Consider the following 242,922-nt stretch of genomic DNA (forward strand, 5'->3'; position numbering starts at 1 on the left):
TTTTTTTTTTTTCTTTTTTTTTTTTATTTCTTTATAAAGAAAGGAAAGGATGGGCATGCCAAGCCAAAGTGGCAGAGCGCAGACAAAGGTGAGCACTGATGCTTCTCCTCAGGGGCCATCCGCAGGGAACTCCTACCCCGGCACGAGCGCGCTCCCCRTGCGTGCTCCTGGCGGGACCCCAGCACGCAGCCAGCCCGTCAGCACAACCACAGCTCTCTGAGGCGGCTTTGCACAGTTTCACAACACCGTCAGCCCACGTCACAGCGGGGCGGCAGCAGCAGCTGAGGCCAGCGACAGCAGCAGCAGCAACACTGGTTACAGTGCACAGAAAAAAGGGAGCAGACAGCTTATTTGCAAACAGTTGTATGTAACAATATAGAAAGTCCAAAGATCATCATTCTGCTATAAAAATATTACACTTCATAAAACCATGTACTATAAAAAAAACCTATTCAGAAACRCTGCTAAACATAATAAATATCTGTACACTGGCTGCCCATTTCATATAGGAAACATAAAAAGCATGAGCCTCAAAAATCATTGTTTGTAAACATGAGTATGGAGCCCATAAACAAAGTGCTAGATCATTTTGTCTAGTTCATTAAATACTACCCAAGTACATCTCTTGCACGTATCATCACCTAATGGCCAGACTCCACCACYGTATGTGAAAGAGGACCCTGCTCTGAGCTGTTCCCCTAATTTCTCTGGGGCTGCTTCCAGAATAAGGTACTAACACAACAAGAGTAAGGGAGGCAAGATTTGGCTCCGAATAAAAAGTCAGAAACAATCTTTTAGCAACTGCTTATCATTTTCTGCGCTTGAAAATGCTTATTACCACTCTCTCCTTTCAAATTTCTCTTTTATCAAAAAGAGCGTGTGTTTTCCTCATTTGCCTTTCAGGCTACAGCAAATTACGACCATCAAACCACCTAGGAAACATAATGGAGCATAAATTAAACTGTAACTACATATAACTAAGTAGGAATTATTGGTTGTACAGCTCAACATAGAACATCATGATTTATACAGGCCAAATTGTCAAATTTTAGTCTCTCAATTTCATCCTGCAAAACATTTATATGTGCAAGCCTGTATTTACATGCATGATCAGATGACTGGTTACCTAGCTGACTGGTATGTGCTGTCACTCACTTGCATGTGGAAATGCAAGGTCTGTACTCACAAAACTTGTGAACATAGTTTTCTAGTTGGCTAAAATTTGGCTTTAAGAACTAATATGACTTTATTTGCTCTATAACATTCTTGTTTAGTACAAGCTTCTACCTATCCTTCACCTAAATACTAGGAATTTTAGTTATGTACACAATGAGAACGTTAATTTTAAGTTCACTTTATTTTCTGAGTTTAAGCACTCAAATTACTTTTTTTTTCTAAATTGCAGAATATAAGAGGATGTGCAATGAGTACTCTTGCCTGCTGTAGGCAGCTGTGGAGCATGGGAGCCAAGCCAGGCACTGTGCATCTGGGCACCCACAGTGACTGGGGCACCAGAAGCAGGTGAGCTACAACGTCTCAGTTTTAGGACAGCAGTCAGCTAGGAGGAAGGAAGACACACTTCTAGCAGGATTTTGATGTATACTTCAAAAAGAGAAAAGAAAGTGGGCTTGCACATTTTTCTTTGTTATGATCTACATAAATGCACCGTATTAAAATATTCCAGGTTTTTTTCTTTTTTCTTTTCCTTTTCCTTTTTTCTTTTTTTCTTTCTTCTTCTTTTTTTTTTTTTTAATCTAAGGAGTATCTGAGCTGGCTTGCCCAGTTGTGTCGCTTATCCATCTTTTAGTATTCAGCTATGTGACCCTGGAGCTCACTTGGCTGTTATTTAAAGGAGCACTCTGCAGATGTTCAACAAGAGAACGTTGCTTCCAATTATTTGCTTTGGCATTTTCATTATACACCTTAAAAAATAGCTTCAAAAACCTGGATGAAAATCATTTTCCTGTGAACACTATCTGCTTTCCTGCTATGATAATTTGCTTTATCTTCTATAATTTGCCCATCTTAGTCCTACTGGGGCACTAGAAAGTTGTAGCACTCCACAAACACAGGAATTTTCTCTGTAAAACAAATCCAGGGTTTTTCCTATCTTCTTTATAAACTCAATGGTGGCAATAATATGCACAATCATTGTTATTTCTCTGTGGCATGTCATCTGTAACCCTACCCCTTCTGATTCCTGGAAGTTTACATGAGCTTGCAGCAAATTTTCAGAAACCTGGACTTGCCTTGCACCTCTGTGTGCAAAACCTAGTATTCTCAACCTGCTTCTGTACAAAAACAAAATCATGCATTGCCCTGTCTCCAAGCTACATCAGAAACACCAGAGGAAAACAGGTGATGACAAAATTGTAGCCACACTAATGTTTAATCCACTGCTGCTGAAAAAAAAGATGGTGCTGCCTTCTGCTGCCCCCAGCCGCTTGTGATGCACAAGCCTTTACGTTGCCTTAGGACRGACAAGGGAAGTTCAAAGGCACAAATGAGCAGCTACGGTCAAAAGAAAGTGACTGCCTTTTTCAGCATTAGGACTAGCATATACCATCCTGCACTGTCTGTGGATCAGAGGCATAAGAAACCTTTGTGGGATTTAGATTTGGGGGCGGGAGTGGTTTAGTTAGTGACCCAAGTCCTGACACACTTCATATCACAGATACACAGCAATGGCCACACTGGACTGAAGCCCATCTATCCAGAGGTACCAGAGCCTGGTACAAGCTGTTAGAGAGAGCACTGAACTAAGCAGGCAAAACCAAGATGGCCTGTCCCTAAAATATCCCCATGCTGATTTGTAGGAGTCTGATCCACCCTCTAAGTCAACAGATTTATTGTGCCTTCCAAACATAGTCTAGAAGCTGTTCAATCATAAGTCGGGCTGAGAAGAGTCCTAGTATTACACTAGCCAAGGTTAGGTGAAGCCCAGGGACACATGGTCCACACACTTGAGCCACTTCGGCTGGATCTCTGCACCTGGCTTGTTCCCAGGACCCTGGGGAATCCTCGGGGAGCTGCTCTAGCTAATTTCTGGAAAAGCAAATTAGGATTTATTTTTTTTTCTCCTAGATGTAGAGATTCCTTACAAAGTGCCTGTGAGGACCACTTGTGTTCTGATATAGAAGTCAGGCCTTATAACCGCTTGCTGCAGTTAAAACTTGCTTTTTTTTTAATTTTTTTTAAAAAGCAGATTTTAAACAGGCACAAAATTATGAGGGATTGGGGTGAGGGTCAGTCTCCCACTCCTTTGCCACACTCACAAGCTGTGGTGCTGTGCAGGAACGGGTGCACCTCTTCTCACTGCATCAGGGCTATTCTGCTTCTGCAAAGCCCTAGCCCCAGTTCTGCAAGGTGCTTGGCTGGCTCCGCTCTCCTGAGCTGAGTGACAGCTTTCGGAGCGGCTCTCCAGATGAGCTGACTACGTCTGTGACACACATGCTCTAGTATTCCTTGGACTGTCATTGCTTTGCACACTTTGACGCTTCAGAAATTTAACTATGTTATTTTTTAATAGCCTAAGGCACTAGGTCACTTTGTGGACTAATTGCCAGCAAGATGGTATTATCTAATTCAAAGTGATTTTCAGACTTACAGGAGTTAGAACATAACACTTTGTAAAAGTCCCTAAAGATTAAAAATATTCTTGTGTATATAGAGAGAGGCTAAGCCTTTTTCAGTTAAGTTTTCTCCCAGAATGAATAAATGCTGAGAATATTGTTGAGCTGTACTTTAGCAAGGAGTCTGGAAAGGAGCTGCTGGTACAAAAGCAGCTGTAGCAGTAATTAGGCCAGGCACATGCATCTTCTGGGTCCAGCTGTGCTGGGGGAAGTGGTGGTTGCTCTCAGTCTGGGATAGTGAGTGCAAAATGCTTATTCCTCCCCTGCTGCCAGGAGTGACTGTCCCTTGGATCTGCTGATGGCTCTTGGRTTTCAGTCCAAGGGAGCTGGATCAGCAAGACTGACTGTGGAAATGGTTGAACTAGGTTCACCTTGACCGAACTAGGTCAGGACGACCTCCCAGGAGCACATCCAGAGGCAAGGCTGCGGGGTGGGGGGATGCCTGCCGGGAGGACTGCAGGGATGTGCAGCGCGGTACGGACAAGGCTGGAAGGGATCACTTCCCCCCTGGTCACAGCTGCCTGCTGGGTGCAGGCCTACCCGCACCCCGCGTAACGAATGCTGTTTTCAGTGAGAGATTTCCAAGAATACCACAGACAAAACTTCCTTGAAGCATCACTTCAAGCACTCACCGCCCTTGTATTGTCATTTGGACAAGCTGGGATAGCACTTGTTTGCATATGTACTTACATATACACACATGTGCATAAATATTGATACATCAGCAAGAAAATCTTAATAAGCAAAAATCACTGTATCTCATTTATAAGTTTATAAAGTAAAATAACTAATGAGCATCAACATACAACATTCTGTAGTTGGCCCAATATTTGTATGGTTAATAGCTAGTGGGTTAGAAAGTGCGAATTCAGGAATAGACTCAAACCATTAAACTTCTGGAGGAGTAGCATCCTGTAAGCTTGGCCTATGACAATATTAAGATTAAAAAAAAGTTTTAAAAATTAAGACTGAGTGTATCAACAGGGAATCAAATGTTGATAAATTTGCTGTTGCCATTTGCTATGAAGAGAAAGCAAACTTAAGCAATGAAAGAGATAAAAACTGTACATACTATAAACAACACTCTTTCTGCCCATATACAATACAATTACATTGACCATTAAAAATAMATTTTTTTTTGAAATAGCACAAATCAGTTGGGACCTTAGAAAATCCAGCTCACCCTCCAGATACGCCTTAGCATCTTTGTGCCTAACTTGCCTTCCTCCAAGATAGAAATCCAGAGAGAAGAGACCTGGCCAGTGCATATCTGCATCACCCAGGATCTCATGCCTCTGGGTTAGCCTTTCAGTGCGAGCTGATAGCAGAAATATGTCTTCAATTAACTTCTAACAAGAGGAAAGGCATAAAGGCAGCAAAAAGCTGATACTGAGCCCAGCTTAGCCAGAGYAGAGAATAAGGGCTGCTGTGTATAGAAACATGGGCAAACATCTGTGCATGTTTGCACACACCAATTCAAGCCAATTTATTCATTGTGTGAATCTTCACAGCATTGACTATTCTAAAAAAAGAGAAAGGCTTTAAGGAGCTGCTTTGCAGCATTCCTGTGTGCACAGCACATAAACCTGAACATTAAATATTGGTTTAAATTATTAAGAATAAATTTAAATTTAAAAATAGACTAATGCAAAYAAGCATAAAGTCCAGATCAACATGAGAATATAGATAGTTTTAGGAAGCATATTGCTATAGCAAATGCCAACTCCTGTTCTCTTGGACTCTCTGAGGCAATGATCTGGTGAGTCCAGTTCAGCACCAACGTGCACAAACTGCCCAACAAGAAAAATCAAAATCTCCAAGTATACAAAATTCCATGTTCACATTTTTCTTCTTTCCCTTCACAATAGGAAAAAACAGCACATTAGCTGCTCCCACAAAGCATTTGAGGTGACAACATTCACTTGGAAAACAAAAATTAACAAAAGCACTAAAGAGAATCCCGATCAGCTTGTGACCAGTATAAGCCAAGATGGTTAAGAAAGAAAATAAAAAAAGATTTCACATTCAGCATCACAAACCTTGCTTACTTTCTTTGAAATAAGAGAATGAGAAAAGATCGATTTTGCTAAGATTTTTTTCCCTATACCTGAAAAACACAGATATTGGGGTACAGAACTTTTGTCACACACAAATACATACATACACACATATTTATGTATGTATATAAGCACGGTATTCTCCTTTTTCTTCTCCTAGTTTAGTAATATTAAAGCTTGTTACACAATTAGCTGGACTCTTCAGAAGTGGGTACTCTTTGCACACACATAACACAGGGCATTTAGCTCTATTAGAGCAGAAGAGCCAGGAAGCRATGCTGAGTGTTTTGTGACCGAGGAGGACTCAGGTGAGCAGCCAGGATAGGGCAGGTGGTGATGACCCACCATGGCCTTGGTTGCTTCAGCATAGCAGCTTTGGGCAGCCAGAGCAGATCTCAAGCGGACGCAGTGGGCGGTGTGGGAGGACAGCTGCGCTAATCCACTTGACCCTCTTCAGCCCATCAATCCACCTACACTCTACAGTAAAAACCACAAAAGAATGACTTTTTGGCACTTTTAAAAGGAATTCCAGTTTGGACCCTAAGCGTGTGCATGTTAGTTCCCTTCAGTGATGCTCCCTGCTACATTGCCATGGGTCTTTTTGCCTGCTGTCCTTTGACTCACCCAAGCCTCTCCTTGTCTGTTTAGCTTTCCAGCTCTCTCATCTAGCTTTCCTAGACCTCCTGTGTGCTGACAGGATGTAGTCAAGACCAGATACCTTTCCCCTCCTGATCCATAGGCTCCTACTCACACCATTTTGAGTGAATGCTTTTGCACAGTCTCATAAGTCCCAGTAACCTTCTCAGATGACCATGTTTCTCAGAGATATTTTGCTCTCAGAGGGCCCAACCTCTGTGTAAGTCAGGGCTCATGGCACATGCCCCTAGACTGACTCTGTTCCATAGAGGGCAGGTGCAAAGTGCAAAAGATTTCTTGAAAACACAAGGTATTTTCACCACTCACAACTCTCCATCCTTCATTATAGCAYTTGTTTCAAGTAAAGTATTATATATGCGTCTTCACAGCCTTCACTCTTTCGGGACATCTCCATTTGCGGCAGATCAGTAGATGTTTACTGGTGACTGGCACGAGCCACTTCTTCATACCGCCTGCTGCAGCAGTTGAACGTTCAAACCCAACTGCATTCTTCAGAGCAAAAGGTGCTTTTCTTGAGAAATAAAATGAAATCTATGTTCTCACAGAACATCCTAAGGACTCAAAAATAGTATTTTCTAGAGTGGGAAGGATGGAATGCACCTACTTTATTTGGCTTTCTCTCGGTAAGGAAATAGAGCTACTGGCAAAATTGGCACATCTTTGAGAAGCTGTTAAACTCAGGATCCTGTCTGGAATGTAAAAGAAATGATGGGGCAAAGGAGAACTTTGCCTTATGCTGGGCTTCTGCTTGCTCTGGTGATTTCATGTGCTAGTTGTCCAAAAAAGTTCTACTAACCGAGTGAAGATGAACCTCTCAAATAATAACTGTGAGTTTTCAAAGAGACATTTTGAGGGTACTGCTACAACCTGGTTGAAGTAAGTCTTTTCATGCCCCTCCGCTGAGCCAAATTGGAGGACAATACAGGCTCCAGCCTTGGTGCCTGAGGTGTTCGGTTTAAAGCAAAGTAAGTGGCTGCCATTGCACCCTGTAAAATAAAAAAGAGAAAATGCTGGGATGAAGTTTAATTCTTTAATGCTTTTCCCCTCCATTTTCCTATTCAATCCCCTGGGTGAATGGACAATTTTCATGAGATGATAACACTGTATAGGCTGGCAACAGCTGAGTGTCCGAATCAGATGGTAGTGCTGCACGCACAGAGTCCCACCAGCTTATGACAATGCAGCTGAAAGTTGAGCAAATGATGGGTCAAAAAGCTGGACTGCTAATACAGTGCTCTATTAAATTTGGCCTCTATGGCAAGCAGTCTTCCCGAGTCCTGTCTCTCTTTTCAYGATATTTACACAAATCACAGTTCTTTCTCCAAGAAAAGAAGATTCAAGAGTGTAGGACATACCTTCACCAGGTGAACATCCTGTCTGCTGAGTTGATTTTGAGACAGATACTCCCTGTTCACTATCCATGGATGCCTTAATACTTGGACTGCTGTGAGGCGCTGATGAGGGTCTACGTGAAGCATCTTAGACACAATATCCTGAGTTTGAAAGAAAGAAAACAGCAAAAGGGAAAAAGTAATTAATACCAGCCAAGGTTTTACTAAGATCTTCCCGGTGGCAGTGCCATCACCAGCATACCAATGGAAAGGGGGATGCTTTTAGATACCCTTTATACTTTTTAAGTGTAAAGTCCAATTTTCAAAATTTACAAGTGTAATGTTCAATTCTCAGCTGACTGTCTAGCTAAAAGATAATCTGGAATAGTATTCAGCCTACTGAGTGAGTGTTAACAATTACTGATGACTTTGTAGGGGTGAATAATTCTAGCTAGAGAGGATGCCAACCRGAGGCATCTCTCCACTGACTCCAAAGCATGCTTACAAGACAAGCCTAAAACAGGAATCTAACATGCAGGTGGCTAAAATTCAGTAAGATCAGTTCTACCACACCTGAACATCTTAAYTTCAAAACTGCAGAGTTGATAAAAATCTCACTGTGTGATAATGAGATTCATATGTGTTGGTAGCAAGATGAACAARTTACTGCACCTCCCTAAAGTTTTGTGATGAAATATGTCAGTATTGTTCCATCGGGAACTACCAGTTAAAACTGAAATGCTTGTGGGAATGTAAAAATCCTGTCAAAGTTTCTGTTTAATACCGGACAACTGGAAATTTGCCCATCATTGGAAGCTTCCTGCTCATCTACCTATCCCATAGGCTAGAGCACAGCCTGAAGCCTAAAAGTCTCAGTACCCACCCAGCTCCTGGGGTTTCCAGCCTTTCTGACAGACAGGCAGTCTGAACTGTGGGCAGCACAGGAATTAAAAGTGCTAGTTTATGAATTTCCTGCTTGTGATTAACCAACCTTTTCATCATGAGAAGGATGATTCAGAACAGATCATGTGTTTAAGGCATTGATTAACCCACAGTTATTTTAAAAGTTGAGTTGAATCAAAAAGTTCTGCACTATTTTAACAGGGTGCTGTATTATGCTTTAGTTTAATGAATAAACTACCAAAATTCCTAATATAATATTTCAAGCAGAGTAGTTTAAACATAAACAAGCATGTTCTTATTTCATAAGGCAYTGAGAAATAATGCTTCTGACTATCTCTTGAGTTTACCAGGCTGCCAGCTCATTTAAGAGAACAAGAAAAATATCTGAGAAGTGTCTGCTGACCTTTGCAGTATCAGATACTGAATCCCAGTTTCCCCCTGTAAGTGCATATTTGCCACTGCCAATCCTGGCCAGAATCTCTTCTGGGGTGTCATCTGGTCCATTTGCAAAAGGAGTAAATCTATTAAAAAAAAACAACAACAAGAAAAACCTGTAATTTGCAGGTGTATAATTTCTAGGATCTAATGCTAACTATCACTGATAACAACAGAAATTTGGTTCTAGAACAGACCACAGAAAAGGGCTGCTTAATCTTCACTCAAACTATAGAATGCAATGATTCCTCATATAAAATTATTCTGCATAGGAAAACAATGTTCTGTCCTTCTATTTTTCCCCCCYTTTTTCCCTCATTTTTAAGGAATGGCCTATTTTTGTTAAAAATAAGTTTCTACTTTTTCTTTAATCCTTTTGACTAGGTTTTATTGTCAGTGAAAAGAACCTTGATAATGGTAACAAAGAATAAAAATAATAAAGGAGAAAAACTCGGATCTGAGACAGTGAAAAGGAAAAAAAATTATACTCTATTTTGCCCTCCTTTATTAATCATAATGTGTGATTTTGTCAGGCTAAACAAACAATCTGTAAAATGATCTAACCACTCAGTAAGTACTAGTAACATGTACCCAGCTTTAAAAATTACAGTGGGCCATATGCACAGGGCACACAGTTTTCCTTCATCAAGTGACAAATGATGAGATTTTGCAATTGACTAAAATCTACCAGGCAAAATTTTACTCTGCATTCTTGAACAGTTGTGTAGGTTCAGGAGAACTGGGTATTCTAGATTTTAGACTTTTCCTTCCATCTGCCTTTTCTCTTCCGAAAACTTGCTAGTTTGGTTTTATATTGCTATACAGCCCTCTTGGCTGGGCCACAGCTTCTCACCCACCTGGTTTGTAATAATCTGCTAGATTCCTCACACTAATAATATTTTCTAWTTTTCAAAAACATTTTAGATTTCACAAAAGTTCAACCCAAAGGGAGAGAGAGAGAGAATATTATTCCAGTCCATAACTGTCCGAAAGGATGTGCAGAGAGTTAAGCACCGGCTAAAGCCCCGAGTCTGTCCACACTTGCATTAACAGGATCCCGGACTGCTGCTCTAGTCCCTGGCGTACCAGCACTCTCTGCTCACAGTGGTGATAGAAAGCGAATAAAGCACTGGATGCAGGTCATAGTCGGTTCCTATTGCTAGCACTGTCTTTTTGTGCCAAGAGATTATGTTAGTTTGGATTAGGTACCCRTCTATCTAAATAACTGCAGCATGTCCTCACTAAAGCAGCAGTACTCTTGAGACTATCATGAGACTTCGCTGCTCACCATGCCAACTGCCCTCCAGCTCTCAAAAGGAAGAACAAGGACGTCCCTAAACACAGTGATGGCAATTAAAAAGCAAGCAGCTATCACCTACTTGCATTATTCTAGTTTTCTCTCCTAAGTGCAGAAAAAAGTGAGYTACAAGTTAATAGCATCTGCTGGGGAAGTTAATATTCACTAAGTTGTACAATTTGTATTTCAAATTCAAATATATTTGGGTTTCCTTTTAGGATCACATTTTAAAACAAAAAAAAATTATTACAATCAGTCAGACAATCTGATGTTGGTATGTTGTTTTAATGTGTTGGTTTTATTTTACTGATTCTGATTGTATATCACCGCAAATCCATGGCATTAGCAAAGCAGAAAAAGTTTTTCAGAGATCATGACAGTCRGGGAGCCGGTTCCAGTGAGTCACACTGTATTTCAGCTAATGYTGGACACACTTGTACACAGGGATGGGATAGAAACTCCTGGCACYTTTTCTGTAATCCATGAGGCAAGAGACACAAGTAACAGGAAGACAAGATCTAACTGTTTTCTGTATAAATCTGGGAAAGAATCCAAGCTTCTTTCCATGGCTCATGGAGTGATCATGAAGTAGATTTAAAAGTCGTGAGAGATCAGTGGAAAGTTTCTAGCTGCACTTAGTTACAACAAATGTGCACGTACCATACCCTGCAGCCAGCAAGATAAGTGAAATTCAATGTTTTCAGGGACCTGATAACTCCAAATTGGGTTTGCACACTGAGTTTCCCATTCACTCCTGCATCTTATTCTTATCCTTCTCTGCTTATTTCAATCTCTCTTTCTTTGAGCCTTTTTTCTGCCAGTACTTAGTGTTAGCCAACACATTGGGAGTTTTTTTTTCTGGTATCCCCAGTAAAAAATTTCTGCTGTCTGTTGCTGTTCATGCTGGTCTATTTACTTTCTCCCCTCTCTGCAGTATATTTTCCAAATAGCATCTGAAAAMATTGTTTGGACCTTTTTTTTAAAAAAAAATATTTAAAGATGTTTAGGTACCTCAATAATAAGAACAGAAGAAGAATGAAGCTGAAGAGAATACATACATGTAGGAACAGAAATGAATACATCTTCTCTTATGGAGAAGATGAACATATTTGGGCTCTTAATATGTGGCTTCTAACATTACTCTTCTAGCATAAAACTTTCATACTGCTTAAGTGRCTGAGCCTTTTAGAAATCTCAGTGAAAACTTATAGGACAAAGGCTGTTAAGGACCGAAGCTACCTGTAAAGTGTCAAAGATACTTAAGTATTTTTGAAAAACTTACCCTAGCTCTAGATCTTGGCATCTATTTTCTTGCCTTATACAACTAAGCACATTTCTCAAAGGTGCTCAGACAATTCAGTGTCTGTATCTATGACTCCTTTCTGGCCTTACGCAGTGTTGAAGTATGCCCACTGGAGGCTGCTGCTCTAAGACAATCTCTTCACTTACCCTGCCAGCATCGTATATAATAGGATCCCCAGGCTCCAGATGTCACAAGCTGCATCGTAACCTTGGCGTTTAAGAACCTATGTCAAAGAAAGCAAGAGAAAAATAGGTTAACCCACATTCCTCAATTTTTAGCTTCTGGGCTTCCATGAGCACCGATTTGTGGTTGCGAACTGCTGACACTTTCAGAGCTTGCCCTTGTATCTGGATCGAGCAGATGGCTGTTCTGGGAGCCAGATGTTTGGTAGTGGAGTGCGAGTGAGRTCAGACCCAGGTGGGAGATAGCTAGTTAGTGTGCAAGCCCAGCGTAACTGTGACCTCTGCAGTGACAGATGAACGCAGTTTKTTGGAGGTGCCAGGAGTCTCTCTGACCACTCAAAGCAACAAAGCAAACTAAACTCCCCTGCTTGCTTCATTTTTTAAAATATGTTCCTTAAAGTAAGCTAATTAATAACTTCAAGCATAATCTCCTAAAGCAGAGCTTACTTAAAACACTAGGGATGCAACAAGTATAGGCCTGAGTGACAATGATAAACGTCTGGACCTTATTTGGATCTGATATAGTATATGGATGCTCACTAACTCTTACTTAATGTCAGACTAGTGAAGACGTATGACAACTGAAAAGATAACCTAAAGGCTTACTCTGTGTTTTACTTCTGTATGAAGAAAAGCAGTCACATTTAGATTAGGCTTAACAGATACCATCGAGAACATGATCACTTTTCCCTGTGGGGAAAACAAACTGTATGGTACTCAGCAGAGATCTGCCAGAAATCTGCTCAATATTGGTACAGGATAGAGAGTTGGAGCAGTAAGAGTATAATCTGGATTTCATTTATGCTAATGTGTACCAGAAGAAATGCCTGTTTGAGTCACTGCAGGTCCACGTGAAAGTGAAGTCCCCAAATGAGCCAGTATTGCTGAGATGGAGGAAAACTTCATTTCTATTTGGTTCAGAAAAGGTCATGGACCACCTCTATGGCTTCCATTTCCTTAAAAAGTTTATTTAACTTCAATCTTGACACATCAGAAGAGTTTTGTCCTCTTCTGATGGATCAGTAGATCTTTTGTGAAAGGTGCGCACACATTCAGTAAATCTTTTTCTGAACTGAAGCCTTGTTACTCAGTGGTGATTTCATCTGTTTTGAAGTTTACTGCAAAAAAATCAAGCACTGCTAGAGAGAGAGAGAGAGAGAGAAACAAAAACACAAGACCAGAAAACGTGTTGCCTCAACAGATTTTACAAATAATGAGTAGTAAAGCAACCATCTGCCAAGTATGCTGCTGAGTGAACATTTGTTACCTTGAAAAAAAATGGACAAAAAGCCATCATTTCTTCCTGTCAACAATTCTGGTAATCCTGCTCCTGCCTCTCTCTCCTGCACATCATATATACTCTCTATGGCTATTTTAACTGTGTCTGGTTCTTAAGTCCCTGCATTCACCCTCTCTCTATACACTGACTTTTATGAGAAAATTTGCTTTGCTATTTGTCAAATTCATTTGCTTCACCCGCAAGATTGAATGCCCAACATCTACTTGTGAGTGTGGGCATTCTTGCTGCCCCTTGACCAGTTAGATTTTCATCGTCATCACTTCCTTCCTCAAATAATCAAGGATAACTAAGTCAATCAAAGGCAAATGACAGAAAAATGAGGCAGCGATGATGGCAGTGGGACACGGTATTAAGGCAGGGRTTACACAAATCCAAAACAAGGGACAGGGGGGTGACAGACAGCAGGTTTCACTGTGTTCCACTATTACTCAGTACGCGGATGCAGGAACGCTGCTAGATAACAGGTACATTCGCTCTGTGGCAGTGTCTAGGGAAGGCCTTGGTGGCGATCACTTTCCATCAACAGCAACTTAAGCCCGTGAATGAAAGCAGTATCTAATGGGGGTTAATAGCTAGTGTCACTGCTATTTTAAAATGTGTCTAGCAGGTCTATGCAGCTCGGTGGTTAAATCAAGAACACTTGGCTGGCAGGAGCAAGCATTGGAAACTTTGGTCAAAAAGATTAGTATTTGGTTTAGTGGCTAGATACTATCAAACAACACAAGGCATTTGTCTTAAAAACAAATCAGCCAGTGAAAGAGCTTTGCAAAACATGCAGTGGTGTCCTGCTCTTAGGGGAGCTGAAAAATATACCATGTACGAAGGGTGTTAAGTCAGCTAGAGAACTCAGTGGGATTTGAAATAACATGTTTGAACTGGCTCTTTGCTCCACACACGACAGGGCATTTCATTGACAAGGATCAGTCTTCAGCCGGGTTCATTCAGTTCTGATAACAGCTCAGATATTTGTCCAAAACCCTCTTACCTCTGTGGGTTTTGCATTACTGGATTAACAGTGTTCTGAAAATAGGCTTTTCTCAGCTACATTCTGCTTGCAGTTGTGACACAAGCAGGGAAAGTATGAAAGATAGTAAAAAACCTTATACTTTCAGACGCCACTACAGTAGTTCTTCCTGGTATCTGGATTAAATCTGAACAAAGGCTTCTTACTTTATCCAGAAGGACCCTACTGCATTAGTAGGGAAACATGATGCTGTGTTTTTCCTCCGGACCGAACCTCGCTATTCACTCTTTGCAAACAACGTTATTCGCGCTAGGTGGCAGACTGCTTCTTTCCCTTAGACCGCTTCCATCGTTTCTGACGTTCTCCTCTAAATCCCAGATTAAATGTTTCCAAAATAAAGGCAGATTTAAGTACGTAAACATGTCATCATTCCTCTGCCACTGTCCTCCTGTGTCATCAGCTCAACTGACTTCCTACCTTCTTGTCTGGCTTCTGCGATAAGCATATTGCAGATACTGCAGCGGGGCCGAGACGGAGCACCTAAGCCAAGTCCAGGCTGGAGGGCAGCAGTGTATCACAGGCAAAATGTAAAAGCAGTTAAAGCTCTACGCAATCTCTCCATCAGTTCTGGTAAGGTTTCAATCGATCTCCAACGTTCCCTGCATTAGCAGGACCTCAGTTACTCAGTGCAAACGTCTGGGAGTGTGATTTTTGTTTTCGGTTCAAATCACTACAGTTTAACCTGGCAACATTTGTGATTACAGGATCTATACAAAATAGCCCATCATGAAAAATACCTACACCCRCCTTAGGGACGTTGTATCTTGGAGAAAATCTCAGTATTTTAATTCTTACAAGTATGATTAATTTTTGGGTTAGAAATTGAACTGCTATGGTGACACAAAACATTTTTTATTTATTTTGATAAATTTTAAACAGCTCATTCCAGTCTCTAGAATGAAAATTTAAATGAACAACAATTAAATAACAAATCAAACTGATTTGTCAGTGGTAGACTTCTACTGAGAAAAGATTTGTTTTGAATTTATACTGACCCCTGGCAATGGCCTAAATTTAATAAATTCTCTTTTTGATGCTGSAGGGCTATGATATCTATATCTTTTGGTATCACAAGGACCACATACAGAAAGTTCATTCCMTGTTTCGCTTTGCAGTTACATACTGCACAGCTGAACATTGGATGGAGGGGAGTGCTGGGTAGGAAAAAATTGTTGAACAGTAACAACTGAAAGAAARTGATATTTGATAGTAGAGGACGGGCAAAGTTTTAAACGGCAATAGCTTTGTATATTTTTTTTAAGAACCACGTATATTGCAAATACTAAAACTGCTGCTACATCACTACAACAAATGGACAATTAGCCAAGAAATTCACCCATTGGTACTTCATTGGAAGGAAGCAGACAGGAAGGGCTCAAGTGTAATATACAGTGAACAGAAAAAAACAYTCAAACAGCTGTGGGAAGCAAAGCCCAGTGCCGTGAGGAAAGGAACAGCGTGAGCCAGTGACACGGAGCCAGCTCTCCACTTGCTTGGGGCGAGCTGCTTAGTCTGTCTCATTTAATCACCTAGAAAAACAAGAAGTAGCACTTTCCTGTCTCACACAGGTGTTGTCAGGGCAACTGAGAGATATTTAGGCTTAGGAGGGATGGGAACCACAAAGTATTGCAGTTTAGCAGAGGAAGATAGGTCAGTTCTGATCCACTRTTTAAACAGTCTATTGCTCCACGAGCAGCTCCATAGAATAAACATGTAAGAAATCGGTATAGAAGAAAAAAAGTCCAGGGCTTTGACACCACAAACAAATTCAGCTACTATCTCCAAAACAAGAGTAAGGACAAACAGGTAGGCCTGGGAGAGAAGAATTTTAAGGCCCAAATARCTTTCTTATCTTTACTTTAATACCTCCATACTCCATAACAGGGAGTTATGGAGTATAACATACCAGGGGGAGGAGGACAGCGCTAGAAAAGCCTAGGAGGAGAAGCGCTTCTTTAGCTCAGCAAAGTCATCAGTAAAGCTCCCAACAACTTCAATGCAGTAAGGATTTCATCCATGGAGTTTTCTTTGGATTCTTACTCCTGATATTAAGATTTCCTTTATAAGCCTTATTCTGTTGTGACGGCGCACTGAAGAGGAAGCAGTCTTAGGAGAAGCAGCTAGATTAAAGATGGTATTTATCCTCCAGCAATATGTCAAAGTATTGTGTAAGTCAGTCCCAGACAGACACTGGCTTCTGTCAGGAGAAAAACTAGCGGYCTGAGAAGACTGACAGGAATAGGAAAGTGATGGTGGTAGAGGCTGTGAAAGCATTTGTAACCTGATTTCTGCTTGCTCCTCTTTTGAAGGCAGGGAGAAAAAGGGAGAGAGGGACAAAAGATTGCTTTCTCTGCCATACCCATTAGTCACAGCTTACGATCATACCTCAGGGGCGACAAAGTTGGCGGTGTAGCACGGAGTCATGAGCAGCCCATTCTCTGCTCTCAGTTGTTTGGCAAATCCAAAGTCACAGATCCTAATGGAATCGGGGTTTCCTGACTCATCCATGTAGAGGATATTACTTGGCTTCAAATCTCGATGCACCACCTTAACAAGAAAGCAGTCAGTAACAAGTGAAGACAGGAGGATACAGAGCATCCAGGGTTTGTTGCCATAGTTTTARATTTCTGGTTTGTTGTTTGAGGCAGGTCAAGAGCTGTTGCTTAAAATACTTATGGTTTGGAGACAGGTTGCTTAGGAAGGTCAGGTAAATGAAAAAAAAGAAAGTTAAAGTCTATTAAGATCAGAAAGAGCATGTTCTGCAACCTTTGCTGATATATTAAGACAGAGGCAGATGTTCTAATGGGCTTTTCTGAGGGTTGTTGCAGAGGACTGCTGTACAAATGCAACATATCCTCCTTGGATGCTCTGGAACCCCTTAAAATGGGGCAAGAACTGCACAGTCGCCTGTGACTGCAGCATGTTGTACTTACTGGCCAAACTGTGCCAGTTTGATTTAATGTTTGCATTCTTCTACGTTTTAAAACTATTGGTGTCACCTAGTGCTCACATCTGAAGGGAGGGATTATTTTTATTCAGTTCCCTTCACAAAATCCTTTGGGTAGCTATGCAGCTTCAAGTTGCTGTGTTTTACTAGAGGCACCGCATTTCTTTCACGGCCTTTATTGATTATATGAACACTGAAAAACTATCATAAAAATGTACAAGCCGAAGCACAACATGAACTTGTTTTAACTATGCAAGTGAAAAAGAAGCAGCTATTTCACTAGCTACCCAAACTGTTTGTCACCAAAAAGTAGAAAAAGAWTTTTTTTCAAATTGCTTTATGTAGAAAGCTCAAATGTTAAAAATCAGCTTTCTAACAGCTTGTAAGAAACCCTTCCAATCAGCTGCACAACTGACACTTAGTTTTGGAAACTGAACATTTGATTCACTATCTGCTTATTCGGATATCCTGTTTGAAATTTTGTTAAAAAATCAGATGTTTTAATAATGATTTTGAGAAAAAAGTAAACAAGTAATATCTCAACAAGGTACCTGGGCTTGAAAACCAGTGTAATTTGGAGAAGAAAATGTCATTTAAACACACTGCGAATCAGTTGGAAAATGGCTAAAAAGCTTATGACCCTATTTCACAAACTAAATGTAATTATATGAATGGAAAAGTATTAAACACGTATTTCTTTCAATACTTTTTGAGGAAAAAACATATTTATGCTTCAGAGAAGCAAAATCGCAGCTATTTGCTTTTCCTAGAAGCCAGATTTTGAGAAGACTGATCCAGAGAACCAAAAAAGCAATGCTTACGCCCTGTGAATGCAGGTAGTCCACAGTCCTAGTGATGGTACATAGCACAGCACTTGCTTCTCGCTCTGAGAAACATTTCTGCCGAAGAATGCGGTCCAGCAGCTCGCCCCCTCGCATCAGCTCCATCACCAGGTACACGTACTTCCCATCATCATAGACCTGGAAGAGTAACAGAATAAGTGTATGCTCTGGATTCATTAACTTGGTGAAGGTTGGTTCCTCAGTCACAGTATTGACTTGCTTGAGCAAAATMCGCAAGAAGAAAGCATGAGCTCATGTGGGGAATCTGCTTATTATACTTACCAACAGGAAAGGCAACTTTACGGTATGACTTAATCGTCACTGTTTTACCGTGTCTGTAGCAACTTGCTGATTTGTCTGCACAGAAATGTATTTTTCGTGTTCTACTATCATGTCAACAGAGTAGACCAAATTGCTAAAAGCAGCACCACTTCACACAGCTTGAAATGTCTGCTGGCTCTTACCCAAGCCTCCTTCTCAGTCATGTTCTCTCTTTCCAGTTCTACAGGGTAACATTTGCCATTTTAAATATCAATATTTCCCTCTGACTCATGATCAGCTAAATGAACTGCATTATACTCTTGGCCAAGACTTACTCCCAATGATATCACATAGTTTATGTTTGTAATTCTGGTGACATCAGCATTGTTGACATCAGCTGCAAAATGTATTTACCTTCTACATCAACAGCATGGGGTAAAAGACATTTTTGTCTAAACTGGAAGATGGCCATTTTCATGTCACAATCTTTTATTTGGACTGGAATAACAGATAGTATTACAGTCATCAGTGCTAAACGTTTTTGGAAGGAACATAAAAGCATTTTTATACAGACTTTAAGATACTCTCCAACACTAAGGAACTGGTGAGACTTTTCTGATGACATGTGATTAGAAGTTTTTTTTATACTTTTCTAAGATCTGAATGATAAAGTAATAGCCACTGGCACAAATAAGATTTTGGTCTTTAAACTATGAATCTGACACAAGGAAGACAATTCTTCATACAAAATACTAAAGAAACGCTCTTCTTGTCTTCTGAGGCTGATTGAGTCAAGTGTAAAGGCTCCTCGGCACTAAAACACCATCAAAGGAAGCTGSAGCGGCCTTGTTAGTTCTCTTCTCAATTAAACAGACCCCACAGGCTGTGTAGGAACTGCTGTTTCTGAAGAAACAGAACCTCCCCTGACCAGCAGCACCACTGTGTGTGTTGAACAATTTACTCTGAAATAGCAGACTGATGAGATCTCACTTCTAAAACTTATTGGCAAAACAAATACATTTTGTTGCTCTCCAGCACTGCGGCTTTTTGGTTTTATCTATAGCTGGTTAAACAGTATTTGGAGAATATACAGCCTGTCTCGTCTTTTCAAGTTTTATTCAGTAATTTGTTAAAGTCATGTTCTTTCTTTGTCAATGGGTCTAGTTTTAACTTTAACTGACAACTGGAACTGGAAATTCTTCCAGCTATGGAGTAGTAGGTGAGCTTGATATTAAAATAAGAACTGTTTAATGCTGAAGAACTCAAAGGCTACTCACATCCTTCAGAGTAATGATGTTTGGATGCTGCCCATATCGCAAGAGGATYTCAATTTCTTCAGAGGGGTCTCTCTTGCTCTTATCAATTATCTGGAATAAACAAAGCACAGTGTAGTAAGATACCGCCTGGCAACACTGAGCATAAAACAAGCAATTTCTACACTTTAAACAAATTAATATTTTAAATTCTTCTCTTAATCATCATTCTAGGCAAGGACAACTCAAACCCTGTGAAAATGAGAGTCATGCTGACTATCTGCCAAAACCAGATGGAGCAGTAATTAGTTTATATTCAGAAGGCGTGGGCCCTTTTTTTATGCCTATAGTTTTGTTTGCTCATAAATAACAGGAATTACAAGTGTCACTTAGAAATCAAAAAGCCTGAATAGTTTTTAWGTAATAATAGTTTTGAAATTACATCTTTGACACAAAAATGCATACATTCATAATAGCGTCATATGCTCGCATGTCTGCTGATAAATGAACAGGCATTATTTGTCAGGTGGGTTTGTCAGAAATGAAAATGTATAGGCTGATACTGTCAGGAAAGAACTGAGCTGAGCCTATTGGTAATCACTTGACTCTCTGGGCCATGGTATTGTGAAGTCCAAGAGAGTGGCTAAAGGTCACGTAGCCAGACTGCCCATTCCTATGCTAGAAAGAAATCCCATCCATACATCAGTTTTCTGTATTCAGCAGAGGCATATATTCTTTGCATTATCAGAGAATATAGCGAGGCATGAAAACATTTTGGTCTAAAAGCAGCAGGTCTCAGAAAAACATTGCACCTGCTGCTTAAATGACAACACTGCATGCTGTTAGCTTGGCATTGACTTCTCATCAACACTCTAACCACCTATATATATTTCACTCAAAGAGCCTCAGTCATTGGCCCAGTTGAGAGCACTGCTTAGTGACTCACATTTCGTAGACTTAAATGATAAATATGAAATAAAAAATAGCTACATAATAATACAAGAAAGGTCTCTGTATTTTGCAATCTCAAATCCAACTGCACAATAAATGCCAAAAGACTCATTCTATTAGCAACTTCATTAGGAGTAAAGGAAGTATTTTAGCATGAATTTCTCATTGCTAGAAAAACGCATTGGTGCTTTTGAGCTGGCATTTTCAGAAATTCACACTTCCGTTATTGGCTTTGAATTTGAAGACTTCCAACCTTAAATGTGATTAGTTCTATGTAATAACTAGGCACTGAACATAGATTTACAATAGTGCCATTAATAGGGAAACATCTTTTCAAAGAAGAAGAAAAGATTTTTTAATGGAAATAAATGCCTGGTTGCTTTTGCATTCATTTTCATGACTCAATTACAGTGACACGGTTTAAGCACATGTCTAGAATTTAATGTATCATCAGCTGTAAGGCATGTAGGGCATACTTGAATATACATCACAACTGACATGCATTTGCACTGATAATGATGGCCAGTGGTTGTCTATGATTGACATGTGCATTTGGAGCCATATCAGTGATTCAATTCCATACCAGCAGCAGTGTGACAAGTGAAATTAAAACTGGGAGCTGATGGAGGTATATGTCTGTTATTGGCATTTGAATAAACGAAGGGAAAAAAATAGGTAAGTGGAAAAAAAATCTAGCAATCTTTCCTTACAGTAATATTGTTCACCCAGTTTAGTAGAGATGGTCTCAAATCCAACAAAATCCAGGATGAATGACTCCTCATAAATAGAACCACAGCAACTAAATGTGGTATGTCCCAGTCAACCAACAACTCTAACATACAAGAAGATATTCAGGGCGATTTCCTTGGCTGGAGTAAGCTAATGTAGCTCTTGTGAAGTTAACATAGTTACATAAATGTGTGCCTCTCAGGATCTACCTGCCTGGTACAAATCAGAAAAATGTACTGCAGCAAGTATTTCTGTTACTAGATGAAGTATTATTATCACTGTGCTACTGTAGCAAGTGATATATTCTGGATTCTTTCTCCTGTTATATTTTCTTAGGAAAGGAAATATCTAGAGCTGTGGAAAATTTTAAGCAGCTGCTAATAATGCAGGAATATAAAAGTATATATAGTGCCTAAAAAAAAAACCAAACCAAAAATAGTCTCAGCTATTGACCTAAAACTCAAAATAACATAATCTGAAGCAGTCTGCTAGTAATTTAATAATAGCCGCAGTAGACGATACGCAATGCTTCTAGTTTACAACATGCTGTATAATTATAAATCTCAAAACAGTTCCGCTAAATAGGCATGCTTTTTATTTTAATGTGTGCACCAACTGCGATGCAGTGATTAAATGGACAAGTTGCTGCAAACCACACAACAAATCATTTTCAGAGCCGTGAACAGACTCCCAAATTCCCGTCACTTGGTCCCCTGGGCAGTCTAGTAGGACAGGCTAGAACAATTTTTTTCCTCCACCGTAATGGTCTGTCACCCTGATAGTCCCTCTCTCCAGTGCACTTGTGACCTAGCCTGACTCTTGACTGACAAAATAGCAAAGGAGGAGCTGCACTTGCAGCACCTGTAGTAGATATTTCTCTTCAATTCTGACTGACTGCAGTATACACAGTTTCTTTATTCCCATGCTACAGTGGCCGCAGGGGCAAAATTGTCATTCTGCCTCCTTGAATATCCCCTGTAGCTTCACTGTGATACCTGACACTTCTGGTTTTCCTCTTCAGAAAGCATTCTCACGTACTCTTAAACTCTAGCCTGATTTTCAAAAGAGGAAAGCTGCCTTTTCCAAACAGCGGATGCTACCTGCTTTTGAAAATGTAGACATCTGCATCACAAGAGGAGGTGCTGCATTCAGAGGACATTTGCAAATCATGCCCTAACTAAGTGCCAAAATGAGCTCCAGTAAACATCTGGCCCAGTATGCTTTATCTAAGACAAGCACAGAGGAAGATGCTTTGCAGGGTTCTGGTGACTTTCAAAATTAGCTTTGAGATTCTCAAAAAACATCAGATATGTAAGTGAAAAGGGAATGGTTTCACTAGACAGTTTTTAAATAAACACATTTTGTGCAACCTTACTTCCTGATCTGAAATATAGGCGCTACTATACATTTGCTCCCACCAGCCAGCTTCCAGGCTGCTGGAAGTCCTCTGAACGTAGCATTGCTTGTGCTGTACCATCACCACCCTTGATTGCCCTGGTGAAAGAACATGGCTTTCRCTATATTAATGCAGTAACCACTTTTTTTTTTTTCTTTTTCCACACAGCAGCACCACTGGGTATCTGGTGACACAGCTACCACAYTCATGCAGCTTGACAGCACACACTTCGCTCACCTGCCACCAGAGCTACGGGCACAACTGAGTAAGGGCGAAACGTCAGTGGCCTGTACCCTAGGGTGCTTGTGCTGTGTCGTGTGCACAGCGAGCCGCTCCTTGACTGCATTAGGGATCTCGGAGACCCCAGYTGACAAGATGACAGTTTCTACAGAAACTGGCCTGCCTTAGGGAAGATGCAAAGATTTCCAGGCAGTCAGATATCTCTTTGCAGCTCTGAAACACCAAGCAATTWTTTTTCTTCATGACTCTGTCATTTCAGGATTAGCTGAAAAGGGGAGGACTTTTGTGACCATGGAAAGATGTCTGGGCCTGAGTTTTTCCTCCAGTGACATAGCCTGAGACATTCATGTAAAACAGACCRTCTGTGTCACTGGCCAAGGAAGTGAGACACGTGACACTCCAACATTTACCAACTTACTTATTGCATTAAAAACTCTGTTATTAATGTTGATCCTGTCTTCTTATTAACTACGACTTTCATTTATCCAGACAGTTATTCAAAGGGGCTTCAATGTGAGTAGAAGCAAAATAGTATCTCCAAAACATAGCCAGAACTAGGCAGAAAACTGCATGAGAGTCTAAGATCAACATGAACGCCTCTTCCACAATCCTACAGGTTTATCTACACACACACTCCCAGTACAAACTCCTACCTGRACTAGATCGATGCCAAGATCTACAAGCAATCTTTACAATAATTTGAAAAGTGTTCACCAAGTCAGATCAATTGTCAGAAAAGGTGAAAGATGCATTAGAAAATACAACACTTGTACTTGGCTTCCAGAGATAAATCAAAACACTCTTCTTGCATAGCCTCCTCCAGCTGGGACCAGGCAAGCTTCTCCYAGTCCTCAGGGCCTTTGGTCTTACTGTCCTGAAGGTGCTCACACCTTCTGTCTTGTATTAAGACGGTCTGTCTCTTCTCTACTGCTCTCTACGAAGGCCCACAAACCTTTCTCAGCTCTTTATGTGCACAGAATTATGTCTTTTCTTTAGGCAACTCATCCTGATTTTAACTCAACTAAAATGTATACACAGAATTAAGAGAAGTTTTTTTTTCTGTTTTCTGTTTCCAGTTCTGAGGTTGCGAGTATTGTGAAATGATGCTGCATTTCTATTTCTCTCTGTAGATGTGTGGTGGAGAACAGCAACTTGAAAAGGCATCATAATGTATAAAAAGCTTAAACAACAACATAACAAAAGCTTGTTTGTTCTTTGTCAGAGGAAAGCTATGAAGCAAATGGGTTTTCTATTGTGCTTCAGAAAAATAAGAAACTGAGCCATAGAACAAATGGACTTCTTTCCATGTACTAGACACCCAGGGATTTCTTAGAAACTCATCTGTGTTACTGATGGATGAAACAATCCCAGAGTAAAGTGGACTCAACTCATACAATAGTGTCCTTTGTTTTAACAGAGTTTTTTTGTTCTTTGACTAACATATCCTTTGTGTATTTTACTGACTACCTGAAAGAAAGCCGAATATTTTCTCCTTGGAGAACTGAGGGCAAAAACCTCACGATATTTAAAACAAGTCAGGTTCCATCAAAGAATAATACTAAGATCTCTATCAAGGAAGGAAGGATCCAGAGAGAATAAATATTTTCTAAAACCCAGTCAGCAAGCCTGGACAGTTTTACAGGTCTTTTGCATGTAAAAATCCCCTGATTGGTCCTCTTTAATGGGTATTCAATGTCTTCAGCCTTGCCAGAGTGAACTGACGAGTACAAAAAAGAACACTGATACAGTTCTGTGTGGGTCAAACCTTGCCGAAATAAGTACAGCAGCTATATATACATATATGTGTGTGTGTGTGTGTGTGTGCGCGTGTATGTACATATTTATATTTATATAGAGAAATTATAAAGCCCTTTATATAACCAGGTAATGGAAACAGTCACCCAAAACAAGGGAACATATGGGTGAAAGGAATTTGTCGGTTATAATTTTTTAAAGGAATTAGTGTGTCTCCAACTGTGTAGATAAATTTCTCCTTCCAGTTCTAGCTATGCCATTAGCAGATGCTACATCCTCAGCTGTTTGATACCACCTACCAGCTGGGATTTATGGTCTTGTCCTGCCATAGAAATGGTATGTGAGAGCATGCCCAAGTCTTCTCTGGGCAGAATTAGCCCTTTTCTGAATTGCCTTTCTGAAATTAACCTGGGAGACTTTGTGTGAGGAGGACTACTATGCTTCTCACACGGCGTCCTTCATCACTGCTGTTGGGAAACTGGAAAAAGGCATGAGGTAGGAGGCCACAATTTAACTGCCTCTGCTGTCTGGAAAGTGAATATTTGTCTACAGCCTAAAAGAAAGAGAGAGAAAAGCAACAGAGTGAGAAAGAAGACAGAAAAGAAGCGTGAGAGGCACTGATGGCAACTGCAGTGAGATGGGCTGAGGAGAAGGGATGGGGCTCTGGCGAGCTGAAGCTGGAGCTGGGAGCAAGGAATCTGCCTTCTGCTCTTTGAGTCTTATGCTTCGGGGGAAAAATGGACTTTGCACAACTTTAATGAACAAACAAGACTGCATTAGAAAAATTGCTTGGCTCTGATTGATTTTTTCCTCTTAAGTGGAAAAAGACACAAAAGCTCTGTCTAATCATATCAGTCAAAATGGGCAACAGTAGCTACATCCCCCAGTTTCCTTTCCTGAGGAAAATCAAACAAGTTACACCCAATACTACCACTGTGGTTTAACCTTGTGTATGCCACGACCATGGACKGCAGCAAAACATTCTCCATTTTGTTTTAGTGGATTTATTCCACTGGAAACCTTCCACTTGCACAGGGATCAACCAGAAGCATTGGGAAGCATTAAAATTGCACTCCGCAGCACTGACATGGTTAAAAAGTAGGTTGGGAGGCTTTGACGGAGGAGCTTTGGTGGGTGCTGCAGRGGCCTGAAATACAGCTCTCCTTGGCTGCCTTCCTGGCCCCCAGTCCCAAATGGGACCGGTGTCTGTCCTTCAGCTGCCATAGGTAACAGTGTTAGCCCAAAATGACCTTTCCTGGCAGCTTAAACTAAGATACAAGAGTGTGAACTGAGGCACTGGCAGTCCTAGTCTGCTGCTCTGGTGACAGGAATAGAAGGTCCAGAAGAACGTCAGGGCAGACACCTGGGTGTTGTGACACTGTAGACAGCCGCAGCTGAGTTTGCCCGTGTCTTTAGAAAGCAGGACCTCCTAAAGCTCCTTTTAACTGGCACCAGTGAACATACGACAGCCATGTGGAAGAAGTATGGAGGAGGAAGAGAATTTTAAACACCATTGAGCTTTTTAAAGCTGCTTTAGCTTGTATTACATGCTTTCAAGTTTTCTTTAAAGTCTGTTTGGAGTGCAAGTATGAGTTAATCACATTTAGGAAGAGATCCATATAGCACAGTGTGATGCTATAGTTCCTGTATAATATCCGTTTTGGGAGGGAGGGGAAGGAAAGGGGGGCGGGGATGAGGAGAGGGAGAAGAATTAATTCTATGTCTTTTTGCACACTATTTCTACACTGTATCTACGATACATTCGAAACTCAGGCCACCGCTGATGATTACAGATGGGATCTACATCTCTTCTGAAGAAAAGAGGTGTTAACAATGCACGCAGAGATTTTAAACTGATAGTTTCATCTATAATGTTAATTCCAACAGAAGTGACACAGATAAAACTGCAGTTCTGTGCCTCTGGAAAATGTTTAGGTTTCCATTTCAGTAATATTTCCTTCTAAAAATAAGCTCTATTCATGCCAAACATCTGTTTTAATATGGTTCCTTTTTTTGATGTCAAATTACTCAAGCTGGATGAAAATCACTGCAGAAAGACTAACATTATTTAAAAGGACATGGTATACTTTTACATTTACAATGCTCCAAGGAGACCTATTGCAAGCCTAACAGTTTCCAAGGGACTATTTGCTGTGCTATTAATTTTGATTAGCTCCAGAGATTCATTTCCCCCACCCATGCTTAAATCATCCAGAAAATACTGAAATGAATATAAAAAAAAATAGCAATACTAATTAGCAATAACTTTCTGAAATAAATACTGGCCATCAAATGAAGCTGTGTGCATGAGGCATTAAGCGCATCGAGCGTGCCCACTCACTGCCAGTGTTTGCTGACCTAGCACTCCCAGATGAAGACTGCAACTGTACTACTTACTACTTAGCATTTATACACCAGAACACATTCTCTAAGTAACAYTAAGAAAGTTGTTCCAATAGCACCTGTGAAACAGAAAAATTCATTTTAGATTTAGACAGAAGAAAACTGCAGTTTTGGAGGCAGAATATTTTGATGGGAAAGGCTCTGCATTGATAATCTACAGACCTCGGTTTTAGTGTGCTTTGCACAGCTTCAGTGTATGTCCTTGGATCAGACTGATGAATTTTCAGTCCTTAAAATGGCTTCAGTGCTACTCCTACCTACTTTTACAAAAAGCTTTACAGATGAAAACTGGTGTAATGTGTTCATATATTACAAAATGGGAAAATTATTACATCAGTATGGAATACAAATACATGAAATAAAGTTTAAATGGCCTCAAATGAAAAACAGAGCCACATAGGACCAAATTCTATCCAAAATACTTAGGTATTTGGCAAGTGAGCTAGAGAAGAGAAATATGATCTCATTAAGCTGTAAGAAAGCTTAATAGAAGCCTGATCTTTGGTCTCAAGAAAGATCTAGTTAGCACTGAGAAACACCATCATCTCACATTCCTCAAAAGTGCAGCAGTGCCAAGGSGAGAAGCACTGTGAGCTTTCTGACCAAATGAGAAGGAGGCTATACAAATCCTTTAGCCATAAGAGATATACATCCCACATGTATCTAGGAGATGCTTTAAAGCAGAGCTTAAGAGGTGATCTGTACACATTTCTGTATTTTTATCGGCCTCCTCTGCTTATCTGTTAAACAACATCTTCATCCCATCCAGTCAAAAAATCACCAGTCAGCAATGGCTCTCACTGCTACATAAAAGCTTGCCGCTTGTAAAAGCACACAAGGGACTTCTGGCTCTCTACCCTGCCTTCTTCTGCGAAGCCCTCAAAGCAGAACCCAGCACTCTGTATTTCTCCATCCTTTCTGAGACAGCAGCTCCAGGGATCCTGCCTATTCAAGCTGTGTCTCCTTGGAGAACTGACTTATTTCTATGGTGAGATTATCTGACTGAAATCTGAACAGGTTCAAATGAAAACAGCAGAAAAATGAGACTAAGTGAAATTTTGTATGTATTTGACTAAACCCAAATCTTACAAAATGAGGACAGTGTGTAAATTATACCACACTGCCTCTTGCTGTGGTGCGTGCCATGGGAGTGTCCATGGGAGCCAAGGTCAGTGTGGAATTTAAGTGCTTTCACGAAGTTACTCAAAAGAGGAAAACCAGGAAAGCCTTAAAAAAAGTCTCACTGATCAGACATAAGATCATCCCAGAAAATTTTCTCCACTTCATTCCTTTGCTACTTCAGCCCTTTCAGCTCAATTACTGTTCCCTCTCCATCACATCTAGAGGACACTAGTCAATACTGGTCATAACCACTCTTACTGTAGCCTCCATAGATCCAAATTTTAGTCTAAGAATTTTTATGCCAGTCCTTTGGAGAGTGCCAGATAAGCAGCACTCTGGAAGACACGTGCAAATCTAAAGAAGCCTAAAGAGTTATGGCTAAATCTGCTCTGAAACCTGCATCTCCTACATGGCACCCTATGTTCTACTGATTCTGTTGTCACACTACCAACTTAAGCATCCTTTAGACAGTGACAGGTATGGTTGGGGACAAGGATGTCTTGGTCATCTCCTTGAAGTCTGTTTTACCCTATTGCTCTCACCATTAACCTTTTTGCTGAGACTCCCTTTTTTAGCTTCAAGACATTCTGTCTCGTATTGCTGTGTTCACTAACAAATGGTTGTCATTCATCTTTCATATCACTTTAGAGATATTTACAGATTTTGTTAGCATCCCACTGGTCTCTTGTCTGTCCTACATCATATATATTTGTAGCTCTCTTGATGGAGCTTGCCTAGCAATGTTTGCATATTTTCTGCTATTCRTTCTTCAGATTTTCTCTACTTTGTTAATATCCTATCTTAAATCATGGATATCAAAATAGCATACAGTCCCACAAGGTCAGACAGTCCTAACCAGGTACTATAGGCAAAATCACTTACAGATACATGCAAGCATGTTAGTAAGAGAGAAATCTATTAATTCGATTTTTGGTTTCATTAATAAAGCTATACAAGCAACCAATTCAAGCTACATTTTTCTGATAGAGGTTTAGATCTTTACATTTCCTTCTTAGTAATTAGCTGTGTATATTGAACAGCTTCATTACCTAGCATTCAGGGAATGAAAGCAAATAGGAATGGAGATTTTGAGGCAGATTTCAGAGATGTTTTCTCTCAGTTAAATATTAGACAGTATCTTTCAGAATCATCAGTATGATCTTGCAGAGGCAAGTGTTTTGCTCTTCATAAATAAGCCATCTCAGGAAGACCTGGGACAATAACAGTGCTTTGGAGATACGGATATCTCATTTCCCATCAGTTGGGTAGCAGTTTTAAAATGGGGTCTGAACTCTTTTAATCACATTATATTCTTCCTGACGTCATTTTCCTCCAGTGTGAGGTCTTACAGATCAGTACTCTCATTCATACAAGCCTTATGCATTAATCACTGAGTGTAGCTAAGGGGGGTTTGCATAACTAAGGATCAACTGAAAACTGAGACAAGACTTCACCAGATGCAGACACATTCAGTCCATCCTCCTCCTTCTTAGAGTCATGTTACTTCTCTGCTCCAGGAGCAGGTAACTGCTGCAGTTCTGCCCTAAACAATGTGAGACCAGGTCACTATGAAGCTTCTTTCATGGTTAAATTTGAAATGGATATATTTACTAGTGGCTCTAACCTTAAAATTTCTGCACATATGCTGSGTCCAGACATCTGCACCAGGTTCTTTTGAAGATGGAGGGAGGAAAGGTTGGAGGAACAGGGACTGTGTGASGGTACTGGCACCTACCAGTGCTGACAAGATGGCAGGCTCAGAGCCAAGAAATCTGTGGTTACCCAGCAAACTTTTATTGACCTGCGTACTGGATTTCTAATATATTTATCCATGACCCACAAGGGTACTAGGTACCCCCTAGATAGGCAAAAAAGGACACAAACTCTCCCTGGAAAACTTACAGGCTGTTTCATTCCAGAGGGATGACTTCCTGTGTTCAAGGAGAAATCAATCTAAGCAAAGCTGTCTAGCTTTACAGGTCCCTTGACTGTCAAGATTTAATGACTTCTAGATTGTTTTTCTTTTTTTTTTTTTTCCTTCTCCTGTTTTAGTAAATAAAGGCATATGTGTTTGGGATTCTTATTTTCTCTAAAAGAATCCCAGATGATGCACCACCCTGCAGTCAGTCTTGGAAGACTAGCKTTTTTTGTCATTCATGCTTTTTATATTCAGCACTAAACTCCTAATATAGTCATGGGTCATGAAGGAAATGCTGCAGAGCTTACTAAATACTACTGCATAGCCTCCTGCCTTCATCCTAGTATGTATTGTATCTACTTATGCCAACTGCCTGAAAATGAGCAATTAGGCCCATGAATATCAATGTAAGGGGAAATGGAGTTTAAAAAATTATGAAACAACTGGGATTCCTACAGCTTTCACTTTTCAGTCTATGTCACTTGCTCTCATTAGCAAGTAAATGGAGCTATATGGCAAGTCTGATTACACAGGCCTGCTAAAAACATCTCTCCAGAGTTACTGACTTCTGTCTGTTGATAGCATGTTGACATCATTTCTCTGATATTGTGCTTTTACAGCTAATAAATATGTACCTTCTCTGCAGTCTGTATCTATAAAACATGCCAAGATACATGGACTTTCAGTACTTACTTACAAATTACCATAATTACATACGAACTGTAGGATTTACTGGAACTCCAGCATAAACTAACTTGTATTCCAGAGGCAGACAGACTGCAAAATTTGGCTTTGCTCACAGCTGTGGAACATTTGCAGCCAAATAGTTTGTTAGTGTATTATGAAGACAGGAAAAAGTCATGAAATTCACATGCATTTTGAAATTCAAATTCCACTGTAATATTGCATCTGCAAAATTGGACTTACCATTCGCAACTATCTCTACTGTATGTTTTCTTTATTAGGGGAGGGAGAAATGTGTATGCCATTCTCCTTGGCTCTAATAGCACTGCAAGACTAAAAATCTGTAAGATTTAACCAGCTAGCTATTCTTTTTGAAATGGAGAAGAAAATACTTGGCATGGAGCTGTTGAAGCTGGCCCATATCACCCAGCCCTACAACATTTGTAGCAGAGAGCAAGTTGGGGGCAGAATGGGCCATAGCAGCACCAATTTAGGTTTCGCTATTATCTACCAGTAATCTGTCCTGGGGGAAAAATGATCTATATAAAGAAATCTTCAGGGAAAAGAAGATGCAATCAAGTCCTTTGCAAACTTACTTCATCTGGTATCAGTGAGAAGTACATCTGAGAATCCAGCTTGAAAGCTTCACTAGAAGCAGGGATCCAAGTTTGGATCCAGTACAATGGTTTGAAGGAAAGAAAATCTTTTAGAATGTGCTAATTGCATCAAATCTCTGACAGGCATGAAAAATACCAAAAAATCTGATTCACCACTAACTCTGAACTGTGGCATGTGGCCTTTCCTTTACTTTCCAAAAGAGAGCTTTTAATCTTTTTAGGCTTCCATCAAAGATCTTCTTCCACCTATAGAAATCCCTCCTCTCTGTTCTAGCATCATTCTTTTACTTCARTGACTTATTTTCTCTAGATACTGATCTAACTGAAATAGTTTGATCTTATTTTCCTCTGCTTCTGATCTCACAGTTATTACATTTATACCCACCATGCAATGCTTGTAACTGATTGACAATGCCAGTTCCCTTTGCTATTAAAACCCATTATGTCTGCTGTAGTCAGGATGATCAATATTTTAGCAGAAGACTCTGAAACACAGTAGAGATCTGTCAGATGAGAAATGCTTTTTCTCCCCAGATCTCTTCTTTGTACCAGAATCTTATACAACTTTCAGAAAAGAACAATCTATTTATTAATATTTAATAATTTTACACTATTGTCACTTGGAAATGAGATGAAAAAAAAGGAGTAATAATAAGATTTTAAAAGCACTTAAGAGTATGTACCTGCAGTGGAATGATATAAAGACTCACTAAACCAACATCTACCCACACTGACCCAAGAAGGTTGCTACCAGCTTCTGAGCAGACTCAGTTTGCAAGAAATCTGGCTGTTTACAAGGTTTTCTGTTGCATGGTATTTAAATGGTCTCACTAGTGGAAACATGTAGGTCTGAATTTTTAAATATTGTACTTGGGAGCTGGACACATGTCTAAAATTGATTTAGAGTTTGGTATTAGCATTCCATTTTTGAAGATGGTATGCAAGAGGGGGAAAGATGTTGCAGGTAAATTCTCTTCTGCTACTGCAATGACTGGATTTACAATGGTAGTTAGCTGTCTAAAGCTGCGGATAGGCATCTAGAGGGATTTCTTCAGTGAGTGACATGCCTGAGTCTCACTAAACATTGAAAGGAGTTAAATTACAGATCTGTTCCAGTGCTTTCATAGTGGCAGCAAAGCACTTACTTCCCCTGTTAGACATCTATCTGACTCCGTAAGATGGTTTGTTGCAGAAGGCCAGCAAAAGGAAAAGTGATGAAATATTTTGTATTTTAACAAATATGTTCTCCTCTGAGTTAGGGAAGGTTTTACTTTCTGAGCTGATTTTCGGTCTGTAGCTCTGACTCAGTTACTCTGGCTCAGTACTCTGCTGTCGCAATATGGCACTTTACAGCGTAGTAAATAAGGCCTGGTGAGTGGCATTCTCCGTAAACCCAGAGCGATTATTCACCCCGTAACATTATGTGCATCTTCCTCCGATGATGTATTTTCCGTAACTCTTTCACTGCTGGCAGGTCCTCTGGGGAGATGGGATGACGCCTGCGGATGTGTCAGCACTCCGTCCTAACGAGGGAGCTCTTAATGAGGCAGCACCAGGTAAACGGGGCAGCTGCCTGCCACACAAACTACCGCTGTACRCGTTTTTTCCTGTGAACGTCACATATTAGGGAACACAGAACAAATTATATTTACTGAAAGAAATCAAAAGAATCTAATTACATTGATTTTTATAGCGAGAGTTAAGGGATGCATGTCAAAAGGRCTGATATATAATTATGTTAATGTTGGCTGCAACTGCTACCTAAGCACCTGCAACGAGTGGCACTGTGCAATCTTTGTGGAAGTGAGCCACTTTGATAACAAAATGATATAGTCTTAGTATGAAATAAGGACAAAAATGAAAGGAAAATAAAATCAATCTATTTGTAGGAATAATAATCAAACAGGCAGCATGCAAGGTACTGAAATGACAGTATAAACAAAAACCCACCAACTTCTCCAACCCCAAATCTGTGCTGCACGTTTGACTCACATTATGTTAAAAACTGAGATGYGTGCTTGTTGCCTAAACTGGTAATCAAAATTAAAACATAGTAGCATGACAAGAAAAGAGTAGTAGGAAGTGTAGGAAGAAAGGAATAAAAAAACATTACTAATAACAGAAAAGAGCTTAAACCTAGCAATTGAAGTGTTAAACTCTTCCGAAGTTTTGAATTTCTACATGCGTTTGGTCGTGTGGACCGTTAGTTTGGTCCAGATTCTCCAAGCTACTCCAAACTGTAACTGCCAAGTAGGTGCTGGATCCTCTTGGATTCAGGCACTCAGACATCTTTAGGGACCTAGATCTTTGTATTTTGGTTTCATGCTTGTTGTATTACACTGATAAAACTGTCAGCAATAGATTGAAATAAAATCTTAAACATACGATTTTAATATGCACTTTGTTCATCACAGATGTCATTTAATTACACAAACCCCATATCTACTATAATATAATGCCATCTGTTGACAAATGAACTGGACATTGGAAAACTGTGATTTTTCCATTCATTAAATATGAAAATCCTAGACTGTTCATGTGCAAGCCCACGGACCTGCTGGTAGGTCTGTGTTTCTGTTCATGGTGTAGGTGTAGCCTAGAAAACTCAGCTGTTATTTGAACAATGACATCCACAAATTGCTAATTATTAGTGGTTTCCAGACTTCTAGGGCCATCACTGAGAGACCTCAAAACTTTTATGGACCAATATTTTATTTTATTACCAGTCTTGTAATGGAAAATAAGACTGAATAAAATGTTTATTAGTATTCTACTGACTATCACTTATCTCATGGACTGCAGAGTTTGTATCATTTCATTAAGCTGTCATCATTAGCTTTCATAACAAAAAACACAATTTCACTTATAAGCTAAGTTTATATTTCTTTTCTAAGTTTTTTAAAAAACTAGACAGACAGTAGTGAGGAGTCCTTCATTTCCTGAAGGTTCAACAAATATATTTCTCTAGGTACTGATTTCAAGAAATTTTCTGTCATACGCTAATTTAAGCAATCTGCTCCCATGAGACCATATAGACTAAAAGGATACGATTTTATTGTCTGTTAGTTTTCTCAAATTCATTATTCACTGATTTAATCAAATATTGTCTCATTTTTGATAAAAGAACAACGCCATTAAATACTTCTCTAATCTATGAGAGTTGTAATTACTACTCCTTTTTCCTAAAGAAACTTTAATGTTTTGGAAACATTAATGTTTGGGACTTTTCCTCTAAGATATATCTTCAGAATCACTTCCCACATACCTTGATCTCTTATGGTCTTTGTAATTGCTGGCTAGCATCTATTCCCTAATCTTAACAGGGATTGCAACGTAGTCCTCTGAGTGTGACCTTCCAAAGGAATCCTACTACAAAACYGTTCTTTCCTATCAGAAAAGATCTCTCATACGCATCCTAGCACCTGCCGACCCTCCTATTGCTGCTCGTCACCGTGACTCTGTTTACACAGTATTTCTTGACCAAGACTCAAGTTCACGGATTTSTCTTTAATATCCAACTAAATTCTCCTAAATTATTATTTTGATTCTCTATTGGATCTTGCCTTTTGCTCCCTTTTTATAGCATGTTGTTGCTGAATGTCAAGGAGACAAAAAGAAACCTCATTATTTGAAGGTGACCATGTTACTGTAGATTGCTATTTYGCTAACAAATTTCTCGAATTGTGATACAAAACATCGGAACTTAATAACTACAGAATGAATGAATGAAAAAAAAGCTATTTTGTAACCATAGAGATTCAAAATTGCTATCATTTTGTTTATTTAGGATGATTTAAATTTAGGTTCTGTTAAAAATGTCTTATCTAGATAGTAAGGAGCATGGCTGAAATGATTAATAGGATTTCCATGCGAGACTGTAAAGGTTTTTCCATTCTGGAATGTTACTTCATGAGATTATGATGTAAGAAATAACGCAAGGTTTATCGAAAATCTGTCATCTTATGAAGGAAGAAAAAGGGCCACCTGCACCAACAAGAAATGAGCCAAAAATAGATTAACTGGCCCCACGGCTGCCTAGAGTGATAGAGCAGTCTTAACCACATTTCTGGCATTTACCAGAATGATTTCTTACCTTCACTGCAAATTCTGTTTCTGTTGCTTTATGAACACATCTCTTGCACACGGAATAGGAGCCAATTCCTATGTCCTCCTTGATCTCATATCCATCTGTAAAGTGAATATTGTTCCCATGTAACTGCTATAGGAAACACAAAAGAAACAAGGTAATCAGGACCTGGGGAGATAAATGCAAGGACTAGCCTAGTGTTAGTAACAGAAGTGCTTGATCTCACTTTCTTCACAGAACTCTCTTGTCCTTAGGTATTTTCCAACTCCAGTTCAAAAAATCTGAAACTTCTACTTAAACAAATGTGTCTCTTCCTTTTTTAGCACTTTTCAGTCTGTAAGACGGAGCTGTCCATTGGCAAAAGCAGCTGGGATTTTCTAAACTATTTATGGAATGCAGACAGCCACTTCCCATCTGCAATTCAGTGGGAACTSTGTGCCCAAATCCCCTGATGAACACACATATTTTGACAAGATAAACTTGTTTCTAATTACTAAAGGACCACATAGCTTATAAATCAGTAACAGCTACACAGATTTCGAATGAGATATCTCCAATATGCAAACTGGAGGTTTTGTCCAGGGTACATTTCATTATGATTACAATGTGGAATAAAAGTTATTATTTTAGGTCAATCTCACTTAAGAAAATATATTGCTAGTGAAAATAATAGGAAAATATTTTAAAATTTCTGTTTTTATTTATTGAAAGGTATAAAGCAAACAATGGTGACACTAGCGGATACGATTTTTGGAAAATATTTGGGCAGCAGGATTGGTTAGGTGGTGATGGCTTCCCAAAGCYCAAATCTGAGGCCTTGCTGCAAATTCCATTTGAGGATTAAAAAGACCAGCAGCTCTAGAAAGCCTCCAAGATTCTCTGTCTAAAAATGCACCCTCACTAGCTAAACTCTAAACAAAACCTTCTAAATTATAAAACACACACTTGTTATATGCAGTAAACTTTTACAAACAAAACCAAGAAAAAAAATATAAATTTTCTGGAATGGAATTGCTTGGAAAACATTTCACTTTTGGTTCCATTAGAAGGTTTTTTAAGAATATAATATATTCCACCATAAAGTACAAATTTTTAAAATAGTGGTGAAAGCTGATACCTCAGGCAAGGCCTCTCCCCTTAAAGCATGTATACCTTTTGCCATGGGTAAAAGAGGAACTTCTTTGTGAGTACATCTTTGAGCAGCACAGTTCTCTCTCTTGATCCACAGCTCCTCTAATATATTGAGCAATTTRTAGCAATTACTTCTGGTCTACATTAGCAGCAAATTGCAATAACTGGAGAGCACATTGTAGGGAAAAGCAGCAAAGAATCAAGCATCTGGCAACTGTCCTTTCCCCATCAAGTTACTCTGGGCTATGCAAATACACACAGGCTCTTGTGCAATAGCAGGAGGAACATGGTACCCTCGTGCATCGGGGAGCTTGGGCTCCACGTCTGTGGGAGTCTACAGCAGTAGCTCGTTAGGCCCCTCTGCCAACACAGACTGCATCACATAATCCAAGACGAAGCTACTACGAATGACAAGCTTTCTCCGAAAAACACTTCGTTGTTTGCCTTACATGCACAGCTAGAATAATGTTTCAGGTATTCAGAAGAACTTTCCATCTGATCTGTGAAAAGGTATGGTTCCTCTTTCCTTTGTAAAGGCAGTGGAGATTGGGAGTATGAAGATAAAAGCCTTTCAGAAAAAATTTGCATTTTCTACCTCCTCCAAGCTATATATAAACAAATGAGGGTTGGATAGCTGTGAAGTACCAGTGAGAATTTAAACTGCCTCACAGTTTAAATGTAACATGCACATATGTCTCTGCCCATTAAACGTGAAGTGTAACATCAGCATCAGTACCTGCACAATCGGATGAACTGTGATTTTGTGTACATCTTGCTGTGCAGGCTCCTGCACCAAGTTAGAGGCAACAAAGCTGAACCCTCTGAAAAGATGATGAGCATTAGCACTTGGAGGAACGCCTGGGGAATCTGTAGGAGAAAGAAAATGACCTCATGAGCTGAACAAAAGACCAGAAAATAATAGCATAGCACCTGCAACAGAGAAAGTCAAATCTGCTAGTCAGCAACAGACCCTGCTAAACTGGTAGACACATGTGAATACAATCCACCTTCACATCAAGACTCTGATGTGCTTTCTCCCTTCCTCTCCTCTGGGGAATAGCAGCACAATATTGTTTGCAAGGATCTCCCCTCATGAGGGGAAAGGTTCTGTTCACATTGCATTTTCATTTTCATGCAAAGCGCTGCATGTGCCAGGAGCCTCTGTAGAGAGAGAAGGCACAGGCTGGCCAGGCTAGGAAAAAGAAGGGACACCTCAAGGCAGGGCCTCCCTGGCTCAGGAGAGATTTTCAAGGAGGTGGAAAAAAGCTGGAAGCTGCTCTCTTTCCCATGCAGCACACCTTGGCTACAGAAATTACAAAGACTGAACTGCTGTCTGGGTGATGTGGTGTGTGGTACGGCTCAGAAGAATGCAGAGGACAAAAAATCTAAAGAAAGAGTAAAAGTGTGATGGTCCTCTAGTGGTAGCTCCTGGCTTCATAAGGATCTTTTAAGAACAGCTTTAGGAGCTGTGACCTACTCCAGAGAAGAGACCAGTAGACATGTCCCCAGGGCAACAAAATGGCTGGAGATATCTTAAACAACCTTCATGGAGATTCTCTCCCTGTTCCTTCCCTGGACATGGAAAATGCAGGGCAAGGAGTGACTGAAGTTCAGAGAAGTCTGAATTATTCTACCATTAGAATCAAACAACTAAAAAGCAGTTCCTGGTACCTACGTCACCACTCAGAAACAAACAAACAAACAAACAAACAAACAAAAACTCACATCCTGCCAAAGCAGGAAGAACTGCGCTTTACTTAAAGTTGGAAAATCTTTGAAGAGACCACTTCCCCCCAATATATGTTTTATCTCAAGTATTTTCATAAGCAAGTAAGAGAAGAATTTGCAAACCATTTCTGCATAGCTGAATGGGTAATTATAAACCCTGTGCTACTCAAAATTTCTCACCTTTTATTTGTTCTTTTGATTTTTTTTCTTCATATTCTTCCAACGCAACACGTGATTTACCATGCCAAGGTTAAGTGCTAAACCTCCTGCAGAAAGCTGTCCCCTTGCAGGGAATGGGGTATAAATATCCAGTTTCAATAGATCAAAGAGAATACACCCGCTCTGAACCTTGCATCTGACTCAACTGCCTACACCATCAGCACTACCCATTAGTGTCAAGGGCAATGGCATGGAGGATTGAGGATTGCTTGTGCTCCTGAAAATATGTGAGAATGTAAGTATTTCCATGTATAGACATTTTACTTATAAATCTATTTGCCAGCTGAACAGAAGAAGGATACTCACAGCAGTCCTGAACCAGAACATGGTAAAGAGAAATGATCTATCCAGTAATAAGTGAAACACAGACTGCAGCTAATTCTGTATCTCATTACAAAGCAACGTCAGCTTTGGTGGAAGTCAGAAATAAGCAGAGCAAGTCAGATCTCCCTCCAGTGTTTGTGGAGAAATGTGTTTTTTGGTAAAATGACGTAGGCTACTTGTTTATCTCAATGTATTGACGGGCACCATCCTTACAAACACAGGGATGAATCACATCAGACCTCTCACATCCTGGGTGCTTCTCACAGTGGCATATACACTACAGTAATTTTCCAGGTTGGATTAATTAAGAAAAAGAATGCGTGTTTTGAAACAGGAATGAGACTAATTCACATCTGAACACTGCTGCACTTTAGAAAAGTTGTGATTCAGCTCCAAACTGTAAGTGCTAGGTCATTTCTATTTGAAAGTAACTGTTCCTTCATAATTCACTGCCAATGTCTTTATCAATCAGTGTAAAAGAACTACTGATTATTTGGTTTTCCATATTAAATACTGATCACCACTGACTTGACATGCCCAGTGTATGAATGTATCTTTAAAACATCCGTGTCAAGTGCAAAATCATGTTTAAATCATGTTAATTAAATGCAGTATCTATTAAGTTATGAAATCTAAATAATTTTTCTAGTTTTGACAAATCCAGCATCATCTGATATGTCTGAGTTAGACCCACAAGGAARCACTGATCTTGTAGGGTGGTTATGTTTCTAAATGTGGAAGTCATCATGTTTTGTCTGATTAAAGCAATTTACGTTAGAGGATTTCTAAAGGCCTCATAAATCTTAAATAATTTACTTCAGTATACTCCACTGGGGTTAGCAAGCATTATTATCTTATTCGTAGAAGAGGAAATATAGATACTTGAGGTGAAATTTTACATTCTTTTTCTCATCAGTAAAGCCAGACAAAGATGTGCCTGCCTGTTACTTAGCTTACCTACCTCTTACAGCACGCTGCACCCAATACTTGTGACAGTACAACCCTTTGTGGATTGCACTATAAGTTGGATCAGCACAACGATCTTGGTTTGATCCTTGTTCAAACAGTCTTTTTTAACGTGGATCGTTTCAGTCCCGTGTTCCTCGTGAGGCACCATAAACAGCTGATTCAGCACAAATGAATCCACAGCAGTGGACTCGGGAAACAAATGCCCAGAAAAAGTGACTCCTAAAGTCAGATGGATCCCTAAGAAAAAAGGTCTGAAATTGTACCTATAGAGGTACCTATGCAGAAAGTGCATCTTTGGCATGCTTAGAACAGAGCTTAGGAATACATGGAAAGCTGTTTTAATCTTTGGTTAAAGAAGGGTTTCAGTGATACAGCAAATTACTAGACTGGTATGTTACTGGAGCCAAAACTTTGATATAAAACTGCTTCCAGAAGTAGAACACATTCATAAAGACAGACTGCAAAGTGCCTGTATATATCTGTGCTTCTCTTTGTCAGTATCTTTCTGACAGCTTCATTAAAACTCAACAACTGCATTATCATCATGAAACCTATGCAATTATTAAAGTGCTTTTTGTCTAGGTATGTTCTCAGTGACAGAGTGAGTTTGCACGTGGCCTATGTTATAGAAAAAGCACAGAATAAAAAGAGTTCTTGTTTGATTCCATTGGATTGCTGATGTGCGCCAGCGTTACAACGCTCTGTTATGATACGCTCTCCTCCTGGTCAACCCAACCAGTCAACATCCACTAAGTCAGAAATTCATTGTCACTTGTGATCAGGGCAAGGTTTAAATCCAGATCTTTAGAGGTGAAATGCTACATTAAGTGTATTAAATCATTCTCTTTCAGATCTCCTACACCTTCCCTCACTGACCTTTTCAGGCAACTGTATGGCCCCAGACAACTCAGAACTTCACAAGGGGATTACTACTTGTTTTTCTCTCTCCCACCTGATGCAATTTTTCAGTGCAGCACTGGCATTAGCAAAGAGATGGCCCTGAGACAAAGACTGTTGCAGACGTGACTGGACTTCACTGAGGACTCACAGCAAGGCCCTGAGTGCAGGCAGGCAAAGCAAAACAGACCAGGGCTGCATGTGGGGAGTCCAAGGGATGCAGAACACATGCTGTCAATTTGCAAGGGTCTTTTACCACTCTGGAAGAGTAAATGAGTCCATGCTTACCATTATATCTATTTTGAAATTATAGGGTTAGATTCTCAGGCCACCTTCCACAGTAGCGTGAAGCAGTATCATAGTGGATCATCACCCCACCCTAATCCCCATGCCATGACAAATCTTCCAAGTCAGTATTTTGCATGAAATATCAGACTGAATCAGGCAATACTACTAACTGGTACAGCATAAAATATAATGCAGTATATCAACACATGCAAGAAGTATAAGGTTTTTCAGGACAGTAAAATGAATGTGACCTTCCAAAGCAATCCAAACACTCAATGCTTCTCTGAGATAGCACCTGCTTCCAGTTCTCACAAGAACAGACTGACTTGCAGTCTCCAATATTTTAGAGAAAAGGGCATATGGGTTCCTCTGAAATCTGAATTGAACCTAAAATCAGCTGTGAAATGTCTAGTATCCAAAAATCACTCTCTTCCATGCAATAGAGTAGGAATACCAGAGATAGATGGATGTTCCACCTGGGCCCAAATAAGCAGAACTGTAACTTTTCTTGTGGCTTGTGAAAGTCTGTGCACCCTCACCAAAAAACTAGGAACCAAGAGTGATAACATTTTTCACTAGGTACCACTACTTCCTACCCCATGAAAGGAGGTTTGAGCTAAGATTTGAATAGAGCTAGTTCTAAGGAGAAGGCTGAAGACAGATCATGAAAAGTCTGAATGAAAACTAAAGGAAATCACAGCTCTGATTTACATGCTGTAATACAGAGTTTACCTTAATAAAAACTCAGATCCTTTTATTTTTACTGGAATAATTCTGGGGGAGTTTGAAGGCTGAATCTTGATGCTTTGGTTAATATTACTTGGTTATAACAACTTAGTTATTATAATATTTACAGCATTTGCCATCTTCAAAGTGCTTTAACAAACAATGGCTAATGACATCTTTGTACTTTGGAGACTATAGTTATGCATTATTTTACAGGAACCTAACAAGGGTAGAACAGAAATGTAACTCATTAACGTGTAGAAAGAGGCAACATTATAACCGAGATTACTATTCTGATGTTACTGATATCCTTACTTTCCACAGAGACAGCTTTATACAGTAATTACCTTCATTTATATATATATATATATATGGAAATTATAAGAACTATTTTCACTATAAGAATATTTTCACTGAAAGCGTTTACAAAACATTGTGGGGCGAAGTACTTGTTGGCATAACTTCACTGATCAGAGAACTTGAACATTATCCATCACTGTTAACCATGTATCAACTCCCAATGGTCTGTAGTCTAAGCATTTTCATAATTAAAGAGAACAACTATGGAATATGTAATTACATAGTAACTTGCAAAGATGCAAAGTTACTTGAAGCTGACCTAATTAAAAACAGTTAAATTCAGCTAACATAAACAACAATAGCAATAAAACAACCAGTCAACAGTTATTTTTGCTTTAAAAATGTGAAACCTGTCCTTCCTGAGACATAATCAATGTGAAGTTGGTAAAACGTTTATGAGCTTCTTTCTTCAGAAACGTAGAATACTGTGCGTCCAGCTGGATATCGCAGAACCCGCTAATCTCGCAGGTGATTGGACTCTTTGATTCAGTTGGAATGAGGAGAAAAGGAAGAATGAATTTGCTCACTAAGAAGACCTATTCTCCACATGCCATCTTACTAACCTGTCGGGGTCCGAGATGTGAACTCTGGATCAAAATGGAAGGTGTCCTCTGGCCTCCCCACTGCTGGCTTGAAAGGTGGCTTGATTTCTTTCCTATATAGTTTCTACAAAAACAAGAACAGACCAAAGTTAACAAAATAACAACACTCTGTATGTGAAGATAGATTCCCATACTTTGTTTAGGGTGTCCTCTGTGAGCCACCTGCTACACTTGCAGGATTGAGGAAGATGATGTACCTATAGCTCTGGCTCCCACTAGGCAGTAGGATTAAAATCTGTGCCCTAGATGGTCTCTGAAGTTTATAGTTATGAGAACCCAGGATATAAACACAGATGTTTCAGGTACAAATTTAGTCTGGCACAATATTCCAGCTGGGGCATCTGGAAATTCACTGGTCTTGGAATGTAACACCAGGAAACCGTGCACGGGGGAGTTCAGTGATGCAGCAACAACGCAGCACACAAAACCACTGGGCAACAGTGACTGTTTTAGCATCTATTATTTGTCAAGAACTTGCAATATGCTTGACACTCTGCCAAACTGAACTGAACAGCAGACCTTGCCGCCTGGTGCTCACAACCTAAGCAAAAGACTTCTTCTTTAGACATAGCTGGAGAAATAGAAGAGGAGCTGAGAGGGGAGGCCATTAGATCAAATTCCCACCAAACAGAGGTAGGAAGAAAGCTCTGCAGATAGGTGGGGAGTCATGTTAAAGTCCTAAGCATTCCTTGAGCAGGGGAGCAAACTCAAGGAAAAAATTAAGGAACAGAGTGAGGTATGTAACAGATAAGAACTGCTATAGAAGTGAATTTGTGCTGTGGAGTGAGGGGGTACATTGGGAATGATGTAAATAATAGTCATGATAGATGTATGCCAATACACTAACTTCATCTTGTGGGCTCTTTACGAATGCTTGTGCTTACCAATGCTTTACAAATTGCTTCACCGTGCTCCTTTGCAAGCACTGACATACACACACACTCTGGGAGATGAATAAACTGAGGCACATTATGGCTGGATCTGACCCGAAGCCCATGGAGGTTAATGGAAAGACTGCTATTGATTTCTATGAGCTCGGCTTGAACTGGCCAAAACTGAACATCATGCTGATGGCAGCATGGGGAGCAGAACTCCAGTTTGACTCCCTGCCCCACATTTCAGTCCCTAGGCTGTGTTCCCTTTCTAGCAAGAGAACTTCTGTTCTCAGGTTTCAAAGGGCTGAATTAATTGCAACAGACAGCCCTCAATAATTAACATGCTTGAGCAAAAACACAATGTTTCTTTTGAACCTTCAAGCCACAATAAGAGCTTGAATGTTTGATTTTATGACTGACTATATGTGCATTTTCAGGTTAACTCTTAGAACAACTTCATAATGAGCTAATTTTTTTGAAATACTTAATGCAGATTAATATATGCTTGTCCAGCTCTTTGCATGCAGGAAGATTCTTTCTGCATGTGGAACTACTGTGGTTTTTGTGGCAAATTAACTTCTCTAATAGAAAGCATGTGGTCAACCTAAGATATATACCCATCAGCATAATTTAAAATTCATTTTGCATAGCTAAATAAAAGTTCTTGAGGCAGGACATTCTGCAGCACAGCATTAGCATTAGCGTAAAGCAGATGTTTGTGGCTGAATTATGATTCCTTGGAAAAATGGAATGGTGAAGCTGGAAATGACACTGCAATAATTAATGGCCATTTCACCATAAAAAGTTCCTGCTTGCGTAAAACTGCTCCATATCTTCTGAGAGAAAAAGAAACGAATAATTGCTGTGAGCCACAATGGAAAGCCAGTCTTCCAAATAATTAAAAGCCAATTGCAATCTTAAGCCGGAAGTGTCACTCACCAGCTGGAAAGTAGCAACCTATTAATTAGTGTATGCATTCTTCTGTCTACATAGAAATTTAAAAGAGAACTCAGTACCTTCTGAAGGTTTTTCTGTTGCTAGGCTTTTATCTTGAGAAATCTATTTACTTGTCTTGATACACAACTACACTCCTTTTACCGCACATAGCAGTACGGTTGCACACTCATGCGTCCTCTCTGAATTAAATGCATCCCTCATCCTGTGAGATCCAAAAACTGGCAAATGTTTTAGAACTGTACAGTGTTCAGGAACGTCACTCTCTTTTCATTATTGTAACCATACTCTCCTTGGCTTCTTATTTCCTCCCCCCTATCTGTAGTTTCTTAAATGTTGTTGGAGCTACATTTGTGTTTTGCATCCCTAGGCCACATCCTCCACTACTAAGGAGAGATTAAAGATTCATCATGAGTCACATGCCACATAAAGATGTGTAATCACAAATCTGCTTGTTGGGAGGGGATGGAAACAAAGAACTTTTTTGTATGAGGTAAAGGAACCTGCCCTGAATATAACTCAGATGACAGCCTGTTCTATTTCCTTTTCCATTAGTGATAAAAATTATTTCTGGGGTGTCTGACCAGATCATTAGGAACAGCAAAAAGTAAATTGTCTAAAACATTTTTTACCCAATGCTTTTGAATTGAGCAACTAAATGAAATCATTGAGGAACAAGAACAAGCAGAGCAGCGTCATCTGTGGGCCTTCCCATCCCACACTGGCTCCCCTTCTCTAGGTGAACCACTACAACCGAAGCCAATTCACTAAAGCAAGCTAAAGCATACAGCAGCCCAACACAATTAAATGTGAAAGGTTGCTGCAGGCAGAACACTTCTTCCTTTTAAACACTCTTATCCTGAAGATTGCAATATACAGACAATATTGCAGATAAAAGGATGAACYACCCTTTAAAATGTTTGTCCTCTCTTAGATTAATGGTACAGTGCTAGTGGCTGTAAATGATAGAAAAGCTAGCAGAATTCATACTTTGGGATCAATTTTTGCTGTTGGTAAAGTCTGCAATTAAATGATTCATATTCTTAGTTTAGTTTGATCTCTGATTAATATTGAAGGAAATAATAGAACTTGAGTCCACTTTTTTCCCACTCTTTCTCTCAGCTGTATTTGATGGAAGATAGTTCACTTTTCAGCATGTCATTTTCTTCAGTTCCAATTTAGTTTGGCACCTGGATTATCCTAAACAAAAACTACCATTAATGTCTCACTTCTCTCATCACAGCCTGCACCAAGGGATTTCACAAACTCAGTGAAAAGCCAGAAAAAACAGTAATAAAAAAATGAGGGACTGGACAGTGCTTTCTAAAATAACAGTGATTTAAATTTACCTGAAGTCAACTCCATTTGGGTCTGTTTGTCTTGAGGAGAAAAATGGGTGTATGGTAGTAACCGTGCAAAACATGTATGAAGGAGCTGGACATCTATTTCCTTCCTACGAATCCCAGCCTTCATCATGACAGATAGTGCATTCATTTAATAGAGAATCTACCTAATTTGTGCCACCATGGCCTACTAAATGCCTTAAAGCAGTAAGACTAGTATTTACAGAAACTATCATCTATTTTTCACCCTGCGAAATGARGCCCCAGGGCTGCATTACTTTGTGACAATAGCAGTAAAAAAGAGACTCTTTCAGAGATTAGCATCTGCCACAATTTAGTTGTGGCACAAATACTCTATATTCATAGAGTTTATTTAGCCCATAGTTTATTTACACAATAAAAGTTAAACCTAGACTGACTGGAGACTTGTCCTGAATAACTGCACCCTGGGACACAGCATAAAGCAGTGGTATCCACTAGGCGGAAAGTGATGGGAKCAGGACGAGAAGAGGACGATCATCCTCTGGCCACATTTGCGTCTTCCATGACTGCATCTATCGCCTTCACATGCAATGGTCATATGTTACCAGCACTGCTGTGCTTGCCACAAGCATCTGCAGCATCATAACAGGGCTCTGTTTTACGCTGTGTGTTGTTTCCACCGTGTGAGCTGCCTTCATCTGAACCAGCTACTGTGTCTGGTTGTGTCTGTTTTAAGACAGTGAAAGACGGGAAACAACTGGGAAATGAATGGCTCCAACAGGTGGACACTTGCTTCAGTGATAAAGGCAATGATCAATCCTTAATCCAGAACGCAGGAGAACAGCTTTGACAGTACTGTGATCTGATTTATACATTTCTGTGATTCAAATGAAAGCTGCTGTGATATTCAGACATCACACACAACTTGGAAAGAATCAGCTAAGTCTCATTTCTGTTTTGAACCTTTCTCTAAACTGAGAMAAACCCGTTGGTTTGTTCCCTGGTTATCATGCCATTCCTACAGTAGGAAAAAGTTGGCTTAACATATGACCTGCACTGGGTTTCTGGAAGACACTAACCTATTCTGATCCATGGCAATATGTGGGCTCTTGATGGAGGATGATTTTATAACAGTCCCTTAAAGTTTTTATGCTGTCAGTTGCAACAGTCCTGTCTATCATAGCTGCCAAGGTAGCTTAGAAGCTCTCCAAGAGCTTGCCTCTTGCCTACTGAGAGCTTTAGGTATTATGGCATATAATGTATCAACGTTCACATCCTGACTCATCGCTATTATCGTTTGCTGACTGCCTGCAAATTGATGCAAGACATACTTGGCGGAAGAACAAAATGTGAGGGCACACAGGACTCTTTCCCGGCAACAATATAAAGATCGGCACTAACCATCTGTGCCTGAGCCATTTCTGTTCTCTGACCCTGCTCTATTTCTGTTCATGGAGAACTTGTTAACAGTTGGCTGGATCATCATAGTAGGGCAAAGTCCTGGCTTCAACTCTGACTGAGGCTGGTTCACATCACCCTGAAATGCATGAAATACTGCTTCTGTAACTACACAGAGCTTCCCAAGATCTCCATGAGTGACAGTAAAACAAGGATTGAATGAACAAATACATTATAAAGATGATAATCAAAGGACTGAATGAATAAATATAATATAAAGATGATAATTGATGTGTGTAATAATGACATATTTGTCTCCAACAGAGTGCAATAAGCACTAATTACATTGGATTAAAATGGGTCTTTACTCTATTTGCTCTATTCTACAGCAAAGTTACAGGGCTACATGAGATATCAAAGGGCCATTAAATCYACCTCTCTCTCTCTGGCTCCAAGACGTGTTCAAATATACACAGCCCTTCTTGGTAGACATTTCTATAACCTAAGTAAAAACTTGTTTAAATGATGGGGGACTATACAGTCTTCCTAGGACAGGCATAAAGTTACTCCTTAAAGAAATAAGCTTGAGGCAACCACCAAGCATCCTGAGGCAAGGTAGTCACAAGGGGTATCATAAACCAGAATGGACCTTGCTGAACACTTTTCCAAGATGCAAAGCCTTATTTCTCTGTGATGAGTTACTGAGCTGCTCCACTAGCAAATGCAGAAGGAGAAACCCTGTCACTCTGTCAACATCCCCAATTATGTTTGGATATAGGCACCTAACCTGCATTTATTTTGATTGCAAAGCTGAGGACCACAGAGATGTCAGAGGGACACAACAATAAGAAAAGCACTCCTTCTTCTGGAGTCTCTACTTTTTTTCAAATGTCCATAGGGCTGATGCTACCTCTCACTTAATGTTTTCATAAATGGAAAATTCTTATACAGAATCTTACAATTAGTAAGAAGCAAATGWGGAAAGAGAATCTAGACTCCAGAAGGTCTGTAATGGTACTAGGAATCAGTTGGGCTGTAAAGGAAAATCTCAGACTCAACTTTTATTTATCATCCTGTAACACACTTATGAGTCATGGTGACTCTTCCAACATTAAATCCTAAGTAGATTCATGATTTTTTCCAAAATAAATGATTCTGTGGGCCTTTTAAAAGCCCCTTAATTGCCAAAAAACATGGTTTCACAGAGGAATTAGCTTAACTGCAAAGTCCTAGGCAACGGTTTGAGAATGGCCCTGTCGCAAATATTCATAATGTTTTACCAGAATCTGCATTTGTATATTAACATTCACCAGTGAATTCAGATCAAATATTAAAAAGACATAATACCATAACATAGGTCGTACAAAACTAGACCAGAAAATTCTAAAGGATCTGACAAACATAAGCTCTGATGTGCTGGCAGATGCCCAGATCAAGAACAAAAAGTATTTGCCTCCAGGTTTGTCTAAAAATATGTTGATTTGAACAAATCTGATACTGAAAATGTGAGGAGGTTTAACCTGTTGCAAGTCTGAATCAAACAGTTAGCTAATCTCTACAGCTAGCTTTATGAGCTGTAACTGATAGCAATTAAATAAATCCTTGTTTACCATTTTACAAATSATGTCAGATGTCTTATTTGAAGCATTTTACATTTGATGAAATGTTTGCTCTTCCAATTTTGAGTGCTGATGTTAAATTAATGAGTCACCACTCATAAGAGAAATTGCTATTTCCTATTCTATCTGTCTGGCTTGTGCACTCAGTGATACAAAATCACTGTTCTGAAAATTCATCTGTGTTATGCTTTTCCGTAATGGAAAGGCCAGATCTTGGCCTACGGTCACTTAGGGTCAAAAGTGATAAGAGACAGTCAATAAAGCTACCTTACTGGAGGATTTATGGTTCCTATGACATAAAGTAGCACAACTTGCCATACAGCCTGCTACATCAGTTCTGCAAATAGCCACCCAGGTCCAGGAGCACCACACTGTGCTTAGAAAAAGGGGGCACCTAGAGGTCTTGAAGCATCTTGGAGCTACTGCCAGCAGCTGTGTATAAGAGAGGACCTGGGACTACAGCAAAGGATTCCTGGAGGTCTCTGACATGAAAAGCACAGATCTAGCCTTTAGCTTAGCTTGCCAGACCTGCGAGAAAGGACGAAGTATTTCAATATGGAATATAAAGGAAGAAAGATGGAGGGACACAGAGTATCAGACTGCTTCCCTCCTGAGTATCTCTTTTAAGTCCAGTCCTTCAGCTTGGCTTTCCTCTGAAATTGAAATATTAAAGGARTTCTTTTGTTTAAAGCTATTAAAGCCTATTTTCACTCCAAACCAGCTCCCACAATCAATACATTACGTTTATTAGAGTTGAATGCAGAAATTATTTTATGAAACATTGCAAATAGCCTTAGATAGTACAGTGATAAACTAGACCATTAGACATAACAGAGTCAAGGAGTTGGAAAAAGCTGACAATGCTGAAAGAATTTTCTATTTCTTTCATTTACGGGTATGTGGATAAACACCTTTATGTATGCAAGAGACAGGCACCCATTAAAAGGCTCTAGCTCCCGAGTCCTCTCTATTAGAGTTCAYGTAATCTTTTTTTAAGCATGGTAGTTAGTCTTCAAAAATTTAGCAAAGATAATTTAAAATAAAAAATAATAATGCAGTTCCACTTACATTCCAGTCTATGGTAATAAAGAAAGGGTGACGCTTAATTTCCTCAACTCCATCAAATCCAGCACCTGACAAGAGAATGAAAGAACCCAAATAAAGGCATGCTTAGAAAACAGTGCTTCATGACATCCCTTCTCCAAACTTCTTCTCTCATCCCTTATTTTTTTCTGACAAAGCCAAAGTCACCATCTAAATATTTCTTCTAGTCAAAAAACCTTGAACAGTACAATTGCCATTACTGTACGTTATGAAATCCAGAAAATTGCACTTAATTAATGAAAATGTAATGACTGAGGGTTTTTCTTGTTTTGTTTTGTTTTGTTGGTTTTTTTAAACGAGGCTTGTGCCAAGTTTGACTAGCTGCTCTCTTCAGCTGGAGTCATAGGATCCAGCTGCGGCACAGCACATGTGCCAGYGAGGCTAGGAGCAACCAAAAGACTTCTTGATCCTCCAGCAGTTTACTACTGCTTCCTGCCACTAACCACTGATCTTCTATCTGTAGCTGAATTTGAAATCTTTCTAATCCCCTATTTTCCATGAGCAGGAAAAACTGCACTACAAATAAGTTTAGACTCAAAATATAAAAAAGCTCCAAATGATTTAAGGTAACTTGAGGTTTTGAGTTCCCTCTTTTCAAATRCTATCTTCAAATTTTTAGTAGTATCAAAACCATCACTGTCAGTGGTACCTTTCCTTCACTGATACTGTAACATAAATTTCTCTTACATTATTCTACAGGAGATTTAGTGAAACTCCTTTTAGATCTAGTAATGAATCTAATTCTTTCATTACTTTTACCTTATGTCTTCATTTAAGATTGCTTTTTTCTTCCTTTCAGCTAGTTGAATTTATTTGCTTCAGTGCTATCACAGAAATCAACAGGTGTTCAGTAATAATTAAACAACTGTCAGAGATGACTTAGTGTACCTTTTTTCTGGTTGAGTTGTGTTTATTAATAGCACCTTTCATTTTTCAGTAGGAGAAATAACACCTGGAGGCAAAGGATTCGCATTGCAATTTTGGCGCCAGTTCCTGACAGGTGCTCAGCACCTTCATTACAAGGATGCTGAGCGTCCTTGATTCCCAAAGGACTCAAGGTTAACAAGCACCTTGCAAAAGGCACTCAGCACCTCACAGGAYTTAACTTTTTATATGCAATATTTGTACTTCCTGAAGATCAACACGCAGGCAGTTTTTAAAATTGTCAAATCTGGCTTTTGTAAAAGGTGACATCTGCTTTCCCTGTGTGCAAGACATTACCGATGTTTGTCAAAATGCACTGACCAGGAACGGCTTCCTACACCCTGCTTAACATTTACTGATGAATGGATACGAAAAACAAACACTTTGTGAACATAACATGCAAGGTTGTCTATCAGGCCTACCAGATAATAACCGAGAAGGAATGGTCTTCTGATTACTTCCCTGTCCTGGTAATCTTCTAGTATATCCAAATGTAAGTGATGCACATGAGCATAAACACTCCTAGCCTGCCCTACCAAATTATGGGCTTTGAGCTGACCACCTTCCCTCAGGAGTGAGGTCTGTGGATTACGATAGACAGTTCTATGAAAACGTAACAGRAAATCAAATCTCAGGGTCGAGCAGACAAAATAGAGATCTTCACTATGTCACTTTAAAAGTCTATGGCACATATCCAGCTYGAGTAGTGAATGCAGTTGATTTCCTTACCTAGAAAAGGGTATATTAAAGTTGGAGAAATCACAAAAAGGCAACAAGGAATGGTATGGAATGACTTCCACATGAAGAATGATTGAGTAGGCTGGGACTTCTCAATCTGAAAATAGATGACTGATGGGGTATATGATTACAAAACTGTGATTGTTCAGAATGGGTGGATAGGGATTAACTGTTCCACATCTTCTCCTCTAGTAGAACATTGCTCCTTAAATGACTGTAGTAGGAATCAGCTTTAGCACCATCTAGAGATGTTTCTCCATGTAACAGATAGCTGTGTAACATGTAGAAYTCCTTGCAAAAAGATGACACGGATGCAAAACATTTACATGATTTCAGGGGGAAACTGGACAAGTATGTGGAAAAGAAATCTGTTGAAGATTACCTGAAAAACAAACCACAAAATGTTCAGGAAACCCCCTGAGAGCAAAGCAACTGCAGACTTGAAGAGAATTTGGTGAAGTATCATCACATATGCTTGCTMCCTTGGCAGCTGCTCATGGTCACAGGGTACTGAACTAGGTAGACCTGTGGCCTAAACTTGTACTTATGATCATGGAATTTGATGCCAGGGATGAAAAAAATACTAAGATTTGGATAGTAATAAGCCTTGTTCTGTCTTCTTTAGCATGACTTTTCCAAATGCAGTCTCAAATCCTTACTAACTGCTCATGGCAGGCTCATTCTGATTTTAGCAATGACAGTAGAGACATCAAGGAAAATTATATTAAATAACTCTTTAGAGAAGAAGTATCTGTGATGGATATGTCTTGTATTCATCAGTGACAACCAGAAACTGGTAGTAGTTGTTCTTTACTACATAAGGATGAAACTATACCACCAAACTGATTTCAAAAGGTCAGAGATAAAGGCTTCAGGCACTGTAAATTACTAGTAGCATTCCCTAGGCCGAGCACAACAGTTGATGGCTTTTTTTTCAACCTACTGGCGCAKCCCACAGCTTCCTCTCTGCTTGTGCACTCTGGATTCAGGCAGCGGCGTCTGGCCTCAACCCCGCCTGAAGCGGAGGAGCCACATGGCCCCAGTGGGCATTTGASGATAGCTCTGCAATGTGCCAGAGGGGCGACCCTGACCCAGCTGCTGATGTCAGAGGGAGAAGTTAGAGACTAATGTTAATGGCCAGGTTTCTCCAGATTAGCTCAGCACATTTCAGCCATTCATCTACCATCTATAAATCTGCAGTGGTACTGGGAAGAGATGTGCTCTCCTGGAGAAAACAAGCTCCAAAGAGGTCATAACCGGCATGTCTTATTTCACAAGGACTAACAGATCTTGGAATAAAGATGAGAATTCAGTAGACTGCAAAAGCGTAGCATATGCTAGCACACCACAAAACAATCTTTCCATCTTCCTCTAGGTTTCTAGCTTTTAAAAAATATACTTTTGCTTCAATTTTGTAACCAAGCCTATCTTTAAAGAAGAATCCRTACAATCAGAACCTACTGGCTGCAAGTATTTCTACACAGCATATAGTCCCACCAGAGTCCAAGAGAAACAGATGATAAATATTGCTTTGAGGTGAAATTGCTGGATTAAACACGTTATAGGGTGCAAGGATTTATATAAAAGCAGCCTCATGTTAATAAGTGAGAACTTAGTTACAAATAAAACATTCTACTGTTSCTGTTTGCAGCACYTTTATTACAGGCATAAAACAATCTTCAGTAATCATTTTTGATTACTGAATCATTATGGACAATGTGAAYCCTGAAATGGACTAGAGAGAAAAAGGGAGCCAGGCCAATTTTAAAAAACTGATTATCTGGGAACTCAAAATGAGTAGCAAAAGTTTCCAGATTTTTAGTTTAAGAGAATAAAAGAATAAAATTACAGTGGCTCTGCAGCCTCAGAATCTTTTTATTGGGCARACATTTTAAAATTAATTCCCAAGGTTTACAAGAAAGATGCACAGCCAYTCTGACAGGAGAAATTGTTTTTTTCAAACTCATCATCATTTCATAAAACAGAAAAATAAAATTTTCTATATATTAAAGTAGAACACATCTTCCCAGAGAGTAAACAATTATGGAAAGAATATCTACTTGCACTTTTACTCAGAGTCTACTGGAACATCCTTTTACTTTCTAGTTTCTTGTCCAAAATTCTCAGTTATGTGGTCTCTCTACCCTTACGCTGCTCAGCAGRGTATGGAGTTCCTGAAACCTTTACAGTCATTTACCTACCTGAATAGATGCAGGTCTTTGTGTAGATGAGAATTAGACCCTTTTGTTGCCTAAGTTACTGGTAATGTGATAAATCAACTCTCTTCATTGTGCGATTTCCTTTCCAAAATGTTTACTCCTTGTTTGCTTGGGTATCCCAATTAATCTATTTTAAGAATTTAAAATTATACCTGTCCATAATCTGTAACTTGTTGTATTTAATCAGAAGAATACTATCATACTACAGTCTACATAGCACCGCAGACTGTACAGCGAAGTATATAGCTCATACTATGCTTGATTCAGAAAAGGTCAGACAGCATTCATCACAAGGGATACCAAAGAAAGGAAGACCTTCCATTTATAAAATATTTGTAATAAAGCACTAATAATTTAATGGGCACCAGACATAAAAGTAGAAACAGATGAACTGGATTACTAAATTCCTTCTCTGCTTCTTCTGAGTATCTTGCTCCAGTATCTATCCAGTATCTCCTGAGTATCTAGCATTTTCTTCCATTCATAAACCAAAGCTTCAAAACAATGTTTTGAAACAAACATTTAAAATASATATTCAACCTTTAGCTATATCTATTAAAACATCATGATCAAATGGCAAAACCAAAATGGTAGTCAGAATAAAGTGATTTTTTAGGACCAGTATCTTTCAACTTTCCAGAGTTAGAAACACTCTAGGAATAACTACAAACACTTTCCAGACCTTCAGATTTCTGAAACAATRACTGAAAACAAGTGTTTGATCCATAATATTGTTGCTACTTTATTTTAGCACACTTSATTAATTTTCCAAAGATTTTTCAAAACAGGATGCCTAAGCCTTCTTCTCTTTTGACTTCAGACTATCATTCCTTTCCGAGAAAAAAGCTAAAATCTACAAAGCTAAAGTGGTCCTTTTACATACTGACTTCTGTCCCGTATTTAGACCAACCAGTTAAGTATTTGTTTTCTTCATTACCAACAATTCTGTTTTCATTACCCTTCAAGCTGATTCTCCGTCTGTTAAGACACAACTTTCACAAGCTCTCTACGCCTGTCCCTGAGATGCTAAGATCTACTTTTCTGTTGTGCTTTTAGGTTCTTCTCTTGGATGTTCGTGTTATAATTAATCTCTCCCTTTCTGCTAATCTTTGCAGTATTTCAACAAACCTCAGGTTTAAAACCTCSGGCCTCAGCGTTCCCCAGTACTAAAAAGGAGCCAATACGGCAGCCTGAATCGCCACGACTGCTTTCTAAAATCAAGCAACCCAATCCCTGTTCTAGTAGTTAACTTCTTTTAATGATCAGTATCCAGAGTCTCTCACTGACCCCCCTGGAGCCTCCATCCCTGAACCCCCTGGAGCCGAGTAACAGCTCGTGGGGAGCCACAGACCGAGCAGAGCAAGAGCAAGAGCAAGAGCAAGGGAGGAAACAGCAGAAGGGAATGGAGAGGGGAAGCGTGGCAACGTTTGTATTTGCTGCAGCGTCTTATTCTCCTGAATAAGTTGACTAAACCCAGAAGTCCCGAGACTCTAATTTTCCCTAATGTCCAGCAAATTGCCTGACAATTGAATGCGACGGAGAAAATGTGGTTTTGCCTCCGTGGAGCGYCAGGCTTTAAGTGCCGCCGAAGCACCTCCCTTCCGCCACGCGGCCTGCCGGGCCCGTGCAACACGCTCCTCTCCGGGGCCGCGCGGGCATTTGGGGGCTGCAGCGTGCCCTGCGGTGGCCCCGCGGGCAGAGGTGCCGTGGCTCCCGCCGAGGGACCGCATCCCCCTGCCCCTCGGCCCCCGCGGGCGGGCGCAGCCCCYGGGCGAAGCGAGGGCTTTGGGCTCCGACCGGTCGCGGCGAGGGGTGGCCTGCTCCACGCCGGCTTCTTCCGTGGGAGCCTGGCTGGCCCGGAAAACCGCTGAGCCGCCGCGTCGTACCTCTGCACGAGGCAGTGGCTCCTGCTGCGTTGCTGCCGTCTCATAAAACATCTGCTCACCCGAAGTATCACAGCCTGCTGCTGCTCAGCATAAAAACAGTGCTGGGAGAGCGCCCGGCCCACACGCTGCCTCACCTGAAGCAGTGGCCAGAGCTATCAGAACATCAAAGGGTCGAAAAGAAGCTCGAGGACACCGAGCAGAGCATCCATCTTCCACACGGGTGTATGCACGCACACGTGGACACACCAGAAACGGCAGGATCCACTGCTCAGCCAGATGGTGATAGAAACATGTTGTCAGGCATTTTGCTATCTGCTGTCTGCCAGACCACTAATACTGTAACTGCTGTGCAGAGGATCAAAAGCGGCATGTAGCAGACCTTCAGCGGTACCACCTCCAGCATTTGAGAAACACTATGTGGATACCATGAGAGGAAGGGGAGAAACCTCTCTCGCACTTCCTGCTCTTTCCACATTTTTGGACAAGTTATTCTCTAATTTAGCATTTTGCTTCTAACCTTACCTCCCCAATCTGAAATAATGTTACAAGCATAAACAGTTGCAAGAGACAACAGCAAATTGCTTTGCACAAGTTCCAAAACTGAACAGATCTACGCTGTTCCCTAAAAGAAAAGTAATTTATGAGCTGCCAAAATTTCCATGTATGACAAGGTCAGTCAAATATGCATTTAAGTAGGACCACTCAGTTCACTTCTTATGATCTGGTTTATAGAATTCAAGGATTCTATTCCTTCTCCTAAGGTCATGTTTTTACAGCTCCTTTTAGCTTCTAAAAAAATGTATGTTCATCTACGAGCACTGACACAGCAAAGCAGGTCCAGCAATCATATAAGATGGTGAYAGCAAAGAATTATCTTAACAATTGATTGTGTGACAGGTGCATAATAAATCACTTGATCTTTCAGAAATAGACGATTATTCCAGTAGGAAATCATTTTTATTCTGGACTAGTAAGTTCACACAAGGAAATAAACTTCTCCAACACTACCAGGCAAACATGGCTCTCCTCTTGTGAGGCAACCAAATTCTGAATCTTTAGAAATTCTTCTTTCTGTTTTTCAGATTTGTCCAATACAACCCATACATCTTATTATTAGCTTCATAAAATATCCCACTAGACCTAGATCAAAATTAGAGTGGCTACGTGTTTTGTCACCACAGTCACAGGTTTTGGGCTGCTAGAGCTAGCAAATGTAAATGTAGGTAGCAACGCGTACTGCAGTCGYGGTCTCAGGGATGGAGTGCATTAGCATGTGGCATTAGCATGTGCATTAGCATTAGCATCTGGATGTGGCAACAGATGAACAGAGCATTTAAAAATTCGAAGGATATTTAAAAATAAGACATGAATGAGTAGAGGATGGCAGTAATGAACGGGTATAGATAGCTTATACATTTGAAGATAAAGACAAACAGAAAAAATCCAACACAGGCACAAACGAAAAGGGAACTGACAGTAGTATAAAATGTGTATTTTGGAGTTATTCCCTTYTGCCACCTTGGTTTGTCCTTTTCCTTTAGAAACCAATTGTTTCCTTCTTCACCCAAAACACAGCAGAATATGAGAGAGCTGAGGGGAAAAAAAACTTCAATCTTTTTTTCACAGAACTAGATAAGATTTTTATATGAAAACCAATACAGTGGTACTATCTTGATATCATTCGCTTGATACGACTTTTATTTTTCCATGTAAAAACTGAAGACCAAATTATCAATGAAAATTACRTACCAGGCATAGTTCCTCACTTTGCCAACTGCAATGATTTTTTAATACAACTCCTGAACAAAGGTAGAGATAGCATATACAATACAATATCTACAATCCAATGCATCCTTTCAGGTTATTACATTTAAATAGAATCTTTAATGAAGGGTGAAAACACCCTTCATAAGAGAGCAGATAATGCATTCAGGGTAACAAAGAAGAATACCTATTAAAATGTTCCCAGTAAACCAAATGAGACAGCAAAGGAAATTTCGTACTAGGAAATAGAGAGTACACAATGAAATCTACTCCCTTTCTCTGCCCACCTCAGATTTAGAGCTAAGTTACATAAAATTAAAAAGGTATCTGTCTTCTCTGTTCTCTGTATTACCATATGCAGGAGTTGTYTTACACTCTTTGTAAACGGTGGTTTACTCTCTTCATTGAAAGAATTAAATATAAGCTAATATCATGCTTTGGATTCCAGTGGTTTGCGTGTGCTCCTTGCTATTTTCTCTACTAATGCTCCAGATTTACTGCCAGGGATGCAAAATGCATTTAWAATGATAAGGCTAACTATCAGGGAAGATAAACCGGGAGAAATGATCACCACCTTACAAGCACAAATAACAAATGCACAGATCAAATGCACACTTGTACCTAATCTGTTGGACGGATTCCTTTTGAAGAGGGCTCGCAGCAGGCTCTGGGCTTCTATGCTCAAGAACTGTGGCATTCCCAGCTTGGCTCTGAAAGAACACAACACTTGAAAAGAAAATAGATTTTTCAAAATTTTTCTCCGTCACACTGTGGTTTAGAAAGTCGAATTGTAATTGAGACAGGCAGATGCACACATTTGGTCACCAAAGGCATGGTATTACAAACTGGGGGCCTAAACTTGTTCTGTTAAAGAAAGTTCTACTGCCAGTTTCACTGGAGGTAGAAGTAAATCCAGTGCATCTYATGAAACCCTCTGAATAGGTTGCAAAAGATTTATTCAAAGAGATCATTTTCCTATGTAAACTTTTTTCAGCTTTTTAGTTTGCTGGAATAAGTTTGGGAATCAAGAAAAATTTAAACACACAAACAAAACTTCAAGAAAATAGTGAAAATAAACGATGTATCAATTAAAAAGAATGAAACTCTTCCCTTGCTGATTATCTATTACGGAGAAGAAAACGTGATAGTAAGCAAGGATTAGTCTCAAATCCTGAAACCCTTATGTATGCACTGAATATTAAATGAAAGGGAAATGTGAAAAAGGAAGGGTTTTGAAACTCTGGAAACAACAAAACATACACCGTCCTGCACAAATATGACTGTTCCCATTTGTGTGTATATAATGCAAGTCTTTCATTAAGGCAGGAAGATACATTTCTTCGGCAAGCCTCTCTTAGTATTTCACTTCCTGCTATTTATTCTGAAGGCCAGTTTAGATCCACATGCAGAGGATTAGCTGTGCATGCCCTACCAAACTCATGCTTTGAAAAACTCATTATGTACATCATCATTTTCAACCCTTCACATAGCTAGGACCCATAGCCTGCCCCAAGGGTAGAGTTAACTATAACCATTAGAAAAACGAAAGAGATTTCACTACTCACTTGAGAATGAGGGCCATCGTCTCCTTTCTGTCTTTCCCCTGGAACGGTAACGATCCTGTCAGCATCTCAAACTGTCAAATAACAATAAAATGGTAAATCAATTAAGTGTTGAGGTAGTCTGCCCAGCTGACCAGACACTCCACACATCTTCTACATATTTCAAACACAGTCGAACACTCCAGGAATAGAAATTTCCCAGAAAGACGTGGCTTAGAAAAAAAGGATAGTGTAAATCTGTATTTTGCAGAACATCACGGACCAACATGACAGTTTAGTTTGAGAGTCTTGTTATAAACCGTTTATACTGATCCTCAGCAATAAGTTCTGAGACGTTTGGGGATAAGTATTATATAGAGTTGCCTTGTTGTTGCTCTTTCTCTGGAGCCTGGCCAACGCTGGAGACAGAGTATTTGGCCAGACAGACCCTTAGTTTGAACTGGTATGGCTGTCCTTCAGTTTTTGAGCTGTGGTGCAAGCAAAGTGAGTTTATTAGTTCGTCGTGCCATTCCCCATCTTTTCAGCCTGGGTCCGACTGCCTTTGCTCACCGTATATTTGCACCACAGAGAGGTGCCAATTGCTACACTTGGCAGGAGGAACATGYGTAACCCCACATTCCCAAGGCATTTGAGTGTGCTTTTTTCTCTCCTGTTTTGATTCCCCTGGCTGTACTCGCACTGAATTTTGCAAGTGTCAGGCTTAAGTGCACCCAAATGTCAAAGCAAAACTCGCAATCATTTGCCTAACTCACACCTGAAAACACCAATCACTTATGGCTTCTCAGAAACTGAGTAATGCCTTCAGGGAATCTGACAGGAACTTAATTTGTAATAAAAAAAATCCAGCTAAGGAAGCTTGCCTTGCGTGGATTCAATACCAGGCTCTAGCCACAGCATTTCACGCAGGTACCAGTGGACGCTGATTCCCTGAGTAAGGGATGCTGAAGGCCAGGTATCTGCAAACACAGCCAAGACCCCAGTTCAGTCCTGGCACGAAGCAGGGCAGTGTCCACTGAGGGCAAAGGGAATTGTTACTTGCTCACATTTGAGACAGACTTTGGATCCTTTCTACAACAATAGCTACCTCCTGGTTAATATTCATTGCTATAATACCTATTAAGGCAGGAGAGACTCTCTCCCCTTTAAGTAGTTTTGGTATCTTATCTCACAAGTGGTTTCACTGCTCTCAGGAATTATGTTTGTGCAAAAACGATCCTTTCATTAACAAAATCTGTGACAAACAGACACACAGATCAACTCTTTCCTCCTTCCAGTTTAAATATAGCCTCAGTGCTCTATAATTAAACACAGCATCATGTTCCACTCACATTTTTGTTCAATCTATACATCTTTAAAAGTGTTTTGGAAAGCTAGAGATACAATCATTACCACAAAATGGGGCAACTGAGACAAACAGAAGTGAAGGAAATGTGGCACCACTGAACAAGAACAGCAGCTGAACTTGTTTTCTGTCTTTTTTTTTCTCAAAGCTGCCTCAGCAGCATATCCTTTTATCAGTCCTGACAAAAGTGACAAGATTTAAATAACCTGATCCTAGTTGGTACTATTCACTTAAKAATAATAAAGGCATAGCGAACATCTGATATGTTTCAATTTAAAACAAATCAGTATTAGACACTAAATTTAATTTAAACATTTAAYGTATTCCTGTGACATTCAATTTTGGAATCTAAAGGACACAAAAGAGAAAACAAAAACAGATTTTGAGGAATGGCTGTGCTCTATCTGTTCTGGAGGATACCAGGGGCCACTAATGTAAAAGAAAATTTCACATTTTTTTTAAATCTTACATTGAAAGAAATTGGTATTTTTTCTGCCTTGAAGTTTAAGAAAATCAAAACTTAAAATCCCCGTGCTTCCCAGGAGCAATTTACTGTGTGCAATTACTTCAGTGGAACGGAGGTCAGCTTGAACTTCTATAACCATTTTGGCATACAGGGAACAGCTTTTTGTGATGATCATTTCTTCCTCCAGGAATTCACACACACAGCAGGCATATAATGGCACATTATAATGAAAGATGACAAGAAACACTCAAACAAGSTGGATTTCCAAGGAAAACACAGCATTTCTTAAAACAAAAACTTTGTGCRAACACCCTCTGTCTTGGTCCATTTCTCCAGGGCATCACAACATGTAATCTGCAAAGCTAAACTGCGTGTTTTTCTCAACGGTATGTTCTGATCTTTTACAAACATTTCATTAAATGTTAGCTAGTTTAGTCTTTTCTCTTTAGGATTCATTACTAAACCTGCAGTTGTTGAAGCTATTTAAACATTGCTGCTTGAAGTGAACTCCCTTTATCTTTACAGAAACAAAATTAAGCTAAATTCAAAACAGTTTAGCAGACATATTGTAACATAGCTCATTTCAAATCTGATGTTCCAAAGTACTGACCTCAGCATGAAGTTTTATAATGCAAACTAAAACAAAAATTATAAGCCAAATATAACCTTCTAAACCAAAATATGACTTAYTTGACAGTCTCCCTAGCAAAGTAACTCGGAAAGTCACACCAAGCAACCAACTTGCTAAGTTACAGGAGGCCTTGTCTCACTTTGAAAATCAGCAAGTGAAATTAATTTCAGAAGGAGCTGCATCAAACTTGTACTGAATACTACTCCTATATGGGATGAATTATCTTGATAAGGTCTTCTCTCTCCCTATGACTAGGTAAGAGGAATCTAGACAAACATTTTAAGCTATTCAAATAGCCAAAACTAGGTGTCATTAATGTCACTTTATAATAAAAGGAGAAAAATTTATCAGTTGCTGCTGTTCTCACTCACAGTACTGAAGCCCCCCCAGGTTTTCCTGCTCAGGCAGAGTGAGCTGCTAGAAATGTCACTGCTGGCAGCCACGAAAAACAGCTTTACCGAAAACTGAGAATCTGAATGCTTGTCTCACATTTGAACTTAGAAAGGCTCAGGCTCACTGAAGATTAAAAAAACATGAGCCCTTGTGAACTGAAAAGGGGTCCCACAGTTCCATCTTTAGCAATCATGCTGATCAGCAAAAAACATACAAACAAGTCAAAAAATCCTATAACCATGAAACTGCTATCCTAGTTCTGTGAAGAGGGTGGAGGACAAGATTAGAAGACTGATAACTAATTGACTATAACTAACTGAAAGAGTAATCTGAATTAATAAGTTCTCTGAAGCTACTAAAACACTTAGGGGAAAAAAAGAAAAAAATTTAAAAAATATGCCTATGACCGACAAATATAAACAGGATTTGGAAGGTGTAAACTCCTGTTTGGGCTAGGAAAGTCAAGAGAATAGTTGCCTTGTAGAACTACTCTTTTAGAAAGAAAATGATGGAGGTAGAGTTTGTAAAGCTGTCTAAATGACAAAGGTGCTTAAGTCCCATTTCAAAATAACTCTGGCCAGCAAGAGCCTAAGTCCCAATAAAACCATTCAAATATACTGGAGATGAGAGGCAGAGAAAGTTYCTTCTCAAAGCGGTAAGAAAAGTGCTACGTACTGTAATGAATAGGAATCTAGGATAAAATACTAAAGAAACTTGATACCCCTCAGTTTTGGAGAGTAGAGACACACTTGTTGGAATGGCTGGGTTCCTCTCTCAACACTTCCAGTGGTTTTTCAGGTAGCTGGGAGCAAGTCAGTCACTCGGTTTTACCATTTACAAAATGCATTAAGTATTTTATCACTGTATCTATCATTATTAGCTAGGTGTAAAGCACAATGAATTAGTGTTTGCAATGGGCTTGAGTACCTTCACATAGTATAAACATAAAAAAATAATGTTCATTAAGAAGACCATTCCTTGCACTGGGAATAAAACAGGAGYATTATGATGGGATTTTGTAAAAGAAGATACTATTGCTTTGATGTCTAGTATTGATGTTTCCAGCGATGCTGAAGTGAAAATTACTACAGAGCAGAATACTTTCTGTCTGGTTACCAAGGGGATATTTTCTTTTCCTGTGCAGACTTCACTTTATAACTTAAGCATTGGCTATACTGCTGACAAATACGAAGAGATTTCTTTTTATTTGGGACTTCCAGCTGAGGCATAACACCCTTTCTTTCTCTAATTACGGTCCCCTCCCTGTCTACACGTCTCTCAAAGACATCCAACATTTCTCTTGCTGTGAAGAGAGATACAACTTCCAGGAAGTCTGTGACTTTGTAAATCAGCTAGTAAGATGAACTGCGGAAACACTGTTTCAAAAGCCCTTCTAAGAGACACATGCAMGTTGTATCAGTGCAGGGCAGCGCATCTGGGGTTCAGGGACGACCGCGTGGGCGTCRGGGCTCTTGCAGTGCAGCTGAAAAGGTGCTAGTCATAGCTAAGGCTTTTTAACAGTTTAAGTCAACTGCTTATTCAGGCAGATTTCCTGATGCAAAGCTTCTCTAGAATACTACCGAAACAAAACAATGTCCTACCCGAAACCTCAGGCGCAATGAAACAAAATGTGTCTAGTCGTGAGAACCACACAAACTTCCCAGCACSAACCTTTAGTTGGGTCCAGACAGTTATTATCACATGAGGCAGATACTGTCCTCCGTGGAATGCTTGAAAAGGGTGAATTTCGAGATTCATATAATATGACTATACCAGCTGACACATGCCAAACTACCATGAAATGATTCAAACAAACTGAGCAGCAAAAAAACAGAGCAGGTAACATTTCTGGTTTTGTGGCCTGTGTCAAAGACTGGTGGTAAATGAAGTTTTACTACTACTGACAGTACAACTCACTGATTTAGTAAGACCTAAATTTTATTTTGTCAGATAAGTTTGTTTTGATATTAATAATAATCACAACATGACTTATATGATGTTGCCTTCAAATATTATTCAGTCTGATTAGAGACTGCCTCAGCCAATATAGACTGACAACGTGCTGCTAGCACTTTCCTAAGTTCTCTTTATATTACAGCATTAACCCCAGTTCATAACACACAAGAAAGTATTTGGTTTTTGGTAGCTCTTTTGATGGCTAGGTTATGAGTAAGTTCATAATTATCTCTTTAATATGCTCCCTACTACAACGAATGTATTTTCCCTCTATTGATCAAGATTTTAGATATGAAAATTACACTATCACATACACTTCTTTGCAAGCTATGCATATGCCGCCAACTCGTATATTTTCTATGCATATTTCACACCATACTGCAAATTACTTACAGAAAAATGCTAATAAGTCTTTTGGATATCATTTATCTCTCTTCAGTTTTTTAGAGTGGCATAAAACCCAGGCCTCCCAGCAGAACACATTAGTGACAGAAAAGAAGGAGAGATGAGCAAAGGCAAAAGACAGCATTATAAAATCCTCCTGCACTTTTAATGTATGGATATCCCCTTTTCCTACTCCAATAAGTTAGTTTTTAAAAAGGAAAAAATGCTGAAGTGATTAAAGCTGTTTTTTTCTAGGATGACCGGCAGCACTCAATGGCTTAAAGTATCAGCTTACAGTTGCAATGATTTTATCCTTTTTACCTCATCTCCTTTTGCATGGACTCTTATCTTTTCAAATTCCAGTATGCTGAATCACTGGGGGAAGGGATGGAGAAGAGAAAGATTGGGAAAAAATGAAAGTCTAATAAAACATATGCAAAGGAGTAGGTGAGAGAAAAACAATCCACATGCCGATACACCAGCGTTTCTTTTAACTAGAGATGGACAGTAAAAAGGCACAGCTATCCCCCAAAACTGAGCATATAATAAAGTATTCAAAGGTCTGTGTATATCTATTATATGAGACTTAACCCATTGATTTCACTGGATAAAGATAAGTGGTTTAGATGTGCTGAGCATCCACAAATGCATTCATGTCCATCAGAAATGAGGATGTTCTGCTGCTTTCAAGTTCAGGTTATAAATTACAGAAGTTATGCTAGACTACCTGCYGTCAACCAGCTGGACCAATGATGCAGACTCCCAAATAAAAATTTTCTCTTGCTTTCACATTGCTTCCTAACCTTACTTCCTTTGGTGACACTGTCTACTTAGAATAAACAAAATTTAAACATACTTTACGTATTGCAGCACATAGTGCAATATATAGCTACCTAAAACAGTTCGGCTATGAGAAACAGAGCTGTGTCAGCACAGCGCTTTGCTACACTAATTTCTGCTTCTACTCTGGTTCTGCAGGGTGAAGCGCAATGCTAGCCRCAGCTGCACTGCTGTGGTACGCTCTTTGGGAATCCACATGAAGCTAGCGTGCACGTTTGTACGTGGCTGGGCACTCAACATTTGGCTGGATCTGCAGCCTGCACACTTCAGGGGAGTGCTATCACCTTTGTTATCTGACCATACTGCTACAAGAGGAATAAATGCATGACATCTACACTCAAGAGACAATGCTGCACTTGATAAAATGRCTCTGGGAGTAATAGCTTTAAAAACTTGCTGGTCTTCTACTGATTTTAAAGATAAATTATTCCTGTCACAAACCAACCTCTTATTAAGCCTCCTCAGCAGCAGTGGCATTGTGGACTGGTGGGGCTGGAGGTGGCAGAAGGGCCCAAGTTAGTGCCCAAAGATCAATTTTAGATGGCTGATGTGAGAGCAGTTGAATACCTCTCTAGAGCCTTTTCTGGTGYTGCATCTCAGTTCCAGATACTGCAGCACTCAGGAGCATGTTATCAAATCCTTCTCATAAACCAATCAAGCTCCACTGTACTTAGATTTTCCCCACAGAGCTCCTGCTGGAAAGTGTTTTCCAGGGCCTCACTTCTTTGGCAGTCAGAAGCTTTCTTCTGATTTCCAGGCTAACTTTGTTTCATGATGCATTTGCTCCTGTCTGCTCGTGGGCCAACGTTACTCTTAAGCTTAAATAGCTTCTGTCTCTCTGTGGTGTTCTTCCCTGTGATATATTCACAGATGGTATAGATAGTTCTTGTACTAATGAATGTCTTCTTCAGTTAATGAATAATTTCCCCTGCAACACAGCATCAAATACTTTATTGCAATGCAGGCAGATGAGMTCTCCTTCATTTACTTTGTTTAGAAAAAGGTGGTTATCTCATCAAGCAAAATAGCAGGTTAATCTAGCATGACTGATCTTTGGTAAATGCATTTTGCTTATTAACAAATTTTGCACTGATTTCTACGTATAAAAAGTCAATTTGCATAGCTTCTAAAATTTAATACGTCTCAGAAATAGCTTGCACGACTCTTAAAAAGTTAAGCAATAGCAGAGGAAAACTTTGATTTTTGTAGGGTCAACACAGTGCAAAGACAAGTAAAAAAGATGAATTCTATTTCTCTGTGCCAATTAATGCATTTGTGTCTGCTTCTGCTGACTTMCTCCTTGTGAAGAACAATCATTTAAACACTGTTTCATAATCCTCTTTTTAGAGCATCTTCAAGATGTACTCAGGACAAAGCAAACATCCAAACATCATGATCAAGAAACAGCAAAATGGCAGAGAAGAAAGGAGGATGACCAGGTGCCCATAAACATATGTTTTTCTCTCCCATGGGGGAAAAAAAGAAAGCCCCCAGTAACAGTCTCCCATCCACTAAAAAGACTGACAAAAAATCCACTGTTGGATAGTTCAAAAACTACTGAATGTCATTAATTAATCAAGAGTCACTGATGCTGACACGAGGACGAAAGATGAACGGCAAAACAACCACTGAGGTACAGTGAAACATTCAGAGTGCTCTCTAAAATACAGCATTTTCATTTATACTTTGCGGAAGAAACAGTCAACCTTTGAGTTTCTCTAGGAGGATGTTTCTAACCTCTGCAAATTGCTATTTGAGGAACAATTCACCAACAGGAACCGTGTTACTAATTAGACAGTTGTTTGTTCTCAAATGTTTGCACTCTTCCGAGGTTGCGCTGCTAATTTCTGAGGAACAGAAATATTCATGGCTTTGATAAACAACTGAAACAACAAGCCAGTAAAAAAACTGGAATAAGAGAGAAAATCTGTGGCTAAATATTACCTTAAGTATTGTCTGCAGCAGTAGCATCCTACTGCTGATGCAGTGAAAACGATCAAGCAAACATTAAATATCTACTTTCCTATYGACCCTTAACTGTTGAAAGTGACACTTTTTTTATCTGAGATAGCTGATCACTTCTACAGCCTCTCCTCCCAAACAAATACAACTTCTTCATTACCATGAGTACACCAAAAGACCACCAATCTGCGCTCTGTGTGTGTCCTCGTCGGTTGACCACCTCTGGGGCCATATACTCTATAGTCCCACAGAACGAGTATGCTCTCTTGTCATGGTCGATGGCTTCTTTACTCAGACCAAAATCTAAACAAATTCAAAGAAACAGAAAAAAGACTTCTCAGGTTTTGAAAAAAGATGATTAASATTTTCATACATTTACACTGTTCAAACAAAACACAACTGGAGAAGAAAAGCACACTAACAAACCTAAAAATCACTTTTCTGTTTGCATGCAGCTTTTGCACACAGGAAGGCCACAGGCTCATGYGCACAGAAGCCCTGGCCAAGTAGAGTGCTTGGCTGGCCGTTGTAACTATCTCCTGAAAGCAGGTGTATTATTTTCTCCATTCGWAGCTGAGGTTCTGGCCAAAGCAGAAGTGAGAGTTGAAATAAGTAGAAATACACAGTTCAGATTTGGCGAAGACATTGGTAAAGATTCTTGCTCAGGTTACCACAAYATTAAAACAATAATCCTAGATGGACAACAGTAAAAAGGATGGCTAGACAGCATCACCAGTGTGGCAAAGAGATGTYTTCACAGGTGTCCTCTACACAGCACTAATTCAGAGAAATTAACCTGAAATGAGGAGTCGTGCTGGAAGCATCCTTCCATCCATGGTTGCAAGTAGTTAAGCCTGCAAGCTTCAAGTCAGTCAAGAGCCCAATTTTACCAACAAAATACAATATTCTCCATATGCTGTACAGCACAGGAGTGCTTGAGTAGTAGCCAGAAAAAAGAATGCCAATACTCAAACTCTTCTGGCTTCTGACTTCTTGCAAGCAAACTTTCCAAGGAAAAATCCAAGAAGCATGGAATATACTGTGGAAAAATCAGGCAGCTWGTAGAGATTAAGTTTTTTGCTCCTCACGTACCTGTTATCTTAATGTGGCCCTCTTCATCAAGAAGAATGCTGTAAAGTAGAAAGCAAGCATACATGCATTAGGTAGATACAGAGTGTATTTAACAAACATGAATAAAACACGTTGAAGGCAGGTAAGCAAATATGCATTACTCAAACACATRTGTAAACCCTCAGTGGGTTCTAGGCCTCCAGAAAGAAAAATGATCCTCCAAGGTCTGGCTAATCTCCTATCTGAAGCTGGTACAGGCTGTGGAAGTTGGATAAGGTGCCTTGGCTTTACTCCACAGCATGCTCAGGATGGATATATGAGCTGAGCTCAGACAGAACATGGTGTTCAAAGCAAATAACTCCAGACTATCTGCTTCTAGCAAAAGACGGAGCTACAGGTTTTCTATTCTTCTTATAAAAATAGAGGAAAGCACATAAATAATAATGACTTGGYCTCACTGGACCTCAGATGAACTCCAAAGGCAGGTATGTTCATGTTGCAGTAATAAAAGTGATCACAGAGCATAATGAGTTGTTAGAGTTTAACTGCATGGACCTGAGCCCCTGCTAATTTATTCTCTCTGGAATCATAAACGAATATTCATCCTGGAAGCCAAATTCAYGTTTGCCACCTGCCAACATTTTTTATTCTCACAAAGGCACTACAACATTTCTGTGAGAAAAATGACAGCAGTTTGCAAAAAGCATTGCTAGTTTTTACAGAAACAAGAAAGAATATTGAAATGGGAAAAGAATGATTTTCAGTAACTTCTGTCTAGTAATACTGATGCAGTGATGAGGGTAGTGTTTCTTCAGTTCTAGTTAGATTTAGTATTTTTCTCTTTCCAAACTGACATAGCTACATTTCAGCTATTTTTATATTCCCATTCTCTTAGAGAACCACTTTAACTCATTTATTAAAAAAGAAAATACGACAGCAGTGAAACTAGCACATTGGTATATACTCTTGTGAAAGGTTGTTTCTTGGCTGAAACRTAATTGAAAAGAGATGATCTTCTGCCATTCATGTGTGCATTTGGAACAGGCTGTTATTGTACAATTCATCAAAYAAAGGCCAGCAGATGAGTCACTACTATTTGTTCAATAATTAAAGCTTTTTCTTCTCAATAAAAGCTTCTTTACACTCATTGCTTCCCCTAGATTTCTTTAACAGGCATAATCTTTAAGCACCAGCCACGTAACAGACATGTTTAAATGCATTTTGTGATCACACACCCTAAATATGAGGCTGATGCTTTGGAAGAGAACAGAATAATACAGCCRGCGGTTCAGAAGTGAGAACGAATGTATGCACTCTGTAGATATGGCTCTGGAAAAGTGGCAACAGGGAGCACAGTTCACAGAAWTCACCCAAAACAGTGGCCCAGGGCAAGCCACTGTGAATAACCAYGCAATTCAAGGAGCGTAGTATTTTCCCCAGAAATATCCATTTAATATTTCATGGACTTCCTACACGTAACACATGCTGCTTTTTCATGTATATAATATACGGTTTTCATACTTTTACCCTCCATTAGAAATATGGAGGCAATAGCAATGCCGTTATCAGACCGACAATGCTATCTTAGGTCAAGTGAACCAAAAGTATACGACAGACTTTGTCACAGACTCACATATTAAATGCTTGTACAACAGACAAAATGAAAGGATCTTGGTTTCCTATCGATGTGTATCCGGTATATCCTGACTCATGGCCACCAGTTTCTTCCTCTGTCTCCTCTTCCCTAAATACCCTTACACAGTACCCTCAGCTGACTTCAGCTTCCCCTGCCCTCAGCTTTCCCTTGCTTAAGTACYGCTTTGGACAGCCGGGTGTCTCCGCATTTGCCATCTGCCAACCCACGTAACTATGTTTATGAACTAAAAATTACATTTGATGTGAAAATAAAATAATATCATAACAATGAGGAAAATGATAATTATTGCAGTGAATTAGCTTTGAGTGACATAAAGAAGCAAAGAACAACGTACCTGCTACTAGGTGTCCAGATTACAACAAATGACATTTTTTCAGTGACTGTGGAAACAAACTTATTCTCTGACCATCCTTTCTGTCTTCTCTTTTTAGCTCTATCATTTTACAATTCCTTTTTATCCTATACTGTCACTAATAAAATTTTGTTGTAACAATAATTATTTTAGCTATGCTATGCAGGATCAGTTAAACTGAAATAAACTASTATTACTTTGAGGTAGAAAAAAAGAATCGAAAGTTGCTGATGTGATTTACAAGAAAAATCTTTCTTCTAAATCAATGTTTTGAAATTATAAAAAACACAAGAAGTAGACTACTTTTATAGGTTAAACTAGGCTATAATTCCATTGAGAGAGAATCTCTTACTACTAGAGTTTTCCATATTTACCTGCTTAATTTAAGATTTGAATGGGCTTGCAGGATACTGTGGCTGTTACTTATTCTGTATTTCAACACAATAACAAGATTTTAGCCTAATGATAGTCCGACAAAAGTCTGAACCACTTTCACTGTCCTCAGCTTAAAGGTACGCCTTGAGAGGAGAAAGGWTATAAAACTCCGTGTCAGAGGCAGGGAAGTTACCCCAGTAGCTGTGGAGGGACGAGCTCACAGGAGAGCTAGGATTGCAACCCTTATCAGCCGTTCTTTGCTGTAGCTTCAGCACAAGGCAAAAACGTCTTCTTTATCAGTTGTTGACATTACTACATTACTCTACAGGGTATCTTAAATCAAGGCCATCGCAATTCTCTCTTGTCGTTTCTCTCTCTCTCTTTTTTTTTCTTTTTCTTTTTAATTTAGTCATATCTTCTGGGCTTCACTTTGAACTCCAATATACTCAAATCAATGTGAAGTTCTGTCAAATCTATCCAAGCTGGAACTCTGGATTTTTTGGGAATGATTTAAGTTTCCTTCAGTGTCAGTTCAGTTTTGCAGAAAATTCAACCCATATTTTGTTTTTCAGAAAATGCGGCCAAAATTTCAGGTCAGAAAGAAAATCTGAAACCTCATAAAGGAGTTTAATTTGACTGCAGATTTTGTTATGAAAGGAAAAGATAGATAGCATGAAGTACTAAGATGTCTTCTAAAAAGACAAACTCTGCATCTTTTCTAGTATGTCAGTGTTTACATGATGCCATACTGTCTCACCATGCCRAAAAGCCTCATGCCAAACTCAGCTCCCATGTACCTTCATTGACAGCAGGKAAAAGAAGAAAAAATTAGGGCTCTGGCTCCCGAAAAAGGGCTGCTTACTTTGGCCATTTTCCTCCAAAACTCTTTGCCCTTTACTAATTCTCAGAACTGCTTGCTCTACACGGGGCAGCTAGGCTCACAAATGAACTGCCACGGTCTACAGCATGATGTATTCAGCAGTAGTTGTTTTGGTTTTCCTTGAAGCACTTACAAYAGAAAAAAAATAAAGGTGGAACTTGGTACTTGGAGATAGAAAAGGCAAAAATAAATAAAAATATCCATGCATTCTCTGAAGGTAGAATCACTTCAAAGTCATTCCACAGCATAAGAAATAACATTTGTCTCATATACTGGTTTACAAAAAGTTTCCATTTTCCTAGATCAGTACTGCCATGTTTAATGGCTTGATCATGTTCATTGTGCAAGTAACACCGCTAGTTTCAGTGTGACAGAACAGTACCTTATTCCACAAGAAATCACACTGAAACCACTAAGGCAACTCAAGGAGAAGAATTTGGCTGCAGCAATTTAAGTGAAGAAGCACCTGCATGTTCTAAGTAAGACTTAAACTAGAAAACTCAATTGCTTACGGTTTCAAAATAAGTACAACTAACCTTAMAATAGCTCCCAGAGTATATGCTAGTTGTATTTATAATTAATTCATAGCTTTAAATTGTTAATATGATTTTTTGCTTGGGGAATCTTAAAAAAAGACTGCTGAACTTGATATTTTAATGGATGGAGAGTTCTTTCAAATGGTCTTAACACTGCTATTTTCTAACTCGTCTTTGACATAAACAATTCAGATGAGTTGGGCCCAATGAACTTCATTTTAGTCTGTTTAAAGAGATGAGTGAAGCAATCTCAAACCTATTAGCAGATCCTTTTGGGAACTTCTGGAGATTAAGAAAAGCATTAAACAATTAAAGAAGAGCAAATGCAGTTCCTGTCTTTTAACAAAAGGAAAGAAGAGAATTAGGAAATCACAAACTAATTAATTTCTCTCCAATTCTAGAAATAGGTCTACAAAACAGAAGTAAACCTCATGCTCTAGTCAGACTACTAATGCTTCTCTCAAAGATGTATGTGAAATTTTGGATATTGTACTTTGAGGGAGATATGGATGAAGAGAAGCCAAAGAGGAGCAAGCAGAACGATCTGGTGCCTTGAAACATTGACTGGTGAAGACCAGTGCAACAACTGCATTGCTTAGCCTAAAGAAGAGAGGGTAAAGGGAAAGGATATGCCAGCAATYCCAAGGCTGCTGCTGAGAACAGAGTGAGCAATGAACAAAACTGCAATTAATTTACTGAAGTTACAACTTTAGAAATCTATAACATGCATATTTGTTGATGCTGCCTGGCAAATATGGATAAAATAAAAATTCAAAACAAAGCTGAAACCAAAGAGTTGCTATCAGGCAATGATGATGCAACAGCACATGGCAACGGCAGCTGTGGCGTGACAGCTGCCTACTTGCATTTCATACTATGTAATAAACTCTCTATTCCTCTAGTGGTTTGAGTGAGAGGATGACTTCCTGCATTTGACCAAGGCTTTGGTCTTCAGTTTCAGTTGCATAAACAGATAGGAGTGGAAATTTTGGTCCCCTGTGAAAAGTCTCTAGCCCAAAGGACTGAGAGCTCTGCTTATGTCAGACTGTATGAGTTCATACACCATTACTACTATTACTATTGTAACAAAAACATAAAAGCGAATTTAAAGTTTAAATCACATAGTACTGTGTTGTAGACAAATACTCTCCTTCCCTTCAACTTTTCACACAAAAATCCACCTTCAATTTGCTCTTGGTATCTTATTTTGTCTGTAAGTGTGAAAGCAACAGCACTCCATTTTAAAGAACTGTCACAAAAGGGAAGAGACTGCTCTGCTATTATACTTTAGAAGTGTAAAATACAGCCAAACTGACTCCTCTCAGTGGTCATCCTTTTAAATGATTGTGACCGTTTCATTAAAAARGTTGGTAACTTTGAAATATTGCAGCACATTTTATCAGAGCTGGCACACAGAAATGTAGGCAAAGCATCAGGCAAATGGAACAGAATAAAAACAGTATCACATGACTCTCAGTCATTTTACTGTGGGTGTCATTTAGTCTATTGAAGTCTATTGAAGAAATAGAAAAAAAAAAGAAAGGAAAAAACTCCATTATATYCCATTAAGAATAGCAAATAACTGCGCATATAAACTTGAATTGTTCTTGGGAAAATATTTTGGACAGTCAATAAAAGTGCTTTAAAATGTTGATTATTATGTTTGTCTTGAGCTAGTATGAACAACAGTATTCAGAGATGCTCAGCTTAGTGGTATAACTGAAAAGAAACRTAAGTAAACACTTCTGATTTGGACAGCATCGGGTTTCCCAGTTCTTACTGGCTCACCTTTAATAATGGTGCTCACCTACTTTTTTATCTATCMCAATACCACTGCCTCAGCCACTACCTCAATGTGTGCTTGTTACTTCAACATTCCCATGCTTCACTAGGGAAAGGATACAATACTTCCCTAAATTATTGACTTTTGCATAGGGACTAATCTGCTCTTGATGTTGAAACTCTTCTGTATAAAGTCTTAGATACAGGAAGAAAAGTAGAGTCTCTGACACCTTTTACTTATTAGTAGGACAAGGCGTGGAAATGACCTAAAAGCTCATATATTTATGTTACAATTCACTCCTTCTCATTAACTTACTTTTCTGGTTTTAGATCTCTGTAAATAATTCCAAGACCATGGAGATGGTCTAAAGCCAAGGCCAGCTCAGCTAAGTAGAACTTGACATCCTCTTCTGTAAACATCACCTAGAGAGAAAGAAAAGAAGAACATGTCAATTTATTAGATAACGGTAGGCTGGCTTGCATTAAACAGACAYGGGGAAGGAAMTGTCTAACACAGGAATGCTGGRGTGAACATCRTATCAGGTTCAACTTTCCATAATTTGTCTGAGCTCACATTAACAATTCATAACAGATTCTCCTTAAAAAACAAAACTCAATATGTCAAGTATTTCTCTCCATTCCTTAAAGCATGCTGCTCTCATTCATCCATTTGATCTGTTTAGATGATGTCACGTGACAATAATACCCTTAGCCTTTTGAAATGAATGGCAAAACTCAATATATTCAGCACAGCCCTTATTGTTTTCATGTATCTTAATTTATGGAAAACCTGGCATTTGGTTCCCAATTTCCCACAAAATAAGATGCAGAAACCTCTTTGGGGAAGTGAAAGGCTTCTCGTTTTAGAAACCGGAACACATTCAGTTCCCAAATATGAACAGAATATACAGCACGGAGAGACTTAGAGATTGATTTAAAACCCACTCATTGAGGGTTCAAGGAATGTCTTGCCAACGCCTTCAGTGGCCACTGGACTCTAAGGTCATGCCCAGAGTTCCAAACACATCTGCCTCAGGGAATGATACCTGGCTTCTAGATGAGAGTGAGAAGTGGTTTGCAACTACGTTGCTCAGAGTTAATCCTACTCAGAGCTGGCTAGCCTCCTTCACRTCATGTAGTACAGAGCCTGGGTCTTCTCTACACCCTGCATCCTGAGATACAGACAAATTCTCTACGATCCTAGAGTCCCAAGACACAGATATTGATATTTCTTCACGTCAAAATACCCGACAGAGTGTGCCAGCGCTCCTCAGCATGGTACTTTTACAGGGTGACATTAGGCTGCGTATTAAATGACCTGGGTTATCAGATGAGAATGTGTGAAAGCGCCTTTTGGGATAGTATTGGCAGACTGTGGGAAACAAACCTGGCATGTCCTTGTCCGTAACACTTGTASGAGGTAGCCCTTGTGCAAAAGAGCTTCTAGTGACTGTGACAGTGTTTTAACTCTGAGAAAACAATAGACTTGCTCTGTAAGGGAACCTGGGAACGAGCGAATACAGATGCAGTGTATATGATGAGGGATCAGGACATCAGGCTGAGCCTTAAGTTATTTGAGGACAGATATCCTAAGCAAGGATGTGCTATCTACCATATGGGGCCTAATGAGATGCAAACTGATGGCAGTTGCTTCTTTTCTATAGCTGATATGACTATCACAAAAAGCTCTGTTTTAGGTGGGAAGAAACTTCTTCAACAGAAAAAACTCTAAGCTCAGAAAAACTGAGCTCAGATGGCAAGAAAACCCTTTAGTTAAATTTAATTATATCCCCGATGACATTAACTTCTCTTTAAAGTTCAGCACATTCAAAAATAATAATGAAGAAAAAGAAGTTTATACGTTGGCTATACAGGCATGAATCTTACGTATGACAGAAGTAAAATGAATCATCTCAATAAAAATCTACATTTCACATGTAAATATAAATACCTACAGTAGAAACTGCAGTTTATTTTTAAAAATTAGGTCTCTACTCTTGGAAAGCAGCAGCCACAATATTTGAGTGCTTTGAGAAGCTGCAGAAGGCTGAGAATAAAAACAGAGGATTCAGAGAACAGGCAGATGTCACATAACTTAATTAAGAATATCTGTAAAAGCTAGAAGGAACAAGGATATAAAAGTAATAATTCTGATTAAAAATTTAATTGATCTGGAAAGTAAAAATGGTGTTAGACACCAAAATAAGTTTAAATTACTTATAAGGTTTAAAATAAATAATGTAGGTATGAGATGAAATCAGTAGAATCAGGGAAAATCTAAACTATACACACACTTTTCCAACTAAAGTCAGATATCTCAGAAACATAGAGCAAATCTGAAACAAAGCTTTGCATGTCCAYGTTGTAGTATAAGAGATCTGACTGAAAGTCCACTGAAATCAATGCAATTGGAATAAGCCCATAATTAATAACTGCAGCCTGTACAAGTTTTCCTGTAATATCTTTCCTTGTGATACCATGGCCCTAGCAGTTAAAAGTTATAGGCAGACAAGATGAGCTGCCAACACTGAAAAGAGAAGTCTGTATCAGGACTGTCAAGCTCAGAGGACAAATTCTTTAGAGTATAAGGCAGAAAAGGCTTGGGAAAACCTAACTTTTTAATAGAGAATGGAATTGGAGCTGTTCTCTTCAGCTTTAAAGCTGTCTAACTGTACAGAACGTACAACTACACTTGGTAGATGAGAAAGACTTTTTCTCTCTTCCCTTATGAAACCTGAGAGGTCCTTCCTACAACAGCCTGCTACGTCATTGTCAAAGACTGATTTCATGACAAAGAGGAGAAAAATATTTTTGTTTCCTTTAATCTCTGCCCTGCTACTAAAACTGCCACCATGTACTAAGAACTTCTACACATCCTTACTTGGCATTGTAATTACAATGCAACATAATAGAGTGTTTTCTCACGCTGGCAAACACATACTGAAAGCAAGGGCTCCTGACCTGCAGCACGCAGAGCAGTTAGCTRTGCAAACCACTTCCAGTCTGCAGCATGTCACTGGAACAGGAATTGCTGCAATTGCTCTGAGGCCTGGGATGGGGGCTTGGGAACTTCTGAATTAATGGTTTCACAGCTTTTTATTGCATCAAAAACTCTTAAACTCAAGAAACGCAAACACAGCATTTGAAACATCCCTATCATATTTTTTAAAGATGTTACCTTAGGTGGTTCTTGGCACCTCCTGTCTCCCCACTCTGCAAATGGACCAAGAGCTGAGGGCCTTACGTCAGTGACACCAGATAGTGACCCCCTGGGCACAGACAAGGCTCCAGGACCATAAATGCCTCCCCAGGGTGGCTGTCCTGAGGGCGGCAGGGCTGCCTCTGTGAGCGCCACCCGTACTGCCTGGAAGACTCTCCAAAGTGAAATTCTGAAAGCTGCACAAGCGACGCRGGCAGCTGACTCGGAAGAGGCATTTGCAGAAGCAGGCGAGTGGCAAATGAAGCTAGAAAACCCACTGCTGCCCCTCTCTACATGCATTAGTGAAACTCGAGTTTGGACTGCCTCCTGACTCCCTTTTCTACAAGCAACAGCATCTCCCCAAAGGCAGGAGTTACATAGGACAGGAGACAGGCTGGAGCTGAGGGACATGCCAAAAGCAGCAGCTGCCCCGGAGCAAGCAGGGGAAAGAGTAGGTGAGCTGCCGTGAGAGCCCACCCGCGAGCCCCCAGGGCAGCACATGGCCTCCGCTGTGCTCCGAGCCGCTGCCGCAGGAGACAGCGTCCCGTCTCCCCACTCGCTGGGTCTTGCCCTGGCCAGCCCCTCTGCTTGCTGCACCCCGAGCTCCAGGCAGCCTCCCACCTACGGTCACCTCTGCCTTCTGCTGCCAGCGATGGTGTTTCTAGAGCAGTTCTGTGCTCGTGTCCCAGGCAAAACGTACTGGGGATGGAGTTCTCTGACTAATTCTCATCACAGCCAACATATATTTTGYGAGCAACGAGTCTGGGGCTACTTTGTTGTGGGAACAACTTAGTGAATGGCGCAGTTTTCTACAGCCRTGATGCTTACAAGCTATCCACTGCATTACTTACAGTATAATTCAAATATAATTATTAAGAATCCATCTAAAGATGCAAGATGATGTAGCTCTGTTACATATATACAGCAGAACAATTCCCARGGCCCTTTGCCACTCCCACCAACTTCATCTGAGTTCTGAAAATCCAGGATAGTCATTCATTTCTAAAGTAAAATCTATCAGCTTACCTCTTTGGAGAGTCTTGTGAAAAGGTCCCCTCCCCGCAGGAAATCTAGTATTAGATACAATTTTCCCTCTGTTTGAAATGCTGCATTAGAAAAGGATGGAAGATGGAAGATTAGGAAGGATGGAGATGTTGGAAGTTTGAATCAAGATAAAGTCTCCAAAGAACGAATCTTGTTTACTAACTGTGTGTTGTTCACGCTATCAGCTCTTCTGTCATTTCAGTGCTTTACTTAGAGAACAGAAAAAATTAAATTCTCTCCACAATTAAGCAAACTAGCTTAGACTATGGGGGAAAAATGGTGTCATTTGAGAGACAAAGATGTATTATTAATATATTCTTTTTCCATTCTAAGCACCTCTGAATTATTGTTGTTTTCCGCTGTGCCAGATACCAGGAGAAACTGAGGGCGTAGAGAGAAGCTCCCCAACTGGTGTGAGGTGAGAGCCCGAAACGTCCCCAGAAGACCCTTTGCACTAACAACGGGGCTCCTCAGGAAGTCAGGCAGCTGGCTAGGCGGAAGGAAGCAATTCTACTAAGATATCAAATTCACATACACAAATTCAAACTGATGCTGATCATTAAAATTAGGTTTTATTTAGATTCTCTGGTTTCCTAAATGATTCTTGACTGTAGGTGAGGGAGTTAGCAGATGTATATTCACCAGCTTTCCCATTATCCCACCAGCACAATATATAACATTATATCAAATGTATTTTGATAGAGGAATGGCTAAGACCTACTTCTACTGAAATCCTCTTTTAGCATAATGGAAGTATTTCACACAGGTAACCTCTATGATTTTGTTAGAGATACAGTCATATGCAGGCAGGGGGTATCTGTATGAAAGTATAACAGATCTAGTTACAATTCCCCAACCAATTTAAGAACAAACATGACTCGCATTTTATTATAGTTACCATAATGAAGCTTGACTATGAAAGGATGATTCACTTCTGCCAAAATATCTCTCTCCATTTTTGATCGTACCCGATCCCGAACTATAAAGAAAGAACAATAAGAACAGCAACATATTAAGAAGCAGCATGATCCACTGGATACAACACTGAAACGGGGCTCCGGTGATCTGCATTCTACTTTTCTCCCGACAGTTTGTGGTGCAACCTTTGGCAAACCACRTCACTCTCTAGGGTGCCTTTTCTCTGTCTTGCCTACGTAAAGAGTAAGTCTTCAGGAAGGGACGGTCTTCCTCTGTAGAGATCAGGCCTTACTAAAAGCACTACAGTATTACAAGCAACAGGCAAATGATTATGTTTTGCAAAAGACAAAGTCAATGTGAAAAGTAAAACTATATAAAATTAGTATCTCATTTAAGATTAAACAAAATTTACCAGCTCTGGAACTGTTAGGTTAACCTTGAATAAACTAACTTATTGCAGCATTGCCAATGCTAGCAGCGTGGATGACTTGCTAAGAATCACTCTCTGATATTGATTTAAATGAAGTATTTTAAGCTTCCAGTACCTGCCCCTCCCAAACAATCAGTAAAAAAGGAAAAGCAGTCGCTGTGTTAAAAATAACATAAGAACTATTTTCATGTGTAGAAATAAATTACTGTCAGACAGCAGTGAGAAAAATACTTTTTGTGGTTCGGAGGAATGGAGAGSAATGGAAAAAATAATTACAGAGGTGAACTGAGTTCAAACTAATCAAAACTGAAGCTGAAGATTTCCTGGCAAATACGTTTCACAGAATGTTCAGATATTGAGAAGGATTCAAGTTCCCAAATTTTCAGCTCTTCATCTGATAGATGCATTTTTTACTCAATCACAGTTTAACTATTTTTTTAACCAAAGTACTGAAACTTTCTTACTTTTCTCCATTACACAATGCCAATATGTTTTTCAACTGCAAACATCCACAAGAAATGCTATGAGACTATTTTAGGTGGTAACGCCAGAGACCTTACTGAGATTCTGTCATCGCCTGCATGTGTTGTGGATCTGCTGAGAAGCTGAGTACTCTGCACACCCAAGCAATGAGCATACCACAAAGAAATCACATATTTTGTCACTGCACTTTGAAAACTGATGCACAGAAATAGGACCAAAACAGCTGATCCGAAAACTTTAAATAGGAGTGGAGAGACACTTGGATTTCTAGCTATTTTGATGCTTTATTTAGGTCAATAGCAATGGAAGCCTTACTAGCTCATGCAATCTAAGCCATCTCTTAAGATTAAAAGCAAAACAAAGACAAAGGGAATCAAGAAGGATCTCAGTCTTATCCTATGAGTAAAAATCACACTGCATGCACTCATAAAATGCTTAAACTATGTAGAGGTAGAGTATTTCTCATGCTGTCAATCCAGATTTTTGTGATAGGCAGAGATGTTCCCAGGCAGGCATTCTTGGTGGACAGGTGGGCATTGCTAAACACTTTGTGTAGCTTACTCCCTGCTAAGCTTGGTTAGATAGCCTAATACAAGTGCTTCCCTGCAATCAGATTTACAAAATACAAAGCCCCACCTAGTGACATACACAACATCCACGATTTCGTATGCCAACTGGGTAGTTTACCATGCATGGCGGGTAACAGTATAAATCACTCTGTAAGGGCAAAGAACAGCTCTCCTATGTGACTCACACCATCATTCATTTACCTGTACTATCCAGCACTTGACTATATGGCTGCATAGCCATGTATTTTGTTTACCTTACATGCTGGATCTTGGTAGCAGCCGTTATCCTACCAACAGTCCAGTGTCAGCAGAAAAGCTGGTGTCTTTCTCTCTGTAATGCCAAAGCATGCTCACACTGCACTAGTGGGAGAACAGGCTGGCAGGAGGGCATGGTTCCCTCGTACCAGAATAATTTCAACTTCTGAAGTGTGTCAGAGCACAGTCTGCTGAAAGCTACTTGCCCCATGCCCCAAGGCCGCCCTGCAGTTGGCCTCGTGGCTTCCCTCCCCTACCCTGAGGCCAGCAACTCATGTATAAGGGGAAGAAGGGACTCACACAACTATCAGCCTTACTTATTCCCATCCCCAGCCAGGTGGACACCTGAAGGACAGGACATCCTTGGTAAAGCACTTCCAGGCTCCTGCTGTACTGCTGAGGCCAAGATATCTGAGAGCAATACTGAAAGGTAGAGGTTATTTTTCCAGGGGCAAGGAGTTCAGTAATTCAGCTGGGTCTGGCTTGTAGAGGTTTCCAATATGATTTAAAACAGTGTTTTCTTGGACTGCAGGTTTGGTCATCCTTCTTATTCTCTATTAGACAATGTTGCTTCAAAGCTGATTTTGAGGCTTGGTCAGTCACCAGTGGCACAGCACAGCATATGGGCTGAAAGATCACCTGCGCCAATCTTCCCATGCCCCATGGGACACAATCATCTCAGATATTATCAGATTATTATTACACATAAATGGCTCAGCTTGGTGGTTAGAGGCTGTGGATCTGTCTGGCTGCAATATCACCTTCCTCTCCACGTGCAGACAGCAACCGAGGAGGCACAGCAACACTAAAGAAAATGCTATGTCACAGCAAAAGATACCATGCTCTTTCTGCAGGATCATGTCCTGACAATCCTTTCAACCCTAGTCTCCCCTAGTCTCCTCCAAAGTTGCTCTAATCGCCACTTTCACAGCTACTGSCAAAAGTGATAACCAAAACCTGAAATCAGGGTTACACTTTGACACATGAGTTGGTGGCCTGCCTTCCTCATCTTCCAGCATTGTTCAGCCTGATGTAAATGCTTTGAGGGCAGAAGTCATAGAGACATGGCATCCTACCACCAAAGAATCAATGAATCATATTCTGTAGGAAAATAAATCCATTCTCTTTCYCCCACTGTCCTTCTCTTACCCTGTTGTTTTGATATGCTTGGGCCATGCCTGTTTTTTCATTCCAAAAGAGCCTTCCTAGACCTATCTACCTGCTTGCATCAGCTTACATACCACAGGGTGCCAGTGCTCCGTCACTCTCACAGGGAAGAAATTCCCCCTCACGGTCAGGCGGAACTGCCTGTGCTTCAATTTCTGCCCATTGCCTCTTGTCCTGTCACATGAGACAACTGAAAAGAGTTTCTCCCCGTCCCCTTGACACCCTCCCTTCAGGTACTCATACACATTGATAAGATCCYCCCTCAGGCTTCTCTTCCCCAGGCTGAAGAGGCCCAGCTCTCGCAGCTGTTCCTCCTAGGGCAGGTGCTCCAGCCCTCTGATCATCCTTGTAGCCCTACGCTGGACTCTCTCCAGCAGCTCCATGTCTCTCTTGTACTGGGCAGCCCAGAACTGGATGCAGGACTCGAGATGAGGCCTCCCCAGGGCTGAGKAGAGGGGCAGGATCACCTCCCTCGACCTGCTGGCAACAGCCTTCCTAATGCACCCCAGGAGACCATTGGCTTTCTTGGCCACAAGGGCACATTGCTGGCTCATGGTCAACTTGTCATCCACCAGCACTCCCAGGTCCTTCTCTGCAGAGCTGCTCTCCAGAAGGTCAGCCCCCAGCTTGTACTGGTGCACAGGGTTATTGCTCCCTAGGTGCAGGACCCTGCACTTGCCCTTGTGGAACCGCACGAGGTTCCTCTCCGCCCAACTCTCCAGCCTGTCCAGGTCTCTCTGAATGGCAGCACAGCCCTCGGGTGTATCAGCCACTCCTCCCAGCTTGCTATCATCAGCAAACTTGCTGAGGAGGCACTCTGTCCCCTCATCCAGGTCACTGATGAAGAAGTTGAACAGGATGGGACCCAGTACTGAGCCCTGGGGGACTCCACTACCCACAGGCCTCCAACTAGACTCCACGCCAGTGATGACGACCCTCTGGGCTCTGCCTTTCAGCCAGTTCTCAAGCCACCTCACTGTCCACTCGTCTAACCCACACTTCCYGAGCCCAATCTAAATTAGTTCTAGCTCCTAACTTAAACTACTGAACCCTGGCTATATAGGGCCTCCTGAAACAGCAAGAGGGGAGATGGACAAGCCCTGAATAGCTGCCTTAATGTCAAGGATGATAATGCCTGAACATTACAGATACCTACTTCTATGCAGTTGATCAAACTTGCATGTCTTTGTTTAGTCTTACTGGGGAACAGTTAATGTGCATCATCATGAATTTCCAAACGGAATTCATTTCACTGGAAATTCATTTCATTGGAAATTAATTTCCAATTCATTTCATTTCCATTCCAATTCATTTTTTCCATTCAATTCACTTGGAATTCATTTCCAAAATGACTGGATCACCTAAAAGGACCTATTTGTATGTATTCTTTTATGAGTGAATCCCTTTTCTGGTCTTATCAAAGAACCATAAAATAGAGCTGGAGCTGAGTTGGGGAAGAAGCCTCAGGGAAGATGACAGGACAGCACTGTTTARCATGCTCTCACCAGACGGTGAGACGGTTCTCCAGGTTGTGGAACATCCTGTCTGAGTTCACTACTTCTACCCATCTCTTGGTAAAGGGATGTCCATCAAAGACACAGATGAAAGCTCAAACAATGCAGTTGCCCATTCTTTATTTTGCCATTTGTAGGGGTCTCAGTAAGGCACACAGAGTGCAGAATGCAGAAGACTTTGGTGGATAATGCTTCTGGTAAAATAAGGTGTTTACCTATGTAATTAAAATGCTCATTAGTAGTACTCTCATTCACTGAACTCTCACTGACACAAAGTTCTTACGCTTTCTCCCTAGTATCAAGTTTGGTCTGAAAGGTGAGTTTYGCACCTTGTCTTTAAATTACACAACAGACAAAGATGCAGAACATAATCTGGAACAATGAACACAAAGACATGAAGATTGTTTGYTTCCTGGAAAATTAGGTATCCCCTGAAATAATCCCAGGTGCTACAAAACAGAAGGGAGTAGACTAGTGGAACCTCTAACAGCTGAGGAAGCACCTGCTACTTTAAGATGAAAACAATTCCCATTTCCAAGTATTCATGTCGTATGAAAGAGAAGTGGAAGCAGCTGAGGATACATGCAAATAAATACAGTTCATCCACTTCTCTCCGTCTAGCTCTGAATATCAAAGAAGAGGATGTTACCACTTTTTTTATTTAACACTGCATACTTAAGAAGGTTTGTTTGTTTGTTTGTTTGTTTGTTTTTTCCACAGAATCATGGGTTGAGGTGGGAAGAGAGCTCTGGAGATCATCTAGCCCAACCCTCCTGCTCAAGCAGGATCACCTAGAGCACATTGCCCAGGATCACATCCAGACAACTTTTGAATATCTCCAGGGAAGGAGACTCCACAATCTCTCTGGGCAACCTCTTCCAGTGCTCAGTCACCCTCACATTAAAGAAGTTTTTCCTGATGTTCAGATGGAATATCCTGTGTTTCAGTTCCCAYTGCCTGTCATCCTGTCAGTGGGCACCACAGAGGAAAGTCTGGCCCCATCCTCCCTTCACCTATCCTTCAGGTATTTACACACTGTTAAGATCTCCTGTCAGCCTTCTCTTCTCCAGGCTAAAAAGTCTCCAGCTCTCTCAACCTTTTCTCATACGAGTTGCAAGACGAAGTCAATATTGACTGTGAAACATGCGAGAAAGTGAGCAGGAGACAGACAGGGCGTTCTTAGGAACCGTACTGCTCCCGGAGTCCCAATTCCCTGCTGCAGGCGAGTTGCTGGAGRACTCTGTGAAGAGTGAAATAGTACAGCACAGCACTGTTGAAGAAGGTTGGAAGCTAGTTGCTTCTCGAACAAAAAGAAGAAAGGCCCCTAATCTTCCTGTAGACCTGGAGTTACAGTTGAAGAACAGGTTTAGTGCACTCCAGGATGAGGAGAACCCAGACCTGGYCTTGAGGAAAGCAACTGGGCTCTCTGACCCTGTGCCTTGCGTGACCACTCGGAAGAGGYGACGAGTGGTTGTAGTGGGTGATTCCATGCTGAGGGGGACAAAGGTGCCAGGCACAAGCAGTCCAGGAGGCTCCTGCAATGCATTGATGATGACTTCTTGTCACAAACGGTGGAGGAGCCTATGAGGAAGGGTGTCCTGCTGGACCTTGTCCTTACCAACAGAGAGGGACTGGTTAGAGATGTGAAGGTTGGGGGCAGCCTTGGCTGCAGTGACCATGAGATGCTGGAGTTCAGGACCCTGCAGCAAAGAAGTAAGGCAASAAGCAGGATTGCAACCCTGGACTTGAGGAGARCAGACTTTGGGCTCTTCAGAAACCTAATTGGTGGAATCTCTGGGTTAAGGTCCTACAAGGAAGGGGGGTCCAGGAGAGCTGGCTAATATTCAAACATCACTTCCTCCAAGCTCAAGAGTGGTGCATCCCTAYGAGTAAGAATTGCAGCAAAAGGGGCAGGAGACCTGCATGGGTGAGCAAGGAGTTCCTGGCCAAATTCAGACAGAAGAAGAAAATACACAGACTGTGGAAGAGGGGACAGGCTGCTTGGGAGAAATACAGCAGTGCAGTCAGAGTATGTAGAGATGAAGCGAGGAAGGCTAAGGCCCAGCTGGAATTGAGTCTGACAAGGGATGTCAAGGACAACAGGAAGGGCTTCTTCAAATACATCAGCAGCAGGAGGAGGACTAGGRAAAATGTGGGCCCGCTCCTGAATTGGGCAGGGGCCCTGGTGACAAAGACTACAGAGAAGGTAGAATTACTGAATGCCTTTGCCTCAGTCTKCACTGCTAAGGGCAGCCCTCATGAATCCTGCAGCCTGGATGTGAGGGAGAAAGTCTTGAGAAGGGAAGACTTTCCTTTGCTTGAGGAGGATAGGATTAGAGACCTTCTGGGCAGGCTAGACATCCACAAATCYATGGGCCYRGATGGGATRCACYCAYGGGTACTGAGGGAGCTGGCGGATGTTGTTGCCAGGCTGCTCTCTATCATCTTTGAAAGGTCCTGGAGAACTGGAGAGGTGCCTGAGGACTGGAAGGAAGCCAATGTCACTCCAGTCTTCAAAAAGGGCGAGAAGGAGGACCCAGGCAACTACAGGCTGGTCAGCCTCACCTCYATCCCTGGAAAGGTGATRGAACAGCTCATTCTGGTTGTCATCTCCAGACATATGGAGGAAAAGAAGGTGATCAGGAGTAGCCAGCACRGATTCACCACAGGGAAATCCTGCTTAACCAAYCTGATAGCCTTCTMTGATGGAATGACTGGCTGAGTGGATGAGGGGAGAGCAGTGGACGTTGTGTACCTTGACTTCAGCAAGGCTTTTGACCCTGTCTCCCATAACCTCCWCCTAGGCAAGCTCAGGAAGTGTGGGTTAGACGAGTGGACAGTGAGGTGGCTTGAGAACTGGCTGAAAGGCAGAGCYCAGAGRGTCGTCATCASTGGCGTGGAGTCTAGTTGGAGGCCTGTGGGTAGTGGAGTCCCCCAGGGCTCAGTACTGGGTCCCATCCTGTTCAACTTCTTCATCAGTGACCTGGATGAGGGGACAGAGTGCCTCCTCAGCAAGTTTGCTGAYRAYASCAAGCTGGRAGGAGTGGCTGATACACCYGAGGGCTGTGCTGCCATTCAGAGAGACCTGGACAGGCTGGAGAGYTGGGCGGAGAGGAACCTCGTGCGGTTCCACAAGGGCAAGTGCAGGGTCCTGCACCTAGGGAGCAATAACCCTGTGCACCAGTACAAGCTGGGGGCTGACCTTCTGGAGAGCAGCTCTGCAGAGAAGGACCTGGGAGTGCTGGTGGATGACAAGTTGACCATGAGCCAGCAATGTGCCCTTGTGGCCAAGAAAGCCAATGGTCTCCTGGGGTGCATTAGGAAGGCTGTTGCCAGCAGGTCGAGGGAGGTGATCCTGCCCCTCTMCTCAGCCCTGGGGAGGCCTCATCTCGAGTCCTGCATCCAGTTCTGGGCTGCCCAGTACAAGAGAGACATGGAGCTGCTGGAGAGAGTCCAGCGTAGGGCTACGAGGATGATCAGAGGGCTGGAGCACCTGCCCTAGGAGGAACAGCTGCSAGAGYTGGGCCTCTTCAGCYTGRGGAAGAGAAGCCTGAGGGRGGATCTTATCAATGTGYATGAGTACCTGAAGGGAGGGTGTCAAGGGGACGGGGAGAAACTCTTTTCAGTTGTCCCATGKGACAGGACAAGAGGCAATGGGCAGAAATTGAAGCACAGGCAGTTCCGCCTGACCGTGAGGGGGAATTTCTTCCCTGTGAGAGTGACGGAGCACTGGACCAGGTTGCCCAGAGAGGTTGTGGAGTCTCCTTCTCTGGAGATCTTCAAGGCCTGCCTGGATGCAACCCTGTTTACCATGCTCTAGGTAACCCTGCTGAGCGGGGAGGTTGGACTAGATGATCTCCAGAGGTCCCTTCCAACCTTACTGATTCTATGATTCTATGAGATATGCTCCAAGCCCTTAATCATCTAAGTAGTCTTTCGCAGGACTTGCTCTAGTAGCTGCATCTCTCTCTTGTACTGGGGAGCCCAAAGCTGAATCCAGAACTCTAGATATGGCCTCACCAGGGCTAAGTAGAGGGGAAGGATCACCTCACTTGACCTGCTGGTACACTCTTTCAAATGCAGCTCTGGATGCATTTTAAATTACAAATTTCTACTTCTTGGCCTGTTTTAATTTTACTATGAGGGTCTGAAAGGAAAGAGGGGMAAAAGGATATACTCAGAACATCTTCTATGGGTTCAAAATGTTCCTTCTCAAGAAAAGACTAATTGAATATTTTCTGCATAAGAATATAAAACTGTAGTACTGCTTCTCTGTCTAAAGATTTCATAATATTAACTTGGTTGATATTTAAACATGTAAATAAATAYTAATTTTCAGTCAATGAGCCTCTTGGCCATATGTCTCACATAAAAACTAGAAGTCAGTGCATCTCTAGCCATGTCAAGGAATGACTGGCAGGCAGTGATGATCTAGGGACATTCCTTGATGCAGAGGCAACAGAATTGTACCAGTTCAGAAGGATGTTGAGCCAATCCAATGCAAACTTATGAATTAATGAAACCAAGGTCTACAGGAGCTGTGAAGGGAGAGTCACACTACCACTATCACACATACCACCACAATACTGATAAAAAATGTATAGCTAATTCACTATTATGAGAAAGTAACTTGTCATATTTCTTGTAATTAGATATCTGAGCTGAAGTCACAGCTCCATGGAAGGTAAACAGCATTCAGCCACTAACTTSAGTGGAGCCAGAATATTGTTTCTGGGATCCTTTTGGCCAAAGAATACCTTCCAAACATTTTTATTCAGTATTAGCCTTCTCACTACTGCAAATTAATTACTGCAAAGTAATTCTTAGTTCTACTAAAACAAAATTATCCTTAAGCTATCATCTGAAATTGTGTTTAGTGTGTTGCTGGCCTTTTCTCTGCTTTCAGTCTAATCTGGAGTAAAAGTTGATGTTTCTGCTTCAAGAGAAAAAAAAATCTCTTCTAACTTGCAGGTGTTCTAATTTTTGCATAGGGATTTGGTGTTACAGAGCATGAAGCTGTTACTCAGCCATATATAGGCTAACACATGTATTAATTTATAATGATTGTACATTAGCTTCAATTCTGAAGTGACAAACAAAAATGAAATCACTTTCGTTTACAAAATACAACTATTACAAACTGATAAACAGTTGAACTGGAGGAAGTTTGTATACATATGTAGGAAAATACACGCACTTGTACGCAGGATACACTTTCTGCTTACAGTGACAAATACAAATAATGCTAAACTCCAAACAACCAAATCYAGCAACTCTACTTTAGTTGCTCAAAACTTTCTCTGACAAGCTCCTGTCGGGGCTGAAGTTTTCTTAAGCTTTGCCTTAGCCTGCGGAAGAACTTGTTTGAAAAGCACGGACATAACCACCTCCACTTTCCCTTGGCAATCATGGCAAAAATCATTTGTTGTGGGACAAATGACCTCTCCTGCCTCTCCACTCCACTCCCTCCCTCCCAGCTTGTTTAACTCCAGAAGGGAAAATGGAAAGGAAGCAGCAAACTGCAAGTCTTCTGGTTTAAGAGCCCTTCCTGGGACAGAAAATCAAATACGAAGAAACTCATTTCTGTAGCTATTGCATTATGGGGCTGTGTTCACTTTTTTGATACCTGCCTTTTGCCAGCATAAATCAGGTTAGCGAGGCAGCCAGAGGCTCAGTTGCACTGTGGGTGGTCACCTGCTGGGTACGGCGGTCCTCAGCCCGGTGTGGGGCCAGCCCAGGGACCTGGAGGCACCTCTGTGCTTGCCAGATGCCAGGAGCACCTCTCACTGGCAAGGTCTTTGATGAGGGTGGGCAGCAGCAGCAACTGGGCCTGCCCACCTCCCTAAGACAAAATCTATCTGGTGCCCGGCATTTATTACTCTGTGCTTCCCCTGGTGCCAGCTGGATCCTGTTGGTACAAAAATGCTTTATGCCAATGCTCCTGTGACTGATACAATTTTMCACTTATGGCTTTTCTCTTTTAAAGGTATTTGTTGAGAAAGATTCAGCTAGGGAGTACTTCTTACAGACATCTTAACAGTCTGCCTTGGCTAAGGACAGCTGATCTGCAAATGGTGAAGTTACAGACTTGATAAACCGCAAAATCTCTAGTGCAGTAAAATCCATCGCAGGCTTCCACATGGGAGGAATCAGAGACAGGAAACACTGAAGCCTGCGGTGTGGTGTAGTGGTGGTAAGGGACAAAAACTGAAATACGCTTCTGTTGTGAAGATCAATGCAGGGTAAGAGAGCAGATGTGCCTCCAGACTGCCTGTTTTGGCAGTCTAACCTCAAGAAATCAATAAGCAATTCAGAGCGCCTGTTATTCAGGGCTGCCAGACTTTGCCTCCCTATGCCGACAGCGAAGAGACATACGTGATATATTCAGGCTTCCACCAGAAGTGACTAACTTAGGTATTGCTCTTACATCTTTCAGCCAACAGCATAGGGAGCCAAAGCCTCTTAGTGGAAATATTCYCATACCTGAACATACTAGTTTAGGTCCAGCACAGTTCTGTTCTGCTTATGACCGCAGGCTTTTGTGTGTTCATTTTCCGTGAATGTCTGTGACTCACTAACGCAGGCTCACAAATGCAAACAAAGCACTTGGATGCCCCTGTACCTCCCCAGAGCAAGTTTCACAACATACAACCAACTGCAAAATGCAAAACTCAAACAGGAGAACATTCCTCACAATACTTAAATGACTTCTAGCCTAAATTCTGTTTTAAAAAGTGGATGGAGATAAATTTTGTGAGCTCTGCAAGGTACTTAAAGATGAAGACAGTTCTACTACTCTTCAATAGTACTGAAGTGATGACTCTTTTTATTTTATTTTATTTTATTTTGAGTGCATGTTAAGCCTATAGATCCCTTTATAATCCTGTTCCCAAGGTGAACTGCATGCTGGCTACCATGAGGCATAGGTGCCTGGACCCTCCTCAGAGTCCTCTGAAGGTGACAGAGCAGGAGGCTGCTAGGGTTGCTCAGGTGCCTTCTCAAGGTGGGCCAGTCTCTCAGGTGACCAGGCTGAAATTGGCCTTTCGAATATCCTCCAGAAAACTTTTTTTTGGAACCAGGAACAGGTGGTAAGACAGCGGGCGTTTGTTGTTACTGCCCTCTGTCCTTTTTGACAGTTCTACCTAAAGCGCTGTTTAATCACCTGACATGCCACACCGGGGAGAGGACCCCCCTGCATACTCGACACAAGTTCCAGAAAGCTACTCCTGTAGGAGGATACGTACAGAAAATACGTGTATAATGTCAAAGATTTAACAACCTGGTCAGAAACGTTTGGTGCAATGCACTATTCATTATAAATGATATGCCTGACCCTACCTTTCAAAAGGACCTTCTGAAAAAAAACGCCCCTGCTCGGCCAGGAGCTGGAGTGCTTATTAACTAAAAAAGCAAGAACTATGGGAGTCAGAAACTATTTTAACTGAATCAAATATCGGTAGCGGGAGAAAAACAGTAAATAAAACGATGAATCTAAACTTCATCCCTTACTCTCATCACTTCCCTAGAACTCAGTAACGTGTCTTGAATGTAACAAAGGCAAAATATAACTCAGGCTCAGGAAGATATAATTCYATTTCAAAATTTCCCATGTAGCACTAAAACACACTAATTGTATAGCAAAATTATGTGCAACATTCTCGTCAGTTCTGTCACTTCATTTTGTTTTTAATGCAAGCTACTGCAGATAAAAACAGAGGGCTAAATTCTAATTTTAAATACACATTGCGTTTGTGGAAGATAAAGTACCTCTATGGTGACTGAATATATAGCATACATACAAATACAGGCTTTCCAAAAAAGGATTATAATGTAGCTTTAAGGATTTTGCTTGAAAATACTGTTTGCATTACTATGTTTCTGCTTAAAACTCCTAAACAGTGGCTTTCCATGTTGTATCTTTTCAATGGAGCATATTACAACACAAAAAACATCCAGAAAAGTGTGCTATTGCTACCTGAATGTAGAATTATAATGATAATGGCATGTAGAGATTTTATATGCGTTTCTTTTTCCTTGGAGGAAAGGTTACTTTTCTGGAAGAAAGATCTCCTGTGCCCCCAAATATAGAACCTTTTAGAGATGAGGAAAGAGCCATTAAAAACAGACCTTTACTGCTTAGCCCTAAAGCTGCTGCTGCAAAGGGAAAAACAGATTTACAGAGCATGAGACACTCTTTTGTAGAAGGGCACTCTGAAAAATCAATAAGAACTCAGGCTAGTTTTTAGGAGCACAAGGTCCAGAGGAGGTCATTTTTTTCCCTGTTTTTTTACATAAAGGAACACATTTGGCTTTTAAGAAAACAGACTTTGGTTTTGTTTTTTAAAAATACAGCTTCAATGCTTCAGTGTTGAAAATCTGGAATGACAGGTGCCTCTGAAATAATTGCAACTTTCAATATTGAACTTCTAATTATGTTATTTATTGCCTATTCATGAGTCTTAAAATATTTGGAAAAAAATAATTAAATCTCCCAACATCCCTGTGAAGTATCTCTACTAAATTTTCCACCAGAAAAAATAAAATACAGAATGATGAAGTCTAAGACTACAAAACAAATCAAATGGGAGATGTCAGGAGTAAACACAAGTTTCTGTGTTTTCCGATCTAAACACTGGTCAAGCTTAATTTTGCAGATTTCTTAATCAGGACATGTTAACTCCATTGAATACAAATGCAACTAAATGGCAATCCCCTAATCCCCTGCCCCTCAAAGTCCCAAACAACAAACCATAATGCATATGCTTGAAAAAGCTGCACAAACTATTTAAGTGATAATGAAAATGAAGAACAAGTTGTTCCATGAGTGGGAGAGCCAATAAAGCCCGTTTCCTACAGTTTTATGACTTATGCTTACAATGTTTCCCCTCACAGTAGTAACCTAAGCTCTTTCCCACATTTTTACGACACGCAAGAAGCAGCCTACACAGGCTGCAGAGCGTATGGAGCCACGTACCTGCTGCTTGGTGGGCTCACTACTGCCAGATGGAAGGTCTAATGACCGCGACCGCCTGCCTTCTCCTCACGGGACACGAATTTGGATCTCTCTGCCTGGCCAACAAATCTCACAGGCCTTGTTCGAGCTTAACTGTGTTTCAGATTTTTATCCTGCTTTCTTTGAAATTAGCTAGGGGGCTCAAGTATCATTAGAAAAGGACTGACAGACAGATGAACAAAATGATTATATAAACCTCACGTCCTTATGCAGACGTGAAATTTGATTCTTTATGTATTCTTGAACAAAGATGGACCAACTGAATATACACAGATGCATTTGCACACCACTCCCAGATGAACCCATTCCCACCTCTCCCAAGCTCTGCGAACAGCAGATGTACAACTATATCTAATAAGCCAAACCCTAGAGTGATTTATAACACCAACAAAGTCAGAATTACACCCCGTATGATCACATAAATCAGGTCTAACTAACATATTTACAAGCATACTGAATAAAAGGCTTGATGAAGAGCAGAAAAAGCTGCCAGTTGCTAGCATGGAACATCCTCAAAAAAGCCTAAAATCTACAGCTGGAAATCCATCTGTCCATGACTTGTGCAAAATTGGAAATCTTTAATATCTCTGCAAAGCTGCACCTTCGTCATCTTTTTTGATGTAATGCATTTGTTTTATTTAAAATTATTTACCTTACTGGACATGATTTTTCCGTCAAACGATGCATGAAATGATATTTTTGTTTCTTGAAATTTACTGTAAGCTACCTCTGTTTTGTACTGCATTTGCTTTAGTTGAATAGTTTATGATTATTATTATTATTGAAAGCAATAGCAGCAATTACAGTATTAAATCTCACTGACAGGTAATAATTATCCATGCTCTCGGAACAGGTATAATATCAAAAAGAAAAACCAACAAGAAGGCCACCCTTAGTGTTCAGACAACCCAGTAAACACTGTTCATCAATAACTATGTAAAGTGTGATGACCTGAAGGGAGAAATTGGTAGGTATTTCTGAAATAAAGAAAAGTTGCTTAAAACAGTTGTGAGATAGTTTGGCCTCTTTTCCCTCCCAAAATAGACACTTAGCATTTAGTACTAACCTATGGGAATTCAGCAGAGAAATACAGGTACATTTAGTCCTCAATTCTATTCTTAAATGCAGTCAAAAAACGGACTAACTTTCTCCAGCAAACTTCTTTGGCATCCCTGTTTCTCCTGCTTACAGCTTCCCGTACAGCTACTGTCATGGTGCAGCGTTGGCTGGTTAGCATGCAGCTGCAAAGGAGCGTCAGCAGCAAGCCCAAGTGTTTCCTATCTGTTGGGCATTCCAGTATTGAGTGAGTGTTTGGTTTGTGTTTGCTATTGCGATGTTGCTAAGTCAACAGGAGAAATGAAGAAATTGTTTTTCTCTTGTCCTGCCTGAGATGGAGATGATAGAGACATCCAGGAACTACTGGGTCTCCCAGGGTAACATGTTTCACCATGGCTTTTTAAGCTGTAAGCCCAGCATGAATTAATCAACTGTCACTGCTCTTTGCTCTTAAAACACACCTGCTTTGTAGATTTTACAGTCAGAGCTGAATAAAGTCAGTAGATTACTTTAGTCTGAAGTGTGAAAACTGTCTGTGCTTTCGTTTTCACCACAAATATTCTCTGCAGTGTATCATTAAAGGCAAGAATACAACTGTTATGATTGAAAAGCTTTTAGGAACGACCACTGACTCACTGGTGAAAATGCAAAGAAATGCAGGGTCTAACACTYCCTCTTATACTAGCCCTACTACAGAAAAAAACTTGATCCACATATTTAGACCCTCAGGGACTAAACAGTCCATTCTAMCAAAAGAAAAGCTTCTTTTCCATCAGGATCTTTGAGCAACTCACATAAAGCTGCCTTGCACCGATTTCTCTTGCCACTCCTGGCACAGAGCCCACGCTGGCACTGGAAGGGGGTGGTGAGGTACTCCCAAGACAGCACCCTGGCACGCTAACTCGGTGCCAAGTACCACTGCACAGGAGTGATTTAAGGCCCACCTTAAGCCCTACTATTTTCCTACGTGAGATCTGCACCGTGCCTTTTAATGGCACAGTATGGTACTTCATGCCTGGGCCAGCTGAGATTTTTATGGACAAGACCAAAAATCTTCTATATAATATTGAGTGAGAATTCCTGGAAGGACTGGAGATGGTGATATTCTCTCTTTCTGTGGAGACTGCATGTACTGGGTTTCTGTAATACGCCACCAAGGCAGTTTTGCTCATAAGCTGAACAAATCCTGGTAAACGATTGCTATAGAACAGCTTGAAACTTGTAATTTTGAGCATTTTCAGAGATGCTTTTGCTGTGGCTTTTGTTCTGAATTGGAACAAAAAGCYTACATTCAGCAATTTTGCCAAAATGAAATAATGAAAAATTGTTTTGGATGCATCAAAGTACAGTTTTGCTAAGGCTTTTATTTTTGATTTTGATCTACTATTTTTTAAACACTAATTATAACATACAACTATTAAATCATTTTTAAAAAGAAATACACTCCAAACTGAGCACTCTGTCTGCAYTGAAATACTTACTTTCAATGTTTTCTCAAATGAAATTTCACTTAACAGCCACGTTCCTGTGGACAGTCACTCTACCAGAAAAGGTATGTTGAACTGCATATTCAGAGGAAGACAGAATACCAAACCATGGACTTCATAGGTGCTAGGAGAAGAAAAATATTCACCAACCCCATCAGAGATTTTAAACAAAAAASCAGTGTTTTCCAGGTGTAGGTTAATCATACTGAAAAAAAAAAGCCAGGAAAATAAAAAATAGTGGGTTTTAATTACCTTAATTTTAGAGCCCTCTGACAGTTTAGTTTTGATATRGCTCACGCAAGGCTCTGACTGACATGTGTGTTTCAAAACAGAAGATTTTGAATGGATTTGTCATGGAGCACCAGGCAAATGTTAAYGTTCACATCGAGCGAAGCAGCAGCTCCGCTCATGACCACTACGCTGACTTTCCACACTAAACACTTGTTCCATTAGGCTGTTTGCACTTGGCAAACACAGAGTCAAACTTATTTCTCTGACAAAATGCTTTGGATGAGCATTTCGGTTACTAAATTCCAAAATCTGTGAAATGAGTCACAAGTATACTTAAGGCATCACTAAAAAGAAGCTGGGACACTAGCTTACATCTAAAGCTAAGGACCCTCAAGAGACCCTGATACATCTTCTCTTTGTAATCCATACAGGCCCAGGTTTATTAGATTGATTATAACTCAGACCTCTGAWCTACTTGCATATCGAGTCAATGGGAATTTCAAACCCATATGTTTCAAGCAAATTGCAGCGTTTACAGTCAACACTCAGGCAAACCCAGCGTTAACTTTGCCCAGCCCTGACACACGGCACAGACCTTCTTAATAAGGCTCAGCTGGTATGTTTGCCTCGTAAAAGTAAATAACYACCTGCAAGACTGCTGCTGTCACTAATGAATCCTTCAGTCCAATCAGCAAGTTGTGTGTGAAGTCAAGGCAAGGTCATTTCCTAAACTAGAACCTAAGGAAAATCCTGGTCTTGTGTAATTACTGCCACACTAACTAAAGTTTTCCAATCAACATGCCTTAGGCAAACAAACAGTAAGAATCTGCTTTAAGGGAGAAAAAAAAAAAAAAAAAAAAAAAAAAAAAAAAGAACTAGTCTTTTCTCCTGCAAGGAGGGAAACACAGTGCTCAAACAATTGCAAATTATTTTTCAGCCTGGACTCCATTACTGTATAGAGAGCCTAGTGGAAGATATGACTAAATTCAGAGAGTCTCTGGCTGAAATCAGGGCCTTAAAACAGTCAGTAGTAAAACTGCTGTTGACATTAATAGGATCTCACCATCTACATCTCAGACCCTGTGTACAGTTCTGAAAATACATGTAGCTGCTTGAACTCTAACAGAATACCTACCAGAAGAGGAAATCTTCCTTTTTTCTATTTCACTCGGTAACCATCAAGATCTAAATATAAACCTAACTAAGCAATGACTAAAGAGGGACAGGAGGAGATAAGATAAATATTTAAAGGACATAAACATGAAGGACAGAGAAGAATTATTTATCAAAATAAAAGAGAGGAATATAAATAAGAGAAGTAAGTGAAATGGAAAAAGAGGAAACATAGGCTATGTTAGGCAAACCTTAACAGGATGAACCTCTAGGAGCAGAGTGGAGGGATGTGATTGGAGCCCAATCATTTTACACATTTTCAAATAAAACTAGACAGAAAAAGCTAAACAATGATTTAGTAACAGACCAGCCTGCTCTGGCACCAGGGGAATGAGGCTGCATCTTTTACCGTGTGTTCCTGTGCTGCAGGGACACGGTTCACTTAAAAAACCCCACAAACTTCTAGATTTCACTATTATGCACAAGTGTTTGTGTGACTGAAATGAAACAGCCATTTTTACCAGGATCAAAATCTGTAAAATTGTGTTAGAGCATTCTGTCTAAGTGAAAGAAAAATAGCAAAGTAAAAATTCATATATGGAATGAACTGTCTTACTGAGCACTGGAACAGGTTGTCCAGAGATGTTGTACAGTCTCCCATTTGTGGAGATATTCAAACTCCATCCGGACATGGTCCTGGGCAACCTGCTCCAGGTGATCCTGTTTGAGCAGGAAGGTTGGACTAGACGATCTGCAGAGGTCCCTTCCAACCTCAACTGTTCTCTGACTCTATGATTTGAAAACCCTGTTAAGAGTATCAATGAAAAGTTTAGTTTTCAGAGTGCTTTTAAGTCCTAGATCTCAGTATTACTAAGAAGCTTAGATCATTACCTCTGTCACCCTACAGGCGGTAGAGGGCTAATACAGCTTTTCCAAGGTCACCCAGCACAGTGGCCAACAGCCACTGTGGCAACAATTCCAGTGACTACTTGGACAATAGTACTCCTCACGCACRCCGGACAAACCTTCAGGCTTCCTCAAGGGTTTACTTGCAGGAGGAAGTTGCTTATTTTGTTCTGCTTGTGCAAAAGTGCTCTCAAAACCTGTCATGTGACAATCCTCTCTAGCAAACATTCTGAAAAAAAGGGTGACATAATGGCATGGCACGATTTCTGCATATTTCTAATGAAGACACACAGCAAGTGCCCTCTGACTTTGGCAAATCTGAGGCAATACACCTCATGAGAGCCTCCCTTTTGCTCCACCGCTCTTACTTGTTGCCATACTTCAGATCTCTTACACCCACCTTGGCAGTGGGGCTGAAGAGCATCACCACCTGCCACCTCCTTCTCTCAAGACAAGCCACTGCAGCACTGCCCTGGTGGTGAATAACCCCTTTCCTTCGAGCCGCCCTCCTGGAGTCTCAAGCAGAAGGCAGCCAGAGGACGGGGGAGGCACTGGAGAAGCAGGCAGCCGGCTCTCACCTGTTTCCCAAAGTCACAGAATGAACGGAGGCCAGCTCCAGCCCTGCCGTTTCACGTCTCTGTCTAGCTCATGCCACCAAGATCGCTCTTCCCTTCGTAATGCCACCTGGAGCCACTTCTGCCTATGATCTGTGATCCTCCTCCTTCCCGGCCCTTCACTTCTCCAATGTGACTCGCAGCTTTGCCCCGTTCRTTGCCTTTCTCTTGGCTCCGCATGAGCCAGGCCATGTCCCCATGGCACTCACCACCCCCCCGTCCCTGGGGGCTCYGGGGACGGCAGCTGCCCACTGTCCCAGCGGTGTCACTCGGGAGCTCAGGGGGTGCCGTGTGCCACAGGCAGACCCGTTCAGCCAGGAAGACTGAGGGGCTTCCGAAAAATGGACTGTCCAGATTTTAGTGGGTTGAAGAGTCAGACAAACGAAGAAAGCCTCTGCCTGTTATTCGACTGCGTGTCTCCCTCAGCATGCAACAAGATTAAACTCCTGCAAGTTGCTTCTAATGCCAGACTTCCAGGGAAAGGCCAAGGGGGTTTTCTGCAACGCTTGTTAATTATAGAGAATTGAAAACACTGAAATCCTACTGTATTTGCCTCAGCAATAYAGCTAGGCAGTAGCAACACTTTTATCTTCAGAGAACACCCATCACCATGAAACACTTCTCAGGGAAAACAGAGTGTGGGTGAACATGAGGAGAGCACACTTCAGATAAGCCTGCTGTGAAATAGCAGCACCTGCACCCAGGGCTATGCATCTGGTGCGATGGTTTAGGGACAGCTTCCTGTGTTCCTTGATACACAAAAATGTGCTGCTTAAGAGACTACCCTCCAGGTAAAAGTCTGCCCCAGGCGCTTGCTGGAGCTGCTGAGCAAATACCTTGGCTGGTTTCCTCAACACAGTGCATGCAAGAGCGCACAAGCTGGGGGGATCATCCTTCCCCTTGAATGGGGAAATATTCTAGGAGAGGGAGATGGATGGCAAAGGGGRCTCAAAATGTGGGGATGACTGTGCAAAGAACAGAAGTATAATATAAATAGTCTTTCTAAACTCACATTTTAAAACACTTCTTCTGACTGRTAACACGCAAAGTTAAAGTTAGCACCTGTATCTATTTATATCCTACCTAGATTTACAACATTCATATTTTACACTGTATAGTTTATTATATCCATAACGAAAATAAAATAGAATTGATTAGCCCTGACAAAAGCTATATAGTTATCTCATAAACTTGAAACTCCTCCTGAGTGTGAAAAGTAGCTATGAGTTAATGTTGATGATCAGAAATGCCCACCGAATGGGAGCTATGTCACAGCACAAACAATGGCTGAAAGATGAMCTGGGACACAGCATAATTCTCTGAGCAATTCAGACTTTGCCCAAATTTACAAAAATAATCTAGCACCGCTTTGAAAATCTCAGTTAAATTACTGCACCACGGAAACTTTTTTAGTTTGTCAGTCACATTCTCATACAGATAGAAAATGCTATAGACCAAATAGAAAGGAGAGGTTGCTGTCGGTTGGTCTCTCTTTGAACATCATTACAAATCCCACAGCCATGAGGAAACCATAACTGACATGGGTAATCCATGCGAACAGTATAAAAACACAAGAAATAACTTGGTTACCATTGAAACATATCACGGAGGGTAGTCTTCCACACTGTGTAATCTAACTTTTAAAGAGAATTAGGCAAGTGCCAGCACACCTCCAGCTGCAGTTGTGAGCGGAACRCCTGACGAGATGGTTGGTGAAGATTTATGAGTGATCAAACAGCCATGCTGTGCAGCAAAATTTATTCAGTGTAAAATCTCCTACCTTCTGTGGTCACTCTGACTCAAAATGGCATGAAATGGCAGTGTTGACCTTCCTGTTAATCTACCCTTATGCCTGAAGAGAGATAACGTTTTCTGTTGTATTAGGGGAATCAGTAAAAGCCGTGGGATGCAACTCCCAGAAGATTAATGAATTCGGTTCCCAACCAACTATAAATGTACTGCAGTTGCAGGCAGCTGAAATAGGTTAAATGCAATTATGTTGGATGCTCCAACTGATGCAATTTATTCCGTGAACAGAACAACAAATGCTTTTGCAYTACAGATATACATATAGATAACTGCACTACAGCCAGAGATGTCCAGAGYGCATCAATGAGGTTAAAAATCCCAAGGATATTTTGCTATTGTATTTCAAATTCAGTTTTCCACTAAGCCACAAATTTATACATAAGGGCATTGATTCATAGTTCTGATTATTTCAAACCAAATGCATTATACAGACAAGACATCTCTTAACAATTTCTTGATTTGGATTCTTTAGCCATTAAATTCCATAATGTAGCAGATTGCACTTAAGTAGGGAGCAGTGTTAATAACATCATTAATATCCGGCTATTACTTTCTGTAAGAACATCAAGCGCTATGAAGAGGAGGTTGACACGATTAAGTTAATTTTACAGATAGGGAAATTGAGAAGAGGAGCAGCAGTAATAGTAACTGGTTTATGTTCATGTAGTGAGCTAGTGGCAGAAACATGAAGAGAATCTAATTCTTGCAACTCCCAAACTGAGATACCAGCTCCTACACTAAATACAGCTTGCCAYGAAAGAACAGACTACAAGACATAAATTCAAAAGAGATAAAGATTGAAGCATCTGAGCCTGTATCTGCTGAAAGAACAAATTTTCTATAGTTTCCTGCAATTCATATAGCCTAATGGTATCAAGAGCAAGTTCTTGGGCACAGGGCAGGATTAAAAGGCTCCCAATAGTTCCCTCATACTCTGTGCAGCTGACTTCATGGGTCACAAGCAATAGTTTTGCTTTCTCAGCAGCAGGTCTCTTAAAAGTACAAGCAAACAGAAAGCCTAAAGGTTCCTTAAGGAGAGCTCAGGATATACAAGAGGGAATAAACAAAACCTCGAGGCCAAGCCAGAAGAAAACCAGTAAAGCAGACTTTCATGTGAAGGTTCCCATTTGACCTACAGGATGTCAGCCAAAAAAGCAAAGGATAAGGGCAGAAAGCAAGCTAAAAGAGTGACCAATACTATGTTAACACTGGTACACCCAAACTCCATGGGACATGTCCTGCCCACTGATGCTACGCTTAATTAAAAAGCTAACTATATGACAGAAGGGGAACACAGACCAACAGCTATAAACAACTGYGAAAAGCTGAAAACTTTCCTCCAGAAATGTTGCTGTCTCAAACAGCAATGGAAAGAATTGTACTACAAAACTTACCCAAGGAYTGATTTTTCCTAGGAACTTTCTGTGAAGGAGACTCCCCAGATTGAAAAACATTAAACAGGTCAACAGCATGACCACTCTACTTTGTTGCAGCAGGACATTTATATCAGTTTAATTAAAAAAACTGATGTGCCAACAATCTACTTAGTACAGAGGGGGCACTGCTGTTACTTCTATACTGATGAATATTCACAGAGAATCTGAAATCTAGAACCTGCAGCCAGAGCAGAGTGCAACTGGTTCAGCAGTTACCTCCGACTGTCCAACTCACCTACTGCTAGCAAGTGAGCCCCAGGGTATAACTAAATCTTCTAAACCAGACATTTAGAAAACATGAACTGTGAGGAAGCAAAGGAAGATGAAAGATCATAAAATCATAGAATCAGTAAGGTTGGAAGGGACCTCTGGAGATCATCTAGTCCAACCTCCCYGCTCAGCAGGGTCACCTAGAGCCTGGTAGACAGGGTTGCATCCAGGCAGGCCTTGAAGATCTCCAGAGAAGGAGACTCCACAACCTCTCCAGGCAACCTGTTCCAGCACTCTGTCACTCCTTAGTCTAGAGAAGATCAAGGGTACATGTGGTAACAAGCTTCAATGATGATTGCAGAGAGGAAACTGTTCTCAGTGGAAAAGATGTGAACTAATGGTTTCAGCTGCGGCAAGGGTGATAAGGGATAGATGTTAGGAAGTTTTTCCTAATGGTAAGGCTAGAGAAGGCTTAAGAATAGGTTAGGCAAACATCTGTCAGGAATGACAGTAGCATAGCCGAGCCACCCTACGGCAGAGAGGTARTAACTTTTGGAGGTGCCCTCCCACCCCCTGCTTTAGTAGTAGTCAACGTAGAGGTTGCTTGCTGCAGCTCCCATGCTTGTGGGTTTACCTGGTGCAGAACCAGCAGGAACATGAGCTTTGGTCCCACAGAATAGTCGTGCCACCGTGGTTGTTCCTAGGATCAGATGGTCCCTGCTCCCAGGTGCTTGGCACAGTCAAAGCACTGCAGAGAGGCAGCCAAACTGGTCTCCCTCTGGACTAGGTCATTCAGCACGAGCTGTATGTCACTCTTCATTGCCCTGTTCTAATTGAACTGAATTGTGCTTTTCTCTTTTCTCTCTGTGCTTCCCAGCTATTGCAGGTGAGAGGTGTGAGGCATGACAAAGGCCATCACATTCCCCCTACCCCTGTTCTTTCCTGGTAAAATTGGGATTTCTGCAGAGAAAATGGAATTACATYACTATTGTAAAACTAGATTAAATGTTTATGTTTAATTTCTGGCTTCAGGACAACTGTAAACATAGTCTATCAATTCCTGAAACTACACCCAACACAACTAGCAACAACCTGCTGCTTGACAGTAGAAAATATCAAAAGTCATCTTTTTTGTAGAACAACAACTGATTTGGGATTTATTACATCTGCAAATAGCTGCCATTATATATACAGCGCAATGATCCTAACAAAAAGCAAAATCCAAGGGAAAACAAGCAGTAGTGATCACAAGCCTGTGATCATGTCTACTCCTTACACTTTAAAGAATGGGTTTGGCTCTGAAGCATTTCTACTGATGGCCTCTCTAGCAGCTGCAGCTTTAAGTGTTTCCACCATGACTTGTTCACTGTGTCAAGCATATCAGGATCAACTGAACATTTAAAGAGGCGGATGGCAAACTGACTAAAAACTACAAGGTGATTTGGAAAACAACTTTTTATTAATATCAGTGAAATGAGTATGATAGACTACTCACTACTAAATAAAGGGCTACCATTTGGCTGGCTAGAATTGCCAGCGGATAGATTCAAATGCTGCTAGTTTTTTAGATTTTTTTTTTTAAAAAGATTCTTTCATATTGCACTGAGAAAAAAGTGTGACTCAACACACGTTTAGAACAAACTTGTACAGTTTGATCACTTGCAAAATATACAGAAGAATCAATTTGTATTGTTTTTGTGCACACACGTTTCTCCTTCATTCTTAGATTTTCCCCATCTTATTGAAAATTTAGTGTACTCCTAAGTTTCACCTTTTTGCAGAATGCATTATGCTTTCCTAATGTTCTGCGTAGGCTTGCACTCCCTCTTGCCTCTGCCTGAGGTCAGCAGCACACGAGCTGGCCCTGTGCAGAAGCACGATGCTCTCAGGCTTTCTGCAGTAACTGCGCACAACACCCTTGGATTAGAGCTCACTTGAATGAAGCTGGCTTGGAGTGCGGTGGAGCAAGCACAGGCCTGCGTAAGACACACGCCAGGAGATGCTAGACTGCAAGCAGTCTTTTTCTAAAAGCACCGTCTTAAAAAATCCACATCTGAAGCTCCCCAGAGCATACTCTTCTTTTATGTTGTTATTTGTGACAATACAGKCTATATTTTACGATCAGGACAGTTTAGGTAGAGAGGTTTTTTTTGGTGTGTGGGGGGGAATATTTGATGTGGAGAAGCTTTGGGGCTGGGGCAGAGGGTCTATGTCGCAGCTGGATTTTGAAAAGTTCTTCTGGGCTCAGCAATGATTTTATTGAGCTCAGAAYCAGGACTTTCTGCGAATTAGCATTTTGAGAGGAAAGAAGCCCATACGTAGGCAGGAGCACATAGTGCAGAGGTTCCCGAGGATGTACAGCGAATAGTCTTTCCTCGGAAGGACAAGGGAAGTTCTGCTGGGGGGATCTGGAGGCAGAGGAAACCGGATATGCCAGGACTTCTCTGGTGAATTGTTTACAAGAAGATAAGAAGAGGCCCAGGAGGATATGAAAAAAATTGAAAAGGCGCTTTAAGAAAAGATAATAAACCAGACTCTAAAGGGTGAACCAAGGGGAATACAGGGCCTCACACCAAGCACAATAGCTGAGGACAGTAGGAATAGATCCTTTAAGAACCTGGGCACCAAAGAGCTAAGTTTATTCCAAGTGAAAGCTGTTTGAAAGTCTTGCCTTATAAGGTTAAATTCTCTTAGACTTTTGTTTTGTTGKATTTTTGGTCTCTCAAACCATTGAGAAAGCACTGGTCTTGGATCTAAACAGCACAGTCATTGGAGGGCAACTGAGTCACATGAAGGGGAAAACTGAGGGAGCTTCCTCAGTTGATGTTTAGTCTAGGCAGCCACTATTATATTTTATCAATGGTTTGGATGAAAATTACTCCACCCAGGTGTTGGCACCTACGTCCAGTTGTTCGAYTTAATGCCTAATTAATACCAATGTTGTAACATGCCTGAGAACACCACAAAGTCTTTGTGCGTTAGTAAACCTCCTCTCACAGCTTATTGCATCTATAAACATCACACCCCTAGTCAGCACAACTATAAACCCATAAAAGCCTATTGGCTTAGATTGAGGGAGATGACGCACTGCAAAGCATTTCTTCAGGGTGCAAATGCAGAGCATTTGAGAAAACAGATTATCATTTCTAAATGCCATAAGCAGAAACAGGTAGAATCTCTCCATTCTCAGTGTCAAATAGCTTCCTGTGATGAGAGTTAATAGCCATTACCAAACAAATGGGTAGATCCAAACTATTTCCTTGTGATCCATCACATATTTTTTTCAAGATTGTTACTCAACACTGAAATATTTACAAACTCTGTAAGCATTATATTAATGAACTATGGCTTCATGGCACTTTCAGTGAGATTACTTATCGTCTGGAGGGATGKGTCTTCAATTCTCGAGCTCCAGGGCAGCCCTCGTTTTCTAACCCAGCAACTTTATGAGCACTTCGCATGTGTTTAATAAAACTTATATTTTAAGCGATCTAAACAGTTCTTGTTCATCAAATCCAGAAGCACCTCCAGTAAAGCTRATGGAGCTTGAGAGAAAGACTGAGTGAATCAAAATAATAAGCCTGTCCTTTCCCTGTGCCTTGGTTTGCTAGTAAAGACAAGGCATACATATACCATACTCAGAATAAACAGTCCCTGTTTTATTTGTTTCCTCACTCTTCCTGTGTATTCAGGCCAGAGAGTCAAGACTCACTGACCTGCTTCTAAGTTTATAAACATACAGATAAGCTTTATTCTCTTTCAATCTTTATCTAAAAATCTGATTTTCAAGAAAACAAAAGTTCTTAGAGCACTAAGAAGACATGAAAGCAATGCTTTACGATGAGATTTAGTAACAATATTTAATGACATCCAAAAAGCCAGAGTCTCATTCTTTGAAGGTTTTCAGTGCCTAAATGTCTTTGAGCATCTGGACTAAAATAAAGGGGTTTATATTTGGAAAGACAGGTATTTAGTATATTGCGTTTCAACAAACAGTGTTTCAAAGTCAGAAGAGTTAGAGTTATACATACATATAGCCTTAAATGTGGTGTAAYCCTATCTGGCACCTAACAGACATAATATTTTCAAATGTTTTTTGGACAAAGTTTTCCTAAAATTAATATTTAATAAATGAGACTTGAAACTCCTATCTAGTTTCTTCAGGAAATTTTCTGCTTTAAAAAAATAGACTCCTTTGAAATGAAATGAGGCATGAAGGAATAAGCCTTTTTTTGATGTTTTCATTTACAACCAAGAAGGGGAGTAATGTTTCCACTTTCAAGGATCATGCTGTCGCAGGTGCTTATAMAGATATACTCAACATTTAATATAAACTTTCATAAGGTAAAGATTAATTTTATTTTCACAAATATTTGTGAATATTTACCACATGCATCTCTGCAAACTTTTACAATCTAAGTCTAATTCTCTCTTCACAGCAGGAGTGGCTCTGCTGTTCAGCAGATTTTTCAAACTTAAATCTGCAAATGTAATTGGTCTACAAAGCCTATTTCATATCAAACAACTTTTCTGAGCTCAATGAGTTAGAAAATGCTGCTTCTGATTGCTGTACCCTTCTTATGCTAGCTTTTGCTGTTGGTGAATTTGAGGTCATGCTAACAAGGGATAACTAACTACCCTGGAAGGAGGTAGGAGCCAGCAGAACTCACTGGAGGAAGCACTGTTTTGTACTTATGTTTTTCCCTAAACATTCAAAACAGCCACTGCCAGAGTCAGGCTTTTGGGCTAGGTACTCCTGCATACAAYCCATGTTTCCAGAGCAAAGTACAAAGCATGTTTTAACCCCTCACTCCTGAAGGCATTTAACTTCTTCACACTCATCTTTATCCAGTACTGCAGAAAAGAAAAAAGTGTTTGTGATGTTTCTCCTTTTTTTTCCCATTTCCCCATTTTACATGTTTTTCAAATTTGCTTTGCTATGAAAAGACCTGCTGCATGGCTCTGTCATAGCACTGGCTCCCAGAGCTTGGACTTGCCCACTCTATGCTCTACTGTSCAGTACAGGTTAGGCAGCAAAAATCATTCAGAAATGTTTCTGGTAGCACATCTTTTGTCAGTAACTACTCAGTAAACACTTTTGTCAGTGAATGCTGTGTTAACAAGTACTTAAGGATTTGCTCCCATTACTTGACACGGTAATAAATACTTCACGTTGGAGTGACTTCCAGCTTTTCTGAGTGTGGGTGGGCAGCAATAATTCAGCACTCTCCTTTAAAGATGAAATTAAGCTGTCAGAAATATTATCTGTGTGCCAAAAGTTACACGGAACCTTACTGACAGCAATTCTCATTTTTGCTCTTTAATTTCTCACTTGCCCTGTGCCAACAGGGTTTTGCCTTCAGTATTGCACTTCAAGTTAAATAGCTGTCAAGTTTTAACTGTTTTGTAGAAACTAGTTTGGACTTTCTCACATGTACAACCTAGGATGCATGTGCTCCTCTTGCACTTATATTTAACAGTATAGTAAAGTTTGTTGCCTGGATCAAACAGCAGTGACATGTCTAAAATAATTCCCACCAATGTGCTAGGTATCTTGAGACTAATGGAAAATCTAGAGCTACTAGTCAGARGAGTAGGTAGTCTGAGTAGGAGAGAAATGCAACCCAGCTAAGATAGTAAAGCAGTCTCAACTTTGGAACTTGTCACCCATGCTGGAAAAAATAATAAATAGTATGCTGCAAAGGCCAAAGGATGAGAGCCCCCGTAGTTCTGTGGTATACTGAACTGAGGAACATAGGAGGCATCTGCAGGTGCTTATTTTTGATGGAACAGAAACTAAACCACTTTAAATAGTTTAAAAACACCATTTAAATTCTAAGATTTTCTAAAAACTGCCATAACACAGAATATTTTTTTTCCAGGGGATCTAAAATTACAGATTTAGCTATCACATATTGAGCAACAATTGTGTGTCTGAGGATGCATGAGAAACCCTCCCCAAAGCTCTTCCTGCTAAATGGGCCTCAGAGTTAYRTAGAAAAAGAGAGAAAACCCAATTTCCATTTCAGGTGAAAAGTTGTGGGTTCACAGAAGAAACAGCGACAAGCCTGTGATACATGTTCACATCAGAGCAGTCATGTGGTCCTGCTTCAGATGACTTGCATGGCCAGCGATGTTTTCACCAGTGGCAAAACACACTGAGAGTTCAGTTCAGGTGAGGTACTCTTGACCGAGAAGTCAGAGATTACCTCTGTTGCACATATTATATACACAGGCTTGATCTTTTACTTTTTATGTATTAAACCCAGTATTATTTAAGCTGGTATTTACACCATGCTGCTCTACCAGAACAAACTTTCCTACCTATATTCTAAACAGAAAGATCAGCATGTCAGCATCATTTCAAACTAACGTTTCTATGTAAGGTTTTGTTACTGGAAAACACTGAGTAAATTCCCAGCTTTCCATTTCCTCATCTCTCTTAGTACTCAGAATTGGTGCTGTATCTGCCCACCACCAGCTGGCAGGAACATTACTTTACAATTACTGATAGTTTAATTCTTCTTTTGTTCCCCTGCACACTAAAGCAATCTTGATTTTGAAATGGTCAGAACTTTCTGAAAATTAGCTCTCTTCACATTAGGATAGACACTTAGACACTATTATGTGCAAATCTACATCGGCCAAGAAAAAGTTAAAGAGCTGCTCTGGGCACAATGAACACTGTTCACTTCATCTGCAAGAACAGTCAGACTTTGGAGGGTGAGAAACAAGGTATGGTGCTAGGTTAGGGAAACAAAGTTRGAAGAAGAACGCATCTTTTTCCCTAACTCTCTGGAATAACAACACGGGCTTCAGCTGAGACCAAACTTATCAGGTTTGCTTTTCAGTCCAGAATGTCTCTCCATTTACTAGGAACTTTTTAATGGTCTGAGTGAGGCCATAGCAGCCAGTGACACAGAAGAGGACAATCAGCTTCAAGCCTCAGTCATTTGCCCTCTACCTATAGAGAACATGCACAGAGTGATCACAAGTTAAGAATACCATGATCTCAACCACCTCAGAAGGATACTTGAAAATATGTTCTCAGAAAATTTTAGGGATCTAGTGAGAAGCATCAGTTGAAAGGCCTTTCTGTCCAATAGGACTCATGTTTTTACTTCAGCAATATCCTTATTTAAAAGTACTACAGTGTACTGCAGCAACAAAAAGATATTGACACTCAGATGCAAATTAATATAAACCCATAGGAATTCCTACAAATAACACTTAATAAGTGAAGAAAGCATGCAGTTAGCAAACACAAAGTTCTTATCTGTTCTCATATTCTCTACACTGTATAGCCAGCAAAGGTAAAATGACWTTTTTGTGTATTTTTTCAGAACATTCACTACAATGAGGTGGAATTTCAGAGGGTGGCAGAAACATATTTTTGCTTACTTATACTCTGTAAGATAGTAGCAATTCAAAAAAATGACAAAAAAAAGTAAAAGCTAAAATAGCAGAGAGATAAAGACTGCAGCCATTGTCCCAATTCTTACCTTTCAGAGTTGCTTTCTTAAGTACCTTCATGGCATAAAGCTGACCCGCATCAGATCCCTTGATCTTCCTCACTAGAAATACCTATGAAAAGCAGATACCTCATGTAAATGAGAACTGAACTCTTAGTTGAGAGCATTTGTTGCATTTGACAGAGTAATAGATACTAAGGCTCAGGATTTCTAATGAAAATTATTAGCTGTAAGTATTTCATTTCTATTTTACCCACAATGGCTGAACTAGCTCTGGAAAGCTGCAGTCTTAAGCCAGTACTTCTTCTCAAAGAGGGTACGTTCAACATTATTAATTGCCATTACACAGTAACTTGAAGATGGGTCAATGGGCATAAGCACTGTGTGCACATTTCTTCATTTTCCRAATAGCTCTACATGAAAAAAAGTTATGCTTCATTTGTGCTTAGGAATGTCCAGTTTCTTAAAAGTACTGCCACCAAGGAAACTGAGGAGAAAAAACAGTTTGATGTAATTTATATCTCAGAACATGAACTGTGACGAGCCTAAGATGCACCTGAAGCAAATAGTTCATAACCACTGATAAGCTGAAATAAGTTTGTACGAAAGCTCTCTCAAAAAATGACATAATTAAATAAAAACCTGAAAATCTGTTCAYGAATATTTAAGGAAAGGTAGGACTGTATTTGATCTATCTATAATCTATAATCTCCATGCAACTCTTTCTTCCTATTTGACATCAGTGCATCTGAGCACAGGAGGGATAGTGAATAAAGGAATCAGTAGTTCAGTTCTGTCCATATAAGCCTTTCAGWCTTTTAATGACTGAAAATAATAAGAACTTTCGGACAGTTTCCAGGACTCACTCTGTCTGCYGAAGTCAGAAATATCAGACAATGCTGTCTCGTTTTTTATTTCAGCACTTTTCTTACTGGACCGAAGCAGGAAGTAAAGCCAAATGCAAAAATAAACATAACCACACATTTATAAGTATGCTTTTTTTATAATATACATACATACATACATATATATATATATAAAATGTATAAATTAACAAAGGTAGGCTGAAAATATCTAATTGGATTACAAAGATGTGTGAGAATTATTTTATTCATTGCTTTTTTAGGAATCATGCTGCTCTAGCAAATTGCCTCCATCCAAAATACAAAAAGCACCCCCCCCCCCCCCCCCCCCCCGAAAAAAAGAAGAGGTGAAGGAATCTGTTTCCAGCACATTATTTGCAAGTTGAAATACTCCGTCTTCTGCAAAAAAATCTATAAGCATATTATGATTTCTCRAACACTCTTTAAGGAAAGGTTTGTGAGGAGAGATAACTTCTATCTAACCAGCTGGAGAGGTTGAAAAAAAAAGGGTAGTTTCTCTCAGAGCAGGTCTCTCCTATCTGAACAGCATCATAGCTGTAGCTACAACACTTCTACACCATGCTCTGACCCAGTTTGGTGAGACTTCTAAATTATGAATTGTTCTCAGGATGTTTCCTGTGCATACGAGAGATGCACAGTTCTTCAGCTGAGCTTCCTTGCCTAGCTGGGACTGGATATGTATAGCTTGGTCCCACTACCTGTTTCCTAGTTTGGTTAACATGTAAGTACCTTTGGTACTCACAACTGTAGAAACAAATTATGAAACTTAGATGCAACAGGAATGCATAAGACTTTCTGAAGTGTTTTCCATTAATATTCATGATAAAGTGAGTTCAGCTGCTACTGTATTAACAGGAAGTCAAATCATTTAGAAATTCAGCTAAACACAGAGAAAAGTTGGGCTACTTTTCCACCCAGTCCAAGTAGAATATCTAATTCTTGTACAACTTTGAAAGGGAAGAGAAAGTCACAAAGCAAGTTTATTCAAACACTACATCTTCAGCTTTATTATACTTCTGTAAACATGGTTATAGGATCTTTATATAAAAAAAAAAACTCTCAGACTAAGATAATGCTTTAAAGATGTATTGCACATCAACCAGCACAGCATACTGCAAACAGCAGAAGTATTATTAGGCTCTAATTCTAGAAGTACTGGGGAGAAAAAGTATGTTATCTGCCATGTAATCTTGCAAAGCTTATAATACCCCTGGGGCTGTAGTAAGCAAAATTATCCATTTGTGTTACTAGTCACTTGTCAGCTGTTCCCTGTAGCACGTGATAGGGCGTTTGGTCTGCATTCCCTCCAAAACAGATGAGTCAAGAACACTGTGTGCCGTTTCAGAGGACATCAAAATAATCATCAAACCAAAGAGGAAACAGAACAAATGAAAATGAATTGTACTGCAAAATGATGGTGTCCTCCTGATTATTCTTAAAGGAAAAGTCACATCATTCTTGAAACTGTAAAGTGGTCCTAGAGTGCTCACTTGACTGTTAATATGAGTTAAATTACACTAGTTGGCCAGGATACCACAGATATGCAGCTAGGCCAGGATATCACAGATATGCTGCTAAACGTGATTTTCATTTTTTCAGTTTGATATGTATACAAGCACACCTCAGACTATTAATAACTGGCTGCAGAAACAGAACTAGCAAAACTCCCTTTAGCTGGAGCAATGGATACACTAGTCAAATCCCAACCTAGAGAGCTAAGCAAGTGCTATGACTTTCGAACAAAGGCTTCTTCCTTAATCCTATATGAAATAATTTAGGCTGCAGGTGAACAACTTGAAAATCAGCAGCTTGCTGTCTGAGGAGACTGATTTGAGCCATCACCTCAAATACTGAAGTGATGAAAATTTAGCTAGTTGTGGACTGCATAAGAACTACAGACAAGACTTTGCTCCCCTGTGTCTGTGCTGCCCTGGAGAATTTACTGATTTGTTTCACATAAGACAGAAAAGTGACTTGCAGTCACRCACAACCCCAGAGAGGTATGAAGTGTACCCCTCACGTGCAGTGCCATTGAACTGGGTGCAGCGTGTCCCAGAAATCAGATCTTCTTTTGGGAAGCAGTGGCAGAGACCAGACTTTTCACTTATAAAAAGTCTAAAGCTAGAAAGCCAACACAGATAATTAATAATGAAATGCATTTGTATCTTCTAAGGTACCCAGTGAGCTGTTTCTAAAATATTTATTGCACAAAATCTGAAAACTGGCTAGTCTGCTTCTGCTACTCTTTCAAAAGGGCTTTCTTTTCCTTTTCCTTTTCCCTTTCTTCTTCTTTTCCTTCTTCCTTTTTCTTCTTTCCTTTCTTTTTCCTTTTCCTTTCTTTTTTTCTTCTCACATTGAATCACACAAGAAACATCATGTTGGGTTGTCTGATCTTTCATCTTTCTTTAATATTTGAAACTCAAATAGTATCTTTTCTCCCTCTTGCAATTCTCCAGATCAAAACTTGGAAGTGAAAACTAACTCTTCTGAATTCCCTCATCTCAGGGAACTTTTAACAGACTTAATAATATAAGTCTGGAATAGTGAGGAAGCTGCTAAATACTCTAAATACAGCTTCTTTCAGGAATAAAACTGAAGGCCGTCATTTATTATCATGGTGTTCAGCTTTGCGCTGTTCACCTCAGCAGATTTTAGGTATGAGTCAGTTCCTCAAGTCAGCCAGAATGTTCCACTGTTCAAGGCTGGGAAATATTAAGAAAAACAGAAAATAACACACTTAAAATGACAAAGACTTCCATGTCTGGTTTAAATTAGGTTCACTACAGTGTCACCCTTCCAGAGGTTTCAAAGTCTGATTTAGCTAAACCATAAAAAGAATTTAAGACTGAATTGATTCCTCCTCCTTTTTCCTCCATCCTTTCTCCTATTCTCATTTCTACCAGAAGCAACCTGCTGCAGTACAATTGCCTTTGGGATAAAGCAAGCCTACAATTTGTAATGTTTTCTCTCCATAACTTAGCTTGTGGTCACACATGTGGGCAGTTTTTTAATACAAATGCTACATATATTTATATATTTATAGATATACATGCACATGCAGAGGCATATTCAGCAATGAATTATATGAGGAAATATAGGTCTGTGTAGGCATCAAAATTGAAGTAAAAATGAAAACAAATTGTCTCTTAGTTAACTGATGAAAGCTCACAGCTATAAATTGCATCTAAGACTCAGACAGCTGTAGGTCTCACAATACCGCTGTGAGGTAACTATCTATAGGTAGGGTTAATGATGGAGAAGCTAAAGCACTGAGAAGATAGGGCCAACATCACACCCACCTGCCTTCAGCAGCTGACTTTAAACCTCTGAATGTCCCTATTTACATCCTCTAACAAAGCAGCAATAATGAACTCATCTCACTGAAGGCCAGGCCAGAAAAAAGGTGAGGAATCTAACTTAACAGATGATGACAAGCTAATGCTCACTTGTGCTCATTAGTCCCAGTCCAGAGCCATAAGCATTACTTTCTAAACTTTTTTACATATAGGAATGAAGCAAAAGGGCAAAGTCTTTCCGAAATGAAAAGAGAAGTGGTTTAGTTTTGCTAATCTGCCTTTACAATATAGTTGATAATATAGGCAGTGGTGCCAGTGTAAACGATCTCAGAGAAAGTACATAATTTAAACATTACCCTACGTGATTAGACAGCATAAACAATTACCTTTCCATATGAGCCTTGTCCTAACACTTTCAGCAGCTCAAACTGAGAAGGATCTGCTTTTTCAAAACCTTCCTTCACATGATGACTGATGTCTATTTCCTTCACGATTCCTTCATCCTGCAAAGGAAAAGAAAACAAAATAACCCGAATCAGAGCTGTTATCCTAAGCAAAAGTATTGTGTATTAAAATCTCATCTTCTGAGATGCTACACTCACATGTGAAGCTGTGAAAYAGAAACTAATGCTTTTCCAAATATCCTGTGAGCCTGTTGTTGTCGGGGAGGAGAATGGCTGGACTGTCAGGACGTCCAAGTCTATTCCTTCTGCTTATGAAACATCAAGACCAGACTAGATAGACTGTATAGAYTGAAGCACGGAAATGCCTTGCTGCCATTGCAGAGCTCAGTGTGCTCCTCACAGACTTTGCTAGTAGTGCAATGTAGCCACACCTACACTACAGAGCCTCCAGCACACTCCTCTCCACACACTTCCTCAGTCTGTCTGCAAGCATCATTTAAATTCATGTCCAAAAGTGAAGCTCTCCTRGTCTCAAGAAGCAATTTTTCTTTTAAGCAGGCAATGAAAAAATGATATTAAAAGTGTCTCTTCCTATTTACCTGGAAGCATGGAAAATTACTACCAGCAACCTTCTAAACAGAAAATAAAGATTTAGATGGGGTGATAGTGGGGTGAGAAGGAGAAAAGAATGACACACACTTTTTTTGTTTGCAGGAACTAGCTTTAAACATTTTGCATTTTCCAGTTTCTTTTGTTGAAATATTTCCATTGTCAACAGAGGCACATCCCTTAAAGATGCCAACGGAACTAGGACTTTTTTCTTGCAAGCTGTGACATATGGCATTTATTCATTTGTTCTGTGTTATTATAGCATGCTCCTCTAAAAACAGAGTGACTGGGTCAGATGAGACCCAGAGGGACTATGTAGAGTTTGCAGCAACCCAGAAAGTCACTGAGCTGAAAGGAAACCTGAAAGCAAGGAACTGTTCTTCAAGGACACAGTGGCAGAGGAAGACTATATTTATATGCCTTTCTTATTTCTGTAGTGTCTCATGTACCCGATTAYGAAGTTTTAAAATCCAAACTAATTGTTTTAGCTTCTGTTGAACTAAASTGGGGATTTGAGTACCAAAACTTTATTTCCCAGATCTGAGGAAATGGCTCATTTATACTGAAGGAATAGGTCTGAGTATGCCTGTACCTAACAGAAGCTGCTGAAATCTTCTGAACAGTATTTTTAAATAGGACTTTTACTATAAATTCCCTTTTCTCCCCAATAAAAAAATCTCAGTAAAACCTGGAAATGTAATGTTTCCCTCTCCTTCTTAAAAATGAATGTGAGGAAAAAAGAAATATCATTCTAAAACAAGAACACTTTCACAAAGTCACCTGGTCAAAACACACCCATTTTTCTAAACAAGAATAAAGTTGACTCCTGTCTTCTCCAAGAAAATTGGCATCATTTTGGACCAGCTATAATGACACACCTGATGCAAGATGCATTACCTAGGCTGCTCTGTACACTGCAGTCTCATCCTCTCTCTTCCCTACCTCATCTTTTTACCCTCACATACTTTGAAAAAGGGTGTCCTTCTGATTTTAAAAACATTTGTTAGTTCAAATTTATTCAGAAGAGAAATAATAGTAAACTGATAMAAATTTGACACTTTAGTTCTGTTTCTTAAGGAAACCAAGGCTTAYGTTGATACTATAATCAGAAGCTCCAGCAAATTATGAAGTAATGAGCTTTCACACTTAGGGACACAYGTTTTTACGTAAACCTGAAGCAAGTGAGGGCCTCACACACTGTTAAAAACATAATTTGAGCTAAGCCTCCCCCACAAACACACACAGCTCAAGTCAAGCATTTGGATTGCGTGGATCAGCGGCAATCTCATTAAGGCGCTGCTCACAAAAGCTAAAAATGACAAATGACTCCCTGCAATTGCCGGGGGCTCCTGCACTGACCCACCTTTTAYTCCCCAAGGCAGACTTGACATGCTCGGCAATTCTCCCTGCAGCGACCGCAGACAGAATTTGGGAGGACAAGCTTCTGCGGGCCAACCTTTGTGAACACCCCCCAAAACTGCTCTATGAATGACTTTGTCTGCAGTCAGGGTGGCTTAAGAGCACTCAGCCACAGTTCCACAATTTCACCCATCTCTTTTTTTTCCTTGCACAGAAATACAGCAAGTAAAGATCATCCATCAGAGCGAGAGGAAACAGGAGCTAGGTCCAAATTTCACACTATATCCAGGAGAAAAATCTCTGCAAAAAATAATCTAACCTCAATTTCACATACATACCAGGTATCTTTCTCAGAACTGTTTCTTCTTTTCACTAACATCTCATCTTTAAAAACTGTAGGTAAGATCTACCTCCTTAAGGGAACACCAAAACCCTTTTCCTTCCTGTTTAGCTAGTATTGAAGCCTAAATCATGTTAATAATTACAGCTACATTTGCAGGTTTAAACAATGAATGAGTTTCAAAATATCCAGCCCTATTAATCATTAGAGTCATAGGTCTACAACCTTTAGCAAGTTTCCCTCTGTGTTATTAAACTAACATAAACTCTTCAGTTTAAAGTGTTTAGTTACAGGAGTATATCAGAACTATTAAGGTGACGATGAGTCTGCTTGCYGGAAGAATGCTGAAAAAATTGAGTATTCCCAGAGAATAGCATAATTAATTCATAATTTGCAATAAAAACAACACTTTAATTATATACACATTTAATTTAAACCACAGAAAAAATATTATTAAAAAGAACAAACTCAGGACTGAATACAAAGCCTAATGTCGTATAGCAGAGAAGCACAGATTTTAAAGATGACTAGAACCCTGTTAGATTATCTGATTTCATAGCAATATACAAAAGGCTGGCTAGAAGAGGCTTCTGGAGGTCATCTGCTCCAGCCTCCTGCTCAAAATGTCACCAACACTTGATCAGGCCAGCTGGTTTTTGTCCACTGTAGTTCTCAGTGTCTCAAACAATGAAGCTTGAGGCATTTCCTATGAAAGATTATTCTCCTTCCATTTGCCTGGCTCAAAAWTACCCACAGTCATGTCAAGCTGCAAGCTCCCTGTTTTCTTAGGAGGAAGCAGGATATTTTTCTAGGAAGGCAGAATTTCCTGTGCATTTCCTGTGGTCTCCTCACTAGAAAGGGGAAGYGAAGCAACACTGAAGAACATGCCAAACCGCTCTTAGTAGCTTTACTTGTGAGTGGCCCGAGAGGTAATTAGCATGTCAGCTGCTATGAGAAATCCACCTCCCACTGGAGTAAAAAGCAAACCTTTCAGTGCTTGAGACTGAACACATTGTTCCATTAAGAAAATACACTCGAGTGCACTGTATCTCTGGGTCTCTGACACCATGGGACGAAGTATCTTAAGTTGAGCCAGTTATAAACTCTAGCCAGCCATCACCCAAACCTGCAAATCAGTCCTACTTTCATAGACCCATCAACATGAGGGCTGTCTTCTTAAACCTGCTTAGGAAATGCAACTTGCTGGAACTAAGTAGAGGGGTAAGAAGAATGGGAATCAGAAGTAAAAGCAAAGTAATGACACTAGAAATGCTCCTAACTGAGCTTCCTCGTAGTATTTAAATATACTTTAGAAAGAACCATAGCAATCTAAACTAGCTGTAGTTGCAAAACAGCTACAGCTGTATGTTCCTGAAAAGGTGCTAAAAGAACTTTTGCTTCCTGATTTAATTAGTGTTCAGACAGGAAAGTGTAATCTTATAATAGGACACAAGGAATGAAGTACCTGAAGGTACCCTAATTAGTCTAACCCTGCTTAGCTCTTTCCTGAGCTGTTCAGTTGCCTTCTGTAYATTTTTATAACAGAACCGGTTGCTAGAAATTGTCACTGGTATTTGTCTGAAGCTATTCAACTTGTTTAGCTAAGGGTTTCTTTTACCTTACTTAAGGGCTTATTTTATCTTACTAGAAAAACAACAGCAGTTTTATAGTTCCATTTTCACATTTTTACTCAGTTGGATTTTGCCCTATCATTTATGTCTTCTTAAATCCACCTGCATTAAAATAAGACCAACTATGGCACACTACAAAGAATCATTTTTCTGGAATATTGTTGATCGGAGTCAAACTCAAGGTATCCATGCACAAGAACTGCGGGCGGATTCTCCTAGTTGTTTTTGCTTTGAGTTGCATCTTAAGAGACCTCTCTTACACAGATTTTTTCACCGGCTCAGGCAGTGCTGTACATATGCATTAGAAATTTGCATTACAACAACTACACTGAGTTAACAGTTAATCACAATACAGATTATGCCTGTCTCTGTGGTCACTACAACTGAAATCAATGCGGCTATTAGCCTAGCAAAGTGCCATAAAAATGATAAAGGTTGGCAGAATTGTGGCTAAAGTATGTCATTTAACCCTATATGGAACAAGCCTTCTGATATTATAGACCACAAGAAGTAATGTTAGACTAGATAAATTGGCTGCACAGTATTTGGAAAGGCTTGTCCTTGATAAAATCAGTAAAATAAAAAGAACTAAAGAAATTTTCAGAATGATACTTTGGAATATGAGCTGAATAGAAACCAAATTGATGAGGGAATGTAACATTTCCAAATCAGATTTGCAGCACTCAAACCCGAACAAAAAGTCAAACTTAAATTACAATGAAGCTTAATCCAACACCCTTCTGTTATGCTTATAAGCAATGTCACAACACAAATAAGCAATGAGTAGGATGCAATTTATTAATTCACAGGCATAGATTATTCACATATCAGAGGAATAGAAAGAAAGATCAATCAATAGTTAGCAAATAAAGCAGAGTCTAAGTACCACCAAGCAATCTGGGCTCTCAACCTCAAGGAGTTTCCTGGTCAGGCATCCCCAAACCAGGGAGGAGGTGACTTGTATCTGTCTCTCCTAGAGTAAGTCCCCTTCCCTTACCTATAGATATATCTGACAGTGATGACCACAAGTCATACGACAAAGCTTTGTTCAGCCGGTGGAACTAAGATGTGGTTCCAGGTGGTCAGTTCTTGGCAGATTGTCCTGCTCACAGGACAATGAAGCTGTCCAAATTCTGCTCACAGGACAATGCAGCTGTCCAAGTCCTATTAATAAAGCAAGTTGTATCAGACCTCAGGTATCTGCTCACATTAATAACAGTGACTGGAGGGCAGCCTGTGGAAGCCAGGTGTACTTMATCAATATAACAACGGGGTTCAGCGTAGCCTCCCCTACACCTTCATGATARCCCTTCCATGTTTCTTGTGGTGTTGGATGCAGCCTAAGGGAATGGACAGTGAAGAAAGTGGGCACACAGTGAAGAAGCTATTTTAATGAGGAGGATTTCAGTTTGGAAAAAAAAAAAACAGGAACCAGCTTCCAAAATGGGTGTTATCAGTGGACTTGGAGGAGTCAAAATGAATGTTCCACGGCTTGGTCTTGCAACAGCTGTGCACAGCAGCCTAGGCTCTTGCTCCATGCTGACTTTTCCCAACAGTGGATAAGCAGGAATGCTTGACCTGATGAAGCTTAATATTCTGTAAACTTCTGTAAATATTTATGTTTTCCACAAAAAGCATCATCCTGTGTCAAAAGTGAGATGGATGTTCTTGGCAACTTGAAGAAAGCACATGATAGAGCAGCAAAAACTAGGGAAGAGAGAGCACTGAACTGGAACCTATGATAAAAGAGGAATGGAGAGYGATTCTCTGAGACTAATACAAGAACAACCTATTTAGGGCTTGATTCTATACTGCATTATTCACTTACCCCCTCACTGTCCCTCCAAGTTAGTAGAAGTTTTAGATAAACAAGTAATGCAGGATTTGAATGGAGGGGCCTTTTTTGATTTCCTTTCCTTCGGGACATGGGAGAAGACAGACTCGGTTCTTGCCCTGCAACTGTAGATGACAGAGATGCATCTGTTTTGGTGCTTCCCGGACCCAGCAGGGGTAGAGCAGAAGGCCAGGTGCTCTCTCTAACACTGTTCTCACCTCAGATTTCCTCACACAGACCTTGGAGAAAGAGATTTACTAATGCTCAGTGGTTGCCAAAGAGCAACTACAGGGAACTCTTACAACCACAAAATACTTCCAGGCTCACCGTCACATGTCTGAACAGGGCAGCAAAATGTAAGGGTGTAGACCAGGGAATGGGATATATGGAGCCACGTAAAAGTACAGGCCTTCCTGAAGAGTAGCTCTTACCTCTTCAGCTATATAGCCTCGTATCTCGCCTGATCCACAACCTCTCAGCACACACCTTGGAAAACATTTGCTAGAAAACTGTGGGGTTTAACCTATTTTTCTCACTCTTCTGGCCCCTTCCAAACAGGTTTCTGAAGGACAGGACCTTCAAACCCAGAGACTACCTTCATTATGCATAGTAATTTCAACCATACATGAACTCTTTCCTCACTAAGACTTCCTGAAATGGTGTGAAACATCTGGAGGGGGTCACTTCAGAATTAGCTACTTTTTAGATATGTACAGTTTTACACAAACACGTCACATAGGAGGAAAGGTATAGTGCTAGTGTAAGATGATTATACTTTCACAAAATTTCTATGACAGCACAGAGATTTGTGATCTTTATTCCTTGCCTGGCCTTGTCCCCACCTGTGCAGTATCAGAACTGGCATGCAGGTATTCCTGTAAAGAAGCAATTAGCTTCTTTAAGCAATAGGCTTAATTTCCAAGCTTCATTTTCCAATTAAAATGTGTGCAATTTTGAGACAAAAATTACACAGGCTCTCCAGTCATCAGATCTGTTAGGCTTGCATGATTTCTGGAGTGAAGTCAAGGAGGAAATGAATGAAAATGTGACAAGAGGAAATACGAAATAATGGCAACTCTAAAGAGAAATATTGCTGTTCYAGAGAATCATTACTAGTCTATAGCATATGTTCAAGATACAGACTATATTTTGTCACCAGTCTTGCTATTTGGCAGGTTACCACCTAGCACGAGACAAATCACAACTATTTAATGTCCAAGTATCACTGGCARCGTAACATTCCAAAATAATATAGTTCATCAGGGAAGTATAGTTAAAACTCTGATACAGGAATAGTCAGGACAGGTTATGTCTGAAAATGATGAGACCATGTTTTCACCTCTGTTTTACAGGTTCTAACTTGGTTGAAGCCCTAAGAGAGTAACTTTTGTTAAAACATAACAGATCATTCAAATGCTGCCTAGTACAGGAAATGAATTGCTGGCCTGTGTTAGTTCTTTGAGGACAAGTAGCCACATAATAAATATATATGTATATACATGTGGACATTTATATATAAGCATTTTCATCAGCTTCCTCCCAAGTCAGTCTCCGGTAGCTGGCATAAAATTTAAAAAAGAAATCTTCCATTTTAAATGGCTTATAATATAAAGTCTGCCTTCTGTCATGGTCTGGATAGCTGTAAAATGAACAATAACACTGCACAAATTTTTGCCCTCTACTCACATTTGGAGTACTGAGTCCAATTCTGGACTCCCCAGTACAAGAAAGACATGGAGATACTGGAGAAAGTCCAGTGCAGGGCTACTAAGATGAACAGAGGGCTGCAGCAMCTGCCCTATGAGGAAAGGCTGYGAGAGCTGGGCCTCTTCAGCCTGGGGAAGAGAAGACTSAGGGGGATCTTCTCAATGTGTGTAAGTATCGGAAGGGAGGGTGTCAAGGCGATGGGGCCGGACTCTTTTCAGCGGTGTCTGGTGASAGGACAAGAGGCAACGGGCACAAACTGAAACACAGGAAATTCCGCCTGAATATCAGGAAGAAGCTCTTCACTGTGAGAGTGACTGAGCACTGGATCAGGTTGCCCAAAGAGGTTGTGGAGTCTCCTTCTCTAGAGATCTTCAAGGCCTGCCTGGACCCAATCCTGTGCAATGTGATTTAGATGACCTTGCTTGAGCAGCGGGGGGTGGAAAAGACAATCTCCAGAGGTCCCTTCCAGCCTCAACCATTCTGTGATTCTGTGACTGAATCTTCTAAGCGCTTAAAAAAACCCTACTCTAAGGTGTTAGAAATAATCCAGGCATTAGGACCACCCCAGATTTTGCAGTTCAGGTAAATTAAACAGTATCTCTTCTTTCTTCCCCATCTGAAAAATGTGAATAGTTCCCTTCTGTTACTTTGTAGGGATATTGTGAGAATTAACATAGCAAAGATTGTGAAGTTCCCTTAAACTATGTCCCTGCTGAGCAGGGAGGTTGGACTAGATGATCTCCGGAGGTCCCTTCCAACCTGACTGATTCTATGATTCTATGATTCTAATGGATAGTTTATCATTTACAAACCAGCTGAAATGCACAGTATATGATAGTAAGTAGCTTGTAACAATATTCTTATTTAACTTAGAWTGAAAACATTTAAGTTATTTCATCTGAAAGTGTCAAGGTTGGTCKTGGAAGATTACTGCTCTTTACTGAGTGATTGTAGTGTATTTACAATGTCARTTCCTGATTAGCACAAATTCATCCATCACAATGGTTGTGAAAATGCACAGGGACAGCCAGCTTCCTATTCAAAGTGCAAATATGCACTCAATTCTTGGTCTAACTTCCAACTCTGAACTGAAATCATTAGCGAAAATAATACTAATTTTTTATGTTAATTTTGGTGCAAGCTGCAAAGGTTTATGTATGTGGAGTGGGAAGTAMAAACAGCTCACAAAACACTATTGAATTAAGGGGTTAAAAAATCAGAACAAAAGCAGAACCATCTGGTAACAAAAAATACACAGTTGGCCAGCCTTACTCATACAGCACCAATCTACAAATACTCAAATACATTTGTGAACTTTAACAGAAACAGTCTCAAAATGAGTCACACCATTAAAGAACACAGAACTCGGCTATATTGCTCTGAGCTACARCAAATAAGAGCAGGAACATTTTCATCAACGTCCTACTTGGCATAGTTCACGTATGTGTCTTTGGTCTTACATCTCAGAAGAGCTGTAAGGTCCGCAACAGACTATTTCTGCTGGTGATTATTCAAAGAAAAAAGCATGGCGCTCATTCACCAAGGAAGAAGAGTAATTAAGGCTGGATCCAGTGCCTAGAACAAATTGTAGTTATTCCCAGAAAGGAAGTATTCTTAACTCCTTAGGATGTTATGTCACCACTAAATAGTGTTACAAAAACCAGACATGATAGTCGGGACAGTATACATCATCACATAACATACCATTTTATTTAAAACGGCCACTTCACACGAAGGAAGCTAGAATGCCAAAAGGCTTTTGTTTTTCACTTTCCCCTCTGACTCAAGTCAGTGCTCTCAGGTCAGTGGCAGGCCATGTGTGCTCTGATCAGAGCAGGCATCTGACCTGCTTACAAACATTTCACTAGTGCCTTGAGTGGCTCCTGCTGGAGACTATCCCAGGAGTACCGCTGCCTTCCACAACTACCTCCTGCTCCCCGGAGCTGTCTGCCAGCTGCTGCTGGGCTCCAGCACTCACGAGGGTAGACACAGCCCTAGAGCTCCTTCCAGATCTGCACCCAAAGGAAGCCAACACCAGCTCCAACCTGCTGTCTAACCCCTGCACACGACACCCACACCACCTCTAACTGCTCTCTGGTCAGTTCTTAGACTTCCTGTGGGACCYACTGCAAAGTCAGCTAAGTTTAGGGGAAGCCAGAAGGTCTATCTTAAGATATCTAAACAAGGAGTCTAAATTCAGAGCCGAGGCTGCTCTCTATTTAGTTGACAGAGCTGGGCATCCYGCACGGTCGTGATGACAACCTGTTGTCTATGCACTTACGTTACATGGTATAGAAGCCCCCAMATACCTCTGGGTCGCAGCTTTCCAGCTGTAAACTGCAAGTAAGAGCATATTCCTATTTCATGGGGGAATAAGGTCACCAGAAAGATTATGAAATGCTCAAATACCATAGCGTGAGGCTCAGARAAGTAGAAAGGCAGACAGAAAGGTCTATCCATTCAGGACACTATTCATTCAAAAAACATAAATACTTATTAAACAGTTTTGGTTCCCTGATTGCTATAYTCAGTTACTTCACAGACTAGGAAAAAAACATGCCTGATGTTTTACTAGTGCATTTGTGCATGAAATAAAAGCTCCATCTGTACTACGAAGATAAACTGCTTAARCAAAACACACTTGCAACCATTTCCTCACCGTTTCTCAAATGATCCAAATAAAACACTGCTCACCATAGCAGTGTAAATAGCAGCACAGCACAGTAAGTACAGAATACTGCCACAAGGCCATTGCACAGCTACATGCATGGTGATTTTAAAGAACTGAATCATCTCTAATATGCGTATTCCAGTAAAAATACCACATTTGGTCTTGAACTGTGAGGAGAGTGAACAAAAGACAGCAAGAAGAGTTAATAACATTACTGAAATGTCAGATAAGTCAAATTAGAAAAAAACACTGCAGTCTGTTTAAAAATCATTTGCWGGGTGTAGTAATTTTCATTTTCTCTGTAAGGAATAGTTGCCTGCTAGCACATTTTCCATCCTCCCAATTACTAAATTAAGCATCAACTAAGAATTCAACCTGCTCCTGTCTCACAGACAAGAATACTSTTTTTATTAAGTTAGAGGGGAAAAAAATGTGTTGTAACAAGTACATTATCTTAGTAGTACTTCACAGGCAGAGCAAATAGACTAACATGAGGCCATTATGTGATCGAGGCAAATACAAATCAGTTTTAAAGCTATAGTTCTCAGCTTGGGGGTGTTAGTGAAGGCACTGAAGGAGAGAGAGTGATGGAGCTCAGTCAGGCGGGGAGACGACAGTATGAGCAGAAGGGAAATTCTGCAGAGAAAAAAAAATGACAAGATTAGCAACAAGATGAACAGAGGGACAAGCACCAGAGGACAGAGAGAAAAAGGCACTGGAAAGGACACTGGAGTTACAGCACAAGGGCCACTGTAGCTTTTGCCTGTGCCAACAGAGAAGTAAATTGAGGGAAGATTGGTAGAAAATTGTTTTGACATTGCAAACTATCATAACTGCAATATGTATCAACTTGAAAGGTAACACTAGACAGAGAGGGACTTGTGCAGAGCAGGAATGTGCTGCAGCACAGTTAACATAATAGCAAAAAAGGCTAATTATATCGGAAGAGAAGGCAGAAGAAAAAGTGGCTGAGGATTGTCAGCAGAATGGTGTAAGTGGAGAGACCACTGCGACCAGTGGGAAGCTCAGCATCATGCACATCCACACACCAGAGTGCGTAGGCAGAAAAAAGGAGAACTGCCAGAGGAAGGGTGGAATCAAACCATGAAAGCAAGCATAGGAGAGTGCCTCTTCCACCCTGAAGGGCAGATGTTGTGCTGTCTGCTGTCAGGGTAGTTTGTGTGGGACAGGAGACAGTATATTAAATGCAGAATCACACTTCCGTTCTCTCTGTTTGATACGAATCTTCATTTCCTGTTTCCAGGCACAATAACACAGACAGCACCTGAAAATGTACATTCCTACYGGCTAAGGTTCCCTTACCTACAGGAGATCTGTAGATGTGGCAGAGCCACATCACTTCATACCCACCAGCAGTGCATTATAGTCCAGCAAAGGACTATAAAACCTCCCAATTACAGATGACATGAAGGTTGCAGAAAGGCAGGTGCTGCAGGCTGTGGCGTAAGCCAGTTCACGCCTTCAGCAGACACTGGCATCTCTGAGGGAGGAGTACTCACACCCCTCCACCTGATCACTCTTATTCTGTGGCAGATCGGTAAAGTGTTTATTAAGATATGTTGAATCACACTAAGTTCAGCTCCAGATCCCCAGCTGGCACTGRGATCAACCTGTTTCCAACAGACACAGGAGTCAAACTGAAACATTTCAGGAGCTAGATGGCAACTTTGCAACCAGCCCGGAGCGCGCGGTACACTACAGCAGAGATGTGGTGCTGGCGGTGTCCAGGTTACAACCACGGGCTCCAGTGCTGGCTTTGAGGGAAGGGTGGAATATTCCGCCACTTTTATGCAGCAGCTTAGGCCTGCTCGAATACATAGCCATGTGCCCGTCCTGACTGGAGAGAGCGTGGGCAAGCATGTACATAACATGAGTGTCCATGTGGAGCGACCCAGTCGAGAGCTGGGACTTTCTCAATGTGGTAGACTGATAAGCTGCTCTGGCACATCCAGATCTGTTCCCAAAAGAAAAACAGAAATGGAGACCTGGCTTCACTGTACAGCCAGTAAGGGCTCTGAAAATCCAGCCTTACTTAGTAACCCAAGCGTGTTGCAAAAATACAACCATATATATTTACAGCCTCTGTATCTAGGTTCTTCAACTCAGACAAAAAGCACACAGATAAAATAAAAGATACACAAAGTACCTGACAATGCCTCAGCTCTTGCTGGGCTCCAGTTTTAAGGAAAAATATTTAACAAGAACTGTAGCTCACAATTCAAGYATATTTATACCTTCAGCTGTGTGCTTTTATTACATCCACAGGTGAAACCCAGGGCATTATACACAGAAGTAAGTGTTCCAACGTCTAAGGACTGTTATCACACACAGGTACTTGTCTGAACAGATTTTCAGCAATCTACCGGAAAGCTGGCCTAGAAAAAGGCCCATTACATTTTGTGGTTTTGTAAAACCTCAAGCATACAAAACCTTTGTAAATGCCTCTAGCGCAGTTCTTGTCACTCAAAGATTCATACAGTGAATCTCTAAGGAGCTGGCTTGCTAACTGGTTATCACACATCATCTTTTCTGTGAAGGCAAAAATTGTTTACAGTGTATGCTATACATGCTATACAGTGCCATACAGATGCATATATTGCGCATATACTCCACCACGAATAGATGTGTCTTTTAGGGATGCAAATAAATATAAAGCAGAACATTCACACAGATACAAAGAAACACCTTTGCAACATTGTTYGGAAGACTCTCTCATTTCAAAAAGTCAGATTTCTGCACCAGTCTCAGCCTTTTGCGAAGAATTCCAATACACCATATGCTTTTATATAACAAAAAGAAGGGGGAAATTTGATGGTTCTCAGCTGAATGGGGTCTTGATGAGTTTAATTTATCATTGCAGCTTCACGGCTGCAAAAATTGAAAGCTTTTCATACAACATTGTAACGCCAAATTCCTAAATATCAGCAAACAAAATATTTTTTAATTTTAATTATATTTATTTAAACATATATATTTAAACATAGAAAAGAGCCATTAAAATGAATGTGGTCAAATATAGAGATGGATCAACAGTTCAGCCAAAGCTGATCCAAAGTCTGCTGAAGTCTAGAAGGCTTTCCAGGGTAGGCTACATTCAAACATACGTCCACATCTGAGATACCTGTCTAAACTTCTTTCTAGCTGATAGAAAAATAGGTACTTTCAGGCTTTGATTCATATCCCATAAAAGCAGGCCTTTAAAACAGCTCAGATACAGTACTCTMATTTCTCTCTGCTGACTATAAAAAAAGTCTAGACTCATTAGTTCAGACACAGACTAATTCTCCTTTTCACAGTCCCTCCATGACTCCTCTAACTTTGGCTGGAGCATATGTGCTTTCCAAAAGATGTACATACTGCATTACACTGGATGTTTCCAAGCTAACTTTTCATTTAACACACCTTTTTCTCTGTGGCTTTTCTATAGTCTCCAAYAGAACAATGTGAGGTACTCCTATCACTTAATCTCTTTGGCTTGACATATACCTATACCAGCTACAGCAACATCCTTCTGCAGGGAAATTCTTAAGCTGCCTGACTAATGCCATAATCTGCCAGCACAAGTCAGTGAAATCAAGGCATGTCATTGCTCTTTTCAGATTCAAACTGGAGGAAGCTTCAACAAATATGAGAAAATACTGGTTTCTTCAGCCTCTTAATTTAAAATATATTTTATTTTTTAGCACAATCCTGACAATATTCAGGCCCATTAGTTTTACTTATATCAGTCAGGGGACTACCAAGATAGCTTAAAATTGAGCCCAAYCACTGTGTTCACCACTACCCATTTGCAAAATACGAAAGACCTGACTTTCAGCAGGATTTTTACTATGCTGCAGCCATGTAAAGGAACCTTTAACAGCTCTTGAATCTGATATTCAATCACTTTATTCACAAAGCTCTGCTGTAAGCATAAATATATGATGATGAAGGAAAGCACTGGAAAAGAGCTCTATCTGTTTAATCCATTTCTGTGGAGAACCCTCCAGTGGTTTAAAGTGTCAAGAAYACCAGTTTTGGAGCTCTAGTCTCCATTGTGCAACTATACAAACATGCAGAATGTCAAACTGAGATTAACAAATTCCTGCCATGTATTTTTCACTGACCTGTGGACAGTTCAATGTTCTCCTGTTCTAGCCAAAACCTGTTACRACAGATCCATACATCAAATGGATGTCAAATTAACAAATAGAGGGTTTTGTGAAAATAAAATGTAATCCAAATGGCTTTACTGAAACTAATGAGTGGCCTAGGGTCACAAACATTTGCCTGACAACATAAGGCCCATCTTCAGTGTGCAAACAAGACACACACAGTTTTACTGTAAAACTAAGTGATTCTGTGTTTTGAGCAGCAAATCCAAAGCCCTGACCAGTTCGAGCCTTCCAGCCTTGCCATATATGTGGGATAGTCTCCTTCTGGTTCACTGAGGCTACTTCAGTCCCAAAGGACAAGCACACTCCGGAGTCCCCTTTGCATTGTAGAGTTAAGGGACCAGGTGGAAAGTGAAGACCAAGCCACACCTATTGTTCTGCTGAACAGATGGATTCGCTCCCAGGTGCCACCCTTACAGAAAGACCAGAGAGCAGACACAGCTACCCCGCTTCTCGGAACGATCGGTGGAGTGGTGCGCAGCCCCACGATATGACCTCTCACATAAGCATATCCCCAACCAGCTAGAGGAGCTAAACACCGTGAGACAGCTGACTGTGCAAGATTGTTCCTATGTCCAGAGCAATCACAAAACATTCTGGGACTTCTGAAACTGGCTAGTTTTCCACTCAGAGAAAAAGGAACGGGCATATACTAATGGCATCTTCCAGTGCAATTATATTTCACTTGAAATATAGCTTCAGTTATCAACCTGAACAAAGATGGATGAGCAGCAAAAACCAATGACAYGCTTCACATATACCTAACCCAATCTTTTAAATTCAGGCTAATGAAGGAGGGGAAAAAAAAAAMCACTCCTTGCTGCTCTCTATGACAAACACCCTCACATCGACAGTCAAAATCACTGACTGGCTCCATATGGCTGAGAGCCAGTGAAAGCCTTAACAAAGCTGGGAGACAAAATTCTGAAGGAAAAAATGATGCAACAGTATAATCACCAATTTTTCTGGCCACACAAAAAAGTCGAAACCCACTTGAACTCAGTTATCATCTATGACACTCGGGAGTCCAAGCAATAGCTGCTCATGTCCATTTACAGATAAGGATCTAATGTATTCCTCAGTGAATTCTGAATAATTATATCTGCAGTAGGTTATAGCATTTATACTGAGCCTTGTTTTATAATCTAGTCAAATTATCATATCTGCACCACTTGTAACTATATTAAGTATACACACTTAATATACTGTAACTATATTAAGTAGTGATATCTTATAAATAATAGCATAAAGACAACTGAATGGTAAGTGAAATAACTCAATCAGCAATGACAGGAAGCTGAAATTAATATTATAGACAAAGGAAAACTAAATAATACAATCAGAAGATGGCAAGTGAAAGCCAAAGAGGAAAGCTGAAACCATATGAAAGCCTGACTTCACAGAAGTGCTTGGTCGAACACACAAGCCCAGTGCACATTTGTTTTTCCCATTTGTCCTGTCATAAGCAATGAGCAATGGCACAGATTTGACAAGAAGCCATGGGAAGCGGAATTTCTGTCATTTAAGCCAACAGGGTAAGGAAAAAGTCTTTAATGAAAAACAGTGAAAACTGATTACCGATTTGTCACAAATTTTGCATTGTCGGTAGTCTTAAAGCTATTTACATTTAAAAGACTGTTCTTGTTTTATACTGAACAAGCAGAAGGGACCTGCTGTGCCTAAGCAGAGTTCCAATTTGTTTTGTTAAATGCTCAGCATATTCTCAAAGACATCACATTTGGACTGAGCTTTTTCTGGCTGGTCTTTAATGTTCAGTGTTCAATGTTTAAAATATTTCTTTAGCTGTAAAGACTTAGTAAATTGACATCTGCTATCCTTGAACTTTATCCAAGCTTTATAACATATGCTTTTCCTATGGGGTAATATAAAAATCTTTGCTCCTCATAAAACTCCCAATACTTACAGAGATACACAGGGATATTAGCATTGAGCTACAATTAAGCTGTGTTGCTGGATTCACCTGAAAAGTGAAATAACCCAAGAATTATGGCCCTGCAAATTTGCAATACCTAAACCTCCAGTTAAGCAGTAAGTAAAGCTGAGTCACAGATAATACTGCTGTGTAAACAATCTTGACCTGGAAGTAAGAACAAAAAGAAGTAGAAATTCACATCAGTCTCAGGTTTCTATAATGAATTTCAAATATATTTTAAGGACACCGGAGGTTGATTAGGTGCATTTAGAACTAAAACTTCTGGAACTGCGGAGAGCAGAAGAGCAGTCTAAGTCATTTTTATCACAGTAAAGGGTACTGAAAATAAGCCATCCTGTTGTACCCAGGCTGCAAGTTGATCCACAGTGTGTACCAAACATAGCGAGTATTGCAGGAAATACACAACATTATTTCCAATTACTGACAAACAAAAATACATATAACATATGCATGTATATGCATATGCTTTGTCTTATCTAGGGCAAGTTAAGAAGAAAACAACTGATTTTTATTTTTATGAAGAGTTTATCTGAAAATCTAAGGAGTTTGTCACAAAGTAAGCAGTGTGTATTAGCTGAAGTTAGATACCAAACACCTCTTCCTCGGTAGTCACCAATGAAAGGCTCTGGGGGGGGACAGGTTGGCCTGGTGGGGACCRGCAGGGTGGGATAGGGAGCTCTGCAGAGGAGCCTCCATGCAGCTCAAGAGCAGCACACCAGCCCTGGGGAGGACTCAACTTCAGGTAGGTCTGAAGCTGCTCAGGGCGCTGTATGTTGGAACAGGCTCTTAAACCCTACCTTGAAACCAAGCTGCAGAGTGGCCACAGCTCACGTAGGGCACTCTGCCCCAGAGGAGCAACACTGATGAAAGGACTTAACACGTACGGTATTGTGGTAAGCTGTGGAGCAGGCGTAGGACAAAACACACAGGGCACAATCCAGTAAAACAGCCTCAAAGCAATGGCAAAAGGGTTTGAATTGTTACGATCCATCACTGAACAAAACTGTCATAACCTCCTGGCCTGCAGCAACCATAAATCAACGCTGTTGAACCCTCCAGAGTGATCCCTTGGTTGCTATATATGCCACAAAATCCTGAGCAAAGGCAACAAACAGCTTTGTAATCTGTGGGAACACTGAAGATGGGGTACCTAGGCAGTGCTCAGATTTGTTCTTCCAATCACTGTCCTGTCCACTCTAAGGCTTTGGATAAAACCAGGAATACTGCTGGTCTACACTGGAGGCCATTCCCAAACTTCTAGTCTGTGCATGGAAATTGCAAGCCCTGGAGAAAGCCTGTTACAATGCCTGCCTACACCATATAAACTGACTGTGCAAGACTGGAGATATGCACCGAGTTTAACCTACTATATTGATAAAGTCAGAAGCAATAAACAGCATGAAAGATTCAGATTAGACATCAGGAAAATCCTTCTATAGCAAAGGCAGGAAAACGCCAGAGAAGATGCCACTTAAACAACATGAAAGTAGCTTGCTTCCTATCTCCTTTCTACTGCCCCTTTTCTGTTTAATCTTACCATATAGTACATTTTTTTCTGTGTTTCTCAAGTGTGCACAGGGTGTGCACACGGTTGTAAATATAACAAGTACTACTAAGAAATGGTGGTTATTACAAGATTTATAGCAGATATTCAGGATCCACCTTACAAATATAGAGATGAAGTCTAAAAAACCCCACTTTATTTATAGGCATAGCTCTTACTTATGCTTTTAGCTCCATTATGAGCAATATAAGTAGATTTTTGAGAAGAAACTGCTCTTGCAATAGTTCATAGGATCAAGCCCTAAAAAAAGGATACAGATGGTGAACACAAGATTTCGAGTGAAAACAACTCTCGCTTTCCATGATGGCAGAATGCCAGTTAGAGTCTGTTGATGATGGTACAAGAAGAGGAGGAACTGTCATGCGTATGTGCCAAATTTACTCATTTAAAAAGTGAATTGGGCATCACCGTCTGTTGCAGCTAATCAACAAAATGAGATAAGTGGGGCAACAAATTATGCCCTTTTTAATCGACTACCACTGTCACCTCCTTTGTAAACAGGGAGCAGTTATAAATCTGTTTTTGATAAGTATGAAGCAATAAAAGAGGATGGAAATATCCTATTATCAAATTACTAGCTCAACTCAAATATCATCAAAAGACTTCTACAGCTTTAGATCAGGATCAAAATAAATAAATAGCACCAGTCCAGGCATGAAAGTCAAGGATGAGTACATTAATCACTCAGGTTTTTAGAAGTTCTTTGAATAAAGAAGAAATAATTAGATCCTGATTGTGGAAAAGCATACAAGTGAGTTTTACAACCATGTGACTACAATATATTGATGAAAGCACACAGTTTTGAAAAATCAGGCCTTTCTTTCACTTGCTGCTGGGTTGTACCAGTCCAGATAGAAGCCAGATACACCGTACTTTTCCAGATCTTTTTGAAGAAGTACAAAGAGAAACCCAGAATTCCACTCCCTTATTTCCATTTAGAATACAAGTCTCTGAAAAAGATAAATGCCGCTGACTCTTTCTATCTTCAGAAGGATGCGCCTGGATGCACCTGGACCCTGTATTCCTGATGTGAATATGTGCAGGGGGGAATTGTCAGTGCTCCTGACACAGCACCCCAGACAGAAGAGCTCCAGCAACTTACCCATTTATATTTCAGTACTGTTCAACATGAACCAGTTCACATTCAGAACAGGACAGTACATGAAGAGTACATGAAGAGAGTACATGTAGATAAACTGGATATTCCTGCAGTATGTCCATCCATATATAAATCCATATATCCATATCCATATACATATATGTGTGTGTGGAGATATATATATATATATGTATTTTCATACACACAAACACACACACACATATATATATAAGGAAATATATCCATGAAGGTGGCCTAGGCATTTAAAAAAACGTTTTCTGAAGCSATACATGTCTGAACACACAACCAATTAACCCAAACCCTAGATACAGAAAATGGCAGTGAATATCTAGTTTGTCATCCAGATTTGAAAGCTTCTTACASAGAATGCCAGCTGATGCTGCAGTCTTATCTATGATATGCAGCTTTATCAAATCCTGTAAGTCAAAACTAATTTGACTGAGAGGTAAATGAGCAGCTGTACGGTTCGCCTGGTTTACTGACTTGGAATCTTTAGCAATCCAGCAAAAATAGTTTGTCAAACAAAACTACTTTACTACACAACTTGAATACATAACCATAACTTATAAACACAAAAGGTAACTGCCTGGGAAGCAGCACAGCTTTGCTTTAGTACCACCATGTCCCTTCACTTGTGCCTTCATTTGCTTTCCCTCTCTTCAAGTCCCCTTCAAAGCTTCCACTATCACCAGAAAACATTTCAGCAGTTTAAATACAGGATTTACTGTGCTCTCCACTAATGCCAAAGGCCCCCAAACCACTTACTCTGAAAGAAGATGGATTTTGCAATTTGTAGCTGCATCTATAAAGCAATGAAAAATTGATGATTTCCTTTTGACTATCATGAGAGCGCTGCTTTGTACAGTTCTTTCCTCAGGGAATACATTGTTATAATTTTCCATTGGAGAGTTTCTGTGTTCCTGCATTGCTGAAGTGCCTGCAATGCTGACCTTATTTGGGTTGTCAAAAATTGGTCACATTTCCAAAAAAAAGAAAACCCAAATAAAATATATATTTGTTACACAAATTTACTCCTTTGATTAGCTATAACTATTTCTATCAAACACTATGCAGTGTTCTTAAAATTGTTAAAACATGGGGGCTATAACTTATGCATTTTTTTTGTCTATAACAAATCAAAAAAGATTAACCTATATTCCATTTTTCTACACTGTTATTATCAACAACACCACCATGCATACGCATGGAGGACATCATCCATTGCAGGATGTCCAAGTAACAACAGAAATATTAATCCAGTCTCAGAAAACCCTGCAAGATGGGTAACTTTTAACCTCAGATGCTGTGAGGTTAAGCTGCTCACCTATGGTCACACAGTGAATCTGACAGGATCGGGGATAAAGCCCAAATTTCCTGATTCCCAAGCCCTGTCACAAGACCACACAGATTTAATTGCTAAGTTTTAATTTAACAGTCCATGCAATTCATATTTCCAAATCTCCAGAGCTTGTAACTGCAAGCAATAATGTTTTACTTTAGGTTTAAAAGTGTGAAACACACTAAAATCTGGTTTTGGTTTAATAGAAGTGAAATGGTCTGGCTCAAAGCACAGTGCTGTTTAGAACATACTTATGCTTACAGGACTATATGGAAGTGTTAGGTAGGCAGTTCGCTAGTTTGATTACTCATACCATTCCAGCTGAGGATCCACTGTTTCGTTCAGCTTGCACAGAGCCACCTCTGATGTTTCTGTACAGCACCTCTTTATGTAATATAAGCATAACCTTGAGGATGCTCTTCTCCGAAGGCACAACTTGCTTGAAATGCAAGAGCAGTTAGTAAGATTTTGCAGATCTTCAGCGTATGACCACTAGGTTGTGGATAAGCACCCAACTCAACTCCCTGTCTCCCAATCCGAGCTCTGCTGACAAAAGCATCCCCAGCATCTCTCTCTCTGGAGGAGCCCCAAACTCTTGGCGTTCAGAGGTCCCAGGAACCCTCAAGCAGAGGGAGCCAAGGCCGGCTGCRGGCACCCAGCCCATGCTAATCTGTCACTCACACAGGTCACATAAGCACGAAGCAGCACATACACCCCCACATTACCTCAGAGCTGGACAAGCCTTTCAGTACTCCAAAGCTATCGCTGATTAGACAAAAGGTCTTTCCTCCTGGAAAGCTTTGTATCTGCAAAATACTGTTTCCAAATCTGTTTTTAGTTTCCTTGCTTTCATTATACCTTAATCTGTCATGCTGGCTGACCATCCTTTCCCCATCTTCTTATTAAAACATTTTCCTGAGTTGCGTGTTATACTGATCTTTTGAATCTTAGTTGTCCTAACCATTTCTTGGGATAAGCCACATCTGCTCCAATAATTAGAAGAAAAGAGATTAACAAGTCAGAGAACAGTCGTTACCTGCAGAYATCCTGAAAATAGCTATGCCCACAAATCCAACAGACAGAGCCATCAATTAGGGCAAGCCAGGCACTACTTGCACTGAAAGAGTATTTTAGTTTTACAAGTGCAACCCATACTGAAATATATTTCTCTATTTCTAAAAATGTCAGCTGCAATATTTTAGAAAGCAGATGGTGTAACTGGTGCTTGCAGTATCACTATGCGTAGACTGTGATACGCTTCCACTGAGTAATCAGTTCTGCAGTAAGGGACTATTTAGCATGATGAAAGGAAAAATTATTTAGGCAGTAATGGCTGAGGTTCTTATTTGACGATCACCTCTTCATGAACTTAACTTCTGGGACAACTTGCTTGTACGATGTCATACCTGTGTTCAGCATCATAGCCAGAGGCATCAACCTATTCAGGTTACTTGGATAATTCTATAATAAAGACACACTTTCTTGAAGAAATTCAGCCTGATTGTAATATAAGAACACTTTTTTTTTTTTTTTTTACTTCTCAGATTTTTTTTTAATTTGAAAAATCTTATTGGAAAGAGTATTGTACTCAACAAAGAATCTGTTGAAAATTTTGTTTGATGATCTTGTTTTTTGTTATGAAATTCTCTCAGCATATACGAATAAAACTAAAACTAGACATTTTTAAATCAAATGTATTCTGAAAACATTTTTGAGATGGAGTTTCCAATTTATTTTAAGAGATGCTGTAAAAATGCCTTTTTCATTTTTAAAAATTCTGTTTTCATTTTGATTTGAAATTAAGCTTAGAAAACAAAAGACTTTGCCTTTTGAGAACATTGTAAGACAAAAACTGAAAAATTATATACAAAAAGCTTGATAGAGTTTGTGAGCAAAAAATCTGGCCAAGTGTTGGTAAAATTAAAGTTTTAGAAAACTGTAATAAATGTCATAACTTAGTGACTTCCAAAAAAGTCCCTTCTAGTTAAATAAAAAATGTCCATTTGGAAAAACATGCTGGCTGTTGTTTAAATTAGATAACGCAGTGGTAAACATAGAGTAACAGCAAGAGGCATGGGTAAGGCAAAGATGGAAGACACACACGCGCACACAAATCTGCCAGGTCAGTTGTTACCTTACACGACGGAGTTTCACACTACCTCTCTCTACACAGGGCAGCAGCACAAGACAGAACAATTCATTGCAAAATTAGAAAAATCATGCTGGACCTAACAACTCGCCTTGCCAGAGAGCAGATSGGTCATGCTACTGGAAACACTTGAAGTTTCAGGGCATCATCTGGATCRTGCTAGATGACTCAGTGGTTGTCCTAGGAGAGAGCGATATCGCTGTGCAACTGTGCTCTCGGTCAGCTCTCAGGTGAGAAAAGTCGTAGATTCACGGAAACAGGTACTTTGCATTAATATTAACGGAAAGGGGGGGGGAACTTAAAGATCTAAGTAAATTTCAACTTTTGGGAAAACTGTGCTGCAACAGCCTGGGCATACCAATGTGCATGTTTAAAACAAACAAAAATCCACTGCCTGCCATGCTATACGTTGTTTTCAAGAGACTCTGCACACACAAACCTGTATTTAGGAGATATCCCGCAGAAGTGACTTGAGGTCAATTAACATTGCAGAAAATATGAATTCTCTCCTTTCTCCCTCAGACTAAAAGTGACAGCACGAAACATTCAAAACCTGCTCAGCCTGAGCTGAAAGGGCCATTTGGAGCTGTGAAGTGATCCGAAGGGAATGCAGGACAATGCTACTCTCTCTCATCTTGGATGAAACACGAACATCCATTTTTAAGCCGGTATAATAGCAGCAATGCCTCTTGGGAAGAGGCAAGTCCTACTAGTAAATAACAACGGGAGAGAGCCTTTAAAAAAAGCTAAGTGAGCTCTAAAGGGCAAATACGTACATTGGATGCCATATGGTAACAATATAAGGAACCTGATGCAGAGTGACTTAAAGAAAAAAAATTAAGTGGCTTATATAAACCAGTGCTCTAAAACCCCTGAATAAACATAGCTGAAGGCACCATCTCTCTCGGAGTGAGGTTTCGCTGGCTGAGCACTGTGAAGAGAATGAAATTAGGTTACGTAATACATTGCAATAGGCCCAAAATAAATAGTCTAAAATCAGGACTTGCAGTTTGACAGTGATGTGAGCCAAAGGAAGTTTGTGCTTTTGGGTAAAGCCCCTGGGTTTCTTGCTATTACTGAGGCAAACTCAGATCGATCTGGCTCAGGACAATCTGGCAATCAGGCAGCTTTGGCTACAGAAGGGCCAGCGTGCCCAAGACAGGCTGTGCCACCAGACATGGAGCCCTTCCACCCACAGCGCTCTCCTGCTCTTGACTCCTTTGTCAAGAAGCAGTTCATCCGTGGCCCAGCCTACAGCGTAGGGTAAAAGCAGCAAAAAAAAAAAAAAAGGTTCAGTACAGCCAGGGAATTAAGGCCTGAACTGAAGACAGCTGCAGACAGTCAAGAATAAACTCAGTGTCTTCAGCAAGTTTTCAGTCAGGTCATTGCAGAGCTGTCTTAGTGGGTTATGAACATCTCTGATCACCATCATCTACGTCTCTGATAACCACCACCTTCTTTCATTTCCTCAGGTAGAGATCAACCTGCACAGCCCAAGATTTCTAAGGACTACGCGTTCATTTCACAAACATAGTGTTTCCCAAATAATTCTGAAGATTYGTGAAATGGTGATTAGCCTTTCGGACACTCATGTCTACCACAATATCCAGTGACTGCAGCTATTGTGTTGAGTTGGCAGCATACAGTTGGGCAGCCTTAGTAACAATGCCGTTTACTGCCCCGAGGCTTGTATCACACAGGCCTCTTTCCAAGGAGGACAGCAGCTAAGAAGCTCACAAATGTGGAAGTGTTTAGAAAAAAAGTTTATGCACAAAATAAGTCACAAAATTCACTAAATCTCACTAAACCAATTTACTTCTCAAGATGCTTCTTTCTTCTTTGCCTATTCTTGTTTAACTTTTCCATGCAAGTCAGTCAGTTGGCCAGGTGCAGTCTCTGAGCCTACTGTAGCACCTTGTCCTGGTGAACTTGTGGTATGACTCAGTTTAGCAGGGGCCATTGCCTTGGATGTCTTCCCCATCAGCAACCATGCCTCTGCGTGCCATGGGGGAAAGAGCTTTCAACCTCCAAAAGCTTCATCATTCTTCCTCTGCTCCCCACCCAGGAGCTTCCAGTTCCAGATAATGAAGGAGTCAATCAGCACAGCTCTTTAGTGGGAATATGGCCATTTCCATATCCAGGCACGATGGGTTTCCCAGGGAAAACTCAATCTTCCAAAGGTGATGTCAAGACCTATACCAATTATTTGTATAGTACATTCCTCCAATGCAAGTCCTAAGTACTCAGCCACAGACAAMTTGTGGTTCAGATTGCTGGAAAAAAAAATCTTTCCCTGAAAAGGGGAAAGTTAGGCAGCTTTGGCTAGGAAGGAATCAGTCACAGAATCAGTTTCTATGTAGTAAAGTCCCTGAAGTATTAATTAATGCTTTTTATTTTTCCTGTGAGTAATGTACTATGCAGAAAACAATAAACAARCAGTTCACAAGACATAACACATCTAAAGAATATTATTTTCTACATTTTTCTATTGATATAGTTTGTTGCACAAAGTTCATTATGTGGTACTGCTTCAGTTTTATCTGTTGTAGTCAAACACTATCAAACTCATCCATCTTCACTCCTAGCAGAATTAATGAATTTGGTAACTTTTCAATCAGGTAACATTTAAATAACACACACAYGCCAATTTCCTATTAGCTTTCTCTATAGGGAATTGAATTTAACACCAAAAGAAAAAAAAAGGCCTAATTAAAAAAMTTCTACTGAGTTTTCAAAGCTCTGTGCAGTTCCTTCAGACGATTGCTCACAAATTCAATAAAGCACTAGAGATTACTCATGTCTAGCAGCATTATCATCAAGGGCAAAGTAACTTTCTTTTTCCTCTTAAAAAGAAAATGGACTTTTATTATTCTGCTAATCACACCTACACTTTGGGTACCCATCAGTGTTAGAAGCTGAAAGCTATGAGCAAGTTTTAGTTCACATTTTTAGATGATGATAATCTTTTCAGATCACTCCCTCAGACTTTAAAACCAAGGCTATGATTTTACTGAGTATCTATTAACTCAATATTAAGTGCCCTTAGGATCCTGTAAAGTATCTTTTTATTTAAGGTTACACTTGATCTCAAACACACATTGAATAAGAATTTCCAATTGCAATTGAAATCTCTGAAATGGAATCTGACACAAAATCTGCAATGTTATATTTGGGAATCATTCAAATACATTACTATCATTTCTTATAAGAAATGAATCATTCACTGCTGAAAATTTCCACTGCACTTTCCAGAAATATATCAGAGAAATTAGAATATCCATTAGGTTCCTTATAGCATCAGAACAAAAATGTTAATGTTTGAACTTGTAATTTTCATCACAGATAAAATTAAGAGGAAGGAAACTCTTTCAAGACCTATATGATGCCTCTTAATCACTCACAACCCTTGGTCTGATTTGTCACCTGCAATGCTGACAAGAAACATTCCACAATAGGCAGCTAACCATGTCCAGAGGAAATTCCTCAAATACCCCCCAAATTTGTTCGTAAGATCTACTACTGACATTCCCTTACATGCTGTCATAAGAGCTTAAGTGGCTTTCCAAAGTTACCAAGATAGAAAGAACACCACTTGCAAAGCAGAAAGGTCCTCAAGCTTTTCTGCAAATCCAGCAGCCGCTAACTGCATCACACACAGCCTAGACACGTCGAACAATGTTCAAGCAAGACACTGACGAGAAGCACAGCATGAGGAGGCCAAGGGTGTAAATGAAAACATTTATTTCCCTATTCTGGACCATCTATTCTTCTCACAGAGTATTCTTTTCTTAGAACATTCTTTCCTGAGGTAACTACTCAAAACTTGCCAGAGGTTCATTTTTTACTGAGGTTTTCATCTTTCATTCTCTGAAGCAAGTTTTCCCCGCTTCCAGTTTAGTATTTTCATTTTTCTGCCAAGTATACTATGCTCAAGATAAGTGTCAGGATTTAGTATGGATTGACACAGAGGATGAGTTGCTGACAGCAATAACATGCCGATAAAAAATAAAGAGTATATCAAATACCTATTTTATGAAAGAAATAGTAAAGGAGAACAAAACTGTGCATCAGTTAGGTTACTGGTGGTTGAGGATGTTGCTTTTTAGGTTGCTCAGTTTTATCCCACTGTTTCCTTGCTCTCCCCTGCCTGCCCTCATGCCCGTCCATCTCTACCTGCTTCCTGCGGTCCTGCGTGTCCCTGGCGAGCTCCCTGGGCAGGGCCACCCTTTGCCCTGTGCTCGTGGAGAGCCCAGAGTAGTGGACCATGGCTCCTGGCAAGGGTGGCTGCTCACGACAGTGGTACACGCAATAAGCAATAACATAATGCTGGAAAATTCCATTCGTGTTTCCTGTAACTAATGATTATTAGTCTTCTGTGTTTATATTAGTCTTCTGTCCCTAGGCAAAATCCTGCCCCAACAGTGCTGCAGTCTGGTAGACTGCAGCTGAGCGGAGCAGAGAAAKAAGGTTGTCCCTACAGAGAAGCTGGAGAACTTCTTGCTCATTCGTATCAAGCATCCAGTGCACCTTACGGGCCTTTTGCCAGGTTGTTGATCCTGGGAATTGGACCCCGTTATTGCAGTGAATGATTGCACTTGCTTAGGAGTTCACTGGGAGCTGAYCTGCCCATCGTGACAGATCTAAATCCAGTAGAAACAAAATGGTTGTATGCATTTTAAAAATGGGCTGTTTATCACACCATATATATTGACTACCTCTTGGAAACATTCCAAGGGGCACCACTTTGGAAGTCAATCTGAAATAAATATGACCTGAATTTATTCAGAACAGCTTAGATGACACCTTGTTACTAGGCACCTATCTTTTTTCTTTTTTTTCATCCCAAGTTGCACGTGGTTAAACAATATATAACTGTACACATATTAATATCACAGCCTCTTGGCACTTATGAATCATTAAACAGAATTTTAATGTGGCTTATTTCGCATCTGTGCATCGATATTTGGAAAAGTTCAGTTCCCATTCTCTGAGTACTAGAATGCCTTCCAAATTTCAGAACTTGTATCAGCAAAGCAGCTAATGTATGCAGTGAACTAACCCCAGCCATCCATCTGTGACCTGCAAAAAAGACTGACAAACGCTATTAGGCTGTAAGATACAGCCTGCAAAAAGGTCATGAGTAAACAGAAGTATCATTCAACACATTGTGAAAGAGAAGATCAAGATCAACAACCCTACTGCTAATAAAAYTCTAACCCTCAAAAGTTCAGCCTTAGTGTCTGACAGCGCAGCTGCTGCAGCAAATTTTAGTCTTGCGAAGCTGGGACAAGGGAGATGCACTAGGCTTTGAAACAGGCWATTTTCACAACATTCACTGCTTGTAAAAGGTTGCCAACCTCAGATTTTTTGTAAATTAGTTGCTTTGCAGGATTGATTGCTGCCCCTATTCACTGCTACAACTTGGAAGTCAGTTTTTTCTATTTAGTATTTGAACATATTTGCAGTCTCCAGAAGCTGAGAAAATTGGCTTTGTTTTCAGCAGTCTATCTCAATGCCCTTTCCTTGCTGGAATGAGCTGTTGATAGGTTAGGTATTTCTTGCGCAAATAAAATTACATTATATACCTGCTTCATTAAGGCTGCTCATGAATAAGGATGAGATGTCATGGCAGAGAAGGACAGATAATCTCTAAGAAAGGAAGGGAATATGATTCTGGAATAACTGGTTTCTGCAATCAATAATTTATAACATAAATTATTATAGGACATAAATTTTATAGGATATAAAATTAGTGGCATAAATTAATGCTACCTTATGGCAACTGAAGATTAGAAAGCTGTTCTCAGTTTCCTCTTTCTGTCCAAGCAGAGCTCAGACACAGATAACCCAGCTCTTTGGACCTCCCTAAAGGACACCTGAAGTGTGGGACATCATCCTCAGAAAGAGGCATGGTACAGCTTCAGTCCACTTAGACTTTTCTCTTGTCCTCCACAAATGACCAGGATAAGGATCTATTTTATCCACTAGATCCAGGCAGCAATACTACACAGCTGGGAGAGTAGGAGGAAGTCACTGAGGTCTCACAAAATTGCCTTTCATGTCCTTTGCTTAGCCTGAGATCAGGAGCTGTGATCTGAGGAGCCCTAATTGCAGGTGTGTTGGCAGATAAAGCTAAATCATCTCTGCATGCTGTGTTAAGGCTAGAAGCCATTCAACCTTTTAAAAATATCTTGTAGTTTTCCTCTGCCCAAGCTATACTCTGACGCAGCAAGCAGCAGAGTCAGGAGCAGAAAGATTTGTTTGCAACCTCCTGAGCTGTAAGCACCATTTTTGGCAAAAGTGAGARCAGCAGCTGCCAGTAGAGGAGCAATACACTCACTCCACCACATGTTCTGCCTCACCTTCTTTATACCAGGAGGGGGAAAGAAGGGGACACTCTGTAAAAGAGACCACTGTGCAGATGGATATGACCCTACTAAGGAAGAGATTTCCAGGAGGACTTCCAGTTGCCTGCCACATTCACAACGTACCATGTTGTATCGAGCAAAGAAACCTGCTGGAGTGGAGCATCCAGCCCACTACATTTAAAAATGTTGGTAAATTGAGAAAGGATCATGCCACTTCTCTCCATTCCTTCCTCCTCCTGTCCCCCCACACACCATGAATATATTTTGGAAGAAAAGAATACACCTACTACTCAAGCAGATTCTAAGTATCTCAGAGATTGTGCATGTCAGGGAGGAAATAACAATATATATGATTTTAAGAAATGTGTAGTGCTCTGTGCCTAYAGAAAAACATCAAGAATTTTAGCAATATAAACACTTGGACAGGAGGTAACCTTCCCCGTGAAGTACCTGAGTGCAGCAGCATCTGAGACCTGCCTTGAACAATTAATGACATTTTATCAGGGAGTGACTTATGCCTGGATTCCTAAAGGAAATAGCCTACTTACACTGGCTTATTAAATCTGTTTCCCAAGRAAAAATTCAAACTCTATTTAATGAACCAATCTGACCAATTTGTGATGTATTTTCCTCCCCTAGTCCCTCATTGTGCTGTCCGAAGCCATACAGCAGATAATTAAATCAAGGATGGCTATAATATCTCACTTGCTAAATTACTATACATTTGCCTAATTAGCAATTACAACCCACTGTTGCCACAGACATTTGCTGAGTAATACCTCTGTTCCTCTGCAGGCTCACAGACAACTACAGAAAGTAGCAACACACACAAAACGCTATAGTTGGAACCTTAACAAGCATCTYGAATAAACCAAATGGAGGGTCACAACTTCAAAGTGGCTGAAGCTTTAACGTACAAGGCAGAGATTAACCACCTAATCAAAAAGAATTATAATAAAGTGAAGRGGAGGAATTGCTCAAATCCCCTACCCACATAGCCTTGGGAAACGCAAACAAACACCAAACCAAAATCAAACGCTGTCKGAAATGCTTTATTGGTGTAGTACGCTTCTGATCCGTGGCCCAGGCCCCCTGCCCATTCTCCCATCAAAAAAAAAACCCCAAAGATATTACATCAACTGCATGCTACAGAGTAAGATTTCAAGAGATTTTTGTTTTCCTGTGACTTAAGGAACAAGTAATAATAGGATTAAAACACATAAAGAGATTAAGTCTCATTAAAAACTCCTCTTGTGCTTCAGAGGCACTTCAGCGTATTAAAGGTAAGAAAGAAGACAGTATGTACACCTACAAATACAACACGCATGCAGAAGAGATCCCACACCGTACAAAGTGAACTCCTTGCCACAAACTAAATAGTCACATAAAATGGCAAAAACACTTTTTTGAAATGCGTGGATTTTATATTTTGGATGAGACCTGATAACGTTAGGGTAACTTGACGCATCTTTCACAGAAAGGATTTGAAAAGGGGTAAGTGTGAAACATCTCTGCACTCAAAAGATTAGCACCTGCATCTGTAACACGTCCTGTAAGCAAATGCTTTTGCGACGTGAACACCTGGCATCGCAGCAGCTCAGAGCATTCGCTGGCCACGAACCCACTCCGTATAAACTTGTCTCCGGATCCACAGGGGAGCCGCACGTTACAGGACCCTAATTAAGTCTTGGAGACGTTGCCCAGAAGYCCCCAGAGCCGCTGCTGCCCTTTAGCACGTGTGCAACTCATAGCCAGTTCCTGGCTCCCACCTTTCTGCCGAGATTAATGTACCTGACTTTGGGCCAGATAATTCTCAAATGTTTTATGGCGTTTGGAATTTCTGGCTTTATTATGTATTTTTTTAATATCCTTTCACGAACTGAAGGGAAAATAACGCCTGACCTTTAAGAGAAGAATGAGGCAACTGTCTGCAAAATCTTTGCAAGAATCCTGAATGCAATTCTATCATATCTGACCTCTAAAAAGACAGTGAAATAAAGATATTTAAATTTAATTCAGATCTTTACAGGAATTACTCGGACTACAAAGTTCAAATAATTTAATAATCAGGTAACTAACAATTACTGAAAACTGGATGCAAGTCTGAATAAAATCATGTTAATATACTTGAAATAGTAGCACTGACAAGCCCAGAAACACAAACGAAGATTCAACAAACTGAAGGATTTATAAAATGTCCAAATACATAATATACACACTAGGTCTATTACATTAGTCATACCTTTATAAACACCTTTATACATAGATATGCAAAGCGAAAAAAATGATCTTTCTTCATATCAGCTTGTCAATAACCTCATTTTTCCTTTTCTTTGTGAAGGATATGATTAACGTTGTTATCAGCAAAACTCTTAAAATTCCATAAAAAATGTGATGCACAAAACATGCCTTAATTTTTGTTACAAAATTCACAATAAAAAATTCTCTGGCTAAAATTATAATTAATTCTCTAATGGACAACATTAATCCTGGTACGATAACAATGACTGATAAAATTATTAGCAATGAATCTTTTACTGTTCAACACTATCCAGGTCAAATTTAGCTAGAGACTGACCCTAATCCTAAATCAGATTTCCTAGTTAGCTTCCATTCTGCCAGTACAGAAAAACTACAGATGGCAAAATACAGAGTATGGAATGATACTAGATAGGAACATTCAATTTTAAAGGCAACTTAAAAATAAATTTCTCATATGTATTTATGACTTTGCTGTTAAGCAGAAGAAATATAAAATAGGAAAAGATAAACAAAACTCCCCAGTATGGAATATTTATGAAAATATATCCCTCCCACTGAAGCCAGCTCTGAGGCCAGACAGGGTAACAGACTGGAAGAGACTTGATGTTGAGGGAAGTACTGTCATTAGGGGGACTTTTCTTCATAAATTCTGCTCTCCCTTCTCTTCTCCTCTGCTCCATTCAACACCATTTTTGATGGTGCTTTTTTTTTCTTTTCCTTGGGCACGTAAGTATAAATGAAAGCAATGGCTACAAGGGTGCTTCTGTTTACCAGCTAATGCCATTGCAGTGTTCCTTCACGTCACTCTGGAAGTGGAAAAAGGCCTTGTAGCAGGAACATGTTACATATATTCCCAGTATGGATCCCTTTAAGCTGCAACAGCAGGACACACAAGGGTGAGGACTGACTGCCTGCGCTACAGCAACTCCTATACAATAACCTATTACCTATTGGTAGGCACATTTTGTTCTGAACATTTATCTTTACAATTTCATACATTTAGAGGCTATAAGAGCATACCATAATAAACACTATTTCTCATTCCAAAATTAACATAATTCCATGGATTATGCAACAACACTGTAAATCCAGGCAGATTTTTTTCAGTTGCATGTTTGCAAGGTGTGATCTGTGGGTTTATCAATACCATTATTTCTGCAGAAATTTAATTCACCGTCTATACTTATTTCACAATTCATTTTTAAACAGTTGAACATTATATTTTTTATTTCACCTATGTGAAAAGGTGTCCCAGCAAATTTTTAAATAACGACAGACAAATAGTCCAGAAGGAAATGTCTTAGTCACTGGGCATCACAAGAAGAGGCATCCATGCTGCAGAGGCTGAATCCAAAAAGGTCTCCAGGACACTTCTCTACCAAACACTGGGGCACCAGTTACAGTCTAACACAGCAATAAGGTTAAGTCCTTATGGCAAGAGACCAAAAGCAAAAGTCATTTTGAGTGTCATCTTTCTCCAAAACATCCACCACCTATCCCACAAACAGCTTCTCGGGGAAGCTTTCTAAACCTATACTGAAACTCTGCTACCTTTTGAGGGCATGACCCAAGCCAAGCAGCACGGAAAAGTCTGACCAAAGAGCTGTAATTAGTGAACCTCACTGTACTGAAGTGCCACTGTTTGGACCTAAATGCCTCAGTTATGGAAAATATTTTCAGCATATTTGTGGATGTTGGTAGCAAGGCTCTGACAGGATGACTTGGCCATCAGAATTTGAATTTATAACCAGAAAAATGTTTGATCCAACTTTACACAATGGCTGTTCATTGTAGTAGTATAGCATGTGCAAAATAGGCTACCATTGCTAATGTATTTGCAAATATGCTGTTAGCTGCTTTGCAGATTAGGATGCTAATTCACACTACAACAGAATTAAAATCCGTTCAGCTATAAAAATGAGGCAACGCATCTCTCATTAGCACATCTCTCTTTTTAACCACATAAAAAAGTCTCTTTCTCTGACAAGACTTCTATAAATGGCTTTCCAGTTTTTCTGCCTCAAGGGTTAGAAATTTAGTCAGGTCACCAAAAATACCCTCAGAATTATATATAGAGATATGCAGAGACAGAGCTATTATGATGTTGTGAGCCCGGAACCCGACGTCGGAGAAGGCCGTGCATTCTACCCCCAAGAAATCTGTAAGGAAAATTTATTTGGCTACTGTTGGAGACGAGGAACTGACTGGTCTGGGGAGTATTGTTTGTCACATCTGGGTGCATTTTGTGTTAACACCAGCTAATCTGTAAAGCCAGGGGAACTATCACATACATAATCATACTCAGAAAGACAAACCCTGCTGTGTCCATGTCCCAGTGCTGAACTGCTACTGTCTGCACTGTTAGTATGAAGAACTGCTAGGCAAAGTCAGCTCTAAGAATCTTTTTCTCAAAGAAAAGAAAAAGCCCTTTATTGAAGAAGATTCCCTTCCCCTTCAAGACAAGAACACTGTGTAGCTCTTACCCTCTCCCAGGCTGGCTTTGCCTAGTGGCCAGGCACACTAAGGTGGAAGCAGGGCAGATCAGCCTGTGCAGCTATGAAGAACACCCAAGAAGCAGAGAGCTCTACGAGAGGAAATGTTGAGCAACCAACATCATTGAGCAACTAAGAGCAGACACTGTGTTATCAGGACCAGCAGCTTAGACCACCAACTCTGGCTCAGGGTTCCAGTATCCAACAGCAAAACAGAGACAGCCTAAATCTGGGATGGCTGTAGATACTCAAAAAGTGAACCACCTGTCCAGGGTAATAAATGAACTAACCCACCAGATGGGCTTCTCTGAGGTGAGCAATGGACAGTGAGTTGGGAAAAATAAAACAGAGGCAAACCCCTAGGTCTTTTTCTGCCCTGGACCATACATGATTTTGGTAGCTGCAGTTGGTACTCAGCCTTTTTACATCCTCACAGCAGGAAACAGGAGATTTCTTCTTAAAGGGCAGCCAAGAATGGAAGTGGTGTCAGTGGCTGGGGGAGTTCACAGTTGGATTAGATCTGATATACAGGGCAGCAGCAATGGCTGCAAAAAGGAGCAGTAGCAGCAGCAAAGCAGCAGAGGGGCAACATGGACATGGACTGGGGATCCTAGGATGGTGAAGCTGGCAAAGGAAGAAGCTTGCCAAGAAGAAGCTTGGCACTGGGGAAGTGGTGCAAATGGGCAGAGACTTGGGACTAGGAGTAAAAATTTGGAGTAGAAAACCTGGGAGGGATCTACAATGGATGAAATTGTGGGGATTCAAGTAGAGGGATATTTGGGGCAACATACAGAACTGGGTATCTTTGGGCTAATGGGGAAGCTCTGAGACAGTGTACTCGAGGCTGGAGTGGGGAGAAATAGGAAGGACTCTAGGAGAAGAGGACTGGGAATCTGTTCTGAGTATAACTGCATCCAATACCTCTTTCTGTGACTTCAGCTTGGGGGCAGGCTGCCCACAGGACTACTTTCTGCAGTGCTGCCCTCTTCGTGTTTTTCACTTTGTGTAGGTCTGATGAAATAGTTTCTGGGTTCATGATTGAGACTGTCTGGCTGAAGTGAGGAGTTTTTATTGCAGAAATCCAGACAGGTATGTCGAACACCAACACCATGCTCTGCTGATGTCATGCACATCAACACACTCTTCAACATCATCCTGTAATGAATATAATGCAGCTAGGGACTGCAGAAAGACAAGCTGCAGACCTTATGGAGATCTTATTGCAGAGTCTATGGGCTCTCACCTTCCTTGTGCTATGGCAGCACAAGTAATGAATAATACTAGGTGCCTGTATCAAAACACCTCTGCTTGACTTTCTGAGATGCTGAGAACCTATAGAATCTGTTCAGTGAGAATGACCAATTACCTCCTCTGAAAAATGACACCCCTCCCCAGAAGCATCCCTAATGAAAGACACTTTTGAAACCATTAGCTCTACATCAACCTTCCAAAATTGATAGAGGCACTACAGCCTGAGAATATCAGTCAACCTGAGCTAATCTGTGATTAGGACTACTGTATAACTGTATAAGATTTAGAGGGAGAAAACACATTCCTCAGGCATCAGTTAAGAAAAAAAAACTTAAGTAATGTGCTTTTTACTGCATGTAACAAAACGTAATTCATTCTGCAACCTTAGCAGCTTGTGTTAAACTGAAGCAGTCACAGCTGACCTTTCTCAGTCTCTCTGACAAGTCTATATTAGTTGTCCTCATTACATAAAGACAATCAATCAGAAATCGGAGAACAACGGCCTTACGAGGGTTCATAAAAATTGAATGCAAATCCTCTATGCCACTCAATCGGGGACAAGTTATTCCCAGAGCTACAGACACATGTCTGGGCCAAAGGAAACCTGATTTTTTTCCAAGTAGGAACTTGGCCTGAGAAGGTCACTTGCTGACTGCATGAGGTACAACCGTCAGAATGCTATTCACCTTTTCCTGTTCAGTGTGAGCCCTTCACCCTCTCTTTGGCATTAACATAGCACAGAAGAGGAAAGGTGTTTATAATACTGCTAGCTGCTATGAATTATTTGTTTGGAGTATTCTACTCCTCTGATGCACATGCTCTATGCCAACACAGCTAATGTTTATAGGAATTTCATTTCAGCAAGTTCCCCATTACTAATGGCAACTGTTAGAGGAGGGAGTCTGTGCAAGGACCCATCTACTTTCCATCCTCCAGAACCTCTTCCTGTGTGACAGGCCAAGCTGGCTCTGGGTTAGTGGTTTCTAATGCAGAGCATACAGACTGCCGCTGTCACACATGATTGAAAACAAGTGAATACCTTCAATTTTCAAGGGAGACATGCGGCAGAGAAACAATTATAAAGGAAGAAATGAGATCCTGGGTGCTTAAGTCATACAGGTCTGCTAGAGGTCACCAGAACTGCTATTTCTCATATATCTTCAGAAAAAAAAATATATGAGGTCTTGTTCAAAATAGTAATGGGCTGCTGCATATCACATTTAGAACTCTAGATGTCTATTAGAAGACTAGATAGCTGATACTCAAGGATTCTGTCTGGTATACAGGAAAAGCAGCTGTTCCTAATATACTTAGTTAACTTGACACCATCAAGCTTATTTTCGGTCACTGCTAGGTCAACTACCATTTCTTCCTCGTCTCACAACTCCACGCATCCCCTTCCCCAAATAAAAACATTGTTGCCCTCAAATCAAATGGCCTTAATCAAAGCGTAAATTACTTGAGCATCTTTTTATTGTTGTTTTTACAATCCTACATTCAGACTTAAATCAAGATCCCATATTACTTTTGGTCCTGAATTAATGGGACAAAAATTCTAGGTGTGACTCTAGAAGCACAGTGCTATCCTACATGGTTCCCCTTCATGTAATTTGCTTCTCTAACTATTGCACTTTTGAAGGTGCAGTTAGTTTTCAGGGGGAAAATTGCTACACACTGAATATTTCCAGTGATTAACAAAACAGAATAGTCCTTTGTTACTTCTACTGTTTTTGTTCTGTTGGGCTGATCTTCACCTGAAAGATTCTGAGAAAAGGGTGACTGTATTTGTCAATTTTGTTTGCTCTGACCACACATCTTAACTAAGGTCCTTCACTAGGTATTTCTGGAACCGTCTAAGCAATTCATATACCACACACAACCCCCAACTCCATACACACACACACACACACACACTTCTGATACTGCATACTGTATCTGTTACTGTATCTGTTAGCTTCTACATCCTCCTCCACAATCACACGTAAATGTTCTCATGCATCATTTCTTCACATATCTCCAAGGTAATACAGGAACAAGCATAATTGATTGGCAAAACACTAATCTTGTTTTCACTACTGAATGAGGATAAACTAAAGGAGCTAATACACAAACGACTTTGCATATAAAAAAAAGGCCAATGCTGTATTCAGATCTGAAAGCCATTATATTTTCTGTTGATAATAAGATATATATTTACAAAGTCTCCCAGTTTCAACGTGCCATCCAGCCAAGAGGCATGGTACAGTTACTGTTAAATAATGGTAGAGCCAGGAGCCCACCAGGAGGTGTTGACAAAACCCTAACGTCTCTGCCTCAGAAAAGACAGTAAGATAAGCCCTATGACATCTAACCAACAATCTAAGAAAACTACATTTTTTAGCAACCAAAAAGCCCCACCATCTTGAACAGACTGTAAGTCAACTGCAGTCCTTTCAGTTTCCATGGAATATGCTCACTACTGCCTTGTTAAAGTTTACCTAGATCCTCCGGTGCAAAGAATCCCAAAGCATATGAGCAAAACCTCACCTGTATTCAATCCCTGTACGGGCTACGCTGAGGGTTGGACTAGATGATCTCCAGAGGTCCCTTCCAACCTTACTATTCTGTGATTCTGTGATTAAGGGGTTATATGGGGTTCCTGAATTCTGTCTCTGAGCGTACTGAACGCACGTCTCTCAGAGGCAATACAGCTCCTGATGAACGTGCTCCCAGGCCTTTCTCTGCCTCCTTCTCTCAGAGATGAGGCTATGAAAGCACACTAACTTATACTGGCAAAGTTAACACTGATTTGGTTCCAGGCCTCCTTGAACTGGGAAATAATGCCTCAAACAATGTAATCAGGCAACTCTGGTTAACACACTGTAGCTACAAATGTACTATTAATGAAAACTGAATAAACTGCAYAGGTGTATGGAATCCGCAGAGACATTTCTGCAGAGCCAAAGAAAGTGCAGTAACACTATCCAGACCTAACAGTTCCCTGGCCAGGAACATATATATGTGTATATATATATGTGTGTGTATATATATATATATATATGTATATGAATATGTATGCATATATGTATATACTGCCAGCCCCATGGACTTGGAAGCACTTGGAAGTATTAGAGTCACGTTGGCAAGTTAGTTTGAATTAGTAGCAAGATGTACACATACTCACAAACACATTTGCCAAATCAATCCATAAAATGACCCAGTATTTTGATGATGAATATCTGAAATATTTAATTTTGTGAAGCAGCAGCTCCACCCTCTAAGCACAGACTTTTCACAGAAATGTCATATATGTTCACAGTCTCATAGATCACTTAGCTTCCCACTTTTTGTGAGTGTGGGGAGGTAGGGAAAGAGGAAGCAATATGTTGTGCAATGCAGAATTTGTAGCCAAGCAAATAAAAAATGCATTTGACAACTAACCGCATGGAGATAGTGCTGCTACTGTTTAAATCTATCTTTAAGCATGTGCCTAAATAACAGATTTAGAGCCTATCTATCTCAAACATTGAAGTCTATGGGTCTCTCTTTTCTTGCTTGCTGGGAGCAACGAAGGTCATTCATACACAAGAAAATGAAGCAGGTACACTGCGCTTTACTACAACACACATGGTCCTTAACACACATATTTACTCACTACACAAGTACTGTTCTCTGGAGATATAGAATTCAAATCACAATTCACATTCTTGCAATGTTTGCAATAGGCCCAAAAGGCAGCAAGGATTAAGGCACAGAAAGCCTTGAATTTCATGACTTGTACAGTTCAACTGCTTCTAAACAACATGTGCCTATGCCTGCYGTTATGTTTAAATTACTCATTGTATCTCAGAATGTGGCTAGCTGTAAATATGCAATTAAAAAGATAAAAAGGGGCAAAAATGTTTGTGGGACTGTGGCTTCAAATGTGATGTTAAGTCTAATACCTAGATTGCTCCTGTGCTGAACATTTTCAAAAGGCTGCACATATGTTAATCCAGCAGAATTAATATAGTTGCAAAAAACATAGGAAACTCTAAGGCATACTTTAAATATAGCTATGCACTTGAGTTCAAAGCAGAGATTTTGTGACAGATTCTGTATCTCAGACATGATGGGAAAAAGAATGACAATTACAGGATTTGATATATTTAAAAACTTTTGGTGTTAAAGCCTGTATCCATTTTAATTCCATGTTGGAAAGATGGCCTTTGAAAGCTGCTTCGCAGCAGGAATAGAACTATTTTAAGTAACAGTAGGTAATTTTAATTAAACTCCACTTGAGCATTTAAACTTGAATACAAGCARAAAGGCCAACCCCTCACCCCCAAGTTCACACACTATAAACTTTACACAGCAGTTGGCCATCTGCTTAAATGCCCTTGTTCAGCTGACATTAATTTCTGATCTAGATTTTTCTTCTCCATAAAGAATTCCAAAAAAGTACTTCTAACTAAGGTCAGGCMATGAAAACAAAAGGGAAAAATTATACACACAGGTAGACATATACATTAAAGTCTACGCCGTAGAACTTTGGGATTTAAGTAGATTTAGAGCCTATAGTGATTTATCTATGCTCCCTTTCATCCCATGAATGATGACAGTTTTCCTCCACTCTGGTTTGAACAACTGACTATTAACTGCATCAGCCAAAGGGATATTGGGAGCACGTGGCACATAATTTGGATGGATTTTGGAATGATAGTACTTTGGTTACAAAGATAATTCTGTTTTCTCTGATCTCTGAACACCCCCCTCTGCAAACCAGGCTTTATGCCTCCAGAGGGATGAATCTGATTCTCCAGCTCTTTGGCTGCTTCCTGGATGGCGCCTTCTTCTGTACCAATGGGCTGCAGCAGCAGATCTATGCTSGGTCATCACCTCTTTTCCTTAAGAGCCTGTGATCAGTACAGAAGAGTGGACAGACACCCTTACTGAAAAGCTTCTCAGGTGACTTATGACCTGAAGAAGAACTTGAAGTCACTACAGGAGAGTCATGTGTGCTAGGTAGGATAATTTAGAATTAAAATTGAAACTTTTAATAAAAAGGAGGTGCTCTCAGGTGCTTTCTAAGAAAACAGAGAGACATCACAAAATGAGACTGGACAGCAGGRGTGAGAAATACCTTTTTGAAAATCGCTATTCTGAAAAGCTCTTGAAGGGCGTAGGTAAAGAGGCACAGATCTGAATGCTATTTTTGTTACTTTTTTTCCATTCTGCATGTACTTCCAAGGCTTCATCTGACTATTTGCACTATAAAGTATATGCTCAGTTTCCTTCAGGGATGAGCTGCCCTCCCACAGTATAAGGACTTGTGTACTGACAATGATACCCACAAAATAATCTCTGTAGGTTTAATCCTCTTCAGAAAGATTGAACCATTTTAGCTGCTTTATTGTAAGGCTAATTTTACCAGTCTATGTTCTGCTACAGTCTCTGCCAAGAGTCTACCAAAAGAGGAAGAAAAAATCCTGCATCTTGTAGCCTGTCAATTATTGAAAAGATTTATTACCATCTGAGTGCAATAAAGCATGAGTGGTATATAGTAGCRTTAAGAAGATACCATGACAGTGCTATCACATACCAGGACAAAAAATTCTTTCTTCTTTTGTCTTCTTTTGTCCCCTGTATCATTTATTAGATAGTTGATACTGGAAATAGTTTTCCAGTTGATACTGAAATAGTTCTCATTCCTGTAACTTATTTCTCTTCCTTTGTTGGCTTCCTTCTCTCTCCTGCTGTCCTCCAAAGTTCATTATAGTACAATAGAACTGGGATATGTTCTTCAGTAATATTTTGATAAAGGCAAAACAGAAACCAGCCAAGTGTTCTTCCCTTTCTTTCTTCTGGCATCACATCCTTCCTTCAGATGGACTGGTACCAGAAGTAAATACTGATTCATTTGCCTGTCACTTTCCTATTGGTTAAGCACTTTCTTTCTTTCTTTTTTTTAATGCTGAAACAAGCATTTTTTCTATGTGTATTTTATCCATGAGACAGAACTTCTAAGGCTCACTGCGGTTAGCTTCAGATCTGTTCTCTTCTGCAAACTGATCTATTTATTTACATCTTTCCCCCACCCCAACCCACCCTCACACTGTCATTGTCACTCAGCAGTTCTGTAGGAGAAAGCGTATGGGATATATTGTCTTTACTGAATTACCAAATGAACTATTTTAAGAAAGATGAGTCATAGAAGACACACTGGAAAAAAAATCAGATATAAAATACAATGTCTTATATAAATACAATGGCTAGGATTTTCAAAAGGGTTAGCTGATTCCTGTGGGCCTTTTGTAAATCACATGCAACATGTCTGTTTACTGTAACTCATATATTTAGTGCTTCAGCTCTGCTCATTTCCATTACCTTTTATACCTTGAAAATGTCTTGTAGGAAAATAAATTATGCTATCAAGTTCCTCTATTAAAAACCTAATAATTAAAAACAAAATGTATTTTACAAATATTTGCCTGCCCATCAACCTAAAAATGAAATTTAGAGAGCACTTTACACATGCATATCAGATTCAAACTGCCAGAGTAGCTGAATCCACATAATCAGTTTTGATGTAAAGGTATACTGCATCAGGTTCCTCAATTTAATGCAGTACAATGGAAAACTGGTAGGTTTATTTAGTAATATACCTCTTTGACCTCTTTCATTCAAGGAACAGCTAATATTTGTGACTGCATTTACTAGAGAAAGGGAACTTAAGGAATTAGGTACTCTGTGCAATCCTACCTACAAAGTAAATGCAGTTGTGCTCCCTGCAAACTGAGAAGAAACTGCGCTTTTGTTCCCAAGCCTGGCCAGCAAGTCCTCTGCAAAGATTTGTGAAGCTGTGTGGGAAGCATGAGTCAACTTCTGAGATGCCTCCTCTGTGGGCCTCTCTATCATTCTCTTCTCATACACACAGGTTCCCTCAACTTTATCTATTCCTCTGAATTTAGGCAAACCATCTCTGACTGCTTTGTGTTGCATGTAGTTTGTAATTATGTTAGAGATCCTTACTGTTTTAGCTTTGAGCTCAATGAAGGATCTTCTTTTCTTGCCTGCACCCTAAAGGAATGGTAAGTATTAAAGCAGCCTCAGCAAGATTTTACCCAACCCTTCACTGAACACATATTTGAAATCCTCATGGCTTAGCCCCACTCTCACATTTCATTGAGCACCTCTTTGTCTTCAATTCACGAGATATTTTGAAATGTTATAAAAAGTTAGGGCTACCTGAAAACTCACAGAAAACCTCAGCCAAAACCCAAAGCCTCCAGCCAAATTTTGCACCCTGATAAAAAGGGCTTTGAAATTTTTGCACTCCTGGGATGGTGTAATTTCTCAGCTAGAATTCATTTGTTTCCAGGTAAGAAACCTAGAGAAGTCTTTCTTGGTGAAGAAGAAATAATGATAGTCTGTCTCACATTACTGTTGACYGAGTTTCTGCATGGAAGCAACTGGAGAACGACACTCTTTGGGAGACTGGGTCCCTGTATGTCCCTGGTTGAACAGTTTGGTAAGAAACTGCTCACATTTACTTGCTCTGTGCTTTGGCTCCAAACCTGCAAATACGTGGGCAGATCAGAAATTCCATATATTTGAATTGTTCTATTAAATTCAATGGGACAATTTATCTACATAAGGTTTTTTGCGTGCCTGAAGTGTTTGCAGGTTCTGAGGGCTTTTGTTCTAAAAGTCAGAACATACATGTTSTATATGCTATTCTTATTTGAAGTGTATCTGACCTTGCACTTTAATGTGACCAAAACTGTTTTACCGGATATTTCTAGTATTTGTATAAATATCTGTCACATATATTCAGAACTCTAACGTATTCATTGCTTTACTTAACTCACCAGCTAATGTGACAAATCTGAACAGATTTTTTGCATCACAAGCAGATTTTTCAAGATGCTATAAAGAAAAGGTTTCAAAATTCTGTAATATGTGAAATGAATTGACAAAAGGCAACAATTTAGAAGTTCCTCCTCCCTTTAAAAATAGAAACCAAAGCACTGATCACATAAACATTTATGCACATGATTAAATATAAGCATGCCTACTCATCTGCTACATCTGCATAAGTGTCTGCAGGATATGGGCCTAATTCCCAGTTTCCTGTCAATTCACTCTTATTTCCAATCCCTCCTTTGAAACAAAAATAAATAACTCAAGTCACTCACAGTATGCTACACCTCCAAATCACTACATGAACAATTATATGACAATTACAGACATAAGTAYCTCACACAACATAGAGCTAAATAAAGATGCTAGTTTGGGACCTGGAAAGCATGAACCACATTATTGCAAATACTATGCCAGACGCTTTAGTCCTGTCTCTATACAGGGTTAATTAGTCCATGTGCAGCCCTGTGCTGATGATTTATAGTGTTCTTGAGATTCAAGCTAGTATACGAACATGGCAACCCGCTGTGCTTTCTTCCATATATGTCTGAAAATATTTAGCACAGTCCTACAATAAAAATGGCTCACTCCAAACACCTCTTCCACTGCCTTAAAAACAGAGCAAACCCCATAAAATCAGTATCCTTATTGTAGTGAAACAAAGCCCTCAGATTTAGTAAGAGAATCATTCAGAGGTACGCTGTGTTATTTCACCAAAAGCATTTTTTTCTCCTCCATCGAGCCAAAATTGTGTTACCTCTCAAAAGGTATTTAGTCCTTCACAGGGACAGCATAAATATTTCTGTGTGTCTTTAAAAACATGAAAATGTAAAAAACACACTCTTCACATGCAGGGGTCTCTTTATAGTGGCTGGCATCCTCTTGTACCTCTTGATGTGGGATTTATATCCTCCTTTAGAGGTTCATGGGTATCACAATCGGCACAGAGTTGGTAGGACAGACCACATGTCGTTCATCCAGGGCCAGATGACTAACAATCAGAATTTCAGATCCTGATCAGCTTTAATCCATGTCCCTGCTGACCGACTGTCAGAGAAAACCTGCAGCGCAGACTTACAGACAGAGAATATCAACACTTACTAGTGCCTCAACCTTTTTCCATATGATATATATCATATATCTTGGAAGCACATAGTTACAACASGTTGAGCATTTGCATTTCATCTAGATTCAGGTTTATTTTCTAGCCCCACTGAAGAAAGTTATCAATTGGAAATCAAATGCAGAAGAGACAATGATGACCTCTGACAGTATATTGTCCCACAAAAGGAATGGTTGGTACAGTCTTCAAGCAAGGTTTAAAAACACAAATTTGATAATRGAAAGAAAATCTATTGCAGAAACAGTTGTATCAGTTCCACAGTTCTGCTTAATTTGGCTATTCTGAGAGCTAGAAATGTTCAGGACACAAAAATCTCATGAGCACTGAGTGGGAGAGGCAGAGCTCAGCACTTCTGACAAAGAATATCCCTAGTCTCCGTATGCTCTGCCTAACTAAGCTGCTAAAAATCACCACTAAAATCAACATTTTAAAAAAACTAAGTCAATGTAGTGAGTCAAAGTCTGTCATCAGTTCCAAGGGGCACCTCCTATTAATCATCCTCATCCATGGAACAGATCAGTAGACAGCTAAGATACCTTTTTTCCTTGACCTTTCACTGTTTTTCAGTGCCACTAACCAGATAAAGAATTCCAGTGATGTAAGAGGAAACCGAAAGCACTTCCCTCTCTGACTTTATGAAAATACTGGCCCAATGGTTCCTATTTGGCTTTTGTTGTTTCATGCTGCTCTTCTTGCCAGCAGGAAAGTGTATTTCCACTTTTTCTTTTTTTAATTTGGCTCCTGTTGCTGAAGATAATTTTATTCATCATCTGTAATCTCTCCTGACCGTTGCATTAAAGAGCCACTAACAAAGGATAAAAAGCAAGTGCAAATTTTGTGCTCTGGCTATGGTTGCTTTGAGATTGTGATCAGTTGCTGTCACCTTAGATGCATCGCTAGCGAAGGGAGACAAACCTTCAAATGTCTGATTTCATTTGCAAGCCCAGACAGCAGACACAAAGAACTAAAGTGTTATGACAGAGGTCACCATCAACATATGACGTGCCTTCAAAAGAGTACTGGTAATGAGCTGCTATCCATCCTGCAGCCACTGAAATAAAATTGCAATGCCTTCAAGCGCTCAGGAAGGTTAAATAGAAAAAAAGAAAAAGAAAAAAATAAAAAGCCCAGATGTTTATGGGCAGTTGCCTCAAGGTGTCAAGTGCTCTGTTTGTAGTTTTCACACAGTTTATCAGCAGCAGCTGTTTCACCAGACCATGGCGAAGGGGACAGTAACAGAACATGTGAGAAGGGAAATGAAAGACCTAGAGAAATCACAAAAATAATACAGGAATAGTTTTAATGTTTGAAAAAGGCATTCTTTTGAGGTAGCTGCAGATGCTTTGTGAAATTCGAAACAAAAGTCACCTTTCAGAATATTGAAATGGTGGTATTTAGGAGAGGAAAACTGGAGAGATCAAGGCTACAAAACTGACTGGACAGATACCTACTTTTTTCATTCACTAAAATGCAGCCAGAAGGAAAATGGCTCTACAATGATTTCCTCATAAATGTGCATGACAGGTACTGTCCTCTTGGTAGGATCTGCAGTAATCAAACTGGATATAAAAACTGAGTTACTATCTTGTCTTGTTTCTACTAGGTCTGAAGTGCATTGGTAAAGCAGCAGAAGGATGCTTGATTCTGTTGTACATAAGCAAAAAGACTTTTTGGTTTCCAAAGCCATCAACTCATCAGCTTTCTTCCCCATACTAAATTCTTGCAAGAATTGAAGGAAAGAGCAACTGCTGATAAGGTTTGGATAAGCCTCTGGGAACAACTGAACAGCTAAGATAAACTGCACCAGTTGAACACCCTCCTTTTCATGAAGCGGACACTTGACTGAATTTGAAATATTCTGAAATTCACTCATCATAACCAGAAATTTGAAATTTCAACTCACTGCTTAGCTAGCACAGTTCTTCAGTGCCCTTAGCATACCAAATATTTTGCTAGGCAGAGAAAAAGACGCCAGTACAAAAAACTTGTTTTCTAAACTGCACGTATACCTGCAGTTCCAGTGCAAGTAGACTTGGATGAACTTTGAAAGATCAAACACAGGCTGACTCCCCTCCAGTTTTTGAGGGGGCATGCTGTTTTTTTCATCAGCACATTAGATGACAGTGAGACTCAGCCTGTTGATCCAGGCATACAAAATTTGCACTTGCTTTTTATCCTTTGTTAGTGGCTCTTTAATGCAACGTTCAAGAGAGCTTCGAGATGATGAATAATCTGGGCATATGTGAGTCAATTTGCACATCTGTACCAGGCCTGCTGTGTCTCGGACTCATTGGAGTTGTTTTTTGCACACACAGTTTTTCTGAGGTCAGTGTTTTGTGTTGTTTTTGTCTTTTTAACCAGACAGATGGCAGCTCCAGCTGTGAGAGGCGTTACAAAGACAGGAGTGAGAGAATATACCAAGAAAGGGATGAAGAATAGAAAGGAGAGTGCAAGACTAGGAACCTCCTGCACTTTCCAACATTTTAATAGCTACATTTCCACCCGACTCTCACAAAGAACAGGCATCATTGCCTAAAGGTTACTCTTTCTTTGAAAACTGAAGTTCCTTGATTATCTGCTCCACACACTGCTGCTCTTTTCACATTTCCCAAGTGATGCATTAAAATATGTCATTCTGCCATGGCAGTTTTGGACTGTGCTACTATGCACATGTCTACTGGAACCAACCTGCTGAGAGACGGTCAGATATGACATGTCACCCAGAAAATTGTTTCTTCTTGCTTGCAGTTCTTCAAAAAGGGACAACCCCCCCCCCCCCATACACACACACACAAACAGAAAACAATAGGCCTTACTATTGATGGAAAGACTAGAAATGCATATTTGCCTGGCAGATCTCTATGTTCAACGACTCATGACAATTATTACTGTAGAAACATATATTTCTAGTAACAACAGGAAGAAAGTGGAGACTTGCAGGTAGTATCTGACCATTTTAGAATTCAGATTTTCCTAAATACATTTTTTAAAATAGTTCATTGAACTCAGAATCTGATCTATAATACTTGTAGTTAAGAGTACATCTTTAAGGTAAGTAGAGCATAATTTTATCTATCAAAGGAAACTATCAGTAAGAATTACTATCATTTTTTTCATTGTGATTTTTGCCACTCAACCTAAGAATTAATTACTTGTTCTTAGGATGAAGGCATAAATTAGCCTATTACTTATGCTCCTTCCTTGTGATCAGCTAGGTGACCTCCACTGTTGTGTGTCAAGGCAGAGATCACAGCAAAGCACACAAGAATTGGAAGTGAAGTACTCCTGGATGAGAAGTCTGAGTTGTTAAGTAAGTTGCCAAATGGGATAAGGTCAAGTGGAATGGGACCACTTTTAAAACACACTATAAGACTCTCTTAGACAGATTTTCATTACAATTTGTACCTTCCCCTAGGAAAAAACCTTTAGCTGAAAACAGAAGAAGAGTGGAAGGCTCCAGGCAAACTTCATCATGAAGGCATAATTTACCAGCTAAATGCTTAGATGCATTTGTGACATATGCTGCAAGAAATCATTGGAAAGCTGGAGAAAGGGGAGAGACAGAACACCAGGATCCAAGATCAAGACATAAATCCTTTCTGTCAACCCTCTCCTTTTTCAGCAACCTTCCAAAATTAAATCTCATTTACTTTCAAATTATTGTTTTATTGCCAATATAAACTATTCAGGTCTAGTCTTCTACTACCTTATTTCAAAGGAAACCTCAGGAGATTGAAGGCCAGTATGTGTGCCTGCTGAAACCTGGGACACATTGATCGAGCAAATTCCCTGTCAYCTGTAGCATGTCAGTTACGCGGCAGGAGATCAATCTGTGTATAGCAATGGCTGGGGGTTGGCTCAGGGGCAGATGGAGAGAGATAGGTGGACTCTCTCTCTCCAACCTTGTGACATAAATGAATTTGAGAGTAAAAATGGGGAGGGGAGAGTGCTGGCTTGAATCCACTTGTGTCTCTCTGCAACAGCTCTTCAAATATATTTCCTCCTTCCTGGCCCTATACTAAGTGGTCATGAATACGGCTGGTAAGCAGCTTGCCCTTCACACAGGCAGCCTTCTTGGGTTAACACTGTGTCCCTCCCTGTACGAGAAGCAATGTTTTTGTCCTAAGGGAAGGCGACAGAAATTAATAGTGGTGAACGCAAAGGGGAGCAYGCAAGTACACAAGGCAGAGAAGACTGGCTGAAGTAAACAAAAGAACCTGGAAAGAAGTAGCAGGTGGCCGCAGGGAGAAATAAGAGCTACAGGATGTGGAGACCAACAATCCTTTTTCTTCCAAGAGCCAGCAAGCATTATCTAAGAGGAAGTTCATTTACTTTGCTGAAATAGTTTAAATTTTTGCAAAGAGTGAGCCACAACTAAAATACACAGTACTGTCWTATCCATAAGCATTTTAGCAGTCTTTGCCTGGACTTGTCCAGCGACTGTGATTTGTAYGACAAATGCAGTGGGGTAACATTCACATTCTTTTCCTAGTATGCAATAGGTTATACCATTAATAATAAGCATGCAAATAGCACTACAAGGTCACACATTGCTTTTCAAGTAAAACATACTCCATATCTTCTACCTAYCTACCAAAGAGAATACAGTTCCAATGACACATTTCAACACAGTTTGTATAAAAGTATGTATTATGATTGGGGAAAGAAACTCTTTTGTCTTTATTGAAAGCTGCTCAGTATGAGTCACCTTTGGTCTGTGGCCCCCGCTCTATACCTTCACTGCCCTACTTGCACTCCATGAACCCTTCCAGTAGGCCTAGGGGGAACAGAGCTTCAGCTGCTGTCTTCTCCTGAGCACTCCCCAAAACAAATAGTTATATCCCTGTATCTTATATTCTCCTTTGTAACAGCCTGTCCCCCATGGACCAGCAGTGGTGGCGAAATGGCCAGAGACCCCAGTTGTAACTCTCAGCGGTAAGTGAAGATGGCTGCATCTGGAGAGTTACCAGTTCAAAGACCACAACTTTTCCCTGTYTTCCACCCCATAGTCAAACAAAATGAAAAAAAAAAGGGGGGGGGGGGAAAGGAACTCCAGACACTGTGGAATAGAGGCTGGGAGCCTAAACCATGCTCAGTGCAAGTAGTAAAAATGGAATGAGAGGAATTAGCATAAATTATTTTGACAAACACCAATAGAAGAAATTTATTTAAGGGGATAGAATCTTACTTTCTACCTTGGAGTGAGTACAGATACTCATCTCTACCTTGCTCCATTTTGGTAGATGAATTAAGACCAGCTCACCTATTTCTTAAACTTACTCCATTTTAAATCATTAAAACTTACAGCCCTTTAAAAAATCAGGCTAACCAGGAGTCATATTTATCCCAAACATAACAAATTTCCATGAATTTCTGCATGCTGGAGACCAGTAACCTTTCACTTTCCTAGATGAATTTCTGAGCTTCGTGTAGATTACCATGGATTTTAAAACAAACTGCACTGCTCCTCAAGGGGAAACTGTATTTTTACCCTACCTTAACCACTCTCTAAAAATAAAATGAGGAAGAAATTACATTCTAACCTCAAGACAGATTTCTACTCAGCTAAATCAACTGAAATCAGTTCTGCCTCTGGCTGCTGCAGGTTAGTATTAATAAACAGTTTTGGGGAYTGCCCCCAGACCTCCAAAAGTTGTATAATTACCTTCGTTGTTTAGATCTCTATTGATTGGAGGTTATTTTTACAGTATCCTGTCAAGGGCGAAGGGACAGATGTGTCAGGAAGGAGRTATGTTCATCAGGCTTTTACATCAGCTGGTGGTAAAACTAGCATCCAAGATAACCCAACAGCTGGATATTTTACTTGCTCACACAAGTGTGCCGTGGATTACTGTTCTGTTTTTCCACATTAATGCTTAGTTCCTGTGACATTAAAGATCCAATGACCTAACAAGACTTATGAGGAGAATCACAGTCTGCTAAAAATACTGGGGAAAAGTTCCTGTTTCCAGATTTTGAGTTGGGAAAACATTGACTATGGTGTTTCTGCCAGTGAGCTCACACACCAGCCCTGAATCACTCGCCTGGGCAGCCCAGCGAGCAACTGCACTGGGACACGTAATTCTAAGAGAAAATTGATCTCCAGTGTACACCTCATGCTCATAGAAAATAATTCATTCTCCTGACTTGTAATAGGAAATGTTACACAGCACCAAAACCCAGCTTGCTATCAGATACTCACTGACTTGCATCCAACTGGAAATGCTTGCCCATTACAYGTGCAGGACTGGGAGCATGCATTTGTAGGTGGCCATTGCTATTTTACGTGGTTTGTAGTACTATATAAAGAAACAATAGGAAGAAATAAGTTCTTTTTGGGATGAAAACTTTATCTGAGATGCCATCACATCAGTTCAGGCACTCAAGGCCTCAGAGTAAGTTTATAATAGCTAAATCTTAAGTGTTAGCTCTCACTGTTCTCTTAAGTATTAATTTTACATTCTACGCTAAGTGGAGCCTTGTCTCAGAAAGTGATGTTGGCTTACATCCTGAAAATGCATGTTCTAATTTTAAATTCAAGATCTAAATTTTATGTTGCAGGCCTTGCTTAAACCTATCATCAGATGAAACAATATTATAATATATTTTAAATTCAACAGAACYGGTTTTGAAAGAAAGTTCAGAGCTATGGTAATAATTTTAGTAAATGCAATAATTATTGAAAAGTTAAATAAATTTTCTTTTTTTTTGCACTGGTCTGATAATTTTTACTGAAAGATCACATGAATATTTTTCTCTATATAGTTCTATATATTCTACAGATATTAACAGAGAATTTTTGGCAAAGCTGACATGGGCCATGTATTCTCAGTAGCTAGTGACYTTGACAAATGAATGCTTAAGTCTCTGGGTCCATTTGTTCCAATAAAACTAACACAGTGGAGCCTACTGTAAAAAAAGAAGAAAAAAAGGCAAAATCGGTTGGTTTGGATTCATTGTCCAAGCTTAGGGAAATGCAAAGTACATGAACCATGTAAAAAGCAAAGTGCAAATGAGATTTTAAGAATCACTACGACTTTTGTATTACAGAATGATAAAAACATGATCTGGAAAAAACATAAGGATAACAACTTGGTAACCTCACRTTAGTAATATTTTCTGGATCACAGCCGTAGCCCTGTGACCATGTGGCAGATGTCTGTAAAGGGTAGGTTCTTCTTTGAGTAAAGCACTTACACAAAATCTTAACTGGCAGATTGCCATCGATGCTCTGCAAGACTTGCAACAAAACAGCGCTGTCTAACATGGGCAAGATGGTATTGAAAATGGGGCACAAATAAGCTTGCTGGGCTTCTCCCTAGTGTGTTAGGCTTGATCTACAACCMTAAGCTTTTGCTGGCCTAGCATTGCTGTTGGAGAACACAAAAAAGAAATGCTGCCTGGTATGCAGCTTAGGCCAGCCACGGTCCTTCTCTTGGTTTTGTTTTCATCTTYCAGAGATAGTTTATCACGCTCCCATGTAATAGTGCTGGTGCAAGCTGCRGGTTCGTTGCTGGCCTTTGCTAGCACAGCTACACTAGAGAGAGGGCACCTCTGTGGATTAGCTATCACTCACCGGATTTCCACCCCAAAACCGTAAACGCCAGAGGATATTAGCATTTCTCAGGTCAAGTCGCACAGCTACAGCYGGAGTTACCAGCAGTGATTCACCCATAGTAAACCCTGGGGGGAGTGGCGGGGATGGATTTGCAGAGTACAAAACCAGCTGGCAGAAGCAGCTGCTGAAGCAGTAAAAACATTTTCTCCTCCCCAGACATCCAGTGCCGTACGGTCCCCACCAGACTTTCTCAGCCTTGTGTTGAGTGCTTGTTTGCCCCGACCCTCYTGACACCCTTGCTTCCCTACCTTTCACTTCGCTCTGCCTCCTTTCCTCCTCTCAGCCTTGCTCCTCTTCTGTTCTCTCTCTTTTCAGATTTTCTTCAAAACCTTTCTCCCTTCTGAAATAATTACAGTAATGCAAAAATTGCTRAGTCCTTCAATCCATTTCAGTTTTGCTGATTTTCCTCTCTTTGCTGCTGCAGCCCCTCACTGCYCCTTCTCCCCCTCCCCACCTTGTCTACCACAAGCAAATGAAGTCTTCAGGACATTTTCTGTTTCACCAGTCACAGCACCTAGCACAGTGACGTGCCGTCCTTATTTAGCTGGTAGGTACCAACACAAAATAACCCTAGTCACAGTTACAGCTCCTCAGTCGAACTGAAAGCCCATCGCTCTTACAGGTTTGGCAGGACAAAATGTTTTAGAAAGAAACCTACTTGCAATCAACTTCCCGTCTCCCCTCCCAAAACCTTCTTCTACTGTGAGGGCAGCTCACACTCGACCAGGCTGCCCAGAGAAGTTCTGCAGTCTCCACACTTGGCGACATTCGAAACTTGACTGGATGCAGYCCTGASCGACCTGCTGTAGCCGACCTGGCTGGAGCAGGGCTTGGTCTAGGCCATCTCCAGAGGCGCCTGCCCACCTCCGCCATTCTGCCAGCTCTTAGGACAACACAGCTGGGTGCCKATGAACCAAGGCACAAGGCGGATAAGAAATATGGCTGCCCACCACTGATGTCTTCCAGCTGAGAGTGCCTCTTCTYCAGGGGCTCAAACACAGCCTGAAGGGGAGAGCACCCTGCAGCCGCAGCGGGAGGGCTGCCGGCTCCCCAGCCCACGTCCCGGCCTCCTCGCGGGAACGCCCAGCGTCACGGCGCAGGCCCGGAGTTGGGCTGCGGGACCTGCTGGGCTGCAGGGTGGCAAACGAGCGGTCGGGAGTAYGGGCGAGGTAGGAGAGGCAGATCTAGGGGAGCACACGCACCAATCTGTGGATGCACACCAGTGCAGAGCCGGGGAACGCAGCGAGACCGCTCACGGCGGAGCTGGAACTAGGAAAAGAAGAGGTAATGTGTCGTGTGTGTGTGTGTGTGCTGGGGAAAGAAAGCCAAGAGTTAAAACTCAACCACCTGATTGTCAGCTTGAATTAATGTCTTGCATAAATAAGTATTTAAAGGTGCTTTCCCTGCACTGGGTCTTCTGCTAGGGGCACCTTGGTGTTAAGAGGGACAGGAGAGGCAAGATTTACAGCCTTTTATAACTGTAATCTAATCAGTCTAATCTTTTCAAACAGGAAAGTATCTGCTCTGACCATCTGAAATCGGGGCAGGGCGAAAATCAGCCCAAAACCTGGTTGCATGCCCTTAGATTTTACTGCACTGAGGAGAGTACAGCGTGGAGACTCTCTGCAGTGCTACCGTTACTGAACAGGTAACGCCAATCGCTTTTACTCCCTATAATTTTCTACTGTAACATAAACAGAATTACTAGTTATTCCTCAATGTTAAGCAGTATTTTTGAACAGTCCAATTAAAAAAAATTAAACTCATTCTGAAATATCAGACTATGCAAATCTCTAAGTTTGATTTAAAAGCTTGAGCACTTACAAGCAAAATACAGTGTTTTAGATTTCAAGTTATATTAACAATAATCTTTATAAATGTTCCAATCCTCCCATTGGACTGAGAATGAACACGTGCAGAGCTTCGCTGACCCGTAYATAGGACTGTGGGCTGGATTTCATGATTCACTGCAAAAGAGATATTACTATAATGATTTAATGGCTGGATCCAGTAAATGACTTAAGCACGTACATTGTATGTTGTGCTATTGACTCCAAAGGAACTATTAACATGCTTAAAAGGAATCACGTGSCAAAGTGCTTTGCTCAATTGAGTTGCAAAAGAGGATTTTCTCAGAATTTGATCTGAAGGAAGCCAAAAACCTCTGGAGACTTCTCTCTTGGACAATTACAGTAATGCATGGAGTTTTAAGTCTCCGATGGAAACCCAGTGAATAATAGTTATTTGCTAATGCGCTATCAGAGAACTCTATTTTACCAATTTATGTTTGCTCCTGAATGACACCAGTTATTTAATTATGGATTTTAATGATGTTTAAATAYTCCAAGACTAAAAACTCAAAAATTATCAAAATTAGTAAGCTTTTTATGATCACTTCCTGAAAAACTGAAGCTTGAGGTACATAGGTAAAACAGGTCTCAGTACAATACTCTCTGTTCCAATCCAGCATATATAAGTCACTTTACAGGAAGATGTAGTCTCATTAAAGATGACAAGTCTTTGCAGAATCAGATGACTAATAGACTTAGCTGTCTAGTGCTCTAAATCCAACCATACTCGCATAGATACATTCAGTTTGCAAAAAAAAAAAAAAAAAAAAAACAAACAAGCAAAAAACTATAAAATAATATTCTTCTGTAAAAGTTAGAGTAGAAAATACTTATTACAATAATAAGAGCTAAATTATTTTCCTGTTTTAGAATATAAGATGCAACCCTTTCTCATTACCTGCTCTGTTTACTGAAGTCCCAGAAAACTATGCCTCTTATGGCTTTTCTATTATGATTTTATTTTTTAAACAACATTTATTTTGTTATGCTTGCTCATATAAGAGAAAAAAAATCCCTCAAATGAACATATGCTTTACTTTAAGGATAAAAGACAGGATGAGCCATGTTTCTAAACATTAAATGGGACATGGGACAGCTATTTTCTATCACTGTATTTTTTTTCCAAATGTGTTTCTAAAGAAAATATGAGTAATTGCAGACTTAAAATGCAGAGGAGAAAGCAAAACAGCATAAAATTGCTTGGCAATATAAAAAGCCCTATGTAATCATCATAATTCCAAAAAGAGCTCATCAACAACTAAGAGTTTAGCCTGTGCAGAAGATGTTAGGAGTATATTGGAGAAGAGAGAGAAAGCTAGCAGTCGGTTGTAAAAGTTGCTGCTTAAGCACTGTAAGGAAGAACCAGAAGGCTTTGAATCCAATCCTAATTAACACAAATCCCTGGGCGTCCTTCCAGAARCGATTGGAGGCTCCCAATGTCAGGGTTTGGTGACTTCGCTACAGTTCGTGAAGATGCTATTGCTTCCCACCACTTGCTCCTGCTCTCTCGGAGGTTACTACCCGTATGTCAAAGGGAGCAGAATCGATTGTGCATCTGCCCACCACTGCCCTAGGTCTCAGTCTGACATAATTGCGCCAACCCACCTTCATCCAAGATCTGAGCATGATTTATAACAGGCAGTAATCTGCAGGCTGCTGCAGCACACCATCCATTCCCTCCTGCTCCCACCGCTGCAAGGCAGATAACCCACCTTGGGGGCACTTCACTTTCCCAATTTATGGAAGCCCTCCTAACGGTGCCTGCCTGCTAAGATTCGTGGTAAGTGGGATTTGGAATACGCTTGGGTCCTGGCGTGTAAATATACAGGACCATGCTTAACGGCCACCGCCCACCCTCTCTGCTTGTGAACTGGCAGAAAGGAGAACTGAACGGAAGAAGCCTAACAGTTGGCTAAGGACTGCAATGAGAAGGAGAGATAAGAGGCCCCTCTTTCTCCTTCTAAGCCAGTCTTCAGACTAGAGTTTTCTAGAGTTCTGTATTAGCAGAAGGACTGACCCCAGAACAGATAATAAAATTAAAACAGCAAAAAGCCAAGATAGGAGGATGTTGGAAACAGCATCTCACTGAATTTCTCAGTTTGTCATTCCATTAGGTAATTTTTATGTTCTTTTTTATATGAAGACTAACTAACCTTCCYCTGCCCTCCCATAAGCTGTCTAGAGTTAGGTGGCTGCAGTATTCCAGGACTGTTCTGCTGACCAAGTTGTGATCAAGAAGGCAGATACTCACAAAGTAAACACAGTTTCATGTCTATTTTGGCCTCTGTTCTCTGGTCATGCTAACCCACCTTATTGCAGGCTGCTCCAGGGAATAAGAAGGATGTTCTGCCTGTTTCCTTTCTCCCATACTCCCATAGACTAGTTACACCATAGGTAAATCTCCTTTCTTCCCCCCCCCCATATCTGTTGTTCACTCTCATGACTCTTTTTCTCTCCCCAGATTTCCTCTAGGCCCTACACCATTTGTCTAAGCGCTTCTCTTTATGCACACTGTTGCAGCCTATTCCTTTTCTTTCTGTGATCTATATTTAGTTGTTTTCCTGTTTATACACCCCTCTAGTGAGGGGTATTGTTGAACGTGACTAGTCAGGAAGAGAAGCAATGTGGTCAGAACAGAAATCCTTTCAGAAGAGGAATTGGGATGAGAAGCTGCATACGACTGGGTAAGATATAAAACWTTTTTCTAGGATTAATCAGAAACAGAGATCTGATTACAAGTCTGTAAAACCCCTTAGAGGAGTCTGATCAAAGTCAAATAACACCTAAGCAGGGGAAGAAACAAAAGCAAGGAAACACATGTAGACTTTTTTCCACAAACACACACTCACTGTATTCTTTTTTCATAAAGATAAAGAGCAATTTGGTTTTAGAGACTTTATAATATCTGTGTGTCTCTGCTCAAGCTACCAGAAGCTGTTAAATGTGAACGCAGCGTGCATACATGAAGGGAGCTCTGAGAAAAGCATACTTAGAAACTTCTGGGGAGTTCCCCAAAGCAGTCCAGAGACACTTAAAACAGCATTTCAGCAAAGGAGTAGTAAGCATAAGGCTGGTTCTCAGGAGCATACAAGTGAGACCAATGAAAGAGCTGGTATTGCAGCACAACTGAAATCAGGACTGATAAAAACACACGGGCCCATGGCAGTGGGACAATAAAGAAGAGCAAACTGGTGTCCACGCTGTGGGGAGAGTCTGGCTGGTCTGAGTGGCACTTTTACAGCAAATAAATACAGAGCATTTCTCATCTTATAGGTTTTTCCAAAAATACAGACATAATTTGGTTGTGAAACACAACACACACTAACCCTCGCGAAGTTTGATAGTGCAAGTATCCTAGATTAAATAAGAGCTATTTATCATCCTGAAATGGCACACTTCAGTGCAGAGCATAGGAATCCATGATCTGAATCAGAAGGAAAAGTCCGGAATTCTGTTTTGGAGTTTTACCATTATAATCATGCAAACGTTTTGGTATGTAGTTTTATCATACACCATCAATAACTGACAGTCTTTAACATTATGCTAGTAAATGCATTGGCAGCAGAAAAAGCAAAGAGGAGAACACTAGGTTGAAATCATTGGTTTCTCTGATACCACTACCTATAAAAGCAAAAGCCAGAGGACTTTGAAAAACATCATGGTATGTGAAAAACTCCACAAAGGCATGCAATTATCAACTTCACCTTTAATTTTGCTGGGTGAAAACTTGTGCATTAGTAGTGAATGGAGCATAATGTGGATCTATAGAATATTTGTATGATGATAACAACTCTCAGGATTTGTATAGGAACCACTTTCTACTCTCAGTGAACAGCAGACATTCCATGACCAAAAGGGGCTTACAGCTTTTGCCTACTACAACACCAGAAAGGAGGAGAAAGGGAAAGGCTACAGAGCGGAAATGATCGCAGCAGAAGGATCACATGAATTTGAGGAAAGCCCCCCCAGCATGACATTTTCTTTTGGGGTTTGTTTGCTTCAGTTCATGACAAGAATGGGTGTTTATAAAATATTCAAACACAGGGAGGGAAGTGGCTTAGTGTACAGGATGGGTTTCAGCTGGGCTTTCTTCACACAAGGTACAGCAAAACAGAAGATACATCTGAAGCAACTGGCAAAAAGATGATTTCATGCCCACTTTTCAGGGGCAGAAAGAACCTCTAGAAGACCAGAAGGGAACTGCCAGCCCCTGGGGGGACTGGAGATGATCCTAACCTAGAAAACTGGCTCCATCATCATGAGAACAGAAAGGAAGAAATAAATTCAGAAAATGTATGCTCACCCCCCTGAAAATCACTCTGAGAGGAGTGCAGATACTGAAAGAGAGGAACAATTTTAAAAATAAATGATACAGCAACATTTCTAGAGGGACTTCCAAGTATAAAAATAAATGTGAACTTTGCAGTAATTTTCAGATAAAAGGAATGTCAACAGCAAAAAAATGAGCTACTAATCTGTTTGGTGTCCAGCGGAATTAAACAGCTTCTACCCTGAATCAATGAGAGGTTGCATATGGCATCGGAAAATCAACCTCTAATCCTCTTAGAAGCATTTTCCATGAGAAAATTGCCATATTTTATGTATTCACACTGTTACATATAATTCATATAAACACTACACACATAAAAAAATATGATTGTAATTACAACATATTCCTTATGTGCGCTTAATCTGCATCCCCAGAGAAACCGCCCCAAACAAGGACTAAAAATATCACGAATTATTGGCTTATGTTCCCTTCATTGTGAACGTCAGAATGACTGGCAAAAATATGTGTATGATACGCTGGTGTGTACAGAACATCTGTTATATATGCCCACATAACTCCCTGTCTTTCTTGTGTGTCTTGCTTGTAATTCAGAGGCAAAGCATAAGGACAAACATAGAGAAATACAGAGAACAGGTCAGTTTAATTCCAGGCTGTGGGATACAAGTATATCGTCAGGGGTTGACTAAGAAATTCAGCAGCCCTGCAGTATGAGCATGTAGRTATCTTACTGTACAACTCACATACCCTGCAACTACCAGGAAATCTGTTATCTGTATTGTCTTACTTGACCATTCAGCATGTAAATAAGAGACACCAAAGTACTTAAGTAATTTGATTGTGTATAAACAGAGTCCCATCCAAGTTTGTAGTAATTACTATAATGCATTATTTCAAGGATAGCATGAAGAAAATACAATGTTGTTCTACTCCAAAGATTCCTGCCTGAGGCCTACTCATTGCACACTCTAAAGCCCCTCTTACTAGCCAGTCTAAATATCCACTCATATCCAGATAAATTAATTATTCATAACAGCAGAGTCAATACCTTGACTGCTACTAGCTACTTCTTGTGTCCCAGTCATTAGATTAGAAGTAGGAATTGCTACAACAGTGTAACTACCTTATTTCATATTATGGTCAAAACATTGATGAAATTATGATAAATATTGTCATCGTAGGAGACTACAGTATTTCAAAGCCCAAATATTTATATAGATAAATAGACCGATCCACTTGTTTCTGCAGCAAATTCAAAGACATTCCTCACAAAAAATCCCAGCTTGCTTCCTGGGGTTGAAGTATGGAAGCAGAGAGTTACATRAACAGTGCAATGATAAATCCCAGTTTCTTTCCAAGTTCTCCCTCTCTTTCCTGCCATCTCCCCCTCCATGTGGCTTCTTTAGCAGCTAGAGTACACACTTCCACTCTTGTTGATCCCATTTCTGCATTTGTTGGTACTACTAAGGTCTCTTTGCCTCTTATTTTTGTGACTYGTACCATATAAGCACGATGTCTTTGAGAATACTATTCTTCTGCCTTGGTCTGTTGAATTTGGCAATGGTTTCAAAGCACCTGGGTAATAAGAGGGAAAGGACTATAAGAAAATTATATAAAGCCTCATTTCTTTAGGAAACAAGGCTAAAGAYGATTCCAAACCAACAATTCAGGTTTTCTTTAATTTCCTTTATTTATACACTGACAATCACCTTCAGATAACTGTACTACAGATACACAGWACACAGATCACTGTTTCACAAAAGTAAATGAGAGATAATATAAAAACCACCTGACATTTCAGTTTGTATAAAATGAAACTGGTCTCACTTTGGATAACAGAATATCTCATTCTCCATTGGTCAGGAATTTCAGCAGCTCAAAATTCACTTGTTTGGGTTGTAYTTAATGCATACAGAAAAATAAAAACATTCCACAAATAACTTGTTGAACATATACAAAGAGCCTGCCACCTGTAATCCTACTGCTCCTTTCTCTTCTKCCTTGAAGATTTTTCAATTTAACAGGAAAGAACGAAGCACTTATTATTTAAGACCCACTTAGAAAGCAGTTAGAATTACCCTGAGAAAAAGGAAAGATTCCTGATTTAAYGCTCCCAATATAATTTTAGAGGCCATATGTGTAGAACGTTCTGATTTCAGTTATAAATGTATTACCCTCATACAACTTAATATCCAGCTCAACCAAATTTAGACTGCCAGGTTCACAGGTTTGGCCTGGGGATGGGTCCCCTTAAAATGTCACATTTTGAGGATACCAGCTTTGTGCTAGCCCTGAAATTGGTAAGAATTTAGGACATGCTTAAATAGAGTCCAAAGCCASAAGGTGACATCTATTTGAGACATTTATTTGGCAACTTGAGGCCACAACCAGCAGATACACAGAAGCCAAAGGGTATTTACCTAGGGTAGGCTGTTAATGCATTTTATTACACTTAGTATTTTGGCAGAGAAAAAGGAATATTGCTGCATCGACAACCCCAACAACAAAAAGGYCAATCTGTGTTAAGCGTCACAACAAAAGCAACACAAGTTTTCTTCTGATTCAGATCTGACTAGAATTCCTTAAAAAAAGGGCAGTTTGGATTTGCTTTTCCTCTTGCTTTGAATTGCACAGGTTTGCACTGTGAAAGATTTAAGCTTTATAGCATTGTAAATTTAAGAGAAGTAGCCCTGAACTACCGAGGTGAGGTGCTTTGAATGGAACAGTTCTGTATCATAAATATCTAATTAATGCAGGCTAGCTTGAAATTTGTCATAAAATTCCCGAGAACAGCTACACAAGTTTACACTTCTCAGTAAACTGAGAAAGATAATGACTGAGCAGAAACCATGCAAAGCCATCGGGCTTTGTGTGACTTCATGCATCTGAAATGACAATAGACCAAACTTGGCAGCTAATCTTCACTTTGAGGTTTTGCTCTGGTCCTTCAAAATAAAACCCTGAGAGTGAGAATACACACAGCAAAACAGGAGGTAAAGTGGGCATGCAAAGCAAAACRGAAACATGGGGCGCTTTATTGCACTATTTTCCAAGATACTGTAGATGTCATAGCAATCATGCTTTAGATGCAGAGTACAGTGCTGTGAAAATGGCACCGTATAGAGCTAAAATTCCAGACAGAGGTTCACGCTCAGATGGAAACCGAGTTGAGTCATAGGTATGAAATGCTCAACAATACATTTGGGAGCCTGTGGTTCGGGGGGACTTTCTAGGCGTTTTTGCTCCTGCTGTCTCTGAAAGAAACAACCAGAAGACATATGAACTGTGGAAAGTCAGACTGTAGGGCTATTTGAAGAGAAATAGGTCAGGATTAGGTATACGAGAGGGACACTTCTGAGATACGCATTAAGCGCTGTATCTGGGATTGCTTTGGAACTTGCATTTGTCCAGCCTCTGAGCTGCCTCCTCTGAATCAATGCTTCCTAAAACAAAGCTTTGTTTTAACTGATGACTCTTGAATTACCTCAGTAAATTGACTGTGGAAAGTACCAAAACAGAGACATACAAGAAAAGCAAAAACATGTGATTCCCATTGTCTGAGTCTACAGAGTAAATTAAAAAAGCTGAATCAGATGAACAGAGGGAGAGGCAGAAGGAAAAACCAGAACTGTTACCTTACAAGGGCAACAGCTGAGAAGGCAAAGTAAGAGTTTCAGGAGGCAACAGGAGCCAAGAGCCAAGGCTCAAAGGCAGGGTCTCCACACACACGTAGTTCAGCATTTCAGCAGTCCGGTTGTGGGATTCTACCCACCAGCGCATAGCACATTTSAAATCCTCAATCTTTATTTATCAGAGAGTAAAAAAGCCTCAAAACGAGAGTAAAGAATCATATCCCAGGAGGGGAGAACAACTTGATYTTTTCGCCTCAGCAACTGGAAAATGGGGAGCTCATCTGCCTCGCTGAAGAGCTGGTACAAAATATCAGACAGTGACAGCTCTCTGGTCACCAGGAGGACACAGGAGTGCTTGCAGACTATCTGGTTCTCCATGGATAGAACTCTCTTCTTATTTCTGTCTCAGTTCCACAAATGTCACACTAGCAAAAGGWTTTAAAAAGCATGAGGAAAAAGGCAAACTTCCTCTTGGTTGTCGTGTATACAGTATGCCAAGTGTTCTGTAAGCCCACAGYTCCCCAAGGATGGGTTATAATAGCCACTGTGTTGGTTGTGCATGTCAAAAAAAACAGGAAGGAATGGATGAGCAGAGGAAGGAGGGACAGAGAAAAAACTAAGCAAATAGATCAATAAAAGAATGAGTGGTCAAGAGGGGAAGCAAAGGAATGACCTATTTTTCATAAATGAGACTCTACAAAAAGATCTATTTTTAAAATGACCCAGATTGTCTGCTTTAGAAAAGATTACATTTTTAATCCGCTCATTTGACATATATTATAAAAAAGATGGAAATACTAAATTCACAACTTAYAGCTTTCCTGACAACTCTAGGCAAAAGCTTCCATGAAAAGAAAGATTTCCAGGAACTTCTCCTTCCATAACATCACAAATGTCTGCCTGTTGTATCATTTCTTTAAATAAAAATATTACTCAAATGAATTTTATGGCTTCCTTTAGAAGCCTTTTACAGAAGAAGAAATGGCTTTTAAAAACCACACAGAGGAAGAAGAGGTAGTGGCATCATTCACATGATCATCTTTTCCTAAGAAAACAGTATGATTACATGTAACCTCTTTWATAGAAGAATACCAATTTTTGAAAGTAAACTGGCATGTGAACTAAATTTTTGAAAGAATATTTTCAAGAAGCTAACCAGAATAAAATGATAAAATGAGTACCTTTAGGCTGATAACCACTATAGGTAGCTTATGCTTTGGAAGTGACACTCCTCAAAACTGTTAACTGTGCACCATCTGAGATCCCATATAGGATTTCCCATCTAGGGGAAAGAAATTTTTTTGCTAAATTACGAAACACTTGGTGTTGAGAATGCTTTTAGAAATTCATTCCATACTATCATTTTAGAATTCCATACTATCATTTTAGAAATTCATTCCATACTATCAAGCAAAAGATGCCAAAAGACGGTTGTTTAAGCACATGGCCATCCAGACAAAGGTAAATACAGACTAGATTTCACTGCTGTACAGGAAGAGATGCTACAGCATCTCTTAGCATTAACAGCCACAGGATGGGAAAARAGAGCTGCCATGCTTGTACTGTTTGAACAGTGGGAAGCAGATGAGCAAACTCTATCTACATTGCCAGGGCAAGAGTAGTAAGTTCTGCTGCTCATGATTCATTCCAGTATTGTCTCTKAATATATTCTTTTGATGACGTGGCATTATTTTTTTCACAGCTTCCACAAAAACGTGGGAAAAAAACCCTGCAAGTTCAACCTGAAGGATGTTTTCTGTAAGGATACTTCAATTCTGCAAATGTAAAAGAAACTGAAACCACAGGAAAAAAACATTTCCCAATTACAAATCCTGGGAAAGCACGGTTCCTCTCCAGCTCTGGTAACACTGTGGTGGGTTTTTGTTTTTGTTTTTGCTTGTATCAGTCTGCAGTTAATATGGTACTCATACAACTGTCTTATTTTCCGACGTGAGCTAATGCCTGAAAAGTGCTCATCCTTATTACATTCAGGAGCTAAGGCTAACTAAAGCTAATGTACTTCCCAAGTTTTTGAAGGAGGAAGCAAAGTCATCCCCTCACACACATGCACTCCAAGCTTAGTCTGACCAAACTTTTGCATTACATATTTTCTGCTTTAAAATTGCTCAACCTTCTCCATGAATGAAAGAGGCTCAAAAAGGATGAGGAAGCAGTGTTACTGCCTCRGACTGCCGGTGTCATGAACATAGACAACTCTGCCACGCTGCCAATACTGAAAGGAGCTGAAGGCTTTYCTGCATTTAAACAACACAGCATTTTTTCTGTGTGGGCTCATATAAACCACTTTTTAAGCAAGTCTGAACACTGGRTCCTCCACTGGAAGGAGAAATTGAAGAAAATTTGACTGAATACTGAAGTAAGGGCTGACTAAGATTAACTACCACACTTGCTTTTCCTCCTTTTGGGTCCATTTCACTGGTCACCACATACCCAGGGGGAAGGTAACTATGCAGGGTATGAGAATCTGGAGAACAAGGACAGATGCATCCTCTTCCTCTGAGAATTATATATTCTTTCAAATTAAGGCTGCACAAAGCATTTGAAATCAGCTGTAAAATGTGAGCATTTAAAATTCCTTTGTATTGCATTTACATGAGTATCAGTCGCATTTTGAAAACATCTCAGTTTAGGGATCTCAATAGTATTGATTTAATGAATGGCTAAGGAGTTCATTTTGGAAGAAAAGTTGGTGATTTTACTTGCCAGAAAAAAGCTTCAAGTCTTTTCAACATAATGAAATGTTACTAAGAAACTTCTTAAGTAACCCTACTTAACATCTGCACACACTTAGTAATCAAAAATTCAAATTCACTGATGTGAAACGGTCTTGAACTGTGTCATGGAAATAACCTAATACAAAGCTGTGCTTTCAAATTACATTTTAGCAAGAATTGTAATATATAAACATGCAGAGAAAAGCAAAAAATGTGCAGGCTGGCAGCTACAATGGGGTTTAAGGAATTTAGACAGATGATTTTAAAATCGATACATTTACAACATCCACTTGCTGTCCCAGGCATTTTCCCATCACAGATTTAGATTTTCTCATACAAGAAAGASTGGCATGGAGAAACGCTGATCCAGAAGTTAAACATATCCACCAGAGTCACAAAACCTGCCCACTAGCTGCCTTCAGCATGGAAGCTGGAAAAGACAAAGTTTAACTGCTGCAGGGTTTTCTTTGTTACTCAGTAGCAAAATAACAGAAACTTCCACTAGAACWTTTTCCTTGTGAGAAAACTTGCTTGTAAAATTGTATTTTGTGGAGGTTTCGTTCACGTTTCTATCAGCGCTCGCCAGCTCCATACAAATTCAGCAGTGCACTGGGCCTCTCGGCGAAGAGCCAGCGCGGCCCTGGCAGAGCGCGTGCTCGAAGTCCTGGGCGCAGGGAAGAAGCAGGGTTGATGAACGCCAAGTGCACGCTGAAGACGATCACCTTCTGCTCCCAGGTGTCTACTTCTCCAGAGCCTTACCCTCCTCAAAAGGACTCYGTCCCAAAATACATCCTGGAACACYCCAACCTTTCAAACCAATAGGTTYGAATATTACTGAACGTTTTTCAACTGCTCTCACTGCCACCTAGTTCATTCAYTGTATTTGKCATCTAGAAGCCATTACTGGATTCCTTCTCTCCCCAAAAGAAAGCTAATTTCTTATTATTTTAAACTAAAAATGGAGAGAGAGGGAAAAAAAAAGTCCAGAGGCACAGCAATGCTTTGAGTATGGTCTCTATGGCTTTGTCTTGTTAATAGCAATAGAAAAGATGTGTGAAATTCTGCAGAGTAGCTTCATGGTTTTCAAAAGCAACCTCTAATGCTCCTCTGCAGCATAAGTGTCATTCTTCACTTTATRTATTGTTTTATTACTTTTAATAGAAACAGTACCCTCTATTAAATTTTGTATTTTTAAACTAAATTTCTATAGACTAAATTTCTATACGGTCTTTTAAAAATTTCTACCAGTTCTAATCATAGCAATCTTATCTCTCTTGAGTTCTGCAGAATTTTGAAAATGCACAACATAAAATTCCAGGCACTGAATGTATGTATATGCATAAAACATATCCCATAYGTGTACATGACACTTCAGGGAAAAGAAAAATACTCAGGAAAAAAGACCACTTCTTTTCCTGCTCACTGTCACTCACAGCTCACCAATACGTTTTATTCACAGCATATAACAGGAACAGATGTTCCAATTACCCGTGCTCAGATAGAGATGTCCCATCTTGCAGCACTCAGCTGACATGGTTCTACTGCACATCACAAGAGGGTACCAGATGCCTGTCTGAAAGGCAGGTGCTTCTGACAACAAGCAGGACTGGGTAGCCTCTACTGTGTAACAACAGGTAAAAGTGAATTTTATAGGTAAAATCACACATTCATTTTCCTTCSTCTTATAATGCCTTCAATTTATTCATATCAAGCCCCTGTAACAGGGCCAATTACTGTCCTGAGACAATTATGCATAGGCTCCAATTCGGCCCCGCAGTAAAGAAACACAACACCCTTTAATTCGAAGTAGCTAAGCAATATTCACAGAATTTCATGACAAATAAGGTGTATTTAGTTACTTCATATAAACACATATTCCCTTTTCTTTTGGACTGTTGCAGCTCAATTACGAAGCTCCTACCATTATAAMCTGCTTACCTATTGAGAACACAGCAGAGCTGTTTCCCTACAATGAAGTTCACATATCAATTCCTGCTTTCCTTTCTGTTCACCTCACCTTACTAGCAGGAAGTGCTGCCAAGCAGACCTTCAGCCTTTTTCCTCTCCTGCTGGAAGGCTGCTTTGCTCATCCGTTTAGGCTTCATAAAATAGCTGGCATGTAGCCAATTATTGTGATTATTTATCATCTGAAAACATGCTAGCAACACATATCTCCCCTCCTTGCCCTGCCTAGAGTTGCAGCAAACAGAGAGAGCCAGCACAGGCAAGAGCCGTGGTGCCTGCAGCCCATGGAGGGCCCTCTGCCCATGCAGGCCATGCCACAGGCATGGCCAGGGCTGGGGGGCTCCCCGCATCCAAGTCTGCCCCTACATTAAATGACTACCCACACACAGTGAGTGCTTTCTTAAGCTAAACAAACTGTAGTACTGCCTGCAGTGAAACATTCCAAAATCTGAAATGTATAAATAGCACCGTATATAAAAAAGACCATATAGCAATGGCAGAGATTCAGATTACTTCCACTCTGGGATTACAAGCACTCAACTACCACGCAGAGCTGCACATTTCAACACAGCGAGAGAGATGTAACAGATAAAGGCTGGTTGCTCCCTTCAAGGTCTTCCAAAGCCACGTTGTGGCCACCCCCACCATGCTCACGCTCACTGAGGAACCTGCACGCAAAGCCATTTGCCCTGTGTGTGAATGATGGCTGAACCGCAAAGACCCTGAACTGATGTATTGCTTGCTTCCTTATGTACCCAAAGCCAGGAAGTTATCCTCAAGAAGAGCGACTCAGTGGGTCTAGTCATTCTTTTCCATTTCCTGAGACTTTGTTCTTCGGGAAGCAAAACTGCACCCTGTAAGAGCTGATGGCAACATACACACACACAAACATATGTAAATATACATTTATACACACACACGTATGTACATACATACATAGAGACAGAGTCCTGAGTGAAGAACTAACTGCTGCCTTCCCTGCAGTTCTTTGAGCCTTCCTTAACAGCAAAGTCCCCTACAGAACCATGCAAAACTGGGCCTCTAAGTCTTGTTAAGTGAAGAAAAAGAATGACTAGTAAATATTTAGATGAAAAATATTTATAATGGAGTAATTGGTAAAAAKAAAAAATTAAAAAAAGGAAAAAATTAGTTTTTTTGTTTTCATTTTTGTTTTATTTTAAAAATATTTTCACTTACTTGTGAGAACACAAAAAAAGCATAAACCAAAGAAATCCTCTCCTAAGAGATTGGTAGTAAAATGAATGATTTGAGTGCCATCAATAAGAAAAATAGGGACAAGAGAGCTCAGCCTTCTGATAACAGACTTTTTGAGCCAGACAGGCCATAACCTTGTAAGTTCAAACCTAGAGTAAAATCATACATTTTCCACTGGCCTAACAACAAGTTTCTACTACCACCCGTGGGCTCAACTGCCCACTAGTTCATCAGGTTCATCTCCCATCCCACAACCAAATGAAGACATTTTCTGCTGTGTGATGAGAAAAGGCTCCTGCCCTGTGCCCAATCCTACTTTTGTGATCAGCCTGTGTATAARCACATGACATATGTCAGAACTGATCTAATATCAGAGCCCAGGGCCAGGGTTAGCCAGCTCTGGTCYGGGTGGCAAATATCATCAAATTAAGGCATCATGCAAACATTTATATGATAGAAATGGAGCACAAAATAAAAGTCTGAATTAGTTTTTGATAAGATAAGAGCCCTTTGAAATAAGACTGATTTTTATAAGGGACCATCAGTATGCAGAAGGAAAGGAAGAACGTCTCCCTAAGAACACAGCTTTGACTGGCACAGGGTGATGATCTTGGAAGACCTTAACTTTCAGAAAGGAGGACAAGTATTTTTCCCCAYCCTACAAGCAAGAATTGAGAAAGGAGATCTGAAAGCTTTTAAAAGCTTAAAAAATGTGGCTGCAAAGAAGAGGAAATGATCTGTTTTTCACTATTATGACAGAAAGAACAAGAAGGTAGACTTCAATTCCTGTAACACAGATGTGGATCAGACACAAGAAAAGCTTTCAAACGCTGAAGATAATGCTGCAAAATATATCTCCATAGGGAAGTGCTGAAATATTTACTATTGGAGGTCCTTAGGAAGAGGTTAGACAAAAACTTTGGCGAAATTTTGAGATAGCTGATGCTGCCTGTCTGGGCAGGAGACAGGGTTGAGATGAGTGTTTTAGATCTCTCCCTGTGCTATTTTTCTCTGATTTTTCTGTGAGCAAATGATMCCTGCATTTACCTGCTCCATTTGCCTTTTCTGTAGCTCAGCAGTTAGTTTGAAGCTTGTGGGAAGGAGCAAATAGTAGGCCTGGGGCATAAGATACTGCCTATTTGGGGAGTTAGGCAGTGACTTACTAGGAACATGTGCATGATTAAGTGCTGTTGCCACCAAAAACAAAGTAAACCTGTAAAATTTTAATCAARGAACTTGAATAATCATCATCATCTTCATTTTACAAATGGGGAATGCAAGGCACAGAGGTCTGACCCATCCATAATGACAGAGCAAGTTGTAAAAATGAGTCTGGAAGCTAGATTTCATGGCTGCTTGTCAAGTGACCTGTCAAATGGACTCCGTTCTCCGATTGCTCTCCCTCCCCTGCTCTGCCTCTCCTCACCAAGAAATTCAAGGTTACAAGATCTGTAGCATTTCCTCACAGTTTTCCTGCAGCTGGGGAAAGTCAGACTTACAATAGTGTTGGTAACTTCTGCTATAACAAGAAAACCATCAGAAAAATCATGACCACGAAAACAAAGCTAAAGCTAGTTCAAGACTTGCACATTGCAGAGCTGATTCGGACTGCCAGTCCCTATCTCTCTGTCCTTTAACCTACCTCATTCTGCCTAACCTTTAACAGCAAGAATATTTTCCTCTAAAAGACAATCATCTATAAACAGAAAGAAAAATAGAAGAATAAAGGACACACTACTGATAAAATCAGTTTTGCTGGACAAAAAGAGGAGTTCATAAGTGTTTGCAAGTGAAGCATCATCATTCCAGCATACTGCATAAGAGAAATAGCTTAGCCAGATTCCAGCATTTACTAACCACTCTCTTAAGCTGTTCTACTGAAACCTGCAGCAAAGTAAAATTTAAGCCAAAAGTAAACTCAAAATCTCTTGTAATAAAGTATCATATTAATATGATATGAAATATTAGTCCTTCTGCAGGCTTGCTTCTATTTCCTATATGCCAGTTTGGTAACCCAAGGAGGACCCACACTTCAATCACCCACAGCAGGTCTTGCCTCTCTCAGCTGACTACACCTAGGGACAGCAGGCCCCAAACTAAATTTGAGTAAATTTGCAAAAGCTCTGGTAGACTCTAGGCCCTATACATAGATAGAAAACAGAATTTGGATTCACCATTATCAGTAAGAAAAAATCCAGAATTCAAACTATATCGAGACTGCAAAAGTTGACAACATCTCCCTGAAGAATATATAGCAATGTTTTAATTGGACATTTTCTCAAAAAACAAGGAAGGCTTCTGCGCCACTAGAATACGTATAATCAAATTCATTGCATGCTTACGTCTTTTCCAGCTTATTGAAATGGCTTATTTAACTTTTGATTTATAAATCAAAGGATATTCCTCACTGCTGTAAGATGCATTCCACTGARGCTCAAGGTCTTTAGCAGATCCACACTCTGTGTATTTTCTCCTGATGGTTTTATGTTCATGTTCATCAACACTCAGCAAGAACCATAAACAAAGCCCTGCTCTCAGATGCACACATGCAGTTTCCATTGACTTCACTAGATTTTCAGCTGACTTCAGTAAGAACTGCATGTGCATGCAGAAGGGCAGAACTTGGCTCTCCACATTTAATAAAATTACATCACTAGATACTCTATAAATGAAGGGCAATGCAGGTCATACTGAAAAATAATATAAACTGAAAACTGAAAGTGCAGCCAAATAAGTTCCACTTTCAGCCAAGTTTTCCCAGAATAATAATAAGGGCATACATTTTACAAAAGATAACGCAAAATTCTTATATCTTAGTCACCACAGTGTGCTCTGCCTCCCTTAGCAGCACTATAGTGTGAAATATAGCCATCTACATAAGGCAATGATCTCGTCTCAAATATAGCAGTGGTATTGGCGTATGAAACAATTAAGTAAAGGTCAAGTTATAAGCTGTGATTTGCTAAGTCATTTTCTGCATCTGTATCCCTGCTCTGGAAGTTAGGAAACTCACTGCAACTAGATTTAAAGCACAGAAGAATACCATAAAAGTAATCAATTATATGACACTAATAACAAATATTGTATGATTTTTAGCCTACTGTAATGGTGGTATTTTAAAGATATCAAATGCTTGAATCCAAAAGTATCTATCTTAAAGCCACTCCTCCCCCACGAAGAATCCCCTAACAAATACCCACACGACCTATAAACAACTCTCCTCTTCCAAATTTCAAATGACAGCCAGCAACACACAATTTCTGTCAGGTATATGAGCTAGTACACACTAAGAAAAGCAATGCCACATGCGTTTTCTGCAAACTTCTTCCYTTTTACTCATTGCATGATGCAATAACCTGTGCATTTTTACTGCCTATTTTAAAATATCTGCCTACTAGGATGAAGAACATTCTGATTTCTAACAGTCCCACTACCAACAGGCTTCTCTGCACTTTCTGTTTGGCTGACAAATGCACATTAGCCTGCAATTACAAACTTAWACACAGCAGTACTCAGGGATGGAAATCACACAGGGGGCTCAATGTTCATGTTTGGTTTTTCCCTCTAAGCAGGAACATCTCAGATGATTTTTCACACTTAAATAGCAGAACAGATTTTATGAATCATTTTTTCTTTCTCGTTGGAACAACCCCTATTCCCTGTTGCATTGTAATACTGAGTCACTTTGCATAAAGTGGGTTATTATTGCCAAGTAAAGGGAGAGAAGAGGGAAGTGGATGTAATACTCAGAACTTAGATGTGCTATAGGATACCTATCAAGTTGCTTCTTGAAGGAAATTATTTAAAATTTAAAAATCTCCTTACAAGGCAACTCATGTAAGAAAAAATTACAAATATTCAGTGGCAAAAAATCTAGTAAATCTAATGTGATAATGATGATCAGAAGGATTGTAAAGATGACTTTGTTTTTAAATGAAGGAGGGTCTGTTCTGGTCTGGTCTAAATGCTGAGTCGTTGTACTAGTCATTCACATTACACTATCCAGTAAGTTCAGTAATTAGTGTGGTAGAATCTGTTTCTCCCATGCTATAGTACTGTCAAATGAATAGTTATGAGGTCTGGCGGAGCTTCGCTGTCTCARAAATCCCCTCCCCTCCTAATGTTGTGCCCTGACACTGACAGCCCAKGAAGACACTTTTTTTCTGTGACAGAACAACTCCATGTTAATCAGCAACTCCAGATCTACTTTGTGGTGGCTCTGAATGAGCATGAGCTTGGTAAATTTATAGTGTGGGCAAGAACATCTATTTCAGCCTAGCTTTTACAATTTGGGGTTCACAACTGGGAGAGGAAGGGATTCCCCTGCCTTAACCCTGGAGGGGCAGGGCTGGTGGAAGGAGGGAGCCTTAATAACTGATGTCAACTTTCATTTGTTAGTTTGTTTTAAATGTGTGACATGACTATTTGATGGGTGAAGTAAAATTAGGTATGCTGCATAGTCATTTTTCCAAAAAATGATTTCAAAGAGCTAAAAGAAAAGAAAGGAAAAAAAAAACAGCAAAAAACCTCTGCTTTTCTGCATGTCCTGTTTAAGCAATGACACATGAAGAACTTTACGTTCAAACAGTTACCTGGTACTTTAAATAGGACACCAAGGGAATAAATTTTTTTTAAATGTATTCACACAGTATGAGACTAATCCTCCTCCAGGGAATACCGGTGCAAATCAGAGTAACTCCTCGGAGGTCAATTGAAGTACACCAGCATAAAATAAATGTTAGCCAGAGGAGAATCAGGCTCCATATATCTTTATTTTAATGCAGAGGTTGCAGATCATCTGCAATGATAAAGTGAACAACATAAATATAACTGACATTTACTCAATTGATCTCACTTCCTGCCGACTATTCACAGCTCCAAATATAGGGCCGCAGAACAATGGTTCAAGGAAGGGAGGCAGAAATCCTGGTTCTAGCCCATTCACACATCCCTATCTGCTAATACCTCTTACTTGAAACGCTTTTAATTTCCTTCTCCTGCTAAATCCTTTCAGGTTTAATTTGACATTATTTTCCCCCTTCTCCCCATAGAACAACTTCTCCTCATCATAAAAAGAAAAAATACCAGGATGCATAGGCTGAAGATGATTGCAAAAATCTGCCTAAGCATGAGAACCTACGGATAAATAAGCAAGGAAATCTCTATTTTACATACAGTATATATGAGGCACTGGCAAATTAATTATTTAATTGGAAACTGAGAATTGAGAAAGAATGATATGGGGGCAGGGGAAGAAGACTAAAATAGGAGGCTATTACAAATTACAGTGCCATTTGTGCTAATTTAAGTAAATCTGCAATTATTTCCTACAACTTYGTGAGGTCCTGAACCAGGTTTCCTCTTCCCATTCTAGGCTGACAAAAGGATCCTTAGCAACACACTAAATATATTATGCAATACCTTGAATACTACCAAGAAAAGGCACTGAATTACACTGMAACAAAGAACATCAGGTGTGAACACCACCACCTCTGGGGAAAGATCACCTTTATTTATCATGCCAGCAAGCATTCTCCTGTATCTCTGTTACCAGTACATAATGATATTTGCTACCTATAACAAAGTTACTGCAAWTTTTACCTCAAATCTACTTAGGCTCGAGCTCTTCGACCGAGACTTCTTGCGGAGATACACTGAGAAGAACCGACGCACTGTGAACTTCTTCATGTTCATTTCCATTGCCCCGTCCGAGCTACAGTGCAGAGCACGAAGGAGCTGCAGTGCTGGAGCAAGCTAGCGCATCCCAGTTGCCCCCTATTTATATCCACAGGCAGGAGATCCTCCGAAGGGTCTGTTTCTGTTCATCAGGGCCAGCGCAGCTGGATGTGCGAAAGGTACGTTACAAGAGCCCCAAGAGCTCGCAGCGTGCTGCGTGCTGCTCGGAGCATAAAGGCTTTATACTCTCTCTTGCTTTCCACTGTTTACATTTCAGTGCTGCAAGCCGAACTCCCTTTCCACTCCCTCTCTCCCTCGCCTTAGGTCCTACTACATCCAATCAGGCTCTGCTCTAACTGCATACATAATAAGCTCCAGCAGATGACAGCTCCTAAGTCCCAGGCATAGCAGGTTTGAGACGAATATTAGATGTGTCTATTGCTTTGCACTCCTTTCCTCTCAGTCAGGCTTTTTCAATTTCCTGGCTCGTGAATCACATGGGGAATAGGCACATGCTGCACTTCTGTTTTTAGCTTGGAATTTCAGCATTGCTATAATTACTGAGGGCTACGGTGGTCAGATTTGAGAAGAAATGAGCTCCCGTACAAGAGTCCCTCCTGGGAGAAGGCTGAAAGACGCCATGAACCCACTGTCRGAACAGAAGTGTCTGAATCTCTTTTTCTTCTTGGGACTTGTTTTTTGATTTTTGGTTTTTAAATGTAAAATAACATTTTCTCCCACCCTTAAATCAAAAAGCTTAACATCCTATTCAAATATTACCCACCAGCTTTACATCAAAATACCTAATGCTGGCATAGCTCTGAAAATAGAAAGCACAACCTAAATGTAAGTATTACCATTCTTGTTGTGCTGCAGCAGGGAGCTATAGCCCTTCTAAGAGGTTAAATATGTACATCTATTTAACAGGCTATAATTTTGAGCAGCTCACTATATTGGAAGCGTGCAGACTTACAGCTCCCCTTCTCCCCTCCCAACATAAACACATTTTCAGCTTTTCTTCAAAAGCTAATGAATCTCAATGCAATCCAGAGAYTTGAGAGCTCTCTGTCTGCCATGCACAGCTCAGGCTCCTTGTCCTTGGCAGCCTTTCCTTTCTGACTACCAAGGAGCATCCAGACATGCCTTTCTCTCATATCCTCATATGGAAAGTGAACAACTCTGATGACTTATTAATGACTCAGTTGAACAAGCTCAGAGAGAGCTGACACTTCTGCAGCCTGAGAAGACTCTCAGAGATTAAATGACAATACCACATCAGTCAATCTGCTCTAAAAAAAAGAGAGAGAGACAGACAGACAGAGAGACAGACAGACAGATTTTGCTTTAACTGCATGTCTGGACTGTGCTGTGAACTATACTGGCTGGTCACAGCTGTCACTACCTGCTTTATTTACAGGTTTTCTCTCTTTTATCTAAACCTCACCACAGTCTATACCTGGAAGAGCAAGAAAACAAAAACAAGTAAAAGAATATCTTGGCATTTATGGTTTTGTTATGAAGGAGGCCWGACTGAAGGATTCCAGCAGGTACCTTCAGCATCATGCTCTATCATCTTCTACAGGCTCCAACTGTTGACTGTTACTGTCTCTCCCACCCTTTGCATAGCACAGTGCAGGCAGCAGAGTGGAAATTCTCTGCTTTATCCCCTTCTCTGACCAGTGCCTCCTCCTGACCACTTCTCTACTTCTTTTCCAAAAAAGTTTGATCTTCCTTTGGTGCTATCAAGGTGCAGCCCCAGTGTAAGCCACAGCCAGCCTAGGAGTCCTCCAGCCCTACAGATGTATTGGCACACAGTACTGGCAAAGGCTCTTTGGAYAGAGAAAACTACCTCAGAAAAAAGCAAGCTCTATCTAGATATACCAAAACCACCTTTGTAAGCAAACCAAAATAATAAATAGGTAAAATGTCGTTTTATAGGTAAAACTGTCAATGCCAAAAATTTTTACTGATACAGCTTATCTAGTCAGGGATCATTTCTCCTCATTCCTCTGGCTGACATATCTGCACCAATAAAATCCTAAGCAGAGCCAAGGCCTCAGGCACACACCTAATTCTCTGATCCTCACTCCTCCTGYTCCCCATCCTCTCCTGCTCTGCATACAGTTCGCATTACTGTTACTTTTTTCTATGCCCTCCCCTCTGCCCAGAAAAAAGGTATCGTAACATGAGTTTCAGGCTGACRTAGGCTTTTGTGAGCCACACACACATTCTTAAGTTTGTAAGTCATTTTACCTTTAAATAGTAACCAGTCAAAATCATGGTAGCTCTCTGAACCCTTCCACCACATTCAAAGAAGTCCTACCTAGGACCTACTGACCTCTTTTTTTTTAGGCAGAGGAGAAGATCATTTTCCAGCTTTGAAGACACATGGTATTAAGCTGCTCTCTAATAATAAGCAGTKTATGAGAGGCCATCACTACTTATATTAACAGATTTGTCACAGCCTTTATGTTCCACTTTACAGCCAGTACTTGAACATACAAGTGCATGCAGCCATCATTAAATATATGTGATTTGCAATAAACTTCCAAAAAGATCACACAGGATAGGACTTATTACATAAGTATCAGGTACACTTACTACATTCATAATTTTGTTCCTTACCAGCTGCACAAAAGGATAAATACATATTCTTCCAGTTACAATGTATTGCGAACATCAGAGTAAAAGCTGGCCTTTGATGCTAGAGGTTAGATTGTAGCATGACCAGCACACTGAGGCAAGGCGGTAAGTCTCATCTTACATCCCTGCCAGGACTCAGGCACAGGCATGGAAATAAGCATGATCTGCTGGCATACTCACTCCCCTTTCAACCAGGTGATTAGGGATTAAGCAGAGAAGGACAAACAACTATCACATAGAGACACTGGGGATTGTATCTTCCAACTGGAACAGCACAACCAACCAACTGAATTGCAAAAGTTTACATTAAAAAGAATAAAATATAGAATTTAAAGATATGAACATGGAAAACTAAGCATAGGGATAGATACTGAAAATCAAATTCTATTACAGTTGCATTCACATGGTATGCTCCCAAGATACAGAATTTAACTGCTTCAGAAAAACAAATGAGAAGAAATCTCAAAAACATTAACCTTCTGCTAGTAAGACAATATCCAGGTTTCCCAATCACTCTAATAAAAAGGTGCRAGCCAAAAAATAAACTAAATTGGAACATTCATTGTTGTATTTATAAACCTGCAACCTTCAGACCAACCTACAAAGTGAAAAATTCATTGCACTTGGAAATTCATGGGGGTAAATTATTTATCAGCTCCCCTCAGAGCAATTTTAACTGCCAAGGAGCTTAATGGAAAAAGAAATCCACCAAATGTCTCTGTTTAAGACCAGAATAAACAACAGAGTTGGGGGGTGGGAATATGACGCATTTGCACCAGCCAGTAATATTTATACTCTGCATTTTGATTTACATTTTTAAAAACTGGAACTATAATTGCTGTAACACAAAATAAATAAATAAATAAGAGTTCATGGCTGCTTCTGCTMCCAATGAAGTGAATAGCAAAACTAAGTTTAAATCAACTGCAAATGGGCTACCTGTGCACACACACTCCCCCCAGCAACCAGGATTCAAGACAAATTCATCAACAGAAACCACTCGAAATTATTTATTACAAAGCTTAAGTTCTAGCTTTTAAAAGTCAAATGGAGACTGCATATGAAAGCTAAACACCCTTTCCGTATGCATATGAAAGCTAAACACCCTTTCCGTACGTGTATAGCTAGACCATACCGAGATTAGCAACAGCTCGGAAGCAGGGACTAAAGGATGCCGACGTCTGAAACCTACACAGGGCAAAAAAGCAACGTGCACTGAAGCAGAATGAGGAGGATGCCCGTGGCGGATGCCAGATGAATCATCAATTTCCAAAAGAAACACAATAACTTGAGCTAATTATTTATATGAAAGAACAAACAAGTCCAAGATATCAACTACAAACCGTGGTTGGATGATGAAATTAGAGAGCAATTCTATGTTACTCTATTACGCAGCATGTCAGAGTCCATGWCAAAGGAGACCTTTTGTATGTGAATCAACAATCTGAGTAAAACCAGAACAACTCTGCTACTTGAGCAAACTTAGAGATCACTGTGAAAGTAAAAACATAAGACTTGATAGTATCTTCTTTGCAAATGCAATCAGTTTTACCTATCTTTCCTCAACAGAAAAATACGAAACTCCAGAGAGAAGCAATGAAGCATCATACGCAAGAAACAGATACCACACAGAACAAATAAGATTAGCAGAACATGGCACATGGAGAAATGGAGAATGAGAATACCACAACAGAGGCACAGGAGACAATATCACAAAAAAAAGTAAGTTAAACATTACCATTTACACTCTAATTAAACAAAAACAGGAGCAAGGGCAGGTGTTTCCAAGAAAAACTAATGAAGAGATTGAAGAACAGTACCTTCCCTAAGGTGATTAGATGGTACACGACACTTCGAATGATTACCATTTCCTGATCTTGAATGCTGGGCAAATTTCCATATGGCTTTTGTTTCCTCAGTGAGCAACTGAGATGCTTATTTTTCTTACTGATGTTTCTTTAAAAACCAATGATGAAATGCCTGAGTTTTGATCTCATTAGATCAGAGTAACAATATGGATTCCAGGCTTTTCAGCTGCTGTACCCGGTTAAACACATCATCCAGTTCAGAGTGCCATTAACTTCACTGGAGCTGTCATGGGGAATATATATATATATATATATATATATATATATATATGCACATATATATATGTATATATGTGCATATATACATACACATATATATATACTGCCCAGCCAACATCAACATTGTGGAGTATGTGCAATATCCTGTCATATCAGGTATGTTTCTCACCAGCAGTGATCAACAAGGTTAGTTGGATGGAGAGGTAAGGGAATAGGCAGGAAAGATCATAGAATCATAGAATCGGTAAGGCTGGAAGGGACCTCTGGAGATCATCTAGTCCAGCCTCCCTGCTCAGCAGGGTCACCTAGAGCATGTTAGACAGGGCTGCATCCAGGCAGGCCTTGAAGATCTCCAGAGAAGGAGACTCCACAACCCTAGCCCTTAGCAGTGAAGACTGAAGCAAAGATAGCACATATTCTCCCTTCTCCCACTTCCTCCTGTGCATAGCTATGTATCATGAACTTCATTAATTTTCAACTTTTCCATATATGAATTCAAGTTTCCAGTGGTGCTGCAGGCTCCTTCAGCCATTTTGCCAGTTGAAGTCACTGCTTCAAGAGAGGAAAAAAAATCACACATCTTGTGCAACTGTGTCTAACAAACCAGCAGGAAGCAGCCGGGAACACCAACTCCTCTGCCACAGTCTTCTCTGCTCCAAGGAAGAACATAAATGACTCACAGGATCTGTTCAATCTTGAACTTGCAGTCTCAAGGCCTGGGGAACTTGGGCAAAGCAGAAGATCCCTTATACACATACACCTTTAAAATCCTTAATTACTAAAAGCATTGTCCAACACACTGGCAATTACACGAAAGGTGACTAAACTAAATACAGCTGCAGCCATCACAGGAGAGAAGGGCTTGCTCTGAAAAGACCAGTTTTGCTCAACGTGCTCTGTAAGCTCCACAGCACAGTCCCAATAGTCTTATTAGCGATTCCATCCAACAGCTTCAGATGTTCTTAAAGAAGAGACTGTTCTGAGTGAACTTGAAACCAACATTTTGTAGAGATGCAAATAGCTTAGACGGAAAGTCTTCTGTACTTTTCTTTCTAATAAATTTTGCCTTAGCAGATAAGATTAAAAAAATACATACTTATTGCCATTGGGAAGGCAGGCTGTCTCCGCATGTGCCATGCTGATGCAGCAGAGGTCTTCTCTTGGCTGCACTGCCTAGAAATTTACCTCCTTAAACCCTCCTAAACACCCGTTAGTCCCCTGATGATAGAGGGCTGCTACTTTCAGAATAATCAAACAGGGAGCACTATGAGGACACATGGCCTGTTCTTATTTGTGGAGGGAGAACTGGGACTGCTGCAGAAGTAACAGCTCCAGGACAAGGTAACAAAATTTAATTGAGTTTTCAACAGATGACAGATGGTTTAACTCTCACAAAAGTGATCTGTGTTAGTGCTTAAGCATCAGATTGGCAAGTTTCACAACTGCTATACTGACTGCTCCCAAATGTGGTTTGTTGCTTATAGACTTTGTTGCTTATAGACTGTTGCTTATAGATCCAACATCACTGGCCATATACAAGTCAGTTTGCTGTGAACTATTTCTAAGATGGAGACTAGGTTGTCTAGCAGTCTGCATTGAAAACAGGCCAGGGACAAGAGTGTCAGTGCCATTCCTCCCCCCCCCCCCCTTTTTTTACAGATATCACTGAGACTCTTACTTTCTTAGCTGATATTGTATATTGGTCTTACTTGCCTTTTGATGGCTTAGACAGAATTACAGGGCAAAGAACTGAAAAAACAATCTCCTCTATACTGTACCAGCTTCTACTCCAGTGTGGTTAAAGGAGATTACTGAAGATAGAATTCTGCTTCCTTGCCTTTGGATATTAAGCAGAAAACCATACTGCTCTCCTGTAACAGACTAGAAGTTTTACAGAAACAAGGATACTTGGTAAATGAAATATGAACAGTCTTATCACATGAATACGAACATACACTTTGAATGATCATTATACAGAAGCAAATTCTGCCATCTAGATTTGTAATGCACAGCATATGCTTACTGTTTATTCAGACGAGCCATGAACAATACTAAGAAGGAATATCTCCATTAGAGATCTCTTAACATGCAAATTTACTTTGATAAGTCCTGAAAGATATTATGCACAGGGGAAAAATAGTGCATGGTATTGAAACATTCACTGAAAACCTTATTTTTTACCGTTACTAATTACTGAAAGACCAAATTGACACTGCATTAAGCAGTAAAGCCAGATCACTGTTTGGCCTTGAAGCTCTGAAAGAGAGAGAAACATAGAACAGGGCTTAGAAACTTTTATTCAGAAAAATATCAATAGYAGGTAGAACTTTTCCCTTCTATGTGCTTCTGTAACAAAACTAGGTATCAAGGTAGAAAGGTAGACTAAATAGATAAAATGCATTGTCCTTAGCTGGATGACCCAGATCAAAACTCCTCTTCTGTATCTGAAATTTTTTGGTGTGCCCTTGAAAAGCTACCTTAGYCTCTCTGGGTATACCTAGCTCCAGCCTGTGCACACAACCCAGTCACTCCTGGTTCTCTGTTAGAACAAGACATAGATTGCACAAATTTTCTCTTATTCTTTCTTCCTGCATCTCATGTCCCTAGAGAAGGAAATTTTAGCCAGAAAGGAGCCAGAATGCACTGTGGCCGGGTTCCTGCTTTTGACAAATATGTACGTATGTTCAGGACACCATAGGTGTGCACCTGCACCGCAGTTCAGTTACCATCTCTGTTTCAATCTCCGTGCATAAAATGGAGCTGGAGTACTCTGCCACTTCATGGGAGCTCTTTCACAGTAAACACCATGATCACCATATGTGCTCGCAGCCAAAATTTCAATGTAGGCTTGGCACATATTTGCTAGCTTTGCTTGCAAAAACAGATTAACTTTGAATAATGCCAAAAAAGAATAAACAAATGAGGCATGCAAATTTACCTTGGTAGGCAGTATAGCTGGCAGGGCAAATGGTATATAGGATATTTTCAAAATAATCTGTGACACAGCTAACACCTGCCAAAAGTCAGTCTCARGGTTGTAAGAACATCTACCCCATATTAGACACCAAAAATGAGATTCATAAATAAAAATCAGTAGTCATTCTTGAAATCTTGAGCCTATTTTTTGGACATATTTTGAAGGCATGCTTCAAATTGCTGTATTAATAGTACTTAAATCCAGATTACATTACAGGCACAGTTCTCTCTACAGGCCAGTTTTGAAATAGAAGCTGAAGAAAACAGAGCAGAGAGAGAGAAAAAAAAAGAGTTGAAGTGTTGTAACACACCCCCTCTTTCTGTCTCTAATACAGCTACATAAGAGTGAACACTGGAAAAAAAGCATGCAAAAATATTTCAACCTTCAAAAATCCGGTTAGATTCCATCTGATATCTACAAAACCAAATCCTGGTTTCTTAATTCACCTAGAACAATAATATCCCAGTGTCCCATTTTAATGCTAACAAACTAAGACCTTATTAAACTCTGCTTCCATCAATTTGATATAGTACAGCYAAAGAAATTTGTTTCAGGATTTCGTAACACCATTAACAGAGAAAGCTTTGGGAACAGTACCAGCAAAATGATTACATCAGTGCTTCTACTCTAAGATTATATGACATGATAAAGAAATAAAACCTGAGTTYTTATAGCCATATTGACAACATCCACATGCCCTGGGCTCATGTTTTACCTCACAGCACCACTTAACAGTAGTGGCGTACACATGGACAGAGCTCTCTCGGGATCAAAGCAAAACAGCCTTCATCCAGTCGCCATCCAAAGACACAGSATGAACAAGAGGGCTCCCTTAACCACAAGGACTGTGTGGGCCCAGTGACAGCTGTTGCAGTTCAGTGAAAATATCTCAGGTAAAGGCAAGGAGAAGGTCCAGTGCAAGAGCAAGAAGACAAGCCATATGAACGCCTCCTTCTCTGGTTTAGGACTGATAGCTACTACAAAGCTGGAAGCTGCTACAGTCTGGATATGTTCAATATGGTAGATGATCTTTTCCTATAATCRTACTTGAATTCAGCTACATAAAGTGTCACTTTCTCTTAAGTATAGTGCCACTTACCTCATTTAAGCCATGAGGCAGAAGGAAGTACACACTCTTTTTGCATAACTGTTCCTGCCCACACTGGAATGAGTCTTAGCTGATGCTTCAACAAATATCTCAAAATTTCAACATCTTGTATATGTCTTCCTACATATCCAGAAAGTATGTGAAATCAGTTGTAAAGAGCCTGTAGTAGAATATACGATATCCAGATGCCTAATAAATTTAATGTCAACCCAATAGGCAAAGAAATGCCAACTCATCCTATTAGGTCACCTAAACTCTCTGACATCTTAAAGTGAATTTAGTATTTGCTTTCAAATTTTGAAATAGCCCTATAATTCATTTTGAAGTATAGACAGAAAAAAGCAATACTATGTACAACATAAACACACATGAAATAAGAATCTATTCCCCAAATATGCAGTGCCAAGTTAGCACTTTGTATTGTCTGTTTTTCATCAACTAAGGATAAAAATGTACAATTAGCTCTACCATAAAATAAGTCATACAATTTAATAGATGTTTAAGTGCTTATTTATACCCTCTGATGTACTGATTAAAATTACATAGAACTTCTGGTGTCCTCCTTAGTACACTATGCACACTCTTGGCCAGGAGCCTAAATACAATGACATGTATTCAAACAAAATGCAACATCCTGTAAGACACAACACAAATCTTAAATTCATTACTACACCAGTGACCTGATGTGGAACGCTTACRTTTTTTGAACCGATGAAAAATCCTATAGGAGCTACCTATCTCTGGAGCAGGGAACTTACATTAATGTCACAATACAGACATCTCAAATTCATAAAGCATGCTGTGTACAATGTGCAAAGTCCACACACTATACGTGCATTGAAATATGACATTGTTATACTAATATGTTATTGGGATCAGTTTCTACATTCTGATACTTCCCTTGATGTCTGATATGCAATCTTTTCATGCAAAGTAATGTAGGACAGACCATCTACCCATTAGGAGRCTGGCAAAGACCGAGATTGTTCTTTTGCTTCATCTTCCAAAAGAGAAAATAGATTTTTATCCCTGATATGAGGAACAAATTCATATATCCCCTTGTAATAAGCTTCTCTCTCCTTGTATTACATATACAAGAGACCTTTTACATATTCCAGACGTTTTTCAGGTGCAGCTTGCTCTGATAATAGCAAGGCAATTAGGCTGCATTTCAAAAGACACAGTAGAGTATAAAGAGGGCCTAGCTGAAGGCTAAGACACTCCCTGAAAGCGATGGCCTCTCTGGGTCTGGGTGCCAGGGAGCAGTGGCAGCTGGCYGCTCCCTAAGGGCAGGTGAGCTGGAAGCTGGGGGTGACACCAGCATGGGTAGTGCCCTCACATACACKGCACTATGCCAAAGGGTCTGAATGCAGTAGTCAGAGCCAGGTGCTGGTARTAGGGTCCATCAACAGGCCCAGACACAGTGAGGGGATGAGACAGGACCAGGGTCTGTCCAGGAAGTCCAGTTAGCAGGAATAGGAGACAGGACAGAGGATAAGGCTACACTATGGGTCCAGAACCCATGTAGGAGACAAGGACCAAAGGCAGAACTTGAGACAAGCTACAACATATGCATGAGTGGTCCCATCCAGGATACAAGCTACCTACAGTGCAGGGCCAAAGTCCATMCAGGAGGCAGAGGCAGAAGACCAAAACTCCTACACTGTGGCTCAGGTCGGGACCAAAGGCCCAGGGCTGAGATTAAATGGAGCCCATGGGCAGGGATGGTGGTCCCAGATGAGGCTGCTCAGTGTCCTTAAGGCCCTTCAGAGCCCTGACACTGGGGCAAATGATGAACTGTCCAGAGTGCTACCCACTGCCAGCAATTTCAGAACTTGGACTTTATGTTAAAGGAAAAAAATTTGTTTTACCAGAAAATTAGACAATCACTGAAAATGCAAAGGGCAAGCCCTATACCACCTCTGACAGTGGCCATATCAACCTGAAGAAATATTCACAAATTCAGATAGGAAAGAATCCTGGAAATATTAACATCATAATTGCACTAATCATGTAGTATATATAGTGTATCATACTGAAGAGCAAAAGAAGTTTATAGCGCCCTAGTTGACTTAGAAAAATCAACCAAACAGTTCTTTTAACTGAGTTTTTAGGAAGCTCTGATATTGGTATGAATAGCCACATTTCCATTTGCTAATCATAGMTTTTAAAATACTATCATTGTTAGTAATTCCATAATTAAGGAAAGAAATCTGTCATGAAGATCCAAACCACTTCTCACAAATACTAGGTATCCCCTGAAAGAACAAGGAAGAACCAGCAAAATGTGGAAGGTTTGGACACACAACTATGCTATGGGAGTACAACTCTCTCATTTTCTAGAGCAAGATCTAATCTTATAAAAGCATTGCAAATGCTTAATTATTTAATGGAAAATATTTTTTTTCACACCCCATTTGATTATTCAGTGCTCTTGACACAAAGCAGGTTGGTGCATTTTGCCTAATCATTGTTTTAAGGCAAATAAATAAATAACCTAATTTTCCACACAACATTCAAACRTGATCTGATCTCATATGCAGCAACATCACACACATATAATTCAGTGGGAGCTTTGTGATATCATACCATGGCTTTTTAAACATAGTTTMTTCTCTAGCAATGACTGGGACAGAAATAGAGTTAGGACAAGATCCACAGACRTTGCAAATACAGCGGTTCATCTTGGGGATTCAGAACTGCTCTATTTATTATTGTAATTYTACTATGTTCTTAACATTCACAATATCTTCTCCTCCTCCTTCCTTTACTCCATAGTTCTCTCCTCATTTTCTCACTCACTTCCAGTCCCTCAGATCTCTTCAAATGTGTCACTCACTCTTCTCTTCCTTTTCTTCATCACTCTTACCGTAACTCAAAAAAGACAAACTAATAAATATAAATTTGATCTTGAGGGGAGAAGGACTGCCTTCTGATATTTGATTTTTACATCTGGAATTCAGAAGGTATAAAAACAGACAAGAAGATAGATGAGGGAAAGGGAATCAGAGAAGAGCATTCAGTGGAGCATACCTGTCATGTTGTACACTTTGACTGGGAAAAGAAAGACAGAGAGCAACCCTTTCAGCAGCATGAYTGACTCTTTCAATTCTATTGTGGGTCTCCTGGCACTGCATTTTAATGTCTCTCAGCTTATGGAGTCAGGACAATATATGAGAAATATCATACTTCACTGAGGAAGAAAAGACTGTAACTGGCTGCCCGGGCCCAGTTAACCAGCTGCAAGGTGAGTGCAGATGTGAGATGCTGAAAAACAGGAACTGACAGAAGTTCTTCACATGAAAGAGGGCTGGAGCTAATGCTAGCAGGGCTAGCAATAGGTACTTAGGCTATATGGAGGTTTGTTGCATTCTAGACAACAAGATCRTGGCTTATTAGATGGATACCATTAAATCCTGGCATAGGCCATTGCTTGTGGCCTCACTCTGCCATCTCCAGGTTACCATTTCCTTCCTCCTCTYTCTTGGCAGAAGTATTCACAAAGCCAGCGGATGAACTGCATTGGAGMATTGGTTCAAATTAAAATTAGCCAGGCCATCAAGCACCTCCAAAAGTTAATTTTAGTGCAGTTAGTTCTGTGATCTGATTCACTGCGTGGCTGTACAAATGTCTGTGCMACCTCAATGTTTGTTCCTGTGGTAGAGGCAGAAATGTGTGCTTGTGAGTGGCTCTGTCTTCTTCATTGGCACRGTTGAGTTATGTCAGCATAAACTGCCTGCTTCCCAGATAGGAAAGCAGCATGCTGTTGCTGCTTGGCCCAGCAGAGCTGGAATCACTGAGTAGAAAATGTCACACTACTCTTTGGGTCATAGTTAAAGTTAATAGATGGAGCATTTAAAATGTCCTGAAATATTTATCTCATTTATAAAATTAGTAGAAGTAAGTTGGCTAAAAAAWTAAAATGAACAGAAATCATTCATTGTCATTGGACACTGTCATTGTCCAAAATTGACTCTAAATGATTCTCAGTCTGTTTAGAAGGGAAAAAATCCCTATAGGTGAGAAAATGTAACCTAACTTTGCACTGCAGTAATTCAGCAGTCTACACCACTGTTTAATTGACTTGGCTTTCCTGGTGAATAGACTCAATACCTGTAAGAACCCTACTGGAATCAACTGGGCTCCCTGTTATGCAGAAGATCAAYCATTTGGAGTCTAGCGCAGAACTAAGACTGAAGGTTACAGAGATGTTAATCAGCTCCACACGAATTCAGTATAATTTTCTGAATAACATTTTCTTGCCATTTGTATGATCTGCTCTTCTATGGCTCCTAATACTTTTCTTATCTGGCTATTCCATGTTCTGCTGTATCTGTAGAATTGYGTGCATGCACACACACCCATCTTACAAACCTCTGCATATAACTATAGTATTTATGCTAGTATATCCAGAATTAGTGTATGTGTTAGTACATGACAATGTAGTATTACGGGACTGAGACATTAGTGACTAAAGTAATTATTGCCAGTCCTACAATATCTGCTTAGAGAYTCTACTAGTGAAATTAAACAATTCGGTGGGAGTCTCAGGGATACAGAACTTCAGAAGGCTTGCCTGATCTTGCATCCTTACCATCAAAGAATAATCTGTCAGGTATGACTCGAGTTCATACATACGTTCTATTTCCTTGCTCCTCTGCACTGCCTATCAGATTGCACTCAAGCTCAATACTGGAGCAAGCCACCTGGTTCTCCTAATGAAGAAACTCAGAGGCAGAACAGGCATTGAGTCACACCGCTGGGCCKCATCCCTGCAGGAAGGGTGAATGCAAATGGCACGATCTGAGCTCTACAATTTGAATTATATCTGTTTGKTCTACATCACTCAGCGAATTTGAGAACTACCATCAAATGCAACACAGATGTAACCACAGGCAACATACAATTCRTCAAACTCTACCATACAGCTGATTAATCTCCATTATAAAGTCATCATAGAAATAGTAAACCTTCCAGCACCCACCACTTTCCCTGGATGCAATCTAGGAACTCAACTTCTTCTAATGGTTAAAATTCTTATTGTAGTCTAGATGCATCATAGCCAACTTAAAGTTGGTAGCATCTTTCTTTAGCCTAAGTACTTCTTTTCCCTACTTATAAGCAGGTTGGGTGGGTTTTTTTTAAGTGTAGTCATATACTCTCTCAGTCTTGATTTTGTTATGCTAAACCAAGGTAGGCTCTTTTAGCCTCCCCTCACACAACCATATCTCCATGMCTGTGGTCCAGCTGACAGCCTTGTTCTAGACTTGTTACAACATAAATTCATATTTCTTGAGGATGGTGTGAGCAAAAAGGGCTTTTATCAGAGCCCCMGTAACAACATTAAACAGAAGTTCTTCATCTGCAGAAGCACTTTTAGACCATTCCTTATTTTTCCATGACCATTTTAGATTGCTGGTTCATTGTGGTCCTGTAACCAAGCAGCAGAAAAAGCCAGTCTGTTCAGTGGTGTATTCTAAGCTATGTTTCTATACCTGTTGCATACTCAGTGGAGAGAGACAGAAACCTCTGGGATCCCCCCTCTTTACTTTAACTATAGGGTGTGAATACACATCTGCTGTTTCAACATTCATTCAATAGATAGGCAAGAACAAAATAAAAGCAAACCAGCCACTCTTCAACTGTTCTGTCTAGAAACCTTAAATTTTCTCTCAATTCCCCCTTTATCAAAGAACTCCAAACAATAACCTACAATCTCAGACACGTAGGAAGTTAGAAGAGGTGGAYGGCAAAGCAAGGTTTGCTATGCTACCAATTCTGAAAACACATTAAGAAAAATGAGGTTATTTGATAACACTAATTCTTGTTATGTGGAGCTATCGAGTCACTTGCTCTAATTATACAGCACTAGACCAATCRTATCTAGATGTGAAAACACAGTATTTTCTTGCGCAGGTCTCTAGTCCAGTCTCTTGCTCAGCACAGGACCATCATCTATGCTAGAATCAGGTCAGCAGTGGCTTTGTCTAAATGRGTCTTAAACATCTACAGATGAAGACTTGTTGATGAAGATGAAGACTACAGGCTTGCTGGGTGATATGCTCCAGTGCTGTTCTATGCTGCAGGTGAAGAAGTTGTTCCTAATCTCCAGCCCTGGCCTCCCACGCTGCCTTTTACGGCCACTTGCTCCTACTGTCTTGTCTGTTACTATGAAGAATTGCTTGGCACCTTTATCTTCCGACTGTCCTTCACATAGACATAGGCTGCTCTTTTTACCACCCCTTAGCATCTTCTTTGCTAGACTAAACAAAAAAGCTCCCTCAACTTCTCCTTGTAAATAATGTGCTCTAGGCTCTGGCCATCTTGGTAGCCTTTCCCAGTTTCTCAACAGCCCTCTTGACTTAGGTCCCCCAAAAAACGGACAGCAAAAAACAACATATATATATATATATATATATATATATATATATATATATATATATATATATTTCCACAAAATTTGCCAGTATCAGGAATATACATTATATGTTGTGGTTAGTATCATGAAATACAAAACAGCATTACATTTACTTCATTTAGAATTGCTCTAATATATGTAATTTTCAGAAGTTTAAAAATAAATTTTAAATTCRAAATTCCACAGTGAAATCATTGCACTATGATTAGCTGTAGTTAACACTTCCTTTTGACCATGGCTCATCATGAATACATGGCTCATCCCAAATACATGGCTCATCCTGTCTTAGCTGACTTTTAGATTGCTTGATTCTTACAAAAGTGAATCAGCTCAAGTCTTTCCCAGCTTCAAGCACCTCAGTATCAGAATTCAAACATACACTACTATGACTACTAACAATAGTAGCATTTCTGTTGCTTTCTCAATGCACATTCTTTGAATCTAGCACAAGAAGTCCCTGGAGCTTTCTATCATTCTTGAGCCCACAATATTTCCCTATTTTCTCAATTCAGTGAGTTTTCAAGTGTGCCCTGCAGAAGGTAATGCAATTCAGCAGCTCCTTCAGACTTTTAYACTTTTATACAGTATTGCTTTATAGACACAGACATAAAGGATTTGTCCCTGAACAAGAATTATGATTGGTAACCTTTATGTAGTCATGATAAGCAATGAAGTTGTGGAAACACTACCCACATTATTTAAACTGATCTACAAGCTTACATGGGATTTCTTGTCTTGATCAGATTAATGTTCCTTACAACTCTGTAAGCAATATCTTTCATTGACCAATAACTAATGCTTCAGAAAAAGGAAACAAAGCCACAACTCACCTAGCCAATTACTAACACYCACTGGATTTGACCGTGCGTGTGCTTGAACCGCGTATATTCTGAGGAATAAAGCAAGATTACCTTTGTTTGGGTTTGTACAACTGAAAGCAGCCTTGAAATAAATTGTCCTTCTCTTAATTTCTTGACACAATGGCTGTTTGCTGATAACATCTATTGACAGCAGGTTCAGTGTATTTCCTTTGATCAGATCCAAATTTACTGTCTTTTAATTTAATAAGAATTTTCCTAAATTTATGGTATTGCACAAATGATGAGGTAGGATGGGTGTTTTGTGCTTCATGTGATTTTGAAGACATTTTTGTTCAAGACCCCCTCTTTCTTTCCCCAAGTTAGGTAACCTTAGCAATGCCAAGATTTATTTAAGAGTTTGGCAAATCTCCAGTCATTTGCATTACTTTTTTTCTGGACTTTCCTTATTTCCACAAGGATTATGTTTTCAGATAATGTACACAGGACACTAGGTGCCTCTCATACTATAGCTTTTTGTAATTTCTGATGATTTCTGTATCCCTCTGCAACCCTTTCCCAAACATCCTACTTTTTCAACTGATGGTGTGCACTGGGCAGTGATAGCATCATTCATAGTTTCTCCATTCCTGTTCATCAGTGCATACTAAAGCTCCTGTTAGCAGAAAAATGTGTCAAAATGGCTAACAATAAAATATGTAATTTATGGAACGCCCCATTTCAATTCCCCCCCCTTTTTTTGAATTACAGTACATTAGCATTGTTCTAATTACCTCCATCATCCCAAATTCATTTTCTAAGCAGTTAGCATCTAGCCCCTCAGATCTCAGGGAAATACTATAACAACTTCTGAGACAGAACAGCATATTGGTCCCATAGCCAGGGAAAACAAAACCAGCCTCCTTTGTGCTGTCCTCCAATTCTGACTTCATCTTCTGTAGTCATGGGAAGATTATCAGTAAATGACACTTCGTTTAAGAGAGACAGGGAGGGAGAAGAAAAAGTTCCTTGAAGAATTCACATGTCTTAGGAAAGAAGAAGAAACATTTGCAAATCAGAGGTTGCAGATTTAGCAAATACAAGTTGGAAAACACAAGAGAGCAACACAGGTAGACACATCYGGTCCTGGCAGCTGCCAAATGGGACACACTGGCTATGTAGGAATCCTTAGCCTTCAATGACATGCTGTGTCATTGCCTAACCAGATCAGGCCCTCCTTATGAACACTTTTGTGCACACTTTTCATTCTATTATTTCTAAATCAACAGGCAAATGATACATGATTTTTATAACTATTAAATACTGACAGTTGAATTCATATCCAGCTGAGCTTGAATTCTTCAAATGCTGAGACAATTGGCTTCTGAAGCTAGTATGCACCGTCTGTTCAGACAACTTGTTATTATTGGCTCATATTCACTATTTACAATTACAGGAAAATACGTATTTATTTTTCCTGTCTCTCTCCCCTATTATCAAACTCAGTAATTTATCTTTTAGGAAGATACAGCATRAAGCTGCATCAATTTCTTCCATTTGTTCACAAGTTGCAAGTATTTGTTCTCAATTCAAACATAACTGATTTCACCTTCTTCTTTGCTTTTACTTGYCTCTGAAACCCAGTACACTTACTGATGACATCTTAGCTGAAAATGAACACTGGATCTAAAGCTCATACAAGTAAATTGCACAGAAACTCCACACCACCCAGGCTGCCAGATATCTATTCTACTCAGAGCATTTGGAGGCAAACTACCTGCTTTTATTTTCCAATGGCAACTTTGCTCTCTGGAGTTCTTTGGGAGGCAAAAATCACAAACAGCTCTTCCAGAATATTGAAAATAATTGAGATAATGAAAAGCTAATAGACTTCAGCTTAGAGGGTTGCAAAGAATAACCTGCCATTGTTCAGACAACCCTGTAACAGAGCACTTGGTTAATTAGAGATGATTCAAATGGCTTGCAATAGATTCTGGTAGTTCTGAATAGCAATGATATTTTCATACTGAGCCCTTATCTACTTAGAAGTAATGAAGCTTTAAACTTTAATTAAAAGAAAAGCTCCTTTTTAAAGCCTCTTAGTCCAAGTAACACTGAAGTGTAGAAARTTACCATGCCTTTTACTCATATTCCATATTTAGAGCTCTCCACTTCATGGTTTGCTGCTTTCTTAACATTTCCCACCAGAGAAAATCTAAGTACCTGAGTAACRATTGTCCATGAGAAGGCAATACTATTGCCACTTTACATGGAGAAACAGGCAAAGAGAGAAAGCTGTTTGCTAAAGGCCTCTCAACCAGTCTGTGACAGTTAAGAACAGAACTGTAACTATCTTAAAAGCAACATCACCCCCTTACAACTCCACATGCCTCATCACATGGATGGGCACCCACTGCTTTGTTTCATGATCATTACAATGTATAGTTTGACACTACAACACCTTGTTGCTACTGACAGGTAAGTTCCTACTCYATCACCTTTCTTCCTGCTGTCTCTTGACACTTTATTTTGCCTTTTGCTGGCACCAGCAAGCTTGCAATGGATCAGTCCAAGGAGCTAAACCAGAAGAACAGCAACCCTACACATACAAGCTCTTTGCTGGTTTAGCTCTCTGAACTGGCCCCTGCAGTGTTGGATAAGCTTTGGAGTCTGAGCAAAGAGAGGTGATAGGAGCATACAGGAGAAGGCAGAACTGCTTCCTTCCACAACAGCTGGCCATGACATCGGCTTAGCTGCAACGCTAAACAAAACCTTAAGTTGGTATTAYCTGGCACCGAGTCTCAAAACCTTCAGCTGCCTCTGGCTGTATRGTTTTTGCATCTCTTCACTGTACATTTTCCTTGTAGCCAGGTCCTCTCTTTAAGCTGAAATGGACAGAATTACTCTAACTCCTGAAGAAAACATTTTTGGTCCTAGGGCTGTCAAATGTCTATCCTGAGCTTTCCACAGGCAAGAAAAACCTGTTCGTGCAGCCAGCAGCCCACAGTGGAGTCACACTGCTAACACCTTTAGCTGTCTGTGGCTTCACAGCTCATACAATCCCAGGGCAGACCATATGAAGGCTGGGGCTCCCAGATTTCTGCCTCAGACTTCCCATAGCAAATACGCRCACGCGCCTACTTACAGTGTGGGTGTAATGAAACTCAACTCACTAGTAAAATTCTCGGTGGATGAGCTGTGCATATGCAGTGTGGGGGCCCAGGGCAGGGCTTGAAAACACACACACACACACTCATACATCCCATCAGCAAGGTCTTCTATCCATTCTGTTACCATATCTCTTTACCTGTGAGCCTAGGAAACCTCAAAATGTTTYTGAACTTGATGGTTGCCAGGCTTTGAAACATCACTTAAAGTATCATTAAGTACTATTCAAGACACTTGAAGATAACCTATTAATTTATGAACAAATATAGGCAATAAGCCAATTCCCCTTCTCACTCTCCCATTTTTTATTTTAAGGAAGGAAGGAAAGAGGAAGGACAACCTGGATCCAAAAATGGCACTATACCTTTGGCAAGTTCACCACAGAATTCCTTCAGAATTCTTGCAAATAAATTTGTTGGATTCAATATTGTGAATGATCATGAAAGCAGGTATGTTGTAACTTTTTAAAAAAGGCAAAAAAACATGCAATTTTCCACATTCAGTAACYAGAGAATGCAAAAATATATAATCACTTGCAGATTTATATCTTCAATTAAGTGTTAAAGAAACTACGTGCAACATACATACATACAAATATTTATAGTCTTTTCTCATTTAGAGCTCATGGCAAGTATATACAAACGTATCTGTGCAAAGTGCATGTTTACATTTAATTCAATAAGGAGAAATGTACACAAGAAGTTTCTTTGATGGGTAAGGGATTACTTGTCTGTAAGAAGTTATCTGCATAATTCACCGTTCTCAGAATCAAGACCTTTTCTACAGTGAAATCCTTGGGTAAGATGCATTTTCTCTGTATCAGCCTTGAGCACGTATTAGATTGTTGACTAATACAGAAATAACAGCGCAAAAGAACAATAATTATTGCATCTTAATTTGAGGAACTAAAATATTTTGTAAATTATAGAAAGAAGCTAACAAGGGAAAGCAGAAAATCATAGAGAAAGATAKCAGAGCCTTCCCTCATTTCAAATATGGAGAACCAGTAACATTATTAAATAACAACATGCTCCAACAATCTGAATTTCATACATCCAGCTTCACTATRTATCTAACAATACAGTGTTAAAATGTAACAGCCATGAACTTTTCTTTTTTCCTACTCRCCAGAACAGCTGTTGATTGTGCTTTCAAAGTTGCATTCATTGGTCTGAATTTTAGCAGCTATCAAATTTAAGAAAATCTCTCTTTAACATAGATTTAGAGCAAACTGACTGTAATTCAGGGAACTCTAAGATGATGAAAGTATGCTTGTTTGAATGTAATCTGTACTCAGCTTTTGTCAAGCACTCAAAGTACGGATACTAGAACCTCAATAATCAGCAAAATCATCACCTCATTTTACAAGTCTACAAAACTCTTTAGCAAAGTACAGCTGAAGTTCCAAACTGTTACTTTACCTTGGCAAACCTCTGATGACAACAACAACAAAGAACARTAACAATTCTACTATATGAGGCTCCTTGTACGTAAAAACTTCTATTTCTCAGTATGGCATTTAGGATTTCCTATGAACCTACTTCTGTCAGCTCACCTGGGTTTGTCAGGCCATGCTGAAGAGACTCATGAATATGAGAATAAATACGAAAAACATTTCTAAAAAATATTTTAGTAGGACTTTTACTATCTTTTTAAGATACTTTCTCATATATACATACACACCCAATCTATCTCCACTATATAATGACAATCTGAGAACTTCCAGTATCACTCTACCTGACATGTCGGCCTCTTGTCATTCCAGTACACAACTCTTATAGCTTCTACTGAGGTTTCTTAAAAATGTAAGCCCTGAATGYTGAGCATGCAGAAGGTTTTAAGACTGAAAAAGAACAAAGCTTTTGTCTTGCTTTTTGTAAATTAAATATAGCATCTCTCACATCTGAGGAATGAGATGGTTTTAAAACATTTAGTTTTAAAGCCTATTTTGATTAGCATTTTGTTTAAAATTCTCTTTGCGAAACTCTATCCTACTTTTATCTATATTGTCTGTTCCATAATACTTCCCAGGTCTAGGTAAGATGCTGTTCACGTACTTTGTAATGAGTCTTCCCACAGCAATCATAAAACAATAGACAACATSACACAAATCTACAATAACTCATTACTGTCTGTGCTTCTGAGCACAAATTTTCTCAAACCATCTGCACCTTCCTTTTCCTATGCATAATTCTACTTTCCTAAATGGAAAGGTCATCATTCTCTATCAGATGAAACACTTCATAGCTATTATCTCTGAAGGAGTTACATTTTTTTGTAAAGGATACAAGATATTAAAGACTCCTCCTTTAGCAGGAATTTCTGCCCAGTGACATAGATATGGGAGTCAATGACTGTGTGCAGTCACATATGGTCCAAAAGCAACAGCTACATGTATAAAGTAGACATGTCCACATTAAACAATACCAAGGCAAGAGGAAATCAAATGGAATCCAGAATAAAGACAAAGGTTACTTTGTAACTTCAACCTAAATAATTGGTAAGTGCATAATTAAAGAAAGATTTACTCATTAAAATGTGTGTGAAGGGAGGTTTTACTAGTGCACTCCTACAGCTGTTACACTGGCTATTTGGCTGCTACCATTGAGCGTAACCATTACACCAAAATATTTCAAAGAAAAATTCTTAAAAGTTCTGCCATTTCTTTCGTTCATCACTAGCATCAATTGGTGGGGCTGAATTAAAATTATGCAAAAGCAGGATTAACTTTACACTCTGCACTACTGGCCTACTGCTGGCCTGAAGTAGAAAACTTACTCTGTGTGTAGTCCACTTGAAATTAAAATCAACWAGTACAGTAAAGGACCATTCAGTTGAACATGAATCAGCATACCAGTAAGGGGAGCAGTAACTTTACTTATTTTGTTTCTGACTGCACAATACATTTCAGTTAATTTAACATTATCGTAAGTATGTGGAAAACCATGCACCTTACACCTCTTTTATGCCTGCAATCTAAAAAAGCCTGCTGCATCTAGAGTTTCTGTTAAAGCAATGCTACGATTTTGCACCAACAGCAGTCTCCTCTAAGAATTCCCCCCACTGGAATGGCAAATCCTATTTACAACATACTTCCCTCCCTCATTTAAACCACATGGAATCAGCCTTCACAAATGACTGTGAGGGAAGGCATTAACACACCCCCATCTCAGACCTGGGGCAAGAACTTGCAGAACTTCATCACGTTCCTGGGCCTCAGGCCTAGACAGAGGCAGAGATGGAAGACTTACGGGGTGCAGGACAAGTTCAGTTTGCATTCAGAAGCAAAAAAACCCTCTCTGAAAACAATGCCGCGAACAAGCCTTTGTGCAAAGGCTCTAGCTGCTTCAGGGTTGTATTTCCATAAAAAATCAAAATAGTTCACAATAAGCAAACAACATAGTTTTTCTCAACGTTGTACGTTCTTTTCAGCAACAGGGTAAACATAAGCAATTCAACCATCCTCAAATAATCTCATTGGATTAGATTGCTCAGGAGGTTCAAACTGTAATTTTTCCTCAATGCCACAGCTTTCAAGGGCTACCAAGCAGCTCAGTTAGTTGGACTTTCTGTTAGACTAGCATTAGGGAGAGTAAATTTTGTATTGGCCACTGACGAAACATTACCCTCTTTTTTTTTTTTTTTAATTATTGATTTTATTCTGTTTTGCTTCAGGCATCTTAGGGAGGGGATCAGAAAAAAAAGAGAAGAATAGAAAGGGAGTTCCAGAAAGAGGAAGAATTAATTTAATGGACATGTAACCTCAGGAATATTATTTTAACTGTATGCCACTGATCTCTACCATATAATGAAAGTGCAAACTTCCAGTGTTCATTTAAAAAAGATCGAAATAGAAATTTAATAAAACAGAAGGATGGGAACACATGTACACATGTCAGAATACAATACTTTGTATTTTTTGGAAACAAAAGCTGAGAATGGGTTACTAAGAAATTTCCTTATCATATAAATTTTGTTCCTAGAACAGAACTAAACAGATGACATCACAACAGTTATGAAAGAGAGCAAAATGTTCCATGTACATCTTTGTCAGACTGAGCCCCATAATGCTCTATCTCTAATTTTCTGAAAGACTATGAAGATGACATGGTAAAATTACACACACGTCATCTGAAATGACAGTGGATGATGCTATTACTGAGACATGTAGAATTAAAATTGGGTTAGGACTCAGTCCTGTATCATCCAGTCTCACAGACTTACGTGCTTCGCTGCTTATGGATCTAGGAGATGAGCCTGAAATGCACTTATTCCCCTTGCACCTCTATTTCATGTAAAAGAAACTCACGTGCAAAGGCAATGAGCTGCATGATGCTCAGGGGAGCTGGTCTGTGGGCGCCTGCAAAAAACTCACTTGCCATATCCATTTCAGGCGTGCTTTTTAGCGTCTCCTGAGTTCTGCCCCTTCCSTAGTCAAAGCTGCTTTATAAGTATTGGCCATGGCTGTTTCTCAAGGAAGGATAGTAGATGACACCACCTACAGCTGACAAAATCTACATTCAGACCTCAAGTCTCTCCTCATTAAAATAATGTAGGGCAGCACATTATAATTAAAGCAATCATTATCATTTAACTACAACCCCCCTTGACCTGCCCTGTAAGCATTTAGAGGCCTAAAAGTAGGTGGAAGTACATTTTACACTAACTTCTAGTCCTCTTCATATCACCAGAATAAGGAGAGGGGCCACAATGTAAACAGATGCAGTCCCAGCATTTACATAGACAAAGAGAAACTCCTTTGACTTCTGGAAATGAAAACTAACCAGTTTATACTATTGGATTAGTYTTCTTGCTACATGTGTTATTAATTTGCTCAGCTGTGACAGAATGTTTGGTCCTGTGCAAGGCCAAGAAAGATTGAATTGCTTAGCTGCCATCTGTGCCTTTGAAAATCCCATGCAAAGTCTTTATCCCAGATACTTCTGTATATATGCATATAAACACCAAGCTCTTTTAAAATGCAACAACTGGTTAATACACAATTTTAAAAGAGGATTTGTCTTTGAAAAATTCTTTAATATCCTCCCTATTTATTCAGAAATCCAAAGGAGGATCCTCTCTGAGGAGCAACAGAGGCTGCATAATGTGCTTCTCAAAAGTTCCATCAAATCAAAGGAAGGGGAAGCATAAAAAATTCAGTAGAGCCAAAGCATAAGTTATTGATTAATCATAAACATTGCAAGGGTGGACGCTATGGCTCAATAGACTCAAAACTAAAGCAGACATACCATAGAAGCAGCATTTTGATTTTGAACACAGAAGTTTGATGACTTCTATTCTTCAGAGGAACACTGACAAGACTGATAGTATCTCTAAAACAGAATGAATGTTTTTAAAAAATTATCCAAAGTATGCTTAAAAACCTGTATATCATAAAAGTTTTACTGGATCACCTTCCCCTCTTCCCCCCCTCTTTTTTTTAACCTCAGATGACAGAGCTCTTATGACCTTGAAAAAAATTACATGGAAGGAAATTCATACCACTGAATGAGGTTTGGTACTTTGGGCCATGCTCTAACTTTTATCCAATATCTATCCAAGCAAAACCAATATGAAATGAGCAGAACTTATTTTGTATTTTACATATTATWACATTTTGTAGATTGTAGTAAGACATCACATTTGTTTCATAGTAATGAAAACTCTTAAAACAAGGAAATCATATAACGCAGTTTTATTATAATCTGCTTAGGGAATGCATAATCGTTTGCTTTTATCCTCATCTAAGTAATATATTCATCACAAACAATGTTAACATGAGCTGTTAATAGCATACTTTGCATTCAAACAGGCTCACAGGCAAAATCAAACCAAAACAAGAAAAAGAATATCCAGTCGTATGACAATGAGCTAGATTTGAGGACAGACTTTCCAGAAACACTGAACTTTGGGCTAAGACAAAGCACAGAAAACTCTGCCCTCAGAAAAGCCTTTGGCACAAGGTTAGTAGTGACTAGGAAGGAAGAGTTTGGTGGAATGATGTTCTGTATTTAACTCTGCATACGCTTGCTTCTCAGTGGCAGATGAAAAGATGTAAAGGCCAGAACTCATCCATCCCCTGCAGTGATACCAGGACACAGAAGATAGCTACATCTCTGCTTTTAAAAACTGAGAGTGGCTGACCACGATTTGGACAGATACCACAGCCTCCGCTCCTTTCTGCAATTATCATGAGCTTCAGGCCCCATTTTTAGTGGGACTAAACTACAGCAAATTCTGATGAAATAGAATCAGTCCCAGGATGTGTGAAATGGAGAAAAATCATAGTTTTACCACTGCCAGGTTATATCAGTCACCTCAGCCTCACCAAAGAGATCTCAGTATAGTATATTCCACTTTCTAAAGCACCACCAAGGCACAAAGCACCAAATATACTGCTTGGAGGGAGACTGCCACAACTCCCCAGTACATCCCCAGGTCTCACAGGAGCTCTGTCCATCGCCTTTAACAGCAGGTAGCATCTGAGCCTCCTTACACTGAAAGAACTACCACATGCTGTACTTCTGTAYCATATAAGACTAAAGCAAAAAAGTACAATAATTTCCTGCCAAAGGTGATTAAGGATTAATCTTCTCTGATGGCAGGAAATAAATTGCTCACACTCCTTAGAAATGTTTGTTTTCTGAACCCTGTCATTAAATGACTGAATCACAGGTGACATGGCTGGGAGAACAGAGAGCTCATTAGCATCCATCAGCATGTGGTATAAAACATGCTAACTTCAGATTTGTCATTTGTACCCCAATTCAGTCATACTCCTCTAGTACTTAGCCACCTAATGAAAAGTACAGGAGTCTGGATGCTTCAACAGAGAAAGACGGAGATAAACTCTGCAGTGAAATAAGTTGGCAGTGACACCAATGCAGAGCCATTCAATGAGAAGGAGGAAGAAAGAGACTGTGCTGCCCAGGAATGCTGGTTATGGATTAAAAAAATCTGCCCAAATGCCAGCATTGGCTGGTACAACTCTGCTCATGACCTCAGCCCCCCTCTCCGTGAAGCAGGAGGTAGTACCTGAGACTCTGGAAACTGGCTCCTTTTGCCCTCTATCGCCTTTAATGTGCCTGAAAGAGAACRTCTCTGAGAATACTAGGGGAGAACRCTGTTCTTCTGACTTCAATATATTAAGGTTGCTACTGAAAGGAAACTGATATTCCAAAACTAGGCTGGGGCAGGCAACATACTTAATAACCTGCACAAGAAATCTCCAGAAACCAAGGTGCAGATAGAACGTTATTACATGCCTGGCAGAGCTTCAGGAATGCTTTACAGGACAGAGGCATCAGGCTCCTCAGGTATCTGTGGCACCACTCTAGATAGGTACAACTACAGCGTGTAACAGGTCCCAGGGACTTTGACAAAATCTACTTTTTGCGTCGTTTCTTCCCACTGTACGGGATTCAGCTTACTCAGCAAAACCAGCACAGCCCCAGTGCTGGCCCTGTGGCCTTACACTGCCAWTGCAAACTRTATTAGAAATATTTTCAGCCTGCTCAAGAGACAAGGACTTCAGAGCAAGAGCAAACTGTGTAACATGCAACCAGGAGCTATACTAAAATGTAACATGTATATACTAGAATATAAYATGAAACCAGGACCTATGTTAAAAACTTTCCAGACAGTCAAAACGGAAGAAGTGAGACATCAGCAGACAATGTTTAAAATGTCTAAATTCCATTCTGTGACACATTCAAATCAGCTCCTCTCCAAAGCAAAAGAAAATGCCAGGACAAGCTACAATTTGACCCCTTGTTGTTTCAAATATGATGAAAATAATAGTTTGAACCAAAATTTGCCTTAAAGACTCTGGTCTCATCTCCAAAGAAATCAACAGTGAAAAAAAACCTTCTACCTCCTGATAAATACCTACCAAAAGAGCATTTTTAAATTACTTATCTCCAAGAGTTTCAAGTAATTTCCATACAGCTCATTACAGCATGAAGTAATTTCTCTGGGTATTTACTTCCTCTATCTGTGAGTCAAGTTAGAAATGCAAAGATTCAGTCTAGAGAGCTCAGATTGCAAACGACAACATGTGCATTGCAGGCAAAACCAAAATTTGCTGCTTGGGAAGCAGGAAGAGCAACTCTCTATGTGGGTCATATAGCGGTTCACCCCACTTACACTTACCTCTCGCTACAACCACACACGATGCTTTAGAACAAGCACTGTCGGAGGCAGCRGACGTGGCTGAGGGTAACAAGAGCTGACTGACTGTGGGCGTTACAATTAATTTTAAGAATTCGAGAACAATTTTCAGAGCTTAGAAGTATATGCAGTTTGTTGTGGATTAAGCCACAACAAAAGCAAAAGTGGGGTGCCTGAATKACGAATACGGACCTCTCTCTTTGCCAACTACTTTATTAATCAAACTGCAAATGAAGAGAGATGCACATGGAGTTAGCACACTGCTAGAGATGCATATTTATGAAAGCAGTAGCATTTAGAGTAAAGACTTACTTGTAAAAATGTGCTTCTAGAAAACTAAAAAGTAACTTTCTCAAGAGCATTTTTAATATTTTTGCCATTGGACAGTTATTGATTCTTCAGAATGATACAGATAAAGTGAAATATTTTCTGAAATGTATGGYTTGCAGTCTAAAACAAAGTAAAACAGATCTTGCATAGCTGGTAATCTATACATATACATATACATGTCTGTATATATGTCTGGTCTGAAATACACTTTTCACATATAATCCCTATAACCCTGACATACATACACAAATTCAGTTTATAAATCCACTGTGTAGAATAAATATGACATATAAAGTGTTTTTTCTGTGCTTACYTGGACAATTGCTTTTTGGGATTTTATATCGTAAATGACACACAAGAACAAGAATCACAATATTCAGGACTAAACATAAGGATGTTTGTACAGAAAAGACATAGGTGTGAACCACAGTGAAACTCCCACACTCCAGTAGCCTAAAGTTCACAAAGAAAAAAGCAAACAAAAAGTTATCTCAACAGTTCTCAGGAGGCAATTTTTCTTCTTCAGAACACAATGAGAAAACAGACAAACAAAAAAAATCCCCCCCACACACACACACTCCAAATCAACAAACCTTTGGTTTTTTGGAGTCCTCCCACGCCATCAACACAGATGTTTTGTGCCAGAATGTTTGCTTTGTTAGTAATCCAACTCTCCACTAAAAAGAATTGCAATGGATAATTTCCTAGTAACCCCAATAATTAAGCTTCCGCTATGGTTTAAAATTAAAAAAAATGTCAACTGTAAGGCTACCAAACTGGAGAACAAATAATCTCCTAGACTGATGCAAGATCTTATAATTGCAGACAAGCTATCATCTATTTCAGCTAGAATTTTGCCTGACTAAATGTGCATATGTGGCTACGGGATTTATCCCAATATGAATGCTTCAGCTTAATTTATAAATTGCTGTTTGCTCCTAAGCAAGGAAGGAAGCTTTTAATAACGACAAGTGGAAATTCACATCTGCTACTACCAATTTGTTAGCTTGAACCAGATTACATTTCCCTTAAACTATCAAAGAAAAAAAAAAAAAAAGCTGTGAAGGTGCCCCTTATTCTCTGGCAAGTGCTTCCTATGGGCTTGGTGAGTGCGAGGAGGAGCACAGCTCTGGGTACCTGTTGCTATTCTTTTCCAACACAGATGGGTAAGAAAGGGACTAGGAAGGAAGCTTTTAATAACGACAAGTGGAAATTCACATCTGCTACTACCAATTTGTTAGCTTGAACCAGATTACATTTCCCTTAAACTATCAAGAAAAAAAAAAAAAAAAGCTGTGAAGGTGCCCCTTATTCTCTGGCAAGTGCTTCCTATGGGCTTGGTGAGTGCGAGGAGGAGCACAGCTCTGGGTACCTGTTGCTATTCTTTTCCAACACAGATGGGTAAGAAAGGGACTAGGACTTGCTGAAACAGTGAAGCACTTTTCTTATTCTTTACAGCAAGGAAGAAACTCTTCTGAGAGCACATCTATACTATCCAAAAAAATTATGATGCAAAGATGTTTGAACTGAGGTCAAAATTACATTCCCTACCCACTTCTGCAGGTGAGAGCTGCCTTTCATATACCTAAAATGAGAGTTTTACAATTGAGCCCCTGGCTAGCTCCTGTTGCGAGGAAGAGCTGAGAAAAGAAGCAAAGGCTTTTTAGCTTCCCGAAGCCGGGGCCTCTCCTAGCAAGACCCTGCACAAACCGTCTCCCACAAGAGGAGGAGGAATTAGAATCCCTGTGAGCTGCACGACGGAAGTCCCCAGGCTGCCACCTCTAGATCAAGCTACAGCAGAAGCCRCTGCTAAACTAACGCCCACACCAGCCGGTGATCCTGCGGGAAGCTAGAGAGRCCCTCTGGGGAGGAGACTAGGGCCAGTGGACTCGCTTACACGTACACTTCCATTCAAACAGTGGGAATTCGAGATTGTTTTCTTGTTGGCTTTTTAATTATCGTTAAGACATTTTTTCTTTACAATCAGCCTGCAAAACAGCCCAAGCAAAAACCATGAAGTGCTGGTTATTGAGCAGTCTTCCCTTTCAGTATAATCCTTCCAGCAGTTTTTGAAGCATTCCCTTAAAAGAAAAGCTGAACGGTCTCTGCCCGTCTTTCTAAATTGCTGTTCTTTCTGCTCTTTTTAATTAACTGCTTCAAGCACAAGGGTTGGGTCAGGCAAACCTGTGATGTCAGGAGGAAGCAGGTGAAAGCTGATGCAATTAAGCGAACCCAACGAGCACATGAGGAACAGGCGCCTGGGCACAGCCTGGGCACGTCAATGCGTCCCCACCGCCACAAGGGCATTTGCCAGAAACTGAATCTCAGCCGCTTGTTGCWACTTTGTTGCCACACCACTTTGTTTGTGTTGTGGTGTAGGAAAGCCAAAACATGCTATGTTAACAACGTAACCGCATGACTCTATTTGCTGATATATTTGAATATTTATTCTGTTTAATGGACTTTTTGGAAAACTAAGCTGTTGATCAAGTGCCATTTAGTAGATAAAGACAGAAATCTAATGTTTCTCTAAAGATCTTCTTAGGAAATGGCATGATGCATTTTAAACATAGCTTTCTTCTAAGTAAGCACCCATAATGAGGTTATCATATCCCACCACCGGGGACATGCTGGTTCAGTTTATCTTTTACATTTCAGAAATAAAACAGCAAATYGTTTGTACTTGGGCTTTTGCTATTAACTTCTCTACCTCCTCTGCTTTCTCAGGTTAGAAAACAAATGGCCTGACTAGGAATGTAAGGGTTTTTTTAGTTTTAAACAGAATGTACTACCTTGAAAAGCCTGAAAACCGGACTGCTCTACCCAGGGAGTACTATGAGTCCTGAGAAAGGATGTCCTTAAAACTACTGAGGAATCAAGACTGCCATCAGTGCTGGTGGCAAAAGATACCCAGATCACAACATCCAATTTCCACAACAGAAATCCAGGAAAAATTTCCAGGGAGACAAAGTTAGAGCTGCATCAACAGATGCTACAAGCCACAGGTGCAATAGGGAAAGRCCTGACACCAACAGAGTGATGCTGAGCATCCACAAAAGGGAGACAAGAGCTAGACGTTCTCTCGCTGCACTTCAGAAACCCGGTGGCCCAGTGAAACAGATGGTTTTCCACCAGCACAGTCTGGGGGGAAAGCCTTCCATCTGCTAGCATGTGCAAAACACATTAAGATAGGAATTACAAGACATTTATTATAAACAACATTATTAATACTCTCTGAAAAATATTTATTTGATTCCAGGTTAATACTGATGAATTCAGGCTATATAACCCCCAAAAATACTCATGATGGGCTGAAGGGATTGGAAGCARCAGCAGATTACTTCTTTCGGTGTGTAATGTAATACCTACCATGTAAGCTGCAAAAGAAATTTTAGCTGTTAAAATTGTTCTGGTGCTGCTGTTTTCTTTAAAAGAAATTCTAGGTACACACAGAAAAACACAYGTTTATTTGGTATACATAATACTTTTTTTTTTTTTTTAATAAGGGAGGTTTCTGTGTGTAGAACCATATTTGTTAGCTATTTCCTTACATAGTGTCTCCTGATCATTGTTTCCATAGTTTCCTGAAAGCAAAATGACTAATGAAGTTTTAGACAAAGAGGGGGCCATGGACACAACTAGCTGAGCATCTGGCATAGGTTCAGTATGGTGATTCTGTAGTTCATTTTTTCTTCTTCAGCTACTATTATTATTCTGTGCTTGYGCTATCAGAATTGTTTAAAAGATCACACCAAAGCCGTAGCAAATATTTAGCTCAGTATGTTTTGTGCAACCTTGTTGTGCAACTCACTGTGACACTCTAAGATCCCATAAGCTAAGAAGGGCTGGATCACCACCTCTCAGAGAAAAGCTCAAAGTGTTACTGGAAACACAGTTGAGCAGYCCCTAGGCAGCATCTGAGAGGAGCAGATGTCACCCTCTCTCAAGTCTCTGAAAAACCACCTCAAACAAAAGCACAAGCTGCCACAGCTCTGGGTTAAATTCTTGGGGAGATGCTATAAAACTTCCTCATTGTGACCATCCTCTGACTTTTGATACCCACCACACCTGCCACAGTATTCAATCCAATGCCACTGTCCTCTGTACAGTCTTGTTACTGCTGGAAATCCTCATGGACATAGGTAGGGCGACAAGATTTCACAGACCTGCTGTCTGGGCCAGGGGAGCACTACGCTGCTATTTCAAGAGCAGAGATTAGCACACAATCAAATGAGAAAAAGGCAATTTTCTTTTACTTTTCCATTTATTTATAGAAAACTAAGAAATAGCTAAAGGAGGAATTAATTAAAATGTACAAAAGCAAGGAGAAACTAATTGGGATGGTAACAAGGGAGTATTAGAGAAGGTCATGTGCCTCAGAACTAGAAGGAATAGGATAAAACTAACAGGGAATATTTAGGCTGAATATCAGAACAAACTTTTCAACAATGAGAATCTGGAAAAGTCTTTAAAAATTCATGTTAATAGCATGCATTTGGAAATTTTTATATCAAATTTTATCTGCTTGGCACATTATTATATCAGTCAAACATTTAGAAGACTCCTGCTTTGATAAAGATATGAATTACTTAAGTAAGAGGCATTTTTCCAGTTGCTATGCATTTATTTTTCTGGGTGAGGCACTGCTTACTGTGGCCGGAAATCCATTCAGCATCAGTAGCTATTTCCTGAACCAACTGCTTTATGCTAATGGCATTTTCAAAATAAGGGACAATTTCAGTTTGCATCTTACGGTCAACGCAATATTCAATTGTTCATGGCTCCTTCTGAGTAAATTCTGTCATACCACTATCTCCAGTATTCAGGAAGGGGAAAACTTAACTCAGAATACAAGAGATGATTGGGGGAAGCCATCTATGTTTATACAAATGGTTTGTAAGCTGAAGACTTTTTATAAAACCTAGACGTATTTTAGAATGCTTAATCTCATGAATATATTCATTAAGCTAAAGCTCAAAACAAGTGACAGTTCAACTTTTTCTTTGCAAAACATTTCTCCTATACTGTCATTGCATTACTGTCTAGCAATACACAACACATGAAAGCAAACAAAACAATAGCTGTACTGAGAAAGGGCAGAGGGGAGAGAATAGTGAGGAAAAGCTACTTGAGCAAGATCACTGAAATAGAAGGAGTCCTCAACATATATTTAAATGTCCATCCTAATAAGAGCAGCAAAGAGATATTTAACAAAGGAAAATCCTAGAGACAATTCAGAGTTTCACTCAAGCATCCGAAAGCATGGCATCTACGTAATTTTCTGGATCAGACAGTGTCACCCTAAATTCAAGCTGCATAGCATCTTTAACCACATGTTGTTCTACCAAAACAAGGATTATTCCCTGTGTAGAGTATTGGTCAGCAGAAATCAAAGAATAGGAGGGTGAAGGACAGAGAGCCAGGTCTTTAGTAACCCAGGACTCATGAAAACTCCCCTTTTACAAATCCTCAGACAGACTCCCTTTTTCCTTACACATAAGGAAAAGATCTATGAAGGAAAAAATGCAAATGCAGTGACCTGAAGCATTTTTGCAGTTAACTAGACTTGTTAGCAGCAAATAGTGATGTCTAAACTACGGACTAGTGAGGAAGGAAATGAATATTTTGCTCCCTGAGATAAGGAAACCAGGCCAAATTAATTTTACAGAGAGGATACTGACTGTCATATGTCAATATTCACAACCTGGTATCACACAGATTTGTGGACTTGTCTCCTGTTCTAAGTAATTAGAAATAATTTGGTACCTCAGACTGTAACTGGCAGTAGTGGATAATTATGAACTCCTAAGAAATGACTATGATATACCTGCTTGTCTCCCTGAGATGAGCTAAAGAGCTCATCTTACACCCAATCCAGCATATACATTACATTTCTTTTTTTGCCTTTCAAAATTTCTGCCAGCTAACTGTAGCTGTTTATCATAGATAAAGAAAAAGCAAGAAAGAGTCACTGGAAATCACTGGGAACTATGGAGAATATTCTGGCAAACAACAGGCATGCATAGTTAGGTATGATRAAGTGTCTGTCATCTACTGACCAACCTCGGAACGAAGGATAGAGTTTGCCAAAGTAATGGCATTATTCTCTGATCACGTGGCCAATTCACAGCGGAAGTTGTTTTCTGATGTAAGTTGTGCCAATATGGGGTTTGTCCCAAAAGCCTAGTGGTACAGTTGTATGGATATCCCAACACTCATGCAACTTCAGATGAATTAGGCTGAGTAATTCCTTCTTAATAGGAAATTATCAAGAACTAGGTCTAAAGTTCAGGAATAGGCACTTCTATTTCAAACCGGTTTATGGATTATGTACRAATTCCCCTGAATTTTAGCCAGAAATGTTTGGCTGTTTTTGCATAATAAGCTAACGGTTAAAAGAYTAAATGGTACCCAAACAAAAGGAAAGTGTTTTAAAAATGATCCAAATCCTCCCAGACACTTTTTTTATTTTGTTTAAGCCTCAGGGGACACGTCTGAAGGGGTGCACAAGCCAGGACAGATGGCAGCAGCACACTCRTTGAGTCATACATCTCTGCTTTCACTAGGTCATGACAAATGCTGCAAGGCAGTGAATGTGAACTTCCAACAAGTCATGTAAAATGTGCCCAGAGGGTACCATCCAACATTCATTTCATACAAATTAACCTACCAAAAGGCATATGAATGACTGCATTACTCTTTTGTTCTTTATAGTCAACAGTTCCTAAGGGGAGCTATATAAAGCTAACCAACCTTGGTGGCAGACTAAGGGTTCCCTGTAGTACACTCAGCAAAACAGCTGTGGCTAAGGTTCAGCGTTCACACACTCAGGGCCTGTAGAGAACAGCTGGATGATAAAGCTCCCAGGCTCAGCAATCAACAGGATACCAGCACAAGACACTAAAGCTTGGAGTGCACATTAATAAGAACTAGTTTAAGCCAACTCAGCAACAGAGAAGTACATAGGTTACTACACATGCTGCATGGCACCAAGGAATCTCATTCATTCTCATCATCAGACACTGGATATTCCTCACGAATCTTCTACATTCCTTGCTCTCGATTATGAAATCTGCTCCTGCAAATTACAAGGACATAGATGCCACTACTTCCTCCTCAATATCATATTTTGTAGAGATAAAGGCGTTGTTACCACAACAGCAAAATATTTTAAGTGAATGTGAAACAGTCACAAGTGAATGTTGGCCTAAAGTAAATGAGTAGCTAAACTTGAAAGGGTATCACTAGATATTCAACATGTCCACATGAAAAAAGCTCCAGATGCGGGAAGGCAAGTAACAAAGGTTGTTGCAGAAAAGTGAAATACAGTTTGCCCCAGCAAGAGATCAATGTAGCGGCTGCTGATGCTTGGAATAAAAGTTCTTCTCTTATATACACCATGAAAGAAAGAGGCCTAGTCCATCAACATCTATGGAGAGTAACCAGATCAACACAAGACCAGAACAAATGGCAGAAGTAGGAGAGTGCCCTMTATGCCAACAGCAGAGAGAAGAAAGCAGAGAAATACAGTACTTTGGAAAAAAGRGAGGTACAGGTTCATATATTAGTGCGTCTTCACTTAGTGATTGAAGACAAAGCAAAYAAACAATAAAAACTGACTTCAGCATTTCACATCATCACTTATTAATCTGTAAACTTATTTACATACACACATATCCAACATGGGAAGATATCTTGCTATGAAGACAASAAAATCTGTTAAAAATGTTGCAACCATAAAAACATCAGAAGTAAGAGTCATTAATTCCACTTAACAGATGATGTCTTTGAATACAACAGATTGCAGGATTACCATGATGACCATCACCTGGTAGGAAGTGGATCCACACTGGAAGCAGACAAATTACAAGCTTAATGAAGAACAATGACAAGGGTTTTGGAAGTGAAGGCCCTCTCCTATTCTTGTAATTATAAAAACAAAAGCAAATTTACAACTCTCTGAAAAATAGGAAATTAATTAATTGCCAATTAGCAAAAGTCTCTGTGGAACCTTCTTTCTCCTCAGGGCCAGAAATACAAAGATAAGAGTAGAATAGTGTTAAAAAGGCAAAAAATTGAATTCAAACTAAATTCCACGTCTGAGTAAGCTGTTACTACAATTTACTTACTATTTTGTGCAAGGCATTCTGAAAAGATTTAAATGGCAATGATTAACTCAAAATATGTTACATTTTTATAGAAAAGTATTTTATTCTTATGTATCACCTTGTTTTTAACTTGTAGGTATACCCATATTTTCTAATACATAATAGTAATTGGGCTAATRACAGTGACACATAGAAGTATATTTCCTCCCTGAAGGATGAAATGTGTCAAGAGATAAAGTATTTTAAAGGACYGCCACACAATTCAAAATGAAAGTACTTTTGGCAATACATGACAACAACTGAACAACAAAGAGAAGGCAGAATGATTTAAAATGCAACAAGCAGAATACAGTCACCCATGGAAATAAAAGTCAGAGGGAAATATATGTAGACAAGCATGCAATTTCCTAGGCTGAAAGTTGGCCACAGTACTGAGTCAATACAGTTTTACTTTTGCAGAAGCAAATGGGTCAAGAGCTGGGTTGATACTGGATTCTGCAGCAATGCAGTGGGTCACCGGTTAAGCACAGATTGGGGAAATAATTAAGACCAGCAAGAGGATTTATATTGTTATGTTATTTTAGGAAATATTCTGCCTAGACTGTATTCTGCCTAAGCAGGCTTAGAAATACCCTGTGCACACTGACAGTATTTTGGGCATGATTCCGTTCTCTTTCCTGGAAATCGGGAATAACTTTATCAAAGGCAACCTGGTAAAATTTGTACAAGGTCCACTGTGAGCTGCAACTAATGCTCATGAACTCACTAGACAGAGAAAATGATTGCCTATTATCAAATTACATATTTACAATCTATGCTGTAAGGTAACAGCTGTTTTCAGAGAAGCACTGCAAAACACCAACCTCATTGCTTTAATTGTTAGCAATGGATTTTTAGCAGTAACATTAACTGGATTCAGACAGTTGCTTCAGGTATTAGCTGTCACAAGAAATATGTCATTATTCTCTAGAGGAACCAACCTGGACGGTTGTGCTACAGATTATGTTCTCTTAGTCACAGCTTTCAGCTACAATTGCAACAGATCCCAATAACTTGATAACATATTGCCAAACCACGGAAAATTTGACAGGCCAGTGAACTAAAAAAACAGTCCCTCTCTCTCTCCTTGACCTGTAAACCTTGCCGTTTTTCTCTTTTGACTAAATTTCCTATGAATATATGCTTCATAGATTACACATATATTACACTTCGATTTCCACTGTGAAAACAATAGCAGACAGAAGTACTATAGATAACTCTGAACAATACTGAACAGGCAGCTTTACTATTTGGGAGTTGCTACTGATCTACTGAAGGGCATCATCATGAAGATGTAAAYTGCCTAAAAGGTGATAATAACTGCTGGTGTGATGAAGCCCTGATGCAACTGTTTATTGAGCAGGGCAGGAATAATTTGAAAATAGAAGCACCAGTGACATAGCCTGCAACTTATTCATGGCAAGGTAGCAGTTTTWCTACTTGATTTACATTTCAGCCCTTCATTAGCCTCCAAAATGCCGAGCATCCCAAACTCCTGGAGATTAGAATTGGCTGAACATTTCCTGTGGAATCAAGTTCTGTTAGAAAACATCCATTTGCTGATGCTCCTTATTTTCTTAGAAATAATTTAGGTTTGAGAAGATTTTGTTGCAGCCAAAAAAGGAATTCCATTTGAAGTATTGGTAGTCTGTCCTATAATACCAGGTATTAAAGCTCCCTGGCAAATGCACAGATCTAGAAACCAATCACGAGTTTTGGAAAGGTCTGCTACACCTGGAGAAAAGGACACTGGAAACACGGAATTATTAGCCTTGGAACAAGGCACACTGGCTCAGAACATGGGTCCACAGAGCCCAACATACAACCATAGCCTATAGCAATTGCCCAAGAAGGAAGAGGAGGACATGACACAAACAAGTTGATATTCCCTGAATATGACCCTGGCATTGAGCCGTGGGTCAGGAACTACCTGAACTAAAAGTAGGATCTTTACACTCAATGCTATGATGAATTTTCTTTCTACTAATTTGTCCAATCTCATTTTTAACCCTTATACACAATCAGCATCTACAACATCCAGTAGCAAGGAGTTCCACAGCTAATTACACAGCACATAATACAATAGATCATTCTACTGTTTCAAAGGTGGCTCTCAATAATTTCATTTGATAGACCCTCAGTCTTGTATCAGAAGAGAGGCTGACCAACCTCTGCTCTCCTCCAAGCCATTCATCATTCTGAAATTTCTATCATAGTCTTCTCAGCTGTCTCTTTTTCAAGTCAAAGAGTTCTAGTTGTTCCTTATATAGAAGCTCTGCCACATCTTTGATTATCTTAATTGCCCTTTGTACTGTTTTCATTTCTGTAATATCCTTTCCTGAAATGTAGGGGAACTAGAGATGTACACAATATTCAAGACACGGGYGCACAATAAATTTCTACATTGGTATAACAATGTTCTCATTTTGTTCTCCGCTTTTTCCCAATAATTTCTAGCAGTTAGTTTGTGTTTTACACAGCTACTGAGCATTAAGCTGACATCTTCGAAGAATGGTATATAATAACCTCAGCATTTTTTTCTGAGTAGTAATAGTCAACTCAGGGCCAATCATTGTTTATATAAAGCTGGGATTATTTTTCCCCACAYATATCAGTTTACATTTGTTTGTACTGAATGTCACCTGTCATTTTATCTCACATTTATTCAGTGTTGCAAGGTCTTGCTGCACTTCTTCATGCTTCATTCTCTTTAACTATGCTGAATACCACAGTACCACTAAACTTCACTATCTCATTGTTCCCCTTGTCTCTCCCTTTGCAGATCATTCATGAATAGCAATGGCCTCAATCCAGGTCCTGGTAGTAACTTCCTTACCCTGAGAAAACTTACCATGTCATTCTCTTTTTTTTCCTAATCTTCCAAACATTTCCTCCTCAACATTCCTCCTCTTATTGYTACTGTGGCTACTGAGCTTTCTTAGAAGCCTCTGACTGATGCATCATATGAGTGTCCCCAGACTTCAGGCTACAAACAAACAATTTCTAAGTCACTGAAATTGTTGCAGGCTCTTCTCTTATCCTATCCCTACACTAACTCAAATAAGATTCTTCCACTGCCACTATCAAATACCCAATTTTAAACCACCACCTCTCAAGGGACAATTTCTAGTTATATTGTGTTTGAAGCATTAAGAATGATTTGCAAGATTTTCAGATCATTTATCCATGAAGGGTTAATTACATTAGCTTCATAACTTAAGTTYATACTGTTAGAGGAATAAAAAAGAAAAATTCTATCTACGGGGGGGGGGGGAAGAACAAATGGATCATAGAATCAGTGTTGCACATTACTACTACTAAGTTGTTCCCCATATCTTGTTTCAAAGGTTCTTCCTCGTTTTAACCATTTCCTGATCACTTGCTGAACTAGATTAGCATAAAATACCAGTATGGAAAGGAAAAGTTATCTGTACATTTGGGATTTATTTGTGCCTGAAACTTGAATATTCTTAATACTACTTCTTTGTACTACATAGCACCTAGGAGTCCTCATCATTGATCAAGATTTTACTGTGCTACATGCAGCACAAGACAAGAGAAGCTGTTGGTAGAAGCTTTGCTGATCTAAACTAGGGCAAGAACAGCTCATCCTGTTTACCATATGAGGCTCTGCCCAAACTTCACACTGATGGCTGGACACCAGTGTTTGAAATTAGAGCAATACTGAGAGTGCACTTGCTAGACTGGTGAAACTGTGAAATGWCACCAGACATAGTGGAGACGAAGAAGAGAGATGAGCTGTTCAAAGTTGCATATCTAGAAATAGGCACTCATAGTCACTATACTTAACACATTGGCTTGAACAACTCAGAAATATAACTGCAACATTTGCAACTTACCTAACAAGAAGAAAACACTGCAAATACCAATGTCATTATACCCTTTATTGAACACAAAACTGGGACATTTCAACTGACTGTGATAACTGGCACACAAGAAATTCATTAGGTAGTTTTTAAAGACAAAGTCAAAATGGAAATCTAACTCCTCATTTCTATAATGCACTCTTAGATAAACTAGGTTTTTGAATCTGGCTATAAGTAGTTCTAATAATAGTAAGCCAGAGAACTACTTAACTACCTTTTCTGTGCAAATAAATTGAATCTAACTTTGCTGGATCATAATAATATTCACCCACAGGTAAGGGGGAGGCTTTCACATCACTTGGCTGGTCCACTTTGTCTCTGATGGAGAAATTCTTGGAAAACTAGCACTTAGGAAATCAAAAGGCTTTCAAAAGACTGAAAGGGAAATTACTACTGGATTACTATGACCACCTCCTAAGCATTTGTATGCACTGCACTGTAGATATATGCAAAAGGAGAATATGAAAAATTAATGGACTAATGCTGATGTGTTCAGGAATGACAAAATGTACATTAGAACAGTGAATATGCATGTTTTTCAATTAGTGCCCTTTAATGTGTACATTTAAAGCTGTGTTGTGACCACCTGAGCAATTGGATAGATAAAAAAACATATAATGTTTAACAACAAATTTCCTGTTTGGCTTTTACTCTGCAGTTGCACACTGCCTATGGTACCACTTAGTGTGCTTCCTATAAGCAGTATGCAAACAACACAGTTTCGAACTGACAAGGATTTCATTTGTTAGCTGGCTGTAGGAAGGTACAGTTTGCTTCCATGCTGATAGATCTCCTTTGCTGAAAATGCTAGGACAAATAATTTTATCGACTGTTTTCATTGCAAAAAGGAGACTATTTCGCCCTCAGGATAGCTGGAGGGCAAGCTTAAAGCCCCCAGGCTTAAATGGAAAGGCACCCTCAYGGTGGCTAAGGGCAGTTCAGCGATGCACCCAGGGGCTGTCGGGGCGAGGGGCTGGGTTTGTTCGCTCGGGCAGCTGTGTTCGACGCCGAGCTGCCTTCAGCACCGCAAGCGGCTGCCGGGGCTCCAGGGCTGCACACGCTCCGGAGCCTACTGTTAACTCTGCCGCAGGTGAACTCCTGCTAGCCATAATGGTACACTTTTTGGAAGGTTAAGGGGAAAAAAAAGGAAACTAATGCAGGCAAGCCTTGGGCCTAATGGAGAGGTATGTACGAAAGAGAAACTACTACATTTTCCAATTAAAAGGCAATTACGTTCATATTTACTATTTTTCTCTCGGGCAGTTGATCACGGGAAGTGTTGCTAGGCTGGTGAGTTGAGGCAACAGCAGCTTATTGATTTCCAGCTCAGATCTCCCTCTGAATGTCCCTCCTCTAACTTTACCGGGAGCTGGAGCATAAGAACGCTCTGAACTCGACCTGCCAAGCAAAATGAGGATGTCTTCCCTTGCAAACCCCTTATAGAGAAATAGGATACTTGGGGGAGGCACAGATGTCAGTTGCTTTAATGGAATATTAAGCACTTTAGGTCCCTAATAGTGTTGCCTGGAAAAGCAAAGAACTAAACTGAAATTTTTATGTCATGTGAGAAGTGCAGTATGAACACAGACCTTAAAAAAATAGGCTGATCTTCAGTTAGGTGCCATGAACAAAAACTTCACAGCATACCAATGAAGAAATGGATTTTTGTTTCCAAATACTTATTGCTGCAACGTTTAAGGCATTCTCTTTAAAAAAAATTCTAAAATACCCTTAACTATAGCTAACACGTGCAGCCTCATTCTTCCCTCACCTGCACTATTATTTATCCCAGGCACCATACCTCAGAGCTACAGTAGTATAAAAGCAACGTGATATTAATTTTCAGAAATACCATATTGAACATACTGTGTAAGATGAAGTTTTCTGCTGTGTAGAACGTCTTATTAGGTAGCCTAATGGTCCTATCTGGCGTTAGTATTTGTGAGCTGACAAAAAGCATTAATCTAACCATTGCCTAAAGATAATAAAAACTTTGTCTCACATTTCCAGAAAGCTATCACTGAACAAGCCAATCTACACATTTACACAACAGTGATAACTGAGAGAGCCTTAGAGGAGATATCTACAGTGATGTGCAAAAAATACTGAACTTACTTCCGAAAAAATATAACTTTGGTATTCAGGAGCAGGTACCACGATACCCCACAGAGCTAATTCACGCCTGCTTATTTTTGACTTTTAAAATAAATCTTGCTTTGCTAGGTTTGCCTACCTACTACATGCATAAAAATACATGCTATTATCACTGTTCTGCTGTCTCAAACAAAGTAAGCATTCAAAGCAACCTTGGCTTTTCCACTCTATACCAGATTTCAAAGAATAGACCCTGAGAGCGTACGTTCATACCTAGAGTTTTGCCAAGTGTTTCTGTTGCCAGTTCAAATTACAGGAAAAAAAAATGAAGGTTTTTAATCTTTAGATGGTGAACTTTAGGTCACCAAACAATAAGAAATAAATCACAACAAAAAAAAAATAATAAATCAACACTGAAAAGCATTACAAAATTGCCATCTGTAGAAACAAAATATAAAGGAAAGTTTGGTAACAAGCTACAACTCCTGCATTTGTTCAACGATACATATACAACATAACACTTTTACCTGAAGGTTTGTGGAAACTTCAGGAATGAAAAAATAACAGTACACAATCTCATTTTTCTTTAGAAAGAAAATAATAAATGGGAGTCAGATTAATAGGAAATAAAATGCAAGAGTTCTAGGAATAATCTTCCTGATCATGCTTGAAGACTTTTGTGGTCTCAAAGTATTCTGGATTTTTCTGCTAGACAGGAAATTCCAGAACTCTGCATCTCTTCAGTCTGCTCTAGAGGTCTAGACAGTTTTCTAGAAGACATAATACCATTAAACATACATTATGCTCAGTAAAGAGCCAATAGCTTAAAATAAAATGAAAGTAAATTCAGATGATCTAATGACCCATTCCTGCTCTTAAAATTTTTTAGGTTTATCAAAAAAAAATAGCAAAAATTTCTGGCATTTGAATTGGAAATCTTAGCCTGCGATGTCAACATCTCATAATACTCCTTAATATTTCAATCCTCTCTTCCACTTTGCCTGGAATAGCCTGTCTTCCTCACAAACCAACCTCCTTCCTTCCCCTCTTCTGATGTTTATCTTAAATTGCCCTGTTACTTGAAGTCTATTCATCTTATGATGGTAGAGGTGGCATTGCTGAGATAGTATAGATATTCTAAGTTCAAGCTGCTTTTACATCGGTCATCAGAATGTATTTCTCACAGAAAACAGAGTTTCCACAGGGAAAATCTCAATTTTGTCACAGATTTTCTATTTTCTTTCAAGAAAATAGAAAGTAATATTGCAGTTAATGTTGAACTTTCTAGATCAATTAATTTATTTGAAGTAGCTTCTGCAATTCTTCAGCAAACATTTACATATGCAAACAAGAAAATATTGGATGTGATTTTAACATTTATATTGCTAAAGTGAAAATCAGAGAAGATAATCTCCAAAAACAGCATCAAGTTAATGGTTTATGACTGAAAGTCCAAACCATAAAGGATACTTTTCAACTTGAAGACTTAAGGGTCTTGTGATAACCACAATTATTTCATAGAAAAGACATCAGAGAAAGTACAACTAGCAAGTACAAAGGCTTTTCCAATCACAATTAAATGAAAAAGGAAAGAATAGGTTTCTGATGCTACTTTGGTAGCAATTAGAGAAAGAAAGAGAAAAACAAGCAGCAAAAAGCCTATAGGGATATGAACTTAGAAAAAGTACAAAAGAAATCAGATAAACTTTGATACAAAATATCCAGAAGTTGAAACCTGGTAAAAGATGTAGATGTCCTATCTATGTAAGGCTAATGAATGTGTTAATTAAACAGCAAATGGATGTGTTATCGGCAGTACTGGCAGTCCTATCAAACACACAAATAGATTCTTAGTGAACTACAAGAACAAAGAAAAAGCAAAGGACAAGACATATATAGGTTATCTTAAACAGATCAGACCTAAAAGATAGACAAGATTTGGTGATAAATATCTGACAGAGTCTGACATTGATTTAAAGGTTCAAAAGCATCAGAAATGACAGAGTCAGTAAATCCAGGGAGGAAGAGTGGTTAGAAAGCATCTTTTTAAACAAGTGACAAATAGCTCTTCAGTTATTTCTTGTACAAATAAAAAGAATAAGGAATTTGCAAAAGAAACCAAGGCAGTCAAAAAAGAAAGACTCAGAGCAAACATTTCAGATGACAGTAGCATTATCACCTTCAACATCTAGAAAAAAGCTGTATTATTTTCAATGCCAGGGAAAAATCAACATCAATTTTCTTCCGTAACATGTTGAGAAACAACTGTTTCCAGACCAAAAAGCACCAGATTGTAAATAATCAATATTAAATGGCTGTTCTCATTTCATAGAACTAATGTGAAGTGGCAAGCATCTTCATGAAAAATATTAGAGATTTCCAAAAGGCTTTTCATAGCAATTATGCTGTCAAAGAGTCCAACTGTCTGCAATGATAACTGTTGTAAGACAAGAACGTACAATGCTGCCGGTATTGTTAATGTCATGACCAGGCTGTGAGAAAGTTAACTACAGCATACAACTGAGGAGTTGCATAGACAAATGATACAACATGTTTGGATGATTTTCATTTCACTTCCCAGGTGGAAGAAACAGCACAGTTACTAGCAGACACAGCAAAACGTATCGTGCAGTTCATTGTCAGGAAGACAAAAAACATGACTATTAATTATAACCTTGAACAACCTCTGAACAGATAGATGAACATTAATAAATGTATATCATTTTATCTTTTAAGGAAATGCAATATCTAATGATGATTAAACTATCCAAGAATTCAAGTACTGAAAACTAAAGCGGGGAATAGCCTTTATAAACTTGTAAAAGTCAGTGGGTGGGGATGGGGGTAAAAAAAAAAGCATGAAACAAAATTGATATTAAATACAAATTCTTAGCCCTGATTTTGTATCTCCTCTCCTTTCTTGGGGCAGTCACAGAACTCCACAACTTTTGATAAGAAAGGATTAACTCATTTCAAAACAATTCTTCACAAGAGACCTTCAGAAGTCATTGCACAGAGTCACAACATCAGAGATTGCAGGCAGAGCAAATGGACGTAGAACATTAAAGTCTAACAAGGAGGAAGCGGCAAACATAGCACATATTTCAGAATGCCACTGATATGAATCTAATATCTAATGATAACGTGAACATTACACTAAAGCAGAAAAGAGAATTAAAATAGTAATACAGAGTTAGAGATGGATCCTCTAGATAGATCTGTTCACTGATAGAAAAAGAAAGGTAGGGAATCGTGACATATTAGAGAAATTATTTCTTTTCCTGAGTGGTCCAAAGGTGTACAAGGAGAAATAACCCTCATCTGAAACTTGGGAACATTTCAAATAGGGATGTGAATACACAGAGCACTAGACAGCTAGGAGTTAGAATAAAAATACCAGAATCATCTACCTTGCCACTGAACATCAATCCATCTGTGGCAGTGGACCTACACGTTACTTTAGTGCTTCCAATTGCTGAATATCAGAGGAGAGCAGTTAACCTGAACAAGGCTTCTTCAGCAATGCCTGCCTTTGTATGCCAAAAAGAGGAACTGCCAAAAACAATAAAAATGGACTGCCACAGAAAGAATGATCTACTGTTTCTCTATTGTATTCAGCTGGCTGCTCTACTCAAACCTGGCACAGCTTCACGCTCTCGCTTAGGTGACAGACACAGAGTGTATTTTAGGATGATTCACCAGCACCGGACAACACAATGGAATTTCCATTAAAAAAAAAAAAAAAAAAAAAAAAAAAAAGAGGCTCTCTGCAGCCATGAGGATTTGCAGTTAAGGACAACAACCAGTTTGATTTGCAAAATAAATATGCAACGTATTATGATGGAAATGTAACTCCATCTCACTATGTCCATTGATTCATACAGATCTGGGAATAAAACCATACTTGCAGGCAACCAAAATAGGTAATGGAACAGACCAACTTTATAGACAGATTAAAGAATTTAAAGTAAATGTCAGAATGTTAAAGTGCAATTTTACATGAGTAGAGTTATATAAACTATTAAATGCCAAAGCCAATAATTATGCAAAAATGCTTACACTCTTTTTTCCAAGACATGACACAGACTCTTTGGTCATACGCAGACAGTGTGAATCTTTATACAGGACAAGAAGATTTTCTGTCAGTTCACATTCTGCTAAAAATTCTGTAAGGAGTTAATATAATCTGGAGTTTAGTTTATTGCTTTGTCTGCTATATACAGTTCCATCTTATTTTGGAGAGTGTTCTCCATTCATTCCAAGAGCAAATATAGTCATGAATTCGGGCAGCACAAGCTATCCCACACAGTTTTGCCAATATTCTTCACAGCTCAGGCCTGATTTGTAGAGAACATCTGGAAAGGAACAGCCAGCATCAGAACTGTCTGGAACCTGTCTGCAGAGAGTGCCAACAGGCATGCAAGCACTCCGGACTGTGTAAGGAGGAAGCTTGTCATATCCTATTAACAACGGATAGGTTGCAACGTTTCCTAGATATCTGAGCTTTGTTTTCCAAAAGGAACTGCTGTTAAGTATGCAGAATCTATTACAAACACAGTGCTAAGGCTTTTCGATAAAACTGATGTCTGGAGAAAGAAAGATGTCTAAGCACTTGGAGCGACCAAGACACAAATTGAGGCCAATGAAAATACCATGTTCCCCATTGTCTACTTTTCATATCAGCAACGTGAGCAACTTATATTATGTTTTAAGGCAATGGGATAATAATAACAAATTAATAATTCCAGGAGTTGTTTACTAATTTAATGCTAAGATTAGTTCCTTGCCTATCTTTTTCTTCTTCCTTTTTTAAAAAAAGTTCTTAAATTTCTTAGGCACTGATCCTTAATAGAACTACGTGAGAGAAAATTGTTCTCTTGTGCTACAAAAAATTTTAAAGATATATTTTTCTCTTGTTCTCCATCTAGAGATACACAAAACCACCCAAAATTCTTATGAAAATCTAGACAAGCTTTCTCCAAAACAAACCATAGCCTAACAGTCACAGCCCCACTGGAGATCTGAGACACAGTATTTTGAATCCCAGCTCAAGCTAAGCCATACCAGGTATATGAGTAGATCTCCTACAGCCTAGGTGCGTGCACTCATTACCAGGCTATTTGCTATTCTCAGATGAGCTGCTCCCAATTGTTCTACTGGAGCAACCTCATCTTGTATAACTAATTACACCTTCACCAGGCTAATACACCTGGTTTTCGAAGCCCACTGGTTAGGGGACTCATCTAAGTCGTGAAAGATCCAGATTCAATTAGTATTTTAATTACTTACATAAAGCAGAACTGTTTTCACCAGAGAGACTGAAATCCTAACACCTGACATTGCCTCAAGGTTATGACATTCACAGAGGACATGGGTGACGATCTCAAGCTCACAACCTGAACTACATTCATAGGACTTAAATATGTGATTTTACTAAATATATTCTTGGTGTGCTTTGCTAGGGAAAGTGTTCACATCTGGACAACAGACACTTTCCATGTTCAAAAGTGATAAATTCTGATGCTGACAGACTGTCCTAGACTTAGCTATAACTGTAACCCCCCCAAAAAAATATATATATGCACACATGTATGCACGCATGAACAGTATATATCTCAAATTCTATTACACATGGAATAAATACTTTTATTTCTAAAGAAAACAATAGAAAAATAATCCCAACAGAGAGCCTGGTAATTCCTTCAGATGCCTAGGTCTCATCTATAATGGGTATTTTGCAATTCCCAAATACCTTTCTCATGATGCCATTAGTTTCAAAGAGAAAATATAACGGAATTGCATTTAAAAACCCAGAGCCCAAGAGTTCTTCATCCATGCTCCCCATTGCCACAACACACACAGTTTTAAACTGCAGGTCATATGCTATAGTGATTAAAAGAGTAAATAAATTATACTCAACAATGGAAATAACACATTTTTCTCATACTGTTGAAGCTCACTATTAAGAGGTAGCACTAACATTTTGATAACTGTTGTTAAAGGTCTTGTTACTAATTTACTCTTTTATGCTTCTCAGAAATTCAATGCCTATTACAATTTTAAAAGCATACCAACTTTAAAATTGTAATACAATTTTAAAGGAACATTCCTAAAAGCAAATAAACAAACAAAACAAACAAAAAAAGACCACCCTGCTCCTGGCATAAATTCCTCTATAGCCCCCATTATATCATGGTTGCTGTAGAAAAGTAAGTTTGTAATTATACGTAATAATGATAGCATGGTTATCTGACTAATATATTGTTGCAAAAGAAGTTTAGCACTGAATGTTATTCCAATCTGAGCTAAATGTACAAAGAACAGTAAAAAACAGAGCAGGGCTTGTATTACATAGGAAATGAAGATTCTTTCCCAAAGATATTGGAATAAAAGTCTGGAATGTTTCTTCAGAATCTCGGTTTCCTCAATAAATGCTTGGTCTATAGAGTCGGAAATGAATTTATCTAATATGTGTGTGTGGGGGGGGGGGATGTACATATAATAAAAAGCATGTGCTTGTGTAGCAAATGAATATATGTACATCATATATGGTGTCCTCAATCTGTTTCAGTCTCTCAAACTGTGCTTTTACACAGCTTATACACTGTCATGGCTCACTCTCTATATAGTACAAACAGATACTTCATCAAGCTATCCTGATCAGTTCATCTATGGTCAGCTTCTGCCCTATAGATATAACAACAGGAACTGACCAACATTTTATCCTGGAAATCCTGAGAATGTGAAACATTTTCAATTTGCTCTAAATTTAAGCTTTGGAATTTTTCTCTAGGAAAGAATCAAGTATTTTGTTTCAAGAACTCTATACTTCAAAATATTGACATTCTGAAGAATAATATTTCACTTTTTAATGTGAACATTTCTGACGCTTTGACTGTTCTCAGGACAAGAAACAAATATCGAAGCGTTGGAATTTCTGCACAGGATAAGAGTTCCATTTGGCAACTACTTCAATGATTTTGCAAAGGGGAATCATTCCAGGCATCTAGAGCTCCACAGAATGGATTAGATCAGCAAGACATTCTCAGCTCAAACCTTCTTAAAAAATTTGCCACTCAATGGCATGTATAGCTGCCTCTGTTCCTAAGGAATCTATAAATGGAAGTGGCATTGGTACTCATGACTCACATACGTTGGCAGCACTGTGTGGGCAATTCAGCACAGCATGTTCCCATCCCAAGACTGATCTACCTGGCTGGAACCTGTTTTCACTTATCTCCTTCTCAATAAAACTAATATTCACATTCTTCCTCTAACAAAATAAGGTATGCAAATAACAGGATTCAAATAACATGGATTTGATACTTACAGATTATCAACACCTTATTTTTACTGAAGCACTACAAAAATAATAATAAAGAAATGTTCCCAGACTCAGAGACCATGAAATTTTACGAGATATCCAGCAAGTTCATAACTTTGTTGGATCTGACAGACATATTTGTTCAAGAACTAATTGTCTGACCCTTCCAACAACTCAAAGTTTTGCCCATTCTTCTAATGTTTTTCCAATACTATTTTAACATATGTAAAAATTATATGTGGTAGAATAATATGCTTTTTTATTATTTTAGTTTCTGGTTCTACACTTTATCCTCCCTTTCGTAACAACACTTCAAATGAGCAACTTAATCAAGCTTTCCTATCCTGCATTACTTGTTCCCTATTTGGTCCCCACCAAAGTAAACCTGGTCAACCAAGACTCACATCCCCGAATCCTCCAAAGGGGGGGGGGATGTTTTGAATAGCTTTAACATAGTGTGTATTTTTTATTTGTCTGTCTTGTTTCTCATTCTACAGCTAGAGCTGTAGGTGTCTGTATTTATTCCAGAGTAAGAAAAAAAACTGATTATTTTGTTTGATGCTGTACTGAAACTGTCACATGCAGTGAGCACTTCTCAGACTTGTTTGAGGTGCTGCCTTCCTCCCCAACACCTCCCAGCAGACACAGGCTAATTCCTATCCCTGCCTCTGCTCCTCCACTGTCACAGATTTGCTTTATCATTTGCAATCAGACTAGTTCTGCTCAGATACTACCAGCAACCCCTCGGCTCCCACATGCTCACCCCTGCACCTCCTCAGAGGTCCTACAGGGCACGTGGCTTTACTTGGGCACCAGCAGAGCCTTTGCAAAACATCCTTGAGGGGAACAAGATGTTAGCGACCTCTGCAAGAAAATCCCTCAAATACAGTGTGCCATTTAAAACAACTGCTCCTTGGCACACCAATATAGACAAGCAGGTGAAGAAGGAAGAGGAGGCTCAGACTGACTTTCGAAAAACATGAACATAAGCTACTCCACAGCTTGAACTTGGAGAGCTTGGACAGGTATAGGCCACGGACAGGGACATCGTGCTAGGTCCATCTTTTCTGCTTTTTTTTGCTATGTTCAAAAAAAATAGTCTAGTCAAAATTCACTAGATAAATGAGCATCAATTGATAACACCAAAAAATGAGCAGTAAATCAGTATTCTTTGTAAAGTAGGAAAAGCCTAAAAATAACAGTGAAAAGAATACAAACTCACGCTGTGCTATTGAAGATTGCTGAGACCATGAGCCAGCAATGTGCCCTTGTGGCCAAGAAGGCCAATGGCCTCCTGGGGTGCATTAGGAAGAGTGTTGCCAGCAGGTCGAGGGAGGTGATCCTGCCCCTCTACTCAGCCCTGGGGAGGCCTCATCTCGAGTCCTGTGTCCAGCTCTGGGCTCCCCAGTACAAGAGAGACATGGAGCTGCTGGAGAGAGCCCAGCGTAGGGCTACGAGGATGATCAGAGGGCTGGAGCACCTGCCCTAGGAGGAATGGCTGCGAGAGCTGGGCCTCTTCAGCCTGGAGAAGAGAAGACTGAGGGGGGACCTTATCAATGTCTTATACTTATAGACATAAGTACCTGAAGGGAGGATGTCAAGGGGACAGGGACAAACCCTTTTCAGTTGTCCCGTGTGACAGGACAAGAGGCAATGGGCAGAAATTGAAGCACAGGCAGTTCCGCCTGAACGTGACGGGGAATTTCTTCCCTGTGAGAGTGACGGAGCACTGGACCAGGTTGCCCAGAGAGGTTGTGGAGTCTCCTTCTCTGGAGATTTTCAAGGCCTGCCTGGATGCAACCCTGCCTACCATGCTCTATGTGGCCCTGCTGAGCAGGGAGGTTGGACTAGATGAACTCCAGAGGTCCCTTCCAACCTGACTGATTCTATGATTTTATGAAAACAGGAACCAAAAATACCTCACATTGCAGAAAGGATTATGGGTACTCTCACTTCCTGGCCTGGAGCCCCTTTTGCTGACGATTTTCTATTCTCCCTTTTCTGAGCTGAGGAAAACCAAGAGATCACAGGGATAACTTTGGTGCTCATTAAGAAGAAGAAGAAGAAGAAGAAGAAGAAGAAGAAGAAGAAGAAGAAGAAGAAGAAGAAGTTGTTATGGGAATCTTCCCCACCCTCCATGCTATTCCATCCTAGTCTATTCTTTTCTCCCTCTTTCCTTCCCAGGTTTTGAATGAGTTCAAACATAAGTCATTTGAAATGATTTTAAAACATCCACTCTTCTAGCATTGTAAAATCCTTATCCAGATATCTGCAAACAACAAGTTGTTAATCCAAATTCCACTAGGAAAACAGATAATGATGAAGAAAGAAAGAAGAAAGCCTAAAGAAATGGTAATAAGTACAAGAAAAATCACCTTTCGGCAGTCACAGGAAATTGAAAAAGAGAAAGACTGTGGTTTAATTGAGGAGATAGAGCTCTCAGGCATATGGGTCTCAGGAGAAATCTGAGACATCCTATTGAATGAAGTTCCAAGCGTTTCAGGAAAAAGAGCTGATACTCATTTCAAGCTCTGAAGACCTAGCCCCATCTTCAGCTTCAAGAGAATGAAGTCAGCAGAACTCAAGCTCACTGTGAGCAAAATGACAGCACCAAAGTTAGAGGGCTGCTGTCTCTGTCCACTTTACAGAGTCATGGTATGCGCTGGAAGCAGGCTCTGGTTGTCTGGTTAAGTGGCTAGATGTTAAGTGGTTAAGTTGGCTGGATACTGGCTAAACGGTATACGCAGAATATTCTGGGTGCAAAGGTCTGCTAAAGTCAGTTTATCCTGATGCTTAACACTTTTGCAGCCTTTCTAGCTATCCTGTATCTTCTTGTACTTACAGCTGCTAAATGATGTGCTCCTCTCATATTCCTCTCTCTTCAAATTCACTTGAAAGGCTGCATGAAGAAACAATTAACAAACACTTATGCCAAGAAAGAGTAAAGGCCATTAACTAGTACCTCCTGCTTTTAATAGAGGTCATCAGTACGAACCAGAGATTCAAGGGTCCTTCATCCTTCATCGGTTATTTGCAAATGTGTCCTGAGGTAGGCTGGCCACCAGCAACAATTTGCCGTCACACACTCTGGCTTCCAAGGACTTACATTGAAACTTTCCAGTGAGAGGCTCAATAGGAGCAGATGAGGCGAGTGAAGAGGAAAGAAAGGCAAGAAATATTTTCTAGCGCCAGATTAATCTGTGATAAAGATTTCCATCCACAGTACATCATTTCCCTCAAAAAACCTCAGTTCATTCAGCGGTCCAAGAAAGAGGCCCAAATATTTTCTGATAATATATTTGCCTAATTAGGCCAGTGAGGCAGAAGCAATAGATTTCACAGAGCTGCTAAATGTTTAAAAAGTTTATTATGGAGGGGCAGAGACAGCCATAAAAACACAGCACTTCCGTAAGTCTTCAGCTACAACAAAACAGAACATTTTTTTTTAATATCAGATTTGCATAGAAAGCTACACTCTACACTTGACTGTCACATTTTTCCCTTCTTCAAAAATCTTTAACATTAGAATTACAAGAGGAAATAAAGTGCACTTGAAATTCATAAAGCGTAGCTTGTACTCAAACTGTAAAGTTTACATGCAAACCAAGAATTTTTCTTGTCAAAAAATTCATTCCATTTAAGATTTTTTAAAGATGACATTTCACTTCACAGCCATTGTTTCTGAACCTGCAGCATCTCAGAAAAGAATATCCCAGTTTCTATCTGCTTTAAAACGGAGGGGAAAAAATAAATAAAAATAAAAGCATTTCTCTACTTCTGCTACTCAAAACAAATCGCAAGCAGGAGGTCTCTTCCGGCTCCACAGATTAGTCTGAGGGAAGACAGGACGTCTCTGTGGAGAGGACTCCAGCCTCTTGTTCAGAAGGCTGAGCTTCAACTCCCCATTCTGGCACAGGCTTCCTCGTAAAACCCTCAGGAAGTCACTTGGGCATGCCTGTGGGGCCTAATTCCAACAGCCGGACACCCTGCTWCCCCACAGGCCCCGGTGAAACAAGCCACTGCTAGTCTTCCCAAGTCTGGAGGAAGCAATCTGCAGTTCCAGTGATTCACCCAACAGAGGTTTGGCATCACTGTGAACGGTCCCTATTCTTGCAGGGAAAAATGAAGCTTTTATTCCTGAGCTCTACTCTGCAAAAAACCTTGACGAAGTATCTAAAGGTATTCCAGACATGGAACAGCACTTAAGATGCCTTATTCAGTATGGCAACCCTAGCATTTCTTCGGATCAATTTTCTCGAGTTTAAGCAGTAAGATCATGGATCAAGGCAGTAGTTGCTTAGACTCTACCATGTTCGTGTAACCAACTTAACAGAATAGAAAAGTCAAATATTTTAATGTATTTATAAGGATAAGTTTAGCTTCTGTGCACCTGACTTGTTTAAATCAGTCAGACTCAATAGATTTTTGGCTCCCTACTCTTCAATGTTGAAAAAGCATAAGCATGAGGGCGACAGGATGAAGTGATATGAGACAAAATACAGCAGGTATTGCAAACAGTACAGCATAACCATCTGATCAGTGTATGTCCCATGTTCATGTTAATAGTTTAAAAACAAAAGTACAGCATCCAACACTGAGAACAGTCACCAGACTCATATTGTACAGACATGTTATTGAAAAGGATTTGAAAGTATATCCTCTTATCTGTGTATTACATAAGTTAACACGTATGATGCATGAGTCATCTCTTTCATACCCCACATCATTAAAAATATTTTTTTTTCTTAAATACAATTCCTAAACTGGTCTAGCTTCTACCCTAGGCAAAATATACGGAGAAAATTATTAAAAAATGTTGAACGAAATACGGTTTATGTTAGAGAAGCAATAACTCAGTCTGCTGTGGCTGTTACCGGCAGGGCTACAGCTCTATCTATTTTGCATCACTACGATGTTTCCTTTACCCGACCGTATTTTCAGCTGCTTGGAACTTCAGCAGACACTGGCAAGAGAAGTTTCCCTCTGAACAGTCAGTTTTCTGCTGCAGGATTCTTTTTGTAGGAAAGTTTAAATTAAAACAGTTCAGATCAGTTCTGAAAAATTTTCAGAATATTTTCAGTTTTATATCATGCCTCCATCCTAAAGTTGGGAAAAAAAAAAAAAAGCCCCATCTACCATCTATCACATAATGGTATTTTTGCTTAAGCAGCCCATATTCTACTAATGCATACTGTATAAAAGCACCTAAAAAAAATGAACAACATGGTCTTCAGAGCAGGCAATAATAACATATAGTAAGTTAGCCATTCAAACATATTTTCAAAGAGGTTAAAGGAAATAATCGCAGATGCTAATTAAGTGAACATTCTCTGTTCTCTCCAATAAATAAGGTACTGCTAAAAAAAAATAAAGAAGACTGAAAGTTAGTGACAGCATCAGACCACAGTCACATGTATTCAGAATTATAAGTGAGTTTTTTTCCTGTAATTTTTTGAATGTTTTGACTTAGAACATTACATGACTTCCTTCCAGTGTCTTCTTTTAATTAAAACCCACCCAGGTTCTAAACTGGTCTCTTTGTTTCTGAGGTCACTCGAAATTAATCTCCCTCTGCAAATTGAAAGTAGTTGTTTTCTGAGCAGCATTTGGAGAAAATTTTCATTTTGGGGGTGATTTTCCGTATTGTTTTTGTGAAGTGAATTCTTCCACGATTGGTAGAGGGCTATGGCTGTTAGCTGGAATGTGGAAGGAGCCAGGTTCAAAGCCTTTGCTCTGAATGGGGCAGTGTTCTCCATCCAAGTGTTTTCCACGAACACTTTGGAAGGTCTCTGCTTCATTCTGATGTAGGTCGAAGCAAGCATGGGCAGAATACTTGCATGCTGGTGAGGCCTGCGCCAAAATCTTGTCATGGAGGCAGCTACAGCAAGCACAAGTTCTCTTTGCACTGTAAATTAAGTCTGCTTAGGGCAGATCTACTTGATGCTTCAGTAGCCTTGTTCTCACTAAGTCTCTCAATGTTGCTTTATCCCTTTATCATTTAATTAAATCACCAATAATTGAATTTTGCAGACAAAGCTGAAAAAAAATTACCATGAAAGACCAAAGTTAAAAGACACTGAAGGCATATATCAAAAACTGGGAGCCTGGCAATTAAAGTCTACCAACTCTGCCTTATTTCGGCACATTTTTGTGAAGAAATATGCTACAAATGGCTTTTGGGTGTATGCAGAAGCCCTAGTCATTCTGAGATGTGTACAGCAACAAGACTGCTGATTCAGTATCAGTATGATCTACTCACAACCGTCCAAGTCATTCTGAAAGAATAAAGGTTACTGGCCTGATGTTGTCTTACCTCTCAACAGCTGAGAGAAAGAACGCAAGTGCGTGAGGGAGAGATCACAAAAATCTGTAATGTTTACAAAGACATTGCAAAAATAATCCATAGAAATGTGTATTTACCACACATCTTTTTAACTGTCCTCTAATTCACATCCAAAACAGCAGATACCACCTTGAGAGATGACTAAAAGATTCCAGATATAAAAATCTGGAAAAAATCTATCATTTTTTTTACCAGATATACTGATTGCTCGAAAGGTTGTGATGACACTTGCCTGATTTATAAAGATGCTGCACARTTTAATTATGGTTTTTAAAACTCTTTGTGCCTTTAGAGAAATCATATAACACCTAATTATCATTCAGATTAATACTAATACGCAAATCAATAGAACAAAAAGCAGAAGACAATACAAAGTAAAAATACTCCACTTAAAATTCATGTTCTATTACAATTCATGTTCCTCTAAAATAAAAAATAAACACGTGTGACAAATATCTGAAGATCTGTGGGAATCTGTTTTACCTTGCTCTGGAAAGATTAAAACAAATTAAAACAAGACACCAAATTCATCCTAAGTGCAAGTTTACCAACTTCAGGGGAACTGCACCAGGGACAGATTTGCCTCAGAATGTTATACTGACGAACTAAAAAGTACAGAGTGCTCAGAAATTCAGAATAAATTTGCATGTATTCCTGGACTACTGTGCAAGACTTTTTGGGGAGTGCGAAAAATACCATGGGTTTCATTCTGAACTCCCCGAGATATCTTTTAGTCTATATCAAACTCCACTGATGTAGAGAGCACTACTCCTAGTTTCTCCTCATGAAAGCAAGATCAGAAACAAGCTCCAAGTTTCTTGCCTTCTGGTCTGAGACGAAGCCCTCCTCACAGTCAGCCAGCTGTTGCTCCCTGAAAAATTTGAAATAAAGGCAAAAAAAAAAAAAGGGCTACTAGCATGCTAGTTTATAAGCTGAAGCAGGTTGCAATAAGAAAGATGAACTGAAACAAAAAGTACTGAGGCAGTGTTATCTGCAACACATGCAGCTTTACTTCAAATGCTCTCTTCTGAACAAGACAGCCATGCACTTGATACATAGAAAAACTTTATCTCCTTCAGCCAACCAAGCTGAGGAGCAATTGCGGTTTTTTTTCACGATGTAAGTTGTGAGTTACAATCCAACTTGTACAACCACATCTATTAACCCATAGTCAGAATGTTTTAAAAGTCCTCTCTCAAACACACAAGATATACTTATTTTCACACTTCTCATTTATTTATTTATGTTACAGTACATTGATAAATGGCCAGCATCAGAAAAACATTATAAAAATATAAAAATATAAAAATATAAATCCCAATACTTTCCCATATATATCTTGTCTATATGATAACTGCATAGGTCAAGATAACCTGTGACTGAATTCCTCCAAGATACAATAGGAGATATTAAATGCTTCTGTTTTTTTCCTTTCTCTCTCTCTTTTTTTTTTTTTTTTTTTTTTAGATTTTTTTTTTCCTTTTTTTTTTGATTGGGAAAAACTATTTTTTTTCAAGTATTTTTTCTGAAGAGCACATCAACCTGTT

The 242,922-nt window shown here is 39.9% G+C and overlaps 1 protein-coding gene across 1 annotated transcript; it reads right to left on the reverse strand.

The window, feature by feature from the left end:
• Nucleotides 1–1,718: 1,718 nt before the first annotated feature.
• RPS6KA2 (ribosomal protein S6 kinase A2) lies at nt 1,719–186,154 on the reverse strand. The gene is made up of 21 exons (XM_085315438.1): nt 185,809–186,154; nt 113,058–113,174; nt 108,522–108,603; nt 78,707–78,787; nt 77,791–77,870; nt 73,882–73,988; nt 68,005–68,042; nt 67,073–67,215; nt 58,942–59,012; nt 57,998–58,086; nt 49,810–49,874; nt 42,532–42,634; nt 37,194–37,324; nt 35,333–35,458; nt 19,449–19,538; nt 17,890–18,048; nt 16,507–16,668; nt 11,762–11,838; nt 8,984–9,101; nt 7,702–7,839; nt 1,719–7,332 (listed from the first exon to the last, which is right to left on the reverse strand). Exons 1-21 carry the CDS (start codon nt 185,905–185,907, stop codon nt 7,207–7,209), a joined length of 2,202 nt encoding a protein of 733 aa, XP_085171564.1. The 5' UTR covers nt 185,908–186,154; the 3' UTR covers nt 1,719–7,206.
• Between the last annotated feature and the right edge of the window lie 56,768 nt (nt 186,155–242,922).

This window comes from Rhea americana, unplaced genomic scaffold, assembly GCF_003343005.1.
Source record: "Rhea americana isolate MKP2758 unplaced genomic scaffold, rheAme1 scaffold_43, whole genome shotgun sequence".
NCBI classification, from domain to species: Eukaryota; Metazoa; Chordata; class Aves; order Rheiformes; family Rheidae; genus Rhea; species Rhea americana.